The sequence below is a fragment of the Schistocerca americana genome, chromosome 2, assembly GCF_021461395.2.
Source record: "Schistocerca americana isolate TAMUIC-IGC-003095 chromosome 2, iqSchAmer2.1, whole genome shotgun sequence".
In the NCBI taxonomy this organism is placed as follows: Eukaryota; Metazoa; Arthropoda; class Insecta; order Orthoptera; family Acrididae; genus Schistocerca; species Schistocerca americana.
In genome coordinates this window covers 349,444,335-349,732,692 of record NC_060120.1, presented here as the reverse complement: position 1 = coordinate 349,732,692, position 288,358 = coordinate 349,444,335, and positions in this window count along the sequence as shown.

Here is a 288,358-nt window from a genome sequence, read left to right as displayed (position 1 = left end):
CTATACAGCCCCTCATAAATTATGTGCATCTGAGCCACGGACTTCATGGGGCACATAAGTGTGTAGGTGTACTACGGGACTATATAAGGTTTAGTAACATGGTATGTAGAGGACAGAAACAACAAGGTGCATGTGACAGGTGCCAAACTGTAAAACGCAAGAGCATTGTGAGTCACGGAGAAATGCAGAACATCTTGCCCAAAAAATGTGAGGGAACTTCTTGCGATTGATGGTTCGGCCCTCTTCCAGGCAGTAGGGGTGGATAAAAAAACGTTATGCTTTCTGTAGGCGTGTTTTTCAAACACCCAGAGTACTAGCAATGAAAAAACCGCTAGTAGAACTATGATACAGAAATTGGACTCTCTCTTTAAGGACATAGATAAGCCAAAGGCAGTACTTTCTGAAAATGGATCCTAGTTCATCTCGAAGGTACTGTAAATTTTCATGAACTAGGCAGGTGTGAAGGACATCAGGATCTCAGTTTATCACCCAGCAGTAATGCAGCTGAATGGTACATGCGCGAGATTGGACCTTTGTTCCAAACACAGTGCAGCCACAGGCATACCACCTGGGCAGCATATGAAACCAGATTTGGGGATGTGATGTACAGAGTGAAAGATAGTGCTGCAGTGTTCACACCACATGAAGTGATGTGGAATGAGTAGGCACCAACGTGATAGACAAGACAATGAGTTTTCCATCAGGTACACCTGCCTCTGAACAAGAGGGACAGAAATTAATTGCAGAGAAAATGACAAGAAGGGCATTACAGAGAAACATAGGCATGCCTGTAAGTATACACTAAAAAAGTACCAGGTTGGTGACCTGGTGCTAGTAAGAACAAGGGAATGGCCAAAGGAAGTAGATGGTGAGACCAAAAAGCTTTTTGAACTGTACCAGGTTAATATTTTGGGGTTATTTTGTCATGTGTATCTTCGTTTCACTTTTTTGTGCTGGTCACTTTAGTGTTCATATGTGTTTAGCTTAAGAATTATAGAAGAGTAATTTTTGATATAGTAATTTGTTTGGTTTATTTGAGGGGTAATGTTTACTGCATAACCTAGATTTCAGAATTTTAGAGGGAATAGATATGTTTAGGGATGAGAACCGTAGAGTAACATATGTGAGGCACAGCTACTGGAGAACTTAAGACTGGTGTGCTACAAACTACAGCAGTTGTGGTTACTGTGCAGCACATGTGTACGATATGATACGGAAGAAGGTTGAGAAATTTTGTGAATGAAATCTTACTGTTTTTTGGAATGTGACAAATATAGACGCACTCTTCTATAGATGGCTATTTTGGTCAGACCTCAACCTTGTTTTTGATGTGTTGCGGTGAAGTTTGTAGTTCAGATGGGACTAACTATCAGATGATGGGAATGAAAGGGTGTGCAATAGCTAAATGAATTGATTAAAATATTTTTTGCTGTATGTACTATTCTATCTGTATGTTTGTGGGTTATTTTATTCAGTGACGTTAGAGTGAGATTGTGTACTGTGTTGTGTAATGGGATGTTATCACATTTTTCTTTTATTCATCTGCATAAAATGTAGTCAAATAGTAATAAACAGCAGCTAACGTAATGATTGCAAAAGTAGTAGCCAAGATTTTAGCTGACAGCTAACATGAAACCAAACATGTGTCTAGGTACTCTGAGTACCATCCTTCTCACATTTTCATTTCACTTTGGTTGGAGAAACTATGTCTCTGTGTTTGACAGTTGTCATGACTCGGGATTGTGTGTAAAAGGTTAAACTTTAGTATTTCAGCAATTTTCATGTTCCGTAGTTTAACTGACGTAAGTGGTGCTTGACAGAGATTTTCAGGGTGAACAGCGGCGTTTTGGAGGAGAGTCTGTGTTCGAATACCAGTGGAGGTAGCCAGGCTGTATTAGTCTCTGTTTAGAGGAAGTTTTATCTGATGAGCGGTGAAACAGCCGCTAGTTCACGTGTGTGAATTATTCAGAGTTCCTACTTTCGGGCTTCGAAATTTTTCGGCACTTGATGGATTTGTTATTTTTGGGTTCTGCGTGGTTAAAGCCGCGCTTTGATAGTTTCAGTTTGTAGCCATTGTCTAACTTATAGTTTGAGGTACTGTGAAACTTTAACACTTTTCTAAAAATAACTAACACAGTTGGTCGTCGTTTATTCAACCACTTTGAAGATCTTAAGAAATTTGCTCAGGCTCTGAAATTAATTTATTGTGAACCGTGACTTCTGAGTTTTCTATGTTCTTATTGAAAATCAATCATAATGTGTGAAACTTTAAAAAGTACTTGTGTTCGTAATTTTTGCACAGAAAATCCTGCCTGCGTTTATATTAAATACTTTTGTGGAACACTGGATATGTAGAGATGAATGTGAGTTGGCGCTCCATAGACAAAACGTAGCCAAATTTGTGAGTTTAACCATATCTATAGGTGCCCATAGAAGAGTCTGTGCTGTGTAATGCGTGGGTAAATCTTTTCGTACAATAACACGTGATCGTTCTGAGCTGATATAAAACTTGTGAAGAGTTTAGTACTCTAATTTTCGACGAATTGATGAAAAAGATTGTTATTTATTTCATCATCCACGTCATATGCACATTCCCATACAAACTATAGGCTCACAACACGCTCAACCGATTATACTTATTTAGTTGAAGACTATTAAGTGAATTAGGGAAAAAGCAAATGAGTAGGATATAGGTAGTTTTACCCACATCACACCTGGCAGAAAGACGGGCAGGATGTATTCGATTCTTCATAGATGATTCAAAAATGGGGACAGAAAATCATAGCTGATGCGCTTCATTCTGTTCAGAATCTGCAGAAAAAGAAAGTTTCAAGTACCAGGTGCGCTTCCATATTTCTAGCTGAAACTTTCGCTATTATAGAATCAATCAAATACGCAAGGCCTCTCACAATACCGAAGGCAGTAATAATCACTGATTCTCAGGGCGTTCTGAAAGCAATTAATTACAGGAACTAGAACAAAAGCACTAGTAAATGCGCTCTCAGCATAGTGGATGATTGTTACCAAGCTAAGCAGACTGATCAAATTATGGAATTTGTATGGGTCAAATCACATTCTGGAATCCTATACAATGGAAAAAGCCCATCAATTAGCGAGAGATGCGATCAACCCATGGACATTAAACTCCCACATACAGAATATTTCCTAACTGTAAAGGAATAAGCGCTTCTCTCATGGCAGAAAGAATGGAATGAAAGTCAACAAACAAGAGGTAAAAGCTATGCGCATATATATTCATACCAAGACTGCCATGGTTTGTGAAATACAGACAGTCAAGGCAAATTATAACATCCATTGTGAGAATGCGTCTCAATCATGTATCTTGCCCAACCCATTTACATAGAACTGACCTATCGGAGACACCCTACTGTCAGTGTGAAGAAGCAGCACGTCTTATTTCAGTGTGTACGCTATGAGAAAGGCAGAGTGCACTTCTTAAAGGTCTTAAGACTGGGTCAGTGATAGCCGCTTTTCACGATCTCAATTCTCGGAACCACAACGAGGAGGATATACGACGTCGTATCCATATTTACACAGGTAGCTAAAGAGGAGATGAAAATATAAACGGAATTGTAACCACTGAAATTAACTAAAGGAATGAATTAACAACTAAGTGGTTAGCTGAAAATTGCGTCTTTGTAAAATAAGTTCACAATCTCGATTTGAAGTCATATATGAAAAAATAAGAACAATTGTTACTTTGCTGTATGTATGTGTATCAATATATTTAAATTGCGATAGCTAAAAAGTTTGTATGCTTGAAGCCAATAAAATAAAAAAATCTTTCGTGTTTGAAAATTCTATTTACTCCTTGATTTTTTATCTTTACCATATTTGTGAAAATACTTTTAATGGTTGATATGCGCTATGTGATAAGATTAAGCGTAATGAACACAATGCTTATACAATCTTCAGTGTGTTTAATCCATACTTCCACACTGTTAATTGCTGCATAATGTAAGCATTGTAGAATATATACCAATTTCAATAGAAAGACGGATACATGTACACTCCCACGTATGCCGTCCGCACGCACTGCTCTGCAGCAATGCTGCTTATTCTGATGCATCGTATGGTGTGAAAGCTTGGCTGGGTGGCTGGGCGGGGGGGGGGGGGGGGGGAGGGGGGGGGCGAGCGGGGCGCACATCACTAGCTTTGTTTGCCCGAAAAGGCAGACACGAGAGGACGGGAGGGCAGCTGATGTTATTGAATGTACAGTAGTGTCCTTACTCACCATCACCCATCATAACGAAGCTACTGATATGCGAGCACAGCGGCAACAAACAGCTAGTTATTGAACAAAATTAAAAAATCACAGGTTACTTCCCTTCTTCTGGGATATGCCTGTAACTGCTGCCGATTTTCTTATAACTCATATAGAAATACCTACCTCGTATGCCGAAGGTAATGATTGAGAATTAGCTACTTCGCCAGAAGCTCCTGCATCCACAGTATTCTTCTGTCATTGGAGTACTTGCCATACGATACAAAAATTCAACTATCTGATATGATAGTCCTAAAAACTGAGAAAGAATGTACAAAATCTGATAAAGTAAAAGTTTTAGTTATTAGAAAGAGTTGAAGCGGTAAACAATGTAATAGCTGAATGTCAGGTTAAATGGAACAAGCAAGCATTAGAGCCGAGGTTACCATTACAAGCCATGAAATATGTTACACATGAGCAAGTATGTTCAGAGGACACAGTGTGGCAAGGGCATATCACCTCCATTAGTCAAGTACAGTGGTGTGCTTTTCAAATCAACCATTACTGTTGACGATAAAGAACGATTCCACCTATTTGTATGAATTTTTTGTAGGCTATCTTGAATGTCAATGATGTTAGCTTCTTTACATCAGCAGAAATATTCGCTGAATTATTATAAAACTCTCTTTTTCCATTTCTACGTTCCTCGTATTACAAGTTTGGTTTTCGTTACGATTGCCAGGTAGCCTCATATACTTAAATTTCATCAAGTAACACTCTTTTCTATTTATGTTATGGAATTCATCTATTTTCTTATCATCTGTGACATGTGGCTCTTCTCTAGTGCCAAGTATCTGCAATATAATCCATACAACATTTATCTCGCCCTAATCTCTGGTCTCATTCTGTTGTTCTTTATATTTTTCGCACCAATCATGACAGTCCTTATTTTTTCAACAATCTGTTACTTGCCTTGACAGTCTTCCCACATTTTATTTTGGTTAAAATCCAAGTACCTCACTACTTGTTTTAAAGAGGTTCCTCTGAGACTGTATGTTATTTTAATATAATGCCTTACTCACAACTAGTGGCCATTTCGAACGGTCATTTACAAGTCTACATGAAAATTTGTCACACGTATGCTGTGAGCAGATCAACACAGAATAATATATTCATGTAGTTCTCGTAATCAAAAATGTGTGCGTTGTTCATGTTTAAAAATGCCGCCATGTTGATTTCATCATTTGTGCCATGTTCACTACGTCCCTGGTCAAACTGGACTGCTAGTAACACAATTTCCTCTCCATCCTAAATTATTTGGTGGTTATATTGATAATAACCTGAAAAGGAAATTGAGTTATACTACATTTTAATCCATGGTGTTCTGGACTCGCAAAATGAAATATGTGATTATAATGCCACCATATATTCAAACTATATAGCACAAATAAGTTATTCTTTACGTGTGCGTCAACTAGAACTTTCTTTAATCGATGTATGACAGCGGTATACGAAAGCATACGGAAAAAAAATTGTAGTAGTCCAGTTTTTATGGATTTTCAGTCTTGATCTACGTAATCTACATGACCTTTGCTCTTCAATTTCTCAAAATATCTTTAATTATTGACTGTTAGAAATTTACCACATTCATCCATTCTGTTTTAAATATACCACAGTATTCACTCACAATGTATTAGTCAAAGAATGTGTGTGTACGTCATTGTGACCAAGTACAGGAGAATATCAATCTAAGAAAAAGAGCCCTCCTAAATTATTAAAAGTTCAAAACAGTCAAATTACCTCCCAGTGCGAAATGAATGTACCTACACTATATGACCCAAGAACTACTTTTATAATTCTAGAGTTTAAATCTGCTGTTAGTATTAAGTAGTCACTTTCCAGAATTGTATCTGTAGTTCATAATATTTTCTAGCGTTTAGTTTTCCTCTAACTTCTGTTACACTTCAATGGCGTCTGTCTGTTTTGAATTTGACAGTAATTATTAATTCACCAATTATCTTAGCGATCTGCGCACTGGTAGCAGTCCTAATTCTGAACTAACACCTTGCATATTCAATCATTATAAGTCTATTCAGCAAACAGTTTCCGTCGTCAGCAGTCGTATATGATTTTACTAGTACGGTTGTTGGAAGAAAGTACAAAACAGGTGAAGCTCGTGATACACAGATACGTGTTTCGCAAAAAGTACGTGAAGCTAATAGCAAAGTAACAGAACTTATCGTGAAGGCAAATAGCTGAAACATTGTTAATACTCGCATGTAAAGAAATGGTAAAAATAGTCGTTGGTTCAGAAGCTGAAGCTGAAATTTCAAAAATATCTCTGTGTTCACACAAGCAACCGCCGAATTAGTGACACGTCCAGTGACGATGTAGATATTTTGGAGATCGGTGAGTCCACCGGTAATGACGGTCATGAACAACTTCTTTCTCACACAAGGAAAGTTGATGGGGATGAATTGCGTTTCAACGCACTTGGTCCATCGTTGTACAAGCTTTCTGATGTCCTCATAAAATAAGGTTCTCGATTAAGCTAAGAGCCAGGCAAATTGGCGGCTCCTTAATGCCTGTTTGAGTGGACCAAACAAGTGATAGTCAGAAGGGGCAAGATCGGGATTATATGGAGGATGATCCAGTGCTTCAAATTTGAGTTTCTGGAGCGTTTCAGCAGTGTGGGCAGCAGTATGAGGACAGGCATTGTCGCGCAACAACACAACACGATTTGACAGCAATCATCGGCGTTTGCGTCGAATTGCAGGCTTTAGCCTGGCAGTAAGCACCTCTCTGTAACGTACACTGTTTATTGTTGTGCTGCTTTCCCCATACTGTTCCAGTACTAGACCTTGTGCGTCCCAAAACACCGTAGGCATCAGTTTTCCTGCGGACGGTTGGGTCTTAAATTTTTTCTTGCGCGGCGAATTTGAATATTTCGTCTCCCTTTCCTCTCTGGCTCGTAATAATGGATCCATGTTTTGTCACTAGTAATGATCCTGTCTAAGAAGTTTTCCCCTTCGTTACCATAGCGATTCAAATATTTTTGCAGATGTCCAAGCGTGCTTGTTTATGCAACTGTGAGTTTTTTTGAGACCCATCTTGCACAAACTTTAGGAAACCCAAGTCTGTTGTGGATGATTTCGTCGGCAGAACCATGACTAATTTGCAGACGATGTGCCACTTCGTCAATAGTTAATCGTCTGTCTAAGAGAATCATTTTACGTGAACGCTCAATGGTTTCTTCATTTGTGGCGGTAAACAGTCGTCCGGCTCCTTCATCGTGCCTAACACTTGTGCGACCATTTCGGAATTTTTCAATCCATTCGTAGACGCTCCGTTGTGGCAAAACACTGTTTCCTTACAGTACAGAAAGCCTTCGATGAATTTCGGCTCCTGATAAGCCTTCCGACCACAAAAAACGGATCACTGAACGTTGCTCTTCTTTGGTGCAAATAGACAACGGAGCAGCCATGATTAACAGCACGGCAGCGATAACGAAACTAACCTAGCAGCTTGAAAACTTCAAAGATATAACAACAAATAAACAAAGCATGCGTCGTCAACGTAAAACGACAGTACTACCAAAATAAACAAAAATATAACTAAATTTCTGATGATAATTGACTTAACCTCTTAATAAATGCCGTGTAACCCCGCCAGAGCCATGCTCTGTCTTTCACAAGCCAGAGCAAAGGGGGAGTGATAGAGGAGTAACACCTCTTTAAAAAAACCTTGGTTCAGCTGGCCCGACTGATAGTACCTTGTGAGGGCCCCTGCAGGGTGACGGTGAAGACGGCCAACGGTTTTGAAGGCGGAAGACAACAACCATGCTCTAACGGTGGTTAAAGCGAATGAACTATCTTCATTTAGCAGCTTCTGTTATTCAGAGAAGCGGCTGCGAAGGGTGTCTGACTCCAAGGAGCGGCCTATTATCAAGCTCCAGGACTTGCAACCTCGTTTCTGTTACTAGGAAGGTTTTGTCCTATCCACACTAGTTTCAACAACCAAGTGCCATGGAATATCGTCACAAAAAGGACACTACCCCAGGTAGTACCTCTCTGAGGGAATCTGCCACTCTTAGGAGTGGAATCAACCCTATGGATTCTGGGGAGCCTGAACATAAATGCTTTGGAGACACGATTACGCATAGAAAATTCAAGATAAAACGGAATTACTATTTTGCGACTTTGAACGTCAATTTTCTATTGAATGTTGGGAACCACAGAGAGTTGACGATGATGATGTACAAACATGACATAACCATCTTGGTCATTCAAGAAACCAGATTGAAGGTTACGGGATTTATAAAGCCAAAAGGGCAGTCAAAATATGTAAGAACATTCCTTTACTAGGCATAGCTTTTGTTGTTCGTAATAAGGTTGTCAGTTCGATCTTTGAGTTCTTCAGTCCTTCTGAGAGACTTTCTATCCTAACTCTCAGCTGTGGTAACAAAGGATACACACTGATCAATGAGCATGCACCAATCAATGAAGCCAACAGACGCAATGCCGAGAAAGTTGAACAGTTTTGGAACCTTCTTGAAGAATAGTTAGGGAAAATACGATCTGAGAACATGAAGATACTAGTAGGTGACTTTAACGCTCAGCTGAGTATAGAACTGCAATTCAACAATTGTAAAGTATCCTGCTCATAAAATGACTAACAAATGGTAAACAAATGGTATAAGACTAGTCAGTCTGTGTCGAACCTTCACTCTTCAGATAATGTCAACATTTTACAAACACAAGTCAAGTGAACAGAAGACTTGGCGATAGCCCTGGCAATGTGTTTGGAGAGAAACATATTGATCATATAGCAATCTCTAGGAGAGCAATTAAGGAAATAATGAATGTTAAAGTACAGTTTGACTCGGATTATTACCTCTCCAAGATCAAAATGAAGTTCATCCCTCTCAATAAGGCCGTGAAAACCATAAATAAAATTCATAAATATGGCGTTGCGAAGCTCAAAATCAATCAAAACTAATTCGACAATGCCACCAGCAACTGATGTTTGAATCTCATAAAAGGACGGACATCGCCTCCAAGATCCAACAAGCAGCTAATACTGCAATTCTGACAGCTAAAAAGAGAATAAGGTTTTTGACGAGGTGGTGGCCCAAAAACTAAATCCTGGAAAAATTAGAACTCGACCAGGAGACCTGAAGATTTTGATGTATTGCATGAAGTTCGAAAATATGCAGCCAGAAGTTTACGAAGGGCAAAGCTACTGTATGATAAACAGCAGTTTGAACAGATCTATCAGGATTTCTGGAAAAACAATCCCAGACAACTCTATCAGACGTTCAAGTCGAATATGAAACGATACCAATCCCCTAGTCTGTTTTAGAGACGAAAATGGAAATCTTGGCCTGAGCAACAAAGAAAACTGCATGATCATGTCTCGTTATTTTGAAAGCCTACTTAATTGTGATGAACCGAAAAAAAGATTCCCTGTATGTGCCCCGATCCACTAACTAAGCAATTCATCTCCACGTGGTAAAGAGGAGATCAAAGAGATCATCAACAATCTTAAGAATAATAAGGCAGCTGGAGAGGATTCAATAGTGGCGGAAATACTGAAGCTGGCAAATAATGAAACTCTAGATGTACTAGTCCAACGTTTTCAGGAGAACTGGGATGATACCAACTGAATGGCAGTCTGCTTTAATCCATCCTCTACACAAAAAGGCGATAAAAAGAATGTAATTAGCTATACAGGCATCTAATTAGCATCTATTCCATACAAGATTCTCTCCAAAGCAATACAAAACAGAAGAGAAGGTCATCTTGACCAACTGCCTGGGGAATATCAAGCTGGTTTCCGAAAGGGACGTTCTTGCCCAGAACAGATCTTTAACCTGAAGAACGTCATCAGGTACAAAAAAACTGGAGGAAATAACTACGTGGTCGTGTTTGTTAATTTTTAGAAGGCATATGGCTCCATCGACCGAGAAGCATTTTGGAGGAGATTGGGGTGGATGATACATAAATAAATCTTATCTAAAAACCTCCCACTGGCACAGTGTCAAAAATAAAATTTATGGGTGAGATCTCAGAATCTTTTACAATCAGAACGAGCGTAAGAGAAGGAGATCGGCCATCCACACTCCTTTTCAACTGTGTTTTGGGAAAGTTCATTAGAGAGTGGAGAAAGTTGTTAGCCCAAGAAGAAACAAATGAAAAGTGGTTCAGACTTGGTTCTAAGAACAAAGGGGCGTACATTGACTGCTTGGCCTTTGCGGATGACCTGGCAATTTTTACTAACAACACAGAGTCAACAGTCAACAAGATCAATAAGCTGTCAGATATTGTTGAAAAAGTTGGACTCTAGATGTCTATTCAAAAGACAAAATACACAAGTATGACAAACATCTGTGATGGACCTGAATGCTCCCTGCCTGTGTGCTCCCTGCCGCCGTTGGATAAGCAGCTGCAGCAGCAACTCGTATACTCCTAGCTCACTCATTTGTTACATAGTTTAATTCTTAATTTCTTTGCGTGTTTTTGGTACTTGCATTGTTTAATTCATAAATTTCGGGCGTATTATAGTATTTGAGAGTTGTAGCATCGCGTTTTAGTACCTGAATAGTATAAATTCGCGTAGTCTCCTTCCGCCGCCGAGCAGTGTCAGCAGTGCGCAAGTAGCAGCATTACTGCATTTACTAGGCAATCTTGTATTTTAATAACCGTTTAAATTTTGTCGATTTGTTTGCGCTCTCTGTAGATTAGTTCAGACATTCTTTGCAAAACAGTTTTTAGCATGGATAGGGACTGCAACTGCTGTGTTCGGATGCAGGCTGAGTTGGCATCCCTTCGCTCCCAGCTTCAGGCAGTGTTGGCTTCGGTCACACAGCTTGAGGCTGTTGCCAATGGGCATCACTGTGGGGGTCCGGATGGGGGTTTGTTGGGGACGGCCAACTCGTCCCACGCATCCCCCGATCGGACTACGACTGTGGTTGCCCGGGATACTGCCCGCATTGAGGCTGATCCCTCACCTGTGGTAGAGTGGGAGGTCGTCTCAAGGTGTGGCAGGGGGCGAAAGACATTCCGGAGGGCTGAACAGAAGGCCTCTCCAGTTTGTCTGACGAACCGGTTTCAGGCTCTGTCTCAGGCTAATACTGATCTTCGGCCTGACATGGCTGCTTGTCCTGTTCCAGAGGTTGCCCCTCAGTCTGCAAGATCCGGGCGGTCGCAGAGGGTGGGCTTACTGGTAGTTGGGAGCTCCAACGTCAGGCGCGTAATGGCAGCAAGAGAGGGGAAGAAAACCAACGTGCACTCCGTGTGCATACCGGGGGGAGTCATTCCAGATGTGGAAAGGGTCCTTCCGGATGCCATGAAGGGTACAGGGTGCACCCATCTGCAGGTGGTCGCTTATGTCGGCACCAATGATGTGTGTCGCTATGGATCGGAGGAAATCCTCTCTGGCTTCCGGCGGCTATCTGATTTGGTGAAGACTGCCAGTCTCGCTAGCGGGATGAAAGCAGAGCTCACCATCTGCAGCATCGTCGACAGGACTGACTGCGAACCTTTGGTACAGAGTCGAGTGGAGGGTCTGAATCAGAGGCTGAGACGGTTCTGCGACCGTGTGGGCTGCAGATTCCTCGACTTGCGCCATAGGGTGGTGGGGTTTCGGGTTCCGCTGGATAGGTCAGGAGTCCACAACACGCAACAAGCGGCTACACGGGTAGCAGGGGTTGTGTGGCGTGGGCTGGGCGGTTTTTTAGGTTAGATGGCCTTGGGCAAGTACAGAAAGGGCAACAGCCTCAACGGGTGCGGGGCAAAGTCAGGACATGCGGGGACCAAGCAGCAATCGGTATTGTAATTGTCAACTGTCGAAGCTGCGTTGGTAAAGTACCAGAACTTCAAGCGCTGATAGAAAGCACCGAAGCTGAAATCGTTATAGGTACAGAAAGCTGGCTTAAGCCAGAGATAAATTCTGCCGAAATTTTTACAAAGCTACAGACGGTGTTTAGAAAGGATAGATTGCATGCAACCGGTGGTGGAGTGTTCGTCGCTGTTAGTAGTAGTTTATCCTGTAGTGAAGTAGAAGTGGATAGTTCCTGTGAATTATTATGGGTGGAGGTTACACTCAACAACCGAGCTAGGTTAATAATTGGCTCCTTTTACCGACCTCCCGACTCAGCAGCATTAGTGGCAGAACAACTGAGAGAAAATTTGGAATACATTTCACATAAATTTTCTCAGCATGTTATAGTCTTAGGTGGAGATTTCAATTTACCAGATATAGACTGGGACACTCAGATGTTTAGGACGGGTTGTAGGGACAGAGCATCGAGTGACATTATACTGAGTGCACTATCCGAAAATTACCTCGAGCAATTAAACAGAGAACCGACTCGTGGAGATAACATCTTGGACCTACTGATAACAAACAGACCCGAACTTTTCGACTCTTTAAGTGCAGAACAGGGAATCAGTGTCATAAGGCCGTTGCAGCATCCCTGAATATGGAAGTTAATAGGAATATCTGTTTAGCAAGAGTAATAGAAGGCAGATTTCAGACTACCTAACAGATCAGAACGAAAATTTCTTTTCCGACACTGACAATGTTGAGTGTTTATGGAAAAAGTTCAAGGCAATCGTAAAATGCGTTTTAGACAGGTACGTGCCGAGTAAAACTGTGAGGGACGGGAAAAACCCACCGTGGTACAACAACAAAGTTAGGAAACTACTGCGAAAGCAAAGAGAGCTTCGCTCCAAGTTTAAACGCAGCCAAAACCTCTCAGACAAACAGAAGCTAAACGATGTCAAAGTTAGCGTAAGGAGGGCTATGCGTGAAGCGTTCAGTGAATTCTAAAGTAAAATTCTATGTACCGACTTGACAGAAAATCCTAGGAAGTTCTGGTCTTACGTTAAATCAGTAAGTGGCTCGAAACAGCATATCCAGACACTCCGGGATGATGATGGCATTGAAACAGAGGATGACACGCGTAAAGCTGAAATACTAAACACCTTTTTCCAACGCTGTTTCACAGAGGAAGACCGCATTGCATTTCCTTCTCTAAATCCTCGCACAAACGAAAAAATGGCTGACATCGAAATAAGTGTCCAAGGAATAGAAAAGCAACTGGAATCACTCAATAGAGGAAAGTCCACTGGACCTGACGGGAAAGCAATTCGATTCTACACAGAGTACGCGAAAGAACTTGCCCCCCTTCTAACAGCCCTGTACCGCAAGTCTCTAGAGGAACGGAGGGTTCCAAATGATTGGAAAAGAGCACAGGTAGTCCCAGTCTTCAAGAGGGGTCGTCGAGCAGATGCGCAAAACTATAGACCTATCTCTGACGTCGAAATGTTGTAGAATTTTAGAACATGTTTTTTGCTCGAGTATCATGTCGTTTTTGGAAACCCAGAATCTACTATGTAGGAATCAACATGGATTCCGGAAACAGCGATCGTGTGAGACCCAACTCGCTTTATTTGTTCATGAGACCCAGAAAATATTAGATACAGGCTCCCAGGTAGATGCTACTTTTCTTGACTTCCGGAAGGCGTTCGATACAGTTCCGCACTGTCGCCTGATAAAGTAAGAGCCTACGGAATATCAGACCAGCTGTGTGGCTGGATTGAAGAGTTTTTAGGAAACAGAACACAGCATGTTGTTATCAATGGAGAGACATCTACAGACGTTAAAGTAACCTCTGGCGTGCCACAGGGGAGTGTTATGGGACCATTGCTTTTCACAATATATATAAATGACCTAGTAGATAGTGTCGGAAGTTCCATGCTGCTTTTCGCGGATAATGCTGTAGTATACAGAGAAGTTGCAGCATTAGAAAATTGTAGCGAAATGCAGGAAGATCTGCAGCGGATAGGCACTTGGTGCAGGGAGTGGCAACTGTCCCTTAACATAGACATATGTAATGTATTGCGAATACATAGAAATAAGGATCCTCTATTGTATGATTATATGATAGCGGAACAAACACTGGTAGCAGTTACTTCTGTAAAATATCTGGGAGTATGCGTGCGGAACGATTTGAAGTGGAATGATCATATAAAATTAATTGTTGGTAAGGCGGGTACCAGGTTGAGATTCATTGGGAGAGTGCTTAGAAAATGTAGTCCATCAACAAAGGAGGTGGCTCACAAAACACTCGTTCGGCCTATACTTGAGTATTGCTCATCAGTGTGGGATCCGTACCAGATCGGTTTGACGGAGGAGATAGAGAAGATCCAAAGAAGAGCGGCGCGTTTTGTCACAGGGTTATTTGGTAACCGTGATAGCGTTACGGAGATATTTAATAAACTCAAGTGGCAGACTCTGCAAGAGAGGCGCTCTGCATCGCGGTGTAGCTTGCTCGCCAGGTTTCGAGAGGGTGCGTTTCTGGATGAAGTATCGAATATATTGCTTCCCCCTACTTATACCTCCCGAGGAGATCACGAATGTAAAATTAGAGAGATTAGAGCGCGCACGGAGGCTTTCAGACAGTCGTTCTCCCCGCGAACCATACGCGACTGGAACAGGAAAGGGCGGTAATGACAGTGGCACGTAAAGTGCCCTCCGCCACACACCGTTGGGTGGCTTGCGGAGTATAAATGTAGATGTAGATGTAGAATGGATGATCACCAATCTGGGAAAAATCGGACGAGTTAAGAATTTCAGGTATCTCGATGAAGTCATCCAGGAGAATTGATTATAAGAAGTAGGAGAAAGTTAGAGTAGGCATACCAACTGGCACAGAATACCTATAACAAAAAATCTCTGACAACAGGGGTCAAGTTCAGACATTATAATACAGTTGTAAAACCTGAGGGCTTATATGCGTCAGAAACTTTGACCATGAATAGACAAGGTCAAGCTGTGAGGCTGGAAAAGCGATAGCGTAGGATATTAAGGAACATCCTAGGTAATAGATTGGTTGATGGACAATGGCGAATGAGAGCAAATGAGGACTTGTACAGCAAGACAGAACCTATCACAGTATCCATTAAGAAGAGACGATTGTTATTTTGCAGTCATCTCATGAGGATGGACCGTGACTGACTGACAAAAAGAATATAGAGTTTCATCCAATATAAGAAATAAGGCCCAGATGGTTCGAAGAATGTGGAAAAGATCTTAGGGAGATTGGTATCTCAGAGAGAGAAATTCCTGACAGGAACAAATTTAGAGGATTGGTGAACAACTACCAAGGTTTTAAAATGGCGTCAACGTCCTAAAGAAGGAGAGGACCTTTGTCCAAAGAACATAAACAGGCACTTTTTGGTGGACTCAAAAGATACTGGTAGGCAGACAAAGCTGGAACAAGAACAAAACCTAGACACTAAAATGAAATTGCTAACGCGAATGTTTCAACTTAGATCGAGATACTTGCATTTTTTTCCTATTGAGGGGCGTGAGTATGCGGACTTATTTGCAGATGAATAATGGGTATCTGTGTTGGCATATCTTTCCGATATTTTCGTAATCTTAAATGAACTAAACAGAAAAATGTAGGGAAGAAACTAAACTGTTCTATTATGGATAATATTCAAGAACTTAATACTAAATTAAATTTGTGGATACAGACAATTGAAAAAGGATCGTGTGAGATGTTTCTGTCAGTATGGCCCTCCATTGACGATAATAAGAAGTTGATGGATTTAATTAAAGAAGATGAGGTACTCTTTTAGTAGACTTTAAAACAGTATTTTCGAGAGAGTGTTGAAGATTTGGACTAGTTTTATGATCCATTCGTGGAGTCGAAAAATCTTCCGAATAATTTACGTTTAAGGTTAGAAGGTTGAAATGCAAAACATCAAATCAGACAGAACATTGAAACCAGATGTTTTCGAAATGCCTTTGGATACTTTTTGGTTGTCAATAAGCTGTGGCCTGGCTGCGAGATGACAGTTAGTGCATTTATAACATTACGAAGACAGTTGACTCACACAATCTTTTAAGTAAAAAAATGTATATTAACAAAGTTCACAAGTTTCAAAACAATAATATTTCTTCTATAGGGCCAGCCACATAATATCTGTCGGTTCCCATTTCTTTGGTGGTTGCAATCCTATCGGAATTACTTATTTCACCAGAGCCCAGCGTAAAAATAAATGGCGAGTACCGCATCTTGCGTTTGCTTACGTGTTTCATGCAGTTTGCGAAAACCTCTGTCCTTTTACCGAGTCTCCCTCACTGAAATTTGTTTAAGGATTCTCTGCGTAGCTTTTGCTTGTGCCTGTTACTCTGGTATGTGTTCCTAATGTGGATCAGCATTCCTGGTAATCAGCACATGCCTCAGTTATTCCTAAGACAGCTTTAAAAATGTGTATGTTTTGCCCAGTGTAAGTTCCATTACTACTTCTTTAAGCGTAAATATTGACTCTTTTAAATTGTGTGTTTAATTTATTCGGAATGCCCAGGTAAAAACTATTATAGAACATTTGTTTGTCCAATCGTCTGTTAACATTAAGGCACTCGTGAGTTAAAAGGGCTCAGTTTCTCTTGCTTTATGTTTACTACGCCAAGGTCAACGACCCTTGTACAACCTGTAATTTATTTCTGTCGTATGATTTTAATGTGTATCCTGTTGTTTTAGGGTCTGAGCTGAAACAGGCAACTGTGTGATGCATGGACTGGGCTCAAGCCGGTAATCTTACGTTGGCTAATGGATTTATTTTCAGCTCCTTCTTAACTCTGTTACAAATCTCTTAATGACATGCGTTTGTTTTTTGCTCTTTTCTGATTTACTGTTTTAAATGTCTGATAATGACATGATTATTATATAAAGAATAATTCGCTACAAGTCTATGAAAACTACGTAAATTCCAAAAATTATAGTATGATAACTTTTGCGAACTTTTCACCCTCCACTTAGCGCTAATAACATGAGACAAACAGATCAGTAAGTATTGCTCAGTGGATTACTAAAATGCTACTTCATCCAGCCAGGAAGACTGTGTGTGCGCTGTAGGGGAATGAAAGTATAATCCCTCTTAGGAAGGCTCGATTAGTCATTAATTAAGTGGTATCGAATAGATTAATAGACAACAACATGGGCCGTGTGTAAACGATTACCTTCCACTTATCTCTCCATCCATCTGCAATTCCATAGCTCTGAATGTATGTCCATTTTATAAGGCTAGCTTCGTGTTGAAACGAAGGTATATCAACGGAGAACTGCATTTTATGAATGTCATTAAATATCTAATAAATGGGCACTGTACTCTTTGCAGTGACCTATTGTACTTAACTTACATCTGGAATACAGCTACCGACCGTTTGGTGCGGAGAGTTCGCGGCCGTATAAAAAAAAAAAAAAAGAGAGACGGCGTTACGCAGGGATATGGTGGCATTCAGAGCAGAAAGTATGCTTCAATTTAAAACAATGGCAGACATGGCTTGCATACCATTACCCACATAACACGGGTAACGGCCCGAAAATTACGAGTGTGTGACGGACGAAACTCTAATACTTCTGCCTCCACAGCAATAGCGTGAGCCTGCCGACAAGTGGAAAACTTTCACGATGGCAGTGTTTTAAAACTGTCTACAACTAGTTTTCGAAAAAGCTAGGGAGAATTAATAAATTTGGTGTAAGAGACATGGTGAATTAAAGAACTTTGAAGCAACACATATTTCTCTCAAAATGAACTTTATTGAGCTTAATGACTTTTCGCTAACCAGATTTAAATTATTTTTATCCGTTTTGAAAAGAAATTTGTTTCCAAATTTACATAATACTTTTTTGATCAGTTGTTCAGCAGAGAAGATGGAAAGAGAGTGTGGAACATGTCAAACAGGACACTCTGGTACGAAAACAGCTAAGTATATTTGCACAGGGTGAGACGATTTTGTGTTCTGGAGAATTCTTATGATTTCAGTCTGGTAAGTTGGTATTTCTGGAAGGTCTACCTTTTAAATAAAAATGCTTTAAATCTTTGTAATTCTCATCGTCGTCCACTTGTATGAAGTGTTTACTCTTGTCTTTCAAGATGATTGCCAATAAACCTGCGATAGTCATCTACTTGAAAGTCTGAACGAAGCTATAATAGAAATCACGTTTATCGACCACCTCGATTCGTCGTGAAATGTCTAGCTGTTATATGTACATTCGCGTAATTTCTCATACACTCTTGTACTTTCAAAATCTTGAATGCAGGTTAAATCAATATTTCTCCGTAAAATCGGCTAAATGGTCTTACGAGGTCAACACCATGTGTTGTGACTATAATTTGTCATAGAAGAAGGAATCCAAATTGAGTTTTGCTATATATCGTTGTATTTTAATCGCTTAATCACTGTGCTGCGTTACCGTCACCTATTGCTTAGCACAACTTCAACAGTTAGTATACGTAACCCTCTTCAAAAATGGTACATTTTTATACGTTTTCAAACAGTTGTCGTAAACTTAGAGTAGATTCGGGATAAGTAGTTTTCCATCAACGAATATCTGCTGTAATGGTTGTAACTTGTAATCAATCTGATAAAATACCAACTTTATCTTTAACTAAGGTTTGCCGTAGGTATTACTTAAATTCGTATGACATCAAACAGTTAACAGTGACATGACTATTTCGGCCACAAAATACGCACTTGTGAAGTCTTTGACTCATAATCAAACACGAAACAAACTGTTTTCTACGCATTTCATATAATTATTACTCCATTACTTCAAAATGGTTCAAATGGGTCTGAGCACTATGGGACTTAACTGCTGAGGTCATCAGTCCCCCAGAATTTAGAACTACTTAAACCTAACTAACGTAAAGACATCACACACATCCATGCCCCAGGCAGGATTCGAACCTGCGACCGTAGCGGTAGATCGGTTCCAGACTTAAGCGCCTAGAGCAGCTCGGCCAATCCGGCCGGCTCCATTACTTCGTTTAATGCTTCATGCCATCATCCTTGGGTGAAAGGTTACGTTAGTATAATAGTTCTTGAAGATTATAATGATTTTTGGCGGCAAGCTACATGAGAAATCGATTATGTGCCGTCTTACCCTGATGACGATAAATTTTTGTCAGAAACAATATCAATCCAAAGAAGTAATTCAGAATTTACAAAGGAAAAAAAAGAAAATATTATGTTCGTCGGTTTGTGCTACAAAAAGGTGTTCGTCACTCACGAACCGTATAAAGAATTTCAAATAAGAATGTCAGTGTAGATGTTTATGTAGATTTTTCCTAATTTTCCACCTGAAGACTTTTAGCAGGCTAATGAAGTACTTATCAAATAATATAATTTGCATATTATCTTTGGCTTATTGTGATTAAGATGTTTACTTTGGAGCCTATTTTTACTGGACAACTTTTTGTTTCTTTTTGTCCACAATACCTCGTCGAAAAACAGAGAATTTGCAATAGAAGATGGCCACTGTCAGAGGTGTCGGAACGATATTTGCCTATAACTCTCGACTCGGTGGTTTCCGGACGAGGGTCCAATCCCTCATAGTGAAACAGTTACCTTTCTCCATCATCCCTGTCAGTAACATCATCGCGGAATCTTCCTGTATAGACGCGGTCTCTTGTGCACTCATTGCGCCACTGGAAGCTGGTTGTGGCCGTTGGTTTCAGTAAGTCATATTTTCAACTGGCTGCAGTCTGAACGTCAGAGACGTAATAAGCCTGTACGGGGTCAACTCCTAAGATAGACAGCGAAACAGATTGACCACACACCGTAGGGCGGTGAGTAGCGTGTAGCGTCGTAATGTGCCCAGGAACTTTGATCGTTTTAGAGTTCGTCTACATGCACATATATAGTCCGCAGGCCACCGTACGGTGCATGGCGGAGGGTACCCCGTACTACTATTAGTCATTTACTTTCTTGTTCCTCTTGCAAAAGACCGAGGAAAAAATAGTATCTTCCATATTTCTTTTATCTTCGTGTTCTTTGGTCGAAATGTACATAGTTTGCAGTTGAATAGTTTTGCTGTCAGTGTCACATGCTGGATCTCTCAATTTTCAAAACAGTGTTCCTCGAAATGAATGACGCGTTCCCTTCAGGGATTTCCATTTGAGTTCCCGAAGGATCTCCGTAATACTTGCCTGCCTCTGAACTGCTTCGATGTCTATCTTTAATCCGACATGGTACGCATACCAAACACTTGAGCAGTACTAAAGACTGAGTCGCACTACTACAAGCGGTCTCCTATACAGGTGAACCACACTAACCTAAAATTCTCCCAATAAACTGAAGTCGACCATTCGTCTTGCCCACTACAATCCTTAAATGCTCGTTCCATTTCATATTTCGCAACTTTATGCCCAGATATTTAATCTGCGTGACTGTGTCAAGCAACATATTACTAATGCTGTATTCAAACATTGAGGGTTTGTCTTTTCCTACTCAGTTTAGTCACTCCCTTAAAAATGCACACTAGTTTCCTCGAAACGCTGCAGGACTGATATCAGGTGATGCGATCCAACGCTAACCTGGGCAGTGAAGTGGTGTATCTGTTCCCGTTGGCTGCATGGAATCAGCACGGTGGGTCGACGTAGAGATGTGACAAAAAGCAGCTATATCGTCTTAGCGCGTAACCGTTACCACACCGTGAACGAAGCCTTCCGATTTGTGGCTGCATGAGCGTTGACTGTCCACCGTATATGGCGAAGGGAACTGCGTACAATGGACATTTGGAATCTCAAAGCGACATTCCTCAAAGCGGCACGTAACTATGCGCGTCTTCGATGGATTAAAAATTACAGATGCTACACATTAAATGACTGGAGGCACATAGCGTTCTCCGACCAGTTTACAATATTGCCTCCTTCCAAATGATGCAAGTTGTCAAGTGGGCAGCGAAGGCACTATGAGGCTTTCATCCCGCAGTGTGTATAGGGTGTAGGACAATCCGAATGTGATTTTTCTGGGTTGTTCTTCGAACCACCACTTGGGTCGGCTGATTCTAATTAATGCGAACATGAGTCTGTATGTTTCAGCAATTTAAATAAGCCTTTTTCTTTCTTCTAGAGCTTTCCGAAGAATGTTCTGTGGACTCTCCCAAGCTGACAAGCGCCGTGTTCACAAGGCCGCAAGCCTATGTGCCTTCTTCGATGAACAGTCACGCAGCCTTTCACTTATCGACCAGCCCGCCAAACTCTCTGATCTTAATCGCATTTCTGGAACTACTGTATTTGAAATAATGGATGAAATCAGCAATCATCATTTCCACAATTTCATTTTACCAATTTTCTATTAGAAAAAAAATGAGCTGTGTTTACAGCGTAATATCGAAAAAAAATTATTTCCATGTATTCATGAAAACAGCTTTGAAATTATGAAACAGTCGTACAAAGAAATACGCATAATGTACTAATGTATAAATACAGTATCGCGGGCAGTCTCTTTGCGCTAGACGAAGCTGCTTCGCGTGTCTACAACGCGATTTTGTAAACGTCTCCATGGCAATGCCTTTTCGTAGCCCTATTGTTTGCCCTTCGCAGTTGAAAACTGTGAAAAGGCTGCTAACTGGGAAGAATATGCTTAAGCTGATTCGACTGTAGGAGTGTCTTAGTAGCAAAGAATAAATGTATTAAAACTTCACGCATGATATGACATTTTTCACGCATCTCGGTGTTTATTACGTTATGTCCCTTGAACTGTGTGCCGTACAACGATACATTTTTATAGGCACATTGAGCCGCATATGTGGATACTCCATTATTCAAAAACAGTCTTAATTGTATTTGTTATTATTATACCGTCAACCGGTTTCAATCCGACGTAGGGGTCATCTTCTGGGCGTTTACACCATTGGTCGACTGCTGGTGGTTTCACTCCTGTCTACATAGTTTCCTGCCGTTATGTAGACAGGAGTGACACCACCAGCAGTCGACCAATGGTGTAAACACCCAGAAGATGACCCCTACGTCGGGTTGAAACCGATTAGCGGTATAATAAGAATAAGTGCGATTAAGACTGTTTTTGAATAATTGATTAATCATACTAATCGCTGCTTCATCTCCATAACCATGTCGTCAAAAAGTATATGTGGATTAACCATTACACATGTCCCACTGATTTCGGACTAAAAAGCCATCGATTCTACTTTCATGTCTAAAAAAAATTGTTGTTTGAAAATACGCTTTGAAAGAAATCTCACTGATGTGGATTAATTTTATGTGAAGTAGGATTGACCACGACCGAGGTTACTTCATTGATTATTAGCGAGAACATTAAATAACAGAATATAATCAGACATGGAGGAACAGCACCGCACTCAATTCACACAACCCAAAGAAAACATACTTCCTCGAAAGCAGCTAGCGGAAAGAGAAGGTCTAGTGAAGCAGAGGATACAACCAGTCGGCTTTTACCAATGACGTCATACATTACTCATAGATAATGTCTTCATATTCATCCATAGATAATAAAACAGTTCTGTGTTCCGGATAAGCGCTATCATTGTACATTAAAATAATTGAATGTGATTTTAAAAGAGATTGCTGAAAATATTCTTCGTGTGCATTTATTTAAATAATTGGTTGTTTGCAATTCATTCGGTACTTCATTTCATTCTTAGTGATATTGAGGTAATTTGGAATATTAGTTTCTTATTTGAGGACTATTTTTAGTATCTCATTTTCGTTTGTAGGTATGGATTTATTTGTTCCGATGAACCTAGATGATTTAAGAGAGGCTATGGGCGTAGACATGTTAGCCATGATTTGCTTTTTACAAATGTGTGATCTCGTTGCCGAGTATGTTCGATGTCGTGAGTGGGGCAAACATACGCGCCTCACAAGTGTATCTCGTCGCCGTACTCACGACTTATTCGTATGGCGCTGCAGCAAAGATTGGTTGAGGCGGTCCATTAAACGAGGGACGTGGTTCGCAAAATCTAAGCTCGCCTTGAGAGACATTATGAAAATCACGTAGTGTTGGTGTTTGAGATATCCTGTGTGGCTGTGTGTCTATGAATGTCGTGTGAATAAGCGTACAGTTGTGGATTGGTACTCTTTTTGTACGGAAGTTTGTGAGGAATACATGAAATATAGGGAGCCGTTTGGGGTGGGGGGTTGTGGTCGAAATTGACAAGTCGCATTTTGGCAAAAGGGGAGAACCTCCGGTGGGATTATGGCTTTGGGGGACTGTAGTTTCAGGTCAAAAGTGTGATGGTGTAGTATTTAAAGTAGTACCCAATCGAAGTAAGGAAGTTTTGGTCAGCTTAATTGAAGATCACGTAGCAGAGGGTTCCATTGTAATTTCAGATGGTTTTTCTTCATACAGGGATTTAGGGGAAAGGGGTTCTCAACAGCTTAGTTAATCACAATATTGAGTTCAGATCTTTATCCACAGGGATTTGCACAAATAGCATCGAGGGTTATTGGGCAGCTGTGAAATCTCTTGTAGGGAAGGGGAAACGCCGGATTTCCACACTTCAAAGTCACTTAGACGAATACTCATGGAGAAGTAGTATTCCCCAAACATATTGTCCGTTTAAAAGTTTTGTTAAACGTGTTGGGCAAATGTACCGTCCGAAATATGTTAGCTAATTTCACATTAGGATGGAGGGTAGGGGGGTGAATGTGTGTGTCTGTGCGTGTATGTGTGTGTGTGTGTGTGTGTGTGTGTGTGTGTGTGTGTGTGTGTACGTGTGTGTTTTTGTCATGTTTTGCTTGTTGTGTATGTGGGTATGTGATTTTTGTTGATGTATTTCTAGGCGAGCTTCGGTTCTTTTAAAAAATTCCCTTGTGGTAAGTTCACTTTTCCATTTTTTTCATTTAATGCATTTGACTATTTTAACGTATTTCATTATTGAATTACTCCATTACGCATGTTTTCCTGTACTCCAGTACGCATTAGAAATTTCGCAGCTGTCGTTCTTCTTTCGTTTCCCAGCACTAGTATCAGTACGATTTTTTCGAATCTGTACTAGCAATATTGAAGGCGAAACGGTCGACACAACTAAAATTTGTATGCCGTCCTTCAGTTGACCTTTATACTGACACTACCTATTCGGAAAGAACGACATATGTAAAATTGATGAGATTTACCTGTACATGTCAACTGGAGCGCAGGATACAAACGTTGTATATAGCTATATAGCTGAACTGAAGAATGGGATACTATTGTCACTATTGTGATCAAAACTATGAATTTCAGTCGAAACTATTAACATTGGAGGCAAAAAAACAAAAAAAAAACTGTACCCCATTGTGAAGTACGGGATACAAATTGTATATGTTCCGTCTTATTGCCTCTTCGCGTAGTTCAACTGAGGTACAGGTTGCAAATGTAACGTACGTCCATTTCCAAGCTTTCGTTGGCAGTGTACATATATATACGTCAATGATAGTATGGGATACAAAAATTATGTACGTAGCTCTTTCTGCCATCGGTAGTACTACTGTCTACGTAAGAACAGACTGTTAGTGGCAGCGGAGGCGAAATATACAACACATGTAAAATTTGTATCCCGTGCTTCAGTTGACCTATATAGTTAATGCTAACTAAAACGAAGAAATCGACGTAAGCTAAACTTGTATCCTGTACTGCAGTCAACCAATACAGTTCGAATGAGGTTTGAGATACAACCCATATATATGTGACGTGAGGTATGCTGTGCTACCAATATTTCCATCCATTTTTTCCCCTTCATTTTCGACAGAAATAATACGATACAAACACACGATATCCTTCCTTTGATATAGGTCTCTCGTATTTCTTTGTTTCTGAACAGTCTTGTCAGCTCTTTCATCTGTATAATAAATGCTCTCTGGCCAATTCTGACATCATTGGTCAAAGTCGACAGGTTGTATCCCCTACTTCACTAGACCCGAAAGAGATACATTCACGGAATGTATCAGCACACCCATGATGATTTAGACACATACGTTAATCATAGCATGCAGACATAACAATAAACATAGAAACAACCACGACTGTACAAGTGTAACTCAACAGTTTCGCGCAAATAATTTAAAGGGTGTGTTCAGTTCGAAGCAGCATGGAACTACTGATCAAAGTCCTTTTTATGCAGACAGACAGCTGGAAAGTATTTGCAAATTTTTAAACGTAGTTTACATAACAGCTTAACCATACATAATAATTGCTCAGCACAGTGTAACATATTTTAATAAACAGATTGTCTGGTTTTCTTATGCTTTCTGCCATTGTTAATAATTCGTCTTACTGTACTGTGACAAAGATGAATGAGCCCGCTGCACGAGTAGTGAATAACATCCTTGACTCTGTGCTTCACTCGGTCGGCATATGATTTTATCTGTGATTAGCTTGTTCGCCTGTCAGTTGCGCAGCGCTGGGGCATTTTTATGTGAAAAATAGTAGCGAGCAGTTGAGTTTTCAGGGAAAGAGATTTGGTATTTGTGAATTTGGGAGAAATGATCAAAAATACTTTATTAGGGAGATGACAGTTTGTTCGTAAAAACATGTTATTGATTCTATAGATGGAGAATATTTTTGAAGGCTTATTTCAAGGTAAGCTACGCAGCTTAAGAATAAAATGTTAGTGTGTCTGAACTATTAGGAAATGTTTATACCTTAGATAACTAGCAATATTCGTAATTAGTGTTAATTTGACCTCTTTGTTTCCATTGTCAGAAGTAGCACAATTAGTTTAAATGTCTGTGATTTTTTAGTAATGAGATAACTTTTTAATTGTAAGAGTCTTCTTGTGTTGTGCAGTCTTTTCTACAATAATTAGTGTGTAACTTATCAAGAAACAGAAACCTCCTCCATCATTCTTAGTAAAGTTTTCTGTATATTGTAATGTGTGCATTACATCTCACGCCACACGCAGCAACAGATTGTTTCTGACAAGCAGAAAACAGAGTAGTGAGTTGTTTATTTTTTGTTTAACAGCTGCATCTGCCGATTTTTAGTTGCTTTCGAGAACGTCAGTATACCAGACACGAAACAGTATGCTAAGCGTGAGGTAAGTTACCTTTATTTCTGGGCAGATCTCACTTTACAATATTGTGAGCGAACAGTATACAGTCAGAGTATTGTTCTCATTAAGCAGATTAATTTACAGTGAACGGTGTAGATAATATTAAGCAGTTAATTTTTACCGAGTTGAGGAATGATTTAGTTCGCGGATATTTCAAGTCAAACTTTGCACTTCCTGTTACCCAACTTTTCTAATGAACTTCAGTATTGAGATACAGTTAAATAGTTTCCACTGGATACGTTATTATTTTCTGCTGGAATTTAATTAGCTTTATTTTCATTATTTCAAATTCCTCATTTCATATAAAATTTTGTTTCACGCGCATCACAGTGTCAACCAACAGTCAATAATTCTCAGCAACTGAATACGGTATCTAATGCACACGTTAGACGGGGAGAAAGTTTTTGAAAAAGGATAGTCAGTATTTTCATTCATAGATAAATTTCTATACAAAGCTTACAAGGTAAAAGATCAAACATATATTTTAACTGGAACGTCATCTGTATTATACGTTATCATAGATTCAAATTGACTGGCTCCGGTTCACAATCATGGTAGGCCTTATCTGGCGTTGCAGACGTAATGCAGGCACGTTACCAATGTATGTGTGATGCAGTAGCTGCGGTTGGTGTCTCCAGTCCCGTCGATCATTTAAACTGCGGGGACGTGCTTATGCGTCGGACTGGTCGTTGTTATCAAACCAATGGGCATTTACAGCGTACGCATCGCAGTATTCGACACAGCATAGCTGCACACATCTCTTCTCACTGTTTGATGGAAAGTGACTGTATCTCTCGTAGCATTGTGCTCCGTGGGCGCCAACTATCAGAATTCGAAGACATCCCGCAGTTTCTCCTCACTCGCTCGATTCAAATAAGCACATCTGAGAAAGTCTACAAATATACCGTTAATGCCTAAACTACTACTATCACGCAGAACAACTGTGCAGTTTGACCTTATGAACAATAGCTATAGCAAATCATCAACAGAACATAATGTAGTAACTGGAAGATATTGTAAAGTTCCCACCTCGACTTTTGTTATGCACTTTATTAAAACATGCACAATTGGCCGTTTTCTGCCTTACAGGTCATTTTAAAGTGTAGTGGGTGGCAACATTTTGTAGTATTATTCGATTATCAAAAAGCGGAATAACATTCCCGAGACCGAATATATGACGTGTAAACATCAAGATTAAAAAAAAAAAAATGTTTTCTGAGTGGAGTAATAGTCATCCTCTAATTAGTTTCGAGAATGACTGTTACTCCAGTCAGTCAACATACCGCTTTTAGTCATGACGCTTGCGCGTTTTGTGTTCGCTCTCGGAACTGTTATGTCCGCTATTTAATAATCGGATAGTATTGCAAAATTTTGTCTCCTACTAAACATTAAATGGCCTGTACGGCAAAAATTGGCCAACTGCTAATGTTTCAATAAAGTGGATCACAAACACTCGAGGTGCAGCAACAAATATAAGGCTCTGATACTTCACACGAAAAAAATTATTATTATGTATTGATTCAGCTGATGCAATAACAAAGAAATGTCTCTACGTTTACTTTGTTACTTTCGAAACGAACAAAGACGAAAAGTAAATTAATACGGCCATGATGTCACAAGTTGTTCAATTTTCCGGGGATAATCTACTTATCGGAGAAATTGCAGCTTATTACAGTACTGAAATATAGATAAAAATCTGTGAACACATACGTGCACCAGTCAAATCACTTACATCTTTGGCTTTTTTGCATCTTGCAAATTAGAAAACTACTTCAGCTGTATGAAATTCCTCTTTAGACAGTTTTATACGGTGCCTTCTGGGCCTCGTGAGATCGAGTATCTGAATAGCGGGACTTGTTTTTCTACAGTTAAAATCCAGTATTGGACCTATCTCTAGTTTCCGTTATTCATCTTTCGAACTAACTGGCAGTTACACCATCAGGTTATAAATTTTAATCTTACCAATTAATGGCGGATAGTACTGCTACGTTTCGGTATTTATACTTTCGACTTAACGCCTCCGTTGGGGTTCATTTTCATTCTAAATTGACGACGAATGTTGGGTGTTCCATGTATCCCCAGTATTGCTCATCTTTGACCTAAGAAATACGTTCATCAGAAGATGTGGTTGTAATGCCACGAAACCGATTGTGAGTCTAATAAAAACGATCTTCATACAGGTGAAGGGGGTTTCTACTTTTCGAATATATATTAGTAGTTGTGTTTGCTCTGACTTTCTAGTCTTTTGCTGTCTGACTTTACTTGGATTCAAACAACAGGATGCAACGCTCTTTTGTACCGATGCATTCAGTGCATTAAGCGGTTGTAGTATCCACCACTATATTTTACTCAAAAAAAATTTCATGAGAGAATTGTGTGTGGAATTTGATCGAACATTATCGTGGTATCAATCAAAAGGACTTCATCAACACTAAAAAATAATAATAAATAATTATTATTTGTGTAATAATTTAATTTTCAGTGTCAATATCTCAGACATTGTTCATGGAAAATAGACAATGCAAATCATCTGTGGTTATCTGTGATGATTGTAGATCAAGGACGCTTCTTTTTCGAACGACTGAACTGATTGGAACCGATAGATGTAACACAGAGTTCTGTAAGAAACTGTAATGTGTTGCTAATTAATATTTCCAAAATAGTTACTTTGGATGTGAAATGATTTTTATTTATTCCAAAGTTTAATTCATTGTAATTCTTATCCTATATAAGTGTTAATTTTCCACTCAGCTACTAAGGAGCTCAGCCATTAGTTCAAAAATGGTTCAAATGGCTCTAAGCACTATGGGACTTAATATCTGAGGTCATCAGACCCCTATAACATAGAACTACTTAAATGTAACTAACCTAAGGACATCACACACATCCATGCCCGAGGCAGGATTCGAACCTGCGACCGTAGCTGCCGCGTGGTTCCGGACTGAAGCGTCTAGAACCACGCGGCCACCTCGGCCGGCGCACCCATTAGTGTTAGTGATTTACAGCGCATTTTATTAGTAAATGGTAGAAAAGTAATAAGCAATTTTAATTGAGAATATTTTCAAATGTTAATGCATAATGAGGCTAAAGCAAAATGATTTAATATACATTATTTGTTTGTAGTAAAATACCATCGGAAGCGACAGTCGATAAGTGATTGTCTCATGTCACCCGCCATCTTTGTAAAATATCGCAGCGGCAGTTTTGAACAGAAATTTTATCAGACACAAATGTTGGTGGTTATAAATAATTACTGTAATAATTGTAGATTGGTGGCCCAGAACCTACTTTGAAAAGACAAATTCAACTTAGATTGAATCTTTAAATACAGTGCAGATAGCACGTTGCGTTATATAATTCTTATCTACTCATGTATGAAGCCTGATTATTTCGCACTACTTTCATGAAATATTTTAACAGGAATAATACGTCAGTGTTTTGCGCGTGTAGTATTCTGTGACAAATTGTTCATTTTGCTAAAGAGAAGTGCTTTCACCTCATGTAACAGTAGTATTAAATTTGATAAACGATCTGCAATTTAGTGCCATTTACACAACTTTACAGACAACATTGCTACACAAATCTCAGGTGGAGATTTCTTTACCAAAGTGACCATTACTAGCCGGGAAAAGCGATGTTGAGATCAAACGACTTGTTACGTTGGTAATAGGAAACTGGTTTTATTGGTGATCTTGCTGAAACAGCACAACACATAATCAAGCCACGAATACTGCGCACGCCACACGGAACACACACACACACACACACACACACACACACACACACACACACACACACACACAGTCATCTGACGCCTGGAGAATGATTGTATCCCTATCTTTCCCGTTACATTCTTCATGCTTTACTACTTGTAATCACAGATTTAGGCAGTTTGCTAGTATTGCGCATTCGCGCATTATAATGTGAAAATACATCGGAGAATGACAGAGTTCTTTCTCATTAGTCATTTATATTTCTGTTTTTCGGCCATCTACTCTGAATATCTGAATAGCGTTGGGGCTGCGATTTGGAGGGGGGGGGGGGGAATACGTAATTACGATTTACCACCGTACGGTAGAATGCGGGAACTGATCGTTAGCTGGTAAATGACAGAGCTGTTGGTTTCGTACTTACAAAATGTAGAAGATCAATGTTGGTGTCCATTGTCCAAAGATGAATAGGAAAATAAATTAAAAAAGGAGGAACTGTTTTGATTCGGTAATGGGGTGCCACCACAGAACTGTGTTGTGATTCGGTCTGATCTGACCTTCACTGTGGGAAACCCTTTTCACAATTAATTTAACAATTTCCACATTGACGCAGCGTCGTCCCACAAGCAAAATATTTGCTCTGCGCAGAGAGAACAGATTTAGGACTGCATGGCAGCGTGTCTGTGATCACAGACACAAATTGAATCGCCCAGTAATGAGCAACAGCGTTAGGGCGGTAAACGTTTGCTCGCTTTTATTAAATCCTCGACAGAGCACACAGCCGGCAGTGGATTAGGTCCCAATTCCAACGAGAGCTACAAGGCCGGGGGCAAATCAACCCCCCCCCCCCCCCCCCCCCCCCTCATGTGAGCCAATGGCTTCCTTTCCCACAGAGCTGGCTTCAGCAGCTGAAATCGTTGCGTGAAGATATTTTCATCGCCTTTTGTTGCAGTAAATGGTCTGCAAGAAACTGTCAGTCTACAAAACAAAAGATCCGAGGCTCCATCCACAATAATTTTGTTCTGGCCATTACAAAGTCATTCGCATTTGGAAATGATTTGGGTCAGCCATTGCTGACGACGAAAGGGAAAATGGTGCAACTTCAATGAAACAATGACCCCCAAATCTGTCAGAACTTGGGGTAAAAAAACTGGCCATGTGTGAGTAGAACTCTCGCTCTGAGCGTTCCGTCGAACTTAAGTATATAAATACACAGTTAATCCACTCCGGAAATCGAGTATGTCGGCCGATATTGGCATATTATCGACGTTGAGACTTGCTATATATTGGTCCTGGGTATTCCAAGACGATGGAGATTGATGTAATTTGAAATTTGTGGTCGGATAACAAATGATGAAAGAAAAATTTTTCGTGTGATATTATGACAAATTAATAATTTCCGGATTTTTTTCCTTACTTGTACTCTAAAAGTTTATTTATTGCCAATTTCATGATTCTACGTCAACGGGAAGTACGCTACAGTTTTAGTGAGTCACAATGCGATTATCAAAATACGTGACATAAATAGCCGCATCCGCCGTCCAGGCACTAAAGACCTCCGTATGTGACGTAAATTTCAACTCCATACGTCGTCCTGTTACAGAGAAAAAGGGTCTCAACAGACAGACAGTCACTCAACAGAGGACTAAAAAATTTTTTCTGGTGTGACGTAATTATAAATAACACCTTCCCAAACTTTCTTACCTTCCTTTTACTGTGAAACCCTGCTTCTTGACAAATATGATTCTAGGTCAACGGGAAGTACCCTATAGGTTTTCCTGAGTGAGTCTGCGAGTATCCAAGTATCTGACATAAATGGGGCTATCTTTTTATTGCATTAACATAGAAGCTTTAATTTTCTTACAGCGTCAAAGGACAGTAGATCTTGGCATGTGAAATAAATTTCATCATGTTACGTGTATCCGTTACTGAGAAAAAAAGAGTTTTTAACAGTCGGACAAACAGACAATTGGACAACAAAGTGAGCCTATAAGGGTTCCATTTATACCGATTGAGATACGGAATCTTAAAAAACAGTATAGAGTAATAACTGCACCGGTGTAAACTTCGAATCTGAAATGTAGTAAATTAGAGCACAATCAACAAAAGAAATCTCCGCCATGTAGGTGACCTTAAGTTCGTTAGAAACATAGCATTAGCTCGGATTAGGAAACTATTCTGAAGGACGTCAGCAACAGCCTATTGAGAGGAGCGATTCCTTGAATGATTTTTTTTTTAAATGCGTGGAAAAGCTGGAACACTGTGGCCTTATACACTATTCACGAGTGTAAGTCCAATGTCTTAAGCACAGCGTCACCTAACTCAGCACTCTCTATGAACTGCCATACAAAGACCAAGAACGTTCCGTGAGGAACTACCAATAATATGTTAAAGATAGTAAATGTACATAGACTGTGAATGAAAAAGGCATAAATAACTATAAAAAGTGCAATATAGTGTCAGCTCTCACATTTCCAGTCTTCTTATGGAGGAGATAAAAAAAATGGCTCTGAGCACTATGGGACTTAACATCTGAGGTTATCAGTCCCCTAGAACTTAGAACTACTTAAACCCAACTAACCTAAGGACATCCATGCCCGAGACAGGATTCGAACCTGCGACCGTAACGGTCTCGCAATTCCAGACTGAATCGCCTAAACAGCTCGGCCACTCTGGCCGGCGGAGGAGATCACTGTGGTATATTGATTTAATCTATAGCCAATGAGCCACTCTGATTTTAATGAATCATACTGTGTGTCATGGGGGCCAAGACTTCGGGTCGTGAGCTGTCCCCTGACAGGAGTGCCGTGTGCTCAGCCTCGCTGCACGTTTACACCAGTGGCACGACGCGCTGTCCCAGCGCGAGTGGAAAGAGGCCATACTGTGAACGAGCGGCATTTAAATCGCAGAGCATTCGCAGTGCATACGACTTAACTTATGTTTCACATTTATCAACAACATAGATCATAAATAAAGTAAACTTTCAATATTATTTAATAATTTTTGGCGCGCTGAAGATGTAATATAATTTTTGTCTGCTGCAAACTGTCGGCATATTGGGCAGGCGCAGACTATTTCACACATTTTCGTACTCAGATTGCCACTTAATCGTCGCTTATTTAGTTCCATTACCGAAAAAAATCTTTAACAAGCACATATTTTGTTCGAAATATTGTAGCACTTCTGCGACCTCACTACGGAGACATGGAAACGCTACCCGGGGAAAGCGGTATAGACACCCTGCAAAGTTTTAACGTCAAATGATTGGCATTTAAAGCGGCAATTACGCTGCATATCAATCAGTTACATCTGCACATGCACAGGAGCGCTTTCAGCTGAAGCAGCACACGATGCCGAGCACAGATGTAACATTGGCAGTGTCCTCAAAACGTTTAGGAACCTATCCTTGTATTTCTTTCAAGGCCATTGCGAATTATTCAAACCTCACGTTTTCTTTAAAGCCAGTGAGCTTAGGGAACAGAAATGTGTTTGTCAGAATTTGTTCCTTCTACAAAGCGATTTTCTTTTTAAATGGATCCACATCAAACCAGAAGGAAGTTTTTTCTCACTCTGCAGTATCTTACTGTGGACGGTGTCAGTCAAGTCTACTTACAATGTGAGGTCTTCAATCCATTCCGGATGTTCTAATTTTCGTTCCTGCACTCTTTTTTCTTCGTAAATTCAACAATAGAGAATTATAAATTGAAAAGTCGTTGCAGACGTGACTCTTGACGTAACCATAGTACTTTGCAGTAACATATAAAATGCCCACACTCTTCCTTAGATCTGTCGAAAACTATTGCAACTGACAGTGGAATAATGCATACAACTTCACAAATTTTGCCATTAATATCACCAAATTCTTGCACATTTAGCATACAGTACTTCTTGAAGTTCAGAACATTGAATGTCATCTGTCAATCGTAATTTTTGGCTCTTTCATTGCTAACTCAAAATGGTTCAAATGGCTCTGAGCACTATGGGACTCAACTGCTGAGGTCATTAGTCCCCTAGAACTTAGAACTAGTTAAACCGAGCTAACCTAAGGACTTCACACACGTCCATGCCCGAGGCAGGATTCGAACCTGCGACCGTAGCGGTCTCGCGGTTCCAGACTGCAGCGCCAGAACCGCGCGGCCACTTCGGCCGGCCATTGCCAACTAAATCTTTAAGTTCTTTTCGCATAGTATTGTAATGTCTTTTCATTGCAGTTTGCAGTACCCTTAAATTATGATAGTGCGTATTTTGAGAACTGTTATCGCCCTCTTCTGTCTTTCCCATTCATTTTTAAAGATCGCCAGACTGCCTCTTTTTGTGCAAACGGCTAATGGACCTGTGATTGCGCTCTATGAACAAGTAGCGAAGATAAACAATGCTGTCACACGACAAAATGAAAAAATGGAGCTGGCCGAAAAATGCCACACTGCAATACTAAATGAAATGTCATGTTGTATCGGATACTTCCCAGAAGGACCAAGCAAAGCCGAGACAGGCTGAAGGAAGGAAGATTGGGTTTAACGTCCCGTCGACGCTGAGTTTGTTAAAGACAGAGCACAAGTTCACATTGTGTCAAGAATGGGGAAGTAAATCAACCGTGATTGTGTCAAGGATGGGGAAGAGAATCAGCTGTGACGTTTCAAAGTAACCATCCTGGAGCGATTTAGGAAAATCTGGATGGCTGGACACGTATTTGAACCGTCTTCTTCCCAAATGAGAGTCCATTGCCCTAACCGCTGCGCCTGAGACTTGGGGCGCAAGTGGCCCGCACGTTCGATTCGCTTGAAATATGCCACGCTGTATCTGTCCCTGCTGTATGTGAACGTTAGCTTTCGTAGCGAAATGTCGTCTGATAGTGTGAGAATACCATCATTTAGAATGAAAGAGACTTGTCTCGACAGAAGCACGTATAACAGAATCTGAAACGTCTGTTTCCATTTCAAATGTGTGTATGTGTGTGAAACCTTATGGGACTTAACTGCTAAGGTCATCAGTCCCTAAGCTTAGACACTACTTAACCTAAATTATCCTAAGGACAAACACACACACTTATGCCCGAGGGAGGACTCGAACCTCCGCGGGGACCAGCCGTACATGTTTCCAGTTCACACTCCGTCCATTGGCACTGCTATATCTTGAAGGTAGCATGCAACAAAGGTGAAATTGGCGTGATCAGAATTTCAGTACAAGCACACAAAGTAGCTAAGAGTAACATCATAAATTCTGTAGACAAACGAAGATTGTAAAGCAGGTTTCTCATTCAGAAATAGCATTTGAATGTTGCTTGTCTGTGAGAAGATAATAAAAGATGGAGAAGCTACAATCATCTGTCGAAATTTGAGAGCAGCTAGATCATGGTCGCTATAGGCTGACGTTTATAGTTCTGCGGTATCGCAATCCCAATACTGTATACGTTGAAACAGTGAATTAGGGAATGCCATACTCAACTACATGGAGGCTCAACTGGCGACTAGTGCTCGAGAGGACAGACACACACACATTGCTCGCTCCATCGTACAGCCACCTTCAGCCATGAAATAGGTCTGGTTGCAACAAGATAGATATCCACAGAGACAGTGTAATCATATCTGGAGAACCAAAGCCTGTCAGTACCTCGACCATTGTTTCGGCATACGTTGACAGGGCAGCATGGAGAGTTGCGACCAACGCCAACACTGGACACAAGAGCAGTACCACTTCGTCTTTTAAGACGAGTCCCGTTCTGCGTACAGCAAAGTGACGTACCCGTGTATGGAGTCTCCGACAGTACGAACACTGCTAGACTGCATTCATCTCCATCATACGGATACAAATACCGTGATCCTACGGGATGCCATATACAAAACGATCCCCTCTGATTTGCATGGCCGTTAATTTGGACCATATAATTAGTGGCGTCGGAGAGGAACAATCTTTAAGATACACGAAGTAGTTCAAAAAATATACGTGCAACCCAATCTTCACTGATGCACATCAGTCAGGGATTATTATCAGTTTGGATTAAGGGAAGAGATAGTGAAGATTTTAAGAAGTGCGCTTAGTAAACGCAATTACGGAGCTCATGAAATTGCAACATGGACAAGTTTATTCTTATAATTCAAGAAGCGTGTCTTCCAAGACTTAACGATTCAAAACTGGTTATAGAGCATCCCGAGGTAGTAATCACTTCACCTTATGTACAGATAACCAGTAAGTTGAATAATAACTAGAGTTGTTGTTATCGATTACGTAAAATCGTTATACGTTTTTATATATTGTGATATAATACGTTAAATACGATGATAATGTTGTAAAGAAATACGAGGAAGGGAAAATGTTTGGGATTGCCGACACAGAGGAGATAAAAGCACGTGCCCCATGTAATGGACGTCTTCGACATCGAATCTGGCAACTAGATAAAGAATTGCAGCTGCTACACCTATTCGAGCAGCTGAGTTTTTGAACTGGAGATAACTAGATTGATGAGCCGGCTACGTAAAATCACCTAAATTGCCACGGGAAAGTACTAGAATCGAGTGCATTCTGTTGTGTCTGCAGCTCAACTCCTACTAAAGGGCTTTTTCCACGTCAGATTTATGTTTTGGGAAAACCATGATCAAATGTAACTATCGTAATATGAGATAATTCCGATAAAGGAAAAATCGGTTTAGTGAAATCTGAGGACTCACTAGTTGATCTTTGAGTCAATAACGTAGTGAACCGTTTACGTAGACGTACAAGTGGGAATATTGTTTGATCACTATCCGGTTCCAGGTACCTCTCCACGGGCAGAATCTTATCCATTGGGAGAAGTTACTGTTTCGCTCTTTGTGTTTGATGTTTTTTATATAGTTTGAATTGAGTGTTGAGAAAGGCTCAGTTGCAAACGTGGTTAACCTGAGGCAACTCTCATTTTTTACGGAACAGTTGGAGTCGTTGCGCGGCTTCTTTCATAATAATCTCAACATAAAAAATTTGAAAAGTGGTGCTGAGGAACTACGAATAATCAAGGAATAGCGTTATTTACACGTGTTTCAATGAACATCTATGAGTTAAACTGATTAGAGTTGGCCTAAAAGATATTTTAGTCAGCCCGGATGTGGTGTCACTATTTACAACTCAAACGATAAAGTTAATCCGACGTGTTATGATGACCACCTACATCTTGCATAGCGGTAAATTTTATGAAATGACGGACGGAATGGCTATGAGTTCCCGAGGCCAGCTTTTTCATCGAACACTTTTAGGGACGTGCAATAAAGTTGGCTCCCCTTCGTCCATCTTCATTTTATCGTAAGTTTGAGGACACGTTTACGGTCTGGTCACACAGCGTAGAAGCTCATGAGCATTTCCTTGAACATATGAACAACGTGCACCCAAATATTCTTTTCACTACCTAGACAGAGAAAGAAGGAAGACTGCCATTTTTAAACGTATTGGTACAACGAAAGTCGGACGGACACCTCGGCCACTCAGTGTACCGCAAGCCGACGCACACTGATTTACGTCTTAATGCCCAGAGTTTTCAGCGCCCTGTCCGGAAGAGTAGTTTTGAATAAATTGGTACACAGTGGAAAACCTATTTCTGACGAGGAGTACGTGGATTCTGAAATCAGTCATCTAGAGTACGTGTTCCGAACGAACGGGTATGTTTCACGCCATATAATGTCAGCGTCCTCCGAGAAAAGGAAATATGAAAATGTGAAATATTCACGTGATGGGTCACAGATTGTATTCCTTTCTTTCGGCGGCGTTACATCGAGCAAAGTAGGCAGCGTCCTGGGAAGACGAAGTACAAGACCTCCTGAGAAGGTAAATGAGATGGTATGCCCAGTTGAGGACAGCCTCAGGGGGGCTTTATAACATTCCTTGCGAGTGCGGAAGCAATTACATCAGTCAGTCCACCGTGCGCCATACGTATTAATAGTCGAGAACTAGAGAAATCTGCAATTGCTGAGCATAGCCTTACAAACAAACTCAAAATATTCTTTGATGAAATAAAAGTTTTGTCCCATGCTCCTACATGCTGGGATTCTGTAACTAAAGAGCCTATAGAAATAAGAATTTGTGAGAAGAACTTCAATCGTGTCGCGGATATAACCTTAGCGGTGCATGGAAGCGAGCTCTCGATGCTGAGAAGAGGCAGGGATATTCGTCACAATGTTTTCGCGACTACAGGAGTGGTGGCACACCATCGCAGACGTTGACACCATCTGCGACAGCAGTACTTAATTACTGACCAATCAGAAGCCATCCATAGGCTACTAAAGGTCGCCACAGCAGCAACTTAGAAAGTCAATTGCCCCTGACGAAGACGATGGAGGTAATCGCCGAGAGCTCGAGATTTTGCTCAAAACTGACACGATAATAAGTCAGAGAAAGACTCTTCCTAGTATAAAGAGAAACGTATCTCCAAGAAGCAGTTATATACAAATTAATTAACGAAGATCGGTAAAGAGAAGAAGTAGATTAATTCTACTTTTTTGGGATTATAGAAGAATCTTGTCAGCAAATAACCAGAAATTAGACCGGATAACATCGCTCCATCACTGCTGCGCTTTTGTCACAGATGTGGGATTTATTCCATAAACAGCTTTTTCCCTAATGTTCATTCATCAACATTCAACAAGAGGCTGTACTTGCTATTGAACTATAGAGCTTTGAATAGAAAACCTTCTCAATGGCAAGATGAAGCCTGTATCTTATATAGATTTAGTAACGTGTAAGCCAGATATTAACTTACCTTAACTACCCAACAACCATAGGATTTTAATAGTGGCCAGCACGTAAACTTCTTATGCATAGGAATAATGTTTCTTAAAAGAGTTCTCTTATATCTAAACATACATGAAAATTATTTAGAATAATACCAAAATCTACTCGCGGTTGAGTGCATAATTTAAATACAGATGTGGCACTACGTGTATAAGCTACTGATTGCTTCGCTCGCGTATTGGTAGTTTTGTTACGATGCGTTATGGCTAGTAAGTTAGCTGATGATTTTATAAAATGTCTGTGTACATATTTTTATAGAGACTTATGTATAAAAATGTATGTATTGCCTGTACATAATGAATGTTTCTGTTATTTTGTTGTATGTCGAATCTGAAAGCATGCACAGTGTTACTTAATTATGTTTAAAAATGCCTTGATTAATGACATTCGTACAGAAGTATAGTTTTTAGGGGTTTCTCCAGTTCGCCTAGAACTGGACGAGCAACACATATCAACCGTTTCTGCCTTCCATTCTCACGCGTTTTGGTGCCTACATTTTTGATCCATCCACTTATGTTGACTAATTTATGATTAACATAGTTAATAGATCACATTCAAGCCTCCCACATTCCGCACGTAAAGGCACGACTCTCTGTTTGTCGTACAGCCTTGAAAAGACGCCGTCGCTGTGAGACATCCAGCGTCTCGGAGCTGTAAGGGACGCGTGACGTTCAGCGCCTAAAACGCGACGGGCTTCTGGATGTTCTAATGTCTCTGTAGCTCTTGAGGCTGCCTGACGTTCAGCATCCAGATTCCGGCGGACATGAGATTGCCCTTAGTTTTGTTGGATTCGAGTAACTTTCGCAGTTTGAGCTCTCTTAGAACTATGCGCTATATCAGGTTTGCCACGCTTTGCCTATGTTGCTCCAAAGTATGATCCAATGTCTGAAGGAATAGGCTTTGCGGCGACTACGCCATCATTAAAGACACGAAATTAATTCGCAGTTTAGAATATGGGCAACCATCAGCTGTATAATGAAATGACAATGAAAATTTATGCCTCACCGGGACTCTAACCAAGATTTCTCGCTTACCTCGAGCGGTCACCTTACCATTTTCTTAAATCTCATTTTGTTCGTTATTTTTAGTTGCATTTGTTCGGGGCTGACGTCCCCAAACATCCATATGTCGTCGTTTCGGATAAAAACTATATTGCATCGAACAACACAGGGACTGCAATAGCATATCTAACCGCCGACACTAAACAAGCGACTTTCTAGTAAAAATATCTTCCCTGTACGGGAACATACATAGTGGATGCACGACCACAAATTGTACATACAGGATTGACACCGTATGAAAGTTTGGGTCTGGACGTGGGTTGTGATCGGATAGCCTCATAGTTAAGGCGATCGCACGGAATAAGCAAGAAATCCGGATTCTAGTCCCGGACCGGCACAAATTCTCATTGTCATCATTCGATTATACAGCTGATGGTTGTACATATTCGCAACTACGAATTAATTTCATGGCTTTAGTAACAGTTTTAAATATGGTTCTCGGAATTACTGTCAGATTTTATTATTGTATCTCCGCCAAAATTTTCCAACTATGCCGGGTGGTGTACCAACTCAATATCATAAACACGCGCACAGTAAGATTGTGCTGTCACGGAATAATCTATAGATGCTAAGTGTCGCCCACCGTCGCACCAGCGTCGTCAGCATTCCACTCATGTAAACCACATTTAGAAATTTTAATAATACTCAAAAAGATACAAGTTTCTAAAGCAGCTTATGGTCTTCCTCAGGGTTATCGCCGTAACAAATACTGTAGGAATCGGTTCATCGATATAGCCGTGAAAACCTAACAGAGTTACTTAATTTCACATTTAATAATACTGGTATTATTATGAAAATATGGATTAACGAGGTTAAGACTTAAGTAAGCATTGTATTCATTACGTTGCATCATTTAACTTAGAACATATTAATAAATAAAGCGTTTTCACAAATATAAAGTTCAAAAGTGAAAGAGTAAATAGCTTTTTCAAAGAATGGATATTTTCCTTAATCTGTGTAATCTTCTTCCGATCAGTAAATATCTTGTACTACACATATTTCGTAAAGTTGCATATCTTCTTCATTAGGGTTCAATCCATCTCATGCCACATTTCATGTATATCTGTTCAGCGGTTTGGCCGTAAAATCGTAACAGACAGAGCTACTTTCCATTTATAATATTAGAAGGGGTAACTATGGATAATCTGGTTATTTTGATGAACAATAAACAAGCAGTAGACAATCTACGGGCCGAGTTTTTAAACCTATCAGCAACCAGAAATTGGCTGCTTATGCATACAGAAACTTATCATGAATTGCTCCCAAGGTTTGTTCAAGAAATAGAGAAGCACCAGGATGTACATTTTGGCAGTACAAAGATGAGTTATGCGACGCTCTAGACGCGTGTAGTGGAGTTTAACAGAAAGGTTTACAGTCCCAGTATCTTCAACAATTACGCAATTATCTCCAACAGTCCACAGCTCGTGGTCGTGCGGTAGCGTTTTCGCTTCCCGCGCCCGGGTTCCCGGGTTCGATTCCCGGTGGGGTCAGGGATTTTCTCTGACTCGTGATGACTGGGTGTTGTGTGATGTCCTTAGGTTAGTTAGGTTGAAGTGGTTCTAAGTTCTAGGGGACCGATGACCATAGATGTTAAGTCCCATAGTGCTCAGAGCCATTTGAACAATTTGAACCATTTGGACCTCCAACATACATCGGGAAATGACCACGACAACAAGATCACATAAATTCAAATTCATACGGAGACTTACCGACAGTTTTCCTATTGCGCACAAATCAAGAATTAAGGAGAAACATGGCGAGACGCTACTGTTACCACAAATGCCCTAAGAGGCGCAAGGTAGGCAGAAGTTCTAAAGACTAGTCACGAAGAATCAATACGAAAAGAAATTGGATACGGGAGTAGTAAGGAGTGAGGAGACACGCTTGAAGTTACCTGTTAAAGACAAAGCAATAATCAAAAGCTCAGTAGGCGGTTCAGCTGAAGAGGAATGGACTTCACTAAAAGATGCAACCACAGAAGTGGAGGGAAAAACGTAGATATACGGAAGGGAACTACGAGGAAACCATGGGAAACAAGAAATACTCCAGTTGATCGACGAAAGAAAGAAGTTCAAAAATGTTGTCGGAAGTTCAGGAATACAGAAATGGAAGTCGCTGAGGAATGAAATAAATAGGAAGTGCAGTGAAGCTAAGACAAAATGGGTGCACGAAAAATGTGAAGATATCGAAAAAGAAATGATTTTCGGAAGTACTGAATCAGCAAATAGGAAAGTTAAATCAGCCTTCGGTAAAACTAAAAGCAAGAGTGGTAACATTAAGAGAGCGAAGGGAATCCCACTGTTAAATGCAGAATAGAGAGCGGATAGGTGAAATGAGTACATTGAGGACCGCTGTGAGGGGAAGATTTATCTGATGTGATAGAAGAAGAAACAGGAGTCGATTTTGAAGAGATAGGGGAGCCAGTATTAGAAACAGAATATAAGAGAGCTTTTATTGAATTAAGATCAAATAAGGCAGAAGGGATAGATAACATTCCTTCAGAATTTCTTAAGTCATTGGGGGAAGTGGCAACAAAACAATTATTCATGTTGCTGTGTAGAATGTATGAGTCTGGCGACATACCATCTGACTTTCGGGAAAAAAAATCATCCACACAATTCCGAAGACTGAAAGAGCCTACAAGTGCGAAAACTATCACACAATCAGCCAAACAGCTCTTGCATCCAAGCTGCTTACGAGAGTAATATATAGAAGAATGGAAAAGAAAATAGAGGGTGTGTTAGATGATGATGATGAGTTTGGTTTTAGGAAAGGTAAAGGCACCTGAAAGGCGCTAGGCACTTCTGACGATGCAGCTGATAATGGAAGCGAGACTGAAGAAATATGAAAATACGTCCAAAGGATTTGTCATCCTAGCGAAAGCTTTCGACAGTGTTCGAAATCCTTAGAAAAATAGGGGTAAGCTATAGGGAAAGACGAGTATTATACAGTATGTAGGAGAACCAGGACGGAACAATAATATTGGGGGACCAAAAACGATGTGCTCGTTTTAGAAATGGTGTAAGTGCACGTATCAGAAAGGATATCGAACATAGGTCTTAATTTGAGGAAGAAACTTCTGAGAATGTACGCTGGAATACAGTATTGTGTGGTAGTGAGACGTGGACTGTGGTAAAACCGGAAAACAGGAGACTCCAAGCACTTGAGATGTGCTGGTACAGAAGAATGTTGAAAAGTAGGTGGACTGGTAAAGGTAAGTAATGAGGATGTTCTGCGTAGAATCGACGAGGAAAGGAATATATAAAAAACACTAACAAGAAGATGGGACAGGGTGATAGGACATCTTTTAGGAGGTCAGGGAATAACTTCCATGGTACTAGAAAGAGCTGTAGAGAGTAAAAACAGTGGAGGAAGACAGAGATTGGGATATATCCAGCAAGCAATTGAGGGCTTAAGTCGCAAATGTTACTCTGAGATGAAAAGTTTACCACAGGAGAGGAATTCGTGGTGGGCCGCAACGACGTTTCTCAGAGGGAGTAGCTTGCTAAATCACGACAGTGACTGCTCTTAGGTGGAGCACTACACAAGGTTCGCCGACACTCTACAGCAGGAGGGACTGTCCTACCAAGGCATTCTTGAAGGAATCCTCGTATTAATGTACGAATCACTGCTTGTCTTACCTATTTGGATGGAAATTTGGAAAAGTATGGCCGTACTGGACGTTTTCCCTCAAAAGATTCGCGTAGCCTCTAGTGGTGGCTGGAAATGTTTCGAAATTGGTATGCCTGCTAGAAGAACCAGAAAACTATCATGTGAACGAAGTGAGTCATAGGACAAAAAAAGACACACTCTTGAATTATTCGAAACTGTTGCAAAGCCCTACCGCCGACAGAATATGTTTTGTACTCTGGCGATCACACATCTGATATCGATTCACATCCATATGTTATGCGTTACAAAAAGTTGATCCAAACATTGGATTTTTAGCTTCTCAGTGCTACTGACGACCAACATTTTCCAGCAAAGTACGTAAAAAGTGACTGCACACAGAGTGACTATTCTCTGATGGAAACTGGTCAAATAGCACTCTGTGGTGTGTGTGGTCGTTGGATTTTTACGAAAACTCATTGTACAAGTCTGTACAGTACATCGACCGGACTGGTCAATGAAAAAAATAAGAGTGTGACAGATGTACGAAAAGCAGTTTGATAACGAACGTGTATGGAAGCTCTTAAGTGCAATTACTCTGTATTCCATCAACCAATGCTCTAGCTGCTGTAATGGAAGTTATGGAGGTTACCGCTATCTTTATTACCAAGGGAACAGTCAGCCGCCTGCAATGCTCTGAAAAGCGAGTTTGGTTGGTATTCGTGATGAGCGTCGGGCAGGGCAACTGTTACGAGAGATTTCATAACTTCGGAGAAGCCGATCACCCAATAAATTAGTGCTTGAGGAACATGCCGTCAGCAGAATAAGCACAAGATCTTGTATTGATCATAACAATCCACGATGTACGCGTTGAACCGTTTTGAAATTTTGGTTGACATTACAACACTTTATCTTTTTTCCTAATATTTGTTGTATATTATTTACGTGCAGTTAATGAGCTACCTTCTATACACACCCACTGAACAGCACTGATTTTCAGAACAGGAAAAGTTCTGTCAGTCGCAAAACACATGTGTGTTGTTGCATAAAGAGAAACCGTGACCACCACATAACTTAAAGCGCACCCTGAATAAATCGTAGGATAATAAATATTTCAAAGTTGGATTCAAGTGTTGGGCCGGAGAAAGAACCTTTGGGCCCAATAGCGCGCCGGGAATTCTTCTGGCAAGGCCGAACGATCAGCGAAAAAAGAAGTATTCGGTGGGCGCTTAGCGCGTTTCGTCCTAGCTGCTGCACAAGTGCTTCTGGTACGCTCGCCATTTCAGAACTGAGTCAGTCTGGACACTGACTGTACATTCTTAAATCAGTCTATTATCTGTAATGGTACAAGAACAAATAGTAGTGTAAATCGGGGCGTATCAAAATAATCGCCGTAATATGATGCACCTACTAGAAGGTCAACCACAAGTTTTTCAACAGAAACACAGAAGTTAGAAAGTACAGAAGGCTAATAACATTTCTACAAACGTTTCTATAGCGTAATGTTAAATATGGAACGATGTAGTGAAGTGCTGTCAACAAGGCTTTCCATAACAGCATAGCACCAGAACTACTACTTCAACAACCAAAATTACAACACATTCCTGTACAGCGAGTAGTTTTAAATATTTTACTATGTAAGTGTGTCAAACCAGAAGAGTCTTCCATATTCAGCTAGCAGAACGAAGCAGTGTGGTGCTTTTTATGTAGATTATTTCTCACGTTAGTGATGTTGTTTTGTTATAAGTGCGTATGTGCTAGATGCATACGTATTTATTTGAGTCGGAGCTTAGATACGAAGAGTATTGTGGTTATTATCTTTGGAAACGTTAACAAGTAAGCTTTTATTTAAAATATGTCTCTAGTCTGTAGAAATTTTAGTATTAAAATGATGATAAATTTTGTGCATTTTATGACATTATAAAAAAAGTTGTGCATGTGATGGGCGCACTTCAAGTCCTCATTGATGGGACTGGTAGGTCGGTGGAGAATGCTGGGAATGAAAGGGCTCTCGGGCGCAAGGAAGAAAAGAGGAAGACTTCTGTATGGACCATCAGAGGGGATGGTGGCAAAGTTTTACTTTCATGTCGTGCTATAAGAAGACTTGGTAATTACTCGGGTGATAGGACATCTGTTCTGGGGCATCGGAAATACAATTCTATAGTTAGAAAAATGCAGCCACAAGTGGGACTTGTAACTTTAGAACTAGCAATGAACAGCTAAGTTATTGGGGACTCTACTACCATTCATGCTACGTTATACGCAATATATTAGGCTGTTTGGTATTTACTACTCCGTAACCTTGTTTATACATACATCGTAGGATCACCAATTCTGAACAACTTGCTTTGCTTCTAAATAAGTTATCAAGCTCTGCAAGTTTGAAACTCATGATACGACCTACATTTATTAGCAAACATTTTCCGATTTTATCATTTCCGATCATTTCTCGTAACTGCAATTTATCATTATTATTTAATTCTCTTAAATTGGATGTTCTTAAATTATTAGAGCGTAATATCACAGTTTACTACAGATTGTTTAGCTAATTTAACTATTTCTCGTAAAGCAGACATGTATGGCTCTATATTATGACATCAGCGACCCACATTTTTAATTAGAGTCGTACGTAGCCCAATCTAATAATTATTGCTAACTCACTGTAAACTGGGTGTGTACGGAGAGTAAGAAACCCGGTAAGTCGCAACTATAACTGAATGGAGGAATGTGATAATATTTAGGCGCATTTGGAACCGGGACAAGAATACTTTCTTGCGAACTGAAAACATACTCTACCCTTCCAACATGCAGTTTACCTTTGCGAAAGAACAACGCACAGAGTAATGACGCATGTTCTGTGCAGGGCTGCTACGAAGAACTGAATCGAATTTGTCGTTGTGCGGGACTCTTATGGAGTGAAATGTACAGAGAAATCGCTCAACTACATGGAACAACGTATTCACTCATTTAATACGAGACTTTGGGTGTAGGATCATACGCAGCGTGATTGACCACGAGACTAATTTCGATGTATTTTCAGCACTGATGAGTTTGATTGCTCTATTCAGGTGACTGTGTACATATTACTCGCATAACGGATTATTAAAATCGGCATTTTAAACTCCATGCAGATGTTCACTAATACCGTACTGCCATCCAATTGCAGCATAAACGCACAAATCTAAGTATGAAAATAAGCACTCGCAGTACTGAGAAACAAAGCGAACATTCCACCAGGCTCTGACAAAATTCCTATTAGATTTTACAGTGAATACACGGCAGAATTACCCTCCCTTCCGCATAATTATCGAGATTCTCGCCTGCATTCATATGAATGAAAATGCAGTTGTCCGTCAACAAAAAAGGTAAAACAACGTAGGCACAGAACTGCAAAATCACCATCACAATAAGTCGCCCTGAGGAGAAAAAAGCTCGGGGGGAATAGAGGAACCTTTCCTCACGGTACAAGTACAGGTTCAGAAAAGGGCAGTCCCTTTAATCATAGCTCGCTTAATACACATACGGTATCGTGCTAGTGGTAGACGAAGCTGAATATGTAATTTCTGGTTTTTTACACTTGCAAAAGGCGTTACACACTGGAACATGTTTTCGACTGAAAAAAAAAAGAATACGATGCTACTGAGAAGCTGCACTAGCATGCTATCGTCTCGAGGATATTTTGACCAGTATATTACACGAAGAGCAGATGTTTAACAAAAGTGAAAGTAATCTCGGATGTGACGCAGGAAAGGATAGTATGCCCCTTATGTTTTATATAACAATCACTGATTTATCAAGTAGTGCCAAAACCTTCAGATTGTTCACTGAAGATACTCTTATTTAAATGTAAGGAACACCGTTTGACAATCTAAAGGAACGGCGAAAATTAAGTCGATAAAATTTTCTCTTGGTTAAATGCATTGGAAGTCACTTTAATTTTGTTATTTTGAGATTATAACGATGAGAAATAACACAATAGTAACCGACTAAAAAATGGTTCAAATGGCTCTGAGCACTATGCGACTTAACTTCTGAGGTCATCAGTCGCCTAGAACTTAGAACTAATTAAACCTAACTAACCTAAGGACATCACACACATCCATGCCCGAGGCAGGATTCGAACCTGCGACCGTAGCGGTCACGCGGTTCCAGACTGTAGCGCCTTTAACCGCACGACCACACCGGCCGGCAGTAACCGATTACAAGGTAATTCATCGATTTTGGAAGAGTTTATTTTGTTAAATATTAAAGGGTAATACACAAAAGCGATACTGGGTAGTACTCATAAGCGATATTATACTGTACAAACACAAGAGCTAATTAGTGGTGCGAACGGAAGACACAGACCACAATGAAACCTGGCGTCTAGTACGTGAACAGAGCACGGACACACATTCGTCGAATTTCATTATGTTTACCTGTGGAGCTATCAAACCAGGAATCGAAGTATTTGTTTGGTAATGTTACTGACACCGACATGAGTCGGTTTTCCTTTAAGTACGTGTGTAACCTCGTCGCTTATAAATGAGTATGGAGAAATCGTAGTCAGCGACATCTTCAATTTTCAGATGGTGAAAGGACTACTAAGCAGTACTGATCGCATAATAACCTCATCAGCTTCCCATTCTGACTTGAGAAAGTACGGAATATTAAAAAAGGTAGGAAGATTTTTCTGTTTAGCAAAAGTGACAAAAAGCAGATTACAGAGTACCTGACGGCTCAACACAAAAGTTTTGTCTCAAGTACAGATAGTGTTGAGGATCAGTGGACAAAGTTCAAAACCATCGTACAATATGTGTTAGATGAGTATGTGCCAAGCAAGATCGTAAGGGATGGAAAAGAGCCACCGTGGTACAACAACCGAGTTAGAAAACTGCTGCGAAAGCAAAGGGAACTTCACAGCAGACATTAACATAACCAAAGCCTTGCAGACAAACAAAAATTACGCGAAGCGAAATGTAGTGTGAGGAGGGCTATGCGAGATGCGTTCAATGAATTCCAAAGTAAAGTTCTATGTACTGACTTGGCAGAAAATCCTAAGAAATTTTGGTCTTATGTCAAAGCGGTAGGTGGATCAAAACAAAATGTCCAGACACTCTGCGACCAAAATCGTACTGAAACAGAGGATGACAGACTAAAGGTCGAAATACTAAATGTCTTTTTCCAAAGCTGTTTCACAGTGGAAGACTGCACTGTAGTTCCTTCTCTAGATTGTCGCACAGATGACAAAATGGTAGATATCGAAATAGACGACAGAGGGATAGAGAAACAATTAAAATCACTCAGAAGAGGAAAGGCCGCTGGACCTGATGGGATACCAGTTCGATTTTACACAGAGTACGCAAAGGAACTTGCCCCCCTTCTTGCAGCGGTGTACCGTAGGTCTCTAGAAGAGCGTAGCGTTCCAAAGAATTGGAAAAGGGCACAGGTCATCCCCGTTTTCAAGAAGGGACGTCGAACAGATGTGCAAAACTATAGACCTATATCTCTAACGTCGATCAGTTGTAGAATTTTGTAACACGTATTATGCTCGAGCATAATGACTTTTCTGGAGACTAGAAATCTACTCTGTAGGAATCAGCATGGGTTTCGAAAAAGACGGTCGTGTGAAACCCAGCTCGCGCTATTCGTCCACGAGACTCAGAGGACCATAGACACGGGTTCACAGGTAGATGCCGTTTTTCTTGACTTCCGCAAGGCGTTCGATACAGTTCCCCACAGTCGTTTAATGAACAAAGTAAGAGCATATGGGCTATCAAACCAATTGTGTGATTGGATTGAGGAGTTCCTAGATAACAGAAAGCAGCATGTCATTCTCAATGGAGAGAAGTATTCCGAAGTAAGAGTGATTTCAGGTGTGCCGCAGGGGAGTGTCACAGCACCGTTGCTATTCACAATATACATAAATGACCTGGTGGATGACATCGATAGTTCACTGAGGCTTTTTGCAGATGATGCTTTGGTGTATCGAGAGGTTGTAACAATGGAAAATTGTACTGAAATGCAGGAGGATCTGCAGCGAATTGACGCATGGTGCAGGGAGTGGCAATTGAATCTCAGTGTAGACATGTGTAATGTGCTGCGAATACATAGAGAGATAGATCCCTTATCATTTAGCTACAAAATAGCAGGTCAGCAACTGGAAGCAGTTAATTCCATAAATTATCTGGGAGTACGCATTAGGAGTGATTTAAAATGGAATGATCATATAAAGTTGATCGTCGGTAAAGCAGATGCCAAACTGAAATTCATTGGAAGTATCCTAAGGAAATGCAATCCGAAAACAAAGGAAGTAGGTTACAGTACGCTTGTTCGCCCACTGCTTGAATACTGCACAGCAGTGTGGGATCCGTACCTGATAGGGTTGATAGAAGAGATAAAGAAGATCCAACGGAGAGCAGCGCGCTTCGTTACAGGATCATATAGTAATCGCGAAAGTGTTACGGAGATGATAGATAAACTCCAGTGGAAGACTCTGCAGGAGAGACGCTCAGTAGCTCGGTACGGGCTTTTGTTAAAGTTTCGAGAACATACCTTCTCCGAAGAGTCAAGCAGTATATTGCTACCTCCTACGTATATCTCGCGAAGAGACCATGAGGATAAAATCAGATAGATTAGAGCCCACACAGAAGCATACCGGCAATCCTGCTTTCCGCGAACAATACGTGACTGGAATAGAAGGGAGAACCGATAGAGGTACTCAGGGTACCCTCCGCCTCACACCGTCAGGTGGCTTGCGGAGTATGGATGTAGATGTAGATGATGCATTTTGGCGTCTTCGCCAACAAATGTCACTCATTACTTAATTAGATTAAAAACAGCCGACCCGTTGCAAAGGATAAAGTAGTCTTTACCTAGGTTTCGATAAGTTTAAACCTATCTTCTTCAGAAGTCGGCAGTATTATATTAACATGGAGAGGATAGGTTTAAACTTATCGAAACCTAGGTAAAGACTACTTTATCCTTTGCAACGGGTCGGCTGTTTTTAATCTAATTACGTGGAACCGTTGCTGTTACATAGCTATGTTTAAAATAACTCATTACTTACTTTAGTGCCGGCCGATGTGGCCCTGCGGTTAAAGGCGCTTCAGTCTGGAACCTCGTGATCGCTGCGGTCGCAGGTTCGAATCCTGCCTCGGGCATGGATGTGTGTGATGTCCTTAGGTTAGTTAGGTTTAATTAGTTCTAAGTTCTAGGCGACTGATGACCTCAGAAGTCAAGTCGCATAGTGCTCAGAGCCATTTGAACCATTTGAACCGCTACGGTCGCAGGTTCGAATCCTGCCTCGGGCATGGATGTGGGTGATGTCCTTAGGATAGTTAGATTTAAGTAGTTCTAAGTTCTAGGGGACTGATGACCACAGATGTTAAGTCCCATATTGCTCAGAGCCATTTGAACCATTTTTGAACTTACTTTAGTCTTTTGTTTTCATCCGTTTCACTTCTTTGCCTAGTTAACCTATGACCTTATATAATGTTATTAGACCTATAAGCTTTTTCTTGTGTATGTTCTTATGTTAATGTAAAATGACAAGAGTGTCTCAGAATCGCATTTTATCACTTATCCATTTCCTTTTAACAATATTGGCTCTGAGCACTATGGGACTCAACTTCTGAGGTCATTAGTCCCATAGAACTTAGAACTAGTTAAACCTAACTAACCTAAGGACATCACACATCCATACCTGAGGCAGGATTCGAACCTGCGACCGTAGTGGTCTCGCGGCTCCAGACTGTAGCGCGTAGAAGCGCGCGGCCACTTCGGCCGGCCTTTTAACAATATTAAATCTGACAGTATTCATGTTTTTAACTATTACATTTTATCACTGTAATAACTTGTACGTCTGAGAAGCTCACTGTAGACTTTATCTGATGTATTCTATTTTTATTGCATTCTGTAGAATTTTGTAATTGTCGAATGTGCAGGCATTGGGACCTAGTTTACACTATATTTTAAATATGTGCGACGATGCTAAGCTGATTGGGTGTATATTTTGTCATTTGCCACTGTGGCTTTATTATATTACGACAAGTTGTAAAACAGGTGCGGCCCGTCATATTTCAGGTATTACCTCATTACTAAGGTAAACATCCTAACTACTACTGTGAACTGGCTTCTAAAACTTCAATTTACGATCTCTTTTTTACGTGATCCAATTTTGATGATTTAAAGCCTCTTTGTTGGCCCGAGGTGCGCTCATGGTCCTTGTGATATCCCCACAAACATTCGTCTACTAGTTATGGAGATTACCGTGTTCAAACAGAAAAACATGACAGTTTTAGGTACAATTTTAAATCAAGATACCTTTTTCTTCTGTGATCCGACTGTGATGAAATAAGGCGTATGTGGTGTTCCAAGTTATGCTCAAGTTACCTGAGCAAATCCCATGAAAATTTGTCTAATAACTTTGGAGATTAGCATGTTCAAGCAGGCAGACGCAACGGTTTTACAGTTTTATTATTAGTACAGATTCCGTTGATGAAATCTTCCAGTGCTTCTGTCAAGGCTTCAGGTGGATCTGGTTCCATGAGGCTCATTGCTGAATAGTGAACTAAGAGGTACATTAAATTTATGTGGAAATCACTAGTAGCTAAAAACCGATGGGTGATCTCCAGTCAGTTTTTAACTAATTCTCAGACATTTGTATCGGTTTTAGCAGTTCTCGGACAAGTTGCTTGTACGAGATATTCTAAATCGTGTGTCGGCATTCTGGTCAAATTCTGGAGCAGGCATGTATCACTAGCTTGTGTTTGTCCATTTTGTGGTAATAGTGGCCCCTTGTAAACACGTATGGACAAGAAAAGTACGGTACTGCCGCCAACGTGACAAGGAAACTGTGGCCGGTAGTGTTGTAGTACATGTGGCTGCAAACTGCATGGTCGCAATGCTGCAGTGTCAGGATATATTGTCAACAATATGCAGTTTTTATGGTCCTCATAAACAAGCATTTAGACTTCCTTCGGAGCCACTGCGAAGCGTTCCTTGGTGGCGTTACCACTGAAAAACATTGGATTAAATAGGAGAATCCAAAAGTACAGCTTCTGTGGCGCTCGGCGGCGCACTGTGGCTAATGGCTCTGAGCACTACGGGATTTAACTTCTGAGGTCATAATTCCCCTAGAACTTAGAGCTACTTAAACCTAACTAACCTAAGGACATCACACACATCCATGCCCGAGGCAGAATTCGAACCTGCGACCGTAGCGGTCGCGCGGTTCCAGACTGTAGCGCCTAGAACCGCTCGGCCACCCCGGCCGGCGGCGGTCTGTGCTTCCGCGCCACAGTTGGCGGAACACTGCTTCCAGAAGTGGCTTCACGTGACGCCGCTCGGGGCGCTGATGATCGGCCAATCAGCACGTAACGCCGATGTTGAGAGTTGCTGATGACATACTGGGAATAGTGCTAATTGTTATTTAGTAGTACAGGCGTGTAATTCATAATGTTGGCTAGAGACAGATTAAAATGCAGAAAATTTCATCCGTGAAGCTGAAAAGCCAGCCGGTGTGTCCGAGTGGTTCTAGGCGCTACAGTCTGGAGCCGCGCGACCGCTACGGGCGCAGGTCGAATCCTGCCTCGGGCATGGATGTGTGTGATGTCCTTAGGTTAGTTAGATTTAAGTAGTTCTAAGTTCTAGGGGACTGATGACCTCAGAAGTTAAGTCCCATAGTGCTCACAGCCATTTTTTGAAGCTGAAAAGCTTCCATCGATATGCAACACGGAGTGTGAGGAATATTCAGATAACCTGCAGAAAATTAACTTTTTCACAGGATGTTCTTCGGAGAAGACGACGATGTTGAGCGCCACTTGCTGCATGCGTGCTGACGTGTAACGCAACCCACAAGCACTTAAATTCTTCAGATCTGTATCCGTCTCGATCACGAACAAAATTGTACAACATGCAAGAAGTTTTTACAGCATCTTCAGCAAGTTCGGGGCATACATTTAAAAGCCAGCCAAAAATTCTGCGCTCTTTATCAAGAAAGCCTAAAGTACAGTCAAGTATGTTCAAGCACTACAAACACCATATTTGAAAACTCTTTGATAAGAAATTGCCTCCATATGAGCACAGTAAGGAAGACGACACACCGAAATCTTAATTACCAACTATTACAAGAGGAAAGTAATCACAGAATTCATACAACTGCCTGCTTTGAGGAAATTTAATTTCACTCTCTGTTAACTGCTTATGAAGCAATGGATACTTGAACACAGATCAATATGGCGTTCTGTTTGCTTCAGAGTCCATAAATATGAGTCTGTGGTAAGAATCACACTTGGCCAGTAACGTTATTGAGAAATTTTTTGTTATAACAAAGCGATTCACAGCGAGCGAGCTTGATGACACGTACATGTTTGTAATTTGTAGCCACCACACATTGGGGTAAATTTTCTGCCTCTTTAGTAAAATTTTAACAATTCTTCCTTTGAGAAAATAATGGTGACACCCAGGATCTATTTTTAAATTATCTCTTTTTGATTTTCTTATTCAGTAAGAGAAATAAAAGGCATCCTGCTCATGAGACTCCATTAGAGAACCGAAACACGGTGGCTCGGCAGCAGCGGCAGGTCAAAGGAGCGCAGCGCGAGGACAAAGGAGGCGCTGCTGCTCTCTCCAGTAGTGGCGCGCGGTGCGAAGGCAGGCAGCGTGCACTGCAGGGAAGCACTTCTCAGTGGTCTCGTGTGCAGGGGCCAGCTGGGTTCCACCAATTGTACGCACTCAGTCCGACAATCTGGACCGCCCTCAATGAGACGCTGTTAAGATTTGCATCCTGTAAAGTCGCCATTGATTTGTGATCAAAATTTTCGTTACTGTTTTTCGACGTGCGCCGACAGCTGCACTCAACTCTTGCTGATCCACTGCAGAACTGCGGTTGTTTTTGTTTCATGCGTAGCCGTTTTCTGGTGCTCCAGCTTTCTGTTTCTCTCCGACAGAATGAGTTCCACGAAATTTCGCGCAACGTTACTCCACCGCACTGTGAGTGTGGGTAGTTCGTCTGATGGGTGCAATATCACAGGTGCTCCTACGTCCTGATGTCAGGACGATATCAGTGTGTTCGTTTTGTGTTAACGTCACCAACTTTGTTAAGAAAAGACCCCACTCATAACTCGAGCATGAATGAACCTTTGCTCAAATGAAAGACAGCATTGCCTTTCCCGCGTAAGTCTACGTCTGTTTAATATTTCACATGGCTCCTTTTATAATTAAAAATTACGACTTACATCGAAGATAGCGACTTCCAAAATGGCCACCATGTTGGCAACATAGCATCACCATTTTTATTGCTGTCCCCTCACACTACTTCAAATTTCCGTTTATTCATCTGTTGTTGTTTTGGAAGGGTAGACACTTATGTACAACCCATTATAGAACCATAATAATGTGCAAATCGTATTAACGAAAATTTCGAAGGTCGATTTCGAGGCGAAAATGCAGGCTATGACGGCAGTGCTGAATTGCATGTCGTCACGAGGCGGTGGTCAGTGTTCCAGCGGTGCTGGAGTTTGCTGGCGTGTATCAAGGAGGCCGGAATAGAGATGGACAGGAGGCTGCTGATGGAGGTGACCACGTGTTTTGTAAGGATGTCTGCATTGCGAAATTTCTCTATCTAAAATTTAGAGCGAGAACACTGGGACTTGTGAGTGTCATTATTTAATCTTTGTGTCTGTGAAAATTTTTTCTGTGTTCCTCAGAGTTTCCTGCAGGTGTGTTTGGGAACGTTCGTGTAGTCATCCTCTTTATATGGTTCAAACTTGTAGGAATTTTAGAACCACACATAAGGAACATCTGAGGCATTTTAAAAGTCGTGTCTCCCATTCAAGGTGCGGCCACCATTTAATAGCAGAGAATGCTTATCCAAGAAACATAGGAACGGATTTTAAAACTTCGAAAACGTAGCAACAGTATGCCCCACAATTTAACAGCAGAGGAGAATCAGCATATAAAAAAATTCAATAGCCAAAAGCAAAACCTACTGAATGAATACACGTCACTACGTAATAAAACAGTTTGACACAAACAAATGTATAAATGAACCCAGGCAGAAAAAAGCGTGTGATTACCATCGATATTAAAACCTCGCCTTTCTCCCTCTCTCTGCCTGTCACTAACTCTCTCTCTCTCTCTCTCTCTCTCTCTCTCTGTCTCCCATACACACACACACACACACACACACACACACACACACACACACACACACACGCAATTTTAACACTCTAATTATCAATAACACTTTGAAATCGTGAGCCTCCCTTCAAATAAAAACGCATAAAATCAAATGAACATCACGTAGCTCCATTAACACATGACCTAATGGTAGAAACATAACGTTTTTATTACAGAATAAATTAGATTACAATGATAACGTTAATAGGGAGTACTCTATGAGTCATAACTAAGATTACGCAATGTTGGGCCATATGTTGTTGCCACTGGATTGTGAGACAGTGTAAACAAACAGGGCGACAGACAGCATCTGCTTAGCATCCCTGGTGACGTGCCATTAGATCAGCCACGTAAGAAGACGGCCACTGGTTGACAGGGCTCTGATTTGCCCAAAACACAAGGAAGCGTTTTACTACCATGTGTCAAGATAAGTAAGCGGCAGTGGAGAAGGCACAGCAGAGGTGAGCTGTTGCGTAATGGGCGTAGATCCGCTGATGGCGGTAGAATATGATTTATCAGCTAAATTGTGGCACTGTGTAGCGTTTCTTAAATGTAACTGTCATTGTTTTGGCGCAATATGCGAGTGTAAGACCCATGTAATCTGCAAAAGGAGAAGATGTATGATAAGTGACTTTGTAAAGATTTTTTGTAAACCACCACAAATGAAAATACTAGAATTAAAAATGGCAGCCCTTCAAAAAAAAGTGTGCGCTGTTATTCGACCTCTAACTCCTGTCAGACTTCACATCATTCTACACTGTTACAGCCATTCTTTCTGACTCTGAGTCACGCAAATCAACGACAAGAGCTTCTACTGTGCAGAGGGGACATCATCATCATCTGAAAGATCTATCATCAACTGGTCTTGCTAACGTAACGAGAGAATTGGGCATTGCAGCCCTGGTGTGGATTGTTGAACAATAGGGATCCAATGAATGGATACCGACTGTAACAGTACATAAAGTCAATACCAAAAAAAAATTCTGAATAATTTATGTCGTGAACAGTGACAATGAAGTGGTCAAAAGCAATGTGAAAGAGTTAGTTATGAAGAGTGTTGTGCAAAGAAACTGTCATGAAGAACAGAAGACAGAAGTGTGTGGTAATTTGCTTCGCGGGATGACGCGAAGGCATCAGGCACGGCCTGCCGGGGTGGCCGAGCGGTTCTAGGCGCTACAGTCTGGAACCGCGCGACCACTACGGTCGCAGGTTCAAATCCTACCTCGGGCATGGATGTGTGTGATGTCCTTAGGTTAGTTAGGTTTAAGTAGTTCTAAGTTCTAGGGGACTGATGACCTCCGAAGTTAAGTCCCATAGTGCTCAGAGCCATCGGGCACGCGGCAGCAGCGAGCGAGGTGTGCACACAGCAAACGCGGAGGGAACGAGCATCTGGCGAATTATGTGGCTGAGCAGTGTTCAGCACGAGGCGAAAGGAATCAGGAAGAGCGAAAGTCGTCCATCACAGCGCAGCGCGGCAAATCCGTTAAAATTTACAGCCAAGCAGCGCAGCTGAAGACGACAGCACTATTGAAACAATATTCAAACAACGACGTAGCTTAGAGGGGCGCGCAAATTGCAAGTAAAAATCAGTTGCATACAAATATTGAGATTAAATTACATGTGATGCATAAACTATGGACAAACATCAGTGATAAAGAGAAAGTTGTAGTCTTAAGAAGCACGGAAGTAGGTTATCCTGCCAGTGGAAGAGGTTCAGAGCAGCAGATTTCGAAAAATAATGTGGACGATATTTCTTTGGATCCACTACGACGATTACCAAGGGCCGATGTACGAGATTCCTGGGTGATGCTCTTGTAAAATTAAATGTGTCAGAAATGTCAAAGGCAAATGCGTCAGAAATAGTTTACGATACAGTGTCAAAACAAAATACTGCCGTAACACAAACGGTATCAGAAATACAAGACGTTATACGTCACGTGTATACTGCTGAAATACACTTACAGCAAGGATCTGAAGTGCTTGAAACCATTCAGACGCATTATACTGGCTCAGCAGATATCACACTTGTTCATAATGAGGATGTGGGGCTCACAGTACTTAAATGTTTCTAACCAATAACAACATGAACTTCTCAGGGAATTACCGAAAAGAGAGGAATAAAAAATTCAAGGAATTTAATCAAAAAATAAGAGAAAGTAACAAAATATTGAATAGATAGATTCTCTCAGAAACGTCAACATTAGTTAAGGAAATGGAAAAAAAAGACTAGAATTATTAGTAAAAGACCTTTCAAAATGAATATCTACAAATACACGGAAGTTGGAAAATCACGAAAATAGAATAACAAGCTTAGAAAGAAATGTTGCAAAAATAGAAAATGAACCAAAAGAAAATGAGGATGGTTGTGAATCAGTTCATAGGTAAATTAGGAAGAAGCAGAAAGATGAGATTAAGCAGTTTCACAACGTATGTACTATCAAAAACAGTCTTGATCGCAATTTATTTATTACGGTGACCGGTTTCAACCACTGCTGTGGTCATCTGCAGACCAATGAGTAAGAACCTCCTTCTGCTGGAGAATCACTAGTGATCAATGACCACAGCAGTGGTTGAAACCGGTCACCGTAATAAATAAATTGTGATCAAGACTGTTTTTGATAGTAAATATTTGTAACACATTGATCACTGTCACTCCCATAATGTATTCAAAAGTAATTACATCCACAACGATCTGTGCTCTAAGGTAAGCGCATTTAAAACACTTGTTACAAGAATGGAGACGATGTTCACGTCGAACTGGAACAAACTCATAAAAGAACAAACCAAAACCAGAAGCCTAAGCAGAGGCGGTAGCGTAATGTACGTCGAAAGTAGAATATGAAATAAAGCAAAGGTTAGAATCATGATACGAGCAATAAAGAGGCAAAGAGAAAAATAAGAATTATTATGTTTCACAATCAGTACTTAGAGGTATGTAAATTCAACAATTTTTCTACCAGGGGCAGCATTCACCTGGTAGCATTTAAGCAAAAATTTGAGCCATATTTCCACAACAGTGGGATGAAAAGAAAAGGACTGCATGTGTAATTAGCAGACTGGCTGGGACACTTTAGCGTGGGAATGCGAACTTGGTCGCAATGAGATACCTATGACCGGTGCAAGAAAGCATTTATGAACCAGTATTGTTGAAGCAGTGGCCAAAACTGCTTCAGAGGGGACATATTTGAATGTTGAAATTTCAACAGCAGCCGTTGTAACGGTGAGTATAGTAAAAACGAAGCAAGTAAGATGTTGCAGGAAGGATTCCAAAAGTAAGTGCCAATCAGGGAAAGAAATCGACCAATCAGTTAAACAAATGAGGACTGACATAATATATTTTACAGTCGACATGTATAAACCCATAGAATAACGAATCATTAAACCTTAATACAATTGAAATAAATAATTGTAACAAGTTATCTAAAAAGAGTAAGGAAGAGAAATAGTAAACAAAGCAGGTAGGTATTAACAAAGATATAAAGACAAGCAGATGACGATATAGGGTTCTATTGAAAGTTAATTAGGGCCATCAGACAGGCGATAAACAGAAAAAGTATGGGAACAGAGTTCAGGAATCTGACTAAAACATTGTTATGTTAGATAAAGGAAATGAATAAAATATACACATCTAACAAAGTTTTGCATCACACCAGTTCCCGGAACTCCTGAAGATAAAGTTGACTGTGGATATTGTATCACAGACACAGTCCCTTAGACTGTTCAGAGATGTCACTAAACCCGCCCAAAGATGTAAGAAACCATAAATGAGCAGTGCCTATTAGCCTATTTGACGGAGGGGCACCGACAGCCGATCAGTTCCAGTCATTCCACCAGGAAAGAGGTACACGGCTCGTGTTGTCTGTAGTTCAACCATGCCTAGACGGTCAATACCGCGGTTCGATCGCATCCGCATCGTTAAATTGTGCCAGGAAGGGCTCTCAACAAGAGAAGTGTCCAGGCGTCTCGGAGTGATCGAAAGCGTTATTGTTCGGACATGGAAGAGATGTAGGGAGTCAGGAACTGTCGATGACGTGCCTGCCTCAGGGGCTACTGTAGTGGATGACCACAACCTACGGATTGTGGCTTGAAGGAATCCTGACTTCAACGCCACCGTGTTGAATAACGCTTTTCGTGCAGCCACAGGACGTCGTGTTACGACTCAAACTGTGTGCAATAGGTTCATGACTGGCATCACTTTCTCTTCACCGATGAGTGTCGCATATGCCTTCAACCAGACAATCGTCGGAGACGTGTTTGGATGCAACCCGGTCAGGCTGAACGCCTTAGACACACTGTCCCGCGAGTACAGCAAGGTGGAGGTTCCGTAATGTTTTGGGGTGGTATTATGTGGTCCGACGTACGCCGCTAGTGGTTATGGAAGGCACCGTAACCTCCCAGCGATAGAGCAACCATACCGGCAGTATATTGGCGAGGCATTCGTATTCATGGACGACAATTCACGCCCCCATCGTGCGTATCTTGTGAATGACTTCCTTCAGGATAACGACATCTCTCGACTAGTGGCCAGCATGTTCTCCAAGCATGAACCCTATCGAACATGCATGGGATAGTTTGAAAGGGGCTGTTTATGGACGACGAGACCCACCAACCACTCTGAGGGCGCCGTTGAGGAGTGGGTCAAAATGGACAAACAGTGCCTTGGTGAACTTGTGGTGGTGGTGGTGGTGGTGGTGGTGGTTAGTGTTTAACGTCCCGTCGACAACGAGTTCATTAGAGACGGAGCGCAAGCTCGGGTTAGGGAAGGATTGGGAAGGAAATCGGCCGTGCCCTTTCAAAGGAACCATCCCGGCATTTGCCTGAAACGATTTAAGGAAATGACGGAAAACCTAAATCAGGGTGGCCGGAGACGGGATTGAACCGTCGTCCTCCCGAATGCGAGTCCAGTGTGCTAACCACTGCGCCACCTCGCTCGGTGGTGAACTTGTGGATAGTATGCCACGACAAATATAGGCCTGCATCAGTGCAAGAGCACGTGATACTGGGTATTGGAGGCACTGGTGTGTACAGCAGTCTGGACCACCAACCCTGAAGGTCTGTGTGGTGATACAACATGCAATGTGTGGTTTTCATGAGCAATGAAAAGGGCAGAAATGATGTTTATGTTGATCTCTATTTCAATTTTCTGTACAGGTTCCGGAACTCTAGGAACCGAAGTGATGCAAAACTTTTTTTATATAGGTATTTTCATAACTACGAGTAAAAAGACACAGTTAAAATTAAGCATAAAGGAAAAACACAACAATAACAACAGAGACAGAAGTCAACAATTATGTGATTGAAAGGTAGAGCCTTAGTGGACTTCAGAAGTTCTTCCGTGAGTATGTAATTGGTGATAACAGGGCCTCGAGCTACAATTGTGTTGTTCCCTTATTCAGTTTTCTGCACTGCTATCTGCTCTTTTGCTGCCCATAACCTATCAAACTGATGCTTTAACTATCGAATGGAAGCACGGGAAAACACTCAGAGAACTAACGACTCTGAAATACTTTGGAGCTATCGAAGGTAAGGGAAACAAAAGGAGACACAGTAAAATTACGATAGGAAATGACAAGACACAAGTACATGAGACAGATCAAACTTCGCAAATCAATAGTAGATCAATAGCAACGACCCAGAATAATGAATATCAAAGATAAGGAAAGCGCAGAAGAATAAATACAAAGTTACAAACAACAAAGAGAAATAAAATATTAAGATGCAGTATGTAAGATAAGTTACACAAACACATATAATGAAACAGCAGGTAAGTGAAAGATTATAAGAAGGTATCAAGTTATAATAGGCACATTTAAGAGAGGTTCTGATGTAAAGTAAGCTGAAGCAAAATTTTATAACTATTCAAAAACGAAAAAGTGAGAACTAGGTAGAAGAAAGAAACAGTAAATGTAAAATGTAGGTTACCGATGTTGAACCACAATAATCAAAGTAACAAGTACGGGACAGGTAACCAGGTAATGTGTCATCCAGTAATAAGGAAACAGGGAAATAAAAATTTATTGGTCTCGTGATCATATAAAGTGACAACCAATAGTATTGAAGTAGTTAATAGAAGATGGTTTTGCTGTGATAATTAAGCGCCGTTGAAGCTGCGAAGTATGAGTCAGAAAGTAGTAACTAATGTGCAAAGCTAGTTATTAGAAATATGGGAAAAACGTGTCTTGATATAGCATCATAACAATCAAATAATGAAAGAAAAAGTAGAGGCAAGTACATAAAGCATGACTGCACAAATTGAAAAAAAAAAAAACAAGCTGCAGAGAGATACGTAGTGAATACTCCTACCGAGCACCGATGGTCGAATTATTACTACCAGTTGTGACAGATTTGTACAATCAGGAGTTTCGTCAACTTCGATAGCAAGGAAATTTGTCTTTGGCAGTTCGTTCCTTATCAGATTTAGGCATTTACCTCGCAAATTTATTCCAACAGTTCATTTTGAATTGTTTTGGAGATGGCTAGGGAAACCCGGTTTTCTGATTTTTCGATGTGCTACTTCAACACGCCATCAAGTTCTGCCTTAGGATCAAATAGCCCGCGAAAAATTCCTGGGTTCCTGGAATCTTCTGTTTCGTCATGGCCCTTTAAGCCCAACTCAAATTTGCTGCACAGTTTAATGCAATCAGTTCACTCAAAATACACCGCTTTTTTTTGAGTTTTCAATGTCGGACATAATGTTCACTTTCCCTAGGATTGAAAAGTTAGTAAAACCATTTTAAGTTTTTCGCTAGAATTGTTTTTTCACGTTTGTGTGCAATTTTTTAAAGTCTGTGGCTTCGTCAGGTGCAACATCAACGGCTATGAGCGTAAACGCATTGTGCTGCATCTTACGAAATTACATTGTAGAACCTTGCTACAGTTCAGGTGTTCTAAATGGACACTGGTACGTAGCTTTCCAGACGAACATTGTACCGGTTCTTCTAGAAGATATTTAACAGTCCTGGCACAATCATTACTGGTTGTCACATGACAGGTGAAACAAAAAATGGGCTTTTACTTCACAACCACACAACCACTCAGCTGCGTTGCACATTGTTCTTTTAAAATTTCGTGTATACCCTTGCCTGGAGTTAAACTTGTTTTTGTTCTTCGTTAATTTTCAAGATTGGTCTGGGCGGCTCAAGTTCCAACATTTTTATCCTATTGGCGTGTTCCAAATTTTTCCTGATACATTGCACACTAAATTCATACTGTGCTGTTTTTGAACTCATGGTATGCTGCAGTTGCTGGGAAGATAGCATAGCTCACTACACTAAGGCGCAATACCCTCACAAAAGGAAACACAATCACAAAAATAACCCACGTTACCCGCGAACACAGTCAGAATGCAAGGAAACTAAAGTAACGGAACATATTTCGCTCGGTTTGCTCTAATAATTGTTCGTGAAACTCTTGCAAGGTGTTGATATACAGGGACAGGGATTCGACAGCGAAGTTTCAGCAACTCCATTCATTCTCTTTTGGTATAAGCAGGGGATCGTGAAAAGTGTGTGGTGGTTGGTAGGACACGCTTCGGCTTGAGATCAGAGCATACGGGCCGACCATAACAGCTGTACTCAATAGAAGCCAAGCCCCAAATCTCTGGTAAATAGAGCTAAAACGGCATTTCAAGGAGAAGCCGTAAGACTAGCTACTACCTGTTCGAAAAACATCGCTTGATATCACATATTAACCGCTCCAAAAACGTTGACCGGCATTATTTAATTCCACGTGGGAAATATGCGAAATGCGTCCTGATGTCGTAAATCTGGTACACGTTGTTCAGAAATTTATTTTAATATATATTTTGGGGCGGCTTCACCTCAGAACGAGCGGCGCCTGGACTCTACGCTTTTCCAAAGTGTGTTCCTTACCGAAGAAGCAACGTTTACTAATTACGTTAATTCAAACTTGCATAACATGCACTACTGGGCGGTCGAAAATTTACACTGGCTTCGTCAGGTGCAACATCAACGGCTATGAGCGTAAACGCATTGTGCTGCATCTTACGAAATTACATTGTAGAACCTTGCTACAGTTCAGGTGTTCTAAATGGACACTGGTACGTAGCTTTCCAGACGAACATTGTACCGGTTCTTCTAGAAGATATTTAACAGTGTTTGTGGCTGCAGCACGACGGTTGTCCAGCTCATTCATCCCATGTTGCAAAGCCAACACTGAATGAGAACTTTCGTGGACGTTGGCTAGGACGAAATTCTGTTGTCAAATGGCCTGCGAGGCTATCCGATTTGACTCTTCTTTGATTTCTTTCTTTGGGGAGGGCTCAAAGAGGCCGTCTATGACAATACTCCATCTACGCCACTCGATATGTGTCGTCGAAACGCCAGTGCATGCTCTGCCACATCATTCAACGTAATTACATCTGTTCATCATTCTTTCGAATGGCTATTGCAGATGTACCTTTCCGACCATTGTCAACAGTTTAAACACAGGCTTAAAAAAAGATAAAATTATTTTTCTGGAAGGCAAAATTTATAGTATGTGACTTTGGTGATTACCAAATCATTGTTAGTAAATTACGTATTTCATTTACGTTTGTACGAAGCTGCATTGCAGTGTCAAGTAAGTCGACAGCGTGTATTGCACGTATCTGGTAACACCGTCATCACTCACTTACGTTCAGCATGAAACAACGTTTCATGAAGAGGAATATTTATTTTGCAGTGTCAGGTGGTCACTAAGTATTTTTAATAAACTGTTTAGTTCAATGAATGATATAAGGTTGAGCAATGCAGGCAGTAGTCCAACAGCACACAGCCACGCACAAAAAGAGAGAGCTCAAATCTTCCTTCTAGCATTTAGGTATTCAATACAGTAGTTGCTTTTTGCAGTGCATAAGACCTCGTTATTTTTCAAGAAAGAACAGCTGATTTCTGTGTTTCAACTCACGTAAATCTGGGATTATATATAAATGTGAAATAGTTTTCCAAAGCCCTTTGTGATGCGCTAGCTTCTAGCCTATGTCATATTTCCATATACAACATTCATAGGTGAACCTGCATGTAGGTCGTCAGGTGGCTCAAGGAGAAAAATAGCTTTATTCTCGTAGCGCAGGTCCGCCTGGTCCGAGACGCCTGCTTGGCAGCGTTTGCAACGCAAATGCCATTTCTGTACTCCGTGCTCTCACATTCTAGGACATTTCATGAATTCTTTTAAGACTGGTTTCAACCACAACATTAATAAACGATAAGGATATCACTGTATTTGTCTTCTCAAGAGCTATGGATACAAAAAGTATTACATTAAAAAAAAAGAAAGTATTTGCTTCAACATCTACGTTGATACTAGTGATACTAGAGCCGGAAACATTAACCAAATCAACAGGTGCCTCTCGAATCTCTAACATTTTCCAAAAACCGCATTTCGATATGTATAACCTTTCACGAATTAAAAGGGGTGTTAAGTCTTACGTAACTCACCCTGTATATGTAATGTAACTAAAAATGGTTAAAATGGCTCTGAGGTTATCAGTTCCCTAGAACTTAGAACTACTTAAACCTAACTAACGTAAGGACAACACACATATCCATGCCCGAGGCAAGGTTCGAACCTGCGACCGTAATGGTCGCGCGGTTCCAGACTGTAGCGCCTAGAACCGCTCGGCCACTCCGGCCGGCCATAATGTAACTAATTATCACATATTCTCTTTTTGGTTTAGTTAATTATTGTCACTAATTTATGAATTGTTTATATGTTTCATGTTTTCAAGAGGTAAAGCGATATGGAAATGGATGCCTGACCTGGTCATCAGCATTAACAACGATCAAGGTCTTCATTCCAAAACAAGGCTCCTCAACCACAATGAAACTGTCGTTTGGGAGTTGATTCGATTTTAATCAAGATTGTTTGCTGACATATGTGTTAACAGAAACGACAATATGTCTATATAATTAGTAATATGAAGTTAAATGCTACGCGAATTGTAGTGGTGTTAAAATCAAAAATGGACAGCAGCACACCAATGTTTATATCAAAAATGTGTAACCACATAACACATTTTAACAAACATCATATAAATTTGGAAAGCTCTGAAATACCTCCTATATATGATTAGGAAATACAAAGCAAGAAAAGGGAAGTGAAAACTTGGACAAAGATGTAATTCTTTTTTTCAATATTCACTGTTTTAAAAACAATCACCGGGGAATGTATTATAATTACGTTAATAGGGGGTACTCTGTGATTGATACGTAAGATTACGTAGTGTTGAGCAATATGTTGCCACTAGATTGTGAGAGAGAGAGAGAGAGAGACAGAGCGCTTAAACTGTGGGACACAGGGCATCGTGTGTAGCATTCCTGGTGACGCGGTATTATATCAGCCACGTTAGAAGACGGCCATTGATCGACGACAGGAGGCAACATACATATCACTAACAAAATGAAGGGCTCTGATCGGCCCAAAACACAAGGAAGCACTTTCTTACCGTGTGCCAGGGTAACAACGCGGCAGTCGTAAACGGAACGTGGAAGTGTGTGCGTTTGCATGTCGGGCTTAGTTTCTGCTGATAACAGTAGAATATGCATTGCCAGTTAAACTGTGGAATTGTTTAGAGTTTCGTAACTGTAACTGTCATTATCTAGGTGCAATACGAGAGTGTAAGACCGTTGTAATCGGCTTACCGCGCCGATGGATGATAAGTGATTGTATAAATGTGTTTTGTAAGCCACCACAAAGGAAATTCCTAGAATTAAAACTGGTATGACTTCAAAAAAATGTGAGTGCTATTATTCGAACACTAACTCCTGTCAAACTTCACATCATTCTACACCGTTATAGCCATTCATCCAGATCCTGAGTCTGGCGAATCTACGACTAGTGCTTCTAATGTGCAAAGGGGACATCATCATCATCATCATCTGAGAGACACGTCAGTGTATTTCAGGTGCCTACAGCGAGATAAACCAAAAAGTGTATCTCCACCAGCGACCTCGCTGAGTTGAACGGTCTATCAGGAATAGAGGAGTTTTGAAAAAAGAATATCGAATGGATGAAAATGGCGGTAGCAGAAGAAATAGATGTTTCAACAGGTTCAAAACAACAGAAAACATTACATTATCAAAAAACCGCAAACACAACGCTCAGTAAACCGATATGATGCAGTGATTTTCAATCTCAAACGAAAAATAGAAAAACAGAAAATTAGATACTTTTTTTGTTATTTTCAAATAACAAACCTTGGAATATGTGGTTATCATAAATTACCATCATAACTGATACATATGCAAGGTGTGCAAGCGACTGTAAATACTTCACCTTCTGAATTAGTATGCTGACACTAATTTGAAGCTTAGCACAAAGGTACAACATTTTGTGCCTCAACTCTGCGATAAGCGCCTTTAACTATATATCGCATGAAAATAAAATTTTGTGCCTGGGTATTAATCCTTTCTGTATGCAAAGAGCTTTAAATCGAAATTCATATAGCTTGCACCAGATGTTATCAAGCCATATTAATTTTTAGAGAACATAATAACCCAGATTCCACTGTTGATAGTAAACAAAGTTCTCAAATATGTTTGCGTAATGCAAAAGTAAGCAAATGACGTCTTCCATCGAGTGGAATTCCTCTACAATTTTTTTTAGAAAGCACTGAAAGCCGTAAGGGCTACAAAATTTCGGCTAAATGTGTCAGACTTAAGCTCATGATTCACATATATACATTTGTTATAATCATCATCATCTTCTTCTTCTTCTTCTTCACTTCCAGGAATAAGGGTAATAGCCTCTTCCATCTTCAAAGGTTGTTTTTGGCCCTATCTCATTTTGGGCCTATCAGCGAGTTTTTCCTTGCTCTAGGATTGTGTCTCAACAGTTGCTTCGTAAATCTTTCTTCTGGCATTCTGCTCATGTGCTCTTTCTGATGTTTCTGTATTTCTCCATTGTGTTCTTTATACTGTCAACTTTCAGTTCTTTTCCGTTCTTGATGTGTTCTTTTCCGTTCTTGATGTGTGCAGTTCACGGTTTTTCTTCTTCTTCTTTTAGTTGTTAGTCTTCTGAGTGACTGTGGCCTGTCACAAATTTCTCCCTTGTACCGACTTCTTTATCTCAGAGTAGCACTTGCATCCTACGTCCTTAGTTATTTGCTGGATGTACTCGTATAACAACCTCTGTCTTCTTGTCTTCCCCTACTGTTTTCACCCTCTACAGCTACCTCTACTGGTATGGAGGTTCTTCCATAGTGTCTTAACACATGTTCTATCACCCTGTTCCTTCTTCTTATCAGTGTTTTCCACATGTTCATTACTTCGCCGATTCTACAGACAACCGCCCCATTCCTTACCAGTCCACCTAATTTTCAACATTCTTATGTGCCACCACATGACAAAAGCTTCGATTATCTACTATTCAGTTTTCCCACAATCCATGCTTCACTAGTATACCATGCTTTTTTCGAATTTTCAGGAATTTCTTCCTCAAATTAAGGTCAATGTGTTATGTCAGTAGGCTTATATTGGCCAAGAAAACCCTCCTTGCCTGTGTAAGTCTCCTTTTTATGGCTTCCTTCAGCTTCTAACATCATGGGTTATTTTGATTCAAAGGTAAAAGAAGTCTTTAACTTCGTCTACTTCGTGATAACCAATTTTGATGTTACATTTTCCAATTTACTCTCCGTCCATACTCAGTAACCATTAGACTGGTCACTACACTTAACATATCCTGTAGCTCCATTTCTCTTTCACCGAGGATGTCAATGTCGTCAGAGAATTTTATCTCTGATATATTTTCTCAATGAATTTCAATCTAGTCTGTTATTGCTCCTTCTATACATAGACAGCTTCCCTGTCTTACCCCCTTTTTTATTAGAGTACTTCGTTCTTGGTCTTCCAATCTTATTGTTTCCTCTTGCGAAAGACTGCGTCCCTGTCTTGCTCCCTTTTTAATATGAGCACTTCTTTCTTGGTCTTCCAGTCTTATTGTACCCTCTTTTCCTGTGGTTTATCACTGTTTGTTTCTCAAGATTTCGAACATCTTGCACCATTTCACATTGTCAAATGCTTGTTCTAGGTCGACATATCCTATGAAAGTGCCTTGATTTTTCTTCAGTCTAGCTTCCGTTATCAAGAGCAACAACAGGACTGCTTCCCTGGCAACTTTACCCTTCCCTAAAGCCATGCTAATCGCTACCTAATATAGTCCCCACTTTCTTTTCCATTATTCTGAGGAGTATTCTTGTCAGCAACATTGATGCATTAGCTTCTTACCTGATTATGCAGTACTTGTCACACTTATCTATCCTTGTTATATTCGGAATTGTTCAAATAGTATTTTTCCTAAATCTGACGGTACACGGCCAGCCTAATACATTCTACACACCAATATGTATAGTCGTTTGGTTGGCATTTGCCCCAATGATTTTAGAAATTCCATTGGAATGTTATGTATCCTTTTGCCTTATTTTTCTCTCAAGTCGTCCAGAGCTCTGATACTGGATACCTTATGTCTTTCTTATCGATTTCAGTTTCTTCTTTTATCAAGTCATTAGACAAGTCCCCAGGCTCATAGGGGCCCCTCAATATACTCTTTGGTATCCCACCAGCTGACAATGAGTTGGATGTAGAGGACCTGCCATGCATATGGCCGCAGAGTAGTACAGAAGACTGTCACAGAAGGCGCATGCAAAGCATGGCCTTACATTGAGGTGACAAAAGTAATGGGATACGTCGTAATATCACGTCAGACCTGCTGTAGACCACCATAGTGCAGTAACTCGAAGTGACATGGATTCAACAATTTGTTGGAAGTCCGCTGCAGAAACATGCTGCCTCTATAGATGTCTATCATTGCGAAAGTGTTGCTGGTATAAGACTTTGTGCATAAACTGACCTCTAGATTCCGTCCCATGAATTTACGATGGGATTCATGTTGCGTGTTGGAGGTGACCACATTATTCGCTCAAACTGTCACTAATAGTGAACATTTGTGGCCCTGTGACAGGGGGTATTGTCATCCATAAAAATTCCGTCGTTGAATTTAGTCCAAATGGTCTAAAAGCAGCTGAACATAAACATTTCCAATCAATGATCAGTTCATTTGGACCAGAGGATCAAGTCCATTGCATGTAAACACAGCCCACAGCATAGTACACTCCTGTAAATGGAAAAAAGAACACATTGACACCGGTGTGTCAGACCCACCATACTTGCTCCGGACACTGCGAGAGGGCTGTACAAGCAATGATCACACGCACAGCACAGCGGACACACCAGGAACCGCGGTGTTGGCCGTCGAATGGCGCTAGCTGCGCAGCAATTGTGCACCGCCGCCGTCAGTGTCAGCCAGTTTGCCGTGGCATACGGAGCTCCATCGCAGTCTTTAACACTGGTAGCATGCCGCGACAGCGTGGACGTGAACCGTATGTGCAGTTGACGGACTTTGAGCGAGGGCGTATAGTGGGCATGCGGGAGGCCGGGTGGACGTACCGCCGAATTGCTCAACACGTGGGCCGTGAGGTCTCCTCAGTACATCGATGTTGTCGCCAGTGGTCGGCGGAAGGTGCACGTGCCCGTCGACCTGGGACCGGACCGCAGCGACGCACGGATGCACGCCAAGACCGTAGGATCCTACGCAGTGCCGTAGGGGACCGCACCACCACTTCCCAGCAAATTAGGGACACTGTTGCTCCTGGGGTATCGGCGAGGACCATTCGCAACCGTCTCCATGAAGCTGGGCTACGGTCCCGCACACCGTTAGGCCGTCTTCCGCTCACGCCCCAACATCGTGCAGCCCGCCTCCAGTGGTGTCGCGACAGGCGTGAATGGAGGGACGAATGGAGACGTGTCGTCTTCAGCGATGAGAGTCGCTTCTGCCTTGGTGCCAATGATGGTCGTATGCGTGTTTGGCGCCGTGCAGGTGAGCGCCACAATCAGGACTGCATACGACCGAGGCACACAGGGCCAACACCCGGCATCATGGTGTGGGGAGCGATCTCCTACACTGGCCGTACACCACTGGTGATCGTCGAGGGGACACTGAATAGTGCACGGTACATCCAAACCGTCATCGAACCCATCGTTCTACCATTCCTAGACCGGCAAGGGAACTTGTTGTTCCAACAGGACAATGCACGTCCGCATGTATCACGTGCCACCCAACGTGCTCTAGAAGGTGTAAGTCAACTACCCTGGCCAGCAAGATCTCCGGATCTGTCCCCCATTGAGCATGTTTGGGACTGGATGAAGCGTCGTCTCACGCGGTCTGCACGTCCAGCACGAACGCTGGTCCAACTGAGGCGCCAGGTGGAAATGGCATGGCAAGCCGTTCCACAGGACTACATCCAGCATCTCTACGATCGTCTCCATGGGAGAATAGCAGCCTGCATTGCTGCGAAAGGTGGATATACACTGTACTAGTGCCGACATTGTGCATGCTCTGTTGCCTGTGTCTATGTGCCTGTGGTTCTGTCAGTGTGATCATGTGATGTATCTGACCCCAGGAATGTGTCAATAAAGTTTCCCCTTCCTGGGACAATGAATTCACGGTGTTCTTATTTCAATTTCCAGGAGTGTAGAATCATCACCATCTCGCACAGGTCCTTAATGACAAGCTGTGTCCATGGCTTTGTAGGGTCTGCACCACACTTGACCCCTACCATCAGTCCTTACCACCTGAAATCGGGACTCATATGACCAGGTCACCGTTTTCCACCCACCTGGTACCCAACCGACGTGGTCACAAGCCCAGGAGAGAGACTGCAGGCAATGTCGTGATGTTAGAAAAGTCCCTCTCGTCAGTCGTGTGCTGCCATAGCCCATTGAACACTAAATTTCGCCGCACTGTCCTAACGGACTGCACATTGACTTCTGTGGTTATTTCAAGCAGTTTTGTTTGTTTGTAAGAACTGAAAACTCCACTCAAACGCCACTATTCTCGGTTGTTATGTAAAGGCCGTCAGACACCTTGTTGTCTGTGTTGAGAGGTTATGCCTGAAATTTGGTATTCTCGGTACAATCATGACACTGTGGATCTTGGAATACTGAATTCCCTAACGATACCCGAAATAAAATGTTCCATACCTGTAGCTCAAACTATCATTCCCTGTTCAGAGTCTGTTAATACCCACCGTGCGGCCATAATCACGTAGGAAACCTTTCCATATGAACCACCTGAGCACAAATGACAGCTCTGCCAATACACTGCACTTTTGTACCTCACATATGTGACGCTACCGGGATTTGCACATGCGCATATCGCTGCCCCAAGACTTTTGTTGACTCAGTATAGTCAGTGGCCAAAGTGTTTACATGTGGGGGACAATAGGGCTATGCCTGCAATTTTAACGCCGATTTCAACGCCTGCGCACCAAGCCCGAAGTTGTCGATACGCAGGACGATTTAGCTAATGTTGACATGGCGCCCCTCGAGTTTTGTGACATCATTTCCTCCTTTTCCTCGTTGAGGAGCCATTTCGTCTCGTGAAACACAAAGTAAATTCTGCAATGTTTCGGCAGTGTGCCACATACAGTAGAACCAGTGTGGAGCAAGAATGCTCTCTACATTACAGGCAGACAGGAAGATGCATTCTGCACTTGTCGTTTATAGTAAAAGCTCATAATCGACGTGTTTCGTGTTCTACGTTACAACCTATGCATATGTGCTGTTTCTAAGCTCCAGGACACTAAATGTCTCAATTACGACTCGTTATTGCTACTATTTGTTGTAATAAAATGATGGAAAACGTCACATCGGTGGTTAAAGAATTTTCCTGTTTAGTGATATATGTTTAGGGCACTCAACTGCTCAACTACTAAGGTCATTAGCGCCCAGTCACAAACGTTAGTGCACTAATAGCGTAGAAAAACGCAAGGGGGCAATACCAGAAAGTACAAAGACGCAGATAAACAAAATAAAAGAGTTAGGTCTTTTTGGACAAGTCCGTCAATGTAATAAATTCCATGTTACTTGAGTAAGCCATTTCGAGGCAACGACCCATTGAAGAGTCATGAGAATGTGTAGTTCTTGCTACGATTTGTTATAATTAAATGTCAATAACATTTCGGAGATTAATTCCTTTAGGAGACTCTAATACAAAACATGCAGCTTGTGGAAGCAAAGTTTCAGCATAGAGCAGTTGGTTAAAATGCCACGACGCAGAAACTTGACTTGATCGGAAGAACGCTTGAATCCCACTGTGTCGAAAGTTTTTCCTCCCTCGCTTTTTATAAAAGAATACGGCAGTTTCCTTTGACATTAATAGAAATAATTTCAATTATATTTGATGTGATACAAGAGTGCTCTCTGTCAGGTGTGAGTTTGTTCGTTATGGTGTTTATAATTTGATGTCCTTCCTGAATAGACATGTATCTTTCATTTTTGTTATGATACATGTTCACAGATACTGAAGTTTTTATTTATGTATACTACAGACAGAACAAAGTTACTACCTTATGATCAACGAAGGAAATTATGTTTTAATACAGCTAACGTAGGAATTTTAAGTGCGTCGATTTACGTGAATAAACTTTATGGCTCAAATGGCTCTAAGCACTATGCGACTTAACTTCTGAGGTCATCAGTCACCTAGAACGTAGAACTAATTAAACCTAACTAACCTAAGGACATCACACACATCCATGCCCGAGGCAGGATTCGAACCTGCGACCGTAGGGGTCGCTCGGCTCCAGACTGTAGCGCCCAGAACCGCACGGCCACTCCGGCCGGCAAACTTTATGGTTTTCGAACCAAATAAAGCAGACAACTGCCGTTGGAGAACGCTAAGAACTCAAAATCACGTTAACCGGCTCGTGGCGAGTGCCGATGGCGCTGTATCTCATGATGTGTGACAGCCCATTTGCGTGGATGTCAACGTTAACTGCTTCGTCCCGTGTGCCGACGGCTTTAGCCTCACACACTGCTCAGTTACCGTGTGCAAGTTGCCGGTCGCTCACATTGGTTGGGTGTTGTCTTTTCTTCCTTGCTTGTTCTGTACCCAGTGTCCGGACTCCCTGCTCCAAAGCAGATTGATTCGCATGTCGAGATTCGTCCTCTCTTCTGGGTTTCAACTTCACGACTTGTTCCATTCGCTATCGCCCGGCATAGTTACATTCATGCCAGCAGAGACGATTCCATGCCAATGCACATCCTAAATACTTCCTCCTCCTAGCCGTTGTCTTCTCTGCATTTAACAGTGGAATTACCAGTGCTGTCTTTATTTTACCACCCACGCTTTTAATTGCACTGGCTACTGACTCGGTACTTCCGACGATAATTTCCTTTTCGTTTTTCGATTTCTGCACATTTATCCTGTGACAGTTTCGTCTTGGCAGCCCTGCTCTTCCTATTTATTTCATTCGTAAGTGACTTACATTTCTATATTTCTGTATCAACACCGCACAAGCCACTTGATGGTGTGCGACGGAGGGCCCTCCCTGAAATTTTTTTTACTTCCTTCTGTCATCAATCAATTGAAGTATTTCTTCTGTTATCCAAGGTTTCTCCGCATTTACGTTCCTTGCACGTATCTTTCTCTGTCGGACATCTGTGATGCCCTTTTTAGAGATGTCCAGTCTTCTTCAACTTAACTGTCCACTCTAGTGTTCCTTATCGTAGTATCAACACACTCAACAAACTTCAAATGCTTCTCGTCATTCCTCAATAATTCAGTATATCATTTCCTTCCACATTGATACTTTCAGCCGGTTCTCTTAAATTTCAGTCTCCTCTTCATAGTTACTAAATTGTGATCTGTGTCTAGGATACATTTGCACTTGGGTATACCTTACAGTCCAGCATCTGATTTTGGAATCATGATGTAATAATCCAGCTGGAATCTTCCCATATGTCTGGGGCTTTTCCTAGTATACCTTCTACTTTCGTGATTCCTGCAAAGAGCATTCACTGTTTCTATTTCAAGTTTACTGCAGAACTCAATTAGCCTTTCTCTTCTCTCATTCTTTCTGTCAAATCCATATTCTCCTGTAAACCTCTTTCTATTCCTTCAACTACAACCGGGTTCCAGGCCTCTATGATTATTAGATTTTCATATCAGTTGGCGTACTGAATCATCCACTCAATGTGATATGTTTCTATCTTTTCGTCTGCTGCTTCTGCACATCATGATGTATACCGTAACTGTCATTGTCTACATCTACATCGGCATCTACATCCATACTCCGCAAGCCACCTGACGGTGTGTGGCGGAGGGTACCTTGAGTACCTCTATCGGTTCTCCCTTCTATTCCAGTCTCGTATTGTTCGTGGAAAGAAGGATTGTCGTTATGCCTCTGTTTTATCCTCATGGTCTCTTCGCGAGATATACGTAGGAAGGAGCAATATACTGCTTGACTACTCGGTGAAGGTATGTTCTCGAAACTTCAACAAAAGCCCGTACCGAGCTACTGAGCGTCTCTCCTGCAGGGTCTTCCACTGGAGTTTAGTGCTGCTCTCCGTTGGATCTTCTCTATCTCTTCTATCAACCCTATCTGGTACGGATCCCACACTGCTGAGCAGTACTCAAGCAGTGGGGGAACAAGCGTAGTGTAACCTACTCCCATTCTTTTCAGACTGCATTTACTTAGGATTCTTCCAGTGAATCTCAGTCTGGCCTCTGCTTTACCGACGATTAATTTTATATGGTCATTCCATTTTAAATCACTCCTAATGCATACTCCCAGATAATTTGTGAAATTAACTGCTTCCAGTTGCTGACCTGCTATATTGTAGCTAAATGATATGGGATCTTTCTTTCTATGTATTCGCAGCACATTACACTTGTCTACATTGAGATTCAATTGCCATTCCCTGCACCATGCGTCAATTCGCTGCAGATCCTCCTGCATTTCAGTACAATTTTCCATTGTTACAACCTCTCGATATACCACAGCATCATCCGCAAAAAGCCTCAGTGAACTTCCGATGTCATCCACAAGGTCATTTATGTGTATTGTGAATAGCAACGGTCCTAAGACACTCCCATGCGGCACACCTGAAATCACTCTTACTTCGGAAGACTTCTCTCCATTGAGAATGACATGCTGCGTTCTGTTATCTAAGAACTCTTCAATCCAATCGCACAGTTGGTCTGATAGTCCATATGCTCTTACTTTGTTCATTAAACGACTGTGGGGAATTGTATCGAACGCCTTGCGGAAGTCAAGAAACATGGCATCTACCTGGGAACCCGTGTCTATGGCCCTCTGAGTCTCGTGGACGAATAGCGCGAGCTGGGTTTCACACGATCGTCTTTTTCGAAACCCATGCTGATTCCTACGGAGTAGATTTCTAGTTTGCAGAAAAGTCATTATACTCGAACATAATACGTGTTACAAAATTCTACAACTGATCGACGTTAGAGATATAGGTCTCTAGTTCTGCACATCTGTTCGACGTCCCTTCTTGAAAACGGGGATGGCCTGTGCCCTTTTCCAATCCTTTGGAACGCTACGCTCTTCTAGAGACCTACGGTACACCGCTGCAAGAAGGGGGGCAAGTTCCTTCGCGTACTCTGTGTAGAATCGAACTGGTATCCCATCAGGTCCAGCAGTCTTTCCTCTTTGGAGCGATTTTAATTGTTTCTCTATCCTTCTGTCGTCTATTTCGATATCTACCATTTTGTCATCTATGCGACAATCAAGAGAAGGAACTACAGTGCAGCCTTCCTCTGTGAAACAGCTTTGGAAAAAGACATTTAGTATTTCGGCCTTTAGTCTGTCATCCTCTGTTTCAGTACCATTTTGGTCACAGAGTGTCTGGACATTTTGTTTTGATCCACCTACCACTTTGACATAAGACCAAAATTTCTTAGGATTTTCTGCCAAGTCAGTACATAGAACTTTACTTTCGAATTCATTGAAAGCCTCTCGCATGGCCCTCCTCATATTACATTTCGCTTCGCGTAATTTTTGTTTACCTGCAAGGCGTTGGCTATGTTTATGTTTGCTGTGAAGTTCCCTTTGCCTCCGCAGCAGTTTTCTAACTCGGTTGTTCTACCACCGTGGCTCTTTTCCATCTCTTACGATCTTGCTTGGCACATACTCATCTAACGCATATTGTACGATGGTTATGAACTTTGTCCACTGATCCTTAACACTATCTGTACAAACAAAAGTTTTGTGTTGTCGATGTTGGTTTGCAGTTGAATATGACGTAAACAACCCTAGTACTGAACTATTCACAGTATCCCACCCTTTTTGAACCTTTCTTTTATTCGTTGCTTAAAAACATGGATCTATTTTAATAGCTGCCTCTTTGCATGAGTGATTTTCTCTTCTTTTGATTTCTTAGTCCCTGCAACATCTTTTGCTGTTTACTTAAGTGCTTTTGTTTATTAATTCCCCCTTTTCGTCTTTGCTGGCATTATTTCTGTTCTCTGGAAAGCTGAATTTGTTGCTTAATTTCATTTAGAATATCTTTGAGTTGTAACTAAATCTCATAGACACTGGAATTGGTCGGCGGAAGAAAGTGCTGACCACAAATCCAGCAATGATTAGGCTGATAACGTTATCTGTTGTATATTTTTTTGTACGACAATTTAGTAACGAACAATTACCCTACATTAATAAGTGTTCATTATTGTATTTATGTTCTTGTCCTTGAATCTAAACATGGATATAAAAAGCAGTAAAATCAAAATACAGTCTCATTGGTTAGCACTTCCTTTCGCCGACTCCTTCAATTGTTGGGTCTGCGCTAGATGTCAAAGGCTAGTCGTTACTTTCGAGGTAGCTTGCTGGGTGTCATTTAAGGTGCTGATTACTTTAGCGAACTTCAACAATTTAGACAATTTTGTTGTAACTTTCCTTTTGTATAAGCCGTTTTAATTTCTGAGTACCGTACTGCTGAAGCTAAACCAGTAACGATCTAATTAATACGGTTACGAACAGATAATATGAAAGGAAAATGGATAATGGGTGAACAAATATATTAAAATAAGAAATGCATTATTAATTTGTGTTTTAAATAAAACAAGGGCCCTAAACAATTATTGCTGAAGACACTTGTACTGAGAAGGAAATAAGCTGTTCTTTAATTACTCAGTAAAAGCCCTTAAAAGAGTTGGGTGGTACACTATAAACGTTCGTCGGCCAGCTGTGTGAGCGACTTCGTTGCAGACACTCTGGGGAGAGTTTGGCCGAAATGGCCTATAGGCTGGACGTGTGCCGCGTGACTGACCTTCCCCACATTTAACGTTTTGTGAACGTGACACGAAAAACTTCTTGAATTGCTGTTTCTACACGTGTAATCGTATACTACCGTATCTCAATACAAGAATTTTTACCATAATTTGAAAGTGTCTATATAATTCCGAATGCCCCTATTTATGTACGTAATGCGCTACACTGTCTTCAGTATTACACAATGTTTTTCGAGGAACTCTTCAGGCAGCTCTACATGCATTCAAACGTTTACGCGAGTGATGAAGAAAAATTAGAAGCTCTATTTATGTGTATCTATACTTTGCGAATGAAGGAGAGCTGTAAATTTAAAAATATTGTTTCTTTGTTTTAAAAACATATTTCACTTCATCGTCGGCTGTTTTTATACCCAGATGAGTTGCTTTATAAACATATTACTCAAGAGTCGTTCAAGGGGAAAAGAACACTACATCTGTATTCCCAGCAACATTGACAACGTAGGAGTCTACAAGGCTTTCCACGTGACTGCTTCACTAGGACTTCTAGTGAATGTCGCTGATCCTTTACTTTTGCTCCTAGCTAAAACACTGGGATGGCACCGCCTCAGCACTCTTTGAGAATTTTACTCAATACGCTACTTACACCCTTGTGGTTGTCTTTTCGTCTGAATTACCTTTAGTTCTGTCGAACGTACTAGGAAAGAACTAGTCCATTTTACGTCAATGAAGACGAGGCGGGTGTCTGTGTATACAAGATTTAAACGATAGCATGACAGAGACTACAATTCAGTTGACGCACATGCAGTCATTTCTCTGAGAAGACACTACCTGAAGCAGTGTTTTTGGAGGCTATTCCAGTGACTGTTTCATTATAAAGTGGATTAATCGCATCTCGCCGCTTCTGAGCTACTGTGGTAAACACTACTCTATCACAGAAACATCCTGCCTCTCTTCGTGGCCTCTGAATCTCTCCGTCTTTTATTTCAGAATGGTTCTGTGGGGAGCTCACGTCTTCTGTACCTGTCAGGAATGATCAGATGTCTTGTCAACAACGTAGGCATGGATTATTCACAGCGTGCGTGGGTGGAATTCAGAAGTGGAACAGCGGATGATATTTGTAGCACGTCCCTGGCTACACCCGCAGCTGGTAGCATTGACCTTAGTCTCCGTTTACCTAACGCCGTTTCATGTGATACTCTTAATAAACAAGAACACGGCAGCGATTTCAAACAGTGGACGTGACAGCGAGTTATTGTTGGCGACGAACTTTGGTGGCATTGGACGTGTACCGAACGGAAGAAAGTCGTTGATGGTATCTGCATACACTGTCAGAGAACTTCGTCATCCGAAACAGTATGTGTCTTTGAATAGAGATTTTTACTCGCGCAGCTGTCCTACTTATTCGGCACTGGACGTTTCGACTGTAGATGCCCTACATGCGAAGTGTTAACTGAGAATAGTGTAGAGAAGTGTGTCTTGTAAAATACACGGAAGACCCAAAGAAACTTGTACACCTGCCTAATATCGTGTAGGGCCCCCGCGAGCATGCACATGTGCCGCAACACGATGTGGCATGGACTAGACTAATGTCGGAAGTTGTGTTGGGGGGAACTGACACCATGAATCGTGCAGGGCAATCCATAAATGCGTAAGAATACGTGTAGATCTTTCCTGAGCAGCACGTTCAAAGCCATCCCAGATATAGTTAATAATGGGAGTTTGGTGGGCAGCAGAAGTGCTTAAGTTCATAAGAGTGTTCCTGGAGCCACTCTGTAGTAATTCTGGACGTGTGGAATGTCGCGTTGTCCTGCTGGAATTGCCGAGGTCCGTCGGAATGCACAATGGACATGAATGGATGCAGGTAATTAGACAGGATGCTTACATACGTTACACCCGCCAGAGTCGTATCTAGACGTGCCACGGGTCCCATATCACTCCAGCTGCACACGCCCAATACCATTACAGAGCTTCCATCAGTTACAACAGTCCCCTGCTGATATTCAGGGTCCATGGATTCATTGAGTGTGAGTGTATGTGTGTGTGTGTGTGTGTGTGTGTGTGTGTGTGACTTCCTAGGGAACCAAACTGCTGAGGTCATTACGCACTAATTAAACACTAATTAATGTAATCTATACCAAGAACAACGCACACACTCATGCCCGAGGGAGGACTCGAACCTCTGGCAGAAAGGGCTGCGCAATCCGTGACATGGCGCCTCTAACCGCGCGTCCACTCCGCGCGTATGTGTTCATGAGGTTGTCTACATACCCGTACACGTCCATCCTCTCGATAAATCTGAAACGAGACTCGTCCGATCAGGTAACATGTTTTCTGTCATCAACGGTCCAATGTCGGCCCGGGCGAGGGGTACAGCTTTATGTCGTGCAGTCTTCAAGGTACACAAGTGGACCTTCGGCTCCGAAAGCCCGTTTCGATTATGTTTCGTTGAATGATTCGGACGCTGACACTTGTTGAAGGCCCAGCATTCAAATTTGCTGAAATTTGCGGAAGGGTTACACTTCCGTCACGTTGAACGATTCTCCTCAGTCGCCGTTGGTCCCGTTCGCCGGTCGCGGTGGTCTAGCGGTTCCAGGCGCTCAGTCCGGAACCGCGCGACTGCTACGGTCGCAGGTTCGAATCCTGCCTCGGGCATGGATGCGTGTGATGTCCTTAGGTTAGTTAGGTTTAAGTAGTTCTAAGTTCTAGGGGACTGATGACCACAGATGTTAAGTCCCACAGTGCTCAGAGCCATTTGGACCGTTTTTTGGTCCCGTTCTTGCAGGACCTTTTTCCGGTCGCAGCAATGTCGGAGATTTAATGTTATACAGGATTCCTTATAATCACGGTACACTTGTGAAATGGTTGTACAGGAAAATCCCCATTTCGTAGCTACCTCAGAGATGCTGTGTCCCATCAATCGTGCGCCGACTAGAACATCACGTTCAAACTCACTTAAATCTTGATAACTTGCCATTGTAGCAGCAGTAACCGATCTAATAACTGCACGAGACCCTTCTTGTCTTATGTAGGCGTCGCCGACCGCATCGGCGGTATTACATACACTATGTGATCAAAAGTATCCGGAAACCTGACTGAAAATGACTTACAAGTTTGTGGCGCCCTCCAGCGGTAATGCTGGAATTCAATATGGTGTTGCCTCAACCTTAGCCTTGATGACAGCTTCCACTGTCGCAGGCATACGTTCAATCAGGCAATCAGGTGCTGGAAGGTTTCTTGGGGAATGGCATCCCACTCTTCATGGAGTGCTGCGCTGAGGAGAGGTATCGATGTCGGTTGGTGAGGCCTGGTCCGAAGTCGGGTGTCAGAACATCCCAAACATAGGATACAGGTCAGGAGTCTTTGCAGGACAGTCCATTACAGGGATTTTATCGACGTGTAACCACTCCGCCAAAAGCCGTGCATTTTGAACAGGTACTCGATCGTGTTGAAAGATGCAATCGCAATCCCCGAATTGCTCTTCAACTGTGGGAAGCAAGAAGGTGCTTAAAACATCAATGTAGGCCTGTACTGTGACAGTGCCACGCAAAACAACAAAGGGTGCAAGCCCCTTCCATGAAAAATACGACCACACCATAACACCACCGCCTCCAAATTTTTCTGTCGGCACTACACACGCTGGCAGATGACGTTCACCGGGTATTCGCCATACCCACACACTGCCATAGGATCGCCACATTGTGTACCGTGATTCGTCAATCCACACAACGTTTTTCCACTGTTCAATCGTCCAATGTTTACGCTCCTTACACCAAGCGAGGCGTCGTTTGGCATTTACCAGCGTGATGTGTGGCTTATGAGCAGCCACTCGACCATGAAATCCAAGTTCTCTCACCTCCCGCCTAACTGTCATGGTACTTGCAGTGGATCCTGATGAGGTTTGGAATTCCTGTATGATGGTCTGGATACATGTCTGCCTATTACACATTATGACCCTCTTCAACCGTCAGCTGTCTCTGTCAGTCAACAGACGAGGTCGGCCTGTAGGCTTTTGTGCTGTACGTGCCCCTCCACGTTTCCACTTCACTATCACATCGAAAATAGTGGACCTAGGGATGTTTAGGAGTGTGGAAATCTCACGTACAGATGTATCACACAAGTGACACCCTATCACCTGACCACGTTCGTGGTCCGTGAGTTCTGCAGAGTGCCCCATTCTTCTCTCTCACAATGTCTAATGACTACTGAGGCCGCTTATATGGAGTACCTGGCAGTAAGTGGCAGCACAATGCACCTAATATGAAGAGGGTATGTTTTTGGGGATGTCCGGATACTTTTAACCACATACTGTATCTCTGTATTTTAGCCACGCGGTGTAACCGCGCTTTCTTAGGTGCCTTGCCACGGTTCGCGCGGCTCCTCCCGTCGGAGGTTCGAATCCTGCTTCGGGCATGGATGTGTGTGATGTCCTTAGGTTAGTTAGGTTTAAGTAGTTGTAAGTGTAGGGGACTGATGACCTGAGATGTTAAGTCCCATTGTCATTTGAACCATTTTTTTGAACTTACCACAAATTTCTGTATTTGAATACGCATCCCTATACAACTTTCTTTGGTGCTGCACTGTAATACTTACTGCTATCCTGCGCGTGTAAAGTAAAGATGAATGAGCTACAGGACGTACTGGAAATATTTATAATGAGGCAGCTGTAGAAGTCCCTGAAAAGCGTTTCAAGGATCGCTCGCACCAAGGAAAGAATTTCCACTTATGTGTACTACGGTCGACCAAGAGCTCAGCACCTTTGGAATATATCTACCATTTAACACCGCGATCAATTCCTTTGATAGATTTTAATTCCTTTGATAGATTTTAATGTCACAATTCAAAATTGTGGTGTTAAAGCAGCATTAAAATTTTTTTAGCATGTGGGAAACGGCATGGGATATATCCGATAGGCTTACACTTTCTAAATCATTATGGTGCTTTACTGCCAAAAGCGTAACGAATATTTGTCTTTCGTATCGCTTCTGTGACAATCTGAGCGCTTTGGGGTGGTGCAGTGGTTAAAGCACTGGAATCGGATTCGGGGGCAGATGAGCTGCAGTCCCCTTCTGGTCATCTAGATTCAGGGATGTGATGGAATGGTTCCCTCGAAAAGTAGAGGGCTGAAAACATGTACTCTTTCATCTTTTCTTAGTTACGAAGAAATCGCATATTGACTAAAGTATGCACATTGTGCAGTTATGTCTCTGAATTTGTCACACTTATGTAGGAACGGTATGTTATCGAAGTAATACCACAAGGTAATATTAATGCCCTGGTTAGCTTCTCATAGATTGACCACCTCTTCGTGCCCGTTTAATTTGTAACATAAGAACGGTAATTTTCTGTAGATACTAAACGAACAGCGTTCCCATAAGTCCACCTATGTGACGCAATATTCATTTTGTGTTCTTCAGTCCAGAAACTAATTTGATCTAGCTCTCCACACCTCTCAATAATTAGTGCAACCCACATACATTTGAAACTCTTTACTGTATTCATCCCTTTTTGTGTCCCTCTAAAGTTTCTATCCCCCACGCTTCCCCTTACCTTCCCTCCATTACTAAACTGACGATTCCTTCATGCCTCAGGACGCGTCCTATCAACCGATCCCTTCATTTAATCAGGTTGTACCAGAATTTTTTTCTCCCCAGTTAGATTCAGTACCTCCTCATTTGTTATACTGTCTACACGTCTAATCTTCTGCATTCTTCTGTAGCACCACATTTCGAAAGCTTCTATTCTCATTATGTCTGAACCGTTTATCGTCATCGTTTCACTTCCACACAAGGCTACACTCCAAACAAATACCTCCAGAGAAGACTTCCTAACACTTGAATCTACATTCGATGTTAACAAACTTCTCTTCTTCAGGAACGCTTTTCTAGCCATTGCCAGTTTACATTTTTTATCCTCTCTACTTCGGCGATCTTCAGTTATTCTGCCACCCAAATTACAAAACTCGTCTACTACTTCTACGGTCCTATTTCCTGATCTCATTCCTTTGCCATCATCTGTCTGAGATCAATTACATTCCATTGCCCCTGTTTTATTTTTATTGGTATTCATCTTATAAAGACACTATACGTTGCATTCGACTGTTGTTCGAAGCCCTTTGCCGTTCCCGTCCATTGGGGCGAACGACAAAGTTTTATTTCTTAACACTGAACAGTAATCCAAATTTCTCCTTGGTTGCCTTCACTGCTTGTTAAATGTACAGATTGAATAACATCGTGGACAGACTAGAACCCATTCAATCTTTGCTTGCATTTCATGTGTTTTGAATCCTTTAATTGCACTCAGGTTTTTGTACGAGTTGAAAATAACATTTCCCTCACTAGCCTATATTTTATTCCTGCAAACCCTCAGAATTTCAAGGAATGTGTTCCAGGCGACGTTGTCAAAAGCTTTCACTATATGTACACGTGCTACAAACAAATGTTTCCCTTTCTTTAATTTCTCTTTAAAAAAAAGTCGTACGCTCGTTCCTGTATTTCTCCGGAATCCAAACTGATATCTATGACGTGCACATTTTCCGACTCTTCTGTAAGTAGTTGTTATCAGTATTTTGCAAGTATGACTTATTACAATGATGATTTGTAATATTCACACTTGTCAGCATCTTCCTTCTTTGGAAGTGGGATTATTACCATCTTCTTGAAGATTGAAACTATTTCGCCTATCTAATATCCTACCTTGCACAACTGGTGCATTAATTTTGTCATGACTGTCTCTCCCACGGGGCTCAAACATTCTGATGGAATGGCGTCTACTCCAGGAACCTTGTTTCGGCTTACGTATTTCAGTGTTCTTTCAAATTCTTCTCCTAGGTCACCTTCAGCTACATCCTCTTCTTATCGCACATCATTACCTTCAAGTTGATTTCCCTTGTATAACGCTTCTATATATTCCTCCAACTTCCTTCTTTTAGAACTGGCTTACCATCTGGGCTACTGATATTCAAAGACCTGCTTTTCTTTAACCAAAGGCATCTTTAATTTTGTTGTTGGCGTCATCTATCTTTTCCTATACATTTGAAATTATGTTAAAATATTGTGTGCTACATTCGCGTCAATTCGTCTGCATCACTTGGTCTCTTCTTCTATCTAGATAACAGACCAAATTAAAATAGCAAATAAACAAATTCCCTCTGGGAACGCTTGGGGGGATAACAACTACCTACCTAACAAATGGACAGGGATGGGAGCGAGAAAGCACTGTAATTGAGGCGCGCGAATATCCATTCTTTGCTCATCCAGTAATTGCGAATGAGAGGACTAAGTTGCTTTCAAAAAACTTTATACATAATTTCAAACCTGTACGAAACTCTTTCTCACTGACATTCTCCACAAAATGATAGACATAAAAATTTTTATCGCTTATTATATATAGAGTGATTATAAATAAAGTTAAATTTTCAAAACGCTGTAAAAATAACCGCACTGGTCATAATGTCGTCAAATTGCAACGGGATATTATCGGAGAAGGGGGAAAACGTATGGCAAAAGAAAAAAAATAGTGTCAAAATTGATCAATAGATGGCGCTGTATGTGTCAGGATGTGTACACGTAAATACCTGTTAAGCGCATGACCCCTTGAAGTTGGTATAAACAGGTCGGGTACACGGTTTTTCCTCCTTTCGCGTCTGCGACGTTCGCCATGACTGTTTAAATTTAGGGTAGCCCTCTGCTCGTAAAACTGCATTACAAGAATGATGACTGTGCGCAAGTCACTTTGCAGAAGTTCCGAACATTAAAGGGTTTGAAAAAAAGGCGTTGGTCCGATGATTACCGTGGGCCTGGAGAAAATGATTCGGAAATTCGAAAAGACGGGTTCTTTTGGTGTGCAACCTGGCAGAGGGAGGAAACGAATTGATTCAACGTCAGTTGAAACAGTGGCAACAGCAATGCAGGAGGAAACGAGTAGAGGTATGCAAACGTGTAGTGCACGGAGAATTGTCTGAACACTGGACATACCCGTAAGCACAGTACATGAAATCCTATGAAATACCCTTCCTTGCCATCCATTCAACACTACCCCTGTGCATGAGAGGTTCCTGTTGACCTGCCATCAAGAGAGACCTTTCTTGTTTGAGTGGAAGTGGACAATGATTGGCCATGGAAGATTTTGTGGACAGACGAAGCCCATTTCCACCTGACAGGATATGTCAATACACGGATTTCTCATACGGGCAACGGAAAATCCACACGCAAATCAACCACTACCACTTTATCCTGAAAAGGTCATTGTGTGGTGCGGGTTATGGCACCATTTATCATAGGGTTGTAGCGGCACCACCGTTTACGATAGGGAAAATTAGGTTTGTGCGATATTCTCAGCACAAGCTACAGCCCGGTGTGGGCCGTATTGCACTGAGTTACGCATACCAACAGTTGCGAAGGCAAATAGACGCCACAGGGGCGTAGAACTGCCGAAGAGGGCACACACAGCAGTTTTCATGGAGCAAGTCACAGGCAGAAGTGGGCCACTGGCCAACGTAAGTGATATGTGCACGTGACGTGAAGCGGCGCACTTGGCAAAACAGAGGCACACAGCCGAGTGTAAATAGGTGCCGTTTCCTAACGAGATTCATTCAAGTGTGTCAGCTCTCCTGAACGGCGGGGCTTGTCACACCACTGGCTACACACCACAGCAGATGGAGCGCCAGCATTCCGGTTCACGGCGGGTCACTGGTTCAACCCCCTGAGACCGACACCGGGTTTGTAGCCAACCAGCCAGCGATGGGCCACTCTTCGGCTTACTACCACGTGCAGGTGTCCTGGCTTCCAAAACACGTCGTAGGCATCCCGAAGTGAGGCCACAAATTCGGACGCTGGAGCACAGGCCCTTGTCGTCGCCACAATCTCAACCACACTGGTGAGAAGAAGGATGCAGCTGGCCCCCTGCAGCTCACACCGAGCGGCGCTGAGTCGGCAGGGACGCAGACCACTGAGCCAGCTCCTGGCATCTTGACTCTGCTGGCGTAGAAGGCCAGTTCGACAAAGCATTGCATTACATGGGCTGCTGGGGTGCTCCCTCAGCATTGTGGGGGCCCTGTGATGCAGGCCAAGAGGAACGAGGGCACCACAGCTAAAAAACACTAAATCACTTGGAAAAATCTGGCTGAGTTTTAATATGGCACCTCTTGGTGGCAACTATTCACTACGGGACCATATTTTTTCGAAGAGACAGGTGTTTCCGGTCCTGTTAGCCATACCGTCATTAGCAAGTGCTATGAGTGTCTTCTCTGCAACCACATCATTCCAGAACGCCAATAGCACTGATGTTTGGATGGGATCCATTTTATGCAAGATGGTGCACCTCCACACATTGCAAATCCAGTTAAGCAGCTGATGAAGCTCCATTTCGGAAATGCTAGACTTATCAGTCGCCATTTCCCTACAGCCTGGCCATCCCGGTCACCTAATCTTAATCTGTGTGACTTCTGGCTGTGGAGCTATCTGAAAGATGGTGTGTTCAGGGTTTCGATTGCAAATGTAGCTGCACTGATGGCACGCACTGCGCAACACGTTCTGAATGTGACCCCAGAAAGACTTTGATCAGTTGTGGAACATGCTATTTCTCGATTTCAACTTGTTGCACAAAACGGTTGACAGCATACTGAACATGCTTAGCGCCAATCACACGGAAATTAATGATCCGATTTGATTTTGATTAATACTTCTATGCAGTTTTTGGCCTGAGTTCAATTAAAAACCAATGTGATTGACAGTTTTTTGGCCTCAGGAGAATTAAAAACCGATGTGAATGATAATTTTTATGCTGTTTTTGGCCTCAGATTAAAAACCGATTGTGACTCATAATTTTTATACAGTTTATGGCCTCATGACAATTAACCAATTCCTCCCATCCAATGTGATATGACCTTGCTGTGGTGGATGCAAATGCAGGAGGACACTGATGAAAACACTGTAGCACACAATGGAGAAAAACTGACGCATTGGAACACAGGTGATGGTCATCGGTGAAGCTCTCACAAATACACTGATGAAGGGGGGGGGGGGCTGCCTCCAGGTAGAAAGGAGAAGTAGGAGCACAGGAAGAAGGGGGGGCGTGGTGGAGCCAGTGGGAGAAAGAAGGGAGAGGGGAGGGGTTGGAAGCCCAGGGAGAGGGGTGGAAGCGGGAGACGTGAGAGGGAGAAAGGGGGAAAAAGAAAGGTGAGGAGGGAGAGAGGGAGCCAGGGGAAAAGGGGGGAATGGGAGCGGAGAGTCAGAGATGGTAGGAGGGGTAGATGGAGGGAATAAGGACATCATCAGGGAGGGGGAGTTAGCAGAAGCCACCTTGGGCAAGGGTATGGATGGTGTGAAGATGGAGAGTAGGAGGGGTGCAAGAATACAGGCACGGCAGTGGGCTGGGATGGACAAGGATGGGAGAGTCAAGCAGGTGTGGGGGACTGAGCTTGCGGGATGTGTAAAGGATTTGTATCCGTTCGAGGAAAAGGAGAAGGTGCAGCAAAGGAATCAAGTCAGATAGGGTCCACGTGGGGGATGGGAGACGGATGCGATAGTTGAGGTGAAGCACTTGGCATTCAAGGATTTGGAGGGACTTATAGTAGGTGGGAGGGGCGGAAGTCCAGGCAAGATGGGCTTAGCAGAGAATGGTGCGGATGAGGGATTTATAAGTATGTAAATGTGAAGGTTAGTGGAGGGCTCCAAACCCCATGTCCAACCAGAGGGGAATTTAAGAAGATGGAGTCAGGTACGTGCCTTGGCTTGGACTGTCTGGAGATGGAGAGTCCAGGGAAGGCAGCGGTCGAGGGTGACACCAAGGTACTTGCGGGTGGGGGTGAGGGTAATGGGGTGGCCATAGATGGTAAGGTAAAAATCCGGAAGGGAGGGGTGGTGTTGCCTGCAAGGAGTGCCTGGGTTTTGGAACGATTGACCTTGAGCAGCTACTGTTTGCAGCAAGCGGTGAACAGGTCAAGGTTGAATTGCAGAATGCGCTGCGAGCGTTGGAGGGTGGGAGCAAGGGCAAGGAAGGCGGTGTCATCGGCAAGTTGAAGAAGGTGGACAGGGGGTTTAGGTGACGGCATGTCTGTCGTATAGAGGAGGTACAGCAGAGGGCAGAGGACGGAGCCCTGGGACACACTGGCGGAGGGGTAGAAGCTATAGGAGTCAGTATTGTGGATGGTAACATATAGAAAGGGCGACGGGAGAGGATGGAGGTGATGAGACGGACGTAATTGATGGGAAGGGCGAAGGTTTGGAGCTTGAATAGGAGGCCGGAATGCCACACACTGTCGTATGCACGTTCAAGGTCAAGTGATTTGATCACACAAACGCCCAAAAAGGGTTTAAAATGTTGTGTGATGCGGTTGGTGTCTATGAGGGTACTTGTTTTGGTAGAGACGTGCTGCATTTCAACTGTCCCTATCTGTATGGCCGTACACAAACACCATCTCGGCCTCTTCCTGCCATGAATACCGGACCATTGTGCTGCCTGCAGTATGCTGCATCAGTCACACAACGTGCAACACACGAAGTACACACGGCACGTGGTCAGAGGAACTGTCTTTCGTCAGCACAATCTACCGTGGCAATGATGCATTTCCGGACACGTGTTTATAGGATCGTTTTTCCTCCATTTCCAGTCAGGAGTCCGTTCCTGCTGTTTGTCGGTTTTATTAATGTTCACCCTGATAAACATAGCTTTCTGATATGTTTTCTGGCAACACGTCGGCGTAATTCGAGACAGATATCCTTTGAAATAGGACAAATGTCTCGTCTTTTAATCTTTACTTTTTGATGAGTTCATATGGACAGAAAGCGTGCAAAGCACTCGCCTACAAAAATGTATACCTATGCGAAATTTTTGAATTAACTCTGTGATTTTTGTAATGAATTCCGTGGTGACTTTCTTACAGTAGATATTTGCTTTTACTTAATTTTTGTTATCTAACGACGCGAAGAAAATTATTGTATGCATAGATGCCGTTAAAATGAGAATCGTAATTGTAGCACTCTTCGGTGCAAAAGTTTTAGTATTAGATGCAAAGAGTGATATTAGCGTCCCTAGAACCTACGTAGGTCAGATTACGTCGTCAGGACACTGTGGATCCAACTTGAATATTAGCAAATTGTGAGATTAGCCTTGAATCTAAAACTTGTCCACAAGAGACAGTTGAAACATGAAGTGTGACCATTACATTACAGTCCAAAACAACAATATTATGTATTTTAATGAGCTTCACCGTAGGTATATGAAGCTAATGGTTTTTCGATCAGTCCAAGCTGTCGCATTTTTTCGGTCAGTTGTAGGTATTTCTGAGTTTCTGTGACAATTATCATCTATTACGTTCAGGTCCATGAGTATAATACTAAAACGGAGGTCTCTGAACGTAATGCTGAAAACGGAAAAGTTAATAATGAGCTAACATAAGAATGGCAGATTGAGTCTTCTCTTACTGCCGTCCGTTTACACACTGAGACCCAGAATCCACACATGCTCCTTTTACACTGTGTATCCTACGGAATGTATTTGTCTCTTGTCCGTCGTCCTCTCCTCCCAGCGTGAGATCATCAGAAAACAGACTGGCTTCCATCATGGCAGTAAGTAGGTGTCATTAAACTTACGTAAACAGTTTATGAGAACTGGATTTTTTACTCATTGAATTACACAAATGTTGGTCTTGAGCTACAGCGCAGAATACATCTTGCAGACGACAGCATCGTTAATCTTGAAACCGTAGTGCTACTCACATTTTTTCCTCAGGGAGACCAATAAGCTCCTTCTACATCTACATCTACATCTACATTTATACTCCGCAAGCCACCCAACGGTGTGTGGCGGAGGGCACTTTACGTGCCACTGTCATTACCTCCCTTTCCTGCTACAGTCGCGTATGGTTCGCGGGAAGAACGTCTGTCTGAAAGCCTCCGTGCGCGCTCTAATCTCTCTATTTTACATTCGTGATCTCCTTGGGAGGTATAAGTAGGGGGAAGCAATATATTCGATACCTCATCCTGAAACGCACCCTCTCGAAACCTGGCGAGCAAGCTACACTGCGATGCAGAGCGCCTCTCTTGCAGAGTCTGCCACTTGAGTTTGTTAAACATCTCCGTAACGCTATCACGGTTACCAAATAACCCTGTGGCGAAACGCGCCGCTCTTCTTTGGATCTTCTCTATCTCCTCCGTCAACCCGATCTGGTACGGATCCCACACTGATAAGCAATACTCAAGTATAGGTCGAACGAGTGTTTTGTAAGCCACCTCCTTTGTTGATGGACTACATTTTCTAAGGACTCTCCCAATGAATCTCAACCTGGTACCCGCCTTACCAACAATTAATTTTATATGATCATTCCACTTCAAATCCTTCCGCACGCATACTCCCAGATATTTTACAGAAGTAACTGCTACCAGTGTTTGTTCCGCTATCATATAATTATACAATAAAGGATCCTTCTTTCTATGTATTCGCAATACATTACATTCTACGTGGGAACAGCGTGGGTGCTATTTTATGTACAGCTCAAGCGTCTCCTTATTGAGGCACCTTAAATTTTCCATCTCGTAACAAATGTATTGAGGCAATGAAGGCATCTAAAAACATGTATTCCTGTAAACTGCCCTAGAATAAGAATGACAAATAATAATTACGTTCTTTACACAGAATATTTCGAAATATGTACTATCAGGGAAGAATAAGATCAAGAATATATATATATATATATATATATATATATATATATATATATATATATATATATATATATATGACACAGAGCTTTTCACTTTAATCGCAGAGACCTTAAAATATATATATATATATATATATATATATATATATATATATATATATATATATATACACAACAGCGTGATTTTAAGGTCTCTGCGATTAAAGTGAAAAGCTCTGTGTCATATATGCGACCGATTCAGGTATGTTTACCCAAGAGAATACTTTATTTGTATTGATAGTCGTACAAAAGAATTTACATTTTCGAACAAGGTGTAACACACATACGATACCATTTGTACAGAAAAATATACACAACATTAACGTAATTAATATCAATAACTATGTCATACATTCCACTATACCACGTATTAATACTTAAGTACGCACTGTTATCGCTACACCATTATGAGTAGATCGTTTTTTTTTAGTGTATTGCATTTTGTAATACCAAATAAGTTACTAATGTCACTGTCTTCGGTATAATTCAGGTACCACTACATTTTACGTAGGAAAACAAATTGTTATCCAGTTTTCCTGTTACTGAGATACTTAAAAGTCCTGGAGTAAGTAATGTAAGAAAAACTTAGAAATACATATCGTAATAGTCATTAATATCTTGTGCAAAGAAAATATCAAAAACTGATTATTTGGTTCAAACTATTTTATAGTCTGAAAATGGCAAGTGAAAGAATCTCACATCAGTTTTTGATGTGTTTCAGATATAGATATAATTTTTATTTTTTTATTCAGAAAGAACGTGATGTAGAACGAGCAAAAGGCTTCTGTGATATGTTACAACATACTAAAATAATGTGTTCTCCCCACCACTTAAAAAACAGTACAAAGACAGTTTTCAGTATAGCCTACATGTTCCTTTCCTATTTTCACTGCCATTAACGCCCTGCTTGTAACCCTAACATTACTCGTCAAAAATTATTTTCAAACGTCATGTGCTTGACTTTGAATACGTCTCCAAGTGCTCTGAAATCCACGGTCCTTCGAGCAGAATTTTGAAAAATTTACACACACACCGATTGTAATCGTAACACCAGAGGAAACAAATTGACAAAAGATACAAAACAGGATTGAAAGGAAGATACACACACACACACACACACACACACGCACACACACACACACACACACACACACACACACACACACATACACGTACACACACACACACACACACACACACACACACACACACACACAGACGAGCGCGCGCGCGCGAGAGAGAGAGAGAGAGAGAGAGAGCACTTTTTTTTTGTGTCATCAGTCTACTGACTGGTTTGATGCAGCCCGCCACGAATTCCTTTCCTGTGCTAACCTCTTTATCTCAGAGTAGCACTTGCAACCTACGTCCTCAATTATTTGCTTGACGTATTCCAATCTCTGTCATCCTCTACAGTTTTTGCCCTCTACAGCTCCCTCTAGTACCATGGAAGTCATTCCCTCATGTCTTAGCAGATGTCCTATCATCCTGTCCCTTCTCCTTATCAGTGTTTTCCACATATTCCTTTCCTCTCCGATTCTGTGTAGAACCTCCTCATTCCTTACCTAATCAGTCCACCTTATTTTCAACATTCTTCTATAGCACCACATCTCAAATGCTTCGATTCTATTCTGTTCCGGTTTTCCCACAGTCCATGTTTCACTACCATACAATGCTGTACTCCAGACGTACATCCTCAGAAATTTCTTGCTCAAATTAAGGCCGGTATTTGATATTAGTAGACTTCTCTTGGCCAGAAATGCCTTTTTTGCCATAGCGAGTCTTCTTTTGATGTCCTCCTTGCTCCGTCCGTCATTGGTTATTTTACTGCCTAGGTAGCAGAACTGCTTAACTTCATTGACTTCGTGACCATGAATCCTGATGTTAAGTTTCTCGCTGTCCTCATTTCTACTACTTCTCATTACCTTCGTCTTTCTCCGATTTACTCTCAAACCATACTGTGTACTCATTAGACTGTTCATTCCTTTCAGCAGATCATTTAATTCTTCTTCACTTCCACTCAGGATAGCAATGTCATCAGCGAATCGTATCATTGATATCCTTTCACCTTGTATTTTCATTCCACTCCTGAACCTTTCTTTTATTTCCATCATTGCTTCCTCGATGTACAGATTGAAGAGTAGGGGCGAAAGGCTACAGCCTTGTCTTACACCCTTCTTAATACGAGCACTTCGTTCTTGATCGTCCACTCTTATTATTCCCACTTGGTTGTTGTACATATTGTATATGACCCATCTCTCCCTATAGCTTACCCCAACTTTTTTTCAGAATCTCGAACAGCTTGCACCATTTTATATTGTCGAATGCTTTTTCCAGGTCGACAAATCCTATGAAAGTGTCTTGATTTTTCTTTAGCCTTGTTTCCATTATTAGTCGCAACGTCACAATTGCCTCTCTCGTCCTTTTGCTTTTCCTAAAGCCAAACTGATCGTCACCTAGCGCATTCTCAATTTTCTTTTCCATTCTTCTGTATATTATTCTTGTAAGCAGCTTCCATGCATGAGCTGTTATGCTGATTGTGCGATAATTCTCGCACTTGTCAGCTCTTGCCGTCTTCGGAATTGTGTGGATGATGCTTTTCCGAAAGTCAGATGGTATGTCGCCAGACTCATATATTCTACACACCAACGTGAATAGTCGTTTTGTTGCCACTTCCCCCAAAGATTTTAGAAATTCTGATGGAATGTTATCTATCCTTTCTGCCTTATTTAACCGTAAGTCCTCCAAAGCTCTTTTAAATTCCGATTCTAATACTGGATCCCCTATCTCTTCTAAAGCGACTCCTGTTTCTTCTTCTATCACATCAGACAAATCTTCACCCTCATAGAGGCTTTCAATGTATTCTTTCCACCTATCTGCTCTCTCCTCTGCATTTAACAGTGGAATTCCCGTTGCACTCTTAATGTTACCACCGCTGCTTTTAATGCAACCAAAGGTTGTTTTGACTTTCCTGTATGCTGAATCTGTCCTTCCGACAATCATATCTTTTTCGTTGTCTTCACATTTTTCCTGCAGCCATTTCGTCTTAGCTTCCCTGCACTTCCTATTTATTTCATTCCTCAGCGACTTGCATTTCTGTATTCCTGATTTTCCCGGAACATGTTTGTACTTCCTCCTTTCATCAATCAGCTGAAGTATTTCTTCTGTTACCCATGGTTTCTTCGCAGCTACCTTCTTTGTACCTATGTTTTCCTTCCCAACTCGTGATGACTGGGTGTTGTGTGCTGTCCTTAGGTTAGTTAGGTTTAAGTAGTTCTAAGTTCTAGGGGACTGATGACCATAGATGTTAAGTCCCATAGTGCTCAAAGCCAGCCTTCCCAACTTCTGTGATGGCCCTTTTTAGAGATGTCCATTCCTCTTCAACTGTACTGCCTACTGCGGTATTCCTTATTGCTGTATCTATAGCGTTAGAGAACTTCAAACGTATCTCGTCATTCCTTAGTACTTCCGTATCCCACTTCTTTGCGTATTGATTCTTCCTGACTAATGTCTTGAATTTCAGCCTACTCTTCATCACTACTATATTGTGATCTGAGTCTATATCTGCTCCTGGGTACGCCTTACAATCCAGTATCTGATTTCGGAATCTCTGTCTGACCATGATGTAATCTAATTGAAATCTTCCCGTATCTCCCGGCCTTTTCCAAGTATACCCCCTCCTCTTGTGATTCTTGAACAGGGTATTTGCTATTATTAGCTGAAACTTGTTACAGAACTCAGTTAGTCTTTCTCCTCTTTCATTCCTCGTCCCAAGCCCATATTCTCCTGTAACCTCTTCTTCTACTCCTTCCCCTTTAACTGCATTCCAGTCGCCCATGACTATTAGATTTTCGTCTCCCTTTACATACTGCATTACCCTTTCAATATCCTCATACACTTTCTCTATCTGTTCATCTTCAGCTTGCGACGTCGGCATGAATACCTGAACTATCGTTGTCGGTATTGGTCTGCTGTCGATTCTGATTAGAACAACCCAGTCATTGAACTGTTCACAGTAACACACCCTCTGCACTACCTTCCTATTCATAACGAATCCTACACCTGTAGGAGCATACCGACGTCCAATAAATAAAAAGCTCCTGAATTTCTCACCAGAATTCAAATTTCGCGGTTTATATATCAAACACAGAAAATAGAAGACCTGTTAGACGACGATCATTTTGGCTGAAGGAACCACAGTGGCAGTTCTAACGTTGCTTTTGACAATGTAAGCATGACAAGAAAATTTAAGGACACGTTCGTAGGATATGTCGACCTAGAATAAACGACCGAGTATGTAAAATGGTGCAATCTTCGAAATTCTGAGAAAAATATGAATAATCTGTAGGGAGAGATGGGTAATGCATGGTAGTACAGAAACCAAAAGGGAACTACATGACTGGAAGACCACTAACTTAGTGCTCTGAATAAAAATGTTGTAAGAGAGGGATGCAGTCTTTCGCCCCAACTGTTCAATCTGTACACAGAAGGAGCAATGACGGGAACAGAAGATAGGTTCAGCAGTGAGATTGAAATTCTGGATGAACGGATATCAATGGAAAGATGCGCGGATGGGATTTCTATCCTCAGTGAATTCGAAGAACAATTACAGGATTTGCTGACTGGAATAATCAGTGTAATAAGAGCAGTATAAGGATTGAGAGTAAATCGAAGAAAGACCAAAGTAATCATGAGTAGGAGAAAGGAGATTAACCACTGGTGGCCACGATGTAGAAGAAATTACGGGATTCTGCTACCTTGGAAACAAAATAACAGAAGATGGACGAAGCAAAAGGAGCGTACAAAAGAAAACCAGTATAAGAAAAGAGGGCTTTCTTGGCCAAGAACAGTCTACTAGTATCAAATGTTTCCGAGAATGTACGTCTAGAGTACAGCATTGTATAGAACTGAATCATGAACTGTGATAAAACTAGAAATGAAGATCATCAAGCCATTTATGATATGGTACAGAGAGGTACTGTAAATCAGTTGGACTTATAAAAAAATTAGAAGGAAGAAAGATGTGGGAAATACTGAGAAGGAGATGGGACAGGATGATAGAACATGTGTCAAGAGAACAGAGGATAACTTCCATAGCACTACAGCGAGCTGTAGAGGGTAAAAACTGTAGGGGAAGACAGGAATTGGAACACTTATAACACGTAACTGGGTACATAGGGCGCAAGTGCTACCCTGACATGAATAGACGGCAACAAGAGAGGAATTCATGAAGATACGCATCAAACCAGGCAGAAGTCTGACGACTCATCAACCCAAACGCGAAGTAAATTTTTTGTCATTTAATTATAAGACGTCTAGCAGTCATAACCCGCAGCCATAATGCACATGATTATTAAAGCATTTTTTTGTGATAATATAGTCCTATTGCCCTTCAACAATTGTGGTGCTTGACACAAACTGTGCACATCACATTCAATCTCCAGTGAAGAAACAGCAAAACAGACTAATAGTGAAATTACTTGTGTTTTTAGGAACGTGAGTAGGAATGTAATGCCGATTCTGGGACAGATACAGGTATGACCTTTGACTGTCGAGTTGCCTAGAATCAGCGGGAGTGTAAAGTGCTACTACAAAGTTCAAGTGCGTGCAGTTTGTCGACACTACAGTTGCTCTTTCTGTGATAATTCGATTTCTGGGGTCAAAATCATGAAAGTCTGACGTCTGGTTCCCCATTCCATCCCTTTCCCTCCTCCAATGCCACGCCTTGCCCTCCCTATCCTCTCCTACCCACTACTCTTTTATCCTAAGTCATATATATAAGGAAATCGGTATGTACTACTTACAGTCAATCATCTTATTCTCCATACTTCACAGTGGGTAAAGTTCGATAATGTTTCCCCACTTGGTACAATTTACAGTGGACCGATAATTTATATATTTCTGAATCTAAATCGTCTGCATTATTTTCGCATAGGGATCACAAAGGCAAGCGAAATTAGGGCTTGAACTGAGTCCTACAGACAGTCGTCTTTCTCTCACACTGTTTATGACTGGAACAGCAAGTGCCACACATCATACAGCGGCTTACAAAATAAGGATGTAGATGTACAGATCTAACTCACAGATTAAGCTGCATTTGGTCTCAACAATAGTTTGATCTTCGTAAACTTAGTACCCACTTGGTACAATGCACAACGGACCCTTAATTCCACATCTAAATTGTCTTCATTCTTGTTCTATAACAATATATAACGCATTTAGCGTAAACAATATGCTAAGCAGTTAAGGCTATAATAACTGACTATTCCAAACAAAAAGATATTCAGAGATCAAATAGAATTCTAATACCAGAAACTGACAGAGAATGTGCCATAACCTGGCAGTCAGTATAAGTCACCAGTATTCAGAATTCAGATAGTTTTCTAACACAAGAAGCTAACGGTTTGTGTGCCATAACCTGACAGTGGGTGTCAGCTACTGGAAGAATGTAATTATTGGTGTCTAAAACATAATGGTGGACTCTCAAATTGTCACAAATGTCATTCACATGTCTGTAAGTAGTCTGTACCTTGCATCAGACTTACATGAAGATATTTACACTGTTGGTGTAACTTACAGGTTAGAGTTCATTCGACACACAAAAACCTTGTAGGCTCTCAGTGTATTTGGCATTGGAGGAGTCTGTGCTAAGGCGTGTATATATGCTTAGTCACCAAACTCTAAGATGAGTCAAGAGTTGTTCTAAATTCAGGATGCATAACCAGAAATGACATAACGACCAGACTTGACATCTGCACATGTACATTGATGCAATCTGCTAGTATATGATATTACACTATGCTGACATAAATGCAGATGCAGTATTTCAGACAAGTCCAGACTTATTGCTGTTTGCACATTTAAATGACCCTCTTTCTACAACTACATAATACACAACTCTTGCATTTTGTGTCAAAATTATATACTATCCCAGTATCAAAAATTGCTAATTATTTTAAAGGTCTGGGAATGAGAAAACGTTTACCAAAAAGTTTGTTGAATAATAATGTAAAGCAAAATGTACTTATCTTTTTGTTTGTCCTTGATACAGTGCACCTTGTTTTGCTAGGAGATGGTTTCACGTCTGAAGTATTATTCTTACGTCATAGCACATTGTATTTCACATTTCAACTTGTCACAACAGTAAAAATACATCATTCAGCTTTTTAGCACTAAAAGGACTTTTTTAAAAAATGTAAGAATGGTTTCCTGCTTAGAGGAAAATAAATTTATTTGGAATATTATGAAGTTACAATCAGAAAAATATTCGAACCTTGTGGCAAGTGAAATCTACAGATTACTAATTTTATGACCAAAACCTTTTACACTGAAAGACAGAAATAACATTCCAGTATATTTCAAAATAACTTGCAAAAGTAAAGAATTTCCATGAACACTTCTATAAAATATGTTATTCCAATAGACATTAATCCTGTACTTTATAACTGCAATTAGAATGAACATGACAAGAAAGAGATAGGTTCACATCTGCCAGTAAATTGATGATGGTATAAGAAACTGTATTTGACACTGGTATTCCACAATTTTGATTTGTTGTAACATGAACATTCAAGGAATAATAGCTGAAAGCATAGCAACCCTCATTTCTTCATATATATATATATATATATATATATATATATATATATATATATATATATGTGTGTGTGTGTGTGTGTGTGTGTGTGTGTGTGTGTCTATATGTATCAAGATCAGATGTTAAATTGACTGTTCTGTGTGCTATTTCATGGACAGGTCAAATAGTTTTCCAATAAGCAATAGCGTAAATCAGTTATTGCCAAGTATATCTTAACCTGTTAATTAGATCAGTAATTCAAATAAGATAGAGTGAAATCATTTTGTATTTCGATAAAAATGGAGACAGTTTTAAACATTACTTTACTTTTGCACAAAAACTGAACTGCAGATGGGCTTCACAGAACAAGATGGTGGCTCTGAGATACCTTCTTATTCATGTCTCATTTTAATGGTTGTGGTTGGGAGATCGATCTATGTGTATATGTTGACTTAGAAGCTTTCTGTTTGAACTATTTCCTAGAAAGGGAAATGGCTTAAGAAAGACTTGCGAAATAGCATCGAATAAATACTGGGCTGTGCTTGGGACAGCAGGAACTTCGGTTTAAAAGTTGTCTGATTGACTTACTATGAAAAAAGGGGTGTGGTGTAGGAGGCAAGGAGAGGGGTGAGGAGGGAAGGGTTAGGGTAATACCTTAGGAGAGGGAAAAGAGAAGAGAGGAGATATGATGTGGGTTTGGAGTTTAGGGGAAGGCAGTCAGAGATCGAACTTTCGCGATGTTGTTGCTAGAGATAGAACTAGCAGAGCAAGATAGCTGCCAATTGCAACACCACCCAGCAGAAACATCCTTAACTAACTGCAGTTCCGCCTGACTGCAGCGCTGCCAAACAGTGGCCGCCTGAACTCAATGTAGATGAGTTCGCCCTCGGATGTAAGCGACCAGCTGGTCAAAGATCAAATTTGTCCTAGAATCGTTACCACATTCTTACCACGAGTGCTTCCTCCTGGCCGTGAAGCCCCCAATGGATGTATACTGGCCATCGTGTCATCCTCTGCCTTGATGATTCATATAGATGTGGTATGGATGGGTATGTGCTCAGGTGTTCACAGCACCCCCCCCCCCCCTCTTTCGAGTCGTTTTGCACACTTTCTAGGCCACGAAATCTCTACTAATGAATCAAGTATCCAGCAGGCACCACGAGGCTTACTGCATCAGGTGTCAGAGCCGTCACACCAAGGAAAACTCCTTGGCAGTATCAGGAATCGAACCTAGCTCCTCTACATGGTGCATGGCAGCCATTGTCACTGACCAGTCTGCTACGGAGGTGCTCTCCATACCTACTAAAGGGTACATTAAACATAACACAAAGAGAAAAGCCACACTAATCAATCTCTATCTGTTTGGTCCACGAAGCTAATTATTTCACTTGTGTCAAATCATAATTACGTCATTATATAACAATTTTCATTTTCCTTCTCTAGCAGTTATGCACTTACGGATAACTTGGCTTTCGTTTCATTTATTGTCAGAAATTGGAAAAAAGAAAAGTTTTCACCAATGAGGTACATAAATCGTGAAATCGTTAAATATTCACCAATAAAAAGAAAATTTTGAGCCAAATATTTGCAGGCGGAAAACGTGCACAGAATCATAAGTGTATATAACGATAAATAAAGACTAGCACACAAGAAGGAACAGGCTTTTGGAAACTGAAGCACAAGCAATAGAAAAATGTTACGATGCGAAATTAGATCACGTGGTCAGTAAGTTCCTTTCAAGACAAGCACATCATAGTCTGTAGTAAATTATTTTACTCTTTAAGAGTTGTTGTTCTTGTTGTTGTTGTGGTCTTCAGTCCCCAGACTGGTTTGATGCAGCTCTCCATGCTACTCTATCCTGTACAAGCTTCTTCATCTCCCAGTACTTACTGCAACCTACATCCTTCTGAATCTGCTTAGTGTATTCATCTCTTGGTCTCCCTCTACGATTTTTACCCTCCACGCTGCCCTCCAATACTAAATTTATGATCCTCTGATGCCTCAGAACATGTCCTACCAACCGGCCCCTTCTTCTTGACAAGTTGTGCCACAAACTCCTCTTCTCCCCAGTTCTATTAAATACCGCCGCATTAGTTATGTGATCTACCCATCTAATCTTCAGCATTCTTCTGTAGCACCACATTTCGAAAGCTTCTATTCTCTTCTTGTCCAAACTATTTATCGTCCATGTTTCACTTCCATACATGGCTACACTCCATACAAATACTTTCAGAAACGACTTCCTGACGCTTAAATCAATACTCGATGTTAACAAATTTCTCTTCTTCAGAAACGCTTTCCTTGCAACTGCCAGTCTACATTTTATATCCTCCCTATTTCGACCATCACCAATTATTTTGCTCCCCATATAGCAAAACTCGTTTACTACTTTAAGTGTCTCATTTCCTAATCTAATTCCCTCAGCATCACCCGACTTAATTCGACTACATTTCATTATCCTCGTTTTGCTTTTGTTGATGTTAATCTTATATCCACCTTTCAAGACACTGTCCATTCCGTTTAACTGCTCTTCCAAGTCCTTTGCTGTCTCTGACAGGATTACAATGTCATCGGCAAACCTCGAAGTTTTTATTTCTTCTCCACGGATTTTAATACCTACTCAGAATTTTTCTTTTGTTTCCTTTACTGCCTGCTCAATATACAGATTGAATAACATCGGGGAGAGGCTACAACCCTGTCTCACTGCCTTCCCAACCACTGCTTCCCTTTCGTGCCCCTCGACTCTTATAACTGCCATCTGGTTTCTGCGCAAATTGTAAATAGCCTTTTGCTCCCTGCATTTTACCCCTGCCATCTTTAGAATTTGAAAGAGAGTATTCCAGTCACCATTGTCAAAAGCTTTCTCTAAGTCTACAAATGCTAGAACGTAGGTTTGCCTTTCCTTAATCTTTCTTCTAAGATAAGTCGTAAGGTCAGTATTGCCTCATGTGTTCCAACATTTCTACGGAATCCAAACTGATCTTCCCCGATGTCAGCTTATACCAGTTTTTCCATTCGTCTCTAAAGAATTCGTGTTAGTATTTTGCAGCTGTGGCTTATTTAACTGATAGTTCGGTAATTTTCACATCTGTAAACACCTGCTTTCTTTGGTATTGGAATTATTATATTCTTCTTGAAGTCTGAGGGTATTTCGTCTGTCTCATACATCTTGCTCACAAGATAGTAGAGTTTTGTCAGGACTGGCTCTCCCAAGGCCGTCAGTAGCTCTAATGGAATGTTGTCTACTCCCGGGGCCTTGTTTCGACTCAGGTCTTTCAGTGCTCTGTCAATCTCTTCATGCAGTATCGTATCGCCCATTTCATCTTCATCTACATCCTCTTCCATTTCCATAATATTGTCCTCAAGTACATCGCCCATGTATAGACCCTCTATATACTCCTTCCACCTTTCTGCTTTCTCTTCTTTGCTCAGAACTGGGTTTCCATCTGGCACCTGATATTCATACAAGTGGCTCTCTTTTCTCCAAAGGTCTCTTTAATTTTCCTGTAGGCAGTATCTATCTTGGCACTAGTGAGATAAGCCTCTACATTCTTACATTTGTCCTCTACCCATCGCTGCTTAGCCATTTTGCACTTCCTGTCGATATCATTTTTGAGACGTTTGTACTCCTTTTTGCCTGCTTCATTTACTGCATTTTTGTATTTTCTCCTTTCATCATAAATTCAATATGCCTTCTGTTACCCAAGGATTTCTACTAGCCCTCGTCTATTTACTTCCTTGATCCTCTGCTGCCTTCACTTCTTCATCCCTCAGAGCTACCCACTCTTCTTCTACCGTTTTTCTTTCCCCCATTCCTGACAATTTTTCCCTTATGCTCTCCCTCAAACTCTGTACAACGTCTGGTTTAGTCGGTTTACCCTTGCAGTTTCTTCAGTTTTAACCTACAGTTCATAACTAATAGATTGTGGTCAGAGTCCACATCTGCCTCTGGAATTGTCTTACAATTTAAAACCTGGTTCCTAAATCTCTGTCTTACCATTATATAATTTATCTGACACCTTCTAGTATCTCCAGGATTCTTCCATGTATACATGATTCTCGAACCAAGTGTTAGGTGTGATTAAGTTATGCTCTGTGCAAAATTCTACCAGACGGGTTCCTCTTTCGTTTCTTCCCCCAAATCCCAAAAATAGTTCAAATGGCTCTGAGCACTATGGGACTCAACTGCTGAGGTCATTAGTCCCCTAGAACTTAGAACTAGTTAAACCTAACTAACCTAAGGACATCACACACATCCATGCCCGAGGCAGGATTCGAACCTGCGACCGTAGCGGTCTCGCGGTTCCAGACTGCAGCGCCTAGAACCGCACGGCCACTTCGGCCGGCCCCCCAAATCCATATTCACTCTCGAATTCCAGTCACCCATGACTATTAAATTTTCGTCTTTCTTCACTACCTGAATAATTTCTTTTATCTCATCGTACATTTCATCAATTTCTTCATCTGCAGAGCCAGTTGGCATATTAACTTGTACTACTGTACTAGGCCTGGGCTAGGTGTCTATCTTGGCCACATTAATGCGTTCACTATGCTGTTTGTAGTAGCTTCCCCGCACTCTTCTTTTCTTTATTCATTATTTACGCTACTCCTGCATTACCCGATTTGATTTTGTATTTACAACCCTGTATTCACCTGACCAAAAGTCTTGTTCCTCCTGCCACCGAACTTCACTAATTCCCACTATATCTAACTTTAACCTATCTATTTCCCTTTTTAAATTTTCTAACCTACCTGCCCGATTAAGGGATCTTACATTCCACGCTCCGATCCGCAGAACATCAGTTTTCTTTCTCCTGATAACGATGACCTCTTGAGTAGTCCCCGCCCGGAGATCCGAAAGGAAGACTATTTTACCTCTGAATATTTTACCCAAGCGGACGCCATCATAATTTAACCATACAGTAAAGCTGCATGCCCTCGGGAAAAATTACGGTTGTAGTTTCCCCTTGCTTTCAGCCGTTCGCAGTACCGGCACAGCAAGGCCGTTTTGGGTAGTGTTACAAGGCCAGATCAGTCAATCATCCAGACTGTTGCCCCTGAAACTACTGAAAAGGCCACTGCCCCTCTTAAGGAACCACACGTTTGTCTGGCCTCTCAACAGATACCCCTCCGTTGTGGTTGCACCTACGGTACGGCCATCTGTATCGCTGAGGCACGCAAGCCTCCCCATGAACGGCAAGGTCCATGGTTCAATGGGTGGGGGGGGGGGGGGGGGGAGCTTTAAGAGTTATTATATAATTTTTGGGCGTTTTACTAAACAACATGATTCTGTGTCTCACAAGCTCCTCTGTCATGAAGTACAAAAACGCTTCACTTTAATTTCATCATACGCAGTAAAGTGAACTGCAGATGCTGATTGGTCGAGGGTTATTCAAGCCTTATGGAGTGACCTATACAGTTTATTACAAAGCGATAATGACTAACTTGAAGGGCCTACAGAGGTTGTCTTGGAACTTGAGTGTAGGACCCACTTCAAGTAACGACGGCTAATGACAGAGCGTCGTATTAGAACTTAACGCCTACCGCTTTGACACCCTTTCAGCAGCAAACGCAAGTTTGTACGCTGACGGATTGTATGCGGAACTCTTGGAAATCGCCCTGACAGCACTCTTTACATTAGGCGGCGTCCAGCTCCTCCACGCTAGCACAAAACTGTAGCGGGTACCAACTTACGACTGGCCTAGCTGCAGGTATTTTCTGTGATAGCTTCTATAGTATGTAGCTCTGTTGGATGATATTCCCAGCTACCCTGAAGAAACACTATACGATTATTCAAAGGCTTTGTAACACCTCGTACCGTCTTCTTTCATTAATTTACATAGTTGCGAAACGTTATAAATATCTGGTATTGGAGGTGGACTAGAGTGGCAACTGTTATCACTGTCAAACGACCTAAACCATGTAAGTACCATAACCTGATACTGAAAGATAAACAATAAGTTCGTATGGCTGAGAGACCCAGATGGGGTTTCATTTCCTAATTAGTAACGTTTTTCCGTCCTTCGGACATCTTTCCTTCGCGAAGTGTGGTAGTTGTTTGTTTACGTGTATCTAGTAAGTGTAGGTGACTATAATGGGTGTACTTATTATTGTTTCATGCATGTGTTGGAGATGATAAGGGAAAAGGTGACACCCGATATCTGTAAGTAGCCGCTTCCTCTCGACGAGCACCTAGGCGGCCGCCAAGGTTAACTTCTCCATCCGACGAACAGATCAGCATCAACAGTATCACACACCCTCACTCCAGCTGAGATGAAGAATCTAATCTGGACATTGGAGCAAAGTCTGGTGATCAGGAACTTTACGCCACAACGTCCCCTTTCGTTTTCCTTAAATGCAAAGTATAAGCACACGACAGCACGTGACGTATGCAGGCTATTAGTTATCCAAGTATCGGCCACGCTCGAGATTGCTTTAGTTATCTGAGGAGATCCAGTATATACAGTACAATGAGGCAAGACTATTGGCATACAGAAAGGTAAATAACTGCTTTCCTGCCGAAACTGACATAACGAAATACAGGTTGATTCTCTCGAAGAAGGGGAAAGCGACCAGCCACTATTGACAGTGCAATCCATTTCAGCTGTTCACATCAAGATGTGTAGTTGTTGACAATTACATAATTTTTTGGCTCTTTATTCCCACCTGTGGTGAAAGCACCACCATCTCAAGAATCTTTCACCACAAGAGGAATAAAGAGCAAAACACTTCCGTAAATATCTTGATGTGAACAGCCATCTGAAGATGAACCTGTAGGCTCGAAACCGGTTGCGGCTCTATTTATGTAAATAAACAGCATTATCAGTAGCTGCTGGTTGCTGTCTTCGTCTCTGAATGAACCAATCTATAGGTAAATAACTCTAACAGTTTTTAGAAGGTTGTCAGTATTATTTTACTGCAGTATATATATTCCTGCTTTCACTAGTTCACGTAGGAATGAGTTATCGTTGTGAAACGACCTGAATCAATTGAGGGAGATAAACTGACACCTCAGGTATTGTCCAAGATGGATGGATATTTCGTCGGAGCACTGACCTACTGTAATCATCTAGAAGAGATGTGCGTAAAACCGGTTCTAGCTTGTGTGAAACTGCGCCCAATAAATCGTGATGTCTGGGCCCTTGGCTGGGGAGTGGGATGTACTGGGAAGGTGGGAAGAGGTACCTAGAGTGTGGCTTGTCCACTGTAGCCCGTCGCAGTAGAACTTTCCTACTAACCTTTGTACGTAGCCAGGCGTTCCTCATCAGCAGCTCTGCTGAATTTGCATGAGCCGCACCTCCGACCTGCAGCATTACTTGATGGCGGAGGCTATCTGTCTTGGAGGCAGTCGGCAGCCGGCAGCGGCAGGTTCCACCCAGCACAGCCGGAAAGCTATTGTGTGCTGTAACGGATGCGACTGTGGGCAAACGCAGCCGCCTAGCGGTAGTTCCATTACCATACATCCAGCTGATCCCTATTTACGATCCCTGTCGTGAGGATAAAAAGGCAGAATCTCCGTACAGAGGCTGGGCCCAGGTAGATGGAGAGAGCCTGTGCAAGTAGTGAACTAATTGTAATTATTAGCGACCATCTAAGAGGGTGAGTCAGACGAAAACCTTAAATTTGTAATAACAAATCGAAATTTCGCGCCGTTATCCTGTTAGTTGGTAAGCATGCTACAAACAGCGTGTAGAATGGCCTGTAGGTGATAGCATAGTGCAGATGCACACATACCGTAGCAGTATCAGTATAAAGATGGCCGACCCACTTGCGACTTGCACCAGGGAAGAACAGCGTTCTGTTATTCGCTTTTTGCGTAGTGAAGGTGTGAAACCTATTGAAATTCATCGACGAATGAAGGTTCAGTACGGTGATTCACGTTTGTCACAGCAGCAAGTGTGGGAATGGAGTAGGAAGTTCGCAAATGGTGTGACTTCAGTGGAAGATGCTCCTCGTCCAGGTCAGGCATAACGAGTTGTGACTCCACAGAACATTGCAGCAGTTGAAACCATAGTGAAGGAAAACAGCCGAGTGACACTGAATGACATTTCAGTATGTTTACAGATTAGTCATGGGTCAGCACACCACATTGTGCATGATGTCCTCCAGTTTCACAAAGTGTCTGCAAGATAAGTGCCACGGCAGCTGACTCCTGAAATGAGAGAACGACGTGTCGATGCTTGTGAAGAAATTCTTCGGCGCCTTGAACGAGAAGATGATGTCTTCCTTGCAAGAATAGTTACTCGAGACGAAACTTGGGTTCACTTCCACCAACCGGAAACGAAGAGAGCGAGCAAGGAATGGCGTCATTCTTCATCACCAAAACCAAAGAGGTTTCGAACAGAACCATCAGCAGGGAAGGTTATGCTGACTCTCTTTTGGGACGAAAAAGGCGTCATTTTGGAGCGTTACATGCCTAGAGGGACCACTGTCACCAGTGCATCGTACACAGATCTCCTAAAACATCATCTGCGGCCTGCAATCAAAGTGACGTGGATTTCTGTCAGTAGGTGTCCTTTTGCAACATGACTATGCAAGGCCCAACACTGCCCGTACAACAGTTGCAGCAATAACAGACGCGAATTTTGAGTGTCTTCCTCATCCACCATACTCACCACTCCTTTCCCCAAGTCATTTCCATATGTTTGGACCACTCAAAGACGCAATGGGAGGAAAGAAGTTTCGTTCTGATGAAGAGGTACGCGACGCGGTGCATGACTGGTTGCGCGGACTACCAAAAGAATTTTTTTCTAAAGGAATTTATGCACTTTGTAAGCGCTGGATTGCAATGAGCATGGGGGAGATGATGTTGAAAAGTGATACAGCTTTGTACAGCTTCTGCACAATAAATAATATTTACAAAAATATTTAATGTTTCCATTTGACTCACCCTCGTAATTGTCTCGTTTTGGTTATTGAAACTTAGTTATGAAAAAAATGATTTACAATTTACCACCTTCCCCTCAAAAATTTTCTTTGCTGTTTGTGAATATATTTTCAATACAAGGGAAGATTGGAAAGTAACACAATAATTTTACTACCAAAAAGTTTAATAGGTAACAAAACAAAACAAGAGCCCCAAATGAACCTACATATTTTACCTACTTTTCTACGTAGCCAACAGCGTTCTCAACACATTTCTCCCATAGTGGCACCAGTTTCAATATCCCTTGTTGGTAGAAGTCAATTTTATTGGAGTATAGCCATCTGCGTGCTGCTGATTTCACTTCCGCATATGTTGCAAAGCATTATCCGGCCAGATTTCTTTTCATGGTACCTAACAGATGGAAGTACGAAGGTGCAAGGTCCGGACTGTATGGTGGATGCAGGAGCATCACCAACCCAAATTTGGCGATTTTCTCACCACGAGGAGCAGCAACATGGGGGCAAGCATTGTCATGAAGAAGTTTGACACCGTCAGAATTTATGTTGTGGCATTTGTCACGAAGGACACGACGCAGCTTAACCAAAGATTTAACGTAGTCTGCAGCATTTACAGTGGTCCCGTGTTCAGCAAAGTTCCGCCAATAACGCACCGTGCATATTCCATAACAATGTCACAAGCAGTTTTCTAACAGACCGAGTCACTAAGAACTTTTTTCCTACTGGGGAATCAGCATGTTTCTATTCCGTAGAAGACTGCTCCGTTTCAGGCGTGTAGTGGTACGTCCACGACTCATCACTAGCGATGATTCCTTTCAGGAAGTCACGCCCTTCTGCAGCGTAACACGTTAAGCGATCCAAGCTTGTCATCATTCGCTGACCCTTGTGGTTGTCCGTCTGGTTCTTAGGCACCCAGCCAGCAGTAACTTCACAAAATTTCAACATGTAATGACCAATACCGTATACCGCACCACAGGAAATGTTGAAATAGTACGATAAGGTTCGCAGTCGCACATGTCGGTCGTTCCGAATTTCTGCCTCAATGGCTCCGACACTGTGCGAGGCTGAAGCCGTCACCGGTCGCCGGGCGAATCGCTAATGTTCGCGTGTCCCTTTTGGAAGAATGCACTCAACCTGTTACGGTTAATACAGTTTTCCCACACGCGTCACTCATGTCCCTGTGAATTTCGCTCGGTTTATGCTCTTTACCCCACAAACATCGAACTGCTCTTCCAATTAGGTTCCTTCAGGAGTATGCTGATGCATTAGCTCCATACTTAACTATCATATACAACCGTTCGCTCGACGAAAGATCCGTACCCGAAGGCTGGAAAGTTGCACAGGTCACACCAATATTCAAGAAAGGTAGTAGGAGTAATCCACTGAATTACAGGCCCATATTGTTACCGTCGATATGCAGCAGGATTTTATTGTGTTCGAACATTGTGAATTACGTCGAAGAAAACTGTCTATTGACACACAGTCAACATGGGTTTAGAAAACATTGATCTTGTGAAACACAAATAGCACTTTATTCACATGAAGTATTGAGTGCTACCGACAAGGAATTTCAGATCGATTCCGTATTTCTGGATTTCGGGAAGGTTTTTGATACTATTCCAGACAAGCGGCTCGTAGTGAAATTCTGTGCTTACGGAATATCGTCTCCGTTATGTGACTGGACTTGTGATTTTCGGCCGGCTGGAGTGGCCGTGCGGTTCTAGGCGCTACAGTCTGGAGCCGAGCGGCCGCTCCGGTCGCAGGTTCGAATCCTGCCTCGGGCATGGATGTGTGTGATGTCCTTAGGTTAGTTAGGTTTACTTAGTTCTACGTTCTAGGCAACTGATGACCTCAGACGTTAAGTCGCATAGTGCTCAGAGCCATTTGAACCATTTTTTTTGTGATTTACCATCAGAAAGGTCACAGTTCGTAGTAACTGACGGAAAGTCATTGAGTAAAACAAAAGTAATTTCTGGCGTTCCCCAAGGTAGTGTTATAGGCCCTTTGCTGTTCCTTATCTATATAAACGATTTGGGAGACAATCTGCGTCTTCGGTTGTTTGTAGATGACGCTGTCGTTTATCGACTAATAAAGTCATCAGAAGATCAACACAAATTGCAAAACGATTTAGAAAAGTTATCTGAATGGTGCGAAAATTGACAGTTGACGCTAAATAACGAAAAGTGTGAGGTCATCCGTAGGAGTGCTGAAAAAAACTTCGGTTACACGATAAATCAATCTAATCTAAAAGCCGTAAATTCAACTAAATACCTAAGTATTACAATTACGAACAACTTAAATTGGAAGGAACACACAGAAAATATTGTGGGGAAGGCTAACCAAAGACTGCGATTTATTGGCAGGACACGTGGAAAATTAAACAGACCTACTAAGGACACTGCCTACACTACCTTTGTCCGTCCTCTTTTAGAATACTGCTGCGTGGTGTGGGATCCTTACCAGATACAATTGACGGAGTACATCAAAAAAGTTCAATAATGGGCTGCACGTTTAGTATTATCGTGAAATACTGGAGAGAGTGTCACAGAAATGCTACAGGATTTGGACTGGACATCATTAAAAGAAAGGCGTTTTTGTTGCGACGGAATCTTCTCACGAAATTCCAATCACCAACTTTCTCCTCCGAATGCGAAAATATTTTTTTGTCAGCGACCTACATAGGGAGAAACGCTCACCATGATAAAATAAGGGAAATCAGAGCTTGTACGGAAAGATATAGATGTTCGTTCTTTCCGCGCGCTATACGAGATTGAAGTAATAGAGAATTGTGAAGGTGGTTCGATGGACCCTCTGCCAGGCACTTAAATGTGATTTGCAGAGTATCCATGTAGATGTAGATGTAGATGCAGATGCTCTCCACAAGTTGACGAGTAACATTCGCGCCATATTAATATTGTAGTTAAGGCTTTTCTCGCAAGAGCTGCACATAAAAACAAAACACTCTCTGAAGCGAAAACTTCAAACTATATCGTCGTAAAACTTCAGTGTCCCAGCTGCAGTAACAGGGGAGAAAAAAGTTATTGTGTTTACTTACTCATCCTCCCTTATAGTTTCCTGAAGCGTATGGCAGTAAAAAAAAAAAATTGCTTGGGTGTTAAATATTCAGTAACAGTTTTGTTCACTGTTTTCATTCTACATGTTGCTGGAATATGAGCTAAAAATAATAGCCTGCTTGTCGGCAGAAGGCATCGATCACTTTTTCTTTCATATTTATGATACGTAACAGCGTAACATCCAACGAATATCGCATTTATAAATGTAAGTATTTAGCTCAAAGAAAGCCTTATTCATCTGTCCCAGCTATTTGATATTTTTTGGTGAACTATGAAACGAGAAAACATGTCTTCAGTGCTTCAAACGTCTGTACCGCCAAAATTTGGAAGTTCTAGTGGGATTCTATCTTCGGTTTGTGTATAAATTATCGTTAATGTGTCGTTAGAGTGTATCAAAGGTCGTTTCGTGTTTGTTACTGTTTATTGCTCCTAGAAGCCTTAAGCTATACGTGTATTATATCTAAAAGTGATTGCGTCATGTATTCTTCGTTTCGCGAGGTTCACTTTTATTTATTAATCATTTAGCATACTAAACGTTCTCTCTGTTTGGTCGTTAACTGAGCGATGGCTGGTAATTTTTGTGATGCATAATGGTTACAGACAAAATAAAACTAGGTATTTAATAATCTACAATAACGTACACAACAGCTCTCATGAAGAGGTGTCGTCGGGAAGTGCCTGATCATGGATTTTATGGTTATTCGTACCAGCCCAAACACACTGTACCAGATTTCCATTCGCGCATTCGTTACACGAACGTATGATGGCACAAAAAGTTGTACTCTTCGGTAGGCATAGAGAAAGATTCAAAGAAGACAGTTTTTTTGTTTTTATTTATTTATTTATTTATTTATTTTTTGACAACGTGGACAATAGACAATTATTGGAAAGCTGTATTTGGTTATCGTATTAAGGATGCACGCACAGATAGACAACATACAGAAAATACAATAACTAATTAACAAAAAGAAATAGTCTTGGGAGAACGACGGACGGGGTGGCCGAGCGGTTCTAGGCGCCACAGTCTGGAACCGCGCGACAGCTACGGTCGCAGGTTCGAATCCTGCCTCGGGCATGGATGTGTGTGATGTCCTTAGGTTAGTTAGGTTTAAGTAGTTCTACGTTCTAGGGGACTGATGACCTCAAAAATTAAGTCCCATAGTGCTCAGAGCCATTTGAACCATTTTCTTAGGAGTACGATAATGTTGTGGTTTATCCTTGGCTTTGTCTATATCTGGAAATAATCTTAAAACATTGGTGGACCAGAAAATAATGTTTCAGTTTTAATTTGAAGTTGTTTCAGATAATTTTACGTTTATTTTTCTGTACGTAAATGGTCTAGTTATCATATTAAATGAGGAAGGAAACATACAATGAAGATATAGAAACTGTAACGGCTGTGGCAGTATGTACACTACTGGCCATTAAAATTTCTACACCAAGAAGAAATGCAGATGATAAATGAGTATTCATTGGACAAATATATTATACTAGAACTGACAAGTGATTACACTTTCACGCAATTTGGGTGGATAGATACTGAGAAATCAGTACCCAGAACAACCAACTCTGGCCGTAATAACGGCCTTGATACGCCTGGGCATTGAGTCAAACAGAGCTTGGATGCCATGTACAGGTACAGCTGTCCATGCAGCTTCAACACGATACCACATTTCATCAAGAGTAGTGACTGGCGTATTGTGACGAGCCAGCTGCTCGCCCACCATTGACCATACTTTTCCATTTGGTGATAGATCTGGAGAATGTGCTGGCCAGGGCAGCAATCCAACATTTTCTGTATCCAGAAAGGCCCGTAGAGGACCTGCGACATGCAGTGTGCATTATCCTGCTGAAATGTAGGGTTTCGTAGGGATCTAATGAAGGGTACTGCCACGGGTGGTAACACATCTGAAATGTAACCTCCACTGTTCAAACTGCCGTCAATGCGAACAAGAGGTGATCGAGACGTGTAACCAATGGCACCCCATGCCGTCACGCCGGGTGATACGCCAGAATGGCGTTGACGATTACACGCTTCCTATGTGCGTTCACCGCGTTGTCGCCAATCACGGATGCGACCATCATGATGCTGCACGCAGAACCTGTCTTCATCCGAAAAAATGTTTTGCCATTCATGCACCCAGGTTCGTCGTTGAGCACACCATTGCAGGCGCTCCTGTCTTTGATGCAGCGTCAAGGGTAACCGCAGCCATGGTCTCCGAGCTGATAGTCCATGCTGCTGCAAACGTCGTCGAACTGTTCGTGCAGATGGTTGTTGTCTTGCAGATGTCCCCATCTGTTGACTCAGGGTTCGAGACGTGGCTGCACGATCCGTTACAGCCACGCGGATAAGATGCCTGCCATCTCGACTGCTAGTGATACGAGGCCGTTGGGATCCAGCACCGCGTTCCGTATTATCATACTGAGCCCACCGATTCCATATTCTGCTAACAGTCATTGGATCTCGACCAACGCGAGCAGCAATGTCGCGATACGATAAACCGCAATCGCGATAGGCTACAATCCGACCTTTATCAAAGTCGGAAACGTGATGGTAAGCATTTCTCCTCCGTAGACGAGGCATCACAACAACGTTTCACCAGGAAACGTTGGTCAATTGCTGTTTGTGTATGAGAAATCGGTTGGAAACTTTCCCCATGTCAGCACGTTGTAGGTGTCGCCACCGGCGCCAACCTTGAGTGAGTGCTCTGAAAAGCTAGTCATTTGCATATCACAGCATCTTCTTCCTGTTGGTTAAATTTCGTGTCTGTAGCACGTCATCTTCGTGGTGTAGCAATTTTAATGGCCAGTAGTGTAATTAGAATGCCAAAATAATGTTTTTCAATGACCAGTGATACTGTTAAAGCTTATATGGAGTTCATGAGTAGCGGGGTATTACCTATCCAAGAAATGGATGTCAACTACTGTCGGGAAAATTTCGATTATATGTTCGAAAGTATTTGGAGAATTTTAGGGCAATGGATCTGGAAAAATATGCCAATTAAACCACATAAACATTGCATCATTGGAATGCACTTCTGATAGTATGCAATCAAGGCTGAAAGACAAAGTTAGTCGCATTCCAAGAAATCGTTATTTTTGTTCTGGCGGTGCGTTTCAAAGGGAGGAGGTAGTAGGAGACATTGACATTTAACAGAATTAACATCTACAGTGTAAAAAGTAATAATTTAAATTCTAAAAAGATAGAGCGTAAGTAAGTTAAGAGAGTTACGAGAGACAGAGTAATAAAATTCTGCAGTGTCTGTCAGCAGGAAGAAAGAACCGAGCAGGTGAAACAAAAACTGAATTCAGCATCCATAAAACACCAAGTGTTGCGAATCCTTGGTTACTTGTTTTACAGAAGAAGCAAAATATATGTGTTGTGTTTTAATACACATTCAGTTATTTCCAAGTTGATATATTTTACTAATTACCTGAACGTGTTCATGTTAAATTTCAAGTAAAGAAACGTATATATGTAAAGTAGAATATTTTCATCGTTTGGACGGCTCTGTTTGCTACAGTTATTAGACTCATTTTATATCTCGACGCAATCATAACCATGTTTTCAGATCTGTGCAGATGTTGGATCTGAGGATGGCAGTTTAGATGGTGGAAACCTGCAACCTGAAAACATAATGGAGATTGCGACGGACGATGAAAATCATTCCTTAAATGTATATCTCTCTCTGTCTCTCTCTGCCTCCCTTTCTTGTGGTCTGTGTAAGTTTAAAAGTTCGTTAGACTTTTATTTACAACGATGTGAAATTAACTATTCAAACTATTTCGCACAGTGCTGAATAGAATGTATAAAATTGCAACTTCTACTTATTTTATAATTAGATTACAGCACCCAGTCTCATTATGGAGAGCGTACTCTTGAAACATTCAATTCAGGTCGAACAAACACACTCCGTAAAAATACTTCGTCATTGTCAAAATATGTCCCCCAGTTTTCTAAAATAACGATTCAAAATAAATTTAATCATTTCCAAATAAATAAGAGACTGAAGGGAATATGCTCCGTAGAGTATAAAAACAAACAGCTGCGTCTATCTTAATTATCATTTTACAATTTTGACCGTCCTATGACTTAGCTTCAGCATCAGTCTTAAGAGCAACATAGGTTTTTATTTAGTAATCTCCTACAGTTCCACGTAGTTCAGAGACTACGTCAAACTCCAGGTACCCCTGTAACGGTCTGGGTCAAGTGGTAAGTCAGTTCAAGTTCAAAGAAAGGCAAGGGCATACAATGACCAGTAGGGCCATGCTTAAAATCCGCCGTGGTCTTCAAAATAAGACTAATGTTTAACAGCCACATACTATGTGTGTGTGTGTGTGTGTGTGTGTGTGTGTGTGTGTGTGTGTGTGTGTGTGTGTGTGTCGTTTTATCAAAGGTACTATGTTACATATGTTGTACAGGTCGTTATCCTCATCGTCATCATAAGTAAGGAGTGAAAGAGTAATAATTACAGACAGTTTCATTGAATACATTGTTAGGAAAATGAATACAAATTGCAGTAATCGGTGATTCTGGATTGCTAGTCGAGATAAGAGGGTTCCGAATACCGGCTGAAACATTCTAATTTAAGACGTAGAGGTTTTCTTCTGATTAGTTTTTCCAACGTCAGTACCATACATCGACAAGCCTGAAACAGTAATCCCCGACTTATTAGAATAAATTGAAGCTATTCCCCAAATCTGTTGACCGTGGTGTCGATGGGAAGTTAAACATAACAGCTTCTGCTTAGAGTGTTTCGCAGCATAAGCATCCCTGGTGCTAGGAACAACTGAGGTGAAGTGTTTAGGTTTTACTACTGGAAGGTCACAGCTATGGAAGCTGATGCTTGTGAATTTGTAAATAGGAAGAAGATTGATTTCTGATGTGAGACTTGTAGCAAGCCCGAAGCGGTTTGTAGTTCTAACGAAAATGGATATTAATCGTTAATACAACATCTATTGACTCATTCGCCACTGGAAATTGCTTCTATAGCCCTGAAATAATACCGTTTCTGTCCGTTTGTTATTTCACAGTTCATTCTCACGTCCTTTGGAGTCATTTTCCCTTTTTTGATTTTTCGCTGATGTCTATATTTCCTGTTTTTGTGTTCAAACATCCATACTTCTTGGAAGGAGGAGAGTATGTTGAGATAGGGAACTTTCAGATGCGTGTTTCTCTATCGTGTTTTTTTTTTTTTTTTTTTTTTTTTTTTTTTTTTTTTTTTTTTTTTTTTTTTTTTTTTTTTTGCGAAGGTAGTTGGAGTCTTCTTACCCATACAATCTGTAGTCTACCTCATGAAGCAATGAGGCAAGCATCGTAGTAATCAATGTCAGCCTACCAAAGAAATGAACGTCCAGACATGACACGAAATTAATTTTGAAAGTTTATATTGCGTTTTGTATGTCTTTGCTTGAGGAAGCGTGTGGCTTAACAGGTGGAAAGGGTGCATAACGTTTTGTATAAATTTGTATTAGAGTCTGCTGAAATATATTGAGAAGACAAAAGGTATGGGATAGCGATGCATTGTCGGAGCTGTCATTTGTTCTTTGGGTGATTCCAATGAAAAGGTTTCCGACGCGATTGTGGCCACGCGACACAATTAACAGACTCTGATGTCGAATGGTGATTGGAGCTAAACGCACCGGGCGTTCCATTTCGTAAATCGTTAGAGAATTCAATATCCGAGATCCACAGAGTCAGGAGTGTGCCGAGAATGCCAAACTTCAGGCATTACCTCTCACTACAGACAAGGCAGTGGCCGACGGCCTTCACTTAACGACCGAGAGTACCGGCGTTAGCGTAGAGCTGTCAGTGCCAACAGACAAGCAACGCTGCGTGAAATAACTGCAGAAATCAATGTGGGACGTACGTCGAACGTATCCGTTAGGACATAGCGACAAAATTTCGCGCTAATGGGCTGTTGCAGCACACGACTGTCGCGAATGCCTCTGCTAACGGAACGACATCGCCTGCAGCACCTCCGCACCCTAGGCGACTGGAACACCGTGGCCTGGTCAGCTGAGTCCCGATTTTGGTTGGTAAGAGCGATTTTGGAATGTGGCGCAGACCCCACAGAGTCATGACCCAGCTTGTCAACTAGGCTCTGTGCAAGATGGTGGTGACTTCATAATAGTGTGGGCAGTGTTTACTGAACCGATCATTGGCCACTTTCAACCTTTCATGGACTTCATGTTCCTAAATAACGATGGAAATTTTAGGATGACACTGAGCCATGTCACTGGGCCACAGTTATTTACGATTAGTTTGAAGAGCATTCTGGAAAAACCGAGCAAAGCATTTGACCACCCAGATTGGCCGACATGATTCCCATCGAACATTTATGGGACATAATCGAGAAGTCAGTCCATGCACAAAATACTACAATGCCAACATCTTCGCCTTTATGGACGTTTGTAGGGGCAGCATGGCTCAACACTTTTGCATGAAGCTTCTAAAGACTTGTTCGTGCCACGTCGAGATGCTGCACTACGTCAGGCAAAAGGCGTTCGACATGATATTAGGAAGTATCTTACGACTTTTGTCAGCTCAGTGTATATGAGTTGAAGCAAGGTATCTGTAGTAGACAACATGCCCTCAGAATTATTGACATCTTTGACAGAACATTAAGTGAGAAAATCATTGCATCTGGTAAGCACGATTCATTCAATTAAATTATAATAATCCCAGCTTCAAAGAAGTCAGGTATGAAATTCACAAAATCATCAACTTAATAGATCATGGTTACAAAACACTCACACAAATTATGTACAGAACAATGGAGAAAATAGTAGAAAGCGATCTCGGGATGATCAGTTTGGTTTCTGGAGAACTGTAGCAACACGTAAGGCAGTGCTGAATATATGACTTATTTTAGAAGATAGGCTGAGAAGATGCCAATCTACTTTTGAAGCGTTTGTAGATCTACATAAAACATTTGACAATGTTGACTAGAATTCACTCTCTGTAACTCTGAAACAAGCAGGTAAAAATGTAGGCAGGGAAAAGATTATTTATAATCTGTAGAGAAAAGAGGCTGTATTCACAAGATTCGAAGGAGGCGGAAGGGAAGCAGTAGCGGAGAAGGGAGTGAGAAATGGTTATAGCCTCTTGCCGATGTTATTCAGTCTACACAATCAGCATGAAGTGAGAGAAACTAACTGGGATATCGAATTTAAATTGAGGAACAAGAAATAAAAATTTCAGCTTTGCAACGACATATACTGTCAGAGAAAGCAAAGGACTTGTAATATCAGAAGAATTGACTGAGGATCATTAAAATTAATGCAACTAAAGATTTTCTGTATGAATGCAGAGTCTCGCGGCAATAACATTGAATAAAATGTTCTCGGGTTTCCAACTGCGTCAATTGGTTAAAACTACACGAGCTTTCGGCCAAGCACTCCTTGGCCATTGTCGAGTGTTATGACTGCCAGTGGGCTGTTGGTGCGCCCTTATATACGCTAGCTGCCGGCTGTGACGTCACTGGTGCCCGTGACATTGCCATATATGGGCATGTTTTGAGTCGGCGTTCGATGTGCCCTCTTCAACCACGCGATCGCTGGATCCCACGCAGCTTCCTGTATTAAACTGTCCCAGAAGCCGTTAGTGCGAGCCACGACAGAAGTATCGTTAAATTTTATGTGGTGACCGTTTCCTAACGCATGCTCAGCTAACGCAGATTTCTCTGGATAGCGTAGGCGATAATACCTCTCATGTTCTTTCCTGCGTTGTTCCACAGTGCGCACTGTTTGTCCGATGTACTTCTGGCCACACTCACAAGGTATTTCGTAAACTCCAGGTGTTCCAGGTGCGTCTTTAACTGGTCTCAGTAATTGACGGATTTTCGTTGGAGGCCTGAAGATCGATTTGATCTTGTGTCTTTCCAACAGGCGGCTTATCTTGCCCGACACAGAGCCACAGAATGGCAGCAAAGCAAGTTTCTTTTCCTGCTCTTCGTCGCTGGTCTTATTCTGATATTTCCCAGAAATCACTTCTTTCACTTGATGGGTGCTGTAGCCGTTATTCCTGAAAACCTTGCGTAGGTGGCTCAGTTCGTGGGGCAAGTTGTCGTCGTCTGATATTACTCTTGCCCGATGCACCAATGTTTGCAATACTGTGCGCTTCTGTGCCGGATGATGACGGCTGGTAGCGTGCAGGTACAGGTCTGTGTGGGTGGGTTTTCTGTAGACGCTGTGGCCAAGGCACCCATTTCGTTTACGGTGGACAAGGACGTCGAGGAAGTTCAATGCATTATCTTTTTCCATCTCCATGGTGAACTGGATATTACTGTTGATGCCATTGAGTTGTTCCAAAAACTCGTCTAATTTCTCGCGTACGTGTGGCCAAATGACGAACGTGTCGTCAACGTATCGAAAGAAACACTTAGGCTTCAATGGCGCAGTATCTATGGCAACATTCTCAAAATTCTCCATGAAGAGGTTTGCAACAGCTGGAGCCAACGGGCTACCCATTGCTACGCCGTCTGTCTGATCGTAATACTGGCCGTTGTACGCGAAGTAGGATGACGTAAGAGTGTGCCTAAATAGCTCGACCACGTCACTTACAAAATACTTTGAAATTAGATCTAGAGAATCTTTGATAGGCACATTCGAAAACAGCGCCACTACATCAAAACTGACCATAATATCGTCCTCACTAAGGCGTAGACGGTTGATTCTGCTGATAAATTCTGCTGAGTTTTTTATATGATGTTCGCAGTGTCCCACGTGTGGAGCGAGGAGCTTGGCCAAGTACTTCCCCAGCTGGTATGTTGGAGAACTTATTGTGGACACAATAAGGCGAAACGGCGTCCCATCCTTGTGTATCTTCGGTAAACCATAAGCAGTAGGTGGTCTAGGCGCCTGTGGGAGAAGATTCTTAACCACACTGTCTTACACTGAAGATCGCTTAAGAAGTTCTGATGTTTTTCTTACGATTCTTGATGTCGGGTCGCGTGGGAGCTTCCGATAGGTATCTTCGTTCAGCAGCGCACAGATCTTCGTATCATAGTCCTCGAACTCCATAATTACGGCGGCATTGCCCTTGTCAGCGGGAAGTACTACAATGCTTTCATCATTACGTGGTGCTCGAAGGCCGTTGCGCTCGCCCTGGTCATGTTGAATGATGGTAACTTCGCCTTTGTCAGTATACGGCTGGTTTCTCGCCGTATTTCGTCCGCTGTTTCATGTGGGAGCTTGTGGACTGCCTGTTCAACACCGCTTATTATTTCACAGACAGGAATGTACCGCGGTGAAGGTGCGAAATTAAGTCCTTTCTTAAGTACCGACATTGCACTCGCATCTATATGTCTCGCCGTCAAGTTGATGACGGTGCGTTCTGAAGATCTGTGGTCGGCACCATGTTGTTGTTGCGAAAGGCGGCCGAACTTTCTTTTCTGCTTCTCTGTAGTTCGTTTCTGTGCTGACGTCTATTGAGAAACCGTAGCAGAGTCGACCCATTCCCAGTCCAAAGCTTTGAGTGTTCTTGATAACTGCAGGTGTAAGGCCATAAGAGCACGTCCATCTGCATCCAGCTGTTGCCTTGTGTTGTGATTCCTTTCTCGTAATAATGCAAAGCTGGCACGACGAAATATCCTCCTGGTGGTAGCGGTGTTTGAAAAACTTAGAGAGCTCTCAAAAGATAATTCTTTGTCTGCATGATCACCACAAAACCGCAGGGTTAGATAAGTTACAAATAAAAGATTGCATTCTACCAACTTACTCATGCAGAACTAATATGGGAAAAGGAGGAGTTTTTGCAATATTAAGGCTGAAAAAAAGTTCAAAAACGTTGAGATTTTGTAGTGATTTTCACTTAAAAGTGTGTACTTGTGAATTAATACTGAAATATAATTCAGTTCTAATTGTAACCATATATAGATAACCACTGAGAAATTTTAGACTGTTTATGAGGAATCTGAGTTCCATACTATGCTATCTGTCACACTGCAGTGAGCAGTCAATATTTTGTGGTGACTTCAGTGTAGATTTCCTAAAAGATTCTGATAAAAAAACGATTTGGAAACCTTAATTTGATCACACAGTATGGTCTCAGTATTTAACTTTTCAATAAAGGCAGATAAAGATCGGAGGATCCCAATTGATAATGTTGTCTTTGGTGAAGCTCAGAGTAAGAAAATAACTGTTTCGCCAGTAACAAATACTCTCACTGATCATGATACGTAGTTAGGATAAATAACATAGTGGCTTTACAGTATGGATACTTCTCAATGGAAATGTTTTTAGAAACAGTTTACAATAGATAACATGGGATAATATTTACAATGATCCAAATGCTAACACCAAATTTAATTATTCCATATTCGTAATTTGAAAATAGCTTTCCATTTAAGTTATTCATAAAGGACATTAATAGCATATAGAAAAACATGATCACTAGAGGAATTAAAATATCTTGTGAAATGAAAACGGAAATGTATATGTTGACAAGAACAAACAGAGATCCTGCGGCATTAGTACAAAAACTACTCAAAATTACTAAGAAAGGCTATTAAAAATCAAGGAAATGCAGATAATGTCAGAAATCTGTAATTCCAACAACAGATTTGAGTCTATATAGAATGTTATATACGCCTGAAATGGTCATTCTGGGGACGATCTGCAATGTATGGCAACTGGAGAAAACTTCGCAAGCCAAGATCGTTAAAAAATCATTTTATTGGAGTACAGGTTTCGACACAGTTAAGATCCGAAGATGACAGCATAGCTCTGTGTAACCCGATCATTCAACAAAGTGCTTTTTCAGTGATCTTGGCTTGCGAAGTTTTTTTCAGTTACCATACATGGAATGTAGTGAAACAAGAAATAGGACAACCAGCCACAGAACGGGATAACATCATTACTGAACTAAATGGAGGGGCTGTAAATGATGAGTCGCACGTAAACAAAAATATTTAATCATCTTTTCTTACATTTAGTACTTCAAGAGAAAATCACAGCATTGTGTTGAAAAAGTAATGCTCATAAAATTCGATCACATGAGTATATTACCAAACTCTTCTTCTGTAATTAAAAAAATCATATTCTCTCAAAAATAAAAGGCCATCTGGTTTTTATGCTGTTTCTAATAGAGTAATAAAGAATTGTTAAGATCATTCTTATCTCAAATACGTACTGTATCAATAACTACAGGCATTTTTTCAGAGAGATTGAAAAATGGCTTTGTCAAAACTCTATTTAAGAAAACTGATAGGCGAGATTTCAGTATTGACATTATTTCCCAAAATTCTTGAGATACTGATGCATTCTAGAACGGTATCTCACTTTAACAACGGTATCTCACTTTAACAACAATAATATCTTCATAAAGTCACACTTTGGCTTTCAGAAGAGTTGCTCTATTGAGAACGCCTTCTGTATGTTCACTCACTAAATTTTAAAAGCATTAATTAATAAAATAATGCCGGTTGGTATTTTCTGTGACCTACTCAAGGCATTTGACTGTGAATCATAGTATTCTACCAGATAAACTGAAATTTTATGGGATTGATGGTATAAAGATCCAATGGATAACGTCATATCTAGCCAAGAGAATCTAGAAAACTGTGCTTAGCAATACAACCAATATAGTCTGGGAACATACTGTAGAGAAATCACATATGAGATTCCCCAAGGCTCAATCTTCAGTCCGCTATTGCTCCACATATATGTAAACGATCTTTGGTCTAATATACAACAAGTTGAAATAGTTCCTTTTACAGAGGACACTAGTATTGTAATCAGTCCATTCATACACACAGAAACAGAAGAAATTGGAAACAATGTTCTTGAAAGTATCATTCACTGGTTTTCTGTGAATGGTCTCATCCAAAATTTTAGAAAGGTACAGCGTATTTAGTTCTGCACACATGGGGGTACTAACCAGTGATAAATGTAACACATGGCGATAAAATAATAAATAGAGTGGAAACTTCGAAATTCTTAGGTTTACATATTGACGAGTATTTAAACTGGAAAAAAGCACGTTTTGGAGCACCTAAAACTACTTAGTTCATCCATATTTGCACTTAGAATCATTGGAAATCGTGGGGAGAGACAAATCAGAAAGTTTACATTTTTCACATATTTTGAGTTTTTTTATTCAGCAATGTCATATAGAATGTTTTGGGGTACCTCATCTTTAAGGTAAAAAGGTCTTCATTGCTTGAAAACATACTGTAAGAAGAATGTGTGGTGCTCAATTACGATCTTGTGGACATCTGTTTAAAGAGTGGATCATTATGACTACTGCTTCACAGTATATTTATTTCCTCTTGAAGTTTGTTTTCAACAATTCACTGTAGTTCAAAAGGAACCATGATGTACTTAAATACAATACCAGAAGAAAGCAGATTGCTACACATTATCGTTATCTTTAACAGAAAAAGGGGTGAACAATGCTGCAATTAAAATTTTTGATCACCTATCCAGTGAAATAAATTGTCTGACAGATAACGAAGTAAAATTTGAAAATATACTGAAAATGTCTCTCTTTGATAGCTCCTTCTACACGGTAGAAACATTTCTGTTATTGTGATGTGTAAAAGGTGGTTGATAGGAATTACTAACTCACATCTGTATATGATAAATATTCAGATGCAGCCATATTTAAAAATTAAATTGCGATGTCAGTGTTAAATGACTCTTTCCACATCATTACAACTTACAGTTTCCTGGAGTGTAACACTGATCGAAAATAAAATGTGAATAATAAACAGTTCGAGAAGCGAAATATAAGAGCTTTTGAAATTTGGTACTACTGAAAAATGCTTAATATGGGATGAGTAGATAGTTTAACTAATGAGGAGATACCGAATCGAATCAGGAAGAAAAGAAATTTATGGCAAAATTTTACTAAAAGAAGGTATCGGTTAAAAAGACACATCCTGAGGCAAAGAGGAATCGTCAGTTTGGTATTTGAGGAAGTATAGAGTGGTAATTACAGACGGAGACAAAAACTCGACTACAATAATCTGTTTCAGATGGATGAAGGCTGCAGTAGTTACGAGACTTTCACAGAGTAGACTGGTGTGGAAAGCTGCATCGAACCAGTCTTCGACCTAAAGATTACATCAACAACAACATGCATTTCAAACACGAACCATCGTATGAATGGCAGCATATAAACATTGAATACAGTTAAATGAATAAATTTTGCATTTCATTGACACCGAGTCAAGTAACTTTAGTACCTGGAGTACCTTCCAGTTTCAAACAGTTACCACTTTTAAATATTTGCCGCTTTCAACAATGAAACAGGATATGGTTTTATTATAACGCGTTTTCAGAATTAAAATCACGATACCTTGACAAATAGAATCATGTCGATTGCTGTTTCTGAGATGTTCCAGGCATCATTCATAGCCGGTATGTTTTCATGTATCCATGTGGGTTGACATGCATGAAAAGTAAATCATCAAATCTAGTCATACGAGACAACGCACATTCTCAAATTGCACGTAGTCAATTTTCAAGATGTTTGTTGGGCTATAAATTCTTAATGATCAGAAACGGTTGCTTCAGAACTGCTGCAAACACTTCGCAGTTCCACTGTACTTGTATTTACAACACACTGTGCAGAATATGCGAAACGCGAAGGGTGTTACATAGTCATGCTTTAGACTTCATGGACATTGTGACACGGTTATACTATCACAGACTTTATCATTCTATAAAAGCGACGTTTTATAAGAGATAATGAATAAACAAGGCATGAGTTCCTGGCGCAGGTATGAACCAGTCCATAAGACGTGAAATACAGAACAGCCAGTATTTCTGCAGACACAGAAAACAGTGCAGAAACTGCCGACAAGAGCAGTTTTACTCTACTCCCAATAACAAACGAAATTGCCGTAATTCTTTTTTTTACGTTTAACGTAAAAGACTATGTATAGTTGCTAACTCACAATTGCAGTTACTCGGAATTCAGGGTTCCGGTGAAGATACCGTAAGCACAAAAGCAACTGACCTGAAAAACAAAAAAAGGCAAGCATTAAAATTATTATACATTCACAATCTAGACTGAATACCGTTAAAATATTCTTACATACTGACAAACATTTAATTGATATTGGAAATACGGCTCATGGAATATTTACTAAAATACGCATCCGGCTATCTTAATTTCGTATTTTTGTAACTTCCTAAACTAAATTGAGACAGAACCCACAACGCCTTTTTCACACTGGCTCACCCCTCGGGATTAGTTACATGTTCGTTCCCCGGAATACTGGCACAATATGTTCGAAATTGTAGGCTTACTGAACATTTAGATGCACATACCTCGCTTGAGTACACTATGGGAAGAATGCAAATGAGACCATTATAAAAGGCAATATAATCACGATACTACAAAAGCTTTCGTAATAGTGTGGCAATTATCTGTCATATTTATTAATAATTTGTTTGTTACCGTATGTCATTTGAACACATTACATAATAATATTTATTACTTTGTAGTTTGATACAAGGCGAATCACCAGTCCACACTAGAAGCGAAACAAATGCACAGAATTACCAGCAATGAACACAAAGGAACAACGTGGATCATGCCATGGAATGAAACAAGCTCTTCCTGGACGGCCAATTGTTTTCATTCGCAACTTACTCGATCGAGGATGAAGGCAGCACTAATTAGAAGGGCCGCAGTCATCGTTCCGTATAGACATTCAACAGAGACACTTAATCCAGGAACAGATACAGAGATTCACAGGAGCCCCCATCAACGCGTGAGGGAAAGAAATTACATCGATAGAACGGTCGAAATGTTCGGGCATCACGTTGGAGGGACTCCTTTCGTGGAAACACCATCGCAAAGACCTGTTGTACATCTTGTCAGTATGTGCCCCCGTAATCAGGCAGGTGCAAGCACGTCACAGTATGTCACCGTGCATTGCGAAGCCGACAAAGGTATACGTGCTGAAGAATCACACTTTGTGGCAGGACGTAAGATAATGTTCTGCAGTCTACCACTACCATGCGAAAGGTATGTACGTCGTCTAGTCCAACAGCATCACATACAGTTTCTCCCGAAGTGTGTAACGTCCGAAAATTCTCCTCGAATCAAAATTAGAATTAAGTGCGCCATCGGAAATAAGATCATCGAGTACGGAACATGAGGTCGGATTGGGCATATCATGAGCAGAAAATAATACTGATCTTACAATATATACCTTATAAAGTATACCTTATAAAGTGTAGCATCCGCTATTAAGAAGCCAATAGCAAATATCGGACTTGGGTATATGAACACAGAGCTTCCAGAATTAGACTTTAGTGCGCTAAACACTACGCCACGATAACCGGGTGTGGAACTGAAGAAGACATTCTCTTCGTACAGAAGAGAAAAACTGAAGAAGTGGAAGTAGGTGTACTTCGAGTTGATTAATCAGGTTCGTACTGTCTCTAAGCAAAATTTTTCGTTTCTACAATTTGTGTCCTTCATTATTGTTTGTTATGTCAAAGTCTACAGTTGCTCACTCTTCGAACAAAATTCAATGCAAATTTCTCTACTGTTCGCTTTTGTTTACAATCCCTTTACGGAAATACGTATGATTTTCGCCGTACGTATCCCTACTTACAATAGTAAGTTACCCAAAGACGTGAGTGAGTTTTTTTCTTTTTCTTAAGTGACGTATATTTTTTTTTTTTTTTTTTTTTTTGCATCTTAAATTCCGGCCATTTCAGTTGTCGACTGGTTGTCTTCAAAGAGATATTTATCATTTTTGTTGTTTTCTTTATTTGCTAACTGTTGAGAAATCCATCCTCCTCGAACTGCTGAATTGTATTTACTGGTAGTAACCGTCCGTATGGTCTTGATGGTGTTCGTTAACGCATTCAGCATTTGTATTAGTGGATATGAGTATCTGCATGATGCTCAGTCAGAAGTACTCACCGTCACTCATCGATAACAAGGGAACAAAAATTGATGGTAGCAAAGCAAAAGCTGAATTCATGAAGGTATGTTCTGACTTTGCAAGTAAATGAAACGAAGCTTGTTTTTGCCAGATACGTTTCGCTTCTTTCATTTACGAAGCATCAGCAGTGGCGTCTAATACATGTTTGCTTTTATATATATGGGAATGCGTTATGTAATAGTTAGAAGTGTGTTACTATGTTACGTTTTCTCATGTTATTCTTTGTTTTCCAGATTAGAAACAAGTTCTGCAGCACAAGTTTCGTGAGGTCAAATTATCGTTTGGTATTTCTGACCTCCGTGAATTTTGAAGCAACTAAGGAACGGCGGGAAACGGAAAAACTGTCGAAAAGCTAAATTTCTGATTTCCATTTACAAATATTCCTGTACAGGAACAGTAGTACTACCTCTACTTAATACTCGCACCGCTGCAAAGAATGCTGACAGGCATATTAAAGTCAATGACGTTGAGAAAGCGATGAAATGGTAAAATTTGAAGATGATCTGCCAGGGAATACTTTTTCATGATGTAGTAGAGACCTCTTTTCGTCATTAACAGATATTTTTTTAACAGTTATTTACATTATCTCCACTTTGGGCGGGCTTGCAGCCACCAAGTTGTCAGTCTTCAGCCACTGGATTGTATAAAATTTCTAGATTAATGTAATATAGTTTAAGAAATTTTTGTTTATGACAAGTTGATGATGATGCGGTGTAGACTCTCTTTGTTACAAAGATGACATGATAGGGACTCCCGGCTACTGCGGACAGCGATTAAGATGTGGTTTATCTATATGGTGTCGCAGCATGGGTCTGCACAAGTGGTCGCTGTCGTAATCGCACTATTTGCCGTTATCAGCTAGTGCAGTTTTTTGTCATGATGGAAGTCTGAGTAGCCATTTGGTCAATGACCAACGGTATTACAGAAAGCGAAGACGCTTAGGCGACATTGCAGCAAGTGGAGTACATGACACTTGGGCCTCTTCTCATCAAAAACCCTGCCTTGATACGTATAAATATTGGCCATTCAGAAGGCATTGAATGGGCGACCGTTGTGGAGTGGCGTACTGTTGTGAGGGATCATTGCTCACCCCCTCTTTGCTGGAGATGGAACAACTATCTCCGTTCACCATCCTATAGGAACCTCCTGCCTCGGGGGTCCAGCCTCGACCTGAGACCCTCGAGGTTCCCGACTGGCTGGGCATAGGCACCGCCGCAGACCCCGAGGTCAGAGTTCACTGTACCGATTATGCTTTCACCATTCGAAATAACTAGCCCGGCAATTGCAGTACCTGTATCTCTGCAGCGCCAACAAAAGAAGCAGCTTCCTCGTCGGCACGGAATGCGTGCAGCACTGTGCTACTTTGCTCCCGAAATGCATTGAGTATGAATGCTGAAGGTTACACGGTAATATTTCGCCACCGATCACCGTTGGGTAGATGCCCTCCCCCCTCCCGAGGACGTCGGCAGAAGATCGTTGGACATTGTAAATTGAACTAAATAATGAAACCCACTGGTTCCAAGCTGAACTGGCTGATACGCTATTGACTACTGACTGGAGAATCCAGAGCCGTACAACGGGAAAGGACTGACAACTTGGACGCAGGTGCTAGGAGATGAGTTGCATGGTGGCAGGTAAAGGAAAGGGTGGGTTGGAGTTTTCATTTGGGATAGAGTGGGTAGCATGCGTTATGTTCGGAAAGAGGGAGAGGTATGAAGATGATTTCGTGGTGCAGGAGGGGAAGACAGTTAAAATTACATTGAGAAAGAACATGGAGTGTCTACAGATGGAGGGAATGTCGGAGTTGATAGAGGCTCCGCGTGGGCCATGTTGCTCTGCTTTAGAGCCATTTTGAATTAGTAAAGTAGTATAGAAAAATAGGTAGGTTAAACTGTCGAAGACGATGTGGGGTTGGTGGCAGGAGTAGATGGCGGTTAGAATTCAGCATTCTCTCCCGTGCTACCTTTTTCATTTCAGAGTAGGACATCCTCAATTATTAACCACAACTTTCCAGAGCATTTAATAAATTTACATTGCTTATACTGAAAAATTAAAAAAAATAGGCAACATGTAATGTTTAATATAGGATTAAGAAACTTTTCGAGAAAGATACTGAATTTTCTGTTTACTTGCTCATATGCCAATACGTAACTGAAAGTCGTTGAAATATCCTATATGGAAATGCGATCTGTGATCACTGTAATACAACTGTACAACAGAAAAGAAAGCGTATCAGGAGTCAATACTGTAACATGTAAAAGTGGGTAATACATTATTTATTTTTCTAAACTGATCACTCACATTAATCTGTCTTACACTGTAATTTACACTCTGTTAAAAACCGATTCAAATAAGAATATGCCGAGAGGTCATTTGTCTTTAAGAAGATCTTTACATTCGTCAGTAATACGGTGTGTGCTGTGGCCAGCTGTCATAATAGTCGCGCTGTCTCATAACACGAGAAGTTCCGTGACCAGCCAGCAAAGTTTACCAAACAGTCGACACACAGCTGTCGGCAGAGTATTTATCCTGTCCTCAGACGGGAAAAAAAAACCCTCACTGTTGGGTGGACGGTTACCCACATGTGGATTACATGACGTCACGTCAGCGGCGCACGGTAGCAATTCTCGCTCGTGACGTCATTTCTGTGCAGGAAGAGGCAGACAAGCTCATTATCACACCTTTCGGTCCATTTCGCTATCCTGCGACCCTTTATTCTCGGCGAATGGACACCGGCAGCGTAATGGAATGCGCTCGCTCCGTGCTCCATCTGGTTCCAGCTCTAGAGTCGCGCGGGAAATGACTCGCTCTCGCTGGCCCATCAGTAAACATAGTACAGGGAGCGCGACGGCCGTGAAATTGGACTCCGCTTTTTCATTCCGGTTGCAGCTTTGCGTGCACTGTCACTGCTGCTGTTTCGATATTGTCTAGATACAAAAGTGTTCGGATACCTTCCTGATTGTGAAATGACGTCTCAGACCCCACTGATAGCACGAAAGCAATTGAATTAAGTAAACTAAGTACAAAAAACACAAGCAAAATCTGATGATGAAAGATACGGTGTTAGACAGAATGAGAAAGAGGTATCTGTGAAATCTGCAAAAAAAAAAAAAAAAAAAAAAATTGCCCGCATCTCGTGGTCGTGCGGTAGCGTTCTCGCTTCCCACGCTCGGGTTCCCGGGTTCGATTCCCGGCGGGGTCAGGGATTTTCTCTGCCTCGTGATGGCTGGGTGTTGTGTGCTGTCCTTAGGTTAGTTAGGTTTAAGTAGTTCTAAGTTCTAGGGGACTGATGACCATAGCTGTTAAGTCCCATAGTGCTCAGAGCCATTTTTTGCAAAAAAAATTTACGTGGAACACGAAAATAATAATAGTAATAATCCCACACTGCGAGTTTAAATTCATAGCAGTCTGGTACTCCAATTGAGGACTGAAATGCTTACGCCAAGAACATCGCAGTCGGTTCACAATAGAAACGAATCAGTAACTTGATTATAGATTACGGAAGAGCTGCAGAAATAAAGAATTCAGATTGTTGGGTATCGTCTACACCATCAGTATTTTCCGCAAATTTGGAATATCTTATGCATAAGGTAACTATTAGAAGCCTTCAATAGAGATAATGAGAAAGTAACAGCTCAATTAATCTGCAGAGAACAGTGGAAAATGTATGGGTTTGTAGGCGTAAAACTTACTAGGGAGTGCAGTGGGTCTGAAAAATATTTGTCGTAAAATTAACCATACCCCTAAGGGTTTATAGAGAACCAAAAGAGCTGCAGGAATAAAGATGACATTTCTTTAGGTTTTCGCTGGTGATAGCACTATGTCAGTGTTTCATCTGGAGGTTATATCGTTCAGAAATTCCGAAAACAATCAAATCCTTTTTAATATTCAGGTGTGGTCACAGTTAGTTTGAGTTCGTGTCAAAGTTACGTGCATAGTTTTTTGTTTTTCATGTCTACGTACTTGGCAGTCTTCAGCCGCTCTAGGGCTCCGAATTGTAGCGTGTAACGTGGCGGTGTGTAACGTAAGTATGGCGGTGCGTGAGAAGCAGCGTGCTCTAACCGAGTATCGAATTTGAAGAGTTCGTTCACACATGGACATGGAACACCCTCTCCTTCACCATGAAGTTGCAAGACCACAGACGGGCGCAGCGACATTTGCAACAACCCTCCGCCTTGGGTTCTTCACTGTCATTTGTTATCCTCCATACTGCCCTGACTTTGCTCCATCCAGTTTTCATATTTTTGCAGAACTTACAGAATACCTATGTGAACCTCATTTTGGAAGTGATGAAGCGGTGCAAGCAGGGGTGAAATGTGTCACCGTCAACAAAGCTAAACATTCTACAGCGACGGTATCAACGAGCTGGTCTTTCGTTGGAAGAAATCCTTTCGTTGCCAGTGTGACTATGTTGAGAAATAAGTAAGCAAAAATGTAGAATGAAGTTGTAGAATGATAATAAGGTTTGTATTATTTGAAAAGCTTTAAGGGTTTTCTAATAAAAATTCAGAAGCATTACTTTGTCGCATGACCTCGAATATACTTGTTTCTTCACAGTTGTTATGTGCCTTGCGTTGTTCGGCTTTTGGATAATTTATTTGTCGAGCAACTACTACCTTAACATTTGGTTCACAGCTGACGCCATGTCTAGTAATCGTGGCCCCTTTTGTTACAATAAACAACCATCTTCTGGACCACCGCTTTTCATTACCGACTAACGGCTTCAATCTTCCGTGTGCGTCATCTTCATATCCGGTGCCTGGGAATGTGGTTTGTCAACAACAGCGTAAAACAGTCGTAAAATGCAACGGTTCTGGTGGTACTGTACGACATTTTTCCCCGTCACGTCTGCTGTATTTTACACCAGTTTTGCACCACGTCGATCTGCCGCGCAGACTGAAACCGGTAGGCGGCAACCCAGACGGTGCTTGGCTATTTATTAGCATCTGCGCCTGCGCTTATTCATATGATGATCACTACCTTATAATACCTTCTCAGAACCTTATAAACTTCAACACAGTACAGAATTAGTCGATTATATCTTCTGGTTTGATCGACAGCCTCTAATTCATCTTCAGCTATTATCTCGCTGGTTCATAGCTAATATTACGGGATTAATTATTCACGTCTTTGTGTCCATCCTGGTTCGTAAAGATGTCGAAGTTCACGTGATACGAACCTGTTGACATTAAACTGTAAACCGCCCACAAATCTGTCATTGGCGAGCTGGAAAATTTTCTAAGATGTTTAAGAACGTTGTTTTGGTAACTGTATAGCATTTTGTTATTGATCATGAATAACAGCTGTGGACGTTCCGTCAACAGAAAGGTATGTTTAAGAAAGGTTAAGTAATAGCAGTTTTAAAAGCAGTCAAAGATGGAAATGAGGCGGCTAACTATCGACCTCTCGCTCTACTCAGCATCACATATAAATTACTGGAGAGACTAACTCTCGGTCACATCCAAGTCGCGCGTGATAAAATAATCCTAGGCTCTACACGAAATCGGTGTTGATGAAATTAAGTTTAACATTGTTTGAATCTAGATTTTAGAGATGCCTCAAATCGCCTCCAGCTTCCGTAGATCAATGGCAATTTATGATATAGCGTGGAAAGGAGGCCTGATGATCACGTATTTTGTTGTAGTGTCACGTCAGAAGGTAACAATTTTACTCAACAACATGCTTTCTGCTGAACTTTTTTTAATTTTTCTGAATCACAAAACCATCAGGTGAAGAAACCCAGATAATGGTCTATCTCATCGATCAGTCTTGGCTCTCATTTGTTTACGTTGTAGGCTCAGAACTTGCCACCAACACGAATAATGTTGTAATTGCAGCACACGGAAGTAAGAACTGAACACTTTCAAAAATTGGTTACATCTGGACATCAGTGTGTCAGGCATCTCATTCTGCTCCACAGGAGGGATCAGGGTGGTCTCCAGAAGCGCAGCCAAGTTAATTTCTCTGTGGGAGAAGACAAAAAACCGGCTAGTGGCAGTGATGCGGCCATTCCGCTACTGGGCTCGCCCTGCACAGCAGTCTTAACGCGGGAAGGGGGGGCAGTTTCAATTACTGAAGATCTTCTAAAGAGGCCGCATGGATCTCAGGGACAGTAAAGAGATTGCTTAAGATTACGCGTAACACTGCACGATGAAGATGATGATGATGATGATGTTTGGTTTGTGGGCGCTCAACTGCACGGTCATCGGCGCCCGTAGAAAGTACCATTTTTTTCACAATCCAATTTTGCCACTGTCTCGAATGATAATGATGATGATATGATGAGGACAACACAAACACTCAGTCTCCGGACGGAGAAAATCCACAACCCGGTCGGGAATCGAACCCGGGACCCCGCGATCCAGAAGCAGCAACTCTAGCCCCTAGACCACGAGCTGCGGATGCTGCACTTTGCAGAACTACACATGCAGTTACGGCATTCAGGGAAGACTAAAATGTGCGCGATAAACGAGACTAGTACAGATCGCTGTAGTGCTTTTACTTCGTCATTTATACACTCCGCCAGCTACTGTACACCGATTGACGGGAAGTCCTTCATTCCACAGTTACATATTTCCTGTCCTACTCTACTGCCTCACCGGACGAGATAAAAACTACAGATACATACAGGGCGACAATTATTGAACTTTATGAAAGAAAATCGTCATAACTTCTGAAAGGTTTGCGTTAGGACTTTCGAACTACACCGTTGGCCGCGTGGCGTGATAGGAATTAGTATGCGAATGTACGGTTCGGCTTAACGACGAATCCCAATTTCATTTGGACGGGTTTGCCAATAAGCAAAACTGGTTCACTGGTGCATTTCGCAATCGAGAAGTCTCCTCACCCTCAACGGGTGACTGTGTGGTGTGCTGTGTCCAGTCACGGAATAATCGGTTTGATATTCCTTGATGGCACGGTGACTCCCGAACGGTACGTGAAGGTTTTGGAAAATAATTTCATTCCTGTTATCCAAAATGAGCCTGATTTCGATAAGATGTGGTTTATGCAAGACGCAGGTCGACTCCATCGAAGCAGGAGAGTGTTTGATGCCGTGGAGAAGCTCTTTGGGGACCTCATTCTGGCTCTGGGATACCCAGAGGCCACTGGCATGGGCCTCGATTGGCTGCCATATTCTCCGGATCTGAAAACATGTAACTCCTTTTCGTGGGGCAATGTGAAAGATTGTAGTCTTTCGCCCTTACTGTTAAATTTGTACATCGAGGAAACAATGATGGAAACGAAAGAAAGGTTCGGGAGTGGAATTAAAATTCAAGGTGAAAGGATATAATTGATACGATTCGCTAATGGCATTACTAACCTGAGTGAAAGTGAAGAAGAATTACATGATCTGCTGAATGAATGAACAGTCTAATGAGTACAGAATATGGATAGAGAGTAAATCGAAGAAAGGTGAAAGTAATGTGAAGTAGCAGAAATGATAACAGCGAGCAACTTCTCAGGATTGATGGTCACGAAATACGTCAAGACAGGGAATTCTGCTAGCTAGGCAGTAAGATAACCAATGACGGACGGGGCAAGGAGGATCTGAAAAGCAGACTAGCAATGGCAAAAATGGCATTCCTGGCGAAGACAATTCTACTAATATAAAATATCGGCCTTAATTTAAGAAAGAAATTTCTGAGAATGTACGTCTGGAGTACAGTATTGCACGGTAGTGAAACATGGCCTGTGGGAAAACCAGAACAGAATCGAAGCATTTGAAATGTGATGCTACAGATGAATGTTGATAATTAGGTGGACTGATAAGGTAAGGAATGAGGAGGTTCAGCCCAGAATCGGAGAGGAAAGGAATATGTGGAAAACACTGATAAGGAGAAGGGACAGATGATGGGACATCTGTTAAGACATAAGGGAATGACTTACATGATACTAGAGGGAGCTGTAGAGGACAAAAACTGTAAAGGAAGAGAACAGATTGTAATAAATCCAGCAAATAGCTGAGGTCGTCAATAACCCCAAGATCATTGCCGAGCTGAAAACAGCCATTGAGGAGGTCACTACAGCATAGATGTTCCGACACTTTAGAGGGTCACCAGAATTTCGCTATTCATTTGCGCCACCTCATCGCCAATGATGGCACGCTTATCGAACATGTCATAACCTCGGTCCGAAAATTTGTAGTGACGTTTGCATGTTGAATAAAGTGTGTGCACGCCGTAATTTGTAAGTAATTTCCTTTCTTTCATGTAGTTCAATAACTGTCACCCGGTATCTACGCAAATCTCCAGTCCCTTATCATCTTAGTCTCCCTTTGCGAGGTATACGACTGTGGCATTCTGTCTCTGTAGCGATCCATAACTGTGAAAGTTGTCGGTGCAGGATCGCTCGCACGGTGCCCTTCAAACACAGATTCCCTAAATATTCCCAACAGGCTTTAGCGAGAAATACGTCCTCTTTTTTCCAAGGATTTCCACTGAAGTTCTCAGAGCATTTCTGTTACACCTTCGCGTCAGCTACACGTACCTAGCAGCGCGTCTCTAAACTTTTTTCGGTGTGTAATGTCATACCTACTTGGCAAGGAACACTAGAACTGGTCATATCAGCGTTGAGACTTCATTTACAGGCGCACTGCATACCCCGCGAGCCCTTCCAACGAATCTCAGTCTTCCATTCACCTTTCCTACCATTGATTTTACATGATCGACGCATCTGATATCGCTGCTTAGTATTATCTCTGACTGTTTTCACCACGAAGCTTGTAATCAAATACTACGGGGTTCCTTTTCTTTCTTGCAGACCTTACCTCATTGTTACCTGTATCTGAAGAGAGTTACCGTTTACACTGAGGTGACGAAAGTCATGGGACACCTCCTAATATCGTTTCGAACCTCCATTTGCCCGGCGTAGTGCAGCAGTTCGACGTGGTGTGTACTCAACAGATCTTTGGAAGTCCCCTGCAGAACTATTGAGCGAAGCTGCCTCAATATCCGTCCATAATTGCGAAAGTGTCTCTGGTGCAGGATTTTGTGCACGAACTGAACTCTCGATTATGTCCCACAAATTTTCGATGGGATTCATGTCGAGCGATCTGGGCTGCCATATCATTCGCTCGATTTGTCCAGAATGTACTTCAACCCATCGCAAACAACTGTGGCCCTCTGACATGGCTCAGTGTCATCCAAAAGAAATTCCATCGTTGCTTAAGGACCTGAAGTCCATAATTGGCTGAAAATGGCCAGTGATCGGTTCAGTTTGACCAGAAGACCCAGTCCATTCCATATAAATGCAGCGCATACTATTACGGAGCCACCAGCATGTTGCATGGTGCCTTGTTGACAAGTTGGTTCCACGGCTTCGTGGGGCCCTGCGATAGCCTCGAACCTTATCATCAGCACTTACCAATTGAAATCGGGACTCAGCTGACAAGGCCGCGGTTTTCCAATGTCTAGGGTCCAATCGACATGCCACGAGCCCAGCAGAGGTGGTGCAGGCGATGTCGTGCTATTAGCAACGGTACTAACGTCAGTCGTCTGCTACCATAGCCCATTAGCGCGAAATTTCTCCGCACTGTCCTAACGGATACGTTCGTCGTACGTCCCACGTTGATTTCTGCACTTACTTCTCGCAGTGTTGCTTGTCTGTTAGCACTGACAGCTCTACGAAAACGCCATAATTCCCGTCGTGCGCGGACTCGCATTCGGGAGGACGACGATTCGATCCCGCGTCCGGCCATCCTGATTGAGGTTTTCCGTGATTTCCCTAAATCGCTCCAGGATAATGCCAGGATGGTTCCTTTGAAAGGGCACGGCCGACTTCCTTTCTCTTCCTTCCCTTATCCGATGAGACCGATGACCTCGCTGTTTGGTCACTTCCCCCAAACAACCCACCCCCCTCCCCATCATCGTGCGGCCACAATGGCGTCAGAAATATTTCCACCTGAGTACAAATAAGAGCTCCGCCAATGCATTCCCCTTTTTACACCTTGTGTACGCCAACTGTTGCTAAAATTTTTCATGGTGAATAAATGTACTCGGAAAATCGTTTTTTTGGATAAAAATATACACACTACCCGAGTTCCACGATGTAAATCCCATCTTGAGATGCTTGATTGTCACACTAAAAAATCCAGCAAGGTTATCAAGCAGCACGTGAGATCCTTTCAGATAGAGGTATGAAAAGGTTTTCCGAGTCAACCAGTACCACCCCGGCTAAACGGGACCATGTAACCGCTCGCGTATCATGAAAGCCCTGCAAGACCGATCAACAGACTGTAAATGTTTGTAATGAACTACAAAGGCACAACATCGCATCAATACGACTTAGTAATTGTAGACGAAACTTTCAGCCTTTCATGGTTAAGATTAGTACACGAAATAACTAACAATTCATATAGTAATTACACTCCAAAAGACAAGAACATTAACAAAAAGTTGCAAGCAACACTTTACACGAAAATCGAACATTGCATCGAGCAAACAATTGGAAAGTGCAACTACCATGCAGTACTATCAAGGGCAATAACGTCCATAACGCCATCTGTATATGTGCACACCGCTATCCAATGACTTTGTCACTTTGGTTTATTACAACAAGTAGAAATTTTGTCTAAAATAGAAATTATGTTTAGGACATCCTGCATTATCTTAAGTACAAATATCAAGATCAAAGAAACAGTGGTAACTGATCAGTAAACAGGTAATAAAATACAAAACATATACGAAAAGAATCATTATACATCCACGGAAACATGGGTAGATGATGTCTAGTCTACACACTACATACAGCACTTTTCAGCAGAAAATCTTTCATGAGGCACAGTATGGATCGTGCGACCAGCTATCAAATGGTTCAAATGGCTCTGAGCACTATTGGACTTAACTTCTGAGGTCATTAGTCCCCTAGAACTTATAACTACTTAATCCTAACTAACCTAAGGACATCACACACGTCCACGCCCGAGGCAGGATTCGAACCTGCGACCGTAGTGGTTGCACAGCTCCAGACTGAAGCGCCTAGAACCGCTCGGCCACGGCGGCCGGCGACGTAGGCGGTTATTATTGAAGTCTTTTCCTTCGGAGGACAGATGTATTACTGGATGGCCATCTTATTTTGTATCGTAGGCTAAGAACTCTTTCAACCGAGCAGCAAGAGCACGAGCTATTGTATTATTCCTTTACATAAGTGGATCTCTTCGGTCACAAATAAGTTTTCTGATTTCTTACAGGTACAGTTTGCATATCGTGACGGGTCTCCAAAGTACGTAACTGGTACATCTTGGCCAGAATTGTTTCTTCGTATACTTTTCCAACTGTGCGGTATATTCACGCAAGGCATGAAGCTCAATCACAAAAGAAATAATAACAATGTTTTATGTGATGCTGCAGTACCATTTATAATTTTTTTATTTCTAAAAGTTTAAATTTTTGTCGAATAATGCAGTCATCCATACAGTCTCCTGTAGATAAATTCGACTTAGTTATATAAACCACCTACTTCCAGAGAAGTCGATAGTAATATCAAAACCGTAAGATTACGGTAATGCTTGGACTCTGCGATGCAAAATGAATTCGTAATAAATCGTTTATTAATGAATTTTCTAATAACTTTCACGTTACTAATATAAATTCTTTGTCGGTATATGTTACATGCCTCACTGAACGGTTCTCGCAGTTTTTGATGTTCTACATCCGCGAAAGGGAGTTAATGTAATTAATGTGATTTGTATCAAAGCAGTTGATCCTGTGAAGCACACCACATTGCGATATTTATTAGGTTTCACTTTTTATTGATGTCGCAGATTAGTACTTCGTGCTCGACGAGAAGCCAATAAATTAAGCAAAACTCAATAATCCTCTCTGCGTTTGTGATCCCCTTTATTTGCCGGTTCACCACGAACTGGTATGCGCAATATATGTTACCGACCTGAATGTGGTTTCTCTGCCACCAATTCTACACGCCTCTTCCTCCGCTGACTGTCTGGCCACATATAAATTATGAGTGCTTCTCCTCTATCAATTGACCTCTTTTAGACGTGAATTAATGTTTATAGAACTAGAGATAGTACGAAGGAAGGAATCTCTGAACCGTATTCGGATGGTTCACTGAGGAAAACTGGCTGCCAATGATCAAATCAGGATAAGGTTGCGATTTCTTGACTCTGTTAATGAGGTTTTTTTCTCATTTAACTGTTCAGTTGTAGTTAGCACAATTTAATATAAAACTAACGCAGCTGACACAACTACATGGCATTGCTTATAACCTCTTATTTTTGTCAGCATCTGTACTCAACAAACAGTTGTAAACTTTAAGACGGAATGTGTGTGTCATTGAATAATTTATTAAGGGGGTTCCCTTCAAAGGAATGTACCGAGTGTACAAATAATTTCTTGTTTTCTTAAACGCTTAGACAATCGAATGTCACATCTGTACAACATTCCACTTGAAAACCAACAGAAATATTTTCAGGATACGTACAAGCATTTAAAAACATTGTAAATGCTCTTGGGAAAGACACCTGAATAGCAGGTTGTATAATTGTTTCCTTGCAGAAATACAAATACAAACCTTGAAGAGCTCAAGGGAATGAAAATGATAATGGAATAGTATTGGAGATTTCGCTGACACTTTCGTGATTCCCTCATTCGTCGTCCTTTTTCGTACATACTCATTCCCAACTTTTACACATTTTTTTTATTTGAGCAAAATGAGCTTATCGATTAAATTAAGTGGACTCTTTCGCCTGTCTGAGTCTCGCAAAGTACAGATCCGCTGTATTGCTCCGTATATGTGGACAGTAGAGCCTCGTTTGCATGATTAAGTTAGTTTCGTCAGTGATGTCTGCAATCAGTCTCATATACCCATTCTCTGAAAGTTAATGCCACAAAAGTGGACTGGTAAAATCTCCAATTATTAAATGGTTCAAATGGCTCTGAGCGCTATGGTACTTAACATCCGAGGTCATCAGTCCCCTAGAACTTAGGACTACTTAAACCGAACTAACCTAAGGACATCACTCACACCCATGCCCGAGGCAGGATTTGAACCTGCGACCGTAGCGGTCACGCGGTTCCAGACTGAAGCGCCTAGAACCGTTAGGCCACCCCGGCCGGCTCCAATTATTAATATAGGGTTAACAAGCTCATGCTGATAAATTAAGGATAATGCTGATACATGGCGAAACAACGCTCTGGTGGGCGATTTGAGGGTTAAATCACCTTGGGGTATGAGCAGGCGCTGCATTTGACCTGCGGTTGTCGCACGGTGGCGCTGGCAGCAGTCCACATGCGCAGAGGTTTTTTGATGCATGGCAGAGTACGGTGCAGCGAGTAAGTGTTCAGACGTGCTAATGGTGACAGTGTGTTGAAAATGGCTCAAAGAACACATATTGATGACGTTATGAGGGGTAGAATACTAGGGCGACTGGAGGCTGGGCAAATACAGCAGGTCGCAGCACGGGGCCTCCGTGTGCCACAAATATTATGGCAACGATTCCAGCAGACAGGAAACGTCTCCAGGCGCTACAGTACGTGAAGTCCACAGTGTACAACACCACAAGAAGACCGACACCTCACCATCAATGCCCGCAGATGGCCACGGAGTACCGCAGGCAGCCTTGCTCGGGACCTTACCGCAGCCACTGGAACAGTTGTCTCCAGACACACAGTCTACAGACGACTGAATAGACATGGTTTATTCGCCCGGAGACCTGCAAGGTGTATCCCACTGATCCCTGGTCACAGGAGAGCCCGTAAAGCCTGGTGTGAAGAACACAGTACGTGGTCATTTGAACAGTGGTCACAGGTTATGTTCACGGACGAGTCCAGGTGTAGTCTGACAGTGATTCTCACCGGGTTTTCATCTGCCGTGAACTAGGAATCAGATACCAACCCCTTAATGTCCTTGAAAGGGCCTGTATGGAGGTCGTGGTTTGATGGTATGGGGTGGGATTATGATTGGTGCACGTGCACCCCTGCAAGTCTTTGACAGAGGAACTGCAACAGGTCAGGTGTATCAGGATGTCATTTTGCTCCAGTATGTCAGCCTTTTCAGGGTTGCAGTGGTCCCACCTTCTTCCTGATGGATGGTAACACACGGCCCCACTGAGCTGCCATCGTGGAGGAGTACCTTGAAACAGAAGATATCAGGCGAACAGAGTAGCCTGCCTGTTCTCCAGACCTAAACCCCATCGAGCACGTCTGGGCTGCTCTCGGTCGACGTATCGCTGCACGTCTTTAAACCCCTACGACACTTCAGGCGCTCTGACAGGCACTCGTGCAAGAACGGGAGGCTATACCCCAGCAGCTGCTCGACCACCTGAGCCAGAGTATGCCAACCCGTTGTGCGGCCTGTGTGCGTGTGCATGGTGATCATATCCCATATTGATGTCGGGTACATGCGCAGGAAACAGTGGCGTTTTGTAGCACGTGTGTTTCGGGACGGTTTTCTCAATTTATCATCAATACCGTGGACTTACAAATCTGTGGAGTGTATGTTCCCTATGTGCCTATGCTATTAGCGTCAATTTTGTGTAGTGCCACGTTGTGTGGCACCACATTCTGCAATTATCCTTAATTTATGAGCATGAGTGTACTACTGTAATGAGAACACGCAGTTACGTTGTATTATAAATGAATATCTAGGTTTTCAATAACTGAGAAATCAAAGGCGCCTTTGTATTTTTCTGACGAAGTTCTAAGTCACATTTCAATGTTGAATTCCATAAATGAAGGCGCTACTCCTCCATAACCGTCCTCATTGCCGCCGAGGAAATCGTTAAAGTCGTGGCAGCGACAATCAGTCTGCGGAACTAAACATGTCTGCCTTATTTGTCACATATGTTTTAGTAACTCTATATTGCAATATTAAGTCAGTAAGATAATAAAATATATTTTATTAGAAGTAATATCAGTAACAATTTAGAAGATTTAAATCTGAATTGACCTAGTGATTATTTGTATGTAGAAGTGTAACAATGTAACACATAGGCCAATAAATGTGAAGCTGACAATCTATTCTCCATTGTAACTGTTTTAAATCTGAATTTAGCATTTGTTCGTTGGTACGTGATCATGTTGAATCTTGGAACAATCCTTCGCATTTTGAAAAACCCTAATTTTCGGGAGTCATTTTTGTAATTTCAGAAAAAAGAGTGCAGCACACGCAAAATAAGTGCTATCATATAAAAACAGAGTAAGAAATATATTAAACTTCTATTGCTGTGCTGGCTAGGGGCGAAATTCTGTTCCAAGGTACAAGACTCTCTCGAATTACTGTCTACCATGAAATATAACTGTATGGGTTGACGGGGGAGAGGGGGGGAGGGAGTGGGCGCTGGGTCGGGCTTTACTGTAGTAGTCGATACCAATTTTTATAAAACCTCTTGATACTAACTTACATTCTAATTATGCAATACATGCAATTACATATAAGTAATTATTTCATTCGGAATGTGTTGTAACTAATGAAACACCTCTTTCAGGCTATAATAATGTAAAATATGCTTTTTAATACGTATTAACAAGCTGCGACATCACACCATTTATTTAAAAACAAAGGAAGAAATTGAAAAAAGGAAGGGGGTCTAATGATCCAAACAACTGTTTATTTTCCTTTTATTCTGTCTATCACATACAAAATGTGTAAACACAATCTTCTAGAAATTTTCAACATTTTAATAAAGGTATTTCAGGTCACACTTTATAATTCAATATTTAGGCATCACTTTTCTGATTGTAATAGTATAGTTAGTTTATCAAAAACATTTTATTTAAATAAATCTGATAAAATTAGCATAGTACCTAAAATATCTACAGAGATGAAAGTGGTTTGTATTAGCTTTGACATACCTCAACTAAACTTCCTTTTCTCTTACATTGGATGAACGATTTTCTTTTTTATAAATGATTTATTTGAGTAGTTATTGATGATACAGCTTTCACATTCTAGAATTTTTTTTCTAAAACTGGATAAGATATGAATAACCTGTCCTATATCCTTGTGAACCTACTTCTTAGGTTTCTAAAATGTATGCTTTTATCAAAATTAATGGGCAAATTATAACACTATGCTAGTTAAAAGTATTCTGTTTAGTTCGTTTCACCTAAAACGGGCCAAACATTGTTCCGGTATGTCCATTCTCATGCGTTTCTGATCCAGCGTCAAGAGTCGCGGCATCCATCTTGCAGATAACTATTTCATTTCCAATTCTTCGGTTAAAACGTGATATACTCTTTGAGATGACATCTGGCAAGCGCGAGCAATTTCACGCACTTACAATCGGCTGTTCTCCGTGACCATTTTCTGCACTTTTGCAATGATTTCTGGAGTAGTGGCACATCTCGGCTGACTACTGCGCGGATCATCATCCAATTCATTTGTCCACTTGGCAACAGTTGAATATGAAGGAGCAGTGACCCGCAGTGTATTCTGGGAATCGGCATTAATGTCTTTTGCTTTCATACCATTCTTTACGAAGTACGTAATCACTGCTCTAATCTCGATTTCCTTACATCTTCGCAAATTGCTACGCGGGAACAACAACAGAGCCACGTCACCGCCACAGCTCTCTTCCAAGAGCAGTGACGTGGCACGTGTTTGCAGGCAACACTCCAATGAATATCACGCGAACAACTCGCTGCGCTAGCGATGACTTCTGGTGGTGATGCCGAGGACTTTTCAAACTATCCTCGTATACTGACGACATCTTCGCTGACGAAGAGGAAGAGCACAAACTAAATTTCGTAAATCAGCAGTAAACAGTCTTTTGTGAAGATCAATAAAAAAAAATAAAAAATCGCTGCTCAGGCGACACATAGGGTAATCAGTACCTTCCGACCACCGTGTCATCCTGAGTTAATGGCATCGTTTGGATGCAGTATGGAGGAGTTTGGGGTCAGCACACTTCTCTCCCGGCCTTTGTCCGCTTTGTACACTTTGGAGCCGCTACTTCTCACTCAAGTACCTTCTCAACTGGCATCACAAGGCTGAGTAGACGTCGTTCCAGTCCTCATAGGAAGGAAAAATGTCTGGCAGTTCCGGGAATTGACCCTGGCTCCTCTCTACGGCAGTAAGCCACTGACCAACTACCAACTCAACTACGCAGACGGAAATCTTATCTGAAGGTGATTGGCTATTTAAAATTGAACAAAGCAATTTGTGTTGTTGTTGTCATATCACGCATTTTCAAAAATCATAGACAAATCATCCAACAACTATTTTTACATGCGGTTTCCATTCCTTTACACACTCACTGTAATGAATTACATGGCCAGTTTTCGAACTAAGATTTTGTTTTTAATCACAAATGGAAAATTTTAAAATAGTCGGTAGTTCCATATAGTTATTTATAAAAACTTATGATGTGAATATGTCCTGGATCCGGTGAGTTTTCTGGCTCTTTTGATGGATTATATGATTCTTCCGAAATTACGACAAAAAAGACGCGTATTTTCGCCACATTTGTTAAACTATTTTTTGTTTCAGAGAATCGTCATGAGTCGCACATACATTTCTCTTGTTACCATGTTAATTTTCCTTCTTTTTTGTAAAACATAGTGAAGTTTACACAACTTCGCTAAAATGCTAATGCTATTGCAATTATGATGAAATTCTAAATAATAATCCGTTAATGAACAAACAACTGAGGGCAAGATAGGTCAATAGTTTACGAAACAGCTCATCGTCGGTATGAAGATAAAGGTATATTCTCTTCAATTATTCTATTGAATAAATGAATAGTTAGATTTGCTGTGATAAATACAAAAGTGTTCCACTCTAACACACTGCAAAACACTCTCTATTTGTGTGCTACCATTTGCAAAATACTTGTTTCAGTATCTTAGATCGTTTATAGAAATACTGAGTACGGTAGATAATATCCCTTTTCTCGAGACTGGACATTGATAAAGACGTCCTTCCAAGTCAAAAGAAAAATTCATTATGTTAGAATCATTTCATAACCAGCAATGTGTGACCTGATGTGCACCAAAAGTAAGTTCATACTGACTACTAACTTTCATTGTGAACTATTCGAATTTAGTGTGATGGATTAATTAATTTGGAAATATCACAGTAACTATGACGACTAACGAGAAAATAGGCAGTTAACCATGAAGCTGACATACGAGGCTGCAACTAATGAAAAATTAAAGAATTTTCTCTTGATAGTTCGTGTAAAATTGCTTAAGAAAGTCTGCGGAGTAGTCGACGCGCCCACATCTCTATTCTGTCAGTGTAACACGTCGGTCACCTACGAAAGAATGTTTCATTCATTCTGGCTTTGTATTTCAATGTTTTAGGTACATCGCTTCACGGCAAAAGTTCACGGTAGTGTGTAATGTCCAAAATTTCTTCTTTTGGCAAAAGAACACCTATGAAATGTATATAAGTGTCCATGCTTTTATTATTCCTATTTCATTTCTGTATGGTGAAATACAAGTGTAAAGTTTTTTTCGGTTAGCTGAGTCTGTTGGCTGACTGTGGGAAAGTGACGAGTGCAAGGGTACAACTGCAAGCGAGTGGTAAAACTGTTTCATGCTGGAAGGAAGAGTTTCGAGCCAGGTATACACACAACAGATGGGCGCTGCAGAAATGGTGTTCCATGTTCCAATAACAGCCTCACAGAGGGTTGGAGGCGGCATGCGACAGGCTTTAAGCTTCCATTGTGAGAAACAGAGTAAAGACTAAAACCTAAAATAAACTCCGCCCAAACAGGCCATGAAGACCCAACATTACCGATCGGCCGCCGTGTCATCCTCTGCCCACAGGCATTACTGGATTTTGATATGGAGGGCCATGTGATCAGCACACCGCTCTCCCGGCCGTATGTGAGTTTACGAGACCGGAGCCGCTGCTTATCAGTCAAGTGGCTCCTCAGTTTGCCTTACAAGAGCTGAGTGCAGCCCGCTTGCCAACAGCGCTCAGCAGACAGGATGGTCACCCATCTAAGGACTAGCCCAGCCCAACAGCGCTTAACTTCGGGATTTGACGGGAACCGGTGTTACCACTGCGGCAAGGCCAACTTCTTTCTAAAAATAAAGAGCTCTGCAAGGAGGTGGCGAAACATGACACATTCATAGCAAGAAGAATCTGTAGAACTCAAACAAGACCAGCAGTAACCGATATTAAAATTTTTCAAGAGAGTTCCAGATTCGTTCACCAAAATTATTTTCATAGTGAGTGCGCACATGCAGTTGCTATCATTGGCTGTACCCCGAACCAATCTCATAATGGGACAGAATTTCTGCTTTGTGCTACGCTCTAAGAAAGAAATGTGTGTTATTGGTTAATCAGAGCAGATTCCATAGGAGAAGGAGACTGTTCCTATTGTTACAAATTTTTTATTGGTGGAACTCCGATTGGCTAACAAGAATCTGGCACTAGCAGAACCTGCAAGATATTGAGTTAGAGGGTAGATGCACACTTCTTCTTAGATCTCCAGAAGAGGAACTTTTTTTGTTGAATCATCAGCCTGAGAATTTTTAGTGCAAGTCTGTGAAGGTGGTTGGTATGATTAGTAGTCACCTCTTTTAAGTATTCTAACAAGATAACACGTGCAGTTTGTTCAGGCGTAATTTCTTCTTAATGTTTGTCATGGAGAGAATAATGTATTTTATGTGTTAACTGAACTCTCTAGATTCTAATTGAAATCTTCTTGCATTGTTTTGGTTGTTCAGAAGAATCTGAAAGAGTGTGTTTGAAGACTTGTTGAGTTTATAACTATTCCTTTATCGGGAAATTACAAAAAAGATTATTATACGTACACTACTACTTATTGAAAGTTTAGCACTGAGAACGATAGCCAATGGCAAAATTTTACTTATTGTGCGTAGACAGTATAGTAGGGACTATGTATGAGTAAATTTGAAAATGATTTTGGATGTACCACATCCGAATTTTTGTATACAGAACGACTCTTTTTGGCAGCAACAATCGTTTAAACTCGTCTGATGAGTCGATCTAAGCGTGGATGGCAGGTTACGACGCCCTGTGTTGCTAGAACACAAATGCCGTGTTCATCAGTCGTAATGGCAAACGAGTGGTAACGTGCTGATGTCTCTGCAACCTAGCACTATATGTTTTCAAATGCTGAGAGATGTGGAGAACGGGCTGATCATGAAAAGTTTCGAATACCATGTGTATCGATTTTGGTCAGGACATAATGGTTTTGTGTTATCTTTTGGGGAGACTAAGTTATGGAGACCTCGAAAATGGGCATATCTTCGGGTCTTAACACATCATAAATGTAAAGGCAGCTATCCAAATTATCGACTACGCTAACCAGAAATAATCGTGTTGTGTAATCAATAGAACACCACACCACCGCGCTTTGCTGGCCCTTTATGACTACCACTAATGCAATCTGAAAATGTTCATTCTTCTTGGAGCCTTCACACACAGATACGTCCATCGTGATGTTGAATGCAGAGCCAGAATTCGTGTGAAAAGTTGACGTGGTGCTTCTACTGTGAGCAGAGTTGTTTAATGCAAGGCTAGTGGCACACATTTTCTACCGCCGAGCAATTGTCACTGTGTAGAGAGTTCGAGGGCCGGAAAGCCCGTGTTCATACTTGTCTTGCTGCAAACGAGACCACTGCCTCACAAGGTACTTGACTTGGATGTACGATCTTGCACAGGAGAGGGCAATAATGTCTGTCCTATCAGGTGCTAGTCGCGTGGGGCAAAGACACCATACACTGCGCTGACTGGCTGTCCTGGAGTAACTAGCTTCACAGTCCTGAGATTCACACCAACGTGAGTTGTAATGTAGCAGAACGAAAAACTGGCAATCTCGGTAGGTCACGATTTTGCCACTGTCAAATTCCGAAATGTATTGATAGGCATTTCTCCTTCTTGCGGAAGGTTCACCAGGATTTTTTCACTAAAAACCAACATTCAAAGGCGTTTCCCGAATGGGAAAGCTACTGTGCAATCTTTCCTTACATACAGAATGTAGATGGCGTTATCCTTGCCTCCCTTGTGCGGTTGCACATCTATATACACTGCCCGCCAGCAAGAAGCTTGCAAAACCACCTTTTCCAACGCGGACTGCTGCGAGACTTGCAGAAAGACAGTCAATGACGTTCTGGAAGGTATCGAAACGGATATGGAGCCACGCTGACTCCACTGCTGTGGCCAGCCGCGCGACGTTCCTCGGTTGACGATCTATGGCGCGAAAAGCCCGCTCAAGGTGAAGCCACAAAGTCTCGATTGGACTTAAACCCCGAGGAGTTGGCGGCGAGGAGAGTACGGGAAACTCATGTAAATTCCCTTCGAAGAACGCATGAACCCTGCGACCTGTGTGACACGTTCGATTGTCCTGCTGGCAGAAGCTATCGCGGCGAGGAGAAATAAACTGCATGTAGGGGTGGACATAGTCCCCATCGATAGCTGCATATTTGTATTTTTCCATTGTGCCTTCCAGAATGACGGGCTTGCACAGGGAATGCTCTCAGGCCTGTACACTTCCGATGATTGTTTGCTATCAGTCATTTCACGCCGAACAAGCCAATGGCCATCTGTCCGATCAAGCATAAAACGTGATTCATCTGAGAGGGTCACATGTCGCCACCAAGCGGACGTCAAGATACGGTACTGGCGTGCAAATTACAGTCTTCGTCGCCGATAGACAGCAGTCAGCATGGGTGCATGAACCATGACGGTTGCTGCAGAGGCCCATAGGAAGCAACGCTCGCCGAACGGTCGTTGACGAGAAAGCGTTGGCAGCTCCTTGATTCATCTCGACGGTCATTTGCTTAACAGTTTGCACGTTTATTCGCTCGTACGTATCTCAGTAGCCGTCGATCACCCCAGTTTTCTGTGGCTCGTGGTGCCCCACAGTTCCCTAGGCACCAGTTTTGAAAAGCACCATTTCCCCCATGCACGATATACTTTAACGCCAACGGCACGTGAACAGTTTAAAAACTTCGACGTTTAGGAAATACTTCCACCTTTGACCCGAAAGTCATCGACAGTTCCCTTTTGGACGTCATATAAATCGTTCCGTTTCCGCATTACAACGACTGCACTGTTTGCCGAATCCCCCACCCCCCTCCCCCCCTACACACACTTTGTATATTCTCCACTGCTAGTGCTGCTAGTATCGCGGTGACCACATTATGGCTGGGTCTTGTACAAGCGTGTTGTTCACATCATGCCAGTTTGAGGTTTCTTGCAGGCCGTCTTTATAGTGCTTCTGTTTTAATGGCCGTTAGTGTATTAGTCTCTGAAACAGTATCAGGTAATTTTTTTTTTCGCGATTCGCTTGTTTTCTCTTTCTTGGGTATGGGAGATAAAAAGAGATGAATATAGAGAAGTTACCTAAGAGACGAAATGGAAGTGAGCGTTTGGCGTCATTGGCCTGGAGGCCCCTTACGGGGCAGGTCCAGCCGCCTTGGTGCAGGTCTTATTACATTCGACGCCACATTTGGCGACCTGAACGCCGGATGGGAATGAAATGATGATGAAGACAACACCCAGTCCCTGAGCGGAGAAAATCCCCGACCCAGCTGGGATTCGAACCAGGGCCCACACGACGGCAATGCGTCACGCTGACCACTTAGCTATCGGGGTGGACACCTAAGAGACGAAGTTGCGCTGCGTGCATACAATACCTCTCCTCCAAACTGCATGTAACTTTAACGTGTTGCACAATAAACATTAGCTTCTGCCACGTTCATTACAATGGTTTGCAGTGGCAGTATCTAAACTGTTTCGCGTATTCGCGGATCATTATCAGTGGAGCAGAAGAACACTTTTAACTTACCTCTGTTAATCCGGTTGTGGATGCAGGACAACGGCTGGTCAAATATTTAACAAGGAAAATCACCAAATAGCCGTGCAATTTGGAAAGGTATTTTATTTGATTTCCACAACCAGTTTCGGTAATTCAGTATGGCATTTTCAGCCCCTATAGGCGCCTCATGCATAAACATTCAAACGAATCAATTTTGGCATACTGGAGCCATCAGTGCAAGGATGTCGTGAATTCGTATTTCAAGAGCTTCCTTCGAAGCACATCTGCAGTCCGAGAAAGAGCAGGTGTGCTCAGTTGTTATGCAGTCTTCCAAGAAAGCCCATGAAGTACGAATTCATGACATCCTAGTGCTGACGGCTCCAGTGTACCAATATCGACAAGTTTGAATGTTCATACGTGAGGTGCACATGGGTCCTGAAGATTGCATACTGAACTGCCGAAACTGGTTGCGAAAATAACTTCTTAACCTACACGGCTGTTTGGCGATCTTCTTTCTTAAAAAATTTTAACTTATTGTCTGGTATCGAACGTCGAAGTCTCCTAGTAACATGTGGAAGAAGAGACTCTCCATCGCTGTAGATACGGACAAGCCCAGGAACGGCATCGTAGTCTACGTGGAGCCATACATATAAGGAACTTTAATCTAGCAGAGAGCCCTTTTTCATTGCCCATAAAGGGCGGTTTGCCCTCCGTGAGTGCATTGGCCAACGGACTGTCTCTCCGCTGATGCTGATTAAACAGAAACCGTCGTCGTAAATAAACCGTGATTGACTGGTACACCGACAAGATAGCCGTCGCAGATAGCTCTGAGAATCCTGGGGTAGTAGAAAGGTCACTTATCTCCAAGGGGCGAATCAGTATCCTTTTTTAGTGCCTCACGAACTGAGAGACAGCCATAGTGAAGGAGCGCTAGCGAAGAAAATCCTTTTTAAGGCCCACCCATCTAGAAATACCAAGGTACATTTTACGTACGAGTTCCCTTTCTTTCCTGCCAAACAGTATAATCAGTTAGATCTGTATTGGATCGATCAGTCACGTGGGAGACGCAAGAAGTGCCTGAAATAAGAAATCGTTGGTTTTCAGCATGTCTATCTCTGGTGTTACGAGGAGTAGCTGGCGCACGCGGCAAGCTTGGAGTAGACTGTCCCACCCTACCCCCTCCCCCCAGCCACCTCCACCATCCAAGTCCCCCTCCGTCGGCGGACTCCAGTTTCTGCTTAAAGGTAGGTCTTACGGAAATGTTACACATCGCAACCCGAACCGTATCTGCCAACGACTGCCTTTTGTACATCGCCACCCCTTCCCATTTCAGTGTCCTCCAGTCCTCCTTTCCCTCCTTCTTCTTCGCCTTCTTCTTATTATCCTACCTCTTTTTCCTCCGCTTCTAACTCTTATTTCACCCTCTCAATTTTTTTGGGTCTGTCTCATTTTTTTCGCCTACCGAATTTAGAAGTAGTTTCATTTATTCGCTGTGGGTTACTGAAAAGTTCGTGATACTATTCGTTGTCTTTGTTGTGTGTGATTGCACTGCCTTATGACGATCATTTAAAGTGTACGTAAGAAGAAAGTTGAGTAAGCTATTTGTTAAAATACCTAATCGTACATTTCTCCCCACTTACCAGCTATTACTTAGGAAACGCTTCCCCTAATTTTATAATCTGCTAAGCTCACGGGATCACGGTCCAATTATAGCCTATTAGGGAAGTGGAAAGTTACAGCCTGATGAAGTGATGATCTTAAGATTATTCAGCAGTTCACAATTAATACCATGAAAACTGAGTTTATCGTCAAATGTTCTCGTTCCATTTTGCGAGAATAACGTTCAAATAGAACATAAACTGAGATACCGCATAAAATGGCAATGAATAGAACAATGTAATTTTCCTTGCATTGTGAAACAACCAAGAATTCTAATAAAGAATTCGTCCGCTTTTGATCTGGCATTATTGGCGCCTAATACGAGGGTGAGTCAATTGAAAACCTTAAATTTGTAATAACAAATCGAAATTTCGCGCCGTTATCCTGCAAGTTGGTAAAGATGCTACAAGCGGCATGCAGAATGGCCTGTAGGTGGCACCATAGTGCACATGCACACATACCGTCGCAGTATCAGTATAAAAATGGCCACCCCACTTGCGACTTGCACCAGGGAAGAACAGCGTCCTGTTATTTGGTTTTAGCTTAGTGAAGGTGTCAAACTTATTGAAATTCATTGACGAATGAAGGTTCAGTACGGTGATGCATGTTTGTCACAGCAGCAAGTCAACGAATGGAGCAGGAGGTTCGCAAATGGTGTGACTTCAGTGGAAGATGCTCCTCGTCCAGTTTAGGCACAACAAGTTCTGACTCCACAGAACACTGCAGCAGTTGAAGCCATAGTGATGGAAAACCGCTGAGTGACATTGAATGACATTGCAGCAGATTAGTCATGGGTCAGCATACCACACTGTGCATGATGTGCTCCAGTTTCACGAAGTGTCTGCAAGATGGGTGCCACAGCAGCTGACTCCTGATATGAGAGAACGACGTGTTGATGATTGTGAAGAACTTCTTCGGCGCTTTGAACGAGAAGGTGAAGTCTTCCTTGGAAGAATCGTTACTGGGAACGAAACCTGGGTTCATTTCCACCAACCGGAAACGAAGAGAGCGAGCAAGGAATGGCGCCATTCCTCATCACCAAAACCAAAGAAGTTTCGAACCATCAGCAGGGAAGTTATGCTGACTCTCTTTTGGGATGAAAAAGACGTCATTTTGGAGCATTACGTGCCTAGAGGGACCACTGTAACCAGTGCATCATACACATATCTCCTAAAAAATCATCTGCGGCCTGCAATCAAATCAAAGCGACGTGGATTGCTGTCAGCAGGTGTACTTTTGCAACATGACAATGCAAGGTCCCACACTGCCCGTACAACAGTTGCAACAATCACAGACCTGCATTTTGAGTGTCTTCCTCATCCACCATACCCACCAAACCTTGCCCCAAGTGATTTCCATATGTCTGGACCACTCAAAGACGCAATGGGAGGAAAGAAGTTCCGTTCTGATGAAGAGGTACGGCACACGGTGCATGAATGGTTGCGCGGACTACCAAAAGATTTCTTTTCTAAAGGAATTTGTGCACTTTGTAAGCTCTGGAGTACTTGCATTGAGCGTGGAGGAGATTATGTAGAAAAGTGATACAGCTTTGTGCCACTTCTGCACAATAAATAATATTTTAAAAAAATGTTTAAGGTTTTCATTTGAATCACCCTCGTATATGTGAAATCTAAAACCGTATGCCGGATTCAGATTCGAACCTCGCCATTGTTTAAATTACGTATGCCCGAAAAATACTGAATAAAGCTTTTCGCTTCTTACTGGCTCTTTTATAGTCTCGGAGAGCACAGTCCGTGAAAAGCAACAACCGGAGACCCGGAAAATGCTAAAATTTGTAAACCGGTAGTACGTGAGCGACAATTACTGTAGCTCTCGTCCGGGAAGGAATTTCGCCCTAGTAAAAACACTGAGAATTAGGACATGCTACTCCCACTATCACAAACTTTCTCCCGAAATTGTACAACACTGACAGCAACTTCATGTGAGATCCTTCACGTAATACAGAATGAGGAAGCGGCAAAACTAGCTGAACATTTGAGTCGCTCTATGAAACGTACATGCGTGGCTCACTGAAAGCCACGTACTGATCTGAAACACCATTTCTGAATTCAGATAACAGTTGGACAGGAACGCAATGAATCAATTTTGTCAATACGGAATCGATGGTTGGTCCTCCTGTCGAGGTCATATTGTTTATCGGCAGCCGTACTGGAAATTATAACCGGATTTGTGCCTAAAAAGTTATCATACTGAAACTCGACAATTTTCTGGACAGTGAATGCAATGAAAATTTCCCTGTACGAATCTGACCTAAATGACAGCAAATACATTCATGTTCAGAAGAAAACTCATTGAACAACAAGAAATAGGACGTTCATATTCACAGGACATGTACGTTAGTGTGTTCTGCAGAAATGATTAGCATTTGAGCCATGACGGCCCGCGTGTTCAACATCGATAACGCTGCGCAGCACCACCTACTGGTAAAATGTGCCTGCAGCCCTCGCTGTAATGGATCAGTATGACTTGAGTAGGTGTGTAGGATGCCTTGCAGACGTATGCGCGATCCGTACCGTCAAATCAGTGAGTTTGAAAGAGGGTGCATTACTGGCACGAGAGAATGTGATACATCCATCCGGGAAACTGCTGCTCGTGTGGGACGATGTGTTTCGGCAGAGCAACGGGTGTTTGTCGAATGGTTCAAAAAATGGTTCAAATGGCTCTGAGCACTATGGGACTTAATTTCTGAGGTCATCAGTCTGCTAGAACGTAGAAATACTTAAACCTAACTAACCTAAGGACATCACACACACCCATGCCCGAGGCAGGATTCGAAACTGCGACCGTAGCGGTCGTGCGGTTCCAGACTGTAGTGCCTAGAACCGCTCGGCCACCCCGGCGGCTTCGAATGGTTCACAGAAGGCCATAGAATACGACGGGGTGGGTCATTTCGCACCACCCACAGCACCCTCCGAAAAGATCGACACATAATCTAAATGACATTGCATGTCGGATGTGCGTCTGCCTCGGTTCTGGCGCAACATCGAAACAATGTAATACATCGTACATTATCAAGAGTGACAGCCCACCGCCATTAGTTACGGCATGGGTTACGTGCGCGTCCTCCACTTCCCCGCCTACCTTTGACGAATCTGCAGGAACCTGTTAGACGGCAACAGTGTGTCGAACGACGTCACTGGGGACAGGACTGGCATCAGATAGTGTTTTCGGACGAATCGAGTTGTTTGTTTCAAAATGATGGCCGCATTTTAGTTCGCCACAAATCCGGCGAGACACATCACAGTGACTGCATACGCACAAGACATACAGCAACAACTGAAGGCCTTATGGTGTGGAGTGCTATTCGGTACAACCACAAATCACAGTTGGTTCGTGTGCGGGGCACTGTGGCGAGTGCGACGTACGTGAATGATATCCTGCGACTCGTAACCATACTCCTCCTGCACAACAGCCCAGACGCCTTTTCTAGCACGACAATGCACGACGACATGTTGCTGCACTAAAACGTGCCTTCTTGGTGTAAAAAGATGTCAGCCTTTTGCCCTCGCCCGCCAGATCATCAGACTCATCGACAATGTAAAATGTGTGGAATTTGGCGAAACGACGGGTGCAGCACTGTGACCCAATGCCAACCACCACAGATGAAATTTGGAAGTAGACGAGTGCAGTATGGATGACTATACCACAGTACGTCATTCGTGCCTTATACATGTCGACACCGTTACACATAGAACAAGTTATAAGTGCCCATGGCGGACCCTGTACACGTCTACGTCTACGTGATTACTCTGCTATTCACAATAAAGTGCCTGGCAGAGTGTTTAATGAACGACCTTCAAGCTGTCTCTCCACCGTTCCACTCTCGAACGGCGCGCGGGAAAAACGAGCACTTACATTTTTCTGTGCGGGCCCTAGGGAACAGGACAAGTGAAGAACCGAGGTGACTGAAATGCTAATCATTGCTACAGAACATGCTAATGTACATGTCCTGTGAATAAGAACATTCTGTGTCTACCCGTCCAAGGTGTTCTGTTTTTTTCTGAACATGAGCGTCCTACACACCTTTGCCTGATAATTTAACAATAATATTTCTTATTTAGTGGAAAACAAACATATTAGTAGCAAATGTCTTTAATGCTGGAAGTTATCTATAGTGTACTTCGTCCAGCCTTAATGGGCTGAAAGCATGATCTTCGAAAGAGAGGTCACGTTTAAATGCGATCTGGAACTTCAAGGAAGAGCAACTCCCTGTAAATGATACTGGTTATTTTGAACTCACTTTATCGTACTACCTAAAACGTGACACCACAAATCATCTGGATTAACTTTTTCATGAGACCCACGCGCAAAACATTACAGATAATAATTACTTCATTAAAATCAATATGTAATTTTCATATTAATGACTCATTTTCTCATTTTTTGTACTGAGATAAAAAGGTCGCAGAACATACCGTTTTTAATTTATGGCGTAATTTGTCTATGCGGAATATATTTATTATTTTTAGTGTAACATAAATACTATGTGATTTTTCTTCAGCACGTAGAATTTCTAAGATGCCAGCATAATCAAAATTTTCAATCACAATTTCAAATATCTTAACAGCCGGTAATAGTCCTTGTTATTTTTGACTTCAGTCATGTGTATAGATTATTTTGGAAATATACTATTGTAGTACTAGATGATTCAAATGGCCCTAAGCACTATGGGACTTAACATCTGAGGTCATCAGTCCCCTAGACTCGGAACTACTTAAACCTAACTAACCTAAGGACATCACACACATCCATGTCCGAGGCAGGATTCGACACTGCGACCGTAGCAGCAGCGCGATTTCGGAATGAAGAGCCTAGCACCACTCGGTCACAGCGGCCGGCTCTAATATTAAATAACTGTATTCTAGTAACAAGGATGCTTTTGGAACTTCTTAAATAAGCCGTCCACTAACGTTCTGGAGAAGGACGTCACCAGAAAGAGAGGTTGTAGAGAGCGTAGCCTGTATTGTTTGATTGCTGACAGTGGCATGGACCACTGGACACCCGCATCAACCATAGTTGTGTATTTCATTTATCTGACACGAAAAACGCATAAATAATATGACGGCGGCGTATGAATGTTATTTTACATTAAAATTCGAAGGACGATGAGAGGGGAAAAAACTTGAGATCAATAGTTAGGGACAACAGGGGAAGTGCAAGGGGCATTCAATAATTATTGAAACACATTTTTTTCTCGGCCGATTTCGCTTGAGAGAAAGCAGACTTTGCTGTAAGTCATCGTGGAGTATTCGCGCCTCAGCCCCTTCTGTACAGAGCTGGCGCCGGCCGCTGTGACCGAGTGTTTCTAGGCGCTTCAGTTCGGAATCACGTTGCTGCTACGGTCGCAAGTTCCAATCCTGCCTCGGGCATGGATGTGTGTGATGTCCTTAGGTTAGTTAGGTTTAAGTAGTTCCACGTCTAGGGGACTGATGACCTCAGATGGTAAGTCTCATAATGCTTAGAGCCATTTGAACAATTTTTAGAGAACTGGCATTGACTTACATTCGGCGGAAAACTAGAGCGTCGCATACATTCATAGGCACGGTGTGTATGGAGATTTAGCAGTGAACAAAATCACGGTGAGTCGTTGGGCGAGGCACGTGTCATCATCGCGCAACAAGATCGTGAAAACTTTTCCGATCTCCCGCGTGCTAGCTGACCGCACAGAAATGTGACTCCTGCAGTATTAGAACGTGCGGGTACTCTCATTCGAGATGATCGACGGATCCCACACAAACTCGCAGAATCCAGTGTGGTTACATTCAACAGCTTCCATTATATAGAAGGTGTAAAACACTATGTACACACAATTTTAGGGTATTTAGAGGGGCTAAAAATAAACACGTTCCTACGTAACAAATGTGTTACAGGTACACCGTATTCCCGCTGCTGCTAGAATGCGGATTTTGTCTTGTGGGGGAAGATGAAGGGTTCGGTGTACGATACACCCAATAGACATTCCAGGAGAGATGTCGTCCGTTTAGATGAAGCTGCAGCCGTTATTTGTGAAATATCTAGTTGTTTCGAGCTTGTTAGATAATCATAACACGCAGATGTCATTTGTACTTTGATGTAAAAGGACGACATTTTCAGCAATATCTCTAAACCACACGACAGTTTGAACACAGTCTCTAAACGTAACTGGTGTCAAAACTTTCATGTGACATTTTTCTCATACAATAAGTGTTTCTATGTATCTTCTCTAAACAATAAAATTTGTATACGAATTTTTTTTTTTTTTTTTTTTTTTTTTTTTTTTTTTTTTTTTTTTTTTTTGCTGTATGTAGGATGGAGGGGCTATCCGGAAAAGAGGTTCCAATATTAACAGAGGATGTAGTATGCAACAAGGGAAAAAGTTCCTATGAGCATTGGTCGTAGACCTCGTATTTTCGGAGCTGTGGTCTATTACCAGTACTGACAAAGATCAACATGTCTCTGTGCTGTTCTTCAAAACTACTGCTCGATATGACCTATATCCATCGTACTGCTGTTTCACAACGAACGCTCCTCCATGTGAACACTATGGGTACCCAAAACGAAAATAATCCACCTCACTGATACACTATGTAGTGTAATACGCTGTAGAATTCTGTAGTGTTCTCGTGTTGGGTGCGTGCTACATACCGATGTAAGCATGTTGTACTGCATAAACATCAAGTACGTACCCTGTTTTTTAACTAGTCCCGCGCCAAAGTGCTCAGTGTGCATGATACGCTACTCACGCAAGCAGGCCGTAACTCCGAAGAAACGAGGTTTACGACCAATGTTTATAGTAACTTCTTCCCTTGATGCATACCACATTTCGGAAATACGTTTCTCTTCGTAACATATGTGAGTATCATTAAAAGCTCACACGTTAATGTAAACGCGAGATAAGCCTTTGCAACTGTGAAATGTTGGTAAATTAATAACCCGTGTAACCCCCAGACTGTTAAATGCCAGCCTGCGAAAGTGCATGGATTGTGTTGCACAGGTGCCGGATGGAAATTTATGGGAACCGGTGTAACCGCAGGAATGTTGGATGCAAGCCTTGGTTGGTAGCCCTGCACAAGGCCGCATGTACGGAGAAAGAGCTTTCGTGAAAGATAAGTAATTTAGGTTGTAATTAATTGTAGTTGAACACTTTTGAATAATTAAATACGTTCTTTAGTGTACTCTTCAACCTCACCATTAAAAAGTTTTTCTTTTATATGCGTATTGTTCCAGTAATCGCAAAAAGTTCGTTTTGTTTATATTTCGCGGCTTTGTCTTACTTTCCGAGTATGTATGCTTACCGTTATACCGTAATCTTAAGTGCATTTGGTACAGATTAACTAATTAAATACGTTAATTAGTGTACTCTTCAATCTTACCATTAAAGGTTTTTCTTTTATTTACGTATTCTTCCACTTACCGCAAAAAGTTCGTTGTGGTTACATCGGCTGTTTAGGCCTAATTTTTGATCGTGCATATTTAGCGTTATACCACAAATTTAAGTGCATTTGGTAATAGTTTACTTAGATATTAGTTTCCAAAACATATTTAGTGTCAAAAAATGGCTCTGAGCGCTATGGGACTTAACATATGTGGTCGTCAGTCCCCTAGAACTTAGAACTACTTAAACCTAACCAACCTAAGGACATCACACACATCAATGCCCGAGGCAGGATTCGAACCTGCGACCGTAGCGGTCACGCGGTTCCGGACTGAAGCGCCTAGAACCGCACGGCCACACCGGCCGGCATTTAGTATCCTTTTCCATCTGTATTTAATACATTATCGTTATCACTTAGTAAATCTATTACCTAATTTCCAAACTACCATGGATACTAAGTGTGTGAGCTGCAGTAAGATAGTTAGTTCAGGGGTTTTGTGCAGCTGTTGTTAATGGTGGTTTCGTTGGGGAAATTGTAGCGGCGTCGGAATTGGGGAAGCAAACGAGACTCTTCCATTCTTTTGCAGGGTTTGCTCAAGAGATAGGATTATAGCTGAACAGAAGGAGAAAATTAGAGCCCTTCAAGCTGATTTGGACAGAGCGAGAGAGGAACTGAAGAGGTTAAAGGGGGAGGTGGGTAAACAGTGGTGGGAAGTGGTAGCTGAGAACAGGGGCCATAGAAAAAGGACAGTGTCTGACAGTTTCCCAATTGGCACAACCAATAGATCTGCCTTGCTACCACAGTTAAGTAAGGAAGAGGCTCCAGTAGAAGTAGACGTAGTTAAGATGCAACAGAATCTCACTAGGAAAGCAACTGTTTCCAAAAAAGTAGAAGCTAAGAGGAAAGTTCTGTTGCTAAGTAGCAGCCACTGAAGAGGTGTGGGCCACAGTTTGCAGGAAAAATTATGTGACAGGTACCAGGTCACAAACTTTTTAAGCCAAGTGCAAGTCTTAGCCATGTGGTAGAGGATATAGGTTCCTTGTGCAAGGGTTTCACAAAGCAGGATCATGTGATGATAATGAGTGGAGTGGGAAACAGTATTGATAGGGATCAGGTCTACAGTATTGAGTGTGACCTGGTGAAAATAGCCTCGGCAACTACCCATACCAATGTTAGGCTGGTGCCTGCTTTCGTGCGGCATGATCAGCCCCATTTGAACCCCTCTCTCAGGAGGGTAAATATGGAGTTGGATCAGTTGCGCAGGGTGGCCACTCTGTCAGACATTGGATTGGTTCCTGTCGAGGCTATTGATAAGGGGGATTTCACGAGGCATGGCCTACACCTCAATAGGAAAGGGAAGGGTAAACTGGCACGGTTGTTAGCGAAATCCATAAGGGGGGACCTCTTTTTAGACTAATATCAGTGTCCAATGAGAAGTTCAGACAGGCAGGTGCTAAAGAGGTCCAAACAGGAAGGTAAATAATAATGTTACCATATTTAACCAAAATATTGGTGGATTAAAGAAAAAAGTAGATTTTCACAAAAGTAAAGTAAAAAATAATGTTACCATTTTTCACCAAAATATTCCGGGACTGAAGAATAGATGTGCTTCTGGTTTGTTTAGATGACATTGAATCTGATAATATAATAGATATACTATGCCTGTCTGAGCATCACATTGTGTCTGATATGGAAAAGGTAAATATCAGTGGTTATATACTAGCTGCACATATGAGTAGAGAGAATAAGGTGAGAGGAGGAGTTGCCATATATGTCAAACGTTATCACTGTGTAGAAAGCTTAGATACAAAAATTTTTTGTCTAGAGCAACATATAGAAGCATGTGCCTGTCAACTTAAAATGAAGGAGGGCTCTTTTATAATTGTAACAGTATATAGGTCCCCTTCAGGAAACTTTCATTTATCCCTGGAAAACTTGGATGCCTTGTTGTGCTATCTGTCAGATAGGGGAAAGCAAATTGTTATTTGTGGGGACTTCAATGTTGATTCACTGAAAGAGTGTAATAGGAAGAATGACCTGAAAGTCTTGCTCGGTTCTTTCAGTTTGACACCTATCATTAATTTTCCTATTTGGGTAGTAAAGGACAGCAGTACATTGATAGGTAACACTTTTATAGACCAAGATAGGTTTAAAAACATAAATTCTCGTCCTGTTGAGAGTGGCCTTTCTGATCATGATGCTCAGCTAGTTGCAGTATATGACATAGCTACATTCAGTAATTCAAAACTAATCTCCAAAGTTGTGCATTCAATTAATGAATCAACAATTAGAAATTCCAGAGAAAATCTTCAGCAATTAGACTGGGATGAGGTGTACAAGGAATTAATTAAAAATATAACTTATTTCATGATACACTTGTAAGAGAATTTGAAAACTGTTTGCCCAAGAAAGTAGTTAAATCTAATTATAAGAAACCATGAGAAAAACCTTCGCTTACTAAAGGAATAAAAATATCTTGTAACCACAAAGGGAACCATATCTAACAAGAAGAGAGAGTAATGAAACAGCCAAATATTATAAAAACTACTGTGCTACATTAAGAAAGGTTATTAAAAAGTCCATAAACATGTTCATCATGTCTGAGATTAATACCTCTGATAACAAAATCAAAACAATTTGGAATATTATTACAAGGGAGACAAGGCAACCAAGAGTACAGGATGACGGCATCACCATCAAAGCGAATCGAAACTTGATAAACAAAAGCCTGAAGTCGAAAACATTTTGAATAATCATTTTTTAAATGTTGTAAAGAAAATAGGATCTCAATGTTCATTAGAAGAAGCAAGGCAGTTAATGGAAGAGGCTTTACCCACACCATTTGATACAACTGAAATTCCACCCACCTCTCCTTCTGAAATTAAGAAGATAATAAACTCACTCGAGAATAAAAGCTCACATGGAATTGATGGCATTTGCAGCAGGATAATAAAAGCTTGTTCTCAAGACATAAGTGGGATTCTTAGCCACATATGTAATAGCTCTGTGAAGCAGGGTATTTTCCCAGATAGACTGAAGTATGCCATTGTTAAACCACTGCATAAAAAAGGGTATACGTCTGATGTCAACAACTACCGCCCAATCTCTCTTGCCGGCCGAAGTGGCCGTGTGGTTAAAGGCGCTGCAGTCTGGAACCGCAAGACCGCTACGGTCGCAGGTTCGAATCCTGCCTCGGGCATGGATGTTTGTGATGTCCTTAGGTTAGTTAGGTTTAACTAGTTCTAAGTTCTAGGGGACTAATAACCTCAGCAGTTGAGTCCCATAGTGCTCAGAGCCATTTTTGAACCAATCTCTCTTCTGACTGCCTTATCTAAAATTCTTGAAAAAGTAAAGTATTGTAGAGCAGCTTCTCACCTTTGAAAAATAAAGTCTTAACAAAATGTCAGTTTGGTTTCCAGTAGGGTTTTTCAACGGAAAATGCTATATATACTTTCACTAATGAAATATTAAGTGCTCTGAGTAACTGGAAGTCACCTGTTGCGATTTTTTGTGATCTATCAAAAGCATTTGATTGTGTAAATCATGGAATACTTCTAGATAAGCTCAAGTACTGTGGTATGAATGGGACAGTGCTCAAATGGTTTAAATTATACCTAACTGGAAGAGTGCAGAAAGTTGAAATTAGCAGTTCACATAATATGCAAAAAACTGGTGACTTCTCAAACTGGGGAACAATCATGAATGGGGTGCCATAAGGTTCGGTCTTGGGTCCTCTGCTGTTCTTAATATACACTCCTGGAAATTGAAATAAGAACACCGTGAATTCATTGTCCCAGGAAGGGGAAACTTTATTGACACATTCCTGGGGTCAGATACATCACATGATCACACTGACAGAACCACAGGCACATAGACACAGGCAACAGAGCATGCACAATGTCGGCACTAGTACAGTGTATATCCACCTTTCGCAGCAATGCAGGCTGCTATTCTCCCATGGAGACGATCGTAGAGATGCTGGATGTAGTCCTGTGGAACGGCTTGCCATGCCATTTCCACCTGGCGCCTCAGTTGGACCAGCGTTCGTGCTGGACGTGCAGACCGCGTGAGACGACGCTTCATCCAGTCCCAAACATGCTCAATGGGGGACAGATCCGGAGATCTTGCTGGCCAGGGTAGTTGACTTACACCTTCTAGAGCACGTTGGGTGGCACGGGATACATGCGGACGTGCATTGTCCTGTTGGAACAGCAAGTTCCCTTGCTGGTCTAGGAATGGTAGAACGATGGGTTCGATGACGGTTTGGATGTACCGTGCACTATTCAGTGTTCCCTCGACGATCACCAGTGGTGTACGGCCAGTGTAGGAGATAGCCCCCCACACCATGATGCCGGGTGTTAGCCCTGTGTGCCTCGGTCGTATGCAGTCCTGATTGTGGCGCTCACCTGCACGGCGCCAAACACGCATACGACCATCATTGGCACCAAGGCAGAAGCGACTCTCATCGCTGAAGACGACAGGTCTCCATTCGTCCCTCCACTCACGCCTGTCGCGACACCACTGGAGGCGGGCTGCACGATGTTGGGGCGTGAGCGGAAGACGGCCTAACGGTGTGCGGGACCGTAGCCCAGCTTCATGGAGACGGTTGCGAATGGTCCTCGCCGATACCCCAGGAGCAACAGTGTCCCTAATTTGCTGGGAAGTGGCGGTGCGGTCCCCTACGGCACTGCGTAGGATCCTACGGTCTTGGCGTGCATCCGTGCGTCGCTGCGGTCCGGTCCCAGGTCGACGGGCACGTGCACCTTCCGCCGACCACTGGCGACAACATCGATGTACTGTGGAGACCTCACGCCCCACGTGTTGAGCAATTCGGCGGTACGTCCACCCGGCCTCCCGCATGCCCACTATACGCCCTCGCTCAAAGTCCGTCAACTGCACATACGGTTCACGTCCACGCTGTCGCGGCATGCTACCAGTGTTAAAGACTGCGATGGAGCTCCGTATGCCACGGCAAACTGGCTGACACTGACGGCGGCGGTGCACAAATGCTGCGCAGCTAGCGCCATTCGACGGCCAACACCGCGGTTCCTGGTGTGTCCGCTGTGCCGTGCGTGTGATCATTGCTTGTACAGCCCTCTCGCAGTGTCCGGAGCAAGTATGGTGGGTCTGACACACCGGTGTCAATGTGTTCTTTTTTCCATTTCCAGGAGTGTGTATTAATGACTTGCCATTCTATATTCACGAAGATTGAAATCTGGTACTTTTTGCTGATGATACAAGTATAGCTATCATACCCAACAGACAAGAATTAACTGATGAAATTGTAAACGATGTTTTTCAGAAAATCATTAAGTGGTTCTCTGCCAATAGACTCTGATTAAACTTTGACAAAACACAGTATACGCAGTACCAGACGGTAAATGGAACGACACCATTAATAAATATAGACTTCGACCAGAAATTGGTAGCTGAGGTAGAATATTCAAAATTTCTAGGTGTATGTATTGATGAGGAGTTGAACTGGAAAAAACACACAGAGGATCTGCTGAAACTATTGAGTTCAGCTACTTATGCTATTAGGGTCATTGCAAATTTTGGCGATATACATCTCAGTAAATTAACTTTCCATGCCTATTTTCATTCTCTGCTCTCGTATGGCATCATATTTTGGGGTAACTCATCATTGAGTAAAGGAGTGTTCATCACACAAAAGCGTGTAATCAGAATAATTTCTGAAGCTCATCCAAGATCATCCTGAAGACACTTATTTAAAGAGCTAGAGATCTTCACTGTAGCCTCAAAATATATATATTCACTTATGAAATTTGTTGTTAACAATCCGAACGAATTCAAAAGTAATTGCAATTTACATGGCTACAACACTAGGAGAAAGGATGATCTTCACTACTCAAGGTTAAATCTAACTTTTCCTCAGAAGGGGGTTAATTATGCTGCCAGAAAAATCTTTGGTCACTTACCTAATAGCATCAGAAGTCTGACAGATAGCCATATAGCATTTAAAAGGAAATGAAAAGAATTTCTTAATGGCAACTCCTTCTACTCATTAGATGAATTTTTGGACACAGTAATTGGGTAATATCCCCAACCCCACAAAAAAAGAAAATAATATTGTCATGTAATATTTTGTGTAATGTATTATCTCGTATAGACACCTTTTATTAACCTGACACGTTCCACATCATTACGAAGTGTCGTATTCATGATCTATGGAACAGGTACTAATCTAATCTAATCCTACAAACGTGCATGCATCGTGTTGCGCAGGTGGCGGATGTCAGTTTGTGGGATGGAGGTCCACGCCTGTTGCACTTGGTCGGTCAATACAGGGGCGGTTAATGAAGTTTGTGGATGACGCTGAAGTTGCCGACCCATGATATCCCATTTGTAATCGACTGGAGACAGAGCTGGTGTTGGAGCAGACCAAGGGGCACGTCGACACACTAAAGAGCATGTTGGATTACAACAGTAGTATGTGGAGAGCGGTATCCTGTTGGAAAACACCCCCTGTAGTGCTATTCATGAATGGCAGCACAACAGGTCGTACAAATTTTCAGTCAGGAGGCGTGGGATAGCCACGAGAGTGCTCCTGCTATAATAAGTAGTAGCATCCCAGACCATAACTCCTGGTGTAGGTCCAGTGTTTTAGCATGCTAACAGGTTGGATGCAGGCCTTCAATTGGCCTCTTTCTAAGCAACACACGCCTGTCACTAGCAGCGAGAAAGAACCATATTTCATCAGAATACAACAGACCTCCACCGTCCCCTCGAATGACCTCTCGCTTGACACCACTGAATTCGATAATGGCGGTAGTTTGGGTCAGAGGAATGCACGCTACAGCTCGAAGCTGTCCTTGAAGTAACCGATTTCTAACCGTTCGTTGTGTCACTGTGTAGCCAGATGCTGCTCACATTGCTGCTACAGATGTAGCAAGATGTGCCAGAACCATACGCCGAACACGATGGTATCCCCTCTCTGCGCTGCCACGTGGTCATCCGGAGTCCGATCTTCTTACGGTCGTACATTTTCTTAACCACCGCTGCCAACAATCATACAGGGGCTGCATTCCTGCTACGTCTGTCTCCAAAATCGCAAAAGGAAAATCCAGCTTCTCGTAGCCCTATGACACTACCTCGTTCAAACTCACTGAGTTGCTGATACTGGAGTCTTTGTCTCCTTTACAGGCATTCTTGACTAACGTCAACACGTCCAGTCTCAAAATTAACTAACGCAGACGACCGATACAGCATGTATTTAAAACAAACCTCATTTTTATCTAATAGTGGTGCTACTAGCGTCACTCCTATGTGACTGGCGCGAAATTTGAAGTGAAATCGTCTATCGTATGTGCACAAATCAAAAAAAGTTTTGCACCATCTCAGTTCCGAGAGATCCGGAACCTGTACAGAAAATTGGAATAGAGATCAACATAAACATCAATTGCGCCCTTTTTATTGGTCATGAAAACCACACGTTGCCTGCTGTACACCCATTCAACGAGTTCTTCAGAGGTGGTGGTCCAGATTGCTGTACACACCGGTACCTCTAATACCCAGTAGCACGTCCTCTTGCATTGACGCATGTCTGTATTAGTCGTTTCATACTATCCATAAGTTCATCAAGGCATTGTTGGTTCGGATCGTCCCACTCCTCAACGGCGATTCGGCGTAGATCCTTCAGAGTTGTGGTGGGTCACGTCGTCCTTAAACAGCCCTTTTCAATCTATCCCAAATATGTCGATAAGGTTCATGTACGGAGAACATGCTGGCCACTCTGGTCGAGCGATGTCGCTATCCTGGAGGAAGTCATTCACAAGATGTGCACGATGGGGGCGTGAATTGTCGTCCGTGAAGACGAATGCCTCGCCAATATGGTTGTAGTATCGGTCGGAGGATAGCATTCACGTATCGTACAGCCATTACGGCGCCTTCCACGACCACCAGCGGCATACGTCGGCCCCACATAATGCCACCCCAAAATAGCAGGGAACCTCCACCTTGCTGCACTCGCTGGACAGTGTGTCTAAGGCGTTCAGCCTGACCAGGTTGCCTCCAAACACGTCTCCGACGATTGTTTGGTTGAAGGCATGTGCGACATTCATCGGTGAAAAGAACATTATGCCAATCCTCAGCGATCCATTCGGCATGTTGTTGGGCCCATCTGTATCGTGCTGCATGGTGTCGTGGTTGCAAAGATGGACCTCGCCATGGACGCCGGGAGTGAAGTTGCGCAACATGTAGCCTATTGCGCACAGTTTGAGTCGAACACGACCTCCTGTGGCTGCACGGAAAGCATTATTCAAAGTGGTGGCGTTGCTGTCAGGGTACCTCCGAGCCATAATCCGTAGGTAGCGGTCATCCATCGCAGTAGCAACCCTTGGCCGTCCTAAACGAGACATGTTATCGACTGGTCCTGTCTCTCTGTATCTCCTCCACGTTCGGACAACATCGCTTTGGTTCACTCCGAGACACCTGGACACTTCGCTTGTTGAGAGCCCTTCCTGGCAAAAAGCAACAATGCGGACACGATCGAACCGCGGTATTGACCGTCTAGGCATGGTTGAACTACAGACAACACGAGCCGTGTACCTCCTTCCTGGTGGAATGACTGGAACTCATCGGCTGTCGGACCCCCTCCGTCTAATAGGCGCTGCTCATGTATGGTTGTTTAAATCTTTGGGTGGATTTAGTGACATCTCTGAACAGTCATTTGGACTGTTGTAATCTCCCCACGGAAAATTACCCTCTACCACGCAATAATTAATAATGGTCAACCAAATCATCCACATGTATTTACGTTTGAAAAGTATCTGATCAGATTTTCTAGTAATATATGCGCCGACAGCCCGTCGACGCCAAGGTATTTTTCTAGTACGTTTATTCTTTGGAACAACAGAGGTACAGAAATGTATGCTCCATGGTTATTATAGTGGGAGAAAGGAACAGCTTCGGAAGTATCGGTTGGAAGATTGTCGGATTGCTAAAGGAGATTTATTTACTCTTCTTCGCGCTAAAGCGAGCTAGGAAAGTTTGTGCCGATAGCGTGATAGATAAAGAGAAAAAAAAAACCTGTAAAAGAAAATTACATGAGACTTGGAACCAACAGAAAACGGAACATGTACGGAAATGGATTCAATATACAATTTTCCTCAGAAATAAGGTTTGTGACCATTTTATTCTAGAGTGAATGACGAATGAGTTCTCTGTCTGAATCATTGATGATTGTCTGGACCCTGTAATTAATTGGGAAGTTTCAGCTGTGACGAAGAGAGCCTGCAATCTCTGAGTTTTTTTGAAATCGACCAAAAAGGCTTCGTCCACATCTGAAATTTTAGATCTGTCGTAAACTGAACGAATTGTTCAAACGATCGATTTTCCCAACTGAATGCAGCGCTTAAGAATAATAACAAATGTAAAGATCTTTTCCAGCAACCCAGCCGCGGAATATTAAGACAAAAGCCGGCCGAAGTGGCCGTGCGGTTAAAGACGCTGCAGTCTGGAACCGCAAGACCGCTGCGGTCGCAGGTTCGAATCCTGCCTCGGGCATGGATGTTTGTGATGTCCTTAGGTTAGTTAGGTTTAACTAGTTCTAAGTTCTAGGGGACTAATGACCTCAGCAGTTGAGTCCCATAGTGCTCAGAGCCATTTGAACCATTAAGACGAAGGGCTCCACCAGAGATTCTACTAGGCTGATTTCACGTAAATAATATAGTTAAGCTGTACACAGATAAAGGACAGAGAGAGAGAGAGAGAGAGAGAGAGAGCGAATGGAATTCGAGAAATTACTCAGAATCCTCCATTAGCATAATTGTTTGTCTGTCTTTTCACGGATCAGCCTAACTAGAAAACACGAAGCCCTGACTTTATTGTACCGATTTATGTGTGAGTGTGAAAGAGCGATAAAGGCGACAGATACACTTCTGTACAGACAAAACATTACACCAAGTTAGCGGCAAGCTGCATTCACATAGACTTTCATCATTAACAGAGTAGAATTCATTATAATGGCCAATCCGTGACAGGACACGTTTTTGGACGTTGTTAAAATAATTTTGTTCTCTGTTTCCTGTGAACTACGACGAGACAACTTAACTTGGAAAGGAGAAGAAATACTCGCAGGCCAATTAAGTCCATCTACAAATAAAAGCAGCACGCTGGGCGCAGAAAATAAGGCTAGATCTATACTTTTTTATTATAGCTTGCTAGTATTGAGGTAGTAGACGTAGATTTGAACATTTACTAATTGTGCTCATGCCAGACGTAGTTTGATTGACCTGCCCTATTTGCATTTACCTCTGTAAGTACAATAAGAAAGCAGCCACAGAAGTACTCTTGTGTGAAGGGAGATATATACATATTGACTGTAGAACATTTATATGGCTTTAACTAGGGCAATGTTTAAGATGAATCAAACAGAGCAGAGCAACACGCAACAGCCTTCAGCTGTTAGCACTGATGATAATGATGGAGTAAGAAGTGTTGTAGAACCGATCGCTACAGATAGCGCAATAGAACGCCCTGTAGACACGGCTGGAGATGTAACAGCAGGTATGCAACATGGATTAGATCCATTAGTAATTATCATGAGACAGATGCAAATGATAACCGAGAGCATGAACAACATGAAAATCGACATTAACGCGAAATTAGCCTCAGTTACCGAAGGGCAAAACCATTTGAATACAAAATTAGCCTCAGTTACTGAAGGGCAGGAAAATTTGAAAACCGACATTAACGCGAAACTAGCCTCAGTTACTGAAGGGCAAGAAAATCTGAAAATTGACATTAATGCGAAGTTAGCCTCAGTTACCGAGGGGCAAAATGATTTGAATGCGAAATTAGCCTCAGTTACTGAGGGGCAGGAAAATCTGAAAGCTGAGATTAAGCAACAGTTACACGACAGTTTTTCCGAATTAGAGCAGCGAATAGAGGCGAAGACAAAGGAACTTACGGATCAGGCCGAAGAGACGGAACGAAAATTAACTGTACAAATAGAATTGGTGAAAGCTCAATGTGAGGAATCTACTCACCGCGTACGTGTAGAAATGAAGGAGTATGTGGCTATTAAGATAGATACCGTACGGGAACAGGTGGAAATGGTTCCGCAATTAGTACAAAAGCAAGATGCCATGTCATGTGCAATTGCGCAACTTCCTGAATTGGCACGTACGCAGACGAACCTAAAGGAAAGTGCGGAACATCTGACAGAACGTCAGGACGTTATAGATCACCAAATTAATGTATTAACGGGTAAATTATCCGAAATCACATTAGAAAACAAAAGGGTAATGTGTGAAAACGTTGAGCAAAATGTTAAAGCAGCATTCCAGAGTCTATGTGGCAAACAGGAAGAGAATTTGTTTGCGAAAGGACTTGAGGAAGTGCGACAGCAGTTAGGTGCTGATTTCGAGCATTGGAAACAAACGATAGCAGAGTCAATACGCGTTTCACAACAAGGCTCAGAACAAATGAATACAGGCCAGCAGCAGAAGTTAGCAGCGACTGTAGAGCCAGTTACTGCACATTCGCACACGATACCGACTTGTGTGAGTAACTCGAATATTAAATTGCCACGAGCTAGTTGTTCGCGTGAAGTTTTATCTGACGGAGATTACGAAAGCCTTTGCCATGCCGAAGAAAAAATGCTAAAGCATCGGCAATTTCAGATTTTTAACACTGACAAAAGGGGGGCCCATCCGATTGTTTTTATTCGAAGTTTTAGGGGAGTACTACCCAGAAATTGGTCGGAGTGGCAGAAGATCTGTTTCGTGACTGGGTATATACAAGGTTCGGGGGCGATCTGGGCCTCGGACATGACTTCTGTTTGCTCGACCTATGAAGATTTTGAGAAAGCGTTTTTAGCAAAATTCTGGTCAGAAGGGGTACAGGAACGCCTAAGGCAGGAGGTGCTCTACCCAGAGCCTTTCTCTTTTTCAAGAGGAAGCCTTAGGGAGTATTTTGAAAAATATATAAATAAAACTAGATATTGGGACAGACCTATGCCTTTGCCAGACATAATAAACATACTTAAGGCGAGATTACCAACTAACATCCGGAATCAATTAATTTACGGCAACGATAAAGACCTGGAGTCGTTCCTCACGACGTTAGATCATATAGACATTATAGAAGAGAACAACCAGAAAGCCCGTAACAACAGATTCCAATATAGGGAGATAGAACCTCCGCAAAATGGTAGGCAAGTAAACGCACAGAGATCGATAAATAGTGGAGAAACCCCTCAAAATCGCAACAATAATACCGGCAATAGTCTTGCGAGGGGCTATCCAAGGAACAACAGGAATGGGAAAAGATACAATCCCGTATGGGAAACGAAAGGAATTTCAGACCGCAAGCTTGGAACAATAACGGTAATAGAAAGTGGAATCAACCGGGGGGAATAAACTCAAATAACCAACATCAGTGGGGACGGACATCTACGAATCAACCGGTAATTACCGAAGTGACGGATGATGTCAACCACCAGGCGAATCAAAATCCAACAAACTTGTAAGGACCCACTCGTGCCCCGGAGGAGCGGTCAACAATTGGTTGAGGGGCAAAAGGATATGTGTACCCATGCTAACGTATAATGATGGAAGATTACTGGCAGATGAATTGACCGAGGACTTAGAACCCCAAGATGAGGATAAGGAACAGGTGGCAGTAGCCGTAGTGCAAGTCATTTTGGAGACTGTACCTATAGTGGCGGTTTTGGACACAGCTGCAACTACAAATGTTATTTCGGAGGCTCTATTCAACAAGATCAGAAATATAAGACGAGTACCAATTTTTCCAGTTCAAAATTGCAGAATAATAGGCGCCGTTGGGGCTAGATCGGCTAATGTAAAAGTGCAGTCACTACTTAGTGTAGAAGTCGGAAATGTAGCAATATTAAGCACATTCCTTGTTGTGAAAAATTTGGTGGTAGACTGCATTATCGGAGTCGACAGCCTACGTCAATACGGATGCAGAATAGATTTTAAAACAGGAAAAATTTGGTTAAATGTAAATAAACAAGAAATTGAGTTGGACTTGTTGAAAAAGGAAAGCCTTACCAGAAAATATAATAGTGGGATCAGTGTGCAAGTAATTAGGACTGCACAAAATTCTAAACAGCATGTAAATAATGAGTTCCAAGTCAAAGGAGACTTCGGTCAATTAGTGTATGAGAAGTTAAATGAATCCGACTGCATTATTGAAGATCAGAAGAAGCAGCTCAAAGAATTATTATTAGTGTATGAAAACGTGTTTGATGAAAGGCCAGGAGTTATTAAGGGATACATATGCCATCTCTACGTTAAGCCACACGAAACGTATTGTAGAACTTTCTATCCTGTTCCCTGGAGGTTAAGGGCTCAAGTTCAAAAAGAAATAGATCGCATGTTGAAATGGGGTTTGATCGAACCCTCTACAAGCCCATACTGCTCCCCATTGTTGGTCTCGCCAAAAGCAAAATGAACGCTCGTAAAAAACATAACAATAAACTGTGTGTGTAGTGATAGAAACCTTTAAATTGAAATAGTTAATCAGTGACATAGAGTATAGAAATAGTGACTAACTATTATTATCGAGTGTTGTAAAGAAGATAGTGGAGATAGGCTTCACCTGTGGTATGGGTGAACATAGAACTTTAGCATTGCTAATGTCATCAAGAATGATTAAGGATCTAACTGACCTTCAAGAAGAATGAAATGTTTCCCGCAAATGGCGCTGAATAATCTAAAGAGGTTCGAGTGAAGATTCATATATAATCTCATGTGAACGCTTACATGTGTAAACGTGTGAAGGAATGTGTTGTGGTAGTGAATCGTGAGTGACGGTTAACGCCGCAAAGATAATTTCCCGCGCAAAACAGTTGACGTCGGCGCGAGAATTAAAATCGATATAGACGATACAGATATGCTTTGTAAGAGACTCGCACCAAACGCGAGGATAAACTAATTCATGTTGAACTCTAAAAGGAATAGGTGTTATAATTAGAAGTTAAGAGTTTTTAATTTATTAATGAATGATTAAAGAAAGTAATATTCATAGATTCAGTAGTAATTTAATGGTTCGTGTTCGTTTGGGAATTTTGTGTGAAAAATCCATTTCCATATATGAGCATGGATGAACGCCGTATGAATCAGAGAGTAAATGAAAGAAGTGAATCCGCATTCCTCAATGCTAATAAATTTTACATTTCGGCACTCAAGCGTAAAAATATATGTATTTAGAATAAAAAGTTTTGAGTATGGCTAAATTATATGACTTATCAAGGAAATATGGATGATGTCTTGGTATAAAATGAACTACACTTTCCATTATTCGATGATTTGAATCCAAAATCTATAGTAAGTTACATGAATCCTTTAAATTACGAAGAACAAATCAGTGATAGAAAATGTGTTAGAACCTTTGGACTTATAAGCACAAGTGGGGAGGCAAAGTCAAAAGGAGTATTCAAAAGGGAGTAAATCGGATGATGCTTTTGGCAACATCATTAGTTAATGGTTGAATTCCTTGAAGTACGTCGTAACAAAAAGGATCCATGAAGCCATAAGGATTTTGCTTTCAAAAAGGAGAATCTTGGACGGTGCAACCTAATCAGTTCTCTTACAGGAAGAGTTTTCCTTTTGGTCATTGCTAATTCTTTTGGAATGAATGTTGCATGTGAATTCGAGTATCCCTGTTCCTTCTACTCTTCCCATTGTGGGCCGCGTAGAAGATCAACTACAGAGGGGGCCGCGTAGAAGACCGACTACAAATGTGGACGTCGGGGACATGCAAGACCCGGGGGAGTTTAGCACCGCAAGATATTGTACCAGGAGCAAGATTGTAAAACGAGAATTCACGTTATTCATTGTAAAACGTTTTGTTTTGCTAGAGGCACAAACCACTCTTCTCCAAATCGTGATACAAATTGATCCCTGTCTTTCCTCTAGAGATCTATTTCAAAATTATATATTTTTTTTCTATAGGCTTTCCTATCTTCTATGTACCGTAGGCTGGGGGTCTAGGCTTAAGAGGTTTTCCAAGGTTTCCCTGCTTAAGAAAGTTGCCGAATGGGTAGACCCTGACATCAGTTCATGAAAGATCATCTTCCTTGGTTGTGCACAGCAAACATAACACCTATATGCACGTAAAAGCAATACAGCCGCGGTACCGGTCTCTTCATTTCTTCTGTCTTCAACATTTCTTTTCTTCGTCTGTCTCAAATATAATATTCTTTTTCAGTCGGAGGACTGACAATCATCACTTCCGGGTTATCCACGCTAATAGATAGCTCGCGAAGTGTGTTCGGTGAATCAAAATTGAGCTCACAAACTTCGCTCGCTGGGGGGGGGCATTGTAATCTCCCCACGGAAAATTACCCTCTACCACGCAATAATTAATAATGGTCAACCAAATCATCCACATGTATTTACGTTTGAAAAGTATCTGATCAGATTTTCTAGTAATATATGCGCCGACAGCTCGTCGACGCCAAGGTATTTTTCTAGTACGTTTATTCTTTGGAACAACAGAGGTACAGAAATGTATGCTCCATGGTTATTATAGTGGGAGAAAGGAACAGCTTCGGAAGTATCGGTTGGAAGATTGTCGGGTTGCTAAAGGAGATTTATTTACTCTTCTTCGCGCTAAAGCGAGCTAGGAAAGTTTGTGCCGATAGCGTGATAGATAAAGAGAAAAAAGAAAAAACCTGTAAAAGAAAATTACATGAGACTTGGAACCAACAGAAAACGGAACATGTACGGAAATGGATTCAATATACAATTTTCCTCAGAAATAAGGTTTGTGACCATTTTATTCTAGAGTGAATGACGAATGAGTTCTCTGTCTGACTCATTGATGATTGTCTGGACCCTGTAATTAATTGGGAAGTTTCAGATGTGACGAAGAGAGCCTGCAATCTCTGAGTTTTTTTTTAAATCGTCCAAAAAGGCTTCGTCCACATCTGAAATTTTAGATCTGTCGTAAACTGAACGAATTGTTCAAACGATCGATTTTCCCAACTGAATGCAGCGCTTAAGAATAATAACAAATGTAAAGATCTTTTCCAGCAACCCAGCCGCGGAATATTAAGACGAAGGGCTCCACCAGAGATTCTACTAGGCTGATTTCACGTAAATAATATAGTTAAGCTGAACACAGATAAAGGACAGAGAGAGAGAGAGAGAGAGAGAGAGAGAGAGAGAGAGCGAATGAAATTCGAGAAATTACTCAGAATCCTCCATTAGCATAATTGTTTGTCTGTCTTTTCACGGATCAGCCTAACTAGAAAACACGAAGCCCTGACTTTATTGTACCGATTTATGTGTGAGAGTGAAAGAGCGATAAAGGCGACAGATACACTTCTGTACAGACAAAACATTACACCAAGTTAGCGGCAAGCTGCATTCACATAGACTTTCATCATTAACAGAGTAGAATTCATTATACTGTGTATGTTATACAATATCCACATTCAACGTCTACCTTCAGGAGTTCTGGGAACTGGGATGATGCAAAACTTTTTTTGATGTGTATAGAAACAAGCGTGTCACTTTAGTTTATGTCGCACAATTCCTTCCCGGTGTTGCGATTTTTTTCCGACAGTGTACATACGGTAAACCCGAAATACACTGAAAACCGTTCAGATGTGGTAGTACAGACCGAAATGAGGAAAAATGAGCTATGAGCACTTGTTCTGTAGAAAATATATTTTTCACAGTAACGTAGATAAACAAGTGCTCATACAGCTCTTGAAGTATGCATTTTAGAGTCTATGTTCAGTAATTTTTTTTTCTTTTGGTCGTCCATACTATAAGCTCTGATGGTTTTTTCTAGAGTTCTGGTTGAAGAAAATAACCTTACCGACCTTCAAAGTCATCACCATTAGCTGCAACAATCTCGTGACATCGGTTGTACAGCTGTCAGCAAACGCTTCTTGTGGAACGGCTCGGAACATCGTAGCCACACGTTATTGGACATCCGCATCGTTATAGGAGATGAGACCTGCTGTTAACAATAAGACCCGGAGACGAAGCGGAGTCAGTGGCATGGTAATGATCATCTTTCCCTCCTCCCAAAAAGAAATAGGCGGAGAGAATCGAAGGCTAAGCCGATTTTGACTGCCTGTTGCAGAGGCATCCAGAATTTCGATCCGAGGGAAGCGGGAAGGACGATGAACGCAACGCCATTGTCAATTGCTTGCTCTCCTCATGGTACTGGCAGCATCAGGTTTCATCTGAGAGATTCTACCAGAAGCGTTTGCTGACATTTACAGGTTTACAACCGATGTTATAAGTGTGTTGTCGCTTCCTTTAATTTTTGAGAGCATTAACGGAATTTTCCAGACGCATCGCTACAGTCTGGAATCGCGCGACCGCTATGGTCGCAGGTTCGAATCCTGCCTCGGGATGGATGTGTGTGATGTCCTTAGGTTAGTTAGGTTTAAGTAGTTCTATGGGACTGATGACCTCAGCAGTTAAGTCCCATAGTGCTCAGAGCCATTTGAACCATTTTGAACCAGACGCATCGTGGATGTAAACTAGACAAGTGGGACGTGTGAGTGCCGAATTTGTTCAAATTCAATACGACTTGTCCTTCAATTTTCTATATTATTTGTTTTTAATATCACCATTAGTGTGTGTACCTTAGACGTGACACATATATAAAAGAATGTATTGACTAGTAGAAAGGCGCTGCCATTGCAAACGTTTGCGCAGAAAGTATTCTCATACGTTTTCTGTCTCTCTTCACATTTCCTCTAGACAAAGATAGCAATCTTCCCTTGCTATGCGACCTTTGTGTACCTGCGACTGCTAACAAGGGAACCTTACCATCGCACCCCCCTCAGCACAGTGGATAGGCCTTGAAAAACTGAATACAGATCAATCGAGAAAACAGGAGGAAGTTGTGTGGAACTATGAAAAAATTAAGCAAAATATACAAACTGAGTAGTCCATGCGCAGGTTAGGCAACATCAAGGAGACCGTGAGTTTAGGAGCACCGTAGTCCCGTGGTTAGCGTGAGCAACTGCGAAACGAGAGGTCCTTGGTTCAAATCCTCCCTCGAGTGAAAAGTATAAATTTTTATTTCCAGACAATTATCAAAGTTCAGGCACTCACACATAATCAACTTCGCTCTCTAAAATTCCAGGACATGTTCAGATTTGCTTGGACATATGCAGGATTTGACGGTATACACACGGAAAAATTTGGAAACGTTAAAAACATATGTTTTGACAGAGCACAGGGAAAACTGTGCGACTGTGAAACTCTTCCATTCATTTGTTGCAGTTTATGTGACAAACTCTTATGTTTTCATCACTGTTTTGGGAGTGATTATCACATCCACAAGAAAACCTAAATCGGGCAAGGTAGAAGAATTTTTTACCCATTTGCCAAGTGTACAAGTTAGGTGGGTCGACAACATATCACTGTCACGTGACGCACATGCCGTCACCAGTGTCGTATAGAATATATCAGACGTGTTTTCCTGTGGAGGAACCGGTTGACCTATGACCTTGCGATCAAATGTTTTCGGTTCCCATTGGAGAGGCACGTCCTTTCGTCTACTAATCGCACGGTTTTGCTGTGCGGTCGCAAAACACAGACGCTAAACTTATTACAGTGAACAGAGGCGTCAATGAACGAACGGACAAATCATAACTTTGCGAAAATGAAAAAGTAAACTTTCTACCCGAGGGAAGACTTGAACCAATGACCTCCCAGTGCGCAGCTGCTCACTCTAGCCACGGGACCACGGCGTTCCTAAGCTCCCACTCTCCTTGATGATGCCATCTTGCTCATGGACTACTCAGTTTGTATATTTTGCTTATTTTTTCATAGTTCCACACAACTTCTTCCTGTTTTCTCGACTGATCTGTGTTCAGTTTTTCAAGGCATCTACTGAGGCACCATATAACTAAATCTGAAGGGGTGCGATGGGGAGGTTCCCTTGTAAGATTGTGGCAAAAATAGCAGTGGCTCCGGGAGGTTCCATCTCTGATTCGTGCCAAGCCTCCGGCCGCTATCAAACTGAAGGAACGCGCCGTTAGTAGTGTGACGTCAGCAAGCACCATGTCGTGGAAGCGCCGGCGGCGGCGGTGGCAGCCGTCGCGGCGGCGACAGTCCGGCCCGGCTCGCCGCTGTGTTTATGTCCTCTCGGCGCCCTGGGGGCCCATATCCTCGCCCGCGGACGTCCCCGTCCCTCAACTTCTCCGATTTCATCTCCAGCTACTCTTTTCTGTCGCGCCGCTCTGCAGACGCACACAAAGTGACACGAATAATCCTCCACAGCCGACAATGTTGAATCATTGCAGGTTATTTCATGCTAACCATTTGGAATATAGAACAAACGAGCAAGAACACAAAAAGAAACTGGCGAGGTGGGAGTCGGAATTGCGCACTGGAGGTTCCTACGAATTCCATTGTACACTACTGGCCATTAAAATTGCTACACCAAGAAGAAATGCAGATAATAAACGGGTATTCACTGGACAAATATATTATACTAGAACTGACATGTGATTACACTTTCACGCACTTTGGGTGCATAGATCCTAAGAAATCAGTACCCATGTAAGTAGGCTGTTTAGGTTTTTTTATTGGTAACGCCACGTAGCGCTCTGTATGAAAATCACTGACTGTGCTGTGTGCAGTCTGTGGCAGGTTTGCATTGTTGTTGGCTATTGTAGTGTTGGGCAGTTGGCTGTTAACAGCGCGTAGCGTTGGGCAGTTGGAGGTGAGCTGCCAGCAGTGGTGGATGTGGGGAGAGAGATGGCGGAATTTTGAGAGCAGCCGATCTGGACGTGTCTCATTAAGAAAGAGTAAATTTGTAAGACTGGATGTCATGAACTGATATATATAATATGGCTTTTGAACAATATTAAGGTAAATACATTGTTTGTTCTCTATCAAAATCTTTCTTTTGCTAACTGTGCCTATCAGTAGTTAGTGCCTTCCGTAGTTTGAATATTTTATTTAGCAGGCAGTAGTGGCGCCCGCTGTATTGCAGTAGTTCGAGTAACAAAGATTTTTGTGAGGTAAGTGATTTGTGAAACGTATAGGTTAATGTTAGTCAGGGCCATTCTTTTGTAGGGATTTTTTGAAAGTCAGATTGCGTTGCGCTAAAAATATTGTGTGTCAGTTTAAGCACAGTCATGTATAATTGTTCAAAGGGGACGTTTCATATGTCGACCCTTAGCCGATGATACCTCACTGGAATCTTCTGATTTTTTCTTGTAGTTCGTGTAATTAGTGTACCTTTTGTTTATTGCTAGCGCGTAATTGTAGAGAGAATCTCCTTTGTAGTCGCAGTCTTTCATTGTTGTACAGTAAAACAGTTGTGGCATGCATGTAGATTTGCACCAAGTATTTCGCAGCTGCGCTTGCGATTAACTAGATATTATTTTCAGTGCTATGTTAATGTGTTTTCTTATTTTTTCTCTTCAAATTGTGCTTTTCTATGTTATCGTGTGAAATATTGTGACAATTATGGCAACGTAATACTAGGCTCCAAAGTAAACTGAGAAATGACACTGAAGACGTAAGCAGTGTGTTAGCGCCGCCGAGTAATGAATTAACTGATGTTCAACATAGTAATTTGGTAATTGCGCATAGGGAAATGGAGCGGGCGGCAAACAATGGTGTAGACAGTGAAACAATTAGTGAACAGGGAAGCATTATCGATCGATCGGTCGGCAACAGCCTGTCTTAGGAATCGGGAATGACAGGACACAATCTTGCAAATGCTGCAGATTCAGATTTTGGGTCCTCACTGTTTTCTCAAATAAATCAAGACACATTTTCTGCTTGTCAATATTTGAATGTTGCCGGTGCAACTTCACTCCCGAAAAGCACTGAGGAACATGTTTCAGACACCAGTGCATTGTTATTACAGTTAATGCAACAAATGGGACAAAGGCTACAAAAGTTAGACAGAATGGAACAAAATCTTCAAAAGTTAGACACAATGCAACAAAATCTTCAAAAGTTAGACACAATGGAACAACACCAGAGACAAACACAGCAACAGTTAGACGCAATGGAACAAAAGCTTCTAAAGTTAGACTCAGTGGAACATATGCTTGAACAAACACGTGAAGATTTAACTACTGAGTTACATAAAATCGAATCGAAATGTCAAAAAGTCTGTAATGACGTAAAATCACAAATTTGTGAGCATTTCCAACCTATTTTTTCGCGGCATGAAAATACATTACAGAATCACGAAGTAGCCATAGAAGAACTGCAAACTATTGTTCATGAAAATCATGAGACCTTGCAAGCTAAAATTGACTCAGTTGCATCTACCAATTCGGTTACGCAACTTGCAAAAACTCAGGAAAACTTAAAGGACACAGTAGATACGATTTCAACACAAATGGACACTCTGAAACTTGGTTCAGAAAAACACACCTAGGAAATAAGTACACTATCGGAGAAAGTAGCCGAACTTTCGGATCAGTTCACTAACTTATCTACAAAGGTAGATGATGCTCTGAATGACACAAGACCTGTAGCCATCACTGACACAGAAGAGTATGAACAAATTAAGAAATTCAAACAAAATCAGAATCAAATTAATACGCAACACAGAAGAGAAATCCGGGAAGTACAAGATCAGTTGGCACAAGTAATACAAAAATCACATATTTCAGAGGACACTCGCGCTCCAACACGGGAAGAGGGACTTAGAAATACGGATAAGCCACAAAATAATAACACAGGGCATTTCGGAAATAATGAAAGAAATTGGCAAGGTGCACCGAATTTTGCGATGGAGCCGCCGACATGACTTAACAATGACTGATATGCTACTCGTCGACACGATGATTTTGACCATAAGCTGTTCATTACTACATGTAAATTCAAAACATTTAAGAATTCTGGCAACGACATTCACCCACAAGCGTGGCTCCATCAATTCTCTCATTCTTTTCCTCCCAACTGGTCATTAGAGCACAGATTAGAATTTACGTGTGGCTACTTAGAGAATGAACCAGCTGAAAGAATGCGATCGGTCATTCACGATTGTCACAGTGAAGGAGAATTTTATCATGCCTTCCTCTCAGCATATTGGTCTCAAGCTACACAAGACCGAGTAAAACATAGCATCATAATGATGAGACATTTCGAACAATCTGAATTTTCCAGTCTTGTGAAATATTTTGAAGACATGTTGCACAAGAATCAGTACCTGTCAAACCCATACAGCCCCTCAGAACTCATCCGCATTTGCTTAATCAAATTACCTGAACATTTACGACATATTATTTTGGCAGGACGTTGCAAAGACGTCATTGAAGCTTTTCAGGGACTCTTACAAGAATTAGAAATTGACACTGACAATCGCGGAACGCAAAAACAGGAAAACAACAATTACATGTCACATCCGTTGCAATTCTGCGACCAAAGAAATAATAACAGGACACGAAAAGGCTATTCTCACAACACAAATTGTGACCAATACAGACACCACCCGTATGACAACCGTTGGCAGAGTAGTAATAATTACAGGGAAAGATCACCTCTCCGTGGTAGTGACTATCACAGAGACAATCAGAGAAACAGACAATATGAGAACCAAAATAATAATATCAAGGGAGACAGAATAGACGCAACGGTCCAGCGCGCAGTTACGATTCTGGGAGAAATTCTCCACCACATGACCGACAAGAAAGAAACTATGGAATCTACCGACATGACGACAGACAATATGATCGTAACGACAGACCTGAATTGCGTCAGAACTGGCGGGATTCAAACAGGGCGGGGCCCTCTCGACAAGGTGAATTTGTAGAAGTGAGGTCTCCAAATCCCAATAATGATGCGCGCCATCAAAGGGACAATAGGCAATGACTCATACCGCTGGCAGCCACAAAACGTTCTTCTGAAACTGACGACGCAGCTGCTGTAGCTAGTAATTACGTAAAAATGGAAGACATTAGGGACATCTTACTCCAGGAAAACGACGTAAAACATAACAACATTGCATATCCTGTGATTCATGTTACAGTAAATGACGTAAAATTTACGGCAATACTTAACTCTGGCAGTCCATTTCAGTAATTAGTGAAACAGCCTTTAGCAAATGCAACAAATCGAACGATTTCCCCACACTTTCGTTACGTAAGATTAAATTACAAGGTGCAATCTTTGGAAAAAGTGTAGATGTACGCCAACAAACCAACTTAGAATTCTTTTGTCAAATCCACAGCTTCTCTATGAACTTTCTTATTGTTCCATTATTGTCGACGGAAATTATATTGGAAGTAGACTTTTTGAATGAATACAAAGCAATCTTAAACTTTCATGATGCTGAAATAAGTTTAGAGAAAGAAGGTAAGTCAATAACTTTGAAATTTGAAGATTGGCTCTCAAACCATGACAAGGAAAGTAATCGGCTTTACCTCCTGTTAGACAACAGTTCGGAATTTTCGACGGAACTTGACACTATCAATCACTCTGCAAGTTTTGACATGGATGATATCGACGGCGTATTTGATACTAATGAGTTAATTCAGAATAAAATTCAAACAATTGAGAATTGTAATGACACTGATAGGCAGGACCTTTTTGAGATTTTACAAGCGCATTCCACAGTTTTTACTCACAAAACAGGAACAACCAAGGGATTTCAATACCAATTTTGTGTTCGTGAGCATACTAAATTTTGTGTTAGACCATACATAATTCCGGCACATTATAGTGACCGTGTTAGAACAGAAATACAATCTCTGCTTGACGAGGGCATTATTGAGCCTGCAGTAAGCTCATGTTGCTGAGAAGAAAAATGGATCGATCAGGTTTGTCTTAGATTCGAGCAAGTCAATACTATCATCATTCCTGAAACAGACAGGCCGCAAACGCTGGAAGAACTTCTTGAAAATTTTAATGGTGTAAAAGTGTTGTCTTCTATTGACCTCAGATCCAGCTTTTATCAGATCGAACTTCATCCAGAATGTAGAAAATACACAGCTTTCCTTTGTTTCGGCGTTTGTTATCAGTTTCGGAAACTTCCTTTTGGTTTGAACATTTCTTCGGCAGCATTCATTCGCGGGGTAAATTCCATATTACCTGAGCTCTTAAAACGTCACATCACCTTATATGTGGACGATATTCTGATAGCAGAAGCCTCATGGGAACAACATAATCGCATCCTCAACAGCGTGTTACATATTTTTGCAGAATCTGGAATTACAGTTAACTTGGAAAAGTCTGAATTCGGTAGGACAAGGGTGAAGTTTTTGGGACATATTATTTCTTCTGAAGGCATTCAGCTGGATCCTGAAAAGTTAGAAGCAATCAGAGCCATTCCAGTTCCATCCACAAGGTCTCGTTAATTTTTACCGTCGTTTTCTGAATATGCAAATTCCAGTTACACCAAAACTTTGTTCTCTCACTGGAAAAAATACTATTTGGAACTGGGACGAACATGCACAGTTGGAATTCAATTCTTTGAAAGAAGCGTTACTTAACGCGCCAATACTAGCTCACCCAGTTCTGTCGCAAGATTTCTGCCTTAGCACGGATTCTTCTAAAGTCGGTCCTGGTGCCCATTTATTGCAAGAAGCCATAGAAAATGACACTGCTGTTCAGAAAACCATTGCTTTTGCTAGCCGAGTGCTAACAAAATCTGAAAAAAATTATTCCGTTGCTGAATTAGAAGCTTTAGCTATCGTTTGGGCATTTAACAAATTCCGTTTCTTTCTTTCTGGTAAGCATGTAAAAGTATACAGTGATCATCGTGCATTACAATTTCTTATGTCTTCAAAATTAAATCATGACAGATTAAAACGTTGGTCATTGTTTCTGCAAGAATTCCACTTCACAATAGTCTACATTCCCGGCAAGGAGAACATTGTTGCGGACGCACTGTCACGCGCACCGTCTGGGCTTGAGAAAAGTAACACAGAAGGCAACCTCGAGAAAAATTTCAGTATTTTTTACATTCAGAAAGTCGCCTTTGAAAACTTCATCACCACATCTTTAAAGGACATTGCTCATGAACAAAATAAAGATCCGATTTGGAAAGACATCAAAAGTAAATGGCATGAAAAGACACACACACAGATTCGGCACTATTATCTGGTTAGAAACAATATACTCTTCAAACGCTGCACTGTTGATGACAAGCTATGGGTGCTTTGCATTCATGACGATTTTGTTAATAAGCTCATTTGGTACATTCATTTCAGCTATGCACATTTTGGTCCACGAAAATGTTATCATATTCTTCGGACGACTTGTTATTTTAACAATATGGAAAAGAGAATTCTAAGAGTCTTGTCTATTTGTAAACTTTGTCAAAAGGCTGAACCATCTACTGTCTCACATCGCGCTCCGTTGTTTCCTATCATTCCTTCTAAATTAAAGGAATTTGCTGCTGTTGATCTCTTGGGACCCCTTGTCAGAACATCTAATGGATTTTCGTACGTTCTAGTCGCTGTTGAACTTACTTCAAAATTTGTTTCTTTCACTCCGTTACGAAAAGCCACTGGACAGTCTGTATCCAACGCCTTTGTTAAAAATTTCTTACGTGAAGTTGACACGTTAGTAAAGTCATTTCAGATAACGGACCGCAATTCAGATCTGCTGTTTGGTCACACATGCTTCGGAACCATAAAATCAAACCTGTTTTTATTTCATTGTACTCACCACATTATAACCCGTATGAACGGATTATGAAAGAAATCAATAAGCTTTGCAGGCTTTATTGTCACAGAAAGCATCAGCATTGGGACAGATATTTACTCTTATTTCAAAACGTGCTGAATGAAATGCCTCATGACTCCACTGCTTTACCACCTATTCTTGTACTAAAGAATGAAGAACCACTGAACAGAATCTGAGAGCTTGTACCTTTCCCGAATACAAGTAAACTTCGACACAGAGACATAATTGATTTGGCTATTAAAAATATAAAATCTACAGCAGACAAAAGGAGAAAACTACACGGTAAATCAAATGCAAAGAAATTATATATTGGTCATAAAGTTCTCATTAAAGCTCATTCATTGTCACATAAGAAGAAACACTTGAGTCACAAATTCTTTCTAGTTTACAATGGACCTTACAGAATTCAACGCATACCACATGATAAATGCGTTGAAGTTGAAACTCTGCGTTCTAGGAATACTAAAGGTTTACACCACATTTCAATGTAAAACCGTTTATTGAAAGATAATCTGTTTTTTATCTTAGTCTTTGCCATAAAACTTTTCACTTCACGCTACTAGTATAATTTGTCACACTGAGAAACTGTTAACATGCAACAATGTTTTGGAGTTAACTATCCAGTCTAGAATCTAGGGATCATTTTTAAACAGAAATTACGAATGAATTGTTATAGTGAACAGACGACACCGTGTTGTTATTTGTACATTCTTGCTTGTTAGTTGCACGATTATGTAACGACTATCAGGCTTACATACTTTGAACATATACTGGTACTGCTAATGAGAGTTTAATGCAACATTTTGGTTTACTTGAAAATAAATTCTGGATTTAAAGCACTTTCTGTGAGATACCAGATGACACAGTGGTTAGTTTATATGACAGCTACACGATTTTATCACCACGCTACTAATGAGTGACAATTTACAATGTTGCTTTTGCGGTGTTTCTGTTTTATATCTGCACAGTTTTTCTGAATTCTTCTGGAAAGGAAAACATGTTTTACTAGTAACTTTCGTGGTATAGCTACAATGAGACAGCATTTCCGTAGCACAACAATACGTTACAGCACAGTACTTTCTACATCGCGGCAGTAAGCGTAATAAGTAAGATATCTATATGCAAAGCATTTCACTTTTGTTTATCATGAGGTAAGTACACTGACTTCTGCAGAACTTAGCTTTCGAAGGACGATAACTACGACATTTCCACAGAGATTATCTTACAACAAGACGCACAGTTTAGCGCTACAGTGCACGTATTTGAGTGATTAATTTTGTACTTAAAACATTTATTTTTAAAGATTTTTGAATTACAATGATACAAAGGTTTTCCGTGATACATTTCATTCCATGGCTGTAATCTGTAACACCTGAGGGTATAATTACATTAATCCTCAAGGGGATACACGCTTACTTTGTGTACCATGTGTATGGCAAGCACAAGGCGCCCTAGCTAATATGGTATTTACTTATACAACTTTACACATCGGTACCATATTTCTCCAACACAGAATTACAGAGCTACCTGATTATTTAACAGAGAAACAAAAAAATTTTTTTACTACATCAGTGACAGATGTTTACGCAATAACACAGTTGGATAACTTCACACTTATGAAATTGTATTTTGTCTGTACTTTGTGAACTGTTCATATTTTTTTGGAACCATTGTGATACTATGAGAGTTTTGAATGATGTATTTGGTAAGGGATCATGATTTTTGAAGTACGTTTGAGGTAGATGACTTTAGTGAAGGCCTTTAAATTATTGAAAGAAGCTACGACGATTCTGAGATGTGATTGATCTGTTATGAAGTTATTGTTACGATGACGATGTGTATTATGCTGTTGATGTATGTTTATGCTGAGAATCGTACTTTAAGAGTTATGAAATGTGTGTAAATGTGTGAATGTATCACAATGCAGGCGAAAATTTTTTGCACACTGTTAAATTCATAGGATTTTGTTTCTACATATTTGCAACGCAAATTCTCGACCTGTGAAATTTTTATATGAGACTGTCACTGTAGTGCAAAGTGGTGTCGTAAATACACTCCTGGAAATTGAAATAAGAACACCGTGAATTCATTGTCCCAGGAAGGGGAAACTTTATTGACACATTCCTGGGGTCAGATACATCACATGATCACACTGACAGAACCACAGGCACATAGACACAGGCAACAGAGCATGCACAATGTCGGCACTAGTACAGTGTATATCCACCTTTCGCAGCAATGCAGGCTGCTATTCTCCCATGGAGACGATCGTAGAGATGCTGGATGTAGTCCTGTGGAACGGCTTGCCATGCCATTTCCACCTGGCGCCTCAGTTGGACCAGCGTTCGTGCTGGACGTGCAGACCGCGTGAGACGACGCTTCATCCAGTCCCAAACATGCTCAATGGGGGACAGATCCGGAGATCTTGCTGGCCAGGGTAGTTGACTTACACCTTCTAGAGTACGCTGGGTGGCACGGGATACATGCAGACGTGCATTGTCCTGTTGGAACAGCAAGTTCCCTTGCCGGTCTAGGAATGGTAGAACGATGGGTTCGATGACGGTTTGGATGTACTGTGCGCTATTCAGTGTCCCCTCGACGATCACCAGTGGTGTACGGCCAGTGTAGGAGATCGCTCCCCACACCATGATGCCGGGTGTTGGCCCTGTGCGCCTCGGTCGGATGCAGTCCTGATTGTGGCGCTCACCTGCACGGCGCCAAACACGCATACGACCATCATTGGCACCAAGGCAGAAGCGACTCTCATCGCTGAAGACGACACGTCTTCATTCGTCCCTCCATTCACGCCTGTCGCGACACCACTGGAGGCGGGCTGCACGATGTTGGGGCGTGAGCGGAAGACGGCCTAACGGTGTGCGGGACCGTAGCCCAGCTTCATGGAGATGGTTGCGAATGGTCCTCGCTGATACCCCAGGAGCAACAGTGTCCCTAATTTGCTGGGAAGTGGCGGTGCGGTCCCCTACGGCACTGCGTAGGATCCTACGGTCTTGGCGTGCACCCGTGCGTCACTGCGGTCCGGTCCCAGGTCGACGGGCACGTGCACGTTCCGCCGACCACTGGCGACAACATCGATGTACTGCGGAGACCTCACGCCCCACGTGTTGAGCAATTCGGCGGTATGTCCACCCGGCCTCCCGCATGCCCACTATACACCCTCGCTCAAAGTCTGTCAACTGCACATACGGTTCACGTCCACGCTGTTGCGGCATGCTACCAGTGTTAAAGACTGCGATGGAGCTCCGTATGCCATGGCAAACTGGCTGACACTGCCGGCGGCGGTGCACAAATGCTGCGCAGCTAGCGCCATTCGACGGCCGACACCGCGGTTCCTGGTGTGTCCGCTGTGCCGTGCGTGTGATCATTGCTTGTACAGCCCTCTCGCAGTGTCCGGAGCAAGTATGGTGGGTCTGACACACCGGTGTCAATGTGTTCTTTTTTCCATTTCCAGGAGTGTATTTCGGTAAGATAGTTAAGTGACCTTCACGTAATGCATCGTGGACACCCAGCTGCATGACAGTCGCCTGGAAAAAAGTCATTAGTGTGTGCCTTTCAGAGGTACAGGTGGAGAAAAAAGGAGGCTATTATCCTCGCCATTCACATTTCTTTGTAGAAAGCATCGCAAATATGACACGTTCAAACTTGAAAACATATGGTTATACTGTGGAGCTCTTAATTTATGATATTTACTAAAATGCCTAATGAAATGATGAGAAACATTTTACATCTATTGTCTTCCTAGATGAGAGTTTGCTCATTTTGTTTAATATCTAGTTTCTAGCTGCACTGCAGCATTGGTTAAAATAAAATTTTATGGATGTACTAATATACATATTTTATGCCTACAGATCCAGTAAATAATAACTTTGATCTACTTAAAAAAAAAAAAAAACGAAGGAGCAGAAACAGACATTTGCCTTCACAGGACTTCATCATCATTTAAGACTGATTATGCCTTTCAGCGTTCAGTCTGGAGCATAGCCCCCTTATAAAATTCCTCCATGATCCCCTATTCAGAGGTAACATTGGTGCCTCTTCTGATGTTAAACCTATTACTTCAAAATCATTCTTAACCGAATCCAGGTACCTTCTCCTTGGTCTGCCCCGACTCCTCCTACCCTCTACTGCTGAACCCATTAGTCTCTTGGGTAACCTTGCTTCTCTCATGCGTGTAACATGACCCCACCATCTAAGCCTGTTCGCCCTGACTGCTACATCTATAGAGTTCATTCCCAGTTTTTCTTTGATTTCCTCATTGTGGACACCCTCCTGCCATTGTTCCCATGTACTAGTACATGCAATCATCCTAGCTACTTTCATATCCGTTGATAAGGTAACCTGAATCCACCCAGCTTTCGCTCCCATACAACAAAGTTGCTCGAAAGATTGAACGGTCCACAGATAACTTAGTCTTTGTACTGACTTTCTTCTTGCAGAAGAGAGTAGATCGTAGCTGAGCGCTCACTGCATTAGCTTTGCTACACCTCGCTTCCAGTTCTTTCACTATGTTGCCATCCTGTGAGAATATGCATCCTAAGTACTTGAAACCGTCCACCTGTTCTAACTTTGTTCCTCCTATTTGGCACTCAATCCGTTTATATCTCTTTCCCACTGACATTACTTTCGTTTTGGAGATGCTAATCCTCATACCATAGTCCTTACATTTCTGATCTAGCTCTGAAATATTACTTTGCAAACTTTCAATTGAATCTGCCATCACAACTAAGTCATCCGCATATGCAAGACTTATTTTGTGTTCACATATCTTGATCTCACCCAGCCAGCCTATTGTTTTCAACATATGATCCATAAATAATATGAACAACAGTGGAGACAGGTTGCAGTCTTGTCTTACCCCTGAAACTACTCTGAACCATGAACTCAATTTACCATCAACTCTAACTGCTGCCTGACTATCCATGTAAAGACCTTTAATTGCTTGCAAAAGTTTGCCTCCTATTCCATAATCTCGTAGAACAGGACTTGCATACGTAATTATCTTTTCAACTACTTGGTAATATTTTTCGTAGAACAAGTTGTGGTGCACCGTTTTAATTACATAGACATTAAGATGTGAACAGACATTTCCCTTATCTGCATTGTTGTCTTTAGTGTAATATTTTTTCTACTTGAGCTTTGCCATGTTTAGGTATACGTTATAGCATTTGCTGCTGCTGTTTGCCACGCATAGTGCTACTGAATGTCACTTTGTATTACTCTGTTAAGCCAGTTTTACTACTGATTTATTTTTATTGTTCCTGCACATTGGCTCATATTAGTTGTAATGTTGCATTTGCTCTGCTAATTTAGATTTGCTGCTGCTTGCTTTGACAATTTCCATTTTTCTCATTGCTGTTTGTATTAATTTTTTGTGGTGCTGCATTGCATCGTCCCTTAGTTTAGCATCTGAGCTCAGTAGATTTAAGTTAGTTTAAGAGGGGATAGACTATATAAGAGAATGAGTTGCGATGAATTGGAAGAAATGCATTGAGAAGTTATACAAAAAAGTACAGATAGCAGGTATAGGTAAGATTTTCTTGGAAATAAATGATGAAAGAAGATAATGGAAAATAAATAATGAGGTAAGAAATATGTGAACATATAAATACAGAAAGCATGCTTGATAGGATTTTTTTGGTGGAAACAAATGTTGAAACAAGACGAAAGATCTATGGAATGAAGTTTTGGGTTGGACTGCAGTACCAAATGTTTCACTGAAAACAAACCCTGTCCTTTCCTCCTGTGTTATTCTGCTATGTGTTTGTGTACTCTTGTGTATTTGTGTTTTTCCTGTCTTTATGTGTATAGCTACTAACATTTTTCTAGTACTAAGCTACATTCACTATAATGAGGAATACTGTTATCCTCAAATATAATTTGCATTAATAATATGTTATTTATTTTATAAAGATGTTTAGACATTATTAATTCTGTTCTGTTTCAATGCTCATATGTGAAATTAATGTTTCGAAAACTATTCTCATTATTTTATATATTTACTTATGTCATACTTCCTGTAACACTGACGTATATGTTTATTTCTATTCTTTTGTAAAGCCTGTATTACTACAAATGTTATCTGCATTATTAAGTTTTTAATGATGTTTTTTGTATCTCTGTAATTGTATTCTCATGTTATAAAATTGTAATTGACACCAGTTTATCAAATTAAGTAACTTGTAAGCATTCATTTAACTGCACACATTTCTGTTGGTCGTAGTATATGCACAATATGTGAAAAAAAAGAGGACTGTTAGTGTTTGCACGTGTGTTAATAATTCAGCAAGGGACTAGATAACAGCATTGCTGGTTCTAAGGACATTTCAAAAAATATTTTTGTGAGTGCACAAGTGGTGGTTCATGGACTTGCTATAATCTCCGCAAGACTCTTCAACGGTGATTGTGCACCTGCAGAGTCACAGCAAATGGCTGTTAGCCATCTCTATTAGGACTGCAGTGGGTCTGCACCTCTTGTGGTTCACCAATAGCATACTCTCTACCAAGACTATAGTAGGTCTGCTCTGTGACGACTTACCTATCAATGTTCTTCAAAACTTCGAATGACTCTGCTGTGGGTTTGCTCTCTTGTGGGCCATTACCTGTCTGCATGTCAAGAGTCAACACTGTCTTTCCGTTGCTGGCCGGTGTAGCCGTGCGGTCTGGGCGCTTCAGTCTGGAACCGCGTGACCGCTCCGGTCGCAGGTTCGAATCCTGCCTTGGGCATGGATGTGTGTGATATCCTTAGGTTAGTTAGGTTTAAGTAGTTCTAAGTTCTAGGGGACTGATGACCACAGAAGTTAAGTCCCATAGTGCTCAGAGCCATTTGAACCATTTTGTCATTCCGTTGGAAGGACAAAACTACTTCTTCAGGACTACTTCTGCAAGACTACTTCCGTGTGCATTTTTTTTACTGCTCAGACTTTGAGAAAAACACTGCTATTTTACTGTGATGAACGATCAGGACTGTCTTTACAGACTGTGAGAAAATTTTAGCTTTTGACCAACATTGTACCAATAAGTGTGTGCATTTGATTTCTTTGATATTGTAATTGTGAAAAAAATTTTAACAAATATGTATTGGCCAGTGCCCAAAACAATTTGTAAAATTTTTTGTGGGGAGCATGGAGGCTATGTAGGTAGGCTGTTTAGGTTTTTTTATTGGTAACACCACGTAGCGCCCTGTATGAAAATCACTGACTGTGCTGTGTGCAGTCTGTGGCAGGTTTGCATTGTTGTTGGCTATTGTAGTGTTGGGCAGTTGGCTGTTAACAGCCCGTAGCGTTGGGCAGTTGGAGGTGAGCTGCCAGCAATGGTGGATGTGGGGAGAGAGATGGCGGAATTTTGAGAGCGGCCGATCTGGACGTGTCTCATTAAGAAAGAGTAAATCTGTAAGACTGGATGTCATGAACTGATATATATAATATGGCTTTTGAACAATATTAAGGTAAATACATTGTTTGTTCTCTATCAAAATCTTTCTTTTGCTAACTGTACCTATCAGTAGTTAGTGCCTTCCGTAGTTTGAATCTTTTATTTAGCTGGCAGTAGTGGCGCCCGCTGTATTGCAGTTGTTCGAATAACGAAGATTTTTGTGAGGTAAGTAATTTGTGAAACGTATAGGTTAATATTAGTCGGGGCCATTCTTTTGAAAGGATTTTTGAAAGTCAGATTGCGTTGCGCTAAAAATATTGTGTGTCAGTTTAAGCACAGTCATGTATAATTGTTCAAAGGGGACGTTTCACCCAGAACAACCACCTCTGGCCGTAATAACGGCCTTGATACGCCTGAGCATTGAGTCAAACAGAGCTTGGATGGCGTGTACAGGTACAGCTGCTTATGCAGCATCAACACGATACCACAGTCCATCAAGAGTAGTGACTGGCGTATTGTGATGGGCCTGTTGCTCGGCCAATATTGATCAGACGTTTTCAATTGGTGAGAGATCTGGAGAACGTGCTGGCCAGGGCAGCAGTCGAACATTTTCTGTATCCAGAAAGGCCCGTACAGGACCTACAACATGCGGTCGTGCATTATCCTGCTGAAATATAGGGTTTCGCAGGGATCGAATGAATGGTAGAGCCACGGGTCGTAACACATCTGAAATGTAACGTCCACTGTTCAAAGTGCCGTCAATGCGAACAAGACGTGACCGAGACGTGTAACCAATGGCACCCCATACCATCACACCGGTTGATACGCCAGTATGGGGATGACGAATACACGCTTCCAATGTGCGTCCACCGCGATGTCGCGAAACACGGATGCGACGATCATGTTGCTGTACACAGAACCTGGATTCATCCGAAAAAACGACGTTTTGCCATTAGTGCACCCAGCTTCGTCGTTGAGTACACCATCGCAGGCGCTCCTGTCGGTGATGCAGCTTCAAGTGTAAGCGCAGCCATGGTCTCCAACCTGAGAGTCCATGCTGCTGCAAACGTCCTCGAACTGTTCGTGCAGATGGTTGCTGTCTTGCAAACGTCCCCATCTGTTGACTCAGGGATCAAGACGTGGCTGCACGATCCGTTACAGCCATGCAGATGAGATGCCTGTCATCTCGACTGCTAGTGATACGAGGCCGTTGGGATCCAGCAGGTCGTTCCGTATTACCCTCCTGAATCCACCGATTCCATATTCTACTAACAGTCATTGGATCTCGACCAACGCGAGCAATGTCGCGATACGATAAACCGCAATCGCGATAGGCTACAATCCGACCTTTATCAAAGTCGGAAACGTGATGGTACACATTTCTCCTCCTTACACGAGGCATCACAACAACGTTTCGCCAGGCAACGGCGGTGAACTGGTGTTTGTGTATGAGAAATCGGTTGGAGACTTTCTTCATGTCAGCATGTTTTAGGTGTCGCCACCGGCGCCATCCTTTTGTGAATGCTCTGAAAAGCTAATCACTTGCATATCACAACATCTTCTTCCTGTCGGTTAAATTTCGCGTCTGTAGCACGTCATCTTCGTGGTGTAGCAAATTTAATGGCCAGTAGTGTAGATACAGACATTTCATCCAATCCAGGAATCGAGGATTCCTCCAGTTTTTGTCGGATACCGACTTTGGTTCCGGTTCCAGATATTCCAAGATTTTCGAGAACGTTTTAATTTCATGTTTGAAGTCGTTTAAAAATGACATAAGAAATATTTTTAGTCGTCGGATAACTACAAAATAAAAATTTCCTGACTCTTTTTACTTGACCGAGGGGAGTAGCCGCGTGGTTTGAGGCGCCATGTCACAAACTGCGCGGCCTCTCCAGCCGGAGGTTCGAGTCTTTCCTCCTGCATGGTTGTGCGTGTTATCCTTAGCATATATTAGTTTATTTTAGTTTAAGTAGTGTGTAAGTCTTGGGACCGATGATCTCAGCAGTTTGGTCCCTTAGGAATTCACACACATGTGAACATTTTGGACTCCTCTACTTTACTTGTACTGCGAAACCTTTCTTCTTGGCAAATTTCATGATTCTGCGTTTTAATGAGCATATACTCACTCCTGAGATTTAAGGGGATGGTAACGAGTGGACGGACAGATAGACAGTCCGATAACGAATGACAACAAATTTTTCTTGTGTGATATAATTACAGATTAACAAATTTCGGATTGTTTTTCCTGTCGTTGTGCTGTGATCTTGCTTTCTAGCAAATTCCGCGGTTCTACGTCAACGGGAAGCACCCTATAGCTTATGATGAGCGAGTTTGCGAGTATCAAAGCATGTGACATAAATGGCCGCACCTTTTGGCTGCATTAACTTTGAAGCTTACATTTGTTACACCGCCAAGTCACCATAGACCTTAGTATGTGACATAAATAGCAACTCTATGCGTCCACCTGTTCGTAAGAGAAAGGGTTCGTAGCAAGCGGACGGACAGTTACATAATCAGATAAAAAAGAGACAAAAAATGTTTTTTCGTGTAATTTAGTAACAAATTTAAAACCTTAGGATTATTACCTTTATTTGTACGGTGAAATCTTATTTCTTGCCAAATTTCCCGATTTTACGTCAAGGCTTTGATGATTGTGTTTTCGAATATAAAGATATATAACATTAGCGACCGTACCTTTTGATTGCATTGACTCAGAAGCTGACTGATGACCACCGATGTTAAGTGCCATAGCACTCAGAGTCATTTGAACCAAAAAAATCTATTACAGATTTGTGTACATGCTTCGTCCCACATATATGTATACGCAGAAGAGGTTCCATGTAGAGCAAGCGTAAAATTACATGGAGACGTTACAAGTATAAAGATAATGTTATGGCAGTTGCCAGTACACAAACAGACCAATAACTGCAGCATGGTTATTATTCGTAACTTCATCTGAAAATTTCTGGGAATGTCTATTAATTTTTATGGAACAATGTATGTTGTTAATGGATTTCCATAGGTCGCAAAAACAAGAACAGTTCACAGAAATTTTCACCAAATTAGCTCCCCGCATCATTTCGATTTCATATTTAGAACATTTACAAACTATTTTTCCGAAATGCCTCTTGCGCGATTTTTTTAGTTACCACCCAGTCTAACTGAGCGAGGCGAAGCAGTTGCGGAAGACTGATACAGGAGAGTCTCCTTACTCTACCTTATGATTTTAAATGGTGACTGAGTTCCTTGCCTAGAGAGAGTATTAACAACTCTTGTAAATTTTATTATTCGATTTACAGTTTACAGAGTCCGTAAATATAGGCGTTTTCCCTGAGCTCTTCAAATGATTCAGATGGTTCTATGGGACTTAACATCTGAGGGCGTCAGTCCCCTAGACTTAGAACTGCTTAAAGCTAACTAACCTAAGGACATCACACACATCCATGCCCGAGGCAGGATTTGAATCTGCGACCGTAGCAGCAGCGCGGTTCCAGACTAAAGGGCCTAGAACCGCTCGGTCGCAGCGGCCGGCCCCTCAGCTCTATTTTCTATGTGAGTAGTACTAGCTGAGGACTAAAGAAACTTCCTTTGGCGACGCTTTAGCGAGGCACCAGACTGCAGTTAAGCATTTTCTGTACTCACTAACAATGGACGCATAGCATTCCATACAGAGTCGGCCGTTGGTGCCAGGAGGGTGGTGAGAAAACTAACAATTTTCCCCAAACAGGCACTCGTGAACGTCTCGACTCAAAAAATGGATGGAGAGACTCTCTCCGTAGTTCCGACGTAAGGAATTTTTTAATAGATGACCGAATTCCTCCGCCAAGTTTGGCGCCAGACTTTTGGGACAAACAATATCTATCTCTCTCTCTCTCTCTCTCTCTCTCTCTCTCTCTCTCTCTCTCTCTCTCTCTGGTCTAACCTGGCAGTTTTCCATTCGAGTTTTCTTGGAGAGCGGGTCGGGATTTCTGCCTCTCTCCCTCTCTCCACCCTAACCGACAGACACGGACTATTAACGCGGAGATACACTACTAAATCTCACTCATCCACTTGGAGCAACAACTCCTCTTGCAACGCCACTGGCCAGCAAAGACACAAGCTTTTCTTTGGCAGAGCCGAGTAGGACCCCAATAGTATGTGAGAAGGCGCTCTGTTCTTAAGTTTCGCGACAGGAGAGACTTCAACGTTGGACGCGAGGGCAGTAAGACGTAAGACTATGACGAGAAGAACTCTCTGATGACCATAGTTTTATCTCGCGTCCAGATGGACATCCACGCTGATCCCAGAGGCTTCGCTAGTTGGGTAATAAGTTTGATTGGGTTTTGTTTACTCAACAGTTTGTTTTTAATGATAACAAATCTGCAGACGCTATGGTAATTTCAGGAGTGTGAATGTCGTTGCTGGTCAGAATATATGTAAATGATCTAGTAGATAACTTCGGAAGCTCCAAGAGTCTTTCCTCAGGCGATGCTATTTTCTATAAGACAGTTCCTGCGCCCCAAGACTGTAGCGAAATTTAGGAAGACCTGAAAGGGTTCTATTGACGCAGGGTTGGAGCACGGACTAGCAGTTGACCATGGACGTAAATAAACGTAACGTACTAAGCATAATTATGCGAAGAGAACCGTTACTGTTCCATTGGAATACTAGAGAACTGTGACATTGGTTCGATGAACCCTCTGTCAGGCACTTAAATGTGATTTGCAGAGTATCCATGTAGATGTAGATTGAGCTACTGGCCCAAATAGTAGGAAAATCAGATGTCAGGATGAGATTCAGAGGAAGAATATTAAGGAGATCTAATTCATCCTCGCCGGCCGAGATGGCCGAGAGGTTCTAGGCGCTTCAGTCTGGAACCGCGCGACCGCTACGGTCGCAGGTTCGAATCCTGCCTCGGGCATGGATGTGTGTGATGTCCTTAGGCTAGTTAAGTTTAAGTAGTTCTAAGTTCTAGGGGACTGATGACCTCAGAAGTTAAGTCCCATAGTGCTCAGAGCCATTTAATTCATCCTCGAAAGAATGGTTGTGAGACGAAAGAAATGCTTGTGAAACGAACAGCAGATTATTCCTCAGCGGTGTGAGACGAGGATGCTTAATATAAGAGAGAGAGGGGGGGAGGAGAGGGGTAGAGAATATAACCACACGTTTATTAAGCGCGAAATCGTTACGTCAACGCTTAACGTACTTTAGTCAAAAGCGTTACAAGATAGGCATTGTGTTTTAGTTGCATATGAAGGTCGTTCTTCCCATACAACATCCCTGAAGTAAGCTGGAAGGAAGGCAGCAGTGGATGTACAAAAACTACCGGCCGCCACACACAGTAAGGCATTTCTTGCTTGTTTTCGTGTTGTTGAGTTTCGAGGAACCCCAGGCATTATAGACGTGAAGGACATATGAAGATGGTTCAAATGGCTCTGAGCACTACGGGACTTAACACCTGAGGTCATCAGTCCCCTAGAACTTAGAACTACTTAAACCAAACTAACCTAAGGACGGCACACTCATCCATGCCCGAGGCCGGATCCGAACCTGCGACCGTAGCAGCAGCTCGGTTCCGGACTGAAGCACCTAGAACCGCTCTGCCTCACGCATATGAAAGTGGCACAAGCAGGTAAATACATGTGCAGGTCACACCAAAAGACAAGAAGGCAAACTGAAATAATCTGCTGTGTGATAGACCGTCATCTTCGATTTCCAGGAGTCTGGAACATGTACTGTTCTCGAACATCTTGAATAACGACTGACACGTAACCAGCACGGATTATGGAACATAAGTGGCCCTTTATATTTAAACAAAGTAATGCGTTCTATACACAGGTGGCCGAAAGTTATTTAGATATTTCTAGGTTTCCAGAAGGTTTTTGACACCGTTCCCCAGACCCGAATTCTAACCGAATAGTTTGCCAGTGAAGTCTCGCTCAGCTGTCGTACTGGGTTCGTGATTTCCTGTCTCAAAGGTTACAGTTTGCAGCAATTACCGGAAAGTCATCTAGTGAAACAAAAGTTATATCTGGGCTTACCCAAGAAATATGCTGTTCCTAATCTACATTGAAGCGCCAGAGAAACTGGTATAGGCATGTGTATCCGAATACAGAGCTATGTAAATAGCCAGAATACGACGCTGCCGTCAGCAACGCCTATATAAGGCAACAAGTGCCTGGCGCAGTTGTCAGATCGGTTACGACTGCTACAATGGCAAGTTATCAAGATTTAAGTGAGTTTGAACATTGTTTTATAGTCGGCCCACAGCATCTGCGAGGTATCGATACAGCGGGGATTTTCCCGTACGGCCATTTCACTAGTGTACCGTTAATATCAGCAGTCCGGTAAACCATCAAATCTCCGATGTCGCAGAGGCCGGAAAATGATCCTGCAATAAGGGGGCCAAGGACGACTAAAGAGAATCGTTCAACGTGACAGATTGCTGCACATTTCAATGCTGGGCCGTGAATAAGTGTCAGCGTGCGAACCATTCAACGAAACATCAACGACATGGACTTTCGGAGCCGAAGGCCCACTCGTGTACCCTTGATGACTGCACGACACAAAGCTTTAAGCCTCCCTTGCGCCCGTCGACACCGACATTGGACTGTTAATGACTAGAAGCATGTTACCTGGTCGGACGAGTCTCGTTTCAAACTGTATCGAGTGGATGGACATGTACGGGTATGGAGACAATGAATCCATAGACCACGCATGTCAGCATGAGACTGTTCAAGCTGGTGCAGGCTCTGTAATGGTGTGGAGCGTGTGCAGTTGGAGTGATATGGGATCCCTGACATATGTAGATACGACTCTGACACGTAAGTATCCTGTCTGATCACCTGCGTATTGAGCATCTCGACGGAATTGGGCATTTCCAGCAGGACAATGCGGCACCCCACACGCCCAGAATTGCTAAAGAGTGGCGCCAGGAACACTCTTCTGAGTTTAAACACCCGCTGCCCACCAAACTCCCCAGACCTGAACATTATTGAGCTTGTCTGGGATGCCTTGCAACGTGCTGTTCAGAAGAAATCTCCACTCCCTCGTACTCTTACGGATTTATGGACAGCCCTGCAGGATTCATGGTGTCAGTTCCCTCCAGCACTACTTCAGACATTACTCAAGACCATGTCACATCATGTTGCGCACTTCTGGGACCCTACACGACATTAGGCAGGTCTACCAGTTTCTTTGGCTCTTCAATGTATATAAACAATTCAGAAGAAAATCTGAACAGACCAACTACATCATTTTGCAAATCAGGCAGTCGTCGTTTACCATCCAATAAAGTTATCAAAATGTCAAAGCGAATTGCAAAATGATTTATACAAGAAACCGGTAAGGTGCGAAAGGTGGCGCTTGATTATAAGGAAAAAAAAGTGTGAGGTACTCCACATGATTCATACAAAAATGCATCTCATATTCCAGTTTAGAGTACAATTTAGGAAATAACAATTGGCTCAAACGCTATAATGATTAAATAAAATCAATTCTTGATATTTCGTCACATAAACTCCGAACTAAAAAATATCAGCCATTACATATTTCTGTGGATGTTGAGAGTAGTCAGCCACAATCTGACTGACATTGCACTCCTGATTCCCCAGAGAACGATACCGGAAACTAAACGTGCATGCAAAATTCATCTCGCGAGTAACTGTTGTTACAAGAAAACCATCATCGATTAAAAAAAAAGGAATTCTAGTACTGCTTTACCTAATTATATGCAATCTTGGCATAAAACAGCAACGTTCTAGGTGTTATAGATCAAGAAAATTTATTCTCATAGTGTAGGATGAAAGTGCTACCTGTTCTGGTCCACATCCCTTTACAAGAAACGTCCTAAACTTTATTTCCCAAACAGTTCTAACTAGCCGACTTTTCTCACACAGTCACTTGCAGACATCAAATGCAGCTCATCCTATATGGCTTCGAAACTGCAAGTGCCAAATTATGCTACAGAATTGATAATTACAGATGATTCATGTCTCTACATCGTTGGATCGGCTGCTGAGGAGAACAGTGGCCTCCAGTTAACAGCAATATTTTCTTTCCTCTACCATTCTCATCTTACATTTCCTACACCTTTTAATTTCTTTATTTTCCCACTTTTGCTAAGCAATCGGTTTCTTGCATGAAAACAAAAGAAAAATTTGTTACTAGATTCACGTTATGACTTAATTACATTTTAAAATACGCCAAAGTGGTAAGGCCGCAAAAACTGAATATCATGTTCTTGCGAAATACAAAACCAAGGGTTTTACAAAACAATTTTTATTTGTCTTCAACTTGAAACACTTTCCTTTCTATAATAAAATACATTGTCAGTATTTCTTCGTAATACATTCCTTAAATTTCTTTTTTCTACACCGACATTCTGTGTTCTAATAGCTCTCCATATTTAAATTTATTGCAGTTACTAGTATTGTTCTTTCCATTATTAAAAGATCTGTCCCTATATTTCCGGAAGCTAAGTAGTCTTTGGTTCAGCCAATTTGTAAATGTTTTTGGTATGCTGTTTATTTCTATAGGACAACAGCAGTTACATCTTGACTGACGGCTGCAAGCGTTATTTCTTCTAACATATTTCTTTGTTGCACATGAAGTCCATTTGCCCGTATAGCCATATGCTCGACAAGATGTTTCTCATTTTTTTTAAATTTATTTTCCACTGCGTAATTTGTTGTATATTTGACGTCTGTGTCCGGTAGCATTTCGTTTTTTAGTAGCGTATTCTTTTGTACATTACTGTATGCGCTGTAATTGTTCGTTGTACGTTTTTGACATCTTTGGGAATGCCATTTTCGACTTTGTTATGGTGATTTGAATATGGGTCTCGGCGCGAAACTAGTCATCGAATGAATAAAAAGTAAAAATTTGCAACTTGGACTGATTTTTTGTTCTACTGATTAGGAGAAGTTGCTGATCCAGGATACTCCAGCATGCTGGAAGTTCGTAAATATTCTGTTGCAATTATTTGTGAAGTTCTAAAATACCGATGGAGGATAGAATGAGCAACTTGGGTGATTAAATTCTTTATATCCTTTCAATATCAGACACACTTGCGGTATTGATCATTTCTTTGGGGTGATTGTCCGAAACTAGTCGCCACAAAGAAATGACTATTTTCGCAACTGTGACGGGTACTGACGGAAAATAAAGATTTTTGTAATTATTGTTTGACTGACTATTAAGGTACTAGTTTTAATAATCTCAATTATTTTTAAAACTATCTGTATCAAGGATTAGATCCTAAGCATGACTAATTCCATCAGTAATTAAAGATGTTAACTTGTTGATCCTCAATACAATTTCATCGTCAACATTTTAGTTATTTTTAGAATTTTACGGCAGTTTTGCACAAGAAATGACTTTTCGCTGAGTAATACGAGAATCAGCTGGGGATAATGGAGCACTGTTAGCCCGCTATGTTTTTGAAAATCTTATTCAGTACGATAGTTTTGCTACAGAGCTGTGGTAGTGACGTAGTATGTAGTGCAGGTTTCCACAAGCTAACTCTAAAAGATAGATTACGTAGATAAGGAAGTCACACGAGGAAAAGCTTAAGATTCTCTGCAACAATAACGTAGAAATAATGGAATCACAAAATTTGTCTTCTTTTATTGAACGAACCGATCTACGGCTTGACAGTCACGTCCGAAATTTCCCTGGGGGCACTTACGAGTAAGAGTACTTCACATGAATCCCTGAAGTGGACCGTAAAGCCACTCGTAATACTGAGATACCTGCGAACTTCCGTTCTAAATAAGAAGGTTGGAAACTAGAGGCGAACTGTCCTTGGTTCGTAAAAACGTCTGTACTCTCTCGTTAGCCGTATCAGCTAGTACGCATAACTTAGAGACAATATAGCCTGACAAAGCATTTTCTTATCCAATTTATCATTATCAACAGTAATTGTCGAAGTAAGTAAACGTTCGCCGAGAAGGAACTTGCATCATTACTCGTATTCTATTACGGAGGCGTCTCGCAACTGCCTGTAGCTCGAGAACCACTTGGCGCTGATTAAAGTCTGAGTGCTCTGGTGACGAGGAAGTATTTGTAGCCGGAGCGGCGCTCAGCCGGCGTGAGGGTCGCGGATGTCGTAAACCAGCAGGTGCTGACGGCTGCACAGAACCTCGCTGACTGTGGAGGGGAGGGGAGGGACGATGGTGGGGGAGCAAGAACTCTCTGCGCAGTCGCACCCTGTCCTGAGTGGAGATGACATCATTCGGTAGTTGCGTTGCGACACCGTTCCACCGCTAGTCGCTAAGGAATAACATTTACCGGCATTTGTTTCAAGGATATGTACCAGCTTTTATAGCCTTCTCCGTCCTTACGTAATACGTGGGCTACATTTCTTTCGATCTCTGATCGGTTTCGAAATTAAAAAGACAGTGAAAAGTCGATGGAGCTTTGTGCACGTGGGCTGCGCAGCGTCGCTCGTATGTCTGTCGATCGCACCTTTCAGTTCTGAGTGCACAGTGAGAGCGCGAAGATGCCTAGAGCAGTAGAATCTCCCACAAAGTGTTGTCATTCGGTTTTTCTTCATTCTGGAGGGGTCATGCAGCCCACATAATGTAACTGATATGTGTGTCCTTCTTCATGGCATGCTCAGACACACACTGCTGGAGCAACAGTGACGTTCGTGCAGCGTTTTCGATGGGAAGAGTTTGATCACCCACCATTCAGCACAGACTTGGCTCCCTCCACTTTTGTTTGTTCGCTGGCTATGAGGACAGCATTTTGGCACATAGCGTGGTGCAGACTATCGTAGGGAATCCGTGGAAGGCACAGTTGGCTGTCTGCTATGACGAGAGTATAGGAAAGTTGGTACCATGCTACAACAGATGTCTAAGTCAGAGTTGCGACTAACTAGAGAAGTAGCTGGAAGGTATAACTAAATGTTCCAAATAAAACGTTTTAGATTCTCACTGTGGTTTCAATTTTGCGACCATCTGAGATTTAACAAAAAAATAAAAAAAATAAAGGTAGCTCTCAAGTATATGCTGATCTGAATTTTATTTATTTTATAGATCAGGGAATAAATCGAATTGGCTGTCGCCCGCTTTGGCATATGTTTGATACCACGTGCTTTTCTGTCTGTAACTTGTTTTGGTTGTGCATCTTCCAACAGGTAGCAGCATCTGACGAAAACTGTCACCACAAGCCGGCCGCGGTGGTCTCGCGGTTCTAGGCGCGCAGTCAGGAACCGTGCGACTGCTACGGTCGCAGGTTCGAATCCTGCCTCGGGCATGGATGTGTGTGATGTCCTTAGGTTAGTTAGGTTTAAGTAGTTCTAAGTTCTAGGGGACTGATGACCACAGCAGTTGAGTCCCATAGTGCTCAGAGCCATTTAAACCATTTTGTCACCACAATGTTTGCATGGCTTCGAGAAATCAAGGTATTTTCGAAGATTTTTTAGTAGTTCCGAAGTAGAATGTCTTTAGAATACGTTTTAAGATGCTAATGGACATTAAAACTCAAGTAAGTCATTATTTATTATCACAACGACACAGCTACAAAATTTTCCCAATCTAGCTCAAGTTCGCTGACGGCCAAGTCTTTGCCGTTAGAGCGTCATTGTTTCCATAACTTTCACATGTTGAATATTACGTTTTCTAACTATTTTGCATGATTCAGTTATTTTCTAACGAGACTGGTACTGACTTTGAACAGAACCGCAGATGAGATTCATTAACGTTAGTTGAAAGTAAAGTTATATTTTCCCGAGCATTTAGTATATATGGTATTGAAGTACTGAACTGGTAGAGATCTAAGGATACTTTGTACTGGCTGTTTGTGTGTGTTTGTGTTGTCCTCATCAATTCATCATCATTCATGCAAGTGGCAAAATTGGACCGAGAAAAGTTGGGAATTTGTACCGCGCAGTTGAGCGCCCCACAATCCAAACATCATCATCATCATCATCATTTGTACTGGCAGTGATGTTCAACCAGTACAGACAAATGGATACATCCTTCGTTTAAGGAACATGCGCAGTGCAATACATACCGACAACCAAAAGTAGTAAGAGGTTATATCAATACAGATGGCAAGATGTTCTAGAGTCACAACACTGAGAAAACAAAGCATGAGACAAAGCATGAGAGATCGAACTAAGAAATGGTCTTCAGAGCTGCAGCATGGAGACAATTCCCAGAGTCCTTTGCAAAGCTGATCTATGACCAATTGGGGCCAAAATGAACTTTTTTTTTTTTTTTTTGTCATCAGTCTACTGACTGGTTTGATGCGGCCCGCCACGAATTCCTTTCCTGTGCTAACCTCTTCATCTCAGAGTAGCACTTGCAACCTACGTCCTCAATTATTTGCTTGACGTATTCCAATCTCTGTCTTCCTCTACAGTTTTTGCCCTCTACAGCTCCCTCTAGTACCATGGAAGTCATTCCCTCATGTCCTATCATCCTGTCCCTTCTCCGTATCAGTGTTTTCCACATATTCCTTTCCTCTCCGATTCCGCGTAGAACCTCCTCATTCTTTACCTTATCAGTCCACCTTATTTTCAACATTCGTCTATAGCACCACATCTCAAATGCTTCGATTCTTTTCTGTTCCGGTTTTCCCACAGTCCATGTTTCACTACCATACAATGCTGTACTCCAGACGTACATGCTCAGAAATTTCTTCCTCAAATTAAGGGCGGTATTTGATATTAGTAGACTTCTCTTGGCCAGAAATGCCTTTTTTGCCATAGCGAGTCTGCTTTTGATGTCCTCCTTGCTCCGTCCGTCATTGGTTATTTTACTGCCTAGGTAGCAGAATTCCTTAACTTCATTGACTTCGTGACCATCAATCCTGATGTTAAGTTTCTCGCTGTTCTCATTTCTACTACTTCTCATTACCTTCGTCTTTCTCCGATTTACTCTCAAACCATACTGTCTACTCATTAGACTGTTCATTCCGTTCAGCAGATCATTTAATTCTTCTTCACTTTCACTCAGGATAGCAATGTCATCAGCGAATCGTATCATTGATATCCTTTCACCTTGTGTTTTAATTCCACTCCTGAACCTTTCTTTTACTTCCATCATTGCTTCCTCGATGTACAGATTGAAGAGTAGGGGCGAAAGCCTACAGCCTTGTCTTATACCCTTCTCAATACGAGCACTTCGTTCTTGATCGTCCACTCTTATTATTCCCTCCTGGTTGTTGTACATATTGTATATGACTCGTCTCTCCCTATAGCTTACCCCCACTTTTTTCAGAATCTCGAACAGCTTGCACCATTTTATATTGTCGAATGCTTTTTCCTGGTCGACAAATCCTATGAAAGTGTCTTGATTTTTCTTTAGCCTTGCTTCCATTATTTGCCGTAACGTCAGAATTGCCTCTCTCGTCCCTTTACTTTTCCTAAAGCCAAACTGATCGTCACCTAGCGCATTCTCAATTTTCTTTTCCATTCTTCTGTATATTATTCTTGTAAGCAGCTTCGATGCATGAGCTGTTAAGCTGATTGTGCGATAATTCTCGCACTTGTCAGCTCTTGCCGTCTTCGGAATTGTGTGGATGATGCTTTTCCGAAAGTCAGATGGTATATCGCCAGACTCATATATTCTACACACCAACGTGAATAGTCGTTTTGTTGCCACTTCCCCCAATGATTTTAGAAATTCTCATTTGACTGTAAGGCCTCCAAAGCTCTTTTAAATACCGATTCTAAAACTGGATCCCTTATCTCTTCTAAATCGACTCCTGTTTCTTCTTGTATCATATCTGACAAATCGTCACCCTCATAGAGGCTTTCAATGTATTCTTTCCACTTATCTGCTCTCTCCTCTGCATTTAACAGTGGAATTCCCGTTGCACTCTTAATGTTACCACCGTTGCTTTTAATGTCACCAAACGTTGTTTTGACTTTCCTGTATGCTGAGTCTGTCCTTCCGACAATCATATCTTTTTAGATGTCTTCACATTTTTCCTTCAGCCATTTCGATTTAGCTTCCCTGCACTTCCTATTTATTTCATTCCTCAGCGACTTGTATTTCTGTATTCCTGATTTTCCCGGAACATGTTTGTACTTCCTCCTTTCATCAATCAACTGAAGTATTTCTTCTGTTACCCATGGTTTCTTCGCAGCTACCTTCTTTGTACTTATGTTTTCCTTCCCAACTTCTGTGATGGTCCTTTTTAGAGATGTCCATTCCTCTTCAACTGTACTGTCTACTGCGCTATTCCTTATTGCTGTATCTATAGCGTTAGAGAACTTCAAACGTATCTCGTCATTCCTTAGAACTTCCGTATCCCACTTCTTTGCGTATTGATTCTTCCTGACTAATGTCTTGAACTTCAGCCTACTCTTCATCACTACTATATTGTGATCTGAGTCTATATCTGCTCCTGGGTATGCCTTACAATCCAGTATCTGATTTTGGAATCTCTGTCTGACCATGATGTAATCTAATTGAAATCTTCCCGTATCTCCCGGCCTTTTCCAAGTATACCTCCTCCTCTTGTGATTCTTGAACAGGGTATTCGCTATTACTAGCTGAAATTTGTTACAGAACTCAATTAGTCTTTCTCCTCTTTCATTCCTCGTCCCAAGCCTATATTCTCCTGTAACCTTTTCTTCTACTCTTTCCCCTACAACTGCAATCCAGTCGCCCATGACTATTAGATTTTCGTCCCCCTTTACATACTGCATTACCCTTTCAATATCCTCATACACTTTCTCTATCTGTTCATCTTTAGCTTGCGACGTCGGCATGTATACCTGAACTATCGTTGTCGGTGTTGGTCTGCTGTCGATTCTGATTTGAACATCCCGGTCACTGAACTGTTCACAGTGACACACCCTCTGCCCTACCTTCCTATTCATAACGAATCCTACACCTGTTATACCATTTTCTGCTGCTGTTGATATTACCCGATATCTGACCAGAAATCCTTGTCTTCCTTCCACTTCACTTCACTGACCCTTACTATATCTAGATTGAGCCTTTGCATTTCCCTTTTCAGATTTTCTTGTTTCCCTACCACGTTCAAGCTTCTGACATTCCACGCCCCGACTCGTAGCACGTTATCCTTTCGTTGATTATGCAATCTTTTTCTCATGGTAACCTCCCCCTTGGCAGTCCCCTCCCGGAGATCCGAATGGGGGATTATTCCGGAATCTTTTGCCAGTGGAGAGATCATCATGACACTTCTTCAATTACAGGCCACATGTCCTGTGGATACATGTTACGTGTCTTTAATGCAGTGGTTTCCATTGCCTTCTGCATCCTCATGTCGTTGATCATTGCTGATTCTTCCGCCTTTGGGGGCAATTTCCCACCCCTAGGACAAGAGAGTGGCCTGAACCTCTATCCGCTCCTCCGCCCTCTTTGACAAGGCCGTTGGCAGAATGAGGCTGACTTCTTATGCCGGAAGTCTTCGGCTGCCAATGCTGATTATTTATCAAAATTTAGGCAGTGGCGAGGATCGAACCCGGGACCGAATACGTTTTCATTACGAATCAAAGACGCTACCCCTAGGCCACGGGTGCCTCCTCAAAATCAACTATGAATTTAATATTGTTGATGATGATTGATTAAAGAGAGCGAGCGAGAGAGAGAGAGTGGCAGAGAGGTGAAGGGAGTGAAGGAGAGGAAGACAAAGTCATCAGAAAGATGACACAGTTCCTGTGAGGAAAAATCCGAGTGCACTTCCTTCAAGTATGTCAAGGAAGTTGCATACCAAGAATACAGCTGAAAGTTTTAAAAACATCCAGAAACGTTGTTGTTCCAGATGTGGGTAATAAGGATGTGAGTATTTAAACACTTATATAGTACACTAAGTGCAAAATTTATTGTTGTTTCAGAGACAAAAAGCAGTGTTGTTGCAACTTCAGTGAAAATAGGACAATTATAAAAAAAAGGTTAAATTTTTACTTGTAAAAATATTTAACATTTCATGGAAATTATACTAATATAATGTCAATTTGTAAGCGAAAAATTTCATAAGAACATTGCTGTTAAAATTTACGTTGGAGTCGTGATGTAGCATATAAGCTATATGTCTCAAAGTTTTGTTGAATCACACCAGTTTTTGACTATCGTGTATTTTATATTAGACTTTAGGTCGTAAAAGTCGCAGCGGAAGATTTTATTGAACACAGATGAGCATGCAAACCCAAAAACCATGAAAGGCCATAAGTCGCTCAATAATCGACAGAGCATCATCAGATTCTTAAGAACATTTACAGTAGCGTATTAGACATTCGTTCATAGTGTTAAGGCCGACTGCTGATGTAATTGAAAGAGTGAAACACTCGCAGAGTTTTTACGTTGATATGTAATTTATATTACGATGTAACAGCAGCGAAACATTTATGGTTATATTACCTGACGTCAATGATTTTATAATCGCCTACTGTGATGCTGTAAATGCTTTTAAGGAACTGCTAATTATGGGTCAACAGAGTGTCCTTGTTAAACAAGAAATTTTATCATCAGCTCGAGGTGGTAATCGTGACATTATTCAAATTCTTACGAGATGCTCCTAAAAAGTTATTTATTTTGCTGTAAACTCCTTATCTGAAAGTGTTTGTGTTGAGCGCAGCCTTGTACGAGAGTGAAACGTAGGTAATGCACATTACAGACCAGAAGAGAACAGAATCGTATAAAATACGGCGCCACAGAAAAGGTCTGAGAATTAATTGTGTAAATAAATAAGGCAGACGTACCGCAACGAATTTAGGAGAAAGGAAATGTATGGCACAACATGACTAAGAGAAATGATTGGTTGATACGACATCAAGGAATCGTCAGTTCAGTGAGTGGGATAAATACTGTTGATGGAGACGTAAGCTTGAGTGCTGTAGGCAGTTTCAAGTGTATATGCAGGATGCCCTGCGAACGCGCCCCTGATTTCGAAGCTACATACGAGGGTCAGTCAAAAAGTAATGCCTCCCATTTTTTTCTACTTAAAGAAATTAAGTTAAGTGAAAAATGTGAATTTGGCGCCATTCCTCAAACCTTCTTCTGCAATCCACTGCAGTAGTAACTTTCTGTGTCAACAGGTGGCAGCACAGCAGAAGTTTGTAAGATGGCCGACATCGATGTTCGTTTGAGACAGCGTTGTGTGATTGAATTCTTGAATGCAGAAGGTGAAACGCCCATACGCATTCATGAAAGACTGAAGAAGGTGTATGGTGTTGTGACAGTGGATGTCAGCACTGTTAGACGATGGGTTCGTCGTTGTAAGGAAGCTGAAGGGCAAACACCGTTGACTGACGAAAAGCGGAGCGGCAGGCCGGTGAGTGCAGTGACTCCACACAACATTCAGCAAGTTGATGACATCATTCGTGGTGACCGTCGGGTAACTGCAGATGAAGTGTGTCGCATTATTTCTCTTAGTAAAGGCAGTGTGATCACGATTATTAAACAATTGGGGTACTCAAAAGTTTGTGCACGGTGGGTTCCAAGAATGTTAACCGATCAGAATAAAGAGGCAAGGAAAACAATAGCCTCCCAACACTTGCAGCGCTTCCGTTTGGAGGGAGATGAGTTCCTGAAAAAAATTGTGACCGGGGACGAAACATGGGTGCATTTTTTTGAACCCGAATCAAAGAGGCAGTCAATGGAGTGGCGTCACACAAGCTCGCCGAGGAAGAAAAAATTCAAAACTGTGCGATCGGCAGGGAAAGTTATGGCAACAGTTTTCTGGGATATAGAGGGTGTGATTCTGGTTGATTTTTTGGAGCAGGGATGCACAATAAATTCTGTTCAATACGTCACAACCCTCAACAAACTTAAAGCACGTCTTCAGCGAGTTCGCCCAACAAAATCAATGGCAGATGTTCTTCTTTTGCATGACAATGCAAGACCACACACCAGTCGTCACACCTCTGACGAGATTGTCAAAATTGGATGGGAAGTTTTGCCTCATCCCCCATACAACCCTGACCTGGCACCATCAGACTTCCATCTGTTCGGGCCACTAAAAGAAGCTCATCGTGGGATTCATTTTGAAGATGAGGAGGCCGTCAAAACATCCGTGCGTCAACGGCTTAGGAAGCAGAGCTGTGATTTTTACCGTGCTGGGATACATGCCCTTGTTCAAAGATGGACCAAAACTGTAGAGATGGGCGGAGATTACATTGAAAAATGACAAAATGATCCTCAATGTTGTGGTTTTCAACCTATGTAAATGCATTTAAATTTCCTGACAATTAAACGTAGAAAAAAAAATAGGAGGCATTACTTTTTGACTGATCCTCGTATATCGAAAACTAAGAGCGATAGAAAATTAAGAGCGATAGGCCAGTGCAAGAAACGATATGTTTACTGTAAAATCTGTGAGAATATTATACAGATATTTCGAGATAGCTCGAAAAGCAGCTAACAGAGGGCGCTGTAATCGCAATACGAAGTGCCAGTAAATAGTGCGCCGCAGCACAAAGCAATCCGTTCCGCCACTGAAACGTGAAAGGAAGTTAGCGTACCGAAGGAAGAAGTTGAAGTTATGTATTCTGCCGAGCAAAGAGTTTTCTGGCACTGGAATGCCACAGGCTAGGGGACAGTCCTACGGCAACAAGACGCAGTTTTCAAACACGATTTAATGTTCCGAAAGAACACGATAGGAAAGCCATTCGTAGGACCTTCGCTAAATTCTAACGAACAGGCGGCGTAGCTAATGATCTATAGGAGAATGTTGGCCATAGGCAAGCTGTAGCTACTCCTGAAAATGTCACCACTGTTTGTGGAATTATTCAGCAATGTCCTATTAAATCTGTCCGAAGAATTGCAACAGAGAGTGGTTTTAAGCATTTCAGGACGCAGAAGATATTGAACCTGTGTCTACACATGTATGCATCCAAAGTTCATAGCCACCGTGCCATACCGGTCGCGCTGTGCGACATCTACATCTATATCTACATGGTTACTCTGCAATTCACACTTAAGTGCCTGGCAGAGGGTTCATCGAACCATTTTCAGACTACTTCTCTACCATTCCACACTCGAATAGCGCGTGGGAAAAAGGAACACCTAAATCTTTCCGTTCGAGCTCTGATTTCTCTTATTTTATTATGATGATCATTTCTCCCTACGTAGGTGGATGTCAACAAAATATTTCCGCATTCGGACGAGAAAGTTGGTGATTGAAATTCCGTAAATAGATCTCGCCGCAAAGAAACCCGCCTTTGTTTCAGTGACTGCCACCCCAACTCGAGTATCATATCATTGATACTCTCACACCTATTGCACGATAACACGAAACGAGCAGCTTCTTTGCACTTTTTCGATGTCCACCGTCAATCCTACCTGGTAATGATCCCATACCGCGAAGCAATATTCCAGCAGAGGACGGACAAGTGTAATGTAGGCTGTCTCTTCAGTGAGTTTGTCGCATCTTCTGTTCTGCCAACAAAGCGCAGTCTTTGTTTCGCTTCCCCACAAGATTATCTATCTGGTCTTTTCAATTTAAGTTGCTCGTGATTGTAATTCCTAGGTATTTAGTCGAATTGACAGCCCTTATATATGTGCGATTTATCGTATACCCAAAATTTATCGGATTTCTTTTAGTACCCATGTGGATGACCTCGCACTTTTCTTTGTTGCCACTTTTCGCACCGTACAGTAATTCTCTCTAGATCACTTTGTAATTGGAATTAATCCTCTGATGATTTTACTAGACAGTAAATTACAGCGACATCTGCAAACAGTCTAAGGGGGCTGCTCAGATTATAACCTATATCATTTATATAAATCAGGAACAGGAGTGGGCCTATGACACTACCTTGCGGAACGCCAGATATCACTTCTGTTCAAAAATGGCTCTGAGCACTATGGGACTTAACATCTGAGGTCATCAGTCCCCTAGAACTTAGAACTACTTGAACCTAACTAACCTAAGGACTGCCCGAGGCAGGATTCGAACCTGCGACCGCAACGTTCGCGCGGTTCCAGACTCTAGCGCTTAGATCCGCTTGGCCACTCCGGCCGGCTGTTCGAGTACAGTATATGCTCCAAAATCCTACTGCAAGTTGAGGTCAGTGATATGGGTCTGTAATTCAATGGGCTGACTTTGCAAACCAGGTTCTTAAGCGTTTGATGATGAAGGATTTCATACTGGCTGCGTCTGGTTCACAGATAAAGCACGTTTCCACCTGAATGGAGTCGTGAGCAAACGAAACTGGCGATCTAGGGTTGCAAAACTCGCCATTTACGAAACCATTCTACTCTCCCAAAGTTAATTTTGGTCTGTGGTTTGCGGCAGAGGCATTACTGGCTCTTCTATAGTGCGAGAAATCATCACTAGTGAACGGCATGTTGCAAGTTTGCAGCAATTTGTCGCCATACGGCTAACCGAGTGGTTCATGCAAGATGGCGGCAGACCACACCGCACCGTCCGCGGCTCGTGGTCTTGCGGTAACGATTTCGCTTCCCGGCGCACAGGGTCGCGGATTCGATTCCTGGTGGGGTCAGGGATTTTCTCTGCCTCGAGATGACTGGGTGTTGTATGTATTTCACTCTCATTCACTCACATGTCGCCGTAGTGGCGTTAAAGAACTTGTGGAGCGGCGGCCGAACCGCCCCGCGAGGGGTTTCCCGGCCACCAATGCCATACGCTTATTATTATTATTATTACCACACCGCACCGAACATGTGTTTGGCTTTCTTGATGAACACTTCAGGATCAGTCTCATTGCTCTGTTTATTGCTCACTTATCGCCGCAGAGATGGATTGGCTTCCCTATTCACCCTGTCTGACTCCTTGTGAGTATTTTTTGTAGGGTACATTTGGACTGTCTACCGGAAGCCTTACACTATGCTGACGGTCTTGAATCGGCTGTCTGCGTAGCAAAAAAATGGTTAAAATAGCTCTGAGCACTATGGGACTCAACTTCTGAGGTCATCAGTCCCCTAGAACTTAGAACTACTTAAAACTGACTAACCTAAGGACATCACACACATCTATGCCCGAGGCAGGATTCGGACCTGCTACCGTAGTGGTCGCGCGGTTCCGGATGTAGCGCCTAGAACCGTTCGGCCACTCCGGCCGGCTCTGCGAAGCACATAAATCCATTTCTGCTGAGACACTACAGAATATGATAGTAAATTGCACTGTTCCTTTGCGCCAACGACGGACTGCGAGTGGTGAACATTTCGAAAAGATTGTGACTGGAAAGACTGCTGGCACAAAATGAGTTTAATTACGCAAGCTGATACGGTATGAGCTGTGCAGTGTAAAGCGTCATCTGTTAGCAGCTTTCAGAACTATTTCAAAATATTTGTATAATGTTCTTACAGCTTACAATAAACATACGTTTTGTTGCGCCAGCCGGGGTGGCCGAGCGGTTCTAGGCGCTACAGTCTGGAACCGCGCGACCACTACGGTCGCAGGGTCCAATCATTCTTCGGGCATGGATGTGTGTGATGTCCTTAGGCTAGTTAGGTTTAAGTAGTTCTAAGTTCTATGGGACTGATGACCTCAGAAGTTGGGTCCTATAGTGCTCAGAGTCATTTCTTTCGTTTTGTTGCACTCGTCTGTCGATCTTGGTTTTCGAGATATTTAATTTTGGAACTGGGAACTCCTTCGTTGGACACCTTGTAGGTTGCAATTATGCCGAAGCGAAGTGTCCTATACAGGATACACAAGAACTACGGTGTGAAGATGAAAACAAAATAATTCTTTTGTCGGGAATATCTCCAGATAGGCCGGCCACGGTGGCCGAGCGGTTCTAGGCGCTACAGTCTGGAACCGCGCGACCCCTACGGTCGCAGGTTCGAATCCTGCCTCGGGCAGGGATGTGTGTGGTGTCCTTAGGTTAGTTAGGTTTAAGTAGTTCTACGTTCTAGGGGACTGATGACCTCAGATGTTAAGTCCCATATTACTCGGAGCCATTTGAACCATTCTACTACCCTTCACCCCTCCACCCCCCCCCTCTCTCTCTCTCTCTCTCTCTCTCTCTCACACACACACACACACACACACACACACACAGAAGTACGCCGTTTACTCTGCGTCCAGTAGTAAACACGTAAACAGTTTAGGCAGTAGTGGAACTAGGTTTCCCTTTCGCCAGGTCGTCGGGCTCCTTCACTAATGGCTCTTGCCAGGGAGGTGGAGAGACGCCCGCGCGGCTAGGAGTCTGGCCAGATACACTTGCGTTGCCGACTGATCCTGTCTCCACCGGCGAGGCCGCGCGCCGAAGCGCCCTCCGGCGGCCGGCAGGACCCCACGGCCACGCGGGTCGCGGAGCGCGGCAAGCGCTAGCAGCCGGGGCTTTTAAAATAGCTAATTGATGCCGGGCCCGGTTTACGCGGCCGGGGTTTACAACTTCCCCCCTCGGTGTTTGCGCTGCGCTGCGCAGTGTCCCTCCGCGGCCGGCAGTTGGCAGCCGTGCGCTATTTCAGGAGGGCGGGGCTCCACCAGGTGGGCGAGTCCACTCGCCGTGTGGCGGCGCCACGGCGGGCACTGTCCGCCGCTTCTGCAGGGGAGCGTACAGGTCCCCACACTGGTACTCCACTTGCGTCAAAACTACAAATCTATTTAATACACTGACGGGTTACAAAGTGAAGGAGTACTAAATACATTGATTCACAGAGCTCGTGTGATCTCCGACGAAGAAAGTTTAAAACCGGAGCTAGACGACCTCAAGGATGTGTTCCAGAAGAACGGTTGTAGTGACCGCCAAATTCGAAGTGCCTTCAAGCAGAAGACCACACCACAGACGATACCTGATGATGATCCACCGAAAGCGACAGCCTACATACCACACGTGGCAACGTATCTGGAAGAATAGGCAGGATTCTAGGACGTCGTAACATCAAATGTGTCTACCGCCCGCCGCCAAAGATCAAGTCCCTTGTAGGGACAGTGAAAGACGATTTAGGACCCCGGAAACCTGGAGTTTATTTCATACCGTGCGAGTGTGGGAAAGCATATGTGGGGCAAACCATTCGCACGATCGAGGAAAGGTGTACTGCACACAAAGGGCACACCGTTCTCCAACAGCCTACAAAATCTTCAATCGTAGAACATTGCCTTGAGACAAATCATCGTGTGAAATACGAGAACACAGAAGTCCTGCACAACACATCCCACTTTTGGGACTGTGTATACAAGGAAGCAATTGAAATACGGCTGCACGAGAACCTTATTAATAAGGACAACGGATTTCAGCTCAGCCACGCGTGGAATCCAGCAATAAAAGTTCTGCAGGAGCAGCGGAAACGGGACACCACACTCGCCGAAGGCGGCATGTGTACTGACGCTCATCAGTCATCTAGTCAGCGCAAGCTACCCCCAACTCCGCGGCCTGCACATCTTATCCCTCGGTCCATATGCGGAGTCAGTGGAGGGGAGAGGCGACAGGTATATACAGGGTGTTACAAAAAGGTACGGCCAAACTTTCAGAAAACATTCCTCACACACAAATAAAGAAAAGATGTTATGTGGACATGTGTCCGGAAACGCTTAATTTGCATGTTAGAGCTCATTTTAGTTTCGTCAGTATGTACTGTACTTCTTCGATTCACCGCCAGTTGGGCCAATTGAAGGAAGGTAATGTTGACTTCGGTGCTTCTGTTGACATGCGACTGATTGCTCTACAGTACTAGCATCAAGCACATCAGTACTTAGCATCAACAGGTTAGTGTTCATCACGAACGTGGTTTTGCAGTCAGTGCAATGTTCACAAATGTGGAGTTGGCAGATGCCCATTTGATGTATGGATTAGCACGGGGCAATAGCCGTGGCGCGGTACGTTTGTATCGAGACAGATTTCCAGAACGAAGGTTTCCCGACAGGAAGACATTCGAAGCAATTGATCGGCGTCTTAGGGAGCACGGAACATTCCAGCCTATGACTCGCGACTGGGGAAGATCTAGAACGATGAGGACACCTGCAATGGACGAGACAATTCTTCGTGCAGTTGACGATAACCCTAATGTCAGCGTCAGAGGAGTAGCTGCTGTACAAGGTAACGTTGACCACGTCACTATATGGAGAGTGCTACCGGAGAACCAGTTGTTTCCGTACCATGTACAGCGTGTGCAGGCACTATGAGCAGCTGATTGGCCTCTACGGGTACACTTCTGCGAATGGTTCATCCAACAATGTGTCAATCCTCATTTCAGTGCAAATGTTCTCTTTACGGATGAGGCTTCATTCCAACGTGATCAAATTGTAAATTTTCACAATCAACATGTGTAGGCTGACGAGAATAAGCACGCAATTGTGCAATCACGTCATCAACACAGATTTTCTGTGAACGTTTGGGCAGGCATTGTTGGTGATGTCTTGATTGGGCCCCATGTTCTTCCACCTACGCTCAATGGGAGCACTTTTTCATGATTTCATACGGGATACTCTACCTGTGCTGCTAGAACATGTGCCTTTACAAGTAAGACACAACATGTGGCTCATGTACGATGGAGCTCCTGCACATTTCAGTCGAAGTGTTCGTACGCTTCTCAACAACAGATTCGGTGACCAATGGATTGGTAGAGGCGGACAAATTCCATGGCCTCCACGCTCTCCTGACCTCAACCCTCTTGACTTTCATTTATGGGGGCATTTGAGAGCTCTTGTCAACGCAACCGCGGTACCAAATGTAGAGACTCTTCGTGTTCGTATTGTGGACGGCTGTGATACAATACGCCATTCTCCAGGGCAGCATCAGCGCATCAGGGATTCCATGCGACGGAGGGTGGATGCATGTATCCTCGCTAACGGAGGACATTTTGAACATTTCCTGTAACAAAGTGTTTGAAGTCACGCTGGTACGTTCTGTTGCTGTGTGTTTCCATTCCATGATTAATGTGATTTGAAGAGGAGTAATAAAATGAGCTCTAACATGGAAACTTAGCGTTTCCGGACACATGTCCACATAACATGTTTTCTTTCTTTGTGTGTGAGGAATGTTTCCTGAAAGTTTGGCCGTACCTTTTTGCAACACCCTGTGTACCACACCACCCGCCGGCCTAGGACGTCAGTCAACAGGAGTAACCTGATGATTAATGCACGTTACGCCGTCGAAAATTCGTTCTACAACGACCAGTCAACCCGGCTGCATGCCCGAGAGACCTTCAGGCGTCGGTAGACGTGTTTCTACATATGAAAGATGAAGTATATTCCAGTTCAGTGCGAGTCGTATAAGAGTGGCGCTAGCTGCGTGACTGTGAGAATGCAGATCATGTTTCCTTTAAATACACACTATAACGATCTTACCTTTGAGACTGGACGTGCTGAGTTGATGTTAGTCAAGGACGGCTTTAAGGCGCCAAAGACGCCACTGTCAGTACCACTGAGTTTGAACGAGGTTGTGAAATAGGGCTGCGAGAACCTGGATTTACCTTCTGCGATACTAATAAAATTATAAACAGCCGACCAGTTGCAATGGATAAAGAAATTATTTGCCTAGGTTTCGACAAATGTAAATTAGTCTTCTTGAGAAGGTAGCCTAAGGACAATGAACATCATAGCTTACATTAGAAAAGTATGAAACTTATAAGACAAGAATAAATTTTAACACAAATTAGAGAACTCTTGCATTACAAAAGTATGATAACGATGACTGGTACTTACAATTTTACATTAGTAAGGACTAATGTACCATCGCCGTTTTTACCATTGTCGGCATAGATCCATGTGTCAAAAATAAAACATAGCCCTAGAATTAGGGTTTGTCACGTAAATACAAAATAGCTCATGGATCTTGCAGAGCTCACAACCGACTGAGTGTAATCGGCGAGCGTAGTTACTCTGAAAACAGGGCAGGTGGCGCTCATGCCGGGAAACATGTGCCAACTGGCGTGCAAACGCAACGCGTAAATTATCAGTATTAATAACGTCCTTAGGTAGAGTAACAATAAAAAAGGAAGGAAATTAACACTCCCGTTATAACAGTATGGGAGCATTGGTACAAATAATGTAGTTATACATCAAAAAAGGCAGGTGGCGCTTACGTCGAAAAAGTTACGCCCAGTGGCATATACAGCCAAAATATATAAAAAATTACATTACTATATTAGTGAAGCACACAAACGGTATACATGTCAAAGTGACAACAATGGCTCTTGTCAAGTAAGAATTACCAACACTGGTACACGACCTGTTAATACACATTCACAGGGAAAACCAAACTTTTAGAGCCAGGCAAAATCACATAAGGGCCGATGTAGTAGCAAACATACATCTTGACAAAACCACTATTACATAAGAGGTTGTGAGCTTAAAGCACTTAAGGTGCATCATAGCTTCCCGAGGAAATAAACCACTAAGGTTACCAGCATTAAATAAATGTAAAATTGTAAGTACCAGTTGTCGTTATCATACTTTTGTAATGCAAGAGTTCTCTAATTTGTGTTAAAATTTATTCTTGTCTTACAAGTTTCATACTTTTCTAATGTAAGCTATGATGTTCATTGTCCTTTGGCTACCTTCTCAAGAGGACTAATTTACATTTGTCGAAACCTAGGCAAAGAATTTCTTTATCCATTGCAACTGGTCGGCTGTTTATAATTTCATTACGTGAAACCGTTGCTGCTGTGCAGTTATGTTTAAAATATTCTGCGATACTGTGGAAAGACTTGACAGGAATGTACACGACTGCTGGTAGCGACGGTCACGAGAATATACAGTCGCATGAAGATCAGACTCCGGATGGCCACGTGGCACTGCCCAGAGGGAAGACCGTTCGGTTCGCCGTATGGCTCTGGCGCATCGTACTGCATCTGTAGCAGCAGTCTGAGCAGCGGTTGGCCCACAGTGACACGACGAAATTTTACAAATTGGTAATTTCAAGCGCAGCTCGGAGCCAGACGCTCTGTAGCGTGCGTTCCACTGACCCCAAACCACCGCCATTTGCAACTTCAGTGTGTAAGTAGGCTATTTAGGTTTTTATGTTGGTAACACCACGTAGCGCTCTGTATGAAAACCATTGACTGTGCTGTGGGCAGTCTGGCTGGTTTGCATTGCTGGAATTTTTGCTATTGTAGTGTTGGGCAGTTGGATGTGAACAGCGCGTGTCGTTGCGTAGTTGGAGGTGAGCCGCCAGCCAGTGGTGGATGTGGGGAGAGAGATGGCAGAATTTTGAGAGCGGACGATCTGGGCGTGTGTCCATCAGAAAGAGTAAATTTGTAATACTGGATATCATGAACTGATCTTCGTTACTCGAACTACTGCAATACAGCGAGCGCCAATACTGCTAGCTAAATAAAAGATTCTAACTACTGATAGGCATAGCAAATGAAAGATTTTGATAGAGAATAAACAATGTATTTACCTTAATAATATTCAAAAGTCATCATATATATATATATATATATATATATATATATATATATATATATACTCCTGGAAACTGAAATAAGAACACCGTGAATTCATTGTCCCAGGAAGGGGAAACTTTATTGACACATTCCTGGGGTCAGATACATCACATGATCACACTGACAGAACCACAGGCACATAGACACAGGCAACAGAGCATGCACAATGTCGGCACTAGTACAGTGTATATCCACCTTTCGCAGCAATGCAGGCTGCTATTCTCCCATGGAGACGATCGTAGAGATGCTGGATGTAGTCCTGTGGAACGGCTTGCCATGCCATTTCCACCTGGCGCCTCAGTTGGACCAGCGTTCGTGCTGGACGTGCAGACCGCGTGAGACGACGCTTCATCCAGTCCCAAACATGCTCAATGGGGGACAGATCCGGAGATCTTGCTGGCCAGGGTAGTTGACTTACACCTTCTAGAGCACGTTGGGTGGCACGGGATACATGCGGACGTGCATTGTCCTGTTGGAACAGCAAGTTCCCTTGCCGGTCTAGGAATGGTAGAACGATGGGTTCGATGACGGTTTGGATGTACCGTGCACTATTCAGTGTCCCCTCGACGATCACCAGTGGTGTACGGCCAGTGTAGGAGATCGCTCCCCACACCATGATGCCGGGTGTTGGCCCTGTGTGCCTCGGTCGTATGCAGTTCTGATTGTGGCGCTCACCTGCACGGCGCCAAACACGCATACGACCATCATTGGCACCAAGGCAGAAGCGACTCTCATCGCTGAAGACGACACGTCTCCATTCGTCCCTCCATTCACGCCTGTCGCGACACCACTGGAGGCGGGCTGCACGATGTTGGGGCGTGAGCGGAAGACGGCCTAACGGTGTGCGGGACCGTAGCCCAGCTTCATGGAGACGGTTGCGAATGGTCCTCGCCGATACCCCAGGAGCAACAGTGTCCCTAATTTGCTGGGAAGTGGCGGTGCGGTCCCCTACGGCACTGCGTAGGATCCTACGGTCTTGGCGTGCATCCGTGCGTCGCTGCGGTCCGGTCCCAGGTCGACGGGCACGTGCACCTTCCGCCGACCACTGGCGACAACATCGATGTACTGTGGAGACCTCACGCCCCACGTGTTGAGCAATTCGGCGGTACGTCCACCCGGCCTCCCGCATGCCCAGTATACGCCCTCGCTCAAAGTCCGTCAACTGCACATACGGTTCACGTCCACGCTGTCGCGGCATGCTACCAGTGTTAAAGACTGCGATGGAGCTCCGTATGCCACGGCAAACTGGCTGACACTGACGGCGGCGGTGCACAAATGCTGCGCAGCTAGCGCCATTCGACGGCCAACACCGCGGTTCCTGGTGTGTCCGCTGTGCCGTGCGTGTGATCATTGCTTGTACAGCCCTCTCGCAGTGTCCGGAGCAAGTATGGTGGGTCTGACACACCGGTGTCAATGTGTTCTTTTTTCCATTTCCAGGAGTGTATATATATACCGGGTGATCAAAAAGTCAGTGTTAATTTTTTAAAACTGAATAAATCACGGAATAATATAGATAGAGAGGTACAAATTGACACACATGCTTGGAATGACATGAGGTTTTATTAGAACCAAAAAAATACGAAAGTTCAAAAAATGTCCGACAGAGGGCGCTTCATCTGATCAGAATAGCAATAATTAGCATAACAAGGTAAGACAAAGCAAAGATGATGTTCTTTACAGGAAATGCTCAATATGTCCACCATCATTCCTCAACAATAGCTGTAGTCGAGGAATAATGTTGTGAACAGCACAGTAAAGGATGTCCGGAGTTATGGTGAGGCATTGGCGTCGGATGTTGTCTTTCAGCATCCCTAGAGATGCCGGTCAATGACGATACACTTGCGACTTCAGGTAACCCCAAAGCCAATAACGGCACGGACTGAGGTCTGGGGACCTGGGAGGCCAAGCATGACGGAAGTGGCGGCTGAGCACACGATCATCACCAAACGACGCGCGCAAGAGATCTTTCACACGTCTAGCAATATGGGGCGGTTCTAATAAAACCTCATGTCATTCCAAGCATATGTCTCAATTTTTACCTCTCTATCTACACTCCTGGAAATGGAAAAAAGAACACATTGACACCGGTGTGTCAGACCCACCATACTTGCTCCGGACACTGCGAGAGGGCTGTACAAGCAATGATCACACGCACGGCACAGCGGACACACCAGGAACCGTGGTGTTGGCCGTCGAATGGCGCTAGCTGCGCAGCATTTGTGCACCGCCGCCGTCAGTGTCAGCCAGTTTGCCGTGGCATACGGAGCTCCATCGCAGTCTTTAACACTGGTAGCATGCCGCGACAGCGTGGACGTGAACCGTATGTGCAGTTGACGGACTTTGAGCGAGGGCGTATACTGGGCATGCGGGAGGCCGGGTGGACGTACCGCCGAATTGCTCAACACGTGGGGCGTGAGGTCTCCACAGTACATCGATGTTGTCGCCAGTGGTCGGCGGAAGGTGCACGTGCCCGTCGACCTGGGACCGGACCGCAGCGACGCACGGATGCACGCCAAGACCGTAGGATCCTACGCAGTGCCGTAGGGGACCGCACCGCCACTTCCCAGCAAATTAGGGACACTGTTGCTCCTGGGGTATCGGCGAGGACCATTCGCTACCGTCTCCATGAAGCTGGGCTACGGTCCCGCACACCGTTAGGCCGTCTTCCGCTCACGCCCCAAGATCGTGCAGCCCGCCTCCAGTGGTGTCGCGACAGGCGTGAATGGAGGGACGAATGGAGACGTGTCGTCTTCAGCGATGAGAGTCGCTTCTGTCTTGGTGCCAATGATGGTCGTATGCGTGTTTGGCGCCGTGCAGGTGAGCGCCACAATCAGGACTGCATACGACCGAGGCACACAGGGCCAACACCCGGCATCATGGTGTGGGGAGCGATCTCCTACACTGGCCGTACACCACTGGTGATCGTCGAGGGGACACTGAGTAGTGCACGGTACATCCAAACCGTCATCGAACCCATCGTTCTATCAATCCTAGACCGGGAAGGGAACTTGCTGTTCCAACAGGACAATGCACGTCCGCATGTATCCCGTGCCACCCAACGTGCTCTAGAAGGTGTAAGTCAACTACCCTGGCCAGCAAGATCTCCGGATCTGTCCCCCATTGAGCATGTTTGGGACTGGATGAAGCGTCGTCTCACGCGGTCTGCACGTCCAGCACGAACGCTGGTCCAACTGAGGCGCCAGGTGGAAATGGCATGGCAAGCCGTTCCACAGGACTACATCCAGCATCTCTACGATCGTCTCCATGGGAGAATAGCAGCCTGCATTGCTGCGAAAGGTGGATATACACTGTACTATTGCCGACATTGTGCATGCTCTGTTGCCTGTGTCTATGTGCCTGTGGTTCTGTCAGTGTGATCATGTGATGTATCTGACCCCAGGAATGTGTCAATAAAGTTTCCCCTTCCTGGGACAATGAATTCACGGTGTTCTTATTTCAATTTCCAGGAGTGTACATTATTCCGTGGTTTACTAAGTTTTCAAATTTATACTGACTTTTGATCACCCGGTATATATATATGATGACTTTTGAATATTATTAAGCTAAATACACTGTTTGTTCTCTATCAAAATCTTTCATTTGCTAACTATGCCTATCAGTATTCAGTGCCTTCAGTAGTTAGAATCTTTTATTTAGCTAGCCGTATTGGCGCTCGCTGTATTGCAGTAGTTCGAGTAACGAAGATTTTTGTGAGGTAACTGATTCATGAAAGGTATAAGTTATTGTTACTCAGTGCCATTCTTTTATAGGGATTATTGAAAGTCAGATTGCGTTGCGCTAAAAATATCGTGTGTCAGTTTAGTGTTGATCAGAACATATAAAGAGAGAAATGTCTGAGTACGTTCAGTTCTGCTCAGCTGTTTGAAAATCAAATAACGTAAGAGGTTTATCAGCACAGTAATTCAGTAATTTTTCTAAGGGGATGTTTCAAGTGATGTAAAGGGAGATCTCATTGGTGGATAGGGTGGAGGTTTGTTTTGTTTTCTAATGAAAGCGGATTCTGCCTCGGTGCCAATGACGGCAGTGTGTTGTTTAGAAGGAAGCCAGTCGAGGGCCTGCAACCAGCCTCTCCGAGTGCTAGGCACACTGGAACTACACGATTCAGCGATGCGATTTCGTATGACAGTAGGAGCAATCTCGTGGTTATCTCACCGGCCCTCACAGCAAAATTGTACGTCAATCCAGTGATTCGACCTGTTGAGCTGCCTTTCATGAAAAGCATTCCAGGGCGTGTTTTCCAACAGAATAACACTCGCCCATATGTCACTCTTGTAACCCAACATGCTCTACAGAATGTCGGCATGTTACCTTTGCCTTGTCGATCACAAAATCAATCTCTCGACCCTACATTAACATGTGATCTTGCAATGTTAATGACTTAAATATGTTACCTAAACAAAAGTATTCCCGAAATTTCATTACGCTACATTAATTGTTTCTTTGTGTTGTTTTTTTTCAGCAGTGTATGTAAAAAAATTGTTCAAATGGCTCTGAGCACTATGGGACTTAACATCTGAGGTCATCAGTCCCCTAGAACTTAGAACCACTTAAACCTAACTAACCTAAGGACATCACACACATCCATGCCCGAGGCAGGATTCGAACCTGCGACCGTAGCAGTCGCATGGTTCCGGAATGAAGCGCCTACAATCGCTCGGCCATCACGGCCGGCAGTGTATGTAAATCTGACACTAATTACTTATTTTCAAATCAAATTTTTAGTACCTGTATCTTTCAATGATTAAGTGTAAACAGAACAAAGACGCAAGTAGTGAGCAGTAGCAGGAATATTGATAACTTAATATCCCAATTTCTGACCAGAAAGTAGACCAAGTTACGGATTTCTGCTGCTTTGGCGCAAACTGCAAGTTGATTTACATGATAGTTATTTTAAACTTGACTGCCTGACATAGTTTTGCTCTCACGCGCATGAAATATTGTTCTGTGATATCACACGACATAATATGCATTTGTTAAATATTCAGAGAGTGTCTCGTGGAACTGCAAAATACGACAATACACAACAATAATTAAACCCGAAGCTCTCTACGCATCTGAGACACTAAACCTTCAACACAGAACACTAAAAGGGGTATTAGAAGTGGAAGAACGTAATATAATGAGGAAACCCTAGGACCAAGAACTAAAGATGGTGTGTATTATCCAAAACCCAATGCAGAAGTATATAAAAATATCTCCAAAATAACAGACACAATGCGCATGAGAAGAATGAAATTCATGGGGCATTTAGAAGACTCAAACAGGTTAACGCACAAAATCCATACGTTTTTAAAGAACAAAACTACAAGACCGAACTGGTACAAACAGACGGTAAAAGACCTGATAGAATTAGGGTCACCAAATCTACATGACAGAAATGAAACCCGAAAAATCACAAACACACGTGGTTTTGAGGAAGAAGAGAGAAAAGCTAACCGACATACGTGGTCTCCGCAACGAAAGCTAGCCCATCCGTTGCTTATGAAGGAGTACTGGGCGAAAGGGAAGGCCAACAAATGTTGATTACGCTTGGCCCTAAGGGATGTATTCCAGAAGATCTAATGAGTTTGTTGAAACTGGTCATCACAATAAATGCTGTACAATAGCGATCTTGGCTGTTTGGAGTTATACTTCTCTTCCTATACATTAATCTAGATCTCCCCCTAACTTGACAATATTTGTTACACTTAGCGGTCAATACCGAATTGCATTGCTGTGTGCCGATACTTTTGATCATGTTGTTGTTGTTGTGGTCTTCAGTCCTGAGACTGGTTTGATGCAGCTCTCCATGCTACTCTATCCTCTGCAAGCCTCTTCATCTCCCAGTACCTACTGCAACCTACATCCTTCTGAATCTGCTTAGTGTATTCATCTCTTGGTCTCCCTCTACGATTTTTACCCTCCACGCTGCCCTCCAATACTAAATTGGTGATCCCTTGATGCCTCAGAACATGTCCTACCAACCGATCCCTTCTTCTGGTCAAGTTGTGCCACAAACTTCTCTTCTCCCCAATCCTATTCAATACTTCCTCATTAGTTATGTGATCTACCCATCTCATCTTCAGCATTCTTCTGTAGCACCACATTTCGAAAGCTTTTATTCTCTTCTTGTCCAAACTATTTATCGTCCATGTTTCACTACCATACATGGCTACACTCCATACAAATACTTTCATAAATGACTTCCTGACACTTAAATCTATATTCGATGTTAACAAATTTCTCTTTTTCAGAAACGCTTTCCTTGCCATTGCCAGTCTACATTTTATATCCTCTCTACTTCACCATCATCAGTTATTTTGCTCCCCAAATAGCAAAACTCCTTTAAGTGTCTCATTTCCTAATCTAATTCCCTCAGCATCACCCGACTTGATTCGACTACATTCCATTATCCTCGTTTTGCTTTTGTTGATGTTCATCTTATATCCTCCTTTCAAGACAATATCCATTCCATTCAACTGCTCTTCCAAGTCCTTTGCTGTCTCTGACAGAATTACAATGTCATCGGCGAACCTCAAAGTTTTTATTTCTTCTCCATGGATTTTAATACCTACTCCGAATTTTTCTTTTGTTTCCTTTACTGCTTGCTCAATTTACAGATTGAATAACATCGGGGAGAGTCTACAACCCTGTCTTACTCCCTTCCCAACCACTGCTCCCCTTTCATGTCCCTCGACTCTTATAACTGCCATCTGGTTTCTGTACAAATTGTAAATAGCCTTTCGCTCCCTGTATTTTACACCTGCCATCTTTAGAATTTGAAAGAGAGTATTCCAGTCAACATTGTCAAACGCTTTCTCTAAGTCTACAAATGCTAGAAACGTAGGTTTGCCTTTCCTTAATCTTTCTTCTAAGATAAGTCGTAAGGTCAGTATTGCCTCACGTGTTCCAGTGTTTCTACGGAATCCAAACTGATCTTCCCCGAGGTCGGCTTCTACCATTTTTTCCATTCGTCTGTAAAGAATTCGTGTTAGTATTTTGCAGCTGTGGCTTATTAAACTGATTGTTCGGTAATTCTCACATCTGTCAACACCTGCTTTCTTTGGAATTGGAATTATTATATTCTTCTTCAAGTCTGAGGGTATTTCGCCTGTTTCATACATCTTGCTCACGTGATGGTAGAGTTTTGTCAGGACTGGCTCTCCCAAGGCCGTCAGTAGTTCCAATGGAATGTTGTCTACTCCCAGGGCCTTGTTTCGACTCAGGTCTTTCAGTGCTCTATCAAACTCTTCACGCAGTATCGTATCTCCCATTTCATCTTCGTCTACATCCTCTTCCATTTCCATAATATTGTCCTCAAGTACATCGCCCTTGTATAGACCCTCTATATACTCCTTCCACCTTTCTGCTTGCTCTTCTTTGCTTAGAACTGGGTTTCCATCTGTGCTCTTGATATTCATACAAGTGGTTCTCTTATCTCCAAAGGTCACTTTAATTTTCCTGTAGGCAGTATCTATCTTACCCCTAGTGAGATAAGCCTCTACATCCTCACATTTGTCCTCTAGCCATCCCTGCTTAGCCATTTTGCACTTCCTGTCGATATCTTTTTTGATACGTTTGTATTCCTTTTTGCCTGCTTCATTTACTGCATTTTTATATTTTCTCCTTTCATCAATTAAATTCAATATTTCTTCTGTTACCCAAGGATTTCTACTAGCCCTCGTCCTTTTACCTACTTGATCCTCTGCTGCCTTCACTACTTCATCCCTCAAAGCTACCCATTCTTCTTCTACTGTATTTCTTTCCCCCATTCCTGTCAATTGTTCCCTTATGCTCTCCCTGAAACTCTGTACAACCTCTGGTTCTTTCAGTTTATCCAGGTCCCATCTCCTTAAATTCCCACCTTTTTGCAGTTTCTTCAGTTTTAATCTACAGGTCATAACCAATAGATTGTGGTCAGAGTCCACATCTGCCCCTGGAAATGTCTTAAAATTTAAAACCTGGTTCCTAAATCTCTGTCTTACCATTATATAATCTATCTGATACCTTTTAGTATCTCCAGGGTTCTTCCATTTCTTCCCCCCAATCCATATTCACCTACTATATTTCCTTCTCTCCCTTTTCCTACTGACGAATTCCAGTCACCCATGACTACTAAATTTTCGTCTCCCTTCACTACCTTAATAATTTCTTTTATCTCGTCATACATTTCATCTATTTCTTCATCGTCTGCAGAGCTAGTTGGCATATAAACTTGTACTACTGTAGTAGGCATGGGCTTTGTGTCTATCTTGGCCACAATAATGCGTTCACTATGCTGTTTGTAGTAGCTAACCCGCACTCCTATTTTTTTATTCATTATTAAACCTACTCCTGCATTACCCCTATTTGATTTTGTATTTATAACCCTGTAGTCACCTGACCAGAAATCTTGTTCCTCCTGCCACCGAACTTCACTAATTCCCACTATATCTAACTTTAACCTCTCCATTTCCCTTTTTAAATTTTCTAACCTACCTGCCCGATTAAGGGATCTGACATTCCACGCTCCGATCCGTAGAACGCCAGTTTTCTTTCTCCTGACAACGACATCCTCTTGAGTAGTCCCCGCCCGGAGATCCGAATGGGGGACTATTTTACCTCCGGAATATTTTACCCAAGAGGACGCCATCATCATTTAATCATACAGTAAAGCTGCATTCCCTCGGGAAAAATTACGGCTGTAGTTTCCCCTTGCTTTCAGCCGTTCGCAGTACCAGTACAGCAAGGCCGTTTTGGTTATTGATACAAGGCCAGATCAGTCAATCATCCAGACTGTTGCCCTTGCAACTACTGAAGAGGCTGCTGCCCCTCTTCAGGAACCACACGTTTGTCTGGCCTCTTAACAAATACCCCTCCGTTGTGGTTGCACCTACGGTACGGCTATCTGTATCGCTGGGGCACGCAAGCCTCCCCACCAACGGCAAGGTCCATGGTTCATGGGGGGGGACTTTTGATCATATGGTGTACGAAATATTTTTGTTGCGTTACGGGAATATTTTGAAGATCTTGTGTGTTCGGCTTCAGATGTAATTCAGTTTTCCTCAAATGTCTGCTTCCTCCTTACAGGGAAACTCCTTCTGAATCCTATTCTCCTACTTTGTTTCGGACACTATAACAGCAACTTTCCTGTTGCTGTCTGTTTTTCCTAAAACAGGCACCTTCCTTGTCCCGAGCGAGACCCAGGCATCAGTTCCCTCTCGTAAGTGAAGGCTTAATTCGCTTCGCATCTACCTTAATCTATGTACTTACGAGAAAGCCACTAACGCAAATTAACGACAGGTGCTAAGATTATAAAGCTACGAAAATAAGGGTGATAGACGGACGCAAACTAACAGACATAAGAAGCTCTCTAAATCAACTTATGTAATAGCACTGAATTGAGTTTCAAAGGCTAACTGAACTGTTCAGCTTTCGTAAGTCATTAATTCTGTTGTTACGGCTAGGGAGCAACATGATTGTTAAAAAGTTTGTTCATTCAAATCCAACAGCCTTCCATAACCTCTGAGACTCGAACACTAAGGAACACTGCTCCATCATGGCGCTTAAATTGTACATCCCTGTAGTGCAGAGGCTGGCTGTACCTAACGCAGAAGCCCACGGCGGTCCAAGGAACGAGAGCTACCACTCGCGTCGGTTTCTATTTATACCACTGCTCCCAAAGAAAACAACAGACTGAACAGAGTGGCGCTGAATTTTATGGCTGATGTAAATGTGCTTTTGGCAGAAATCCTGGGAGAAATCGACTGGAACCTTAAGTGTCTGGCACTGTTTCCTTCTAACGGGTTAACTTCACCTTTCGGGGATGCGCCTGTGAGCGAAGGCGTTCAAGTTTATGCAGAAACTTGGTTTTAACTGGAATTGCCAGCTTGGCGATAATTATCATGTTGTTAATGCAACTGCGTATCCACTTGCATAAATCAGGGAGAACTATTTATAAGCCAATGTATCATCATTATCTGTTATCATCTCTCAGCTACCCTTGTGTCTCACATAAAACTGATATACTAATTGCCACTAATACAAAAATTATTGATTTACTTTTTAGCCTCCTGCGATTTATTTTATTTCATTTAAGTAACTACGTACTATATTTTTAACGTTTTATCGCCATCTCTTGAGGTATGGCATCCCAACACGATGGCTGACACCTATGGTATGGGTCTGAACCCTGTTACTGTGCTGAAATTCATTTCCGTGAAAACGTTTTATCTTTCAGTTCTGGAAATGCTAATTATGTAAAAAATACCAAGTTGCATATTTGCTGGTAGTTACATTAAACTGCTGTTTTTCCTACATCTGGCTGGGTAATAAAGTAAAAAGTGCAGAGGGAGGTTAATGTATATCATCTCCTATAAGACTATGCCTAATAAAGCAATGCGGTGTTCAAAAAATTTTCGGGTTCAGAACAAAGTGTAACGGCCGGCCCAGGGGCTGTGACAATCGTTATTATGGTCATTTTATTCCCCTTATAAATGACACCAACCACATCACATGACGTTCGTCTGTCTGAAAGGGTCCGTAATCATACAGACACCCAAAAAGAGCTAGACACGTTGTGTGATGTGGTTGGTGCCTCTGAGTGTGCTTATTTTGGTAAAGCCGTGCTGCCTCTCGACCGTTTCCATCTGCCTGGCCGTACCCAACGATTCTGCTATCTGTAGTACGCTGCGTTAATCACACCGCCTGCAACACACAAGGAACACACGTCACGTGGACAGAGGAACTTTCATTCGTCAGCGCCATCTACAGTATCAACGATGCATTTACGGACATATGTTCATAGGACTTTTTTTCCTCCATTTGCAGTCAGGAATCCGTCCCTGCAGTTTGTAGGTTTTATTAACGTTCACCCTTTAAGTATATTTTGGTGAATGGCCTGACGGAGTTACAACTGTGAGGATGTGTCGATATGTGTGAATATATTTTCTAGTACGAGAATAATATGATGCCACGCAATAGCCAGAGGTTCAGGGGAAGGTAAAATTACCTGACCTAGACAGTGTGGGCAACAACAGCGAGCGACAATCCTCTAGCAGCCATGGAGTATTCGGGCGCCACTGCTGTTGAATTATATACCGGCAATCTTTGTAACGTATACATGATTGACTGACATACTCTTATCATGCAGCAGGCAAAGACGTGTTGTTGGTAGTTGCTAAACTGCATGCTAATTTGAATATTTGAAGAGAGTGAGAGTGTTTACGGTGTATTGCATGTAATACTGATGCATCGAGAACATACCGAAAGTGCATTACAGCAGACATCCTTTGGTTATGATGTATAGTTTGGTTTTTAGAAGTAATGGTTTGAAGTTTAATAAACAGGACAGTTTATTCAAAAATATTTGCGTAATTGAAAGTTGGTTAGTTTCTGATGCTACAGAATGTCTTAGAGAATTGAAACAATTTGATTCGGTGAATATGAAAGAAAATGCTAACTGAAGAGCCGCGGAGTGACAGGTACTATGAAGCTGAGTAAAAAATTTTCAAATCTTCACTTGGTAACATGAGAGGCTAGCAAAGCAGATTAGTTTGCAATAATCGAACAGAATGCCAGGGAGGAAGGGTCGCTGATGTTGCATGTAATACAGCCGCAAGATAGAGCTAAACGCTACACACCATAACAGCCAGGTGTCCAGAGCTCCACTGCAGCAGACTGACACCATAGAGAGGGTGTTGTCATAGTGTCGACCACAAAAACTAGAGTAAAAGGTAGTAACTCGATAGCAACAATAACTATTAGACATACTGCTGAAAAATACGTTCACTACGGGTCCTGAAAGACGAAGTTGAGACACCTTTCAGCAGCAACTATGGTGACTATAGAAGCTGGTTAGACAAGAAAAGCATGCAAGGTGATGAGCGCCCGACAGTGGCAAGTACATGGATCAGTCCTGTATAAATATTACTCCCATTCCAGTGGAAGTATAGTAGTCCACAGCTGAGAAGCCTAGAGGACAGAGCTAGGTCAGTCTGGCATCTACTCAGTCTAAAACCGACTAGCCTATAGGTTGGACCTAAGAGTAGTGGAACATAATATGTTCCAGCACATTTTGTTAGTGTGGGTTGCATACATCAGAGGCAGGTATGCACTCAGGGGCAAACCTATTGTCCACCTTTGATTGACAGGTACTTAACCTATGGCTCTGCTAAAACAGTCCTTCCTTTTGATTAACAAGTCCTTAACCTGTTGTTCCCCCACCTTCTCCCACTCCCATCCCCCCCCCCCCCCCCCCACCACCCAGCATGAAACCTCATCCCTTACAGCTATAGGTACACTTTCAGGTCTGAGTTACTGGAACAGCCCTTCTCACTCTTATCAATTTGATTGTCTACTTAATTAAATTGATCAATTAATTAACCTCTCACCCTCTGGTAAGCCCCATTCCTCCCACCCTATCTCCCAGAAATTGGCGGGGAAAAGACACAGGTGATAGATCATTTGGAGGGAATTGGATTGTAGTGTACGGAATAATGTTTAAACAACGTAGGCAATGTATAGAATATTGATTAGTTATTTATTGCAGTGTATAGAATAAAGTTTATTTATTGAGTTAAAGAATATGTCCAGAAATCGATTGCTGTATATGGAATATTGTTCAAGCAATTTAGACAATATATGGAATATTTTTTATTTAAACAACTTAGAGGATTCAAATAAGTGTATGGAACATATTTATTTATTTAAGGAGTTTTTCAGGAAATCGATCACCACCACTGCCACCCCATCCCTGCATACCCCCTCGTCCTCCCCCCTCTCCCCCTCCCCCTCCATAACTGGAAACTAGCGGCTCTGCAGTGGAGAGGAAGGATATCACGAGAGGAAATTCAAGAGTATATTGTTTTTTTCTAAAAAAAAAAAAGAAATCTGTTTGTGGGTCCCTGGATTTCACTTGCTCATCATTCTCTGCTGTTTGGAAAGATGCAGGTCTTGTGATAAGTAACTACGTCAATCAAACTTCTTTTTTTATTTCGATTGCACAAGGAATACCATCATGAAATACACATCACACGTAATTGTACACAGTTAAAAATCTTTTCTTTGATACATGACACCTGAGAAATACCTGTCGAAATACGTGTTCACCTACGCACCAGTCCCGCGTAATGATGCATAACTGCGGGCCCAGCGCTATAGAAATATGTTTCAATGCTTCTCAGAATAATACAGGGTGCATTCTCCCTAGTGATCATAATGGGACAGACTGAATATTACTTATCAGTCCCATCTAGGAATTCGTAAAGCGCCACACAAATAGATAACGGTCTCTTTCGTAGGAGATTTCGTGATCTCTCAGCTTGTCTGCATAGAAATTGTGGTCCTAACAGGACCTGTTTACGGAAATAGCTGCAAATAACCCAAAATGCATTCTTCCTGATGAACCGAATGGGACAGCCTGTCCGTTATTAAATTTACCCGTGGAACTGCTGCTGCCGATGTGGGAGCACCGTCCGCCATTGTTTTTGCACACGTTACTTCCAGTTGCAAAACTATTTTGTACAGACAGCCATAGTGCACTGACTGTTAAACACCGCAAAAATCGTCAAATATATCCCACATATTCTCCGTGCCACTGTGCAGTGATGAGGAAGGGAACTACCACCGTCAACGCGGAGCATGACTGCGGCCACAGAAGAGCCGGCCGTGGACGACCCCACATCCCGGGAAACGCTATCAATACTCCCAGCGCAAACACTCATCATATTGAATCTTCTCAGATTCCCGCAGAGTATACCCGCGACACACGCGGTCCCGAAGGCAACTCAACATGAACTGGGTATTAGTTCATAGCTCATTATTCACCCACCTAGGGGGAGCCGCGTGCTAAATTGTCATAAGCTGTCATAAGCTATACTCATTGTTGAACTCTCTGTACTGATGTACAAAGGATGGGGAAGGCCCATCTCGGAACAAAGGCATTACTGTTTCCAGTCCCGACCTGCTTGCTTACTGCACTGATTTCTATGGCCACCTCCAGACTCACTAGAATATTTGGAAACAGGTACATATTTATCAGTGTAACTACAATTAAATATTAGGATTGCTGCTGTACTCTGACACCGAACAATGTACAGGATATGTCTCCTGGAAGCGTGTGGTCCAGTGCACACTGGACGGCGAGCAGTGCGTGCTTCACTATCGTAAGATTTTTAATTGTGTTTAAACAATATTATATATACAGCAATCGATTTCTTGACAAATTCTTTAACTAAATAAGTACAGACTGTAATAAGTAACTAATAAATATTCCATACATTGCCTAAATTGTTTAAACAATATTCCATATACTATAATCGAATGCCCTGCAAATGATTGATCACCTGAGTCTTTTCCCCTCCAATTTCTGGGAGGAAGGGTGGTAGGAGATGGAGCTTACCAGAGGGGGAGAGGTTAATTAATTGATCAAATTAATTAAGTAGACAATCAAATTGATAAGAATGAGAGGGGCTATTCCAGTAACTGAGACCTGAAAGTGTATGTGTAGCAGCAAGGGGGGGGGGGGGGGTTTCCTGAGGAGGAGGAGGAGAGTGGGAGGGTGTAGGGGAACAACAGGTTAAGGACTGTCAATCAAAAGGAAGAACCCTTTCAGCAGAACAGTAGGTTAAGTAGCTGTCAATCAAATGAGAGCAATAGGTTTACCCCTGAGTGCGTTCCTACCCCTGATGTAGGCGACCGACACTAGCAAAATATGCTGGAACATAGTTTGTTCCACTACTCCTATGTCGGTCTAGCTCCTGCTCGTCTAGCTATCTACAATTTTTGCTGGAGTATCGTGTCCCACAAGTGGGACATAGGCACCATGAGTCACAACATTGCCACTCTCGTCAACACTGATGGCGTCTTGTGGGTAAGCTTACTGGTGGCGTTTCCACGGAGCATACTATCATCCCTCATTGTGGGGCGGGGGCCATTGCTGTGATCTGTCTTCAATGCTGGTGGCCTTCGTCCTCATGGGAGGTCGTAGTATAGCTCAGCAATACTACACACACTACGAGCATAGTTGTTTGGTGCCATCTGGGACCCCATCTATGGTGTAATCGAGCGCGCCACGATTACCCACTCTCTGGAGCTGCTGATGGCCATGGAGATCGCGAGCGACCATGCCAGTAGGGCGTGGCTGGCAACCTCGTGACGTTGCTGGGCGCTGACTCCACTGCTCCCTCTGCCGCCGCGGGTGCGACAGAGCGCCACACCCTGACCCTGACTCTTTCTGGCGTGGTGTGTCCCCTATCCACCTCACCGCCGCTGCTGCAAGCAGTCTGTGAATTAAGGCAATTACGTATCTTTGAACAATACATTGATTGTTTCTCTAGTGCCTTTGGGCGTCCAATGGGCATCAACCGATACTCACCGCGCCACTTCAACTAACAATAGCCGAAGTCACAACATCGTTCTCTATATTTGTTGACAGAATGGTCTGCCACCTTTACCTTTCGAAGATAGAGGAACCTCGTCTGCCTCCATCCCTGAAGGACGTGGGTTGTCTACTATGAGGCTGCAGTTTCCTCATCATGTAGTATAGTGTGTGGTATCGTCTGAAACCACAGTTGGCAATGTACATTGATACCACAGACTGTAGAGTCGCTTCGATGCAATCCGCAACTACGAATGGTACAGGATACAAAAGACAGGCCCTGTATCCCAGCACAGCAGCGCCCTGACCTCGAGGTCAATATAGAGCCGAGCATGGAAGCGCTCTGCCCAGTTCGTGAGCTCAGTTGAAAGACGACTACACAGCTATTCAAGTCTATGACAAAAATGTACTATTGTAAATGTTGAACATTATAGTTAAGAGAATACTTTGTTATCTGGTTAGTTAATAGTCAATGTTAGTTGTAAATTATGAAACACTCCTGTGTCAAAGGACTTCATCAAGTTAAGTAATTTATTTATTTATTCATGTAATAAAGTGAACTAGTATTTCATCTGTTGCAGTTCTGATGAGTCATCTCCAAGAGCAATCGAAGACTCCATAGGTACAGCCGACCGACTGTAGTTTCGTCTGGTCTAACATGGTGAGTACACTGTATTTGTTTTTTATTTGGCTGCAAGGATAGTGGAGTATCAATTGTGTTTCTGCCAGAAATCTAGTTGTATTTATATGTGTAAGATGAAGGAAGTGAACAGAGATGATGTTCTAAATAATTATGTAAATTTTTGCCGTTTGGAACGCCAATGCATTTTGCTGTATGTGTGATGTATGACTCCTTTCGTTTAAATACGTGATAATGATAACCGTAACTATGCATGCGTTAAGTCATGTTATAACAAATCTCTGTTAGTCGTCTATTCCAGAGTCTGCATCGTCATTTGTTCTCTTGTTGTTTGTTGGGTTTCATGTTAGTGTTAAAAGGTCAGTCATGTCGTTATCAGTACCACTGGGTATAGCCTGGAAGAAATTTTGCAAATGTTATCGTCCGAAGTAGCTTGGTTACAGGCGATCAGTTCGAATATGTCGAAGCGAGTACAGGCTAAGAAAGCAGACCAAGAAGCTATAGTACATTAAAACAAAATAGAGAAGGCTGTGGGAGGAAACACGTCTGTTTTTATTTTACCTGCTCCAGCAGTACGTGCAACTGCCGTTGACGTATTTAAACCCGTGGAAATCGTAAGACAAAATGGAATGACTTCTGGGACGATTTCGTGTCTCGCAGGGATGAGAAGGAGAGAGCTGTCGTTGTGCAAGTTGCTGTAAATTTATCTGATGACCAGAGTACTAGCACTGTAGAGGTTAAGAGGAGTAGTGTAAAATTATCAGCTCAAATTTATTGTGAATCATCGGAGTCTGCAATAGCTGCAGTGTCAGACGGAGTTAAGTGTGCGCTCTACTGAAATAAGTGATCATGTGAGTAGCAACGTGGGTGATAATCATTTAGGTGCAGTAGTATGTACTCCGTGGGGTGATGACGGTCGTTGTTTTAAGGCCTTGGAGCCTGGGTCAGTTGTAGGGAAGGGCACATGTGCCTCTCATTTTTAGGTGATGCAGAGTGTCACTGTAGGCAATGATTTTCGAAGCAGATATCACGGAGAATGCACATAAATCTAATGATGATGTTAGTGGCGATGCAAACGTTGTGGATAATGAAGTAGTATTGACGCATTTATTTTCGAAGAATTCAGGTTGGTCACCACTTGTGAACGCGCCACCTTCTCCGAAGGGGGAAGGGAGGAAGAAAACCGCTGTTAAACTCGAGCCGATAAGGCTGAATCCTTCCAGCAATGTATAACTCAGGATCAGTGTAATTTTTTTAAATAGTTACAATGTTATAGATCATCAGCGTAAGGAGAAACTTCGTATATTTGTTCTTCAACACATAATCAAACTCGGGGGGACATTGCTTCTGCCAACGGAGACAGCTGCCACTGTCACATCGTCACAACGGTCTCTTATCACGAAGCAGAACCATTTAAACTGCGTACGGCATCACTGAGGTACAATGCAGGCGGCAAAGTACCAAAGAGCAGTTGGTTTTGAAAAAAAGTGAAGGATAAGAAAGCGTACCACTACAAGACGTACTCAACATGTAAGCTAATTAGTTACGAAGTCATGGAAATAACTAAAAACTGTCGACTAGTGTGTTGAATGTGGCAGTACCGTAAGTAGATTTTGTGTAAGTGTAGTTTTAAGTATATATGTTCCAGGAAACGTAAGACAAAGTTCCAAATTATGTACCAAAACAACTGGTTAAAAAAATCTCCTGACAGTCGGAGGAAGATGCCGAACATAAGAAGTAACTAGAACAAATATTTGCTGTGAAATAAAATGCTAAGGAAGAAGAGTTTTTGTAAATTTGTTGTACTGGGATTTAACATGATGATTTAATAGGATAGTGTCAGTGTGTGGAAATGAGAGGAGTTGATTGCAATTTTAACAACAGATAAGAAGAATGAGAGTAACAGGCTACTAATTAGGTGAGAAGTGAGTGAGACTCTAAACTAGAGTGCGTGTAGTCTATGTTACAGGAAAAGAATTATGCTAGTTTTGTAAGCAATGTCTTAAAACAAATAGATGCAGGATATGTTTCTCAGTAAGCTAAATCCTGAGGCTTGATGTTCAGAAATGAGGACTGAGGAAGGAACTTTGAGGTCTGAGCTCGAAAAGAAATCCACAATGTACAATATAAACATTTTTTTAATTGTCAACGCCCCCACACTTCCTCCCTCTCTCCCTCCCCCCCCCCCCCCCCCCCCAACCGCCCCCTCGGCTCTAATGCTTGAGTCGCTCAACGTGCATACTGGTCACAGATAACCGATGCGATGGTATGAAGCGAAGTAAAAACTGAAAAATGAGCCCACTGTCCTGACTGCAGAGCGCACTGCCAGTTTGGAAGCTACAAACAATGGGTACTTATCATTCAGTTCGACTTTAAATTCCTGCTAACATTACTTGAAAAACCATCTAATAGCCAACAAATACGGACCAATATGCATCTACTGGCTAGAACGAAACATCACTTCGCACTCAGTTGGTCAAAAGCATGTATCTACATAGCTGGCGCTCTTGCGAAAAAAGCCATTTCCTATTGCAGAGAAGAACACAAACTAATACCGTTTAGGGACTTCATCAGCATGATAAATCATATTTATACTAAGATGGTACTCACACCGACTTGTACTTACAGGCTAATAGTTGTCACCATCCGGCTCAGCGTGAAGGGGTACTTCGTACCTTGGTACACAGGGCACATGTCGTTTCTGACGCTGAGACTTTGCCAGCTGAGCCGGCCGCGATGGTCTAGCGGTTCTAGGCGCTCAGTCCGGAACCGCGGGACTGCTACGTTTCGCAGGTTCGAATCCTGCCTCGGGCATGGATGTGTGTGATGTCCTTAGGTTAGTTAGGTTTAAGTAGTTCTAAGTTCTAGGGGACTGATGACCACAGATGTTAAGTCCCATAGTGCTCAGAGCCATTTGCACCATTTTGAACTTTGCCAGCTGAGCTGTCCCATCTTGAAGTTACATTTCGTCAAAATGGTTATAGTGATAGACGGATTGAACGTGCGTTGCGTTATCGACCAAACTGTACATCGGGTGACTGATGATAATTCTGAGTCAACACCTGAGTCTACTGCCCTTTTGCCTTACGTAGGAAACACGTCCAACAAGATCGGTCGTATTTTACGGAAATACGACGTGAAATGTGTTTTCCGGCCTCGATCTAAAATTAGAGCACTTTTGAGTTCCGTTTAGGATGATCTTCGACTCCGTAAGGCGGGTGTATATCGTATTCCTTGTAGCTGCGGCATGGCATATATTGGTCAAACTATCAGGACCATGGAGGACCCATGTACTGAGCATAAACGGCACAGGCGATTACAGCAGCCAAGTAGATCTGCTATTGCCGAACATTGCTTGGATACTAGTCACCCCATGTTGTATAATAACACCGAGATATTGGCATGCACGTCCAGCTATTGTGACACTGTTATTAGGGAGGCAGTTGAGATTAAATTAGCGAGCAACCTCGTTAACAGGAATGGAGGTTTCTGTTTAAACTCTGTCTGGAATCCAGCTCTCTCCGTTATCAAAAAACGGAGGGACAGAGTCAACGCTACCTCACCTGTGAATTCATAGTCTCACTATCGATAGCTCTGACTTTGGTCACCTTTGGTGGCACTAGTGTTCAGAGTGTGTGTTATCTTTCCTGCTTCAATCCGAGAACCGAGGTTTTAAATTTGAATGTACGCCGCCTGTCCGTTGCAATTTGCCTTGAAAATGGCGGGGTGTTCTCCCGCCGAAATATCGGCTGTCGCTGAAAGTGTTACCTGGCTGAATTCACGGAAGTTATTTGAAACCTAAAATCTGTACTTGGTAGTCAACACTTCAACGATGATGGCGAGCTGAAAGAACATGTTACCATATGGTTGAACACACAGGCGGCAACCTTCTATGAAGAAGGCTTACAAAAACTTGTGCCACGCTATGACAAGAGCGTACAAAATTTCGGAAGTTATGTAGAAAAGTAGTTTAATGGTTGTAGATTTTTGTACAATAAATATTTTTTCTATATCTGTACAGGTTTGTTTTATATAACCAAACAGAACTTACTTTGTGGAAGACCCCCGTATTTAAACGACGTGACTGTGTGAATTAGGATACTACTGATGCTGTATCCGAACACTACGAGTTTGTTGTTTCTACTCATACGCATTAATTTACTTTCTTTATGTTTAGAGCCAACTGCCTTTCATCACACAAATTAGAAATTTTGTCCATTTGAATCATGCTTCAATCACTCATCTTTTCTATCTTCCTGTACACCTCGGCATAGTCAGAAAATAACCGGAGATTGGTACCCACCTTATCCGCCAGATCATATATATATAGAAAATAATAGCGGTCATATCACACATCCCTGGGGCACTCCTGACGATACCCTTGTCTCTATGAGCACTCTCCGTGGAGGAATGCATACTGGGTTCTATTACTGAAGAAGCCTTCGAGACACTCACCTGTCTGAGAACCTATTCCGTGTGCTCATACTTTCGTTCCTCGTACCTCCGCAATTGAGAGGTATGGTAACTCATTTAAAGATATTCGCTTCAGGTGTACTCGAAACTGACCATGGTTAAAATAAGTATTAGTACGATTGAGCCGATCTCTCTAAATGAATTACATAAACATAACATTATATACCTAACAGTTGGTCACGGTTGATTCAAACTACACATCCATCACATCAAGAGCGAGGTGGCGCAATGGCTAGCACACTGGACTCCCATTCGCAAGGACGACGGTTCAAACCCGCGTCCGGCTATCCTGATTTAGGTTTTCCGTGAAATCCCTCAGTCGCTTCAGCCAAATTTCGGGATGGTTCCTTTGAAAGGGCACGGCCGACTTTCTTCCCCATCGTTCCCTAATCCGATGGGACCGATGACCTCGCTGTTTGGTCTCCTCCCACAAATCAACCAACCAACTATCACATCAATGTCTTACCATCTCCGCTGTGCAACTGTGGTGAGGTGGAAAACCTGTATGTTTTATTTGACTGCGTATAACGAAAGGACATGTCTTTTTGTCAGCGTCCTGGGGTAATAATGTTCTGGGCGGCTTGTGTGCCGTGTGTTTCACTCTGTGAGAGGGAGAAAACTGATAAATATTTCTGGACTCTGATTTCAGTAGGGACACTGAATTTATCGAGTCGTTTTCAGTGAATGACTAGCTTTTGTACGTGCGAATTTAAGTTTTACATTGTTATTCTTGGCAGCTGTGTACTTGTAAGAATTTTCCTGTTTTTAAATTATTTGAATTGGTAATGAACCTCTACGAAAGGCGTCGCGATAGTACTGTGGGCTACCGAAAATAGATCCGCTGTGCATAATAATGAGTGTTCACGCTAACGAACCTCGAGAAACGGTTACGCCTTTTCCGAGTTAATGCGCAAATGGTGTCTAATTATTTAGCTGACGCTGTTTTCAGTAAAAGCTCTGCCTGCGCTAAGTAATTGCAATGTTTGCATTGCTGATTGTTAAGCTCCTCACTGGCCTCTTCATTAAATATCTTTTCTTGTTTATTTTTGCTGCTATCGAACTAACGAAGTCAAGTATGGGAGCTTTACATACAGTTCACGCTTCGTTACGAAAATAACCTGGACGTGTACCTAAAACGAATACGTGTCTCTTATACGTTGCAAATTTCACAGTTATTTAATTACAGAGAAAAGCTGGCACATTGGAATAAAAACAGTAGAAGTCGAATTGCCTGGGTTTGCTGTTCCTTTTGCACGTAGCACGCTTCCCTTACAACGACTACGCCCTTCCAGTCTCGGTTCGCAGTCATGTTTGTTGCACATTGACACTGAAGTAAGCATTGCTAGGCCGTGTTTTCGCCTTTAATTAAACAGGTAATCCCTAATCACGGAAGCCTCTTCATTTCTCGTACGCTCTACTATCGATGTTTCTCCACGACAGTTACTCATTCTCAAACACGACACTGCATGAACCTTTCTCCATAACAATTGCGGATTCTGCAACACGATACTGTATCGACCATAGATTTCTTAATTAATCCCATCCGCCTAACTGAAATATTGTTCTTGCACAAACCGACGCAAGGCTTTCAACTATTAATTATAATTTCTATCAGATTTTGCACATTACTTATTCGCGGCGCGGCAGCGCTGAACCGCTCCGAACGGAAGCCCAACACCGCCTGTCTTTCCCCCCCCCCCCCCCCCCCCCCCAAGACAGCGGGTGTCATCGAACCTGGATCATTGTTGTCATTATACTCACAGAGGAGAGAGTCACTCGGCTCCGATTGTTCCAGAAGGCAGCGATTAATTAAGTAGTACAATATTGATAAGTTATGACAGAAAAGATGGCAGTGCTCCATTAATGTTTTAGGTGTTTATCAGTGATACATTTAGTTTTACTTTTACTTATATGAGGCCATCATTCACATAGGTTGTGTATACCATAAATAAATATTTAGAGCATCTCAAAAACAATCTGGTTCCTCCAACATTATTCTCCTTCAGGATTTTAATTAAATGTTTCAACCCTATCTCAATTACTGATTAATTTATTTATTTCGCTGTTTCATTACCGATGTGAGGTTTATTGGAACATAAGTGTGAATTATTTGACCTTATAGCGACTGTGTACCTCCCAACCCCCCCGAGTGATATTTTATGTTTTATGTCGTAGTTCGTTGCCACCATTTACTCTCTTTTACTGTGCTGTGTTTCATTTCCTTCACAAGAGCTACACGATGTGAGCAGAGTAAAATAGACCAAGGGCGTAGTCATCTGAAATGTCGGCTACGAGCCACAATCCTGTACTGTCAGCATCGAAGGACATAATACATATATAAAATTATATACATACTTAGTTAAAGCAACTGGAAGTACACCAGGCAGCACCAAACGTGACTGCAGGAAATCGCAGCTGAAGTCCAGTGCAGCACTGACATGTAATCGGTGCAACGTACCATTACTCTAGATTCCTTTCTGCTTCCGCAAATCCGCTACGCTGATACTACTATAGATACACCACATGCAAGGGGCCAGGAGCTCAATTCCATATCAAGCTGCGATAGTTTTATTTTTCTTCCTACCATAAGCGATACGTACTGTACGGGAACACCTCTATATTCCAATCATTTACAGTTAATTTTCCACAGAATATGTGGTAGATTTTAGGCTGTAAGTCGATGAGGATCACTTGTGGCAGCAATTATGATAAAATAATAATATAGTAATAATGAGGTAATTTTCAGTTGCTTGAAGGGGCCTTCAAGGGCTTGAAGGCTAGACAATTCAAAATCTATCCCGAAGCTGATAAAAATAACATTACCTAAACAACACAAATTTTTTATCCTATATCGCATCCTCGTCCTAATGCAGGAGTTGCGAGACACAGAAAATTACTGCCTTGATCTGGGACACAGCGGAATACTGAGTAACGAACAAGTCGACTACCTTGCAAAGCAAGCAGTGCGCACAAGAACAGAGGAATACAATAGAATATCACGAAATGTTTTCTTTCCATCAAAATACACTGCGTAGAACAATTCAAGGATCACTTTTCCGAAAACCCCTGAGTGTTGCCCACTGCGACGTGGCAGTTTGAAACTTGGTATCTCCATCTTTCCTCAGTAATGGTACAAAAGCGTAGCACCCTGAAACGTCACGCTCGGGACGTCCTGTGTTAGTCACATTTCACCCCTTCTTTTGAGGTCTCTGTGATTGAGGTCAGAACTGCGACTCCCAGCGTTCAAATCACACTGCTTTCTTGTGGGTGTCCGACAAGAACATTTCAGACACGCCATCACTCGGAATCGACAAGAAAAGGCCTGAAGGGATGACAAAGGGCGCTGATTCCCAGATATTTCGCGGTTGAAAACCACATTTCGCAGTACGGTGAGCAACAGGGCGACGTTTTTTCACGATCTTCGACAATGCTGCTATCTTGGGCCGGTTCAACCCTTCTCTAACGACATCGTGGGCCAACAACCCCACTGAAGGTGATCGTACAGCGACCGCATTTTTTCTCTGGTGTACAGCGTGCAACCACTACGAACTGTTCAAAAGCATTCGCCGAAATTTGAAAGCGATCCGAAGTAGCAAAGGGCGTGAATGCTTTTTAACCCCTTCTGATTCATGCCCTCCTGTAGCGTGATCACCATGAGGTTCAAAATTGACACGTGAGTGAAAAAAACATCAAACGCCCAATCTCTGCCCCCCCCCCCCCCCCCCCCCCCCCCCCCCGCCCCGCGCCTTCCAATTCGGCAACAACTTCTGTACTTGTTGAGCACTTTAAAAACGTATCTGTAAAGAGACTTGTGACGCAGTCCTAGCCGCTCACAGACAGGCATCCCTAGACACCACTCCGCTTCCCTATGTCCATTAGCAAAGGCAAGAGGAGCTGCACAGCTGCCTGCAGGTACTTAGGACTTTCACAGCGTATTTTCTTTGTACAGGTATATTGACACTGAAGCGCCACAGAACTGGTACAGGCATGCGTATTCAAATACAGAGATATGTAAATACGTAAAACATGGCGCTGCGGTCGGCAACGCCTGTATAAGGCAACAAGTGTCTGGCGCCCTTATTAGAACGGTTACTGCCAATACGAAGGCAGTTTATGAAGATTTAAGTGAGTTTGAACGTGGTGTTACAGTTGGCGCGCGGGAGATGTGACACAGCATTTCCGAGGTAGCACTGAAGTGGGGATTTTCCCGAACGGCCATTTCACGAGTGTACCGTGAATATCAGGAATCCTGTAAAACAGCAAATGTCCAACATCGCTGCGGCCGTGAAAAGATCTTGCAAGAACTGTACCAACGACAACTGAAGAGAATCGTTCAACGTGACACAACTGCAACCCTTCCGCAAATTTCTGCAGATTTCAATGCTGGGCTATCAACAAGTGTCAGCGTGCGTTCAAGGAAACGTCATCGATATGGGCTTTCGAAGCCGAAGACGCACTGATGTATCCTTGATAACTGCACTACACGCAGCTTTACGCCTAGCCTGGGCCCGTCAGTACCGACATTGGACTGTTGATAACTGGAAACATGTTACCTGGTCGGATGCGTCTCGTTTCAAATTGTATCGAGCGGTTGGGCTTGTACGGATATGGAAACAACCCGATGAATCTATGTACGCTGCATGTCAGTAGGGAACTATTCAAGCTGGTGGAGGCTCTCTAATGATGTGGGGCTTGTGCAGTTGGAATGATATGGGACCCCTGATATGTCTAGAAACAAATTTGACACGTGACACATATGTAAGCATCCTGCCTGATCACCTGCATCCATTCATGCCCATTGTGCATTCCGATGGACTTCAGAAATTCCAGCAGGACAAGGCGACTTCCCACACGTACAGAATTGCTACAGAGGGGCTCCAGGAACACTCTTATGACTTTAAACACTTCCGCTGACCACCAAGCTCCCCACACATGAACGTTATTGAGCATATCTGGGATGCTTTTCAACGTGCTGTTCAGAAGAGATCTACACCCCCTTCGTACTTGTACGGATTGATGGACAGCCCTGCAGGATTCATCGTGTTGATTCTCTCCAGCACTACTTCAGACATTAGTGGAGTCCATGCCACGTCGTGCTGCGGCACTTCTGCGTGCTCGCGGGGGCCCTACACGGTACAAGGCAGGAGTACTAGTTTCTCTGGCTCTTCAGTGTATAAAGTGGTCAGGACGGTGGCACAGAGATGTTACCAAAGTGGAGGTCTTAAAGCGACCCTTTGCTATTTTATGAACACATATGTCAATATCGCAGCTCAGTAGTTACGTCACATTAGGGCGCGAAGCAGAACGGCTGAAAAAGCATACACACCTTTTGCTACCTTGGATCGTGTAGATTCTGATCGGCGATGTGCCTGAAATGTTTTCCACCGCTGCTCATAAGAAAACCTCACGATTTAAACTCTGAGAGTAGTGGTTCTTACCTCCACCATGGAGGCATCACAAGATAGAGTGAAACTTGGTGAGAGGGGGTACAGAAACTTTTCCATCTCTTTAGACTTTAACCGTCTTGCTCTTGGGCATTCATGAAGATATAAAGGGTCAACGAAACTATAACGGCTGCTCACACGAGTGTGGGATTCTTCTTGAAGACAAATGACGTGTGAATATATTCTTATGTGTATTAAGTAATACAGAGTGGCGAATTACAATGTAGGTCAAATTACGTATCTTGGAACCAGAATTCAACTATTATATTACATGTTACAGTGTTACTTACTATAAGATTCAATGTAATTTTAATCGCATTTAAATTTTATTCATCACAGTGTGTTCTTACCAGTTCCTGAGCATATAAAGAAATTTGATCGCTACGTGGCTAAGGCCCGAAGTGCAATTCCAACAACGAAATGAAAACAAAAAATGCAGCATCTTTGTCAACAATTCACTTAAAAAACACCGTCCGAACAGGCCTTGAAGACCTAAGGGTACCGACCAGCCGCCGTGTCATCCTCAGACTTTAGGCGTCACCGGATGCAGATATGCAGGGGCATTTGGTCAGCACGCCGCTCTCCAGGCCGTTGTCAGTTTTCGTGACCGGAGCCGATACTTCTCAGTCAAGTAGCTCCTCTGTTGGCCTCACAAGGGCTGAATGCAGTGCGCTTGCCTACAGCACTCGGCAGTCCCGGACGGTGAGCCATCCAAGTGCTGGCCAAGTCCGACAGGCCTTAACTTCGGTGATCGGACGGGAATCAGTGTTACCACTGCGGCAAGGCCGTTGGCAAGACCAATATAACTGGATTCAAGAATATGAAGACAGTGAATAAATCTTAGTTTAACCAAAAAGAGACCCTATGGTCTTAATCTGAAAGTTTTTGTATGACTTGATAGATAAGACATAAATAAATTGCTATTACAAAGAAAAACTGATTTTCTTTAGAAAATTATCGGTACCAGCGGAATCACAGTCCAATGGATATCTGCAACATGCCTGTTTCAGTACACGATATTTATTTGTTTTTGAACTAACTGTTATTTACAGAAAGCGGTAGGGCTAAATGGTTAACAAAAATAATTGCGTGCTTGGGAACTTTCATGCAACACCAATGGATGCTATGACGACGATGTCATGAGTCTGTGCTAATTGATTTATGCACTTCTAATCTGCTAATCTGATTTCTCTCTGTTCACAATTTTAGTTTTATTCGAAAGTTATTATTGTACTGTTTGCCATTTTCTGTCGTATTTGCTGGAACTTAACGTGTAATTTAAAACAACACTTCACGCTTACAGTTTAGCGCTTTGTATATGCAGCCTAGTGACACTGCAAGAAAACAGATTAACACACCATACAGCATTTCTTTAGCACAAAAAATTACTAACTAACGTATTTGCGGTAGTAAATCCAGCGAATATTTAGAATCAATTGTTTATGAGAATTCTGTATTTCGTATAATGCAATTACTATCCTTTTCTACACTCTAATATTGTCAACACCTTGTGCCATCATCAGTTGGCATTTTTATTGTCTTATTCTCTAGATTGTTACCGCGTGGCCTTATGCGCTGTAGTCATGAATTGTGCGGCTGGTCTCGGCGGAGGTTCGAGTCCTCCCTCGGGCATGGGTGTGTGTGTTTGTCCTTAGGATAATTTAGGTTAAGTAGTGTGTAAGCTTAGGGACTGATGATCTTAGCAGTTAATTCCCATAAGATTTCACACACACATCTCTAGAGTGTTATTGTTGTGGTTCCAGGATGAATTTTTCGCCCTGCAGAGGAGTGTGCGCCGATACGAAAGTTGCTGGCATTAAAAATGTGTATCGGAGTAGAACTCAAACCCGAGACTTCATCTTTCACGGGTAGGTGCTCTACTGACTGAGTTAGTGAAGCACGGCTCACGATGCCCCTCGCTGCTTTATTTCCTACTACCTCATCTCCTACGTTTCAGGCTTCACAAAAGTTTTCTGTGAAACTTGCAGAAATAGCACTCTTGGAAGAAAAGATATTCCCGAGACATGGCTTAACCGCAGCTTGGAGGATGTTTCCAGAACGAATTTTTCGCTCTTCAGTGGAGTGTGGTCTGATGCGAAACTTCCTGGCAGATTAAAACTGTGTGCCAGCCCGTGTTCAAAACCGGGACTTCCGACTTCCGCGGTCAAGTGCTCTACTGTTCTTGCGATTGCCAGAATGGAGTAACTGCTCTCCCACCCAGGCGTTACGGGTTCTGTAGCCTCGCGACGGCTGCATGAATCGATTGGAGGTGATGGTGACCGTAGAAAGGTAAATTCCATTCAGGAGAACTATTACGGATCAAGTCAGAGCAGGTACAGGTGCTCGCCATCGTCCTGACACCGGTCCAATGCGTCTCTGTATCGGTGCAGTGAAGGTGACGTGGCTGTTACGGGGCTGCGCATTCACACTATGTTGAGTAGCGATCGCGGCAGTCAGCTAGCACAGCATTCCTGGATGCTGGGGCAATGATGCTTAGCACAGCCGCAGTTGGCTAGGCGAGGGCTTCACTGGATCCCAAAGGCAGCATGGTGGCGTCGAACCTCGGACCCCGAGGAGCAAGGCCGGCGGCTGGCTGGAGGTGGCTGTCTTGCCACACGTTGACGTATAACGTGTGTAGTGCAGTTTGCGCGTCGGCTGTCTCCCAGCTGCGTGCCGTCAGGACTGTGTGCCCTTTTATCATATGATATCTTCCAATCCATGGATGGATGGCAACAGGCAGATTCCATATTCCGGAAAGCATTTTACACAGTACTCCACAACCAGCTGTTGACGCAGGTCTGAGTATACGGATTAGGTCTACAGATATGTAACTGGCTCGAAATATAGAACCGAGTATGTTGTCCTCGGCGGCGAGTGTTTATCAGTCAAAGGTATAGTCCAGTGTGTCCCAAGGAAGTGTGATATGACCGCTATTGTTCTCTATCTATTAAACGACCTGACGGACAGGAGAGCAGCAATTTACGGGTATTTTCTGATGACACTGCGGTGTACAGAAAGGTGTCGCTGTTGAATGGCTGTAGGAGGATTCGAGATGACTTAGCCAAACTTTTGGTTGGTGTGATGAACACAAGCTTGCCCTAAATGTAGAAACATGTAAGTTTGTGCGGATGAATGAGAAAAACAGTTCTGTAACACAGCATTAGTAAGAGCTACCTGACACAGACACATCAATTAAATATCTAGGCGTAAGACTGCAAAGCCATATGAAATGGAATGTCAACATCAGGTTGGTAATAAGGAATGCGAAACCTCAACTTAGTTTTCTTGGGAGACTTTTGGGAAAGTGTAGCTCACCTATAAAGCAGACGGCGTATAAAACGATAGTGCGACCCATTCTTGGGTACTATTCGAGTTTTTTGGATCCCCATTAGATAGGATTAAAATAAGAATGGAAGAAATTCAGTGGTGTGCTGCTAGATTTGTTACCGGTAACTTCTATCAGCAAGCAAGTATTACGGAGGTGTTTCATGAACTGAAATGGGAATCCATGAAGGGAATGCGTCACTTCTTTCGCGTGGCAGTATTACGAAAATTTAAAGAACCGGCCAACTGCAGAACGAATCTACTGCCACCAACGCACAGGCCACGAAGATGCTTATAGACAGTCGTTCTTCCCTCGCTCTATGGTATTTGCAAGTAGAACAGGAAATGACCCTCAGCCATGCATAGTACGCTGTCATGCGGAGTATGTATGTAGATGTTGGTGTAAGCGGGTCACTGTGAACCAAAATTCGTTGGCGTCGTGGAATTTCGTCCGCACCGCAATATTACGTACTGGATGACCACCATTTCATTATAACACCACTTTTCGTAGTTATTTTTGTGACGCCTGTCGTCATCTTCATGCTCATTTGTTGTAGAAACGCACAACGCGCACAGAAACACGGTACATGCTTTTACTGAATAAAAACCAAAAGTGGCCGGACACTGATAATATCAACATCAAGCTGACCAAATGGGCTAACTTACGTTTTATCGACTATGAAAAGTCATTTGACAAGGTAAAGTGGAATCACTAAAGGAAATAGGACTTACAGCACACGTGATTACATCAATTCAGTCACTGTACGAAAATAATAAAATAAGGTTAATTGCTATAAGGAATGCCACGGAATCTGCCTGTATTAACCAAGGAGTTACGCAAAGCTGCCCGTTGTCCCACTCCCTTTTCGAAGTTTGTGTTGACAATGTCACCCATAAATGACTGATTATATCAAATCACAAATCACAAATCACAAGATTGTTTACTGACGATCAGCTTATAATAGAAGAATCTGATGAAAGGGATCAAATTGGACTACATATTTGAGGTAAATTGCCACTAAATACGGAATGAGAATATCGGCCGGCCGAAGTGGCCGAGCGGTTCTAGGCGCTACAGTCTGGAAGCGCGAGACCGCTACGGTCGCAGGTTCGAATCCTGCCTCGGGCATGGATGTGTGTGATGTCCTTAGGTTAGTTAGGTATAAGTAGTTCTAAGTTCTAGGGGACTCACGACCTCAGAAGTTAAGAACCATAGTGCTCAGAGCCGTCTGAACCATTGTTTGAGAATAGCAGCAGATAAAACAAAAATTGTAATCTATAGGGACCCAAATTGTTATAAATGTACAAATAATTGAGTAAGTAAGAGAGTTTAAATACTTAGGGTTCAATTTTAAATTTACCAATTCGCATGGTGTATTACTAAAATTGGCCACGTTCAGGCATTTCTGTGGAACTATCCGATTTCATTAAAATATAAGGTAAATTAGAAAGAAACATTAATTAATAACTTACAAAGTAGTTGCGTTGCCTTTCATCCTGCATAATAGCAAATGTTAGACCCTGTCATCTGACCAATTACGACGAATCTAATCAACAGAGATGTTGCTCCACGTTGTAGCGGGATATTCATCATGGGCACATAATTACGATAATTGTCATATAATGTTCAGTATCAGTTACACCTTTTAATTAGGTTACGTGTTTCGATAACTATGGATCATCTTCAGATCCAAGTAGTTGGGTCAGCAACTCGTCTTGTCTATTCAGACCCACAATTTAGAGGACATGTAATCTAATTAAAAATATATAACTGAAGATGGAACAATAAATGAGGATTATCGTAATTATCTGAAAAGTTGCCGAATCTCTCAAAACGACTGTGTTGACTATAATGCAAGAACGGATTACAAATATAATTGAAAAATACTGACTGAACGGGAAAGACCACGTTCATCGTGTGTTTAATAATAGGGTAATTGAAACTATAACAATATAATCTAACAGGAAAGAGACACGTTGGATGTCAGTTGAAGAGATGGTGTGAACAATTTTGAGGCGGAACAGGCCAAAACGCCTAATCCTTGATGGTGGCGATCACAGTCACACGTTGAAAAGGCGGATCTTTACAAAGATTTAAAAGCTAATGATTCGTACAGAGAGAGTGTCAACTGTTTGATCGATGTATAACACATGATAAAAACATAAAGTGCAGATACCTCATATGCCAAGGTGAACACACATGCAGGTAGTACAGTTTTGCGCAGTGATGAAGTGAAAATAGTCATTAGCGATGTTTTATGGAGGTGGTATTGTACAGCTCTGATGAATGTTAAGAACTGCATTATGCAATACACATCTGTACCGGTGTATTTTATTAGCGGTCCTGCACACAATGATGGCCTCATATTAAACCGAGATCGATCGTCTCTAATAAAATACACAGTTACAATTGTGTTGCATAATGCAGTTTTTAACAGGAAATAGATACTCTTCGCGGAAAAAATGTTATCAAAATGGAACAAGCGTGTATGTAGTCGAACAATGTTTAAGCTTTTAGATTGGATATGTGCTGTGAACCACTACGGAGCTTTAAAACACTGATAGATCGTTTTTATAGTTGTGACAGTGTTTCAGTGTTTGATGATGTGAAAGTAAGATCATGTTCGGAAATATGCTGAAAAGGAACCAGCTATAGGAAGTGACCACTGCTCGTAGGTTCCACGAAGTGTGTGCGTGTGATATTTCCAAAGAGCTGAGGAGAAACACGAAAGCAAACAAATTCCTGTCTCACACGAAGGCCTCTGTTGTTACCGGGAGGAGCGGAAATTCGTTTCTGGAACCAACATCACAGGTGATGAAATACAGGTTTACTCGTACGTTTTCACCGGCAGTAGAAACGAAATCCTATTACGTGAAAACATTCTAGTTTTTCTGACGCTGACGAAATTCACATTTCAGTTACTCGCAGATGTGACGATTGTGAGAAGCTGTCGTGCAGTGCATAGTGGGGGGCTAGCTTGCTCCACAAATGTAGCCGCTCGCGTAAGTGTTCGTTTTACAGACACAGAGAGGAAAAATATCGCTGTTTTTGCCCATATGAAATTTTTGTTTTTTCCTTGCATCAACACGTGAAAGGCAAGATGGATTGCCAGTCTATTTAGAATATGTTTCTCTAACTCTGACAGGCAGCGTTTGTCAAAGAATAAGTTCTGTCTTCTCCTATAATTACAGTTCAAATGATCTCTAATATAACATTTTCATAGGATGTAAAGCAGTAAGAAACCGACCAACTTCCTGAGCAGCAGAAAAACCTGAGCGATCCTCAAGAATACGTTACATATGAGCATCTGATGTTCTACACTCCTGGAAATTGAAATAAGAACACCGTGAATTCATTGTCCCAGGAAGGGGAAACTTTATTGACACATTCCTGGGGTCAGATACATCACATGATCACACTGACAGAACCACAGGCACATAGACACAGGCAACAGAGCATGCACAATGTCGGCACTAGTACAGTGTATATCCACCTTTCGCAGCAATGCAGGCTGCTATTCTCCCATGGAGACGATCGTAGAGATGCTGGATGTAGTCCTGTGGAACGGCTTGCCATGCCATTTCCACCTGGCGCCTCAGTTGGACCAGCGTTCGTGCTGGACGTGCAGACCGCGTGAGACGACGCTTCATCCAGTCCCAAACATGCTCAATGGGGGACAGATCCGGAGATCTTGCTGGCCAGGGTAGTTGACTTACACCTTCTAGAGCACGTTGGGTGGCACGGGATACATGCGGACGTGCATTGTCCTGTTGGAACAGCAAGTTCCCTTGCCGGTCTAGGAATGGTAGAACGATGGGTTCGATGACGGTTTGGATGTACCGTGCACTATTCAGTGTCCCCTCGACGATCACCAGTGGTGTACGGCCAGTGTAGGAGATCGCTCCCCACACCATGATGTCGGGTGTTGGCCCTGTGTGCCTCGGTCGTATGCAGTCCTGATTGTGGCGCTCACCTGCACGGCGCCAAACACGCATACGACCATCATTGGCACCAAGGCAGAAGCGACTCTCATCGCTGAAGACGACACGTCTCCATTCGTCCCTCCATTCACGCCTGTCGCGACACCACTGGAGGCGGGCTGCACGATGTTGGGGCGTGAGCGGAAGACGGCCTAACGGTGTGCGGGACCGCAGCCCAGCTTCATGGAGACGGTTGCGAATGGTCCTCGCCGATACCCCAGGAGCAACAGTGTCCCTAATTTGCTGGGAAGTGGCGGTGCGGTCCCCTACGGCACTGCGTAGGATCCTACGGTCTTGGCGTGCATCCGTGCGTCGCTGCGGTCCGGTCCCAGGTCGACGGGCACGTGCACCTTCCGCCGACCACAGGCGACAACATCGATGTACTGTGGAGACCTCACGCCCCACGTGGTGTTGAGCAATTCGGCGGTACGTCCACCCGGCCTCCCGCATGCCCACTATACGCCCTCGCTCAAAGTCCGTCAACTGCACATACGGTTCACGTCCACGCTGTCGCGGCATGCTACCAGTGTTAAAGACTGCGATGGAGCTCCGTATGCCACGGCCAACTGGCTGACACTGACGGCGGCGGTGCACAAATGCTGCGCAGCTAGCGCCATTCGCCGGCCAACACCGCGGTTCCTGGTGTGTCCGCTGTGCCGTGCGTCTTATCATTGCTTGTACAGCCCTCTCGCAGTGTCCGGAGCAAGTATGGTGGGTCTGATACACCGGTGTCAATGTGTTCTTTTTTCCATTTCCAGGAGTGTATTTGCAGTACGCCTAAATCTTGCTGATATTTCTCTCCAGGTATTGAGCTCCTTACAGCTTGTATCACGAATTCCTTACAGTTCATATTGTTTCGTTAAGTCAAAGCTACCACTGAGTTTGGATAAAAACAGGTTTTTATTCTCCTGCGTATACCAATAACTCTACTCATACCGACTTTTGCGGCTAGCTGTGATTTATCAGGAACGATGTCTACATCGTTCCACTTTACAATCATCGGCCAAAGATACTTTGCTATATACACAAGAACTATCAGCAAACAATGTTTAACTGATAATAACCATTTACCACACTCCGAGTTTCAGTAGAAATGTTTACAAAAGCAAAATGTCCAAAGTAACATGGTATGTAAGTTGCACTTAATGTTGAGTTAAAGCCTATTGAACAATCTGAAACCTTCCACTAATAACTTTACATTTTCGTAGTTGTGTTCACGATGTATCGAGTGACGTTTGTTGTCTTGGCGTACTTGTATGAGAGTAGCAGTGTTCATCTTAGGCACCGCTGAGTAATACCTTATGTTTATCAGTTTATTTGTAGACTTTTGTTTTCCATTCATTCTCACAACCAAATATCTAATGTAAATTCCGGCGGTCTTGATGTGACCAGTGTCGCCGATAAAGGATTTATATGATTTGTAATCTAAAGTGCAGGATACATAGGGGCTCTGTCATGCTGAAGAAGTTGCCCATACCTGGAGCCAAATAAAATTTCTGAAACTAGCGAGGATTGGGTTGAAAGTCATTTTGTGCCAGATCTCCATACATACCCTCTGCTAAAAGATACCATAAAATATGCATAATTAATTTGATGAATGAATCCAAAGGGGCAAACCAGTTGCAACGAATGGTGGTTTCATTCAACCTTTTACCAAGGGTTCGACGGACGTAAACACATCTTCTTCAGAGCACTATGGGACTTAACTGCCAAGGTCATCAGTCCCCTAGAACTTAGAACTACTTAAACCTAACTAACCTAAGGACATCACACACATCCATGCCTAAGGCAGGATTCGAACCAGCGACCGTAGCGGTCGCGCGGTTCCAAACTGTAGCTCCTAGAACCACTCGGCCACTCTGGCCGGCTTCTTCAGAAAGACATGTAACAAAATTTAACATTGGAAATCCAAATAATGAAGCGAACCGGCATTTGTCCAATGAAAATATGCTTTCAGCGCACACCATTGTAAACTTTATAAAATATGCTGGCATCTATGATCAGGGCTTGTCATGTAAAAATGGTTAAAAGCCAAAAATAATACCAATGTAATAATACGTCAGGTTATGCTATGAGCCCCGACGTGGGCGTACAGCTCCTAACATGTCCTGACATTTTACTTGATTGATTTGATTTTTGGATTTGAACTATTTTTACTTGACAACCATAGGTCACAGATGCTAGCATATTTTATGAAGTTTACAATGATATGCGCTGACTGCGTATCTTCATTGGACAAATGCCGGCTCGCTTCATTATTTGGATTTCCAATGTGAAATTTTGTTACAAGTCTTTCTAAAAAAGACAGGTTTACATCGTGGTCGAAACAAGGGAAAGGTTGAATAAAGCCACCTTTCGCTGCAACTGATTGGCTGCTTTGGATTCGTTTAGGTTGTAGGCCATCCCCGGTGTTATTCAATCTGTATATTGAGCAAGCAATAAAAAAAAACAAAAGAAAAATTTGGAGTAGGAATTAAATCAATGGAGAAGAAATAAAAACTTTGAGGTTTGCCGATGACATTGTAATTCTGTCAAGACAGCAAAGGACCTGGAAGAGCAGCTGAACGGAATGGAGAGTGTCTTGAAAGGAGGATATAAGATGAACATCAACAAAAGCAAAACGAGGATATTGGAATGTAGTCGAATTAAATCGGGTGATGCTGAGGGAATTAGATTAGGAAATGAGACACTTAAAGTAGTAAAGCAGTTTTGCTATTTAGGGAGCAAAATAACTGATGATGGTCGAAGTAGAGAGGATATAAAATGTATCCTGGCTATGGCAAGGAAAGCGTTTCTGAAGAACAGAAATTTGCTAACACCGAGTATAGATGTAAGTGTTAGGGAATTCCTGAAAGTATTCGTATGGAGTGCAGCCATGTGTAGAAGTGAAACATGGACGATAAAGTGTAGAAAAGAAGAGAATAGAAGCTTTCGAAATGTGGTGCTAGAGAAGAACGCTAAAGATTAGATGGTTAGATCACGTAACTAATGAGGAGGTACCGAATAGAATTGAGGAGAAGAGGAATTTATGGTACAACTTGAATAGAAGAAGGGGTCGGTTGGTGGGACACCTTCAGAGGCATCAAGGGATCACCAGTTTAGTGTAGGAGGGAAGCGTGGAGGGTAAAAATCGCAGAGGGAGACAAAGAGATGAATACACTAAACAGATCCAGAAGGATGCAGGTTGCAGTAATTAGTCGGAGATGAAGAGGCTTGCGCAGGATAGAATAGCATGGAGAGCTGCATCAAACAGTCTCTGGACTGAAGACCACAATTAGACACAGACAGAACAATGAAAGTGGATTCAGCACTGCACATTGTGAAAGGGAATAGTTGGTGGATAGCACTGACTAATTATGATCTTCAAGCTACAGTGTCCGACTTAAAACAAGGATGTAAAACACTATCATCAATAGCAAAAAAAAGGTGCTATAAATTTTCTTTGTTGCAATTAGTTTCGATTATTTTGGCATCATCCGGCAGACGTGGACGTAATACACAGCAGCATAAAATTTTTATCTTTGGAAAGAGAAATAATGTAACAGTGTTGTACCGCCAAGCACTCCAGCGCATTAGCTATGTGTTTATTAAGTTTGTAAAAAATATACTAGGATATGTACGAGTTTAAGCTTTGAAGTAAGTACTTTACAGTATAAAACAGTTATAACCATACATTGTCCTAACGGCCCGATAAAAACTTGCTGTTATTGTATATTATCACGTATTATGTCCAGGCATGCCAGGGGACGAAATCGTAGAAGCCAGTCACAGGAAAATATAATTGTATAAAAGCTATTTGATGGTATGGTAGTGGCAGCTTAACGGCCGTATAGTCATCGCAAGCAGCAGTTGTTTCTACATTTCGTCACCCCTCCCGGCCCCAGTACGTCGATACGACTGTCCTGTCAGGAAGCCAGAGACGCCACTTCAGCTTTGCGGTAGGGTGACCAAGTGTCACGTAGGGGATCTACACGACAACAAGCTGGGCCAACTGACGTATGCAGTGGGTGGTCAAAAACATGGAAACATCACAAACACAACAAATTCCCATGCCTAATACGGTGTACGAAACCCGCGGCATTCGAAAGGTCTTCCAGTCGTCTCGGGATGAAGAAATACAGGTCCTGTATGGTTTTCAAGGGAATATTATAACATTCATCATGCAAAATAGTGGTAACGTTAAGAAATGAAAGTGGATAGCTATCGCACAACCTTCTGTCCGTATTAGACCACAAAGGCTCAATAATATTTAGATCTGGTGTCTGCGGTGGCCGTGGGAGATGGGAAAGCTGATCCCCGTGCTCACAAAACCAGTCCTGGGCGATGCGAGATGTATGAAGAGGAACATTGTGATCTTGGAACACTGCACGCTATTGGGATGGACCTGATCACCCAAAATGGTGATATAATCGTTGGTAGCAATGAGACCTCGGTGGTAAGCATGGAGCCCAGGCAATACCACTATATCGCTGGCCAAATCAGCACCGGACCCACGCAATGTTTCACTCTTGGGACGTAAACTCGGCCAGAAATTGTTAACAGTTTGCAACAAAACTCATCCTACCAAATGATTTTTCCCATATTCCAAAGTAAAGCCTTTCCGCCCTCGGCACCACGTTTCCCTGTTTCAAGCATGAACATCACAGATGAGTGGTTTTGGATTTCCAGATCGCCCTGCAATTCCCTATACATGGAACTCCCTTGTTGTTTTGACGATGACAAGGTTCGCGTCTGCGACATTCATTTCTGCAGCAACTTTTGCAGCTATTTCCTCTTATTTTTCGTCTCAATACTCTTCAATGACCGTCTTTCACGATCGCTCAACACACCCTTTCGCCCGCGTTGTTAATTAGCGGATGACGTTTCTCTGCTTTACTTGTAAATGGTGTACATCTTCGATATGGTGCCCCAACAATTTATCGACGTTAGAATTTACCCAGCTCTGAGATAATGCACTCACGAGTACACATAACACTGTTCTGACCACGAATGACATTTGCAATGTATTGGCAAACCGAGCGAGGTGGTGCAGTGGTTAGCACACTGGACTCGCGTTCGGGAGGACAACAGTTCATTCCCTCGCCCGGCCATCCTGATTTAGGTTTTCCGTGAATTTCCCTAAATCGCTCCAGGCAAATGCCGTAATGGTTCCTTTGAAAGGGCACGGCCGACTTCCTCCCCCGTCCTCCCCTAATCCGATGAGATCGATGACCTCGCTGTTTGGTCTCTTCCACCAAACAACCCAACCCAACCCCGTATTGACAACATTGCACAGTTCGTGTTCAAATACAACACTGCAACCTTCAGGCTTGGCTGCCATCTGCATTTATATTCAGACTTTCAGTTCTCACGGTATTTCCGCATTTTTGTCCACCCATTGTACACAGCACATGGCCAGTCAGCGAAGGACAAGAATAGTAAAAATGGCTACTGCACTTTTGTAAGGAGACGGTCAACAACCGACCGGTGGTGCTGCCACCAACGCCAGTCGGCATCGTTCAAGGGGACCGCTTGAGATACGGTTCTGCATCGGAACAGGAGAGCACGAGGGTCGAACTGGAACTCTGCTAGCTACTAACCTGCTTAGCTAATGCCATCACCGAAAGCCGTCTGACATCTGAGGCCGGAGTTCTGGAGTTGGCTCCTCTAAAAGCTTTCCGCGGAGCATGTACGCCATGTCCCCATGAAACACAGCTGCGTCGCTAGCACAGGCAACACAACTGTCATCAAACTACCTGCTCAACTGCAAAGTTACTCTCCCGAAGCATACTGTGCTGTTCACAGCCGCGGCCAGGATCCTGGCAGTGATGCCTAGGTCCGATTCCCGGCCAGGTCGGAGATTTTGTCCGCTCGGGGACAAGGTGTTTTGTTGTCCATACTTTCGTATCGTAATAACTGACATTACTGTTGAGTTGGCTGAATGGGCACGGCCCGAAAGCTGATACATTGAATGAAGAAACAACTTCGGTTCGTCGCCCATCCTGCCCACAGGACATGAGCCTGGAACACCACTTCACAACGTATGAGGTCAATGAATGAGTCTGGTTGCAAGATGAACATGGCTAAATCTGTTTCTGCTTCCCACTAATGAACCCGCACGCCCGTGGTGGTGGGGTTTAAACGGTTACCCTGATAAGCCCCCACCCTCGAAACGCTGTCGACACTGCATAGCGCTGCAAAGCATAATAGTACAGTTTATCAGGGGTGAGAAGCACCACTTGAATAATGGTTTAAAAGGGGTGATATTTTGATTCAACGTTCCGTGTACAGCACGGTCATTAGGTACGGAGCATAGCCTGAGGTAAAAAACAAGAGTGTGAGAAGAATTTGGCTCTGGCCTTTCCAAAGCAACCATTCCGGCATTCACAGTACGTGAGATACTAAAACTGAAAATTGTAAATTTGTGGTAAGGCCTTACCGGACCAAACTGCTGAGGTCATTGGTCCCTAAGCTTACATACTACATAATGTAACTTACTTATGCTAAGGACAACACAAACACACACATCCCCGAGGGAGAACCGAACGTCGGACGGGGGGAGCCTCGCGAACCGTGACAAGACGCCCAAACCACGCGACTACCCCGCGCGGCACTGAAACTGAAACTATGATCGCAGTTATGCGTGGTAGTGCCGGATTGAGGGCTGTGAAATAACAGTTACTCAACATCTTTATTAATCAAGTAAAAACTGACAATTCAAAATGCAGCAGTAAACATTAAGAATCCGAGACACAATTTACTGTAACCTCAAAGCACGGCCATCAAAAGAAGACAAACATCATGACTTCAAAAAGAATGTGCCAAATTCATAGAGTAACCAAACTGTCAATACCGCAATTCACAAATACCAAAATTCTCAGAGCAAAAGCAGAATTTAAAATTTACAGAACTACCATTATGATTTGAAATCCAGATTGATCCTTCACAACTGAGCTTTAAACAGTAATTACGAAAGGTTAAAAAACCACAACATAATCTAAATGAGACTACCCCAAAGCGGCATTAGCCAAAAATAAGAAATAAGGAAGTATAGAAATTATGAAAAATGCTCTTGGTGAAAACAATAAGAACTGGTATTCAGTCAGGAATGTTAACTAAGATGGCAGCTATATCTACTACTCAATAATGAACAGAAACGTATGTACACATTAAGGAAAAGCAGTTTCACTTAACCGGGTCAACAGCACCCACATGGGAACGCATCACTCTCCCAACAGATATTTTTCCCTTCGAGCGCCTTTCAACTCAATTTACAAAATTTCCGTTACAGAATATCACGTCCACGCAACAGGTTAGGTTCGTAGGGCCGTAGAATAGAAGCGTTCGTCGCATGTAATGAATCTCGGCTTCATGCAAGCCAAGCAGACCTGATAACGACGCAAGGTAAAGTGCTGGCAGCGAGTCCGTTAAATGTAATCCAATTTCCCGCCTTGTCTGGGCCTCTGGCACACTAAACTCATGTTCCGCCGGTGTGATGACAGATTGTGTTTCCTCTTTGACGGGTGGGCAGAGAAGCCCGCAGCGCTTCCAACCGCTGGGGCGAGCGTGTAAACTTCTCCGGCGGAGCGTGCAGCACGCACGAGGGCCATTCACGGGGTGTTCAAAACGCTGCGCTAACGTCACGGAGCTGAGCCCCCATGTAACCGCAGAAAACCGCTAGGATTACGTCCTTTAACGGCATCCTGTTTAGTTCCACTTTCTGCAGAGCTGGGTTAATTCGAACATCGATAAATTGTTGGAGCACCATATTGAAGATGTACAGCATATACAGGGTGTTACAAAAAGGTACGGCCAAACTTTCAGGAAACATTCCTCAAATACAAAGAAAGAAAATATGTTATGTGGACATGTGTCCGGAAACGCTTAATTTCCATGTTAGAGCTCATTTTATTACTTCTCTTCAAATCACATTAATCATGGAATGGAAACACACAGCAACAGAACATACTAGCGTCCCTTCAAACACTTTGTTCCAGGAAATGTTCAAAATGTCCTCCGTTAGCGAGGATACATGCATCCAACCTCCGTCGCATGGAATCCCTGACGCGCGCATCCCGTATATTTACGCCTGGAGAATGGCGTTTGTATCACAGTCGTCCACAATACGAGCACGAAGAGTCTCTACATTTGGTACCGGGGTTGCGTTGACAAGAGCTTTCAAATGCCACCATAAATGAAAGTCAAGAGGGCTGAGGTCAGGAGAGCGTGGAGGCCATGGAATTGGTCCGCCTCTACCAATCCATCGGTCACCGAATCTGTTGTTGAGAAGCTGTCAGCTGCTGATAGTGCCTGCACACGCTGTACATGGTACGGAAACAACTGGTTCTCCCGTAGCACTCTCCATACAGTGACGTGGTCAACGTAACCTTGCACAGCAGCAACTTCTCTGACGCTGACCTTAGGGTTATCGTCAACTGCACGAAGAATTGCCTCGTCCATTGCAGGTGTCCTCGTCGTTCTAGGTCTTCCCCAGTCGCGAGTCATAGGCTGGAATGTTCCGTGCTCCCTAAGACGCCGATAAATTGCTTCGAATGTCTTGCTGTCGGGACACCTTCGTTCTGGAAATCTGTCTCGATACAAACGAACCGCGCCACGGCTATTGCCCTGTGCTAATACATACATCGAATGGGCATCTGCCAACTCCGCATTTGTAAACGTTCGTGATGAACACTAACCTATTCATTCTACGTACTGATATGCTTGATGCTAGTACTGTAGAGCAATAAGTCGCATGTCAACAGAAGCACCGAAGTCAACATTACCTTCCTTCAATTGGGCCAACTGGCGCTGAATCGAGGAAGTACAGCACATACTGACGAAACTAAAATGAGCTCTAACATGCAAATCAAGCGTTTCCGGACACATGTTCACATAACATCTTTTCTTTATTCATCTTTTCTTTATTTGTGTGTGAGGAATGTTTCCTGAATGTTTGGCTGTACCTTTTTGTAACACCCTGTATAAGGACAGCGGAAAAACGTGATTCGCTAATTCACAACGCGGACGAAAGGGTGTGTCGAGTGATCGTGACAGACGGTCATTGAAGAGTATTGAGACGAAAAATAAGAAGAGGTAGCTCCCAAAGTTGCTGCAGAAATGAATGTCACAGTCGCGAACCTAGTCATCGTCAAAACAACAACATGGGAGTTCCATGTACAGGGAACTGCAGGGCGAGCTGGAATTCAAACACCACTCATCAGTGATGTAAATGCCCGAAACAGGAAAACGTGGTGCCGAAGCCAGAAAGGCTGGACTTTGGAGTATGGAAGAAAATCATTTGGTAGGGTGAGTTTTGTTGCAAAAATGTTTACAACTTCTGCCCGAGTTTAAGTCCCACGAGTGAAACATTGCTTAAGTCCGGTGCTGATTTGACCAGCGATGTAGTGGTATTCCATGGGCTCCATGCTTACCACCGAGGTCTCATTGCTACCAACGAGTATATGACCATTTGGGGTGTTCAGGTCCATCCCAAAGTACAATGTTTGCTCTCCAATAGCGTTCAGTGTTCCAAGATCACAATGTTCCTCTTCACACAGCTTGCATTCAAATGGTTCAAATGGCTCTGAGCACTATGGGACTCAACTGCTGAGGTCATTAGTCCCCTAGAACTTAGAACTAGTTAAACCTAACTAACCTAAGGACATCACAAACATCCATGCCCGAGGCAGGATTCGAACCTGCGACCGTAGCGGTCTTGCGGTTCCAGACTGCAGCGCCTTTAACCGCACGGCCACTTCGGCCGGCTAGCTTGCATTCCCCAGGACTGGTTTTGTGAGCACGGGGATCAGCTTTCCCATCTCCCTTGGCCACTGCAGACACCAAACCTAAATATTATTGAGCCTTTGTGGTCTAATACGGAAAGAAGGCTGTGCGATAGCTATCCACTTTCATTTCTTAACGTTGCCACTATTTTGCAGAATGAATGTTATAATATTCCCTTGAAAACCATACAGGACCTGTATTTCTTCATCCCGAGCTGACTGGAAGATCTTTCGAGTGCCGCCGGTTCAAATGGTTCAAGTGGCTCTGAGCACTATGGGACTTAACATCTATGGTCATCAGTCCCCTAGAACTTAGAACTACTTAAACCTAACTAACCTAAGGACAGCACACAACACTCAGTCATCACGAGGCAGAGAAAATTCCTGACCCCGCCGGGAATCGAACCCGGGAATCTGGGCGTGGGAAGCGAGAACGCTACCGCACGACCACGAGCTGCGGACAGTGCCGCCGGCTTTTGTACACCTTCTACTTACTTGTGAAAGCAATATTCTGCTATCAGGAAATCGTCCACTGCTGTCTGCATAAACGGTAAAAGTACTTCAATTGCAAACAATGTAAACGCTAACCATCATGTAATATTAAGGAAATGTGATGAGGTACAGCACTTTTTGAAACCATGTCTTTGCATAGACAGCTTGAAACTTACTTCATTCAGGCATCACAGTTCAAAATGTTGTTGTTTTTCCTTCCATATAACGAAATCCATACATATTATAAAAATGTATGTACTTATGCGTGTTCTTCATCTGTTCCTAAACCACTAAACCGTTTCAACCAAACTTGGTATTCATATCACTTACTGTCTAAAATTAATCGCTGTGGTGCTAAGGACCTCCTACCTGTCATAAGGGTGGCGGTGGGGGTGAAAAACAGTCTACAACGTTAGGATGCCATGCTTTATCCCTATATTATTTGAGAAAGATGGCACTTAGTGACGCACCCCACAAAATTATTACAGGAATAAAGTTTATCGCTTACTATATTTTTGCTGTGCATGCGGTAAAACTGCCGCATCGGGTATGACGTTTAAATGTATTACTTCTTTGCTACTAACTCTATTGGCAACACATTGCGCACACAATATCCACATACGCGGCTAAAATGTGCCTACGAAATTATGTCACTGTGCGACACATAGGTCAGGAGATATGACGTCATAGAGCAGCGTGGAAACGAAGCTCCGGGGTACAGGTGTACTGTTATTGTTGTGGTCTTCAGTCCTGAGACTGGTCTGATGCAGCTCTCCGTGCTACTCTATCCTGTGCAAGCTTCTTCATCTCCCAGAACTTACTGGAACCCACATCCTTCTGAATCTGCTTAGTGTATTCATCTCTTGGTCTCCCTCTACGCTTTTTACTCTCCACGCTGCCCTTCAGTTCTAAATTTGTGATCCCTTGATGCCTCAGAACATGTCCTACCAACCAGTCCCTTCTTCTTGTCAAGTTGTGCCACAAACTCCTCTTCTCCCCAATTCTATTCAATACTTCCTCATTAGTTATGTGATCTACCCATCTAATCTTCAGCATTCTTCTGTAGCACCACGTTTCTAAGCTTCTACTCTCTTCTTGCCCAAACTATTTATCGTCCATGTTTCACTTCCATACATGGCAACACTCCATAGAAATACTTTCGGAAACGACTTCCTGACACTTAAATCTATACTCAATGTTAACAAATTTCTCTTCTTCAGAAACGCTTTGCTTGCCATTGCCAGTCTACATTATATATCCTCTCTACTTCGACCATCATCAGTTATTTTGCTCCACAAATAGCAATACTCATTTACTACTTTAAGTGTCTCATTTCCTAATCCAATTCCCTCAGCATCACCCGACTTAATTCGACTACATTCCATTACGCTAGTTTTGCTTTTGTTGATGTTCATCTTATATCCTCCTTTCAAGACACTGTCCATTCCGTTCAAATACTCTTGCAAGTCCCTTGCTGTCTCTGACAGAATTACAATGTCATCGGCGAACCTCAAAATTATTATTTCTTCTCCATGGATTTTAATACCTACTCCGAGCTATTCTTTTGTTTCCTTTACTGCTTGCTCAATATACAGATCGAATAACATCGGGGATAGGCTACAACCGTGTCTCACTCCCTTCCCAACCGCTGCTTCCCTTTCATGCCCCTCGACTCTTATGACTGCCATCTGGTTTCTGTACAAATTGTAAATAGTCTTTCACTCCCTGTATTTTACCCCTGCCACCTTCAGAATTTGAAAGAGAGTACTATGTATACAAATATGTGTGCCGTATGTCAAATATATGTGAAATGTATGTGACACGTGCGTACTCAAGCAAACCCTCGGGTAAAATGCTCCTCCTAAAGCCCTGTACCGATCTCAACCAAACTTGCTAGACACAATACTTACTGTCCAGAAAGATATACTGTGGGGTTAAAAACTAGCAAAAGCCTGTTGGGGTAGAGGGGATAACATGGACATAGGAATGGTAGGGGGGGAAGGAGGAAATGGTCACAAATAAGGGGGGGGAGGGGGGGGGAAGAAAAGGAATGGGAGGAGGTGGACAAAGAGAAGGGAGAGGAAGAAATGGGCAGAGAAAAGAAAGAGGAGTACATGGACAGAGAGGTGGCAGAGGAAATAAACAGAGAGGTGGGGGGGGGGGGGGGGCGGAAGGAATCAACAGAGAAGGGCAAGAGGAGTAGATGGACAGATAATGGGGGAGGAGGAGATGGTAAGATGTGAGAAGAGCAGATGTACAGTGATACGGGGAGGAGGAGATGGACAGACAGGATAAGGAGCAGATTGACTGAAGGGAGGAGCGGATGGACAGAGAGGGGTGGAGGAAAGAGGGGGAGGAGGAGGAGCTGGACAGAGAGAGGGGGAAAAGTAGATGAAGATTCGAAACACAGGTAAGCATCCGGGAAACCCGATGTACTCTGCTAGTTCTACTATAAAAGGCGGATACACTTAGAAAGGATGTAAGGCAGGGATGTAATCTTTCGCCTCTACTGTTCAGCCTACCCACTGAAGAAGCGATGATAGAAATAAAAAGAAAGGTTCAAGAGTGGCTTTACAGTTCAGTGAAAAGATATCAACGACAAGGTTCGGGCCAGCCGGAGTGGCCGAGCGGTTCTACGCCCTACAGTCTGAAACCGCGCGACCGATACGGTCGCAGGTTCGAATCTTGCCTCGGGCATGGGTGTGTGTGATGTCCTTAGGTTAGTTAGGTTCAAGTAGTTCTAAGTTCTAGGGGACTGATGACCTCAGAAGTTAAATTTCATAGTGCTCAGAGTCATTTCAACCATTTTAAAAATCGCTATTGTTGCAGTTATGAAGGAAAAAGGAGGTCAGGAACGAATATTAGAACATAAGGAATGGACTACAGACATCGCGTTTTAAGTGGACTTGACTGTACACTGCCAACACTAAGACATTGCAAGGTAAGTTCTTTCTGAGTTGACAGGGGTGCATTAAAAAGAAAATCGCTTTGCAGGAGGGACACATTCTGATAATAACGTTCAGCTCATTCATGTTAAAGAAAACGCGAAGTCTGAAGGATTCATTGTGTCCTTGAAAGAATTACAAGGATAGTTTTGTAAAGATTTTGAGGACACTATCAATCTTACATCTGTTTCCGAGTTGTTTTAGAGACCGTTTACCGTTTCAGTTGAAGGCACCCCTGTGCATGTGCAGGTCTAACTGAGTGTCCAGTTTTAATGACAAATATTTTTGCGTTAAAACGCTCCAGAACGTCTACATTGCTTTCCTCAGATAGAGTTTCCAAGTCTCTATAACGAGGCGGTGAAAGAGCTACAATATTTCGATCGATATATTATTGCGAGACATCTTTGTTCGATTACGAAACTCAATGTCACGATTACGTGGCAATTTGTGCACAAAACTGTGAAATTGACTTCGTCTATCCGGATGCCTACAGTTTGTACCGGATATAAATTATATTATGCCTTCAGCGCGCCAGAAATAATTAAATGATACAGAAAATTTTGTTTTGTGACCTATGTTGTGAGAAATGTGAAATATAAAACCAAATACACTGAATAGCCACCTGCCTAATATCGCGTAGGACACTCGCGAGCACGCAGAATTGCCGCAACACGCCATGGGAAGGACTTCACTAATTTCTGAAGTAGTGCTGCAGGGAACTGACACGGCTGTCCATAAATCTATAAGAGTACGAGGGGTTGGACATCTCTTCTGAACAGCACGTTGCAGGGCATCCAAGATATGCTCAATAATGGGAGTTTGCTGGCCAGGGGAAGAGTTTAAACTCAAAAGAGTGCTCCGGGAGCCATTCTGCAGCACTTGTGGACGTTTGGGGCGTCGCCTTGCCCTGCAGGACTTGCCCAGGTCCGTCGAAATGCACAGTGGACATTAATGGTTCAAATGGCTCTGAGCACTATGGGACTCAACTTCTGAGGTCATCAGTCCCCTAGAACTTAGAACTATTTAAACCTAACTAACCTAAGGACATCACACACATCCATGCCCAAGGCAGGATTCGAACCTGCGACCGTAGCGGTCTCGCGGCCATTAATGGATGCAGGTGATCAGACAAGTGCTTAGGTAAGTTTCATGTGTCAAAGTTGTATCTAGACGTATCAGGGCCCCCATATCACACCAACTGCACTCGCCCCCCATCATTATAGAGCCTCACCAGCTTGAACAGTCTCCTGCTTACGTGCAGGGTCGATGGATGTATGAGCCTGTTTCCATACCCGTACACATCCATCCGCTCGATACAACTTGAAACGAGACTCGTCCTATCGGGAACCATGTTTCCAGTTATCAACAGTCCAACGTCGGTGTTGATGGGTCCAGCCAATGCATAAAGCTTCGTGTCATGCAGTTATCTTGGGTACACGAGAGGGCCTTCGGCTCCGAAAGCCTATATCGATGATGTTTCGCTGAATGGTTCGCATGCTGATACTTATTGATGGCCGAGCATTGAAATCTGCAGCAATTTGCCGAAGGGTTACACTTCTGTCACGTTGAACGATCCTCTTCAGGCGTCGTTTAAAATGTTCTTGCATGATCTTTTGCCGGCAGCAGCGAAGTCAGTGATTTGATGTTTTACCGAATTCCTAATATTCATGGTACACTCATGAAATGGTTGTTCGGGAAAATGGAGATTATGTGTCCCATCGCTTGTGCACCGACTGTTCAAAATGGTTCAAATGGTTCTGAGCACTATGGGACTTAACATCTGTGGTCATCAGTTCCCTAGATCTTAGAACTACTTAAACCTAACCTAAGGACATCACACACATCCATGCCCTAGGCAGGATTCGAACCTGCGACCGTAGCGGTCGCTCGGCTCCAGACTGTAGCGCCTAGAACCGCACGGCCACTCCGACCGGCGCTACTGTGGCGCTTCAGTGTATTATACAGTGACACTGCACTGCTCTTTAAATGCGACGCTTTCCCAGTTTTTTTCCCCTCCTCGCACTTAGACAGCGTGGCTTGGCAGTGGGGGAAATGTGAAGCGGGGCTGAGCGTTTTGGCAGTCGTTCCCGGGCACGGCTCACGAGCCGAAATCTCGGCCACACCTGTTCCAGTGAGTACTGAATATGGATTAAGAGTAAATCGAAGAAAGACGAAAGTAATGAGAAGTAGCAAAAATGAGAACAGCGAGAAACTTAACACCAGAATTGGGTATCACGAAATAGAGGAAGTTAAAGAGTTCTGCTAGCTGGACAGTAAAATAATCCTTAACGGACGGAGCAAGGAGAACATAAAAACAGACTAACACTGGCAAAAAGGCATTCCCGACCTAGAGGAGTCTACTAGCAGCAAACACAGACTTTACTTTAAGGAAAAAATTTATGACAATGAACATTTGGAACACAGCATTAAGTGGTAGTGAAGCATTGACTGTAGAATAACAGAACCAAAAGAGAATCGAAGCATCTGAGATGTGGTGCTGCAGATTAATCTTGAAAATTCGGTGTACTGGTGAGGTAAGGAATTAGGTGGTTTTCCGCAGAATCGGTGAGCAAAGGAATACATGGACGACACTGACAAGAAAAAGGAACAGGATGATAGGATGTGTGTTAAGACATCAGGTAATAACTTTCGCGGTACTAGAGAGAGCCGTAGAGGGTAAAATCTGTAGAGGAAAACAGAGATTGGAATACATTCAGCAAATAATTTAGGAAGTAGGTTGCAATTGCTGTTCTGAGATGCAAAAATTGCCACAGGAGAGGAATTCGTGCCGGGCTGCATCAAACCAGTCAGAAAAACACTTAAACCTATTTTATTTATTCTTAACACTCTGACGGCCATTAAATTTGCAACACCAAGGAGGAGAGCAAATGGCATTGTACTAACTGCGAATATACGAGGGTCACTCCAAAAGAAATGCACACTATTTTTGTAAAAATACAGTATTAATTTTGCATGTGTGAAAGTCTTACCGTCTCTAGACAAACTCTTCCAGCTTGTTTTCAAACTTAGTTCAACCTGTTCCCTTGAGTGGCGCCGTCACAGCATGTCTTCAAGATAGCTGCTACACTTGACTTTCGTCAGAAGCAACGTGCTGTCATAGAATTCCTGCGCTGTGAAAACGAGACAGTGGGAAATATCCACAAGAGGTTGAAAAAGGTGTATAGAAAGGCTGGTGTCGATCGCATTACAGTTAGTGCGTGGACAAGCAGGTAACGTGATGAAAGCGGGCTTGACAATATTGAGTATTGTCTTCGCAGTGGCAGGCCTCGTACTGCACACACTCCAGACAATGTGCAGAGAGTTAAAGAAATTGTGACTGCTGACAGACGCACGTTGGGATAGGGGAAGGAAATGTTTGCAGAGTACTGAAAGTGTTGACGTTAAAAAAGATTTGTGCCAGGTGGGTTCCCAGGATGTTGACAGTGGCTCACAAAGAAACAAGAAAAACGGTACGCAGCGAACCTTTGGAACAGTACGAGAATGGTGGAGATGAATTTCTTGGGAGAATGTTGACAGGTGATGAAACATGGCTCCATCATTTTTCACCAGAGACGAAGAGGCAATCAGTGGAGTGGCGTCATGCAAATTCACCCAAGGAAAAAAATTCAAAACCACACCTTCTGCTGGAAAAGTTATGGCTACAGTATTTTTCGATTCCGAAGGACTCTTGCTTGTGGACATCATGCCAAGTGGAACCACCATAAATTCTGATGCATATGTGACGACACTGGAAAAACTTCAAGCTCGACTGAGTCGTGTTCGAGCACATCGGCATAATCAGGATGTTTTGCTATTGCACGACAATGCACGGCCACATGTCAGTCAAAAAACCATGGAAGCGATCACAAAACTCCGATGGACAACATTGAAACACCCGCCTTACGTCCTGACCTGGCTCCATGTGATTATCATCTCTTTGGGAAACTGAAAGACTCTCTTCGTGGGACAAGGTTTGAAGATGATAACTCCCTTGTGCACGCTCCCAAACAGTGGCTCCAACAGGTTGGTCCAGAATTTTACGGTGCGGGTATACAGGCGCCGGTTCCAAGATGGCGTAAGGCAGTTGAGAGGGATGGAAATTATGTGGAGAAATGAAAATATTGTTCCTGAAGGATGTATCTACACACTGTAAAACTTTCAAAGATGTAGAATAAAAATTGTATTAAAAAAAAGTGTGCATTTCTTTTGCAGTGACCCTCGTACAATATAGTAGGACGGATTACTAAATATTTTTTAGTTTGGCAGGAACTTGAGTGTGCAATGCGATGAGTTTGAACTGGCTGGTCACCAAGCTGAACTGGACTCACATGACACACGGATACGAAATTTAATGTCGGTTGAACTACATGTCCTCGTTCATTAATCAAAGTCGTTCACGAATGGTTGTTCTGGAGAGTTTCATCTGATGTAATTGCTATGTTTTAATTTTATGCTATCCTCTGTTTTCTTGGTTCCTTTGTTCCAGTGTAAAGTAACTCCATATGCATTTATCGACATTCTTAATACAAACGTAAAATATGAATGTACCCGAATGTATGAAATTTTATTTATATATGTATTCCTTTTATTGTACATTTGTGTGATGTTAATGTGTTGAATTACGCAATGTAAATTTTGTGGCCTTTGTAATGAAATATGCCCGTTTGGTCACATCCATGTCTCTTAACCTATGTAGGAGGAGGAAGATAGGTGATAGTGGTAAGATGACGTGATACGTGGAACTATGTTAGAGGAGAAACGGTTTGTATAATCAGACAGGAACTAACAATTTGATACAATTGTTAGAAAGTGTTGAGTAATGGAGTCGTAGAAACTGTTGTCATGCTTTTATTTGTACAATATGTATATGTAGCACTCGGAGACTGTGGAGGCGAATCAAGAAGTAGGAAGGCGGATCGACAGACGGGAAAAGAATAAGAGTTAATCTGATGTAGAAAGTTTCAAGAACGAAGAGAATATTAGAAGATATCTAAAACTGTTTAATGTTGCACGGTAACTACGTCAAATTGAACAAGATCATTAACTGTTTGGATCCTTGAAAACGTGTCGGCCGGAGGGGTCGGGAGAAGAGTGTAGAGGTGAATGCAGGCACCGGTATAGTTTTATTTGTCAGCAACGTGGAAGGCGTGCATAGAGTATGTCGTGCAGACGGACTGAAGAATATGAACGAACAGTGAATATTGCATGGACTTTCGTAAAGGACGGAGAATTTAGGAAGGAAGGAGGGAAGATTAATGTTTCATGTTCCACCAACAACAAGGTCGTCAGAGACGGAGCAAAAGCTCCGATTAAGGAAGGAAATGGAAAGAATTCGGCGATGTCCTTTCAGAGGAACCATCTTGGCGTCTGTCCTAAAGCAGGATATCATGACGGGCATTTGAACAGTCGCCCTCACGAATGAAAGTGCAATGTGCTAACCGCTGCTTTACCTCACCCGGTCAAACAATTTGGAACCCACAATCATTAATGAGGCCATAGTATGCATTTTGTTGTGGAAGGTGCAAGTGTTAAATGTGCACTTCTGACGAGCAAATAAAATAACAGAAATTTCGCTGTATTAATGACCAGAGGATTTGGCTAATCTGAACTGGAGAGGCCGACATTTTGCAGTAATCTCAGCTCAACGACGGAGGGACTATCCATCGATGTACTGCAACCGCTAGGTGTCTTCAGCCAGAGGTAACGTTTCTCAGAAATACGTCTTTGACGGCAACCGAAAAACACTTACAAGAACATATTTGCGATAACTCCGAAAGTCGCGATAATCATTCAGTTTACGTTCGTAACTTGTTTGATCATTAAAACGTTCATATGCAGTAGGAAATAAAATAGTAAAATTTAATCAAAACTTCCAACGCAAAACTTTGAAATCGGTAGCCAGTCCGACTTCAATAAAGTACAACTTCAATGAAGTACACAGTCACTGTAATGTCTCTTGCAGTAGAATTCCACAGAATTTGAGCACAACTGGTTACATTCACGTTATTGATCATTAATTTTAGATGTACCGTACTTCCTACTGAATGCTTTTCAGTGTGAAGTCATTAATGTTATAAGATTTGACTTTGACTTATATAATGGGTACAAATTATTCATAGGTAACATACAATCCCAACCACTGCGTAACATAGTTTGTTTTTATTGTTTCTCTGCCGGCCGGAGTGGCCGTGCGGTTCTAGGCGCTACAGTCTGGAACCGAGCGACCGCTACGGTCGCAGGTTCGAATCCTGCCTCGGGCATGGATGTGTGTGATGTCCATAGGTTAGTTAGGTTTAATTAGTTCTAAGTTCTAGGCGACTGATGACCTCAGAAGTTAAGTAGCATAGTGTTCAGAGCCATTTGAACCATTTTTATTGTTTCTTTGTATCTATGCCTTGAATGCATGGGATGGTAGTATAAATGAGTAATCATACTTGCGTTGTCTATGTCGAAAGAGTGAGGCAGTTCAAACGCAAAAAGTTGTTAAGAGACTTAAGTAGACAGGAATATTATAGCAACTATGTTGTATGAAAGCAGTTTCATTGAGCAGAATAAGCATTTAAAGACCAAACAGCTTTGAGTACAGAGAAAACAGTCGAATTGCGTTGACAGGAAAAAGCAGTATATTAGTAATAAAAAAAACGAACAGAGCGTAATATTTATTTGAAAAGACGGTAGCTGAGTCATACATACGTCAGTACTCAATACCGTGGCGTGTCATTCTCTCTTTCCTTCGAAAACCGCTCATCACTGATGCAAATGCCCTTAGCAGGAAAACGTGGTGCGGAAGCCGTAAGACCCGGACTATGGAGCAGTGGAGGAAAGGCATTTGATCGGATGGGTCTTGCTTCACACTGTTTCCAACTTCAGACCGAGATTACGACTCAGTAGTGAAACATGGCAGAGTTCGGTGATGATTTGGATAGCGCTATCGTGATACTCCATGGGGTCCATGGCTGCCCTCTCCATACGGGGACTCGCCCAGCGTGTAGATTCCCTGGGTGCATCACTGGTGAGTTGGTTTGGAATTCCATCTCGCCCTGCAATTTCCTGCTTCTGAAGCTCCCTTTGTGTTGTTTTGTTGTTGTCAGGGTTCACGAGTGCGACATTTAGTTCCGCAGTGACTTTGTCGGCTTTCGTCTTTTTATTTCTCGTCACTATGCTCTTCAACGACCGTCCGTCAGGATCCGTCGACACACACTTTCGTCCGCGTTGTGACTTGGAGATGTTGTTTTCCCGATTTCCCTGGATGAGGTATCTTGGCATTACTGCCAAGAATTATGTCACCATTTCGGCTAGTCACGTCCAGCCCGTCGTTCAGTGGTTGTTCCCCAATGAAACTTCTGTCTTCTCAGACGACAGGGCCCGTGTCCACACAGCTCGCATCGTCTAGGGTTGATTTTGTGAGCGCGAGGATGAATTGTCGCATCTCACTTGGCAATCGCAACCACCAGATCTCAGATCTTTGTGGTCTACTTTTGAGAGAAGGGCGCTTGATCACTATCCACCTCTATCATAGTTACCTGAACTTGCTACTACTATTTTATAGGAAGAATGGTGTACGATTCCCTTGAAAACCAAATACGTCCTGTATTTATCCATTAACAGACGGCTGGAAGCTGCTTTCTTACACCGTATTGGCAATGATAATGTGTTGTGTTTCTAGTGTTAACATATTTTTGTCCGCTTCCTGTATGTAGACATGAGCTGATTATACTTATCGGAATACGTCCACCGATGGGCGATGCAGCTAACACGTTAATGAGCGATGTCTCGCTGCCTGGGCCTACCCACCTCGCCGTGGTGTAAGCGCTAGACGGCTGCCATTGCATAATTAATGCGATTACGCAAGCAGAGAAGAGCGTCAGCCGACAGATCCTCCCGTGAAGTCTGATCTCCGTGCGAGTGGGAAATTACGGAGCTTAGAAAGCAATTAACGGCACGTGATAAAGTTGTAAATTTGTTAGTGCAGGGAGCAGGATATGTTGCTGTGTAGAAATAATCAGTTTTATTCGTTTTATTCTTAATGCCGGACAGATCATGAATGTGCATATATATGTGTGTGTAGCCCTTCGCATATAGGAAAGATGCGCAAAATTATCATCTAAAGATGACCAGAAATTAAGTAGCAATTTTGGAATGCTCTGCTGAAACGCTCAAACGTCTCGTTGTTTGGGCTCTGGCTTCCTATTCCACACGAAGGCAGTAGCTCGATCAGGTTCAGCCCTCTCATAAAAAAAAGTAAAATAAGATCAAGGAAGTAGATTCGTATTGGTCTTGCTATATCACCTAATTTATTAGGAGATACTCTACAGCTCCAGTGGTCAATGTTAATACACTCCCTACAACAATTAGTTCTGTCAGACGTATACCATGACATGGAGGCAAGAAGAAGAAACTAACATGAGTGCAAGGGTCTCCAATGGTTCCTAAACAAGTTATGTGAGATGTTCGCAAATATATCTGGAAAAATACACACATCAAAAAAGTTTTTCATCACCTCGGTTCCAAGAGTTCCGGAACCCGTACAGGAAACTGGAATAGAGAGCAATGAAAACAACATATTGAATATTGTACCTCCATACAGCCAAATCTTCAGAGGTGGTAGTCCAGATTGTTGTACACACCGGTACCTCTAATTGCATTGACGCATACCAGTATTCGTCGTGGCATACGTCCATAAACAGCCCTTTTCTATCTATCCCTGCCAAGTTCGATAGCGTTCATGTCTGGAGAATATGCTGGACACTCTGGTCGAGCGATGTCGTTATCCTGAAGAAAGTCATTCACAAGATGTGCACGATGGGGGTGCGAATTGTCGTCCATGAAGACGAAAGCCCCGGCAATATGCTGCCGATATGGTTGCACTATCGGGCGGAGGATGGCATTCATGCCTTCCATGACCACCAGCGGCGTACGTCGACCCCACATAACGCCACCAAAATCACCAGGGAATCTCCACCTTGCTGCACTCGCTGGACAGTGTGTGTAAGGCCTGACGGGGTTGCCTCCAAACACTTCTCCGACGACTGCCTGGTTGAAGGCATATGTCACACTCATCAGTGAAGAGAACGTGATGCCAATCCTGAGCAGTCCATTCGGCATGTTGTTGGGCCCTGATGTAATACGCTGCATGGTGTCGTGGTTGTAAAGATAGACCTCACAATGGACGTCGGGAGAAGTTGTGCATCGTGCAGCCTATTGTGCACAGTTTGACTCGTAACTTGACGTCCTGTGGCTGGACGAAAAGCATTATTCAACATGGTGGCGTTCCTCAAATGGTTCAAATGGCTCTAAGCACTATGAGTCTTAACATCTGAGGTCATCAGTCCCCTAGACTAAGAACTACTTAAACCCAACTAACCTAAGGACATCACACACATCCATGCCCGAGGCAGGATTCGAACCTGCGACCGTAGTAGTCGCGCGGTTCCAGACTGAAGCGCCTAGAACCGCTCGGCCACAGCGGCCGGCGGAGGCGTTGCTGTCAGGGTTCCTCCGAGTCATAATCCGTAGGTAGCAGTCATCCACTACAGTAGTAGCCCTTGGGCGGCCTCAGCGAGGCATGTCGTCGACAGTCCCTGTCTGTCTGTATGTCCTCCATGTCCGAACAACATCGCTTTGGTTCACTCCGAGACGCCTGGACACTTCCCTTCCTGGTACAATGTAAGAAGGCGGACGCGATCGAACTGTGGTACTGACAGTCCAGGCATGGCTGACATACAGACAACACGAGCCGTGTACCCCCTTCCTGGTGGAATGAGTGGAACTGCTCAGCTGTCGGACCCCGTCTAATAGGCGCTGCTCGTGCATGGTTGTTCACATCTTTGGGCGGGATTAGTGACATCTCTGAACAGTCAAAGGGACTGTGTCTCATACAATATTGACAGCCAACGTCTATCTTCAGGAATCCTGGGAACCAGTGTGACACAAAACTTTTTCTTTTATGTGTGTATTATTATAGCAGCATAAGGCCGCTCCAGTTCTGCAAAGTGCACTAACTGCCAGTTATTAATAATAGCAAAAAGCAACACGTGACACTAAATGAATAACATGACGTGACAATACATCTCGTTCTCCATATTGTTTTATTTACTCTTACTGTTCAAATTCAAATGGCTCTGAGAACTATGGGACTCAACATCTGAGGTCATAAGTCCCCTAACAAGGGAACATCCCCATCGCACCCCCCTCAGATTTAGTTATAAGTTGGCACACTGGATAGGCCTTGAAAAACTGAACACAGATCGATCGAGAAAACAGGAAGAAGTTGTGTGGAACTGTGGAAAAATAAGGAAAATATACAAACTGAGTAGTTCGAGGGAAGATAGGCAACGTCAGGCGACGACCTCCGTGGTCCCGTGGTAAGCGTGAACAGCTCTGGAACGAGAGGTCCTTGGTTCAAATATTCCCTCGACCGAAAATTTTAACTTTTTATTTTCAGTTTATGTGAAAAACTCTTATATTTTCATCACTTTTTTGGAGTGATTATTACATCCACAAGAAAACCTAAATCGGGCAACGTAGAAGAATCTTTTCACCCATTCGCCAAGTGTACTAGTTAGGTGGGTCGACAACATATTCCTGTCATGTGACGCACATGCTGTCACCAGTGTCGTATACAAAATATCAGACGTGTTTTCCTGTGGAGGAATCGGTTGACCTATGACCTTGCGATCAAATGTTTTCGGTTCCCATTGGAGAGGCACGTCCTTTCGTCAATATACAAAATATCAGACGTGTTTTCCTGTGGAGGAATCGGTTGACCTATGACCTTGCGATCAAATGTTTTCGGTTCCCATTGGAGAGGCACGTCCTTTCCTCAACTAATCACACGGTTTTGCGGTGCGGTCGCAAAACACAGGCACTAAACTTATTACAGTGAACAGAGACGTCAATGAACGAACGGACAGATCATAACTTTGCGAAAATAAAGAAAGCAAAATTTTCAGTGGAGGGCAGATTTGAACCAAGGACCTCTCGTTCCGCAGCTGTTCACGCTAACCATGGGACCACGGCGCTCCTCGCCTTACATCCCCCTGAATATTGCGTATCTTACGCATGGACGACCCTGTTTGTATATTTTGCTTATTTTTTCATAGTTCCACACAACTTCTTCCTGTTTTCTCGATTGATCTGTGTTCAGTTTTTCGAGGCCTATCCATTGTGCCACCTTATAACTAAATCTGAGGAGGGTGCGATGGGGATGTTCCCTTGTAAGAACTACTTAAACTAACTAACCTAAGGACATCACACACATCCATGCCCGAGGCAGGATTCGAACCTGCGACCGTAGCGGTCGCGCGGTTCCAGACTGAAGCGCCTAGAACCGCTCGGCCACAGCGGCCGGCTACTCTTACTGTTACTGGATACCTGAATTGCTCCTGTTATTTGCATTTATAAGCGTATAACTACATCAAAAGACAAATCCATGTATAGCTACTTGTTAGCACTTTATTCACAGTACTGAGGTAAGACTATAATACACAGATACCGGAATAGGAAATAGTAGATGCTTTTAAGGTCTAGTGAGTTACCAGGCCATGTAAAGAGAGCAGTAATACATAAAAAACACATAATTTGGTGTCAGATTCGCAGTTTGCTTTCGGTAGAAGAGCTCCAACATAAAATACAATTAATTACTTTGTATGCAGGCCACTTGTAGAACTAAGTGCTGAAAACAAAATGTCTACAGCATTTCCTTGTGTGCACCATGTTATCATCCTGCATAAGTTGGAGCTTTATGGAATTAAGGAAAGAGGAAATCAATAACTTATTTTGCAGCCAGGTAATAGGAACCAAACATTATTTCTTCACTGTCGACAGACAGCTAATTTCAGTCTGAGTGGTGCTACGCAAGGCAGCCGAAGTGGGCGAGGCTTATTTTATTCTGATACACACGATGAAACTGGACATTTTTCGTTGATGGTTCTCGGTACCGAAACCATATTTCCAGTAAATAACAATGTGAGGAGAGCATGCAATTTTCAGTGTTAGTAAATTTCGTTAAATTATCTACTAAGACATGGGACAACTATTCAATGGCATCCAAAACATCTCAGAAAGAAGAGTTCAGTGATAAGTTTGTAAAGATTTGCAATAAAACTTTAGGAAAAAATTCTAAATACAAATCCCATGCTCGAGGGGATGTCTCTTCTTTATTGAAAGCGGATAAATCGCTGAAAAAAAATTCGCCTGGTGGTCAGTCCATGTATGTTCCACAAACTCTGACACTTTTTAGATCTCTACTGCCTTCCTCTCTATTGTCTTTCGTCATCTTTTGTATGTCTACACTGCGTGTGTTCCAATGTAAGGGAGGAGCTGAAAGGCGTAATCAATAATGAAATAGTTAAAAATCCTCAGGCGTCCTTTAGGATTGTTGAAAAATATTTCTAGTTCTACACGTTCAATAGCCCAGTGGTGTCCAGTAATGGTTATTACTATCACAAGTGAACGGTGGCCATGTGTAATCCTGTCCACAGTGCGTGTACACTGTGTGCCCTATCGGACGCGCATAAATTGGTCGGCTTGTTGACAATGAAAACATTATGAGGTGTGCAATGCGCGTTATGAACGCGGGCGGTGTTATCGCTTTCCAGGTGTAAAATTCGAGTAAAACCGCTGGATTGCATCGAATACTTACCTACCGTATTATTTACGTAAATTCGAAATGTAAATGGAGGGATTTTGGTAACTGTGTACACAAAATCTAACTGGCAAATCTGTATTTCCAAAACACGAAGTGACACTAATACATAAAAAGCGCAACGTTCTGCTTTATTTAACTGGAGCGAAGACACGTACCGGCGTACCCGTTTACTGTAGAAAGTACTTCACTATACTGAATAGTCTTACTGTTTACGTAACAGTTTAGAAATCTCTGTCATGTAGTGTTCTATTTGCACTTGGTTTTCTTCTGGCACTTGGAGGAAGTGAAAAAGTTAAAAGTCCCGTCGGCAGCGATACGGAGCACAAGCTCCGAATAGGAAAGGGAGATGAAGGAAATCGGCCGTGCTCCTTTCAGAGGAACCATCCCGTAATTTTCTCGGAGCGATGTAGGGAAATTTCCGAAAACGTAAATCTGGATATTCGGGCAAGTGTTTGGACCGTCATCGTCGTTGTCCCGCACGCAAGTGCGGTTCGCTATCCACTGCGATCGGTCTGTGCTGCTACTTGATATTATTATACTTCTGGCTATAGTTTGCTGAATGAAACACACCACCTCGACCTGCAACACGCGTCTCGCGTAAGGTTTACTTCATGTTTTTGAGCATTATATCATTGCTGTTAGTAGCACTGAAGTAGCCAGTATGAAGGGGACGTCGTGTAAAGTGACGGGAAAAGGAGTTTGAAGCCCCATCCTCTCCCTCAGCCCGTCACTGATCTACATGCAGCAGGGTGCAGAACCGAAGTTGCTACGTCACTCTACCTCCTACACTGCTCGACGTAAAAACTGCAAAACAATGATCACGGCATGCAACAAACGTCAAAATGGCATGAGTGTACTAGATGCTGGGATGTACAAATCATTATCATTTAAAGGGATCCACATGAACTGTGTAAGAGTAACACAATTCTGTGTATAAACAAACAGTTCGCCGTGCAATTTCCTACTTACAGAGACGTTCCGCAAATACCATTGTCAGACGGTACAAGAGAGGCGTTGTGCCCCATAGAGGTATTTGCTACTGAAAATTCGAGAGAGCACTTACCGGTAAGAGTCGGACAACATATTACTTACTCCCATAAACATCTCGCTTAATGAGGGAGAAAATTCGAGGAATTAAATGCAGGGACTTACCGACAATCATTCTTTTCACTCGCCATGGAACAGGGTAGAGGCACCATTTACTGGTACCAGAAGGACTCTCCACAACGCATCATTAGACGGGTCGTGGAACATGATGTACACTACTGGCCATTAAAATTGCTACACCAAGAATAAATGCAGATGATAAACGGGCATTCATTGGACAAATTATTATACTACAACTGACATGTGATTACATTTTCACGCAACTTGGGTGCATAGATCCTGAGAAATCAGTACCCAGAACAACCACTTCTGGCCGTAATAACGGCCTTGATAAGACTGGGCATTGGGTCAAACAGAGCTTGGATGGCGCGTACAGGTACAGCTGCCCATGCAGCTTCAACACGATACCACAGTTCATCAAGAGTAGTCACTGGCGTATTGTGACGGGTCACTTGCTCGTCTACCAATCACCAGACGTTTTCAATTGGTGAGAGATCTGGAGAATGTGCTGGCCATGGCAGCAGTCGAACATTTTCTGTATCCAGAATGGCTCGTACAGGACCTGCAACATGCGGTCATGAATTATCCTGCTGAAATGTAGGGTTTCGCAGGGATCGAATGAAGGGTAGAGCCACGGGTCGTAACAAAAATGGTTCAAATGGTTCTGAGCACTATGGGACTTAACATCTGTGGTCATCAGTCCCCTAGAACTTAGAACTACTTAAACCTAACTAACCTAAGGACATCACACACATCCATGGCCGAGGCAGGATTCGAACCTGCGACCGTAGCGGTCGCGCGGTTCCCGACTGCGCGCCTAGAACCGCTAGACCACCGCGGCCGGCGGGTCGTAACAAACCTGAAGTGTAACGTCCACTGTTCAAAGTGCCGTCAATGCGAACAAGAGGTGACCGAGACGCGTAGCCAGTGGCATCCCATACCATCATGTCGGGTGATACGCCAGTATGCCGATGACGAATACACACTTCCAATGTGCGTTCACCGCGATGTCGCCAAACATGGATGCGACCATCATGATGCTGTAAACAGAACCTGGATTCATCAGAAAAAATGACGTTTTGCCATCGTGCACCCGGGTTCTTCATTGAGTACACCATCGCAGGCGCTCCTGTCTGTGATGCAGCGTCAAGGGTAACCGCAGCCATGGTCTCCGAGCTGATAGTCCATGCTGCTGTAAACGTCGTCGAACGGTTGGTGCAGATGGTTGTTGTCTTGCAAACGTTCCCATCTGTTGACTCAGGGATCGAGACGTGGCTGCACGATCCGTTACAGCCATGCGGATAAGATGCCTGTCATACTGGCCGTTGGGATCCAGCACGGCGTTCCGTATCACCCTCCTGAACCCACCAATTCCACATTCTGCTAACAGTCATTGGATGTCGACCAACGAGAGCAGCAATGTCGCGATACGATAAACCGTAATCACGATAGACTAAAATACGAACTTTATCAAAGTCGGAAACGTGATGGTACGCATTTCTCCTCCTTATACTAGGCATCACAAAAACGTTTCACCAGGGAACGTCGGTCAACTGCTGTTTGTGTATGAGAAATCGGTTGGAAACTTTCCTCATGTCAGCACGTTGTAGGTGTTGCCACCGGCGCCAGCTTTGTGTGAATGCTCTGAAAAGCTAATCATTTGCATATCACAACATCTTCTTCCTGTCGGTTAAATTTTGCGCCTGTAGCACGTCGTGTTCGTGGTGTAGCAATTTTATTGCCCAGTAGTGTAGATGTAGATGACATTGTGCGCACGATCTATACTTGAAATTACCTTCCTAGAAAGATTGGTGCCATCGTTGGCAGATGGTTAGTAGAGTTGGGAAAGCGATACGGCATATTGTGTTGCATGCTCTGTGTAATTGCTACTTAACACTCGGTTTGCTAATGATACATTTCAAGTGAAACTGGACGCTGGTCGCTAATCCTACGTTACATTTAGTGTTCATGTTCAAATATTCGAACTAAATCCTCAAAGGAGGACGACTGATGCTTTCTGTACTCCCGTCAATACATAAATAATGATCGTGCGGAGTTTGAATTGAACTCGTACAGAATACGGGTCCAGTCTTTCAACAGGATCACCACGTCACCTTAGGGACACTAGATTTCGTATCAGAGAAAAAAATAGAGTGACCATGTCAGGTGTGCAAAAATGAAGCGGGAGCTAGGAAGAAATGGCCACGGCTATCAACTGTTTTCATTGACTGGTGACCAAATTGGTAAAATATCGAGGAAGCTGAATATCACTGCGCAGAGTATAGAAGTCACTATGCTATGAATAGCTTAAAGGCAAGGCAACACAATAACTGAACAGACCCACTTCTGTCTAACTGATGCTGCCACGCGATGATGATTTGTCTGAGATTCAAACTAATGTGTTGTAGAGACTACTTGCAGGACAATCAGTCACGTCAGCCTGCAGTCTTTCGAATCCCAAGTTTTGTATTGATCTTTCGCTAGTCCAAGACAAGAATGCGCTTTGTGTTTCTAACATTCAATGTTGATTGCATACATACAGATGAAAGTAGTTATGCTGTCCTGCGGCGCAGGATTAGCCGAGCAGTCTAGGGCGCTGCAGTCACGGACTGTGCGGCTGGTCCCGGCGGAGGTTCTCCTCCTCCCTCGGGCATGGGTGTGTGTATGTTTGTCATTAGGATAATTTAGGTTAAGTAGTGTGTAAGCTTAGGGACCTTAGCAGTTGAGTCCGATAAGATTTCATACGCATTTGAACTTTTTTTATGCTGTCCTGCCTTGTTTGATCAAAATGAAAACAAACCAAATACATACCCTCCGATGATAACAAATTCTATCGACCAATAATAAACTCTAAGACCTAAAATATTTTAAAAATGAGAAGTTACTGATGACGTAAAAGAAATATCAACAATGAAAAGAACAAGACTCTGACAGCAGACTTTTGAAGCAAGGAATACCTACCGCAAGCTGCTCAGTCTCTGCGGACTGAGGTGAAACTGCGGAAATGACTCAATCAGATTACTCCGAACAACGATAGGACCGATGTAACTGCCGCGAGAGGATCCAACAACGGTAATCGCCAAATGTCTGGCATATCACGATCCACAGCAATGCCCCTCGCACCAACACAGTCACGCGTGATGTTTGCACGCCGCTCTGCTGTTTGTTGTGCAGTGGAACTCCCACCGACGACTCGTCACTGGCAGCGCGTATGACTCTGTATGGGTCAAAGCGATGACAACAGCGCTAGCTATATCGCCCTCTGGGCTCGTTCGGCGGCACCGCCAGGAAATTCAGGTTGAATTTAACGGTGCCCTGCCCTTCGCAGCACACTTCTAGTTCCATTCACGGATGGAATATAGTAAAAATGGCTACTAGTACACATCTGACCGAACTGTTTGCCTGGTTTTACCTGCACGATCTGTACGCAATTGACAGGGAGGGGACAGTAGAATATTCGCAGTCTTCTCTCAAGATGACGATTCTTGAAATTTTTCAAGCAGGTATCGAGAGATGAGATTTTCACTCTGCAGCGGAGTGTGCGCTGATATGAAACTTCCTGGCAGATTAAAACTGTGTTTGGGAGGTAGGAGACGAGATACTGGCAGAAGTAAAGCTGTGAGGATCGGGCATGAGTCGTGCTTCGGTAGCTCAGTTGGGACAGTTCGGTGCTAGCGGCCGTGCGAAGCGGAGGTCCGATACTTCCGCCTGTGCGACGTGTGCAAGTGTTTGTTTACTTGTGGACTTAGTCTGCACGCGGGCTAGTAACAACGATCATGGCGAACAAGTACAGGAAAACTACATTACGATTCAATTTCTGCAAAGACTACGAACGACCAAAGGCTTTAGCAGTGGAACGATTCATTCGAGAGGAAGTCAAGATACTGCCAAACGATATTGTCGGAATTCACCTGTCCATCATTAGTCCCACGGTGTATGTTAAGATGGTCAATGACGCGGCGTGTGAGAGAATTCTACAGGCGACAAAAGCAGGTCTCCGATTTTGCCATAGTGACGGGAATGTCGGCACTGTAACTGTAGAATATGCTGGTCTGGGTGTACGGACAATACGCGTTTTTGAGCTGCCATTTGAGCTCCCGGCTGACGAAGTTATCGAGGCTTTTAAGCCATACGGCACGGTACATGGTCACACGGCAGAACGCTGGACACAATTCGCCACGTACCCCGTTCTTAACGGAGTGCGACAGATCACTATTGATCTTCAGAAGCATGTACCGTCCTATCTGACAATTGGTGGTTGTCGGGCGGTGGTGATTTACGATGGTCAACCACGTACATGTTCTGGCTGTGGCCAGGAGGGACACCTCAGATCAAACTGTATGCAACGGCGGATTACGCAACTGCCTTCAGATGTGCGGGAGCCGTCGCCGGCGATGACAGTACCACCGATCACTTATGCCAAAGCCCTCACTGCGTCCGCTGATGACCGAAAGGACACAGCGCCGGTGGAAGGTCAAGATGGCACTCTCCGAAACCCTGTAGCAGACGTCGGGATGACAGAGGATGCTGCTCCGTCGAACATACAATCTACGGCGACAACATCAGATGAGACCGAACTCCCACCAAACACACCGATAGTACACTAAGCAGTTCCAGCCACTACGTATGCTGTTCGGTCTGGAACGCACTCTGTGACCACAACATCAGTTTCGACCGAACTCCCGCCACGTACAACATTGGGACTCGAAACACTTCCAGTTCCTACGGATGCTTTTCTGTCGGGCAGCCGTGATTACCTACAATCTGAGGACACGGAAGGAAGATCATGCAAACCACGTTCTCCGAAAAGGAGGAAACGGCCGTCGCACGACATCTCCTCGGGATGACTCACCTTGCCCAGACGACGATGCGCCTGTGGACCAAGACGACCCAACAGGATGAGGCAATGGAAACTGTTCGATCAGATCCGCAGTGGTCTGTCACATTGACGGTACCGGGACGTGGTGATGCAGAAGAGGAATCACAGCCAGTTGGCTCTCCAGACGCAGATGCTGTGGCTATGCACACGAATATATCACTGCCTGAAAAGATGTGGTATGACGATATTGAGGAGGCGCCGGACGTCATACAAAGGCAGCCGGCACTCACGAAGACGGCCTAATAATGGCTAACTATGAAGGGAGAGGGGCGAGAGAACGTCTTCTAGCTCAGCCCCCAGCGCCGATGCAGGGAGATGTTGTTGCGCCTCGACAGAGTGGGATTCAACGCCATGCGAACCGTATTGCGACATTAAATATAAATGACGTGCGTTCAGCGGCCAAAATACACTTACTGAAGGAAACGATTTGGGCATCTGATGTGGATATTGCTTTGCTGCAGGAAGTCCACATAGCTGCACTCCCACACATCGCAGGCTACCAATCCTGTTCGTCACATGGAGATCACAAGGGGAGTGGGGTGGCAGTTAACGTGCGAGATGGCTTCCCAGTAGAAAACGTGTCTTATCTTCCGTCGGCCAAGGGATTGGCTTTCACGACGTTTGGGACACGCGTCATCAATCTTTATGCACCGTCGGGAAATAATCGGCGGCGGGAAAGGGCGCGATTTTATGCGGAAGACATTGCCCCACTATTCCATGGACGTTATGAATGTGTAATAATTGGTGGAGATTTCAACTGTGTTCTCAGCCAGAAAGGCCAATGGCCGCAAGCAAACATATGCCAGGAGTTGCGAATCGTTGTCAACGACCTTGTACTTAGTGACACGTGTGAATTACGACATGGAGATGCACCGGGATACACCTATGTGACAAGTCATTCGGCGAGCAGATTAGATCGCATTCATATATCACGGGCTCATGCAAATGATGTCCAGGACCCGGAACGCTGGCCATTGGCATTTTCCGATCACAGCGCTTACATCTGTACGGTGCTTCTTCCCCGTAGAGAGGTGTGGAACAGTAGGGCCCCGTGGAAACTAAACATTCAACATCTACATGATCCTGAATGCCGTCAACAGATCCTTGAGACATGAACGATGTGCGAGCGAAGGGTTGGAAGGTATGCGACGATGCTTGATTGGTGGCTGACTTGTGCTAAATCGGCGCTTCGCCGTACGTTCATCTCATATAGCAGGGAGATGGCAGAATGGCGCAGCCGTACGACCGACTTTTATTTTGCAGCACTGCGCGACCTGGATGTTGGTCCGCCGGGACAGGACATCTGGATCGAACGCAAAAGGATCAAAGCTAAACCAGTGGCTTTAGCTCGGAAACATCTTCAGGGAACCATGGTGCGCGCCAGATGCCACGATACGATAAGGCACGAGATTCCTTCCATGCACTACGTCTTGAATGAACGAAAGCATCGGCGACGCGTTTTGGTACGGGAATTAATTACCCGCGAGGATCGAAAAGTGACGCGTCAAGCGGACATTGTCTCTGCATTCGTCGACCATTGCCAACACATCTATCGGGAAGAAGCAGCCCCTTTCGATGAACTCGACCGTATAGCCACGAACGTCTCCCGTACACTGACGGAGGAAGCCGCGGGAACCTTACTGGACGCCATTAGCTGTGAGGAAGTACATGATGCGATCGCACAAGGTGCGTTGAATCGGTCTCCAGGCATTGATGGGCTTTCTGCTGAATTTTATCGAGAATTTAGCAACGAAATGGCAGCACGATGGACGGAAATCTACAACGAGATGTTAAATTCCGATGCGCCTATTCCACCGGCTTTTATGGAAGGCCTCTTGGTGCCAGTACATAAACCGAAGCCAGGAAATACGGTCACACATTATCGCCCCATCACCCTGCTTAATGCCGACTATAAGATATTTGCACGGTTGCTAGCGTCCCGTTGTCGTATGTTAATTCGTAGCGTTCTCTCTCCAGAACAGACGACACCGGGTGAATCGGTGTATGTGCAAACAGCTACTGGCGAATTCCGTGATGTGATATAGCTGGCGGAGGAGTGCCAGCTTAAAGCGGCGATGGTGGCGGTTGATTTTGACAGTGCTTTTGATAAGGTGCGCCACAACTATCTGTACGCTGTACTGGAACAAATGGGATTTCCAGACCGATTTACTGGTCTCATTAGATGGATTTATGGGGGCGCACAATCCTTGGTACAGGTTAATGGGCGTACAGCAGGGCCCATTCAAATTCGACGATCCATTCGCCAGGGCTGCCCTCTTTCGATGCTGCTGTTCGCGATAGCGTTGGAACCATTAAATGGGAGGCTAACAACTTCTCTTTCTGGGATGGAACTACGGGGCTACACCTTCAAATGTCGTGCCTATGCGGACGTCCTCCTGCTGCTCGTTCGTTCTGAGGAAGAGGTGAAGACGGTCCTTGAACTGTTGTTGGACCACAGTGTGACGGCGGGTAGTGCAGTGAACATGAACAAATCGGCGGCAATGCCGGTTGGAAGGGGCCTTACGCCGGAAGAAATCAGTCCGTTTCCTTATGTGCAACGATTCCGTTATCTCGGCATAGACTTTACGTCATCTGTAAAACACACTGCGGCAGTTAACTACCGACGTATTTTACAGACAACACGTACCATGGTCCGACAACATCTCCTACGGTGCCTTGATGCTTTGCAGCGAGTCGAGTATCTGAACACTTATGTGGTTTCTCGAATGGTGCATACACTCCTGGAAATTGAAATAAGAACACCGTGAATTCATTATCCCAGGAAGGGGAAACTTTATTGACACATTCCTGGGGTCAGATACATCACATGATCACACTGACAGAACCACAGGCACATAGACACAGGCAACAGAGCATGCACAATGTCGGCACTAGTACAGTGTATATCCACCTTTCGCAGCAATACAGGCTGCTATTCTCCCATCGAGACGATCGTAGAGATGCTGGATGTAGTCTTGTGGAACGGCTTGCCATGCCATTTCCACCTGGCGCCTCAGTTGGACCAGCGTTCGTGCTGGACGTGCAGACCGCGTGAGACGACGCTTCATCCAGTCCCAAACATGCTCAATGGGGGACAGATCCGGAGATCTTGCTGGCCAGGGTAGTTGACTTACACCTTCTAGAGCACGTTGGGTGGCACGGGATACATGCGGACGTGCATTGTCCTGTTGGAACAGCAAGTTCCCTTGCCGGTCTAGGAATGGTAGAACGATGGGTTCGATGACGGTTTGGATGTACCGTGCACTATTCAGTGTCCCCTCGACGATCACCAGTGGTGTACGGCCAGTGTAGGAGATCGCTCCCCACACCATGATGCCGGGTGTTGGCCCTGTGTGCCTCGGTCGTATGCAGTCCTGATTGTGGCGCTCACCTGCACGGCGCCAAACACGCATACGACCATCATTGGCACCAAAGCAGAAGCGACTCTCATCGCTGAAGACGACACGTCTCCATTCGTCCCTCCATTCACGCCTGTCGCGACACCACTGGAGGCGGGCTGCACGATGTTGGGGCGTGAGCGGAAGACGGCCTAACGGTGTGCGGGACCGTAGCCCAGCTTCATGGAGACGGTTGCGAATGGTCCTCGCCGATACCCCAGGAGCAACAGTGTCCCTAATTTGCTGGGAAGTGGCGGTGCGGCCCCTACGGCACTGCGTAGGATCCTACGGTCTTGGCGTGCATCCGTGCGTCGCTGCGGTCCGGTCCCAGGTCGACGGGCACGTGCACCTTCCGCCGACCACTGGCGACAACATCGATGTACTGTGGAGACCTCACGCCCCACGTGTTGAGCAATTCGGCGGTACGTCCACCCGGCCTCCCGCATGCCCACTATACGCCCTCGCTCAAAGTCCGTCAACTGCACATACGGTTCACGTCCACGCTGTCGCGGCATGCTACCAGTGTTAAAGACTGCGATGGAGCTCCGTATGCCACGGCAAACTGGCTGACACTGATGGCGGCGGTGCACAAATGCTGCGCAGCTAGCGCCATTCGACGGCCAACACCGCGGTTCCTGGTGTGTCCGCTGTGCCGTGCGTGTGATCATTGCTTGTACAGCCCTCTCTCGCAGTGTCCGGAGCAAGTATGGTGGGTCTGACACACCGGTGTCAATGTGTTCTTTTTTCCATTTCCAGGAGTGTATTTTGCAGATTCTGCCCCTACCACTCACGCTCGGACGTCGACTTCAATCAGCACTAGGCTATTTTGTGATGACTGGATCGCCCCTCAAGGTGCGATACGCAACGCTCACGCTCCCTACGGACAAGGTGGGACTCGGACTTACGAATGTTCACTGCAGAGCGACGGCGCTCCTTTTAGCCACGATGTACAAGCAATGGTGTAGCGCGGATGATTCCCTCACATCCCGCCTACTGGATCTCCTGGTTCCAGCGCCCCTCACACCTCCGGTGGCGGTCGGCAACATTACGCCACATTTTGCGCAAGTATCAACATTTATCGTGGAACTTAGTTACATCAGAGACGAGCTTCCGCGTACGAGACCGCCATGCGTGAAGGATTTTTATGTTTGACTGCTACGACGGATAAGTCGTAATGTCATTGAACTCAAACACCCCAGGTTGCATTGGCCGAAGATTTGAAGACATGTGCACCAAAAATTCCTTCCTACCTTCGTTCGGGCACTGTGGTTC